The 261,922-nt window shown below is 37.5% G+C and overlaps 6 protein-coding genes and 1 pseudogene across 9 annotated transcripts; 4 read left to right on the top strand and 3 right to left on the bottom strand.

The window, feature by feature from the left end:
* Positions 1–19,479: 19,479 nt before the first annotated feature.
* Positions 19,480–88,102, bottom strand: sfmbt2 (Scm like with four mbt domains 2). 3 transcript variants are annotated; one of them, XM_046873816.1, is made up of 22 exons: positions 87,935–88,102; positions 76,121–76,276; positions 68,198–68,292; positions 65,739–65,979; positions 61,086–61,106; positions 46,153–46,241; positions 44,742–44,985; positions 42,953–43,050; positions 38,909–39,010; positions 38,248–38,395; positions 36,540–36,622; positions 35,443–35,569; positions 33,688–33,801; positions 32,654–32,696; positions 32,160–32,224; positions 29,295–29,434; positions 28,994–29,103; positions 27,055–27,230; positions 24,745–24,914; positions 22,906–23,145; positions 22,072–22,203; positions 19,480–21,865 (listed from the first exon to the last, which is right to left on the bottom strand). In XM_046873816.1, the coding sequence occupies exons 1-22, from the start codon at positions 88,062–88,064 to the stop codon at positions 21,725–21,727; spliced, it is 2,865 nt and encodes a 954-aa protein (XP_046729772.1). In that variant the 5' UTR covers positions 88,065–88,102; the 3' UTR covers positions 19,480–21,724. The 3 variants fall into 3 exon arrangements, with proteins under 3 accessions (XP_046729772.1, XP_046729774.1, XP_046729773.1); XM_046873818.1 differs by having other exon boundaries at positions 76,121–76,271; positions 87,935–88,047; XM_046873817.1 differs by lacking the exon at positions 61,086–61,106.
* Positions 88,103–115,957: 27,855 nt separating this feature from the next.
* Positions 115,958–136,130, bottom strand: itih5 (inter-alpha-trypsin inhibitor heavy chain 5). The gene is made up of 14 exons (XM_046874046.1): positions 135,924–136,130; positions 135,776–135,811; positions 134,786–134,949; positions 133,370–133,483; positions 132,159–132,418; positions 130,781–130,950; positions 129,297–129,413; positions 128,655–128,826; positions 124,730–125,042; positions 122,837–123,459; positions 121,709–121,759; positions 119,357–119,473; positions 118,663–119,040; positions 115,958–117,365 (listed from the first exon to the last, which is right to left on the bottom strand). Exons 1-14 carry the CDS (start codon positions 136,116–136,118, stop codon positions 117,055–117,057), a joined length of 3,021 nt encoding a protein of 1,006 aa, XP_046730002.1. The 5' UTR covers positions 136,119–136,130; the 3' UTR covers positions 115,958–117,054.
* Positions 136,131–138,317: 2,187 nt separating this feature from the next.
* Positions 138,318–138,530, top strand: LOC124401912 (annotated as a pseudogene).
* A 2,115-nt stretch (positions 138,531–140,645) lies between these two features.
* Positions 140,646–164,234, top strand: itih2 (inter-alpha-trypsin inhibitor heavy chain 2). The gene is made up of 20 exons (XM_046872945.1): positions 140,646–140,882; positions 140,988–141,029; positions 142,695–142,733; positions 143,304–143,476; positions 143,704–143,808; positions 144,451–144,613; positions 144,740–144,976; positions 145,155–145,271; positions 145,959–146,127; positions 147,057–147,182; positions 147,367–147,548; positions 147,884–148,069; positions 148,969–149,108; positions 152,283–152,461; positions 156,977–157,096; positions 158,379–158,492; positions 160,335–160,533; positions 160,616–160,788; positions 161,900–162,011; positions 163,759–164,234. Exons 1-20 carry the CDS (start codon positions 140,793–140,795, stop codon positions 163,904–163,906), a joined length of 2,814 nt encoding a protein of 937 aa, XP_046728901.1. The 5' UTR covers positions 140,646–140,792; the 3' UTR covers positions 163,907–164,234.
* Positions 164,032–175,503, bottom strand: kin (Kin17 DNA and RNA binding protein). The gene is made up of 11 exons (XM_046872948.1): positions 175,244–175,503; positions 174,664–174,758; positions 172,471–172,514; positions 172,234–172,356; positions 171,957–172,141; positions 171,767–171,867; positions 171,537–171,654; positions 169,470–169,589; positions 169,289–169,388; positions 166,129–166,229; positions 164,032–164,487 (listed from the first exon to the last, which is right to left on the bottom strand). Exons 1-11 carry the CDS (start codon positions 175,355–175,357, stop codon positions 164,425–164,427), a joined length of 1,164 nt encoding a protein of 387 aa, XP_046728904.1. The 5' UTR covers positions 175,358–175,503; the 3' UTR covers positions 164,032–164,424.
* Positions 175,504–175,539: 36 nt separating this feature from the next.
* On the top strand, positions 175,540–182,145 carry atp5f1c (ATP synthase F1 subunit gamma). Of its 2 annotated transcripts, XM_046872950.1 has the most exons (9): positions 175,540–175,645; positions 176,132–176,166; positions 176,278–176,409; positions 176,781–176,985; positions 177,743–177,886; positions 178,122–178,186; positions 178,339–178,494; positions 179,010–179,106; positions 182,014–182,145. In XM_046872950.1, the coding sequence occupies exons 1-9, from the start codon at positions 175,605–175,607 to the stop codon at positions 182,015–182,017; spliced, it is 879 nt and encodes a 292-aa protein (XP_046728906.1). In that variant the 5' UTR covers positions 175,540–175,604; the 3' UTR covers positions 182,018–182,145. The 2 variants fall into 2 exon arrangements, with proteins under 2 accessions (XP_046728906.1, XP_046728905.1); XM_046872949.1 differs by lacking the exon at positions 182,014–182,145 and having other exon boundaries at positions 175,590–175,645; positions 179,010–179,110.
* Positions 182,146–183,226: 1,081 nt separating this feature from the next.
* On the top strand, positions 183,227–258,189 carry taf3 (TAF3 RNA polymerase II, TATA box binding protein (TBP)-associated facto). The gene is made up of 7 exons (XM_046873151.1): positions 183,227–184,257; positions 189,671–189,931; positions 242,107–243,749; positions 252,665–252,741; positions 255,889–256,141; positions 256,374–256,480; positions 257,609–258,189. The coding sequence occupies exons 1-7, from the start codon at positions 184,092–184,094 to the stop codon at positions 257,721–257,723; spliced, it is 2,622 nt and encodes an 873-aa protein (XP_046729107.1). The 5' UTR covers positions 183,227–184,091; the 3' UTR covers positions 257,724–258,189.
* The last annotated feature ends 3,733 nt before the right edge of the window (positions 258,190–261,922 follow it).

Raw genomic sequence — 261,922 nt, 5'->3', positions numbered from 1 at the left:
TACCTGGGGTCAACAGTGCAAAGTAATAGAGAGTGTGTTAGAGAAGTGAAGAAAAGAGTGCAGGCAGGGTGGAGTGGGTGGAGAAGAGTGATAGCAGGAGTGATTTGTGATAGAAGAGTATCTGCGAGAGTGAAAGGGAAAGTTTATAGGTCTGTGGTGAGACCTGTGATGTTGTATGGATTAGTGACAGTGGCATTGAGTAAAAGACAGGAGGTGGAGCTGGAGGTAGCAGAGCTGAAGATGTTAAGGTTTTTGTTGGGAGTGACAAAGATTGACAGGATTAGAAGCGAGTTTATTAGAGGGACAGCACATGTAGGATGTTTTGGTGACAAGGTGAGAGAGGTGAGATTGAGATGGTTTGGACATGTTCAAAGGAGGGACATGAGTTATATTGGTAGGAGAATGCTGAGGATGGAGCCACCAGAAAGGAAGAAAAGAGGAAGATCAAGGAGACGGTTGATGAATGTGGTGAGGGAAGACATGCAGGTAGTTGGTGTAAAAGAGGCAGATGTAGAGGACAGGGTGTATTGGGATGAATGATCCGCTGTGGCGACCCCTAATGGGAGTAGCCGAAAGAAGAAGAAGAAGAAGAAGGAATATTTGGGTTAAATTTTAGAAATACGGAATATAATACATCGTCTATTGAGTTCCAATACAGCTAATAGTGAATCTTCATTTACAAAAATATTAGCTTGTTAGTTTTTTATTGTTAAATGATTATTCAGATCGTTATAAAGCCTTTCCTCTGTTTAATTATTATTGTTATTATTATTATTTTTATTATTTTATACCGATTGGCGAGGCAGAGGGACAGAGCTGGGAATGATGTCGTACAAGTTAAAGAAATAAAGGATGAAGATGGAAATGTGTTGACTAGTGAGGAGAGTGTGTTGAGAAGGTGGAGGGAATATTTTGAGCAGCTGATGAATGAGGGAAATGAAAGAGAAAGAAGGTTGGATGATGTGGAGATGGTGAAGCAAGAAATAGATAGGATTAGCAAGGAGCAAGTAAGATCAGCGATTGAGAGGATAAAGAATGGGAAGTTAGTTGGACCAGTAGAGGCATGGAAATCTTAAGGAGAGATGGCAGTGAAGTTTTTAACCAGATTGTTCAACAAGATCATGGATGGTGAGAGAAGCCTGAGGAATGGAGAAGAAGTGTGCTGGTACCGGTATTTAAGAATAAGGGAGATCTGCAGTAACTACAGGGGAATAAAGTTGATCAGTCACACCATGACGTTATAGGGAAGAGTTTTGGAATCCAGGCTGAGGGAAGAGGTGATCATCTGTGAGCAACATTATGGTTTCATGCAGAGGAAAAGCACCACAGACGCATTATTTACTTTGAGAATGTTGATGGAGAAGTATAACAAAGGTCTGAAGGAGTTGCATTGTGTGTTTGTGGATTTAGGGAAAGCGTAGGAAAGTCAGTAGGAGTAAGACAGAGTACATGTGTGTGAATGAGAGGGAGGGCAGTGGAGTGGTGCAGTTGCAGGAAAAAGAGGTGGAGAAGGTGGAGGAGTTCAGGTACCTGGGGTCAACAGTGCAAAGTAATGGAGAGTGTGTTAAAGTAGTGAAGAAAAGAGTGCAGGCAGGGTGGAGTGGGTGGAGAAGAGTGATACTAGTGATTTGTGATAGAAGGGTATCTGCAAGAGTAAAAGGGAAAGTTTATAGGACTGTGGTGAGACCTGCGATGTTGTATAGTATAGAGACAGTGGCATTGAGTAAAAGAAGGTGGAGCTGGAGGTAGCAGAGCTGAAGATGTTGAGATTTTCATTGGGAGTGACGAGGATGGACAAGATTAGAAATGAGTTTATTAGAAAGACAGCTCATGTAGGACTTTTTGGAGACAAAGTGAGGGAAGCAAGATTGAGATGGTTTGGACATGTGCAGACAAGGAACATGGGGTATATCGGTAGGAGAATGCTGAGGATGGAGCCACCAGGAAGGAGAAGAAGAAGAAGGCCAAGGAGGAGTTTTATGGGTTTGGTGAGGGAAGACATGTGTAGTTTGTTGAGGCAGATGTAGAGGATGGGGTAGAATAGAGACAGATGATCTGCTGTGGCGACCCCTAATGGGAGAAGAAGAAGAAGTTAATTATTATTATTATTATTTTAATTATTATTACTCTGTAAATTCTTCAAGCAGCCTATGACATAAATTAAGGACATAAGGAAAACAGACAAAAACAAAAGACATGCACAACAGTATAATAGTGCAAGAAACAGAAGTGTGTGCATATATAAAGCGTGCAGTGTGCAAAGTAACATCCTGCAGAGGTAGATTGGATCCATGTTGGTATTCCTATTCCTTGTCTATGTATCTGTGCAAAATATACAGAGGTAGTCTGAGGTAGATTGGGTCCTGGCATTACTAAATAATCAGTGTCATTATTCATGTTGTATATATATATATATATATATATATATATATATATATATATATATATATATATATATATATATACTGTATATACACAGTGCTCCAATTGTCCTTCATATCCATGTGTATTTTTATACATAATCTCTAAGACAACATACTCCGTATCTTTATAGTTTGCTTGGTTTCATTGATTGTAGTTCCTAGTCCCAGTTCTAGGTCACACAGTATCAATTTCGATTTCTGTTTATTCATACAACGTTTGAAATGACAGTCATTATCACAAAGCAGCTTTACAAAAACCCAGAAGTGCACCTTTAATGAGGAACCTGAAAGCCACATCAGCAAGGGGAACTCCTTGAGGACATCTGAAAGAAAAGTTACAACGAAACAAAGGCAACTGATAGTGATGCATTACAGAATATAATACAGTTCTATAGTACAAAAATACAAATAAGAGATTTTTGTAGAAACAGTAGATCCTTGAGTAGTAAGAAGTATAACAGTGTTTTACTAAAACGGTAAATTTCCTCAGTTTAAACCTTTGATATGTATTCTTTGTTTTATTGTCAATAAAATATGAGGTTATAAGATTTACAGATCATTATATTCTGTTTCTATTGAAATTTCACTCAGCATCCCAACTTTTGGGAATTGAGTTTGTACCATTAGATGTGTTTTGTCCATAAAAAACATCATCATAATCTTTGTAAACAGATAATGTACATTTCTACTAACTATTTAAGTTTATATTTGTGTCTTGCAAGGTTGTTTTTATTTATTAATAATAAGATTACCATGACATATTTATTACAGTATAAGTCCACATTATGGCAATGCATTGTGCTGGTATTCACTTCTTTATTAGTATAACTTTCTGCCCTATTGAAACCTTTGCAGATTTGCCCCATCACCTCATCACCATCACCATCACCATCATCATCATCATCATCATCATCATCATCATCATCATCATCATCATCATCTTCATCATCATCATCCTCATCCTCAACATCCATCCTTCATAATTCCCATGGATAATGTTAATGCATCCTCTAATGCTACTTTTTAGCACATCACTAACATGCATAGGTTTCTACTGGCACAATACTCATCCTTCCATATGAGTGTCTATCAATCATATCATGTAAAATGGATTTATTTTAAAAAATACAATTCAATTCAACTCATTTTTTTTTGTATAGCACTTGTCTCAAAGCAGCTTAACAGAGATAAATAAACTATAAAGTTGTATAAAAGAATGTATAAGTTTAGTGCCCATAAATGTGTTTTTTATAATTTTAAGTTTTATATCTAATAAACAAGTCAATGGCTACTGTAGCAAGGAAAATCTTCCTGAGATGGTCACTTCGGGGAACTTGAAAAACAATCCTAGTGTAAAAAGTTGAGCTACATAAAGTATGTTTGGCTGATCAGGTATCTGAATGTAAGTTAATATATACATTAGGTAAGAGAACAAGAAATCGAGACAGTTATAGTTTTGTGTTTATTTTCTCTCTTTTAGTTTTTGATCTATAAGAGGTAAAAAGCAAGCTGAAATAATGTTATCTAATGAACACAATAAAAATGTGAGAATTTTCAAAGATTAAATCATTAAAAGATTCTCGAGTCTGTACTGGTTTGGCACTGGCTTCAAGTGACAACTATCCCAGGTGGCAGTGTTTAACAATTATGTAACCAGTCCTAGTCACAACAAGGGCGGTTTGTCTAGACTTCCTTTGCTGGAACAACTACCAGATACTTTTTTGAATCTAAAAACCCCTAAGTGTTCCCTCAGCAGTACACATTTAAGCCCAACCCTTTCACCCTTTGTGGTGACTAGCTCCATCTGCTGGGGCAATATCCCAGGTGGATTCTTTTGGGGTAAAATGCTGTAAAATATGCTTACATTTAAAATCAATTGCATTATTAAAATTACTTCAGCCTGGCTTCTTTGTTATTATAACCTTCAAATGCTCACTTCGGTGATTTTTGATATAGATATGTTATATTTTTTATGTTTGGAATGCCCAGAGATGCTATATTTCAAACTTGAGTGCTTAATGTTCACAGCTGCAATGGTTTAAATTCATTATTTAAAAAAAATAATACATACAATACAATAGTACATTTTTCTCTTTGGTTAATGAAATACAGAAATAAATAAAAATAAAATGTACTACAATTATTTATAAAGGTTAATTCAAGGCAGTTCTTCCTCATGTTCATTACCTAATCACACCTCTGAGTCTTGCTGATCAGTTGTTCCATGGTCTTTTTGAAAATCTATAATAAACATGTAATATCATTAAAACTGCTGTATCATTTTATATGATCATCAAGTTCACCCTGGTTCATATTTACAGCCAGGGGCATCAATAAATACTGATTACTCATAGCGTTTAGGGTTTGCGATTTTTCAGATAAAGCAGTGGTTAGACTAAGCACAAATAAAATCTTAGGAATTCCCAGGAGAAAAAGCCATAACCCTGAAGGAGGAATTTAATTTTATCTGTGTAAAGCTATTTTGAGACAATTGAATTGAATTGAATTGAATTGAGACATAAAAAAAATGCACATTTGCTTTTGGCAGCAGGAACTTTAGTTTTCTACAGGCTTCATATATTGGACAGGACTGTGGTTATTTGTTTACTAAAAGGAACTGTTCTGTTCTGCCTTTTGATTTACAGCTAAGAGAAATGCTTCGAAGAGAAAATACACAATTGGGAATAATTGAAAACATGTTCATGGACAAAACTGTATTAAAAAGCAGTGATGGACAAAGAACACAAAGTATGTACTTGAGTAAAAGTAGAGATACACTAGATAAAATATTACTACAGTAAAACACCATTTAAACTTTTAATAAGTGTTTGGTGTGCTAAGACATTATAGTTTCACAGAAACTGAGTTGCTTAAGCAAAAAGTCTTGTGATAAAAATGATAATAGGAACATTATAGCCATAATAAATTATTGTACTTGGATACTTATGTAAATTTACACACACATTCAGACACTTTTAAAAACGGACTTATTACTCAGAAGAGTATGAAAGGTGAAGGTTTCCCCAAAATAGGAGCACTCAAGGGCACACACGCATACGCAAATGCACACACACACACACACACACACACACACACACACACACACACACACACACACACACACACACACATTTAACAATAGCAAGGTTTCATGAGAATAATTGTTTACCATCAGTACGTCTCTGTGTTAGTCAGACTCTCATTAGATTTAAATCTCTAGTTGATGTTAGCTCACCCACTCTTTCTCGCAATCCTACAACACCGCCATGGGGCAAAACTTGAGTGTTTAATGCAAAAAAAAATTATGGTGGAAAAGAAACACTCCTTAATGAGCACATGAAGTTGCCACCCCCTTTTTTTATTTAAACAGCTTACCAGTATCATCTCTTCATGTCTTCATGCTTTCCCTGGAGTGCCATTTGTTACGCTCTAAAAGTATAACTATAAGGCAAAAAAGCTTTAAAATTAAGTGTTAAATTATTCACAATCTGCAATGATTCACTCCATTTAATAATAATAATATTGATAAAAAAAAAAACACAAGGAATATTTACAGTAGACCGAGACAAAATTGTTCACTTAGTGCTTAATAAAGTGTTGAAATTCCTAATTTTTTCAGATTTTATATTCCATAAATACACAAAGTTTTCTACGCTGCAAACACTTAAAATAAATGCAAGGCTTTTCTTACTGATGTTCATTACCTTGCCATGCTTCCGTTGAGTCATATGTTCTTCATGTCCTGCTCTGACATAAAAACTTAACAAAGTGCAACTTTAGCAACTGCACTGTCTCAGATCAGAATGCTCTCCAACGGGAGGTGAAAACTTCCCAGTACAACACTGGTGTTTAGCTCACCTCATTCAGAGATATTCACCACAAACACTGTCTACAAAGGGGGAGAAACCTAATCAAAGACACCTCTCACTCCAGCCATGGACTAGTTACTCCTCTCCCATCTGAGAGACGGTATACAGTTGGAGCCTCCGCTGTCGCACCAGCAGACTCAGGGACAGCTTCTTTCCCTCAGCTGTCAACCTACTGAACTATAAATAAATCTAACTAAATCTGACTATAAATAAACGCTGATCTCTAGATCCTACTCAGCAAATTTAACTCTACTCATAAAGAATGCAATGTACATTAACATGTCCCCATACTGTACATTTATAGTTTTTTTTTCTCCCCTTCCATTATTTAAACCGGCATTATATTCTCCCTGCATGAGATGCCTGTTTGTGATGTAGCACTGCCTACTGCTGCGCATTCTTTCACTGTTGCACAAATTACAACATTCTACCTCTTTTTGCCTTTTTCTTGCACTGTTTTGGTCACTACACTGTATGGTAACTTTCAGATAATACCCTTTTGTGTTTATCTTCACATCTTCTACAATATTATTGTAATATATATTGTACCAATTTGTAGCGTGGTACTCTTATAATACGTGTATTGAATATTTATATCAGACTTATTTATATACATTTCTATTTGCACTTCTGGTTAACTGTATTTTATTGACCCTATACTTATATTATGCACTATGACAAAACGTATAATCGGATCGAATCTAATTTCCTTTCCACCACACCCCTGGTGCAATTTCCTCAAAAAGATTAAGATCTCTATTTTTTTTTTTTTTTTTTTACAGAATAATGAATCTGATGAAGCAAATGCACTTTTCTTATGAAAGCCTGGGAAAAAATCTAATAAACTAAAATGTTGTGAACAAAACTTAGCAATCTATGTTTACACTAGGAAGCAAAATGCAAGGGGAAAAAAATTAAAGAAAAGAAAGAAGTGGGCTACCTTCATTTACGCATGGGTTTTGAGTCTGCAATTGCTTTCTTACTTTCACCATGTTTCTTAACAAAAATGCATGCTGCCAGCCCAGCTGCAGCTCCAAACTTGCCCAGCAGGGGGCGCAAAGGAAGAACCACCATACCAGCACTTACTATTTCCACATAAAGATCGCATTTTTATTGATCGATTAGAGCATTTTCAGTAAACAGCTTTAGAGCACAAAGTTAAATAGAGGTCTGGGCTCATATTCCTCAATTATTGGGCCTCAATTTTTACAGTCTAAAAACGCGTCTGTAACGCAAAAAAGGGCAGATCTCAGTGTGGACGGAAGGCCAAAAAGGCGTTTTCAAAAGAAAACATTAATGTGGACATGTCCTTTGTGTCAGTTCTTTACTCAATTTCTAACAATTTGTGGTCTTCTTTTTGTGTTTTAAATTCCTGTCTCTCCAGCTTTTTCCTGCATTACCCTGGTGTAATTTAGTTTTTATATCTGTTTTTTTTTTTTTTATTCCTAAAGATGCTACATTTTGTTTATATCCTTTATTTGTTGTTTTTTTTTCCGTTATTTTCTTGCTAATGAAACTATGGAACTTTCAAATGGCTTGCGTTTGCCCCTGGTGGCACACTGCGAGAGACCCTGTCAGGGTCAGGAATCAGCCATCACTTATTCCTGACCCTACAGTCTTGGATGGTTTGTTTCTGTGTGCACTTCAAACTCTACTTACAATTCACTGCAGTAGATCTCTGCAGATCCTAATTGAGCCAAATTTCTTAATTCGGCACGGCTCACAGTTTACGTTTATTCAAGTCCAATATGCCATTTAGATCCTCCTTTACACTAATAGGTCAGACCCTTTTTTCAGGTGGTTTGGAGCGTTATCCATGTTTTAATGACAATTAAACAGAATCCTGGATCATTATGGTGTGTAATTTGCTGTCTATTGTATATAAAAAAACATAATCATCTTGAGCAAAGGCTCGTAGTGGATTTATATTACTTGAGATAACCTGCGATAACCTTGTATTTGTGATCTGTATTACTTGAGATAACCTGAGGAAGTCTGTTTTTTGGATATAGCAACGTGGACATGAGAATGCTACTCCTTCAGGAGAACCACTATTGCAGTCTCTTGGTTTGCTTATTGTCCTTATTGTCCCAGACAGTGAAAAGCCTAGATGTACAGTAAATGGTATTTTCTACACTTACTGAGGTAAAGTTTTGTGTTCCACAAGAATCTGTGTAGGCCCACTGCTTTTACAGTATCTTTATACAGTATATGATACCTCTGGGTGAAATTAGTCAAAAATCTGATATTAGCTTCCATTGTTATGCTGGCAATACACAGTTGTATGTTTCTGCCAGATGAGAGACATCATCTTAATAGTATCGAGGAATGTGTGAAGAACATGAGACAATGGATTATTTTTAACTTCCTTCTACATAATTCTGATAAGTGATAAGTGCTTTTATTCGGACCACATGTAGATAGAAGTAAGCTTTCTGATTACATATTATCTCTGGGTGGTCTTTCTTTCTTACCATGTGCAGCAATCTTTCCTTTGTTGAGGGTCATGTAAACAATATTACTAGGATATCCTTCTTTCATTGTTGAATTGTGTTGCCATTACTACAGCAAGAAAACCATTCATTCTCCCTGCATGAGATGCCTGTTTGTGATGTAGCACTCTGTTATACTGTGTTTCTGTATAATATTGATGCTTTCTACAGCCATATTGTCATAATGAGGGTAGTAAGAGGTGGATTGACTCAGGTAGGACACAACTGAAGGTCTATGTGTGAAATGTCTATTTAATGCTTAGTTTAAAAAAAAAAATCCATACTGAAATTTAGTTTATACAACCTCTTTGCAGCTACATTTAATGCTCTTTTTCCACTAATATTTTATGGTAATGGTGTCTAAAAGAAAAAGAAAAAAAGACTTTGGAGTGGCCTAGTCAAAGTCCTGACCTGAATAATATTGAGATGCTGTGGCATGACCTTTTAAAGGCGGTTCATGCTCGAAAACCCTCCAATGTGGCTGAATTACAACAATTCTGCATAGATGAGTGGACAGAAATTGCTCCACAGTGCTGTAACAGACTCACTGCAAGTTATCACAAACACTTGATTTCAGATGTTGCTGCTAAGGGTGTCCCAACCAATTATGAGTTTTAGGGGGCAAACACTTTTTCACACAGGGCCATGTAGTTTTGGATTTAGTTTTCCCTCAATAATAAAAACCTTTATTTAAAAACTGCATGTTGTGTTTACTTGTGTTTACTAATATTAAAATAATAATGTGTATACTAATATTTAATTAGTTTGATCTGAAACATTAAAGTGTGACAAACATGCAAAAAAATAATAAATCAGGAAGGGGGCAAACACTTTTTCACACCACTGTGACAAGCATTAAGTTATCCTAATAATTTAATATTTTAAGATTAACTTTACTGTTATTGTTCTGTTAGTACAACGCGACATATTTGGAATGACTCTGGAATTTCACATTAATAATTAATATTCCTGTTTTTTATTATATTTATTATTTTTTATTAAGTTATTATTGTAGATTTAATAAAATACAGTGATTTTGCAAACCCCCAACACTACCAAACCTCTTGCTTTAATGTAAGCATGTATTTTATAAAACTCAATAGAATTTGAATGAAGAATATGGAATAATGGAAGAACAATTTGGCAACCTGACTCTTCTTGCAGCAGATGGAGCTAAAATGCTGCAATCAGGGTGCAGTGAAACGCTCAGTGTGGAAGCTGCTTACTCATTTATCACCTATCATGTTTAATTAGCATGTCCAGCATACTCTGTAATGATAGTCTATTTAGTACACATCAAATGTATGTCAAATGAGCTATTGTATAGCCTTAAATGATGAATCCAGGAGCGATAGAAAGAAAGCGGGAGAGATGAGAAATAGTCATTTAGCATTGCAAAGAATCTTTTCTGTTATAATGTAATGTACTTTAGACTCCATGATTTCTAAATAAAAAAAATCTACAACAAGGCAATAACTAGCAACATATTAAATCATTAATATGTATGACTCTCTTATCCAGAGCGACTTACAACCCAGCAGTTGATTGTTAAGGAGCTTGTTCAAGGACTCAGAAGTGGCTAATTAGTGATCCTGGGATTTTAACTTATGACCTTCCAATTAAAAATCTAAAGGTTTAACTACTAAGGTGCCACTTCCCTCATAAGCTATTAGACCCTTTTTAATCCTGATCACTGCTGCATTACCATCTTAGATTTAATCTAAGAACATTTATACAGTTTTCTGTCAGTTAAGTTTACAACAATGATAACTAAATTATATCAATTACAAATTAAATCTAGTTGAGCAGAGTGTAATCTGATAAAAACAAGCATCAGGAATTTTTTTATTCATAGCAAACATATGGTTAGACTATAAAATACACAAGGTATAAACTGTATATAATGTTTTATTGGCATGTGAATGGCATTTACTATGAAAATGACTTGTTTATCAAATAATGTGACTGGAATTTACTTTTCCAGTAAGAAGAAAGAAGAAGTCTATTGAATAAACAATGAGTTATAGCGGTTTGGACCATTGTGAAAGAATATTTCCTCCTTGTTTCCAAGGAATGAGAGTGATGACGAAAGGAAAAAAAATGAACACAGCATGATGGGGTCAGCCTGTGTATAGATGTGAGCGTGTGTGTGTGTGTGTGTGTGTGTGTGTGTGTGTGTCTGTGTGTGTGTGTGTGTGTGTGTGTAAAGAGAGAGAGAGAGAGAGAGAGAGAGAAGAGAGAGAAGAGGGGGAAAAGCAAAAGAGTAAAATGTGGTGTTGCATTAGGGAGAGTTCCTTCGCTTTTTTATTTCTGTTGCCAAGGAAACCAATGAGATGACGACTCTCTGGGAACATCCCAACTCTCTCTGTCTCTGTCTCTGTCTCTGTCTCTCTCTCTCTCTTACACACACACACACACACACACACACACACACACACGCTCACATCTATACACAGCGTGAGCATATCAGAGTAAATATTATACTAATTAAGTGAATGAAATAATTGGAATAACCAGTAGTTTTTGGCATTAGTTTGAAGAATTACTGTGTATTTGAGCCAAACTCATACCGTCTTTTATCGAATGCTAGTTTTCTGCAGCCTAATTAACACATTTCCTGGTTTGACAATATCTGCTTGTAATGATTTATTTTCCTGTGAATTTATCGCTATATTCAGTATGATTTAAATGGACCTGCTAATTAGCCTAAAATGACATTTGTACACAGAAAGAATTGATTTTCATTACTGTCTATATGCAAAGAGCTCGTGATTGTATTTACAGGAGATTTTTTCTTGGGTTTCAGGCTCTTTCTTACTCATTAAAATGCAAGAAGAATCTAATTACTTTTATATTCATTCAAACATATTTAAAAGTAATGGCATGTCTTCCAGAACGTATGTTTATTTGGGTTTAAAGGAAATCTGGATAAGTTTACATTTGGTAAAAGTTAATCTTTGTTTTACATGTTTTTTTTGCATTTTAACTTATGCATATAAATTCAATAGAGCGAGCAAGAAACTTGGAATATACAGAAGCACCATTTTAAAATCTTCTCTTTAAGAGAAGAACCAGACTGTTGCCCAGTGGTCCAAAGCCCTCTTTTCAGATGAGAGCAAGTTTTGTATTTCATTTGAAAAACCATGGTTTTAGAGTCCGGAGAAAGGGTGGAGAAGCTCATAGCCCAAGTTGCTTGAAGTTCAGTGTTAAGTTTTTACAGTCTATGATGATTTGGAGTGCAATGTCATCTGCTGTTGTTGGTCCTCTGTGTTTTTTGAAAACCATCACATCTTTCCAAAAATTCTTGACTTCTTCACATTTCCATATACAATGATATATTCTCCAAAACTAATTACTGTACATATGATGCAGAATTCAGATTTTCTGTTCATAAAAATGTCAAGTTCAATAAATACTTCAGCATTTTGCATTCAAATCTCTATTATGCAAATTATTAAACAGACAAAAGTGCAGTTAAATTCATTTTAATACTATGATGACTGGAAAAACGTAGTCAATGACCAGTTATGGATTTGTAATGCAAAACCAGGTGAAATGGTTTACTATGAAATTAGTCTCTAGAAATGAGAAAAGTCAATCTGCATTTATTTGCATTAACCAATAGTGACTAATTTCAGAATTTCCATTACAATGCTGACTGACAAGAAATATTATTTTTCCATTTCTGCTGCATTGTTCACCCCTTTACAAATAGTTGGTACATATTTAATCATGATATATAAATAAAACAAATAGGTTAATGGTAATGGTAATACAATAGTAATAAATGTACTAATAATTATTGCTACTGTTATTTACAAGTAGTAATAAAAACGAGTCGTAGCAGCAATTCAGTCATGTTTTACTATTTATTAGCATTTGTATAGTATCAACAGAATACACTGGTGCATTCATTAATGGCCCTATTATAATTTCAGTCATGCTTTTATGCTCTCTCTCTCTCTCTTGCTCTCTCTCCCCATTATTGCATTTGCATTAACCATGAACCATACCATGAACCACATATTGCATACGCTATGTTGAGCACATATGCACTTTATTCATAATGCAATCCTACTGTTGCATATATTTTTACATTTTGGTTCATGCACATTCTATTTTTATTCTATTTTCATGTCCCTGACAGTCTAAAAATGATTTCACTGCACATCATACAATGTATGATTGTCTAAATTACCAAAAATCTGGACATGATTACATTTGGAAGATGCTATTTTCCAAATTGAATTTTTTGTTTTAAATCTTTTCATTGCGTTTGCATTTTAACTTATACATAGAAATTCCATGTAACAGAGAGAACAAGTACAAACAAATTTACAATTTTCTTTGAATAACTCCCTCTCAGCATTTTACATTGATATACAGTAGCACCTCATTTCTTAGTCTTTGGCCAAAAAAACATTTACTTTTGAACGTGACAATCTGTTATTTTAAGAGAAGTATGAGTGAAACAGTGGCAAGGAAAACTCCACAAGGATCCAGGACTCTAAAGGAGAAGGTATCGTCTTCTAGCATACAGTAATGTTGCAGCAAAACACATGGGTTATGATGAGAAAAGCGTATCAAGCTAGACACTAAGGGGTAATTAATTACAAATTCTCCCTACCATCACATAGGCATTCACTCAACATCACTGTTGAATAAAAAACACAAGCATTGATGCAGCTGTAGAAGTTGAACATGAATTAAAGATGAAAGAACAAGCACTATAAGAAGTCCCGCATTTGATTTCAGATCAAAAATTTACTGAGACACACACACACACACACACACACACACACACACACACACACACACACACACACACACACACACACAGTTGTTACAGTATTGCTTCACTTGTCAATGTTCTTTCAAAATTAGTCATCCTGCTGAAGCGTTTCAAGGATATCGTTATGACTCATTCCCAAAAGCTATTTTTCCTTTTCTTTTTTTTTTTTTCAATTTACTTCCATTAGGAATGGAAAATATCTCAAGAGAATCTTTGCTCTTGTTTAAATACCTTAATATTTTTCTATGTGAGAAGTGTGTTACTATCACAGATCTTTGCCACCTTCAGCAATACCCCCCCCCCCAACACACACACACACACACACACACACACACACACACACACACACACACACACACACAACACAATCCATTAGGCTGCCATCCAAATTCTACAGAGGCAATGCAGAGAAGTAAGCAAATGCAAACAGATGACATAAAGACAAAAAATAACTTTAGCATTAAAGATCTTGCTCTAGTTTTCCACATTTTTCACCTATATTCATTAGCAGGCAAACAATATGTAATAAATTGCAAATAGTGTGAAATAGATATCAGCTTAGAAGACTTCAGCATTTGTTTTTGTTTTTTTTGGTAAAATAAAAGTTTTTCAAATTGACAATACAATTTCTGCATTATTTGATCAATCCAATAATGTCTAACATTGTTAGTGTTCGATTAGATATACAATGCTATTAAAGCTAACAGTTAATAGAAAAAGCAAACTCAGTAGTTTCAAGATTAAAGTATACACTGTGGTTTAGATTTTCTGAATTCTAACCATCAACTCAGGCAGTGAAATGGCAAAAACACTTATAAATTGCGTTAAAGAAATAGTGAATGCATTATCAGGGTCTGGTTAGATGTGCGGCTCCTTTCATTTCCTGTGAACCAAGTGTGCACAGTTTGGTGCTCAGTTTCACAGGTTTAATATAGATTTGTTATGATAGCAAATAAAACTGGTTAACTTATGTAAATTGTTCTGAAAATGTTAATAGAACATTGTGGACCTGCTGATGTGAACTTTACAACTTTCTATCATTATCTATGTTTGGACAAAATATTCATTCATTTTTACAATATATTATTTTATCTTTTTTTTTTTTTTTTGCAATTATTCTCAACCAATCATATGTTAGATATTAAAATCTATTATAACACTGCGATAAATAATGTCTTACTAAATGAAATTGTTTATTATTATTATTGGTGTTATAAGATTCAAAGAAATCAGTTCTAGAATTATTAAACCTATTTCACTGCTATTTCTTGTGCTTGTGTGCATTTTAATTTGATTGATTGTCCTATACTATTATTCTAATTTTAGTTTTTTTGTACTGTTACATATTACGTTTTCTATAATTTTTAATTGATTCTAACACTGGTAACTAATTCAACCGCAACACACCTGATGTGACTTACAACTAGGAGCATTTGTGCAGTATTGTATTTATATTGTATCACATTCCAGCTTATAGTTTTCATCTTGTGCCACACAAAATGATTATTTTTATCCAGCTGTAATGACGCATGAGCATCTTTGCATTTGTATATTATTCCTTAACTATAAGTGGCTATGGTAATAAATCGGTGCATAAATATGCACATAAAATATTACAGGCTTTTGAAACATATACAAATATATACAAAGGGAGGTAATTGCTTTTTCTTGCTTGCACACTTGTCAACATTTGGAAAGTGCTCAGTACGGTTCTTGAGTCCCATTTATACAATTTGATTTACCTAGAAAAACAGCTTGAATAAAGAGTCTAGTTATTAAAAGATGATAAAAAAAAATTAATTTTTCATTTAGAGTACATCAATACATCAATAGAGCTTAATGAGGCTGCATTCTCTCATTCTCAATGTTAAGCACTTGTTTGCAGTACAGTAGAAATATGTTTAGGGTAAAGAAATAAATATGCATGATTGCTAAGTACAAGTGTGCCCCTGAGTGAGAGTGTGGTTTAACCTTTCATATTCATTGTGGTAAAGTTCACACGCCACATTTGGAGAGTAAACTGTATGCTGAGTTCCAATATACATGCAAAACTTCTAGCTAGCAGTTTTAAAAAATCAAAGAGTCTTAACCACACATTGCCCCTCCTCGCATGACTGTTTTATCAACCCAGATCCAGGATTCAGTGTTCATCCAATAAAGGAATGTTCTAGGCTTTTTATTGTATTTATCTTCGGATCAAAAAAGTGTAATATTTCACATACATCACCTGGTCTTTATCCTTTTAGTTTGGGTGAACCTGAGTCCAATATAGCATTAGCTTCTTGTTTTTTAGCTTTCAGGAGTGAAACCTAAAGTGGCCTTCTGCTGTTGTAGCTCATGTGCATTCTCAGTTGTATTACTGCTCAGCATAGGTGTAAAGTGTTATTTGAGTTCAAACCAGTCTGTGCATTCTTCCCTGAGGACTCCCATAAAGCCATTGTTCACTAGATGTTTGTATTGTTTTATGCACCATTTAATATAAACTCTAGAGACTAACAGGAGATAAAGTGTATCTAAAATACACAAACCAGGCCATCTGGCACCAACAACCATTCCATAGTCAAACTTAATTCTCAGATTATGTTTTAATTCATAATAAACTTTAATCAAAGTTCTGACCTGAAGGAATACTTGTATGAATGAGCATAAATATTGTATATACACATACAGTATTACAAATAAAGTGAATAAACACATAGCACACAAAAGCCCTTGCTACAAACAGGACGTCGCCTGTGCACACACTCCCCTGCAAGTGCAGAAAGGCTGATTTGAAAGGTTTATTAATAGAACATATGTCTAGATCTACTGTGAGATCTATGGTCTGGTTTTTTCACTGCAAAGGAAATACATTGTGTAAGATAAGGGGTTTATGTCCAATGTTACCTATATAGTGTCAGTTGGCCAGATGTAATTGATTACACACACATTGTTTGTTTTTTATTCAGTAATACTGTCAATCATGACAAAATATCAAATACTAGGACTCTAATCGTCTGCAGTGTGCATCAGATCAATCTTTATAACAGAGCATGTTTCACAAGAAGTATAATAGCAGTAAAGTTAACAGCAAATGAAACATGAAAACAGGAAAACTCAGGAAGCCCAGAACAAATAAATCCTGAAAATCCCTAAAAAAGAAAACCTTACAAAAAATATATTATATAAAAATAATTTTATGCTCATTTTCACAATTTTATGATTTTCACTTTACATCTGGCTGAGCTGCTGCTTACTGTATATTAAACAGTGTACTGTATATGGATTATTCAGGAGTCTCCTACTTTGGCACTAAGCTGTTATGTGTTTCTTACCAATTCTCGATACTTATTTACTGTCAAACCCCTCCATAATTATGGACAGCAAACAGAAAAAAAAAAAAACATGTTGCCTGGCAATGAGACGACATAGCAGCAGGACCCTTACACAAAACAATGATTGATCTATCTATCTATCTATCTATCTATCTATCTATCTATCTATCTATCTATCTATCTATCTATCTATCTATCTATCTAATAATGGCCAATTCCTAGGAATTTGTACAGGTCAGGTGTTGAAAGGGTTGGAAAAGTAAAGTATGAATAATGGATTTGAATATGAATTAATAAACACAATTGACATACAGGAAGTACGGCCTATTATTTTTTACTGAGCTTAACTCCCTCTGCAGTTCAGTTCAGTTCAGTTCATATATATATATATATATATATATATATATATATATATATATATATATATATATATATATATAAAAGAGAGAGAGAGAGAGAGAGAGAGAGAGAGAGAGAGAGAGAGAGAGAGGATATATGTATATACGTATATATAAATCCTCCAGGGGCAGTGCAGCACATTTAGCTTGGTGTCTCTGGTGATCTCTCCTGACAACTAAAATATGCTATTCTAACCAGTTCTCTTTACTGGTTAGTCTATATAGATATTTCACCCATTTGATAAAATAAATAAATAAATGGGAAAAAAAAAATTATAAATGTTTATTTATTTATTTATTTACCTTTGACTTCAGGGTATATATAATTATTACGTTATGAATTTTATTAAGCAACATTATGACATCAATAGGACAAATAATATATTGGGATGTGACAGAAATACAAACTTCAGACACCACACAAGCATCGTCTGACCTGCCACAGTACATTTGGGGAAAAAAGGAACAATGTGAATGTGTTTGTCAGAGCTACAGTACAGTATCTTTATCTGTGCAGCATAATAATGAATTTCCCAATTTCCCATGTGACCTACTGATTGACTCTTTTTATTCCCCCCCTCTGTGCCTGTCATTTCTACTAAAGGCTAAGCAACCTCTTATTCCTCAAATCTAACTGACTCTTCTGACTCAAATGAATCATGATGGGCTGGTTTAGTGAGCAGGGACGCATACAGGGATTGTTTAAACAGTGCTGTTGTTTATCTTTATTGTGCATATTGTGCTGGGGTTTTTGTGCACTAAAAAGTACAGGGCTGGGAAACCCGCTTTCACTTTATAGATCTGGTGATCTTCTCATAATTTATTATCAGCCACAGGAGATTGAGCACACAGGAGTTTTGTGTTATCTCAGTAAATTCTGCTGAATTTCCACCATGACAAGACTTATTTTCCTTCTGACTCAGTACACAGGAGTGTGAACTCATAGTTCTCTGAAACCTTGTTTTGTTGTCATCTCCTTCTCTATTTACTTCTCTACCTGTGTGACTTTCATAGCATGATGTTTTGTGGGTAATTTCAGAACCATTTTTCATTAGTAAGTGTGTAAACAAGGACTGTTTTATATTTCTCATAAAATTTCTGTTTTTGTCATTTCCTCATGTTAACAGGAAGCCTGTTCTTCCTGTCTATTATTTGGTTAAGAAGTATTTGCATGCTATCTTCCATGTTAGAAACCTTTTTTTTCCCCCTAAAAAAATAAAAGAATCTGAATTATTCAGCAGGGTTTGAAAGCATTGATCATTTTAAACCATAATCCTGACTCATATTCTGATAGTCACCAAATACCAGAGTTGTATATATTTATATATTTATATATATATATATATATATATATATATATATATATATATATATATATATATATATATATGTATATATAATAACATATATATATATATATATATATATATATATATATATATATATATATATATATATATATATGAAACATACTTTAAACTTATTTTATATAGGTCGATCAGTCATTATAAACATTATGACCACCTACATTATATTGTATTGTTCCCCCTTTTTGCTGCCAAAACAGTTCTGACACATTGAACATTAACAGGATTTACTTCTTCAGCAAATTGAGCTACAGGAGCTCGTCTGTTGGATCGGACCACACGGTCCAGCCTTTGCTCACCACGTGCATCAATTAACCTCGGCCGCCCATGATCTTGTAGCCGTTTCAACACTGTTCCTTCCTTGAACCACTTTTGATAGATACTGAGCACTGCAGACGCAGAACATCCCACAAGAGCTGCAGTTTTGGAGATGCTCTGACCCAGTCATCTAGACATCACAATTTGGCCCTTGTGAAACTCACTCAAAAATCTTTATGCTTGCTCCTTTTTCCTGCTTTTAACACGTCAACCATGAGGACAAAATGTTCGCTTGCAGCCTAATGTATTCCACCCACTAACAGGTGCCATGATGAAGAGATAATCAGTGTTATTCACTTCACCGGTCATAATGTCAATGTTTTGCCTGATCGGTATATATTCTGTACATATGGCTAGATACTGATATCTTGAAATAGTATATAAATTGCATATTTTATACTTTTAATATTTGATCATTTCTAACCTTTGCTTCTTTGCATACATTGTATCCAAATTCATTCATAACGACATTTAAGTCGAGAAAAACAAAGTCCATAACATTCTGAAAAGATCTTCACTCTTTTATGGTCAATGAGTGATTTACAGCATCGTTCAACATTTCTTTCGGTTTAGTGGGATGTCACAGGATATTGGTTATATTTCAGTGTCCTGGTCATATGATTATACTTGCTTTTAAACTTACAAATCACGTCCTTGTGAAACAAGGATGCTTTCTGTTTCATCATCATCATCATCATCATCATAATAATAATAACAATAATAATAATAATAATAATAATAATAATAGAACACATAATTAGCTCATTTTTTAGTGCATCACAATGTTGTATTAAAACTAGATTTTACTATTAGGTCAAAAAAATCTATACACATTCTATGTACATGTTCTCTGTTCAATTTTAAGGGAAGCATCAGGTCATACAGCAAAGTAGAAAATGTCCATAAGAAAAGTCTTGCTTTTGCATAGATTTTGCATGAAACATTTCCATACAGTATCCAGTGTTTTGTTTTAGTGGTTTGTTTGTTTGGTCATATTTTTTTCTTTTTTTACAAAGTGGTATAAGATAAGGAACACTGTACCAATCTGTACTGTTCCCCTTAAAAAACAAAACAAAAAAAAGAACAAGAAAAAAGAAAGAAAAACCAACAAAAAAATGAACATGAGAGCAGCTGCTCTTCAGGCCAAAATAAATATATCAAAGATATTTTTTATACATTGATTCTTCAAGTCTAATTACACTTATAAATATATCATTTGGTCTCAGATGAGAAAAATGGTGACAGGTATAAGTGGCTTATCACAGTCCTGGAACAGGAACACCAGGTGTTTCTCAATGTGTTCTTGTGTACTGCTCTAAGTCATGTTCCTTTGCCAAAGCTCAGTTCTTCTACTGAAGTACAGTTAAAACAGCTGGGTGCTTCCCAGATTTCAGTGACTCATCGATATACGTATGACTAATGAGAATAAACTGAAAGCTGTTTATGTCTTTGAAATACAGTGATGACAGATGGAATGAGGACGAGTCTCAGGTTAGCAAAATTAACTAGTCAGCACTAAAATCCTTTGCTGGCATCAGGGCGTTTTTTACGTGCATGTGCTTATGTAAGTGGCTACTGCACTTTGTGTGCATTCTTTTAAAAAAATAAATAAAAAGTAGAAACAGGAATGTGGTGCAATTTTAATTCGATTTGATTAATGAATTCTTGGTCTATTCAACCCCTGGCTTTGTCACTGTTTATTTTGTTGTTGTTTGGAAATTGGTTAATGGCTGGTGAGGCATGCTTCGTCTCCAAAACCCTAGTGGACACAACGTGTAATCCTCCACAGGTAAAAAAAAAAAAAAAAAAAAAGTATGCAAAAGCAATAGGATGTGCCCATTAAGGCTTGCATTACTGTCACATTCACTCAAGGGGTGTAAATCAGATTTGCACACAATACGATATGTAAAAAAAAAAAAATATTCGCTGTCTTCTATGAGTCAGCAGCTTCTGATCAATATGTGACCACAATGATAATGATAATTCACCTTTATAGCGCTTTCAATCATTTTCACATCGGTTTAAACACGTTTCATTATTTTTACACATCGGCTGTCTTAAATTTTTCGCCAATATTTGGTAATAAATTATAATAAATATTGAAAAGATCAGTGATTTGAGATGTATCATTTCTTATTATTAAGAGTTCGCATATAGAATCCTCAATTCATTTTAGTTGTTAGCACTTTCTCTTATATTATCCGATACACCCGATCCTAGTGCAGTACATGCAGCCATTCGTCACGTATTTGTCAAGTATCCAAACTAAGCAATTGTTTAATTGCTCCTAAGTGCTCAGGGAGCCAAAAGTTATTTCATCCAAAGGCAAGTATCAGTAACGCAAACATGTTGAACTGATTGTAGTTGGTGAGATATACAGTAAGTCTTTCATTTTTGGTATTGAGAAACACCCTGTATTGTGGGCCTGCTATTTGTAATCGAAATGATCTGTCAAAAAAAAAAAAATGTTTGCCTCAGAAGAACATCAGAACCTCCAATTTCCATAATGTCTATATTTGTTCAGCGTCCCCTGTCATTCATTTCATCCTTTTCTGATGAACTTGTGGACCTTCTTCTGCGTAAGTTTAACTGCAGAAGTTCTTCAGGAAAGCGTTGTGCTTTCAGAATTGCAGCGTATAGTCAGTTGTGTTGTTTTTTGTTGTTGTTGTTCTGATGGTGTGAGATCCCCTGAGCAGTGTGCACCAAGCATATTTATCCACTGAAAGAAAACAGATGTTAGCCCGTATTAGCTTAATTAGCATACTGGGAGTAGAAGGCCACTTTAACACGCTCGATCTGGTGACAGAGTTTGATAGCAGGGCCGAGTTTTAGATCCATACACTCCTGAACAGTGGGGAGGGTCAGCAACAACAGGGCTTGACCATCAATGTCCTGCAGAGAAAAAGAAAGAGGGGTAGAGAGAGAGGGAAAGAGAGAAAAACGAGTTTTCACTGTTATGCAGCTCACAAATGAGGGCAATTCCTGGCCTGCTTTTAATATTTGGTTAATCTGATCTAATTCTACTTGATTACTTCAAGTCTGTGTGTGTGTGTGTGTGTGTGTGTGTGTGTGTGTGTGTGTGTGTGTGTGTGTTTTACCTGCTCCTGGAAAATCTTGGCTAGCGAGGCACAGTCTGTGGACATGATGAAGTCGACCACATCTGACACGCTCCACTCGAGAGGATTCCTCTCTAAAACCAAGCAGCTTTCTTCTTCTTGTGTATTTGGCGTCTAGACACACAAACACACACTATTGTAATTATATGTACAAACGGAAATCACTTCAATCCATTCATTGATCACACAGTCAGAGAGCTTATTTGTCACTGTTGGTTAGCTTGTGCCTCAGCGAGTAACACATACAATATTATTCTATATTAGTCTATTCCTTCTCTCCAAGTAAACCTCATTTATCAAAGTTTCATGGAAGTTGTGTGTGTATATGTGTCATATGTATAATAATATAGTAAATGCAAATCATCAATTATATTCACTGCACAGCTGATGTATGTTTAGTGACAGGCTCCATAGAAACTCCATAAAAAGCATGCAGCTCAAAATGGCAAAATGCTGAATAAAAGGTAAAAGAGTACCTCCTAAATGTTATGTGTGAATTTCCTAAATCTTGCTGGATGTCAGCTACTAATTTGACACACACACACACACACACACACACACACACACACACACACACACACACACACACACACACACTTGAGTCAAACTGAGAGTTTTATGGATGTGGTGACATGCAGGTGGTTGGTTTGAAAGAGGCAGATGTAAAGGACAGAGTGATATGGAGACGGAAAAATATAATTCGTTGAGGTCCAAAAAAAATGGATCTCGATGAATATCACATTTTTCTTGTCTCAGTGCTCCAGGGTTAGTCTTATCAGACAAACAAACCTTGAGTACACATATTGACTGGCTCACCTCTGTGTTTGTGTGCTTGGCTGCCTGGTTGTGTGTGTAAGAGAGCGAGCGCGTGGATCTCCGCAGTAACGGCCGCTCTGTAGAAGCCCCCGGCCCAGGCAGAGTGAGAGACCTGCAGGGTCGACCTCGTCGCGTAGAGAAGCGCACAGGAACCTCTTCGCGCAGCTCCAAGCTCGAGCTTTCACCGCTGTACGACTCCTCATCTTCCTCTTCATCGAAATCATCGAAATCATCGCTGTCCTGTTAGAAAGAAAAGGGCAACGATGGATTTTTTACTGAGACTGATCATTACTGAACGCCCCCCCCACCCTGAACGGCTCTGTGTTATGCTCTGGCATTGCATGTGACTAGTTTGCAAATTTTAAGAAGAAAATTGCGAATGTATATTAAATAGTGTTCTTTTGAAAATATAGCACTATGTCAGGCCACAAGCAGCAGGCAAATGTCACGTCTAGCTAAAAAGACACAACAAAATTACTTAATGGGCAGATTAACATACATTAATCTCCAAGCATTACATTCGTTAAAGCACTAGAATGTTTCCTTTTTGGGTCTGTAAACGTGTGCAAATATTCTCTCGGCTGGTGGAATTATAAAATGACAAGCTCTTTTAATTCAAAACATATTAGAAACCTGACTTAAATGAGAATAAGCAAAACCTTTAAACCCTTAAACTCTATAAGGATCAAAATAGACCCATTTTGAATGTTTTTTAAAGTGTCACAATATCAATGTAACTAATGTTCTGGGTTGGAGGTTCAAGCTCCAGCACCAGCAAGCTGTCAAACTTGGGCCCTTGAGCAAGGCCCTTAACCCTCTTTACTCCAGGGGGTGCTGTATCACGGCTGACCCTGCGCTCTGACCCCAGCTTCCTAACAAGAAACAATTTCACTGTGCTGTAATGTACATGTGACAAGTAAAAGTCTTCACTTCTATCTTTTTATCAGATTATTTTTGTTATTGCACATTTTTACAGCGAGGAGCAGTCAGTGGGCCAGAACATGGACAAATCTCAGTAAAACTCCAAACAAGTAGAAAAGTCTCTGAATGCTCTGCATGTTAGAGCTTCACGAAGGCGACACTGAAATAACATTTCAAACTGCTGCATAATTTCACCCACAGCAGCTACATAAACAAAACTTTAAAACCTTTTTTTTAAGGTAATGTTGAAATATTGCCATTTTCGGCGATGGGCAGCAAATGGGTAAATATAATTTTTACGTTACTGCATTTAAGTCGTTTTTTCACGTACCGTACTTTACACATTTATTTCCATTTAGGGAGACTTTATCCTTACTACAAGGAAAGTCAAAGTCAAATATCCTACTTTTTACTCAAACTAATTTAGCAAAATCAGTGGTTCCTTTTTATTTACGAGTGGATGAAAATGTAACTGGTAATCTTTCTACTCTCTTATATGTTTTGATTCATTGAGGTTTGCTCATTTTTACTAAATAAACTGAAAAAAGGAATAGTGTTTTTGCCAAATGGCTGTTCAAGCAATAAACTCTACTTATTTATATTAACTGCAAAATGGTTTAAATGGATTAAGATCGCTCTTCTAAATGAACATGAAAATGACATTGCAATTAAATGACAACTGAAATGGCTCGGTTTTAATTGTTCGTCCCATTTGCTCTGTCTCTTGCTGCATTTTCACCTGAGCTCCTACAATCTGAAGGAACATGGAAAGAGCTTTTGCTGCTCCTCGTCTATCAGTGCGGTTAATACCAATTAGTTGGGTATCTGAGCAATGTATTTTAAAATGTATTCTAACGCATTGACCTGGGAAAATGTAGTGAACAGAATGCAGGGGTTTCATGTGCATGTATATGTGACCTGTGCTGACTCCATGGCGTGGTATCCTGTAACAGAAGAGCGGCGTTTCTTTTGAACAAAGACGGATTTGCGCTTCTTTCTGCGGCGGGCCGGTTTAGCCATGTCCCCATCTGGAGTGCATTCTCCCACGCTGGGACGGCCCACTTTTCTCTTCTTTCCATAGTAATGTGCTTCAAAAACACAGAGATTTTAACAAACCAATTAGCAAGTACATCCACTGCAAAACTGCGTCAGTCATAATTAAAATGTAAAACCATCTTATTATACATCTCTCTCTCTCTCTCTCTCTCTCTCTCTCCCTTCATTTTCCTAATCAAACTTTGTCTCTGCTTTCAATCCCCCTGTTTCTCAGATTTATTTTGGTTATTCCACATTTCTATAATGCGAAGAAGTCAGTGGGCCCGAACAAAGACAAATCTCAGGATAATCCTTAAACCCCTAACAAGAAGGAAAGTGTCCAAGTGCTCAGCATGTTCGAGCTTCATGAAGACAACACTAAAATACCATTTCGAACTGCTGCATAATTACATGGTGTTATTTGGGAGTTAATAATAGAACCCCAGCAACTACAGAAATAAAATGTTACCATGCATCAACATGTATTTAATTACTCCAAGTTGGCGGGTCATTAGTTACTAGATTAGCAAGATTAATAAACTGCTAACTGACAAATGCACAGGCATTTTTTACCCGGCTTCATCAGAATAAACACTGGAAAGACCTGATAAGCAATGCTATAATACAATGCAACTTTGGGTAGTATTAATATCGTAATATATTATAAGGTAATATAATAATATAGACAATTACAATAGTATTACAATAGTAATAGGTTATTTCAGCTGTTTTTTTTAAATATCAAAATCAACATTTGCTTTTTTTTTGTTAAACGATGTATTTCAAAGTACATTAAAGACTCAATGGATTCATAATACATGCACACAATATAATACCTCAATCTCTTGAAATTGGAGGTCGAGGAAACTGAATTCCATTAAACCACAGTGCGGTTTAATGCTTGAATCTGATTGGTCATAAAATAATATCATTCATTTTCTATATCAGCAGCTCTGACAGTAATTCCAGTTACAAGGCTTAAATTTATTTGTTAGTTTTAAAGGGCTCTGTATAGCTGGTGCTCATATAAAGTGATCTTTACCACAGCACGACTGACTTCTCGAACCTGATTGATAAAAAGGGGTGTAATATGTATGTATGTATAAGAGCATGACTCAGACAGTTACAGGCTGGAACATGAATGTTCATTTTTTATGAATGCACTCATGCATATGCTATAGTTTCTATAGGAGCTGATCATATATACAGGCTGTTATAGTGGATTATTCAATAATTCAAAATCATTAATAGATTAAAAAAAAAAAGCATGTTTAAGGAATTAAAAATATAATTGTTGATGTTGTGGTGTTTTTTTAGGAGATTGACAGAATTAGAGAGAAAAAAAGAAAGAGGGAAAACTGCTGAGGAAATATATATTACATAAGTGATTACAAGAAGAAACTTGTCTCTGTCCTAAGTCCTAATCTAAGTATAAACCTGTACAAAGCACCATGTCTCCTTCATTAAAAAAATCAAACATTGTAGTCTAGTAAGGAAAAGAATAACACACAAACAGTTCTACAGAAAAAAAATCTATTTTGGTTGGTAACAGTATCACAGCAGCCTGGTATGAGTTATTTTTGTATAACTGCATGGTAATAAGTATTTTTATTCCGTACATAAACACGTTGATATGGTGAAATTTTCCATGAGAAGACATTATGCAGATTGTAAGGAGTCTCCAGTGTCAACAGTTTTAAAGGAAAAGGCAAATGTAAAGGCATGAAGTTTAGGACAGAGATTTTCCTAAGTGAATGAATGCTCTTATTAACTTAAAGAAAGATATAAATAAAGTGTAAATGGTGCATAGCCATATATATATATATATAGGATAAGAATGTTTAAAATAATACTTGATGGTTTTTCTATAGCAGTATGCCTTTAAATCTTTCATTCCTCATAAAGGAATACATTGAGGTAATGTGTATTATTTGATAGGAAATGAAAACACATTATAACATGCATATGGTACATATGTTTTTAATCTCTGTCCGTGAATGTCCTTACTTTCTCCCTCTCTTCTATATCTCTCTGTATTTGTCTCTTTCTTAATATATCTGTCTCCATATCTCTCTCTCCACAAAGATATCTCCTGTCTTTCCTCTTCAACTCTTAATATACATCTGCTTCTCAAAATAGATTTGTCCCTTCTCCCCCCTTCCTGTCTCTTCGGGTTAACACGAAGACACTTACTGTACTTGGTCTTGGTGTGTATGGAGCAGTTCTCTGGACACTTCTCTGACACGAGTGTGGGGCCGAACAGGTTCGGACAGCACTGCAGTCTCACACACACTCTGCGACAGAAATCGGCCACCTGCTCAGCCAAACACACGATGCTTACACTTGCACGATAACTCTTTCCTTTATACCTGCAGGAACACAAAAAAAGCCACAAATCCACTGTCTGTGTGTCCTCCAACCCATCTGTGTGTGTGTGTGTTTAGGGGGTGTGGGGTCCTGCTTGAGAAAATTTTGCATTGTGAATTTCAAGTCTATTAAATATGTGCATGTGTGAGTATGCAAATTGGCTCTCTGGTTATGCAAATGACTCTGTTCATTAGGAATACTGGGTTTATACTCCCAAATTTATTATACACAGGAACCTATTGTCATGCATGAATAAATAAATTTGCTGTGTCTTGAGTGCAATCCTGTGGCAGATCGGTATTGTGCGATTTGATAAGGCCAATGAAATGCGTAGTCCTCAACACACTCGAGCAATATTTCAAACCCAACCACGTTTTACTGCATTCTAGATATTAAAATTAGAAACACAAAGAATTTGCTGAAAACATATGCAGCTAACATTTTGCAATACCGATACTTTACAACGGGACTTTCTTTACTGCTTGAAACTTTGAGAAAAGCAGGTGAGATGGAAACATTCTGTACAGTAGGATGTGTGCATGTGCGTTATCAGATTTCCACCAAACTGTATTGGTGTTAAGGTTACAATTAAACAATGCAGAGCGAGCGTGCCACTTCAGCTAGCTACAACTTTTATACTGCGGGGCTGTCAGTTTGCTTGTTACTGATGTTAAAGTTTTACTTTAGTTTTGCCTTAAGCAGTTAAAATGCAGCTCAATTAGTTTAAGGTCAGGTGACTCTCTTGGGCGTTGCACGATATTCCACTTGTTTGCGTGAAAAATGTTGCGTTGCTTTAAGTTTTATGCATTTTGAAGTGAATTTTTAAGAATTTAAAGAAGAAGCTTGCAAAGTGTATAGTGGTGAATGCTGTGGATGATTATAAAAAAAAAAAAAAAAAAAAAGAATGCCAGGAACTAACTTGCTCTATAACCTGATCTATGAATGGAAATGAATGTCCAAATGTCAATCATTAATGAAATTAAAATAAAAAAGGTCCTGTTAAAAAATATATGTGGTATATGATAAATCATAATTAATGTTGATTTTACAGTAGTATATCTTAAAATCTTAAATTCTTCATGAAGGTATACACACATAATAAATATAATACATTTTTCAAAACTATAAAAGCCTTTTAGTTTATATCTTGTGTTAAAATCTTTTAATATAAAAAAAAAACAAAACAAAAAAAAAACAATTATCTCTGGTCCAAAATCTTCTGGCGGGTGCTCACAAAAGTGTTTGCTTCATAAGATAAAAAGTTTGTGTAAACCACCACATTTGTTTTATGTGGTCCTGAATGCCTTTTGTCATGTATTATTTCTATTGTATGTACCAAATAGTTGATTTGACCACATCAATAGTTTTTTGGTTATCTCTCTGATGCTTAAAGCCTAATGATGACTTCCTTTACTAACAATGACATCATTTGGACTTTATATCGAAAGTAAATTCCGACCGATTCCTAATGCAAATGCAACACGTGAAAGCAACTTTTATCTGTTCACTTGTAAGTGAAATAATGAAGGACGAACATGCACCTAGCCAAGGAAAGGCTGAGTATTTACATATTTTAGGGGGTAAAAAAAGTGCTGTAATCATCACATCCCCAAATTATAGATGGAAGTTTGCATTTTACTGATTATTTGATTTGAATTGAAATATACAGAGTCCTCAAATAACAGTAACCTTGTAGATATTAATTTATGGACCTTGTTGTATGTCTTGTATGTGTGTATGTGTGTGTATGTGTGTGTATCCGCACTTGGCTTTGAGGGTTTCCTCCAGACAGTTCCACTGTGGATCTCCAACCAACTGTAGCTCTCTGAGAACACGGCTAGGCTTATATGCTGAGTTTATTAACATCGTCAAAACCTGCAAAACATGCGCACACACACCCACACACGCACACACACACGCACACACAGACTGCTGACGTTTTAACATATCTTTATCTCTTTATCGCTTTTTTCTCTCTCTGCCAGTTTCATGCTCTGTCAGACTTCCTCTCTCATTTCTCACACACTGATCTCACACACACACCATGCCAGGGACTGCCACTGTACCTCCTTAAGGACGAATGTGCATTTGCCAGGCCCCACAGCTTGTGGTAACTCGGCGATTCTACCCTTGTTGAGGTACGGCCCGGAAAAACAGCGATGATTCACAAAGATCTGAGAGCAGCAGTACTTTCCATTTACAGAAACTGTGGTAAAAAAATCACAAACACATACACACATTGCAATTGAGCTGGATCTTATAAAGAACTTGAAAAAATGACTTTTGACTGAACAATAGCTCAGTAATCAATAATCATAGAGAACAAATAAAAGGGGGAAAAAAATAAACGTAGGGTTATCTCAAAGGGTGATATGAAAAGAATGGCTGCTCGGGGCCACACGCTGACTGTGCATTAGCTGCAATTATAGCAAGAGGCTGCATGCGAAACAGATTTAGAGATAAAACTCTGCAGTCAAAAAAATATAAAATATAATAGGGAGCTACTTCTCTTTCCTTAAATATTTATTGAAGCCCATTATTTTAGTTTTTACACACTGAAAAACTAATGTTATTTGAGAGTGTTATTAAAATGAAAAGAAGCATGTGACACTCAGCATAGAGAAATGATAAACGACAAGGAAGGTGTGCACATTTTAAATAAAGAGGGAAATATTTTTTGCTTCTGGCGACAGGAAGTGGCATTTGTATATAAAAGATATATAGAGACAGTGCTAAATGCTGAAAATGAAACAATTTCAATAATCATCTCCTGTCTTTTGCTGAATATTTAAATATATTGTATTTAAACTATTTATTCTAATGTCCTATTCAGGGTTAAAACTATCGCTACAGAACTATAGCATTAATAAAAGATCAAATTATACTTTTGAGATTTTTCCCATTTCAATTTATAAATACCCCTTCTTTTATAAAACTAAAGATTGTGTATTGGAATCTTTCTACCTTTTATCTGATCTAAATGACGCCATTTAGATCAGATAAAAGGTAGAAAGATTCCAATACACACTCTTTAATTTTTTTTTTTTTTTTTGTGGTGTTAAACTTATTTGTATGCGCACACAACACATGAGCCACATTCCCTAAGCCTGAACCCTGCAAGCGAAATATCGCTGTGGGCCACACACACACACACCCCTGCAACAACAGTGTTCTTCGTGCAAAGCACATTTTTATTCGAAAAACTTCACTCAACTTGCATAGTTCAATGGAATTCGATATTCTTAGTCTTAAAATTTAACTCTTGTAGCTATGCTAAGACTGCAAAATGCAACCTTGACTGAGTGCTATTGTGATTCGGGTATTCGAAAAACAGAGCTAAAATGGCATTTGTATATATTAATCTCTATACGTCCTTTACCATTCACCAGAGTAAGAATTAAAAACATTCCTCATACAAATTCCAGTTATACTGTAAATTTTTACGGCATTTGGCAACCGCCCTTATCCAGAGCTTATAGACTTATTTACTGTCTCAGTCATACAACTGAGCAGTGGTGTTGAATTTAAACTCATGACCTTCTGCTCCAAAGACCAACCTCTAAGCTACCACCTCCCACAAGACAATGTATCACTTCAGTTCTTCATCAAGTATTCATCTCAAGACTGGACTACTAATGGCAACTCTGCCTCCGAAAGACATTCGACCTCTGCAACTGATCCAGAATGCGGCTGTAACGACTTGTTTTCAACTTTCCTAGATTCTCCCACACCGACCCACTGCCCCCAACCCTTGTTTATTAGTGTGTTCAAGTAAGTTTCTGACTAATTCCTAGTTTTACTAAATATCAAAGATATAACCAACGCTCTCTATTCAACTTCATTTGACAATGACAGATTTATTCTGCAGAAAAGGCGATGATTACTTCCATTTATTTGCCCATTGAAAACGTACGTTTTCTCTACTTTGACACGATACTGTCATTTTATAAGACAACTTAACTCCTTTTTTTCATTTAAATTTATTTTTTTACTGTTTTACTGATATTTGTTAAATTCTGGCTTGTTGAAGAGGCTGCAGGTATACAATTTGATTCGTATATTAGGAAATAAACTCTAAAATATAAACAGTTGTTGGCTTGTCACTAACGTGTCTTGGTGTCGAGAACCAGTGCATCTGCGTTCCACATACTATTCGAATCAGATTCTTTAAAACTTTTCCTTATGTAACGGAGTACGTTTTTCATTATCTATACTTTTACTCAAGTAGGATTTAGGCCCTCTTTACATCTCTGCTTGAATGCTCCTACTATCTCTCAGGTACAAGAAAGACATGCTTCTAGACTCTCCTTTGTTCTTTTCCACTTCTACTTGATTCCTGAACAGCCGAGTCTCTATAAGTGTGATGGTAACTGATACATGGGTATTAATAGAGATGTCACAGCAATTTGTAAAATCACTCTGGATATCAGGCATCTGCCAAATGCCATAAAATGTACATTGATCAGGCATAACATTATGACATTACATCATTATGACCAGTGAAGTGCATAAAACTGATTATTTCTTCATTAGGGCACCTGTTAGTGGGTGGGACATTTTAGGCAGCAAGTAAACATTTTGCCCCCAAAGTTGAATTGTTAAAAGCAGGGAAAAATTGGCAAGAGTAAGAATTTAAGCGAGTTTGAAATGGGCCAGATTGTGATGGCTAGACGACTGGGTCAGAGCATCTCCAAAACTGCAGCTCGTGTGAGTTGTTCCTGGTCTGCAGTAGTTAGTATCTATCAAAAGTGGTCCAAAGAACCAACAGTGGTGAACCTACAACAGGGTCGGTATCAGGCATAACGTTATGACCACCTGCTTTATATTGTGTTGGTCACCCTTACAGCATTAACTTCTTCAGCAATTTGAGCTACAGGAGTGTACAATAGTGTAACAAAATTTAATGTCTACTAAAATAAATGAGGAACAACCTGGGTCCATGGGAACAGACTGGCAATGGTCGAGGGAGACATTTTCTTTGGGAGGAGGAGTCATTCTGCAACACAGACAACATTAACAATGAATGCATCATGAACTAATGTGTAGCTTATACATCTCATGCATCTTTAAAAAAAAAAAAAAAAAAAACGTACTGCTATGAAATATTTTATGGATACAGTTGTGCATTTCTGGACAGCCAAAATATTCTGTGTGTATTTTAGACTGAAAGCAGAACCCTCATGTCTCCTGCTCTAAGCAGGTTTGGAAGGAGACCGTAGAGCAGACAGGAAATGAAACAGAACAGTGTTGAGACTGGGATGAATCTTACACGAGGACAGACGCACACGGAATTAAAACGCTGATGTCTCAGCACCATTAATCTTGTACGGCTTCGCTGAAGGGTATGGAGCAGTGGAAGAGTTTGTAAAAAATGTTTGGATGTAAGTGTAAGCAGAGCAGAGACGGAACTTTCCAGGTAACTTACTGTTTCTCGGGCTGCACCACAGCGATCTTCTTCTGAGACTGGCCTGAAAAATAAAAATAAAACATAAAAATCTTTTACATACAGACTGAAACAGAGGACTTGAGAGTGCAAAAAGTATTAGCCCCCCATTGAAATGTCAAAATGTGTTAAATGTCATTATTATCTGGTCTTTGTGTTGCATTTGTTCCCGTTTTTTTTAAGGAATTAATTAAACACCACAAGGAGTTTTTTTTTAAATAACCAACCTGTGCTCCAGAATTTTTGTCCTGGATTGTATTGATAGCATCTCATTCTTATGCAACTGAATTGTAGTGCTTTCATTTGGAAATATACTATATTGGCAAATGTTTGTGGACACCTGCTTATAAGTATGCTATGTGCTTTTCGCATTTTTTCTTTTCCACCACTAGATTTTGGAGTGTGTATGTGGATATTTGTGTTCATCAGCCACAAGCGTGTTAGTAAAGGCAAGTACTGATGTAAGTGACGAGGCCTGGAGTGCAGTCAGTGTTCCAATTCAACCCAAAGGTGTTCAGTAGGGTTGAGATCAGAGCTCTCTCAAGATCTTCCTCTTCAAACCATGTAAACCATCTATCTTAATGGAGCTTATTTTACCGCAGCCAAAGATGTCCTATACAATTGTGTGCCTCCAGCTTTGTGGAAACAGTTTGAAGAAGAACCACATATGGCAGAAAAGGTCAGGTGTCCTAAAACTTTTGTCCATATAGTGTACGTTTGCAAACTATCCACCTTCAATACACCGCAACAGTGTGTAAAGAGAGGTGTTTTTTTGGGTCAAAGAAGGTGCATTGTAGAAGTTTGAACACAGCAAGAAAGACAAGAAAAAATATGAATATGACTAGGATAGACAGAGGGGGAGAGAGAGAGAGAGAGAGAGAGAGAGAGAGAGAGAGAGAGAGAGAGAAAAGAGTGTATACTGTAGAATAGTAAATTTCCATGTCTAGCAGTGAGACAGGGTTAGAAGTGAGAAAGTCTAAGACACAGTGAGGAGTGGAGTCACATTTCATACTCACACACTGCTTTACGTAAAGGTGTAAGCGGATAGACGTTAGCTTCACACCAGCCCACAGGAAAGATGTCCATACTCTCAACATCCACTATACACTCAGCAAGGGGTTTGGTCAGGCCTGGTGTGAAAGAGACATACAAAGCGTTGAAATATAAATACACTTTTTTATTTACTAACGCCATGTGACAAGTGACACCAGTTATTAAACATGACAAAAGATATTTAAACATTATTTTTGCAGCTTCCTCAAATATATTTTTACTGTGAGAAGTCCAGCGCTGAATAATAATTCCTTCCAGAAAGGATGCTGTTGGATTTGGTTATTGTGCTGTTTACCTTGCGAGAACTCAGAGACTTTGGAACCCCTTATTCTAGGCCTATTTTCTTTACTGATTATAATACAAAGGGTCTTAAGGAAGTCTGAAAATTATCCCAGAAAACTTGGGGCACAAGGCAGGGGACACTGAATGTGTGCCAAACCATAGCAGGGCACAATCATGCAAAAACACACACAGTGATGGGAAGAGCGGATCGTTTTAATGACTTGGTTCCTTGAATCTTGTTCATCAAAATGAACAAATCTTTTTTCGGAGTCAATTAGGTAATTTCGTTTCTTTGATCAGAAATAAAAGAAACTACTCCATTTCCAATAAGCAGAACCACCAAAACTATAGTTCCAATAATTTAGATATGTATAAATAACTGCAAAGCATATATGGGTGTCACGTGATAAAGAAAGGAACGACTCGGACTAAAAGAGCCAAGAGGTAAACTGCTCAACTGTTTCCTGTACATAACCTACGTGTTTTTTTTCTATGCTTTTCTCACGTGCGTCCAGTGGAAAATGAACAAATCACTCTTTTAGACCTCAAGACCTGAGTCACAATCAAGACTTGTGCATGAAAGACCCATCACTAAAGCCCACACACACACACACACACACACACACACACACACACACACACACACACACACACACACACACACACACAAAGTGGGTGACCGTTTTTTAATGCCAGACATCCTACAATAAATGTTTTGGACTGGTGGGGAAAACAGTTTTTGGACTTGGGGGTGGAAACTGGAATACCCTGAGGAAACCCCCAGAGCAAATGAGAGAGGTGCAGAGGTGGGAGTCAAACTTCCAGCTATGTAGGTGCAAACATATGCTAACTAACTGACTAACATACATTCAGTACAGTGCAACACAAAGCTGATTAAAACAAACACACTAACCAGACCTGACATTGATATTTTACGGCGCTGAGGCTTATGTGAGATTCGCGCAAAACAAGAAGACAAAAACTGTCCCCCTGCCTGCTTTGTTTGCGATAAACCTGTAAAATTCTTACTATATTGAGTTGTTACAGTGTTACTCGGGTTACAGTGTTTGTCCTCTGGTTTTCTTTCTACCTCCCCAAAACATGCTTACAGAAAACATAAATTCATCTTCAGATTCGCATTGCCATCTCAATTCTAATACATCATAAGACAAAACTGATAGGAAAGGAGACATGAAAGCCTCTTTTCTGAGTTCCAGGTTCTGTAATGGGACAAACCAGGGTTTGTGTGTGATATTTACAAACCAGAGGCCATTTTTAGATCAGACACTTTCGTTTCACCTTGTTACTATAAAAACAGACCTTAACAGTTAACACCAAAGAAAAGGAAACGATACCCTTGCTCTCTTTCTCTCTCTCTCTCTCTCTCTCTTACACTGTTATGCACACAAACAAACACACAAACACCAGTCACTTACCTTCATATCTGAGCCAGAGGAGGCGACCTTTAACCTGAGTGATTCGTGAAACATTTATTTCACCCGGCTGAAGTGGATTTACGGCTTCCAACCATGTATCCTTACAGAAGCCCCGACTCAGAGACGCCTATACACACACACACACACACACACACACACACACACACACACACACACACGCACACAAGCCATGCACATAACGACATCCACAAACACACATGAAGAGAGACAAGACAGGCTCGTTTAAAGGCTGCTCAATATCAATAACACTTGATCAACTGGACAGAAACATGTCCTGCAAATAAATGATTTATAGTAATTTCAAAAACTAAAGAAATTGGTAAATTATTTACAATTGGAAAACAAAACAATAAGCCTACTGTACACATTCACAACAGACCCACACACAACACGTCCGAAACTGTTTCCAGGAAAAGCAATACTGGAAATATGACCAGGCATGAAAAGCGTAAATAACAATTGTGTTCAAAACAAGAACTGAAAGTGAAAAAAAATCTTAGACCGAGGTGTGTGTAGGAGATGCTGTGCATTGTGAGAGGTTCCATATGGTGAGGAAGAGTGTAGAAAAGGTACACAGAGATACACTCTGGGCAAATACTGACAGTAAAAGGGGAAATCCTCTAGTTTCAACAAAAATGCCCGAGGATCTTTATATAATCAGGAAAAAACCCAATTACACACACCACTATTTTACTAACATGTTCTGCTCTCAGAGGAACGTCATATTCTATTAATAACTAATAAAGTATGTAGAGCAAAATATGAGCTAAAGTCAGTAACTGGCAATATATGACTTATAACAACTCTATATAAACAAATTCATAAAAATGTTACAAAATATTAAAGTTATTCCTAAAATGGAAAGAAACAATAATAAAGAAATATAAAAATAATAATAATATAATTTTAAAAAAGTAGCAGAATCTGGAAGTACTGAAAATAGGTTAAGGGTGCATAGTGTAAATGAAAGCATGCATGTGTGTGTGTGTGTGTGTGTGTGTGTGTGTGTGTGTGTGTGTGTGTGTGTGTGTGTGTGTGTGTGTGTGTGTGTGGTGAGCATCAAAGAGTGTTCTTACACTGGGGAAACAGGCATCTGGGGCAGCCTCTGTACCTGTGTGCTTCAGATAATCTGCCCAATCAAAGTCCTGAGACTGAAAACCTGAGAGCAAGAAAGCAAGAAAGCGAGAGAGAGAGAGAGAGAGAGAGAGAGAGAGAGAGAGAGAGAGAGAGAGAGGACAGAAAATGCAGCAAGAGATAAAGGGCAAAAGAGAGAGAGAGAAAGAGGTTAGGGTAAATTAGAGACATACAAAATTAAAATTTAAATAAGAAATATTTGATGGCACCTTATTGAAATATTGAAAAAAAATAACGCATATGCAAAGTGGTAACATGACCACAATGTGGAATGAAGCAGGTGTGCATTATTTTTTTAATAATTCCATTGTTAATTATTTTGTTCTGCTTTTTTTATTCTTTTTTTTTTTTAGCTTTTTTACTTCAACACATTTGTCAGGGAATTTCTTATGCATTCCATCTCAGATCAAAACATCCTGAGACATTGATATGCAGTTGCTAGAGAGACTAAAAAAGCATGTCTGATTGCAGTAAAAAGACAGAAAAGTTTAAATTTTATATATATAGAGGCGATAAGCGGAGGCGGAGGGAAAACTTGTTTTTTTACTATCACTCCTGCACACTACGTATCCCTAAACTTTTAAATTTGTACTTTTTCTTCTTTGCTTATCTTAATTTTCGTCACAATCTTCGCCATCTAGCAGCGGCGTCTCGAGCTCGTCCATCAATTTTTTTCTCGCGTATAAAAGCAAAAAAATCGACCGAGTGACCGCTCGTACCTCGGAAAACTCGTATGTTAGGGCACTCGAAACAAATATGAATCCTTATCAATAAGCAAATGTATCTTTATTATTAGTAAAACCAAACTCAACATAGAGCATGAAAACAAAATATTCTTGTAAATAATTTCAGGTAATTATGGTGTTTTAAATGATGTAAATAATCAGGACACCAAAAGGAACATTGTTATGTTTCCACACGGATGGTTTTAATTGCCGGAGGTGTATATTGGCAAAATTTGGTGTTGATTTAAGAAATAAATGTTTAGTGATTAAAAAAAAAGGGCTGAAAAATAAATTTTGGGTGGAGTTACTTTCTTTTTTAAGATCTGAGTAAAGAAAGGATGTTATAAATAAATGTGTGTTGCGTACAGTAAGGTTTGAATTTTGCCTTCTTTATATTTATTTATTTATATTCAAAATATAGAAAATAAAAATGGTCATAAAATCACGTTAACGCATCATTAACTCGTTAATTTTCACTGCCCTAATATATATATATATATATATAAAAAAACAATTCTTTATGTATTGTATTTTCAGCACTAATAACTTAATTGAATAAATGAATTAAATAATAAAAGTACTAAATAATTCATTGAAATAATAGCAACTTTCTGTAATTGTATTTTGTAATGGACAGTTTGGTCATTTCTTTTCACTTGGTGTAGTGATATTACAATTATAAAGAACTTAACCCTAAACTTTTACGTTCTTTTATATGACTTTTTAACCGCTTGAAGTCTGCAAAGCTGCTTCGAGACAATGTCCATTGCTAAAAGCATACTACAAATGAAAAAAAAGAATTTAATTAAATCAACATTGCACTCTAACACTTGCATACCTCGAAACTGCACAACTCTCATCAACCAATCAAAATCAAGTATTAAACAGTGGTATAATCTGCAGTAAAATGCTTGTATTGTCTCACCCCTAGGCCTCTGCAGACCAACACCGTTTTTCAAGCACCACTGGATTGGCAGGATGCCTGGAGAATCGGCGTGGCACAGCACTGAGCAGGGCGGGGCTTCTCCGCTCAGGTCGTCCACGGTGATCTGGAAGTAGTACTCATTATACACCTACAGGATAAAAAAAAATAAAAAATTAAAAGATGATTAGGTGTTGGTTATTTTGTCACAACAAGTCTGACTACTATGCGAATGATCATATTTCACTTAAAGGCGAAGGATCAACTGTACGGCATTTGAATAATAGCTAGAAGGTGTGACTCATGTTCATTTGCTTTGGGCAAGCATTTTTCGATAAAATGTGGGTAAAAAAGTTGATAGGTACTGGCAGGTTAATAGTATTGCCACATCTAGTCGCACAAAGCGTAAAGGAAGTAAAAAAAAAAAAAAGGGGGAATTGCAATATCTACTCTGATGCTATGAATTTTTGTCTCATGAAAGGCTGGAGAAAAGAAAACCCTTAGAGATAAATAGGAGTGAATATAATATTCGGTTGTAATAGTTTAAAAGTATAGATTATTATTCGAATGAACTTTGTAAATTTCACAGTAATTCTGTGTGTGTATAGTTTGTATATATAATGTATGTGTGTAATATAGACAGGGACATCGGAATATGACTCACTTTAGTGACAGACACAGGGCAGATGTGGAAAGGTTCTTGCGGTGACACCATTTCTAGCTTCATCCCCGTTTTGAACGAGTGTTTCCGCAAATCGGCGTGATCCTGTAACAGACACACACACACACATACACACACACGTGCGTCAACTCGGTGCGTTCTAATGCTGGTATGTGTTTCCTGTCATTCCTTTATTTCTTCCATCTCCCTCCACCTGACCACTAACAGCTCCCGGATGCCATTGTGCCTCCCGAGAGTCGTCGTCATCTCATCGTTATGTATACCTGTTGCTCATTACGTGTTCGGTATATACAGTATCCTGTGCACTTAACGCTGTTAGTCATTAATGTTACTCTGCTTCACTGACTCATTTCCATGGCTTTGTTTATCTCGCTGACTTTCTACCATTTAGCCCTTAGTCATTTCATCACCAATCTTATCCGAGACTAACAAAACATAAGGAGAGAGCTCTTTAAGGAGTTTGATGACTAAATGACTTGAGACTAATGCAGGTAGGTGTAAAAAAAGAGAGGACTGGAAGTATCATTTGACGTGAAGGAAACTTAATCCACCACAGGTTTTTTTTTTATGCAAAAATGTTCACCAATACGAATAGATTCATAATGATTGGAGTTGCAGATTCTGAATTATTTACATGCATGAGCATTTCCATCTACAGTGCCTGGAGGAAGTTTCAAAACACCCACTTTTTTTGCTTCTTGAGACTCGCGCATGCTCCTTTTGTTTCTATGCTACAAAAAAAGCCAAAGGCAAAAACAAACAAGAATCCAAGACTAGAAGAAGGTTCAATAGACGAAGTCCGAATTCGAATTTTCTTTTTATTCGACAACTTCTATAAGGCGGAGAACAGGAGAGAAGATATTAGCAGACTGTCTCAACCCAACAGTCAAACATGGAGGTGGAAGCATAATAGTTTGGGGATTTTTGGAGCAGGAAACATTGGCGACTGAACCAACACAGCTTCAACACCATGCAGTTCAATCTATACTGCGGCTCATTGAAACCGACTTCACCATGCAACTTTACCTGACATATGTTCAAGCTCTGTAGAGAGCAAACAGTCGGCTGGAGTGTTATTTATCATGAAACCAGTTTCTAAATCCTATTGAATTGCTCTGGGATGAACTGGATTATCCAAGAGGCCAAAAAGAAATATCCAACTAGTAAAGAACACCTTTGGAAAGTTTTCTAAAAGGCATGGCAAAGTATTTCAGCTGAATGTTTGGAGGAACAAACTGCCCAGATACCAAGAGTGTGTAAAGCTGTTATTCATGCCAAGGGAGGAGCTTTTTAATGAAAATAAACTTCAAAATCTTTATACATTTTAATTACCGTAATTTCCGCACCCACTGAATTTTACAAAGATTTTTATTTTGAACATAAATAATCCGCACCTGTCTATAAGCCGCAGGTGTCTACACTGAAACTAATGAACTTTACACAGGCTTTAATGAAAGACAGTGTCTGTAACACGACTTGTATCTAAACAGTAGCCTACCAAGAAAGTCATTGTTCACTGTCTTCCTCCTTCCTTTCACAACTATTTCTCTCTCGAGAGTTTTTCTTTTGGCATCGTCGTGCGTTTAAAAATCACCATCGGTGAATCTTTTCTCCCGATGCCGTGCAGCTCAGAACACAGGTGAAGTGCGTTTTTTCATGCCCGGTTGTTTTCAGCGTGACGAATGATTCGCATTTCCTGTAGACAGTGCGAGTGAGCGGCAGGTCAAACGTCAGAGGAACATCATCCATATTTATGATGTGGTGCGGCCCGATTCAGTGGGAGCGCATCTGATTTAATATAAAGAGTTTCATTGGTTTACCTGAACCCGTTCCGCAATTTCATTGGTCCAATGAGGGGTTCCGTTTTTTGGCTTGAATCTTGTGAAACCGGGAAAAACCCAGGAAAAGTCCATGAAGTAGCCGCTTCATTGTTTAAGCCGTGGGGTTCAAGAAGTGGGAAAAAAGTAGCGGCTTATAGTCCGGAAAATACGGTACCTAGTTTGTAGCATATGAACAAAAGGAACCTGCATGTGTTTCGCAAAATCCATTAAAGACTAGATGTTTCCAAACCTCTGACAGGCTCTGTACAGTTGCCTTACACTGCATGTAAAGGATTTGTGCTTGTGTAGAGGAAGTGTTAGTCTGGGCAGGTCAGTGTGTTCAGCTTTTTTAAATGGTGTTTAAATGTTTATGTTTTAAAGTTGGACATTACTTCTTTAAAGTTATTATATATCAGTGTAGCAGTTTGCCATACATCCAGAATACACATCTTTTCTTCTCATCCTTTAATGTTCTTAACATTATCATTTAGTCGCGAGGAAATAATTTCCCCCACCTTACTGTTACATGTTCTTCATCCAGGCTGAACTCAATTCCCCTCCTATGTCTGCCTCGGAATTTTATTTTGATATCCGTCTTACCGCTCCTCCAACCTCGAAATTATTTTAAATAGATCTGTAACATGAGCTGTGTTTTCTTGATGGACTGCTTTATTGCACAAGGAGCGCAAACGCTCAAACAAGTGTGTAGAACATGACTCAAATAGTGACCTCTTTAAGCTCAACATCAATCAGATAGGCCTCAATCATTTCAATGCATTCTGTATATACGTTGTAAACATAATCGTAAAAGAACATTCAAGGGGCAAGATCTTGTGTTGTGGGAAATAGATTTAAAACGCTGGCACGAAGGACGTTCAAGTCAAACCGGGACTTTTGATTTTACAGGTATGTAAATGGAGCGTAGCGTGGTGGTACTTGCGGGCCAGTAAAGAGACCGTTAATCAAGATTGCAGACAACGGTGTTAATGCTTGCATGGAACAGCGTGTGGTGGGTTTATAGTGAACAAAGGTGTAAAGCCCGCAGAACCCTACAGAAGGCTTCAAGCATAGCACGGTGTTGAGATGCTCAGCCCCAGACATTTGAATGAAGTAAACATGTCAAAGATGGCGGTCGGTGATGATCCTGGCTGTGGTGGTTCCCTGATGATGAAGTGTGGACGGCTGTCCTAAGATGGTACTGACAAATCTTTCGATGCCGAATCTTTCCAGGCATGAGTTAAACACTGGGATAAGTGTATAAATGTAGCAGGGGAGTATGTCAGAAAATAAATGCAGTTTCCACTTTGAAATTTGTTTTTTCTTTTTTTTTTTTTACTTTAAAAGGATTCAGCTTGCTTTTGAATAACGACTGGATTGTGGACTGTGTAACTTTTCATAAAACCCGCTTCATATTGAAGCCTTTGTGACAATCTGGTTCCTATACCAAGAGGAGCTTTTTTTGCATCATTTTACATAAATAAAATCCCTATTTAAACTTCACGTTGTAAAATACAGAGCTGAGACGATTCCTAAAATAACAAATTGAATACAAAAATGCCCATTAGTCAATTTAGCTACACACGGAGCACTGTGTTTCCCCACAGACGATCATTACGCACCAAACGCTAAACTCCGGAGGGCTCTGGACAGGTGAACACAGGAGACGCTGCAGAATGAAAAATGGAGGAACGGGGAGAAAACAGCGATGGGCGAGGAGAAGATTCAGGCAAAAGACAAGAAAATGACAATGTTTCCAAAGTTTAGGATCATTTCAAACTAAAACAAAGAAAACACCGTACAGTGTTTTAGAATATTTTCTTAATTTTTTTTATGATGATTTTTCAATTTTTATTCAAGATTTTATATATATATATATATATATATATATATATATATATATATATATATATATATATATATATATATATCAAAAAAAATAAAAAATTTCTAAAAGGCAAAAAAAAACCCACTTGTCCATTTTAAGAGACCGCTTGATTGTCACTTGTCTATTTAGAATTGCTAATTAATAAACAGTGCTTCTGGTTGCTACCCGGTTACTCGATTAATCGGTAGAAAGCTCGACTACTAAAATAATCGACAGCTGCAGCCCAAGATGAATAATCTCTTTTAAATAATAATTCTGATCCAACATTCTGAAAGGAATTTCAATCCTATCACTTATATGCCCACACACATGCTCCATTACCTTAAAGACCTCGAGAGGCAGAGGTTTCTCCATGGCTGTTGACACGGCCTTCTCTAAAGCATCACTCCACTCCGTAGCACTCCTCAGATCACGCACTTCTGCAGAGGGAAAAAAAAAAACAGCATTGTACATCAGCGCTATACTGTTTATGTTTTGTTTTTTTTTATTGTCATACCTCATTATATTTTGTATTTCGCACATCCGAAAACATTTGCACTATTTTTTTATTTACCGCTTAATCATGATCTAATATATATTTCACTGCAAGCTGTATTCTGTATATAACTATGTTTACATTGATTCTTCTACCAAACTCTCTGTTCTTCCACACCTCTACATAACCATGTGTCCATCTATCATTTTTTTTGTTCCATCCCCCTATATTGACATTATATTGTTACCACAGAGTTGTTAAATTCCTAAATCTGATTCATCAGAAGATTATTTTTCCGGTTCGGAATGGCTCAGATTGTAGTGCTTGATCGTTTCTATAGTAACGGTTTACTCACAGAGACTTCACATTATCTGGTAAACACTGACATAATCTAAAAATTATCAACAGATATAATTTTTAAAGGAGTCTCAGGAGACTCATTAGTATGACTTTGCACTTTCCGTGATTCTCACAAGCCTTTTAAGAGGTGTGTGTGGGAGAGAGACTGGTGAGGGGACTGTTTGTAGCATTGTAACTAATGACAGAAGCAAATTTACTGTTGAAAAATTCTATGTTTTATCATTTATTTATAATGGTATAATCAGCTAAATAAAAAAAACATTGCTAGCGCAAGCAAATTCTTGCTGTATGCAAGACACAAAACACTCCCGGACATTCCTGTTGTAGGAGAAGAATCACTTAGCATCGTCATTGGTTCACTGTAGCAGCCGAAAGAAAAGGGTGATATCTTATATTTCACACGTTTGGTTTAGATATTTTGGTCACAGTTCCAGAGAGGATGATAAAGATCTGTTTTTTAGAAAAACAAGAGAATGACTCACACGCCCACAACCACCCACCCACCAACAGTGCGCGCGCACACACACACACACACACACACACACACACACACACACACACACACACACACACACACACGGTGCATAGTCTAGTGTTTTTCATAAAGCCGAATATCTGCTACAGCAAACTGTTTTCCTTTCAGTTCCCTGACAAAAGAAAAAAACGATGACAATGTTGGTATTAGCTCAGTGTGCTGTAGTGGGTATCTCACCTGCATTGCATGTTTTTTTTTTTCTTATTATATCTCATATTTAATTGTTCAGGGATCTAATAAAATACAAAATACAAAACACAATCTAACACTACAGGGTCAGTACTTACATTTCTAATAGGAAGCATAGAACACGGTTTTTTATTAACAAACTAACTGTATTATATTTACTGTAATTACTCAACGTGCATGATTCAGAAACATGGAAGCTATTATTAAATGAGCATGTGATTAAGAAACAATAAGCTTTGACACACTGGTATTCGTTTCTGCGCTGTGTTTACTTTACTTCTAGACGATCCCGAAACATTCCTTAATGTTTTCGTTGCCGCACATCTACAATCGTTTTTTCCAAGGAGATTTATGAATGCCATTTTTTAGATCGGATGTGTTCCTGGAGACAGAGTTGGACATCAGGTTTTCATTTTTTTATTCATTGTGTAATCGAGTGTCAGCTTTGTTTTGCAATTTTTTCACGTTGGACTGCTTTGGGGTGGACATGCTGCATTTTACTAGCACTGACATATTGCTATGGTAGAAGAGGAATAAAACCCTGTTCTTGCCTTTTGGGACTTCCATTGTAAGACAGTTCTCTTTGGCCCAGCCCATTGGACGAAGCCTGATGTCCAGGTAGAAAATCCAGATGTAGTATGTGGGTTCTTCCAGTCCCACGTAGCTGAGCCAGAGGCGTCCTCCGACGTTGCGTTGCACACGCGCTGCCCAGTATACAAACGGCTCTGCAGCATCACGAATCTCTAACACGCACCCAGGAACGATCAGGTCCACCGTGTTCTTACCCCTCAACGGCTACAAGAGGAGAAAAAAACCAGATGTGTTACTGACCAGAGCAATTTGTAGACTTCATTACTAATTCTTTTAAGATTAATAGCCTTATAGAAATAAATACACAAATATCAATCGAGATTTTTTCACCACAAGAACCGTTGCACAAAATACACCAAACAGGAATAATTCTAACATAATGATCATGCCTGTTGGTGGGTGGGATATTTTGGGCAGCAAGTGAACATTTTATTCTCAAAGTTGACGTGTTAAAAGCAGGAAAAATGGGCAAGTGTAAGGATTTAAGCGAATTTGACGAGGGCCAAATTGTGATGTCTGGACGACTGGGTCAAAACATCTCCAAAACCGCAGCTCTTATGGGATGTTCCTGGTCTGCAGTGGTCAGTATCTATCAAAAGTGGTCCAAGGAAGGAACATTGGTGAACCGGCGACAGGGTTGTGGGCGGCCGAGGCTCGTGATGCACGTGGAGAACGAAGGCTGGTCCGTGTGGTCCAACAGACGAGATCCTGTTAATGGTGTTCATTCTCGACGGGTCCGAACTGTTTTGGCAGCAAAAGGTGGACCAACACAATATTGGGCAGGTGGTCATAATGTTATGCCTGATCGATGACCATTAATGCCTGGTCAGAGTATTTACACCAACTGGTTTTAGTTCTGTACTTCCCTGAACTTGTTTAGTACATGTTTCAGTGCTGGTACTTCCCTGAAGTGTACTCGTAGAGCTTGCTATACTCGCTGATGGTATTTGTGTTTAAAAGACCTAAAATGCTCAGGTTTCATAAAACGACACTAAATAAATGCGATAAATCATACGCAACAAATACAATGGTTCATTGGAGAATTTATTTATACTGTTGATGGATGGACATGCGCTTCTTTGCTGCATGTCTCGGTTCAAAAAAACATTTTGTTATTGTGTAAAAAAACATTGAAGCAGAAAATATCATGTGTAGCGCCAATAAACGTGTCAAGTGCACTCGTTCTTCACCCCTGTTTGTTTTTGTCTGCACTAATTACCATCCAGCTCGTAAAATTCATACTCACACAATTCCCAACCCTTCAGCAAGTCAGTGAACCTAAACAGGTTCCACAAACACTCTATATATACGTAGTGTATATCATCTATATAAATTATGTAATGAATACATTAGGCATTCCCACATACGCACCCCTTCAAGCAGGTTAGCTGGAGCCGTGCGTGAGCCTGTGAGCTCCTTCACCAGAAACTCAGTCCAGTCGCTGTACTTCTCTTTAATAGCTGCAAAGGAGATAGAAGACATCAGATGTCAAACTTGGTTTAGTTAATATAAGTGTTAAACCCAGGAGCATGTGCATTTGTGTCAGATTGTGTCAAATTTCAGTATAAACCAAGATGCAATACAGGCATGATTCTCATTCCGAGCTATAGAAACAGCTACAAAATCAGTAAATCAGCTTGCTTGCCCTTCTTCTGCGACATTCCAAGTGTAGCACTCAATAATCATCATGCTACCAGTGAATCATTCACGAACTACCTGTCAGGCTCCAGGCAGCTGCTGCTAATCAAAATCATTACCATGGAGTGTTTATAAATGTAGTTTTCCCTAATCTTGATCCTCTTTTACAGCTCAGTTGTTCATTCATTTGTTTTTCTCATCACCAACCACAATATTTCCATTTACCACAGGAGCATCTACTGCATGGCATAGTATAATAAACTGACTAGTAGATGTGTGTTACAGCAAATAGTACTGGCAACTCATCCAGTCAGAGCACACAGGTTATTTCTCACACTTAGTCATTTTTAGCATTCTTGAGTCCAAGTCTGAAGAAACTGACAGAACTTTCTCCTCTCTGCGAAGATGTTGGTAAACTTCTAAACTGCCATCATCGGGTCTATCCTCACATTCTCCATCATGATCTGGTTTGCTGCAGATACAGGCTTAGCTGCAGTGTGTCATCCACTCTGCTGAGAAGGTGATCGGCTGAAGCCAAGATCGCAGCCGTCACCTCTCATCCTGGAACCAAACTCTTTCAGGCCCTACTCTCCATTAGGTCTATTAGGACCGGAACCTCACGCAACAAGAACAGTTTCTTCCTCACTGCAGTCAGCTTGCTGAACAGTGCCTGACTTACCTCCAGATAAATCTAAAATGCACTACTTTTCATGCAAACTCACATTTCCGTACACAGTATTTATTTTATTCTACATTGCATACATACTTCATGTCTGTATATACAAACCAAAATGTTGGGACACTGTACAAATTGTGAATAAAAAAGGAAAGCAATAATTTACAAATCTAATAAACTTATATTTTATTCACAATAGAATATGGATAACATATCAAATGTTGAAAGTGAGACATTTTGAAATGTCATGCCAAATATTGGCTCATTTTGGATTTCATGAGAGCTACACATTCCAAAAAAGTTGGGACAGGTAGCAATAAGAGGCCTGAGAAGTTAAATGTACATTTAAGGAACAGCTGGAGGACCAATTTGCAACTTATTAGGTCAATTGGCAACATGATTGGGTATAAAAAGAGCATCTCAGAGTGGCAGAGAAATATTAGAAAGGATATATCATCATCTACAGTGCATAGTATCAAAGATTCAGAGAATCTGGAACATTCTCTGTGTCGGAAAACCATACTGGATGCCCGTGATCTTAAGCCCTTAGACGGCACTGCATCACATACAGGAATGCTACTGTAATGGAAATCACAACATGGGCTCAGGAAAACTTCCAGAAAACATTGTCGGTGAACACAATCCACCGTGCCATTCGCCATTTCTGGCTAAATCTCTATACGTCAAAAAAGAAGCCATATGTAAACACACCATGTCATTACGACTAAAGAGGATAAGGACAACCCAAGTTGTTATCAGCACTCAATGCAGAAGCCTGCATCTCTGATGGTATGGGGTTGCATGAGTGCTTGTGGCATGGGCAGCTTACACATCTGGAAAGGCACCATTAATGCTGAAAGGTATATCGAAGTTCTAGAACAACATATGCTCCCATGCAGATGTCGTCTCTTTCAGGGAAGACCTTGCATTTTTCAACATGCCAGACCACATACTGCATCAATTACAACATCATGGCTGCGTAGAAGAAGGATCCGGGTACTGAAATGGCCAGCTTGCAGTCCAGATCTTCACCCATAGAAAACATTTGGTGTATCATAAAGAGGAAGATGCGACAAAGAAGACCTAAGACAGTTGAGCAACTAGAAGCCTGTATTAGACAAGAATGGGACAATATTCATATTCCTAAACTTGTCTTTGAGAAACTTGTCTCCTCAGTCCCCAGATGTTTGCAGACTGTTATAAAAAGAAGAGGGGACGCCAATTTAAAATCAACTTATTTTTCCCTTAAAATGATACATTTTCTCAGTTTAAACATTTGATATGTCATCTATGTTGTATTCTAAATAAAATATTGAAATTTGAAACTTCCACATCATTGCATTGTGTTTTTATTCACAATTTGTTCAGTGTTCCAACTTTTTTGGAATCAGGTTTGTATGTTTGGACAGTCATTTTAACTTTTAAATTTTTTTCATTCTAAATTGCAACTTCTCATGCAAAGCCACTTTCTGTATACAGTGTTTATTTAATTTGTTATAATTTATTAAAAAACTGTGTACACATTTCGTATCTGTGTATATGTTTGCACCTGACACCAAGACAAATTCCTAGTACAAATATGCTCTTTGCTAAACCTGGAAATAAAACTTTTTCTTGAAGTCTTCAAGAGTCACTCAAACATTACTCGAATCCTATTCCCTTACTTGAGTCGGTATGTTGTTTATACGAAATAGTTAGCAAAAATACACAAGCAAAAGACACATATAACAATGCGTGCATCATTGTAAAAAAGTATAACTGTGTGTGTATTATTGTATAGCTCTCTAATGTAATTCTTTACTGTACTTAATCATCATTTGACTCACGTATTTCCATTTGGGGAGACTTTTAATTTCATTTCACTACATTAAAAAGTCAAATATATAACTTTTTATTTAACTACATTTAGCAAAATCAGTCGTTCCTTTTTATTTATGGGCGGATAAAAACATAACTGGTCAAACACGCAGCGATCCACCAATCGGGGTCGAGTGCGCGCTCTGTTTAGAAATTAATTACAGCTTGGTGGAATCTACTTACACCTACTTATCAGTTCAACAACAAGCAGAACATTTTAAAAGAAATAAATGTTGGAAGAAACTCCTGACTCAAACTCGCCACAACACCCCGTGATTTTTTTGTAGTTGTAAAAGAGGTTTTGAGCTCTTGTTAATTATATCAATCAGTGTTGGACTTATTATCATTCTATTAATAGATCAGTGTGTTAAGAGTGACAGAGTCTTTTTACATAAACTGAGTTGATTAAGCAACAGTCTTGTGACAAAAATTATTATTGGATATTATGGCCATAATAAATCATAGTACTTTGGATACTTGAGTACATTTGAAGGCAAATACTTTTCACCACTGCACTCCAGTGTCATGAATATTTTGCTAAATACTTTAATTGTCAGCAGTCACTCCTAACTAAGAAACTCTACACTATTGAAAGCGACTTCAGACCATTTTGAAATGAGTCCCTGACCATTTGGTAGAGTAAAAGTATTTGCCTTCCTGTCTGAAGAACATATGTTTAGATCCCACAACTAGGGCCAGGAGTCCAAAAAAACATAATTTGATTGGAATAATTCTAGTCAGTCAGTAAATCTTTGAGCTCATGTATAAGGAAGTATACAGTTTGTATCTCCTCCGAGCGTATTGAGCTTTAGCAGTATTATTCATGCTACAATCCAAGTAGCACGTTTGTCTGCATTCATCAAAGGTCTGAAAATTAAGGAGTGCCAATTCAGATGTCATCCTATAACAGTAACTATACCCAGGAAAAGCCTAAGTAGGAAAAACTTTAGTGGGCTTTCCTAATAATCTGTAACCTGCTTTCAGAATCGCCTTTTGGATACATCTTTTTTTAACATTACTTTTTTTTTTTTTTTTAGCTTTTCTGCTACAATTTGCACTCAAAGAAGGACCTCATGAGCAAAGCCAGAGCCACTTACTGTAAGGGTGAATTAGAATATATAGTTCTTTATTTACTGAAAAAGTCCTATTTTTTTCACATTATTATCTAAATACAGGTGGTCCCCCACTTACGATGGAGATGTGTTATGATGACCTCATCATAACGTGAAAATATGGTCAAGACATGGCCTAGCCTACCCAGGTGTCTAAAAGAATGGTGATCAGTATGGGGTAGTATGCTGTTATTTGTTAATAATTTATTAGTACGGTACATAATTTAGCAAAACAGAGCAATTAACAGCACCATATTGTATAAACTATAGAGTATTTATATATGCATGTGGCAGTGGGCGAGTGGACAAGCACTGGTTCGCAAGTGGATGGTTGAACATACGCTGCTCCGTTTGCCTGGCGTGCAAAATGTACAACTCGCAATGTTTGTCATATCGCTCTCATCGTTGTTAGATAAAAAAAAAAAATCATATGTCAAACAGTCGTTAATCGGGATTACCAAAAAAAAATTTAAGTTGCTGGTGGGTTTAAATTTTTTCTTTTTGTCTTAGATCCACTCAGAGATACTGACTTATGTTAGGGAACAGGATTCGAGTTGTGTTTCAGTGACTCACATAACTATGTGTGTGTATCATTGTAAAATGTATAAACGTGTTTATAAATGCGCAACTCACTGGCAATGTTGACAAAAAAATCATGAACTAATTTCTACTGACACTGAGATTGGAAATCTGAATACCCAAATTCTCCTCAACTGTAATTAACACTAAACCGATCCCACATTCATCTCTCTATAACTACACTCTGGGAAGACAAACACTTTGTTTCTGTGTGTCATGTCCACATCACAACTCCGAGTATCATGTGACAGCATTCACAAGGGTGTGATCTATGCCCTGGGAGAACAATCTGGTAAACATAGAAAGGCGGAAGAGGGAAACAGGAAGAATGACTGGACTTCATTTGTCATCATGATTTATACAAGTGTAAAAAATAAATAAAATGAAATACTTTTGAATAATTTCTGCATGGAATAATCAAGACACTAATGAGATTAAATAAGCAGCAGTATTTCGTTTTATATCTACATCTATCTATCTATCTATCTATCTATCTATCTATCTATCTATCTATCTATCTATCTATCTATCTATCTATCTATCTATATATATATATAAAAGCACTTCATATTTTTTATTACATGATTTGAGACGTTTTTTATCACATTTCAGATCAATATGCTCTGCATCATACATATAATTCATCTAGAACTGGACTAGAAGTACTGAATCTATTTGGTTATTTTTGATTCCATACCATCAGCCAATAGAAAAACATTCTAAATTTGTAATTTCTCAGTGGAACCCTTTAAATTTAGCCAGCGTTTTATATATAGACAGCCGTCAAGAAAATGCGAGAAGGTTCCTCCCTTGCTCTACTGATCTTCAAACCCCCCCACGTCCATCTGTTTAATTTCTTCGTTACAAAATTAGATGAACTATTTCCATACATGTCATTTATGCAAGTCGTCGCAGCCTCGATAAGCTCTCGACACTCAATTTTCTCTAAATGCTCCTTCCATTTGTTTAGTTGTGATTGGCACAAAGCCATTAGCCTATAGCTACTATCACTATGACGACTGACACCACCCCCACTTCCACTTCGAACGTTTCTCTCCAAGCCTATTTTAAACCTCATCATATTTGTTTTGATCCCTCTGGCTGCAAATGCTGAACTTCGCAACTATCGATGTTCAAAAGTCATTCTTATTTGAATATTCATTATTAGGGAAAAAAAACAGTGTGTACTCTAAACAACTTCAAAAACTACAGCCCAAACCAAAACTAGTAAGGTAATGATTTGACTTAAGGGATACTTTATATACATTAGGGCTGAAATTATTCCTCGATTAACGAATAATTTGAATACAAAAAATCGTTGAGGCAAATTATTTGCCCGGATGCTTTGTTTAGTCCAATTATCTACACACAGAGAACCGTGTTTCCCCACGGACCATTATTACGACGCACCACCCGCTAAACTCTTTAAACTTTAGCGCTCTGGACAGGTAATACAGAAGACGCTGCAGAATGAAAAATGAAAGAGAAATTAGCAAAGGGGCGAGGAGAAAATTAATATGGAAGCCTATTTCTAACACATAATTTTTTTTTTTTGCCTAATTCCGACTTTTTTTCTCGCAATTCTGACTTAATTTCCTCAAATTCTATTTGTTCCCCTCTCAATTCCAAGTTTTTTCTCACGATTGCGACTTATGATTTTTATTTTTTTGCCAACTGGGCAGTGTCACCCCCTCTGAAGTGCCAGCAAGCTTTACACATTCAAAATGAAATAGTCTCCAATCAATAGAATCGCATGGTATGAAACTGAGAGGAGACCGAACAAGACAGATGAAGCAGAGGAGCCTCGTTCATACACCAACGAAGAAAATAATTAGGAACTTTTTTTTTATGTGGCGGAAACTGGCTTCGATAGATTCAGGCCAAAGAAAATGACAGAAAGTTTAAAATTTGAGTTTATTTCAGACTAAAACAAAGAAAACCTTGTACAGGACGTTTTTTTTTTGACTAATCTGAAATTGATTTATGATTATTATTATTTTTTTATATATGTTTATTTGCATTTTAAGGTAATATGGCAATTTATTGCACTAAATGGGTTTAGTTTTTTTATATATATTCTTGTGTGCAGTTTCAGCAATACAATTTTTTATGTTTCTAAAAAGGAAACATTTTAAGAGACCTGTCTTATTTTCACTAGTATATTTAGTATTGCTCTTAAATAAAGAAAAAATACTTCTTATCCGGTTACTCAATTAATCAATGAAATAATCAGTCGAATCCTTAATTACTAAAATAACAGATAGCTGCAGCCCTAACATACATACTGCATTCTAATATTGTAGATTATATTCAATCATGTTAGAACATTTTATGTAATATGAATGCAAGAAATACATTTACATTAATAGCATTTGGCAGACGCCTTTATCCAGAGCCACTTACAACTGAGTTTAAGGGCCTTGCTGAAGGGCCCAGCAGTGGGATTTAAACTTCCGATCCAAAGTCAGATGCCTTAACCACTGAGCTACCATCTCCAAACACAACCTTGAACCTTGATCTAGTAAAATGTATCCAGGAAATTGTTTGGGGGAAATGTCCAATCTGTGGCAGCTTTACAAGAACTTGAACATCCTGTTTCTCTGGAACTTTTGTGCCAATGCTACATTTTGCGTACACTGAAGTAACTTTATATCTGCACTCACCACTCACTTCATTACGAACACCTGCACGCCTGCACATTCATGCAATTATCCAATTAGCACATCCTGTATCAGCAGCACAACGCATAAAACTCACACCGATACAGGTCAGGAGCTTGACAGACAGGTTTGAGTATTTCAGAAATCTCCTGGGATAGAAATCTCCTGGGATAGTCGCTCAGAGCAATCTATCGGCTTCACACAAAATGATGGGGGGAAAAAGAGAAAAAACACCACTCAGTGAGTGGCAGTTCTGTGGGAAAACATCTTATTGATGAGAAAGGTCAGGAGACAATGGAAAGATAGTTAAAGCTGACAGAAAGGCTTCTGTTACTCACAAAATCACTCTTAAAATGCGTAACTTGGAGGCAGACGGTCTGCAATGGCAGACGATTACATCGAGTTCCACTGCTTTAAACAGCCGGAAGATTCCCCCACCCCCACCCATCTTTATCTGTCAAGTTTCGGTTATTATTTAGTTATTTTACAATTACAGCAAAAAAAAAAAAAAAATATATATATATATATATATATATATATATATATATATATATATATATATATATATATATATATATATATATAAACCTGTGACTTTATAATTAAACCAAAAAACAAGAATTAATTTTCAAATTTAAACTCTAGAAGTAATAGGACAGTAATGTAACGCAAAATATTAGAACCATCTTGTATTATATTTGCATTCTATTTAATTAGCATAACATTTAATATTGTGTTAATTTGATGAAAAGCTTAGGACTAAAAATCTCAGCAGAACAATGATCATTAAAAATATCTAAGACAAGTTAAAGACCAGGCAAGGAAAAAAAAGCAATATCTGATAATTAACTGGCAAATGTGGTTCATTTAATAATCGTTTAAAGCTGCAGTACACTATGGTTGTGAGGCTGAGGTTAAACTAATATGCTGTGAAAAGGATATAACTAAGAAATAAACCACATTTCTTGCTGTGGATTACATCAATATGCTGCATTATTTACCTTCTGTAAACATCACTCACTTTTATAAAGATTGACACACAGGCGGTTTCATCAGAATCTTTTTTTTTTTTTTTTTTTTTTTTTTTATGAAATCGTTTGCTAAAAAAAATTAGAACAAAGCGGGGAAAAAAATTTGTGAGTAAATATTTATGTTCGAACATACGCAAGTATAAAACCAAAATTTCTGCTACTTGTATTGTAGACCTTTCATTTAAGCGTGAAAAAAGAAAAAAAAGGAAAGGGAAAGAAAAGAAATGTGCTTAATCACTATCTAGTCTGAGAAAGTAAAGGAAAAAGGCATTTTTGACAGTTAGGAAGGCAAATTTTGTCTGAAAAATCCTCAGCTATCTACATGACTTCACCACAACACATAAGAGTAACAAGAATTTGAGGCTTTGTATGTATGTATGTGACTTCCTGTCCCAGAATGGCACTGTGTCGCTCAGCGTGTAATCACCCCAGCACATGTGTGTGTGCGAGCTAATCACTTAAGCAGCAAGGCGGTGGGAGTGTGTGGCTGTTACCATGCCAACAACCCCCTGTCTTCCCCAGCAGCTAAGCATTCTGGTTAGGCTTTGTGATTTGCAAGCTTAAGTAGAACATGATCACTTTATCACATTAGCTCAGAATAATACACCATGCGTGCGTGCATGCGTGCACCCACACACACACACACACACACACGGGCACAAAATATTGACCGGTTTAACTGTCTTTTTCTTTTGCACCAAACTGCAGCATTGATTTACATACACACATTATGTTCAGAAATCTGAAAATTTTCAGACTTTTTTTCAAGAGGTCTACTATAAAGAAAATTCGGCTCACTCTTTGACTTCTACTAAATAATGTAGAAAATGACATGTTTTGCTGGTTCCATTTACTACATCTAATTGTTATTTGACAGTTGTGTGTATGTATTCGTCACAATCTCAGCACAATATCAACTAATAAGGTTCTCTGGACTGTAATTACACACTGTAATTCTTAGTCCGTAATCTCTGTTTGGCTCTGATGCAACTGTACGCTGCCAAAAGATTAAAACGTATTTATCTAACAGTCAGGGCCGGCTCTAGGCTTTTTTGGGGTGCGACCGAAATAATAAATAAATCAAATAAAATGATGGTCTGTCCCCTTTTAAAAGCTCTTTTAAATACCATAACGAAAAGCTGAACGTCTACGCAAGAAAAACACTAAACGCTGTTTAATAAACGCTATCGTTTTTCTGTTAGCAGTGGTCATTCTGATTCATCGCAGTGACTTTACACCTGCACAGCTATAGTTAAACACTTCTAATACTGTTCTGCCTTCTCTGTAAAAAAGTAGAGAACTGAAAGAACAACATGCATTAACCATGACATGTTCATAAATTGGGGAAATACTTCATGCACAGATAAAAACGCTTCTCCAAAGTGCTGCTTTCTCTTTATAGCACTTCTCCGCTTGTTAGACCAGTATGATCTGAAACTGAATGGCAATTCCAGTTCAGTTATTTTATTTAGGGCTGATTCATGAGCTACTTCAGTTAGTATAGAATCAGTACTGACCAACACCAAGTCTCGTTCATTAAGAGGCCTATTAAAATAAAACCCCGCTGTACCGCGGTTCGAATCTCGTGCCCCCTGGTTTATCGCAGAATCGCATTTGCCACATAACTTATTTGTGTGGTTGATTTTCTCACGGAGAGCACGATAGACCAAAAAACCTATAGTTCATTGTTTTTATGGAGTTTTATGTTAAAATAAAGAAATGTATTAATAAAAATATAATTAGCATTAATAAAATGAAGTAAAATATTAATACAGTACAGGAAGTAAAGAATGCGGTAATGTGTATCTTTAACTCTTTTTTTGAGGACACAGGACACTTCAACCAATAAACAAGCAGAGAAACTAAGCTACACTACTACAGAACTGTATACTGTACAGTACTCACTATAAATGTGATACGGTGACTGGATTTCTAAGAATTTACAAAAAACTAATCTCGCAATATTCTTGCAAATGTTTTCTGTGTGTTTAAAGTGTGTGGGAGGATGACTTATGGCTTGAACAATAACAACAATGGGGTGGCGTATGTTTATTTTATATTTTATGTATAACAGTTTTTTTCGTTTATCGCGGGCGGTTTTGGAACGTAACCAGCGTGATAAACGGGGGATTACTGTATTTCAATTGCTCCAATTACATGCCTGTTTACAGCCGCCAAATCAGTCACTTGCTTTACATTATTGAGACTTAAGTAACTTCTTCTTCTTCTTCTTCTTCTTCGGCTGCTCCCATTAGGGGTCGCCACAGCGAATCATCCGTCTCCACACACCCCTGTCCTCTACAACTGCCTCTTTCACACCAACTACCTGCATGTCTTCCCTCACCAAATCCATAAACCTCCTCTTTGGTCTTCCTCTTTTACTCCCTCCTGGTGGTTCCATCCTCAGCATTCTTCTTCCTATCTACCCCATGTCCCTCCTCTGCACATGTCCAAACCATCTCAATTGGGCCTTTCTCACGTTGTCCCTAAAACGTCCTACATGTGCTGTCCCTCTAATAAAATGTAATGCTCATCTTTCTAAATATTCTGAAATTACTAAACTTGTGCATTCTGGTCATTCCAAATGAAAATCTCAACATATTCAGCTCTGCTACCTCCAGCTCCGCCTCCTGTCTTTTAGTCAATGCCACTGTCTCTAAACCATACAACATCCCAGTGGTCAGGGCCAGCAAAGCCTTCTCTGCCAGCCTAAACACTATCAGAAGCACTGACCTACATTTACAACCTAAATACTAATATTTGTTCCATGAAATTGTATTAATTTATTCCCAACAGTTTATTCTCTTCATTTCGTAGCGTTTCTCTTGGCTGCACTGCTTCCAGTACGTGTGTGTGAATGTTGGATTTTTTGTCCTAACAGATTTCAGCCTCTATGTGCCACCATGTCAATCTAATCTGCCCAGGGCCTGCAAAGTCTGTTCTGCAGGCCCTTTTACCATTGTGAATATTACTAACGGGTCTGCATTTTTCCATCCTCTGATTGGTTGGTCAGAGGGAAACTGTCACAGCCGAGTTCGACTAGCAAAACACATGTGTAGCGCTGCACACATTAATACATATGAGTTAGACTTTTTTTAATGCCTACGGAGAAAGAGAAATTGATTTGGTCTCGGACATACTTAAAAATCCATTTTGAAGAAATTTAAAGAGGTCGGTCAACCCCGAAGCTACGAGCGGTACCACTGATACACCGGTACATCTCAGGTAAGTAGGTTGTATTTTATTTAAATTTCTTATGTTTTTGTCATGTTATTAGACAAATATTGATTCTGAAATGCTCCAGATGATGTAGGTGCACAGTTGCGGTTGTAGTGTAGTGGTTTGGTGTCTTAACTGGGTTTCTTGCTTTAGTAAAATGGTATTCACCCTCCATATGTAAAATTCCTCTCTCTGTAATGCCACTCGTTGATATATTGCATTTGTGTATAGCATTGATGGTTTCTATAATTGCGACGTGATAGTGGTGGTAATAAGAGGTGGATTAAGTCGGGTAAGTCCCCAATGAAGGCCCAGGTACCGCCATTGCAACATTGCAGGTCTCACCACAGTCCTATAAACTTTCCCTTTCACTCTTGCAGACACTTTTTTTTATCACAAATCAGTTGAGACTTAAGTAACTGAAAAATATTAATACACTGAATTGGGCAAGGACAATTCATTTACTTAAAATCGTAGTTTAGAAACACTGATTTGTTTACAACCTGAACAATAGATATTCTGAGGAATTTGATTGTTTGATTCGTGAATTTCAACAATATAAAAGCATTTTATTGCTTCATTTTAATAGAATTTCAAAATAGGTTTTACATGTAACCATTAAGCAATGATCTGTGCCAGTGCAGGACCACAGGCTTCAAATTAGTGTTTTGTTTAATACAATGCTTCAATTCTATTGAAACGGACGATTTCATATTGGTTTTTTAATATTATGAGAAATCTAAAATGTAATACTTTTACTCATTTTATGGCAACCTCTTCTTCAGCCCAGGCTACAAAAACTGTAGAGTATAAAACTGTAAAATCTATAATGAAAAGTTTAAAGGGCAATATATATATATATATATATATATATATATATATATATATATATATATATATATATATATATATATATATATATATATATAAAAAGACAATTTCCAAATAAAGAAAAAGATAATATAAGCTTATTGTTCAGTTTGTTTATAGTAATTCAATGCTCTATTTGAAGTTTTAATTTCATGCCAGTGCAAAGCATAATTTCCTGGTTAATGATGGTGTGTTCCCAGGTCTTTTTTTTGTTTTTTTGTTTCCACCCTGATGCTATTTCTGTGGTCATATATTAATACTCGGTGCTGACATGGAAGAAGCAGCACAAATGTGGGTGTGGCATTTAAAATCTGCCCGCGCAGTGGGATTTTTAAAACCTATTTTGGTCCAGAAATATGCACGTGATACCACCACCTGAGACCCTCATTTACAACAGCCACGAAGATAAACTGCTATTTTCCTGTGCTCAAGCACACTTTTATAAGAACTGCCGGGAAAAAGGAAACGACTGTATAAACTCGGGTGTTATTTTAACAATCGTAGCTAAAGACAGGTGGTCCGAGTAATCATCGACATACTATACATAACTGTAAAGAGTAACACTAGATTACTTTGATAATAAACACTGGTTTTGTGACAGAAATGCACCATAACCTAAGAAAATTAGGTACATGGGGCTGAACCGGCAAAACACAAAGAACTTAACACAGTACAGGCGAGCACAGGCAGACAACAAACCAATGAGGCAGCAGCACTCATGACAAACACAATACGGTGGTGTTCATCACCATGGGAACCGCAACACAAAAGGAGTCATAGACTTGTTTCATTTCATGTTCACTATTTATGTAAGGTCCCTTCAGCAAAAATACCCTCCTTCAACCCAATAATAACTACCCATGTCTCCACAATGAGACCAACCTGCATCAAATGCTTTCTAAAGCAGGTTTCAGTCATGCAGACAAGCTTCTATTTCAATGACAGCTTAAATCAGAAATGTTATCAGTCAGAGGCATGGCAAGCATGCACACCCATCACTCCTGTTCCTGATCGCTTTTAGAGAGGAATGCTGAACTTTTACTTTCACATGCTCTCTAGTTAACTTCTTCCTCAAAAGATGATTTAAAAATCACTCAATGATCCACTACCTGTACATTCACCTGCATACATACTGTAACAGTCAATGTTGTTTATTCACGCATTGTAACACTTTTTTCTTTTTACCTGACCAATTTTTGCCAGAATGACCTGTAGACTGACTTGGATTAATTTATCCAAAGACCTGACATGTAGTTGTATGTATGTATGTATGTATGTATGTATGTATGTATGTATGTATGTATATATATATATATATAAACATTCTACAAAACTTCCTAAACACAACAGTGTGTATGTGTGTATGAGTGTGTGGCATGGATCCATGTGGCGGTGTGTTGTGGAACCTGCCAGACGAAGAAATCGCTTTTCATATGACCTATGAGCTACTTTAATGAGGTGAACCTCAACTACAAGCATGCATGCAAATTTTCGCTCACACACACCCATGCAGATTTAAACACAAATTTACCCTCCATCCGCTCTCTCTCTCTCTCTCTCTCTCTCTCTCTATCAGGCAAATATGCATGCCATAAAGACTATTGTGGAAAGGAATAAGAGAGAGCATGGATAGAGTAGAATAACCAAAGAATAAACAGTGAATAAAGAGAGAGAGAGAGAGAGAGAGAGAGAGAGAGAGAGAGAGAGAGAGAGAGAGAGAGAGAAACAAAATTTTAAAAGAAAGCAAAAAATACATAAAAGAAGGAACAAAATTAAAGAGAAAGAAATAAAGAAATAAAGAAATGAAGAAAGAAAGAAAGAAAGAGTGGTTCATTTCTTTACAGTTCAGCCAAATTTACATAAACACTGTGTTAATTCACACGTTTAATTTCCTCATGCACAATAAAAGAAAGACAGTGATAGAGTCTGAAAATGTGAGAGAAAGTAACAGCAAAAGAGACATTAAAGGAGAGAGGAGAGAGAGAGAGAGAGAGAGAGAGAGAGAGAGAGAGAGAGAGAGAAATAAATTAAAGGAGGGAGAGAGAGAGAGATATTAAAGGAGGAGAGAGAGAGATATTAAAGGAGAGAGAGAGAGAGAGAGAGAGAGAGAGAGAGAGAGAGAGAGAAATTAAAGATATTAATTAGAGATATTAAAGGAGAGAGCGAGAGAGTGAGAGAGAGAGAGAGAGAGAGAAAGAGAAATTAAAGAAGGGAGAGAGAGAGAGAGAGAGAGAGAGAGATATTAAAGGAGAGAGAGAGAGAGAGAGAGAGAGAGAGAGAGATTAAAGGAGAGAGAGAGAGAGAGAGAGATATTAAAGGAGAGAGAGAGAGAGAGAAAGAGAGAGAGAGAGAGAGAGAGAGAGAGAGAGAGAGAGAGAGAGAGAGAGAAATTAAAGATATTAATTAGAGATATTAAAGGAGGAGAGAGAGAGAGAGAGAGAGAGAGAGAGAGAGAGAGAGAGAGATTAAAGGAGGAGAGAGAGAGAGAGAGAGAGAGAGAGAGAGAGAGAGAGAGAGATTTAAGGATGGAGAGAGAGAGAGAGAGAGAGAGAGAGAGAGAGAGAGAGATTAAAGGACGGAGAGAGAGAGAGAGAGAGAGAGAGAGAGAGAGAGAGAGAGAGAGAGAGAGAGAGAGAGAGAGAGAGAGGGAGGCTCAGCTTACCTGCTCTGAGGTAAATGTTATCTAAGAAATAAACAGACAGGAACACAGAAGATGACTATCACAGGTCAAACCCACTCTCTCTCACACACACACACACACACACACACACACACACACACACACACACACACACACATACACACACACACAAAATAAACATGTATTTAATGTATTCTGCCCAAATACAAAAGCAAAGTTCTGTGTGAAATCGTTACGCAGGCATATAAAAGATTAAACATATTAACAGTAATTATTAAATCAGACAAAAGCTCTTCAGGTCAACAGACAGTAATCTGCGTAGGCAAAGGTTTGTTACAACACGCACAAGTTGCCATTAAACATGTTTACGGTTTTGATATAACAGCTTAAAGAAGTGTCACTGGTTCTTACTGACATATGCTTATGCTGCTTTGTCAGGATTTAGAACAGTGATATATCTTTCACAAATCCAATGAGACAAAAATAGGTAAGAGCTCATTTCAAGTGTAGCGTTTGTGTTGAAAAATCTGTTTGCTGGTAAAAGTCCAAAGTGGCGTCACTGTCAGTGAAGCAAGCAATCATTATCCTGAAAAATCAAACCCTATCCATCATGTAGATTGGTCAGCTCAATTATTTGGTGCTGTATGTGGTAACTAAATGCAGTGGTTAGCTTAAAAACACCAAAATATATATTTGTCCTGGGTGAAGATTTAGTCTAATTGGGCAGATCAGTGACATGATCCAGGAGATAAGTGTATCTGCGTCAAAATCAACAATCAAGAGAAAACTTCACCCAAGCAAATACAATAAGTAGGTAAAAAAAACCAATGGGAGACCAGATTAATGGCAAAAAAAATAAAAGTCTTTACATTAAGTCCAGAAGACTATTGGGAAAAGTATGGAAAAGTGATGCCTACCACCTCATCTTATAGTCTGGGTGTGTCAGGTTCTTTTGTATATACTGATAAAGTGAATGCTGACAAAAGCATTAGAATAAATTCTGAAGTGTATAAAGAGACTGCCAGTGAATGGACAATGACCCAAAGCATACTTTGGAAGTGACGCAAGACTTCTTTTAATAAAGTGAGAAATGTTGTTCAATGGCCGAGTTAAACACCTGATCCAAAAACAATTGAGCTGTACATATTTTACTGAAGGCAAAACTAAAGCAAAACCGCTCACAAACAAGCAGGAATTGAGTAAATCTGCTTGTATTTTTTTAAATATACAGTACAAGCACAAAACCAGAGGCAGTATTCTTACCTCGAGGACTAAATTATTTATGAATAAAATGATCAAGTGACAGACACAAAGGCCACACATTCTCCTTTAAAACTGACACATATAAAGACTGCAGGACTGCAAAAAAATATTTACACCATTTAAAATATTCATTATTTCCTGGATATTAATCCGTTATGTAATTGATATAACACTAATAAGTGGGTTGGAGTTTAACTAATTTGTTCAAAAAAACATTGCTTCACTAGTTTTATTTATATTATATATAAATAAATTACTGTGGAAATTGATTTAATCTGGGAATGGTATGGTCTACAGCGGTCTCTATGTATCCTCATGCACCAGCATCATTATGTCACCGTACCATTTGAGCCGTCTCAATTCTATTTTTGTGCGAGTTTCTAAAGCTGTCGTTGTTCTCTGGGAGACAAACGGAGCTTTCATTTAATGCTGGGAAAAAAAATACATGCGGAAAAAAAACACACACACACACACACACACACACACACACACACACACCAATGTGTATGCAAACGCAAGACACTGCTGGATAAGCATGCTAATAAATTTTCACCTGTAGCGAGGATTTAAGCATGCCAAGTGCATAATGCGGGGCGTGTTTGTCTGCTCACTTTGCATTTACCTTCTTCCTAATTGAACACTACAGCCAGCACTAAAAGCTTTTTATTTATTTCATGGAGAATCGCTTTTTAAGGAAAACTAAAATATTGTACACCGTAGCTGTGATTCTCAAACTCTCTACATTTAGATTGCATTACATTATTTACATGAAATGTTTACACTGTGCTGCAAATGATGTGGTACTTTGTAATCTAGATACTTAAGCAAATGCAGTACATTTAGGGCATATCTTCCTATACTCCAATAAAATGTTATCATTTATATTGAAAGTACTTATATTACAGTATATTAGCCTTACTAAAGGGCCCAGGAGTGGCAGCATGGTGATCCTTTGATTTAAACTCGTGCTCTCCTGTTCACACCTTAAACAATGAGCTACCAATAAATTGGTACCACATAATGCAGTACACACACTATATTTCCAAAAGTATTGGGTCACCAGACCTTTCCTGCTATATGTGGTTCTTTTTTAAACTGTTACCACAAAGCCGGAGGCACTCAATTGTACAGGACGTCTTTAGATGTGCTTTATTGAAATTGTGCATTCACTTGAATTTGGAAACCTGAACCTGTTCCAGCATGGCGATGCCCCTGTGCACAAAGTGATCTCCTTAAAGATCTGGTTTACATGATTTGGAGAGGAAGATCTTGAGTGGCCTGCTGTAAGAGCTCTGATCTCATCCCTACTGAACAATGGATGTGAATGCTGACTGCACCCTACGTCTTCTCACCTACATCAGCACCTGTCTTTCGTAATATGCTTGTGGCTGATGAACACAAATATCCATAAGCACACTCCAAAATCTTCCCAGAAGAGTGAAGGGAATTATAAAAGCAAATTGGGACTAAATGTGGAATGCGATGCCCAAAAACAACATACCAGGTGACCCAGTACTTTAGAAATATAGTGCACATAATTATTTGTAACTTTTCACAAATAGCTCTACAATACATATTCTGTTTTTCTATTTATATCATCGTACAGTATATCATGTTTTTAATATAGTATTATCAAAATATCTGTGAATAGCAGATCTGACACAGGTAACATAACCGATAACGACAACGATGTTTAGGATATAAATGTTTACAGTCCTGGCCTCAGTGCCGCAAATTTAGCGCATTCTGTTTTCCAGTGTAATCTTTTATAAATGCATCACATCTTGTATTTCATAAGTCATGTTCTGCAATTTGACACGCAAGATGACTAGAAGCAAAAAATGTGCTTTCTTTTTAGAGGCAGACATTCAGGAAATGTCTCATTTCATTTTAAACGTCTTTTCATTTTCTCCCATTCAGTTTATTTGGCTACACTTTGTGGCTCATGGCTCTTAGAAGAATAGCAACAGCTGACTTTTATCTGGTTTTAATCTGAGTCACTTGAATTGAAGGCAGGTGTACAGTATGCCATTTACTGTAAACGAAACAGTGTGCAGACTTATCAGGGTGTTGACCTTTTTTTTATGCTCTCAATTATTAATTTGTTCTTTATTTGTTGGAAGATCACAATAGAGATGTAACAAGTCTGACATGTATGTTGTTATTTCTGTCTTTCTCTTTTTTCATTTGTGGAGACTTTAATTTTAACTTCGCTACATTTCAAAGTCAAATAACGTAGTTTATACTCAACCACGTACATTTGAATTTATGTGTTTTTAGAACTTGTTTTTAATTGCCGCTTGGGTGTATTAATATTCTATTAATAGATTGGTGTGCTAAGAGTAAAATTCACATAAACTGAGTTAAAACTGAGCAAAAATCTTGTGATAAAAATGATAATAGAAACATTATTGCGATAATAAATTGTAGTACTTTGGATACTTCAGTACATTTGAAGACAAATACTTTTGTACTTTTACTAAACTCAAAGTTTAAAGGGACACTTTTACTGGAATATTTTACTTACTGTATCTTTTACTGAAGTACATGTTTTTTGTATATTTATATATATGAATAACATATTATTCATACTTATTCTTACAATATTAGTTTTATTAATTTATTTTATTAATTATTAATTAATTAATTAATTATTCTTTTATCTCTTTAACTTGATACTTATTTCTGATGATTAGAAATGCTACTTATTACAGTCTCCATTAGAGCAAAATGTCAGCCTTATTACTGTCCATATCACCCCTGTTACTTTAATAATTCATTCACATGTATTCACACTTCCACAGCCTACAGCACTTAACCAGGGGGGGAAAAAGAACCAGGAAAAAGGTTTTCATTTACATATATGGTACCAATACCCACATTAATGACTTATATTTTCATTTAAATATTGTTTTTTAAAGCTTATTACTTTTTAAATAAAGTTGAATGCAATGGCTGTTAAATAAGGGGGCTAAATACCATTTTAATCAACGGATTGTACATTAAACATTGACCCGTATTAAAACTATGACTTTGCTAATGTACTACTACATTTCTGACCAAACCAAAGCAAACAAATCCCGGGTTCATAAAAATTACTAGCAGATAATCCACATAAGGAGTTTCCTCAATATTACTTTAAACTTGGACACTATGAACTTCATTAACTTATCCCATGTCTCCACTTCCTTTAAAATGAAAATTGTGTGTATTTGCAATAATATATAAATATACCGTATGTGTATACATACCTCAATTAAAAAGATTTGATATAAATGAATCAATTTTAATATTGATCTTGTGCTACTATAATGTAATGTATCATTTTGTATTTAATATACAGAATCCATGTATGTTCTGTATACACGTGTGAAGGTTGCGTAGGAGTGTTTGTATGAGTGTGAGTGTTACCTTCAGGGGGCTGTAGCAGTTTGTTGTTCTGCGCACACCAGCCCACAGGATGCAGCTCTGCAGTCATGACGTCACACCAGAAGTCAGCGCTGCGCTCGTCGCCGTAGCCACAGTAGCGCAGCAACAGCAGCTGGCCGCATGTCGTGATGACGGTAGCAACCCAGTATGTGTCGGCGCGACTCCTGTCGGCCACCTCCAACTTCATCCCAGCCTGAAAACTGCTCTGCAGACTCAGCTCCACCTGGGCAAGCAAAAACGCACTCAGTTCTGCACGTCACCTTGGAAGTTCAGACTCTCCTTTTTCCCATACTGTGTATTTCATCTCAGAAATGACGTAGTATGTTGTGGTGGCATCGGAAAACCCTTCATGTGGTATTTTTTTTTTTTACTTTATCGTTTGCAGGCTTGTATTGTTGTATTTCAACCACAAGGAAAGTTTCAAGCATTTTCAAAACTATTTACTGCCACAAAAGTAAAAAAGAAAATACAATTAAAATATTCCATTCTGAGTGCAGCGGAGGAGCTTTACAGACATACTGAGTGGTGGTTTCTGATTACAAATTGAAATAAAGAAGCTTGTAACCATTTCTTGATGGCATACAGGTATCTGGGTCTAACAGTCTGTTTTGTTTTTCTCACACACACACACACACACAACACACACCCACACACACACACACACACACACACACACATGAATGAAGAATGGAAAAAAAAAGTATGCATTTGTTAAAGTATGCTGACTTAACTTACAAATTTACAAACTTAAACTCTTTCATTTATTTGTTTAAATGTATTCAATTTTTACTTAATCACATGCCATTTTTTTTTATATTATTATATTTATGAAATCTCATTTTATTTTTTATTTTACCAAACAGACATTACATTTTTTAAATGAAAACTGTTCAAATATTGATGATCACAAATTATAATAATAATATTAAATGACGTTAATAAAACAATACAAGCAATTTTATGGTTTGCATTCCTTCCCCCTAACCGTACAGAAATTCAACCAAAAACCAAGGTAAGTACAAACCGTGATTTGTGTGTACTGTTACACCACCATATATATATATATATATATATATATATATATATATATATATATATATATAGAGAGAGAGAGAGAGAGAGAGAGAGAGAGAGAGAGAGAGAGAGGTTTTTATTCAACATGCACTTGAACAAATATTGATGCTTTATAAAAATTTATGTTTATTATTAGTGAAACCAAAATTAATATAGAGCATGAAGACAAAATATTCTTGTAATTATAGTTTTTTTTTTAAAACACGGAAATCATCAGGACACCAAACGGAACTTTGGCTATGTTTCCACTCGGACGGTTTTAATTGACGGATGTGTGCTTTATGGCAAATTTTGGTGCTCGATTTGAGACTTGGCGCATAAGTAAAACAAATGTTTAGCGATTAAAAACATTTAATCTTTGGTGGAAAATCAATCCATTAAAATGAATCAATTTTCGGTGGATTGTTTTATTTGTGAGTAAAGAAAGGACGTTGTGAATAAATGTGTGTTGCTTTGAAGGTTTTAATTTCGGCACTTTCATATATATTTATTTATTATTTATATTTTTAATAAAAACGGTCAAACAGAAATGCATGCTGCGTTAATTGCACGCTAATCAAATTTGTGCAGCTAAAACGAATTTGTGTTGGTGAACACGTTTATTTTGACAGCCATATTGTTGTTTTGTTCTTTGAGTATAATGACAACAAAGGTTAAATGACAAATGACTGTAGCACAACAACAAAGGTACTCGCACAAATTCTCTCAGAGCACTGTGCATAGCCCATGCTTCAACTGTAACACTGTTTTTCCGGTCCATCATTTCAGGTCTGTGTATTTCCATGTAATTGATTACTATTTGTTTTTTTACTATTGCTGTTTGTTCTTTAGTTTATTATTTGTTAACAGTTCATGACCAAGAAACTGCATCAAAACCACAAACCATTAACCCCACTGTGTGCTGTGCAAATGAAATACAAATAATAGAACCAGTTATGATGCTGAAATGCACCTATTATCTGGTTAGTAATGAAGGAATTGTGGTCTTTTTCTACAGATAAATTCGACAGGAAGGAAGAGTGCACTAAAGTTCACAGCAGGAGTAGCTGATAAAAGGGTCAGTGTGTAAAGAGAGCGGTAAGGTGTTCCTAATAAAACGTCTCTTCAGTGTATACGCAGTGGCCAATAGCAAACCTCCTAAATTAATGAGAACAATAGCTCTTCAAAATTTCAGTTTACTAAAAGAGTGTTTCGAAAATCGATTCGAGATTTCTTTTGCACGTATGTGTTTAGATCTGATCCTGGATTACACTGAGACAAATTCAGCTGACCTTTCTCTCCTCCTTAATCTGACATGTGTGTGTCTGGGGTGAGCCGTGGCTTTGCAGCGATCTGCTTTGGGTGCTGTGTGATTTGTCAGAACTTACATGTTTAAATGAGGTGTGTGAGGCTGCTGTGGCTCCCATTTCCTCCAGATATTCATCCCAGTTAAAGTCCAGTTCCTCATCTCCACACTCCATATCTGACGGTAAAAAAAAAATAACCCATGAATATAGATAGACAAAAAAAAAGAAAAAACAGAAAGAGAGCATATATAGTGAGAATTTAAAAAAAAGAGACCCATCTTAAATTATATCAATATATACAGTGAAAAGAATGAGAGAGAGAGAGAGAGAGAGAGAGAGAGAGAGAGACGGAGAAAAATCTAAAGAGCAAGACATGATACCAACACAGTGACAACACAAGAGCTATCTTTATAAACTACTGCTTACGTGTTACAAGCTTTTTGAACTTCCCCAACTGTTCACATCTCTCTACTTTTCACTAAACAGCACTAGCGTTGTGGGCAGTGCAAACGCTGCACACCACGCATGTTTAAACTCAAGTGTTAAACCTCATGATGCGCCACTGTGACACTCAGCATTAGTCACTCATTCTGGAAAGGAACTGCAGTGGACTGCGATGATAAATCCCCTGGATTCGGGCTCATTGTTGGAATTTTTTTGTTACATGTGTATTTCGTTCCACATTCGACAGTTCCTGTTGTAATAAGTTTTAAAAATGTTAATGAGTATGTTCCCACACAGTGTGTACCACAGCATCACAAGCATGACATGCTCCGGCTCCATTGTGACCCCGATCGGGATTAAACCCTTCCGGAAGGTGAATGAATAAATGGTCATAGATCATAATATGTAGGTCCAGTGGCGTAACCGAGGGAGATGGGGGAATTTCTCAAACGGGGTCATGAGAAAAACTCATGATCTACTTTTCTGCTTATTTTATTTGCCTTTACAAATGAACATTAACAACAAGTGCCACTAGCCGCTATCCTGTCATGGGTGTAGATAAAAATGTACGAAACTCCATTCGTTGACTCAACAAACTGGCCTCATGTCTGAAATGCAGTCACGGGCCGTGCATTTCACACTCGGGCCTTTAGTGGTGCCTTACCTGTATCAGTCCACCTCTTAAAACTATCATTATGACGCCATGGCTACAGAAACAATCAAGATTATACAGAAACGCAGTATAACAAAATGCTGCATCACAGAAAGGCATTTTAAGAATGAAAGCAAGAAACCCAACAAACTATTTCCTCAGTTTGCTAGCGCTGAAGGTCTCTGACTATCGAATCAAAGGACGGGAAAATGCAGACGTGATTAGATGCCTTCTAGAGGGAGATGGAGACAAATATTTATAGGCAAAAATATACATTACTAACTGCTAACACTAACCGGTTTTCCTATTACAATAAGCATTTCAGTTCTTAAAGATGCCTTCAAACTCACTGTGAGTCTGTATTGTGTATAAATGTTCTAAATTTTCTAGATTTGGTTACACATTTGAAATGTGAAATCTGAGTTTTTCGGATTGAGATGCAGCTCATCAGCTCATCAATGGAAAGGTTTTAAAGAGAAACAGAATGTGCCAGTTTGTTCATTGTTTAGGAAGTCGCTGAAACATAAAACCCTGGAGGGCACATACTGTATGTTGTGGCTCTGACGTGCAATCAAGGGAATGTCCATAAGATATATATAAGATAGGCAGGCAAGTATGTGAACAATGCTGCTCATGGTGCCACTGCTTCTGCACCTACCAGCAAAGTCACATTTTAAGTATATATTTTAATTTTTTTGCTTTTGGCCGTATCCCACCACTGTATGCGAATTTTTCATAAAGTTTTTGGAGTCATATGACTGTGAAATACGATTCAAACATCCTGTAAAGTCAAGAAATGCCAGTTTTCCTTTCCCATTAGACTCAGTGAAAGGAATATTCCTTTGTTTTCCATTGGTTCATGTTTGTTAAACATAATATATTGGCAACAAAATGTAAAACACATTACAAATTGGAATTCTGGAAATAAAAAAAATATGCAGGCTGGGGCTTAGGGTCACTGAAAATCTATTTGGGGTCATTTGTATAAAAAAAACTTTCCCACCAATTAATAAATCCTAATTTTCACTAAGGACTAAGCAATGGGAAGATAAAGTTATATTGTGATACATGGTCATAATCATTTTTTTTCTTGCTTTTTTCGGTTCCCTTCTATAAAAGGCAAAATTTATTCTTTCTAGTGTTATAAATCATCATATTCAGTGCCTGGTAAAAGTTTGTAAATGAAATTTACTGTCTTTTATTTATTTTTTTGAGACAAACAGGGCAAATCAACTCAATTAACTCATTATACCATGTATATAATGCAATATTAAACCAACATGGCTCCCATTCTGCACTTCAACACCATGCAAATCCATCTGAACTGCGACTAACTAAAACTATACTCACCGTTAAACAAAACAATCGCCCTAAGCATACCTCCAAGCAAACACTAGGCTAGAATGGTATCTATAATGGGATGTCTGCCAAGTCACTGTATCTAAATCCTGTGGAACTGTTCTGGGATGAACTGGATCGCAAGGTCAGAAAGAAATCTCCAACTATAAAAAAAAACTATGCCTTCTAATGCTAAGAGTGTATAAAGTTGTTATCCATGCTAAGCAAACTTTCAATGAATGAAGTATGAAGTAAAACATTTGCACATTTATGTATTTGTTTTGTGAAATTAAATCTTAATACTATCAAATGACCTGGTTTGTGGCATTTAAACAAAACATGCAGGTGTCCCTCAAAAGCCATGAAAGAGTACGTGTTTCCAAACTTTTGTCAGTCACCGTATAAATCATCAAGCACTTTAGTATTAAAAGCAAAACTACTGTGTTCGCAGCTGTTTGTGAGCAATACTGCGAAAGATACTGCGAAATTTCGACTAGCTACGTCTCTCAATAGGTCTCTCGCCTGCCTCGTGATCGCAGAAATACTTCAAGGTGAAAACTGAATTCAACTGAAGTGAGCTCAGGAAATAAGCATGATTCATTATAATTGTTGTCTGTATTTAAAGGTTAATCAGGTACGCCTAGCTTCTGCCCAGATCTATTAGTCATGGTATGAGGTACAGTATCATGCCCTTCCCACAACTTTGAGCAGATAGAAAGGATATTTTAGCATTGTCATATGAAGCAGGAAATCTTATTTCCTGGATGTTTGAGGTAAACATATGATTTCATGTTTCCTTTTGATTCACTGAATCAAAGACAAATTTGCTGGGATGGTCATTTGTAGCTTCTTGTGACAGCTTCAGTGGTACTGGCAAACTGATGTGTGGTGATGGTAAAAATTTAACATACAACATCAATGTGTTTTTTTGTTTTAAAAATTGAAATCATTAAAAAAAAAAAAATCACTGCTGTGGTTAGATTCAACTGTTAGACAGTGGTGCTGTACTTGGACTGACTGATGCCAACCAATAAAACAGAGCCCACCTGCATGTAACTGAGACACACCTCTGTTTTAGGCAGTCTGCAGAAGTCTGATCTTTATTCCTCCCTATGAGAGCGTAGCTCTGAACAACTCTGAGCAATATAGTTATATCAGGAATAAATGCTGCCTATGCATAAAAGAAATTCCTTTCAGTTTATTAGACTGTAAATGCAACAATAAATCCACACAGTCACCTTCTGACCAGTTACTAGTCTTTGACTCCATCTTGTTTAAGGGATATTTAATATAATATAATTAAAAAAATGCTGCCAAGGTTTGAATGATTCCTCCTCGAGGCGTGCCACATCTTCTTATTAGGATTTAGATTAGAACCGTTAGAAACTTCGGTTTAATAGATTTTTTCCCCACTTATTGTTGTTTCTTATTTTTGCTATTGTCTTCTTGACTAGATCACTAGTCACTGTATCACTGTAAAAGAGACTTTATTTCAGTGAGTTTTATTCTGGTTAAATAAAGATCACCAATTAATGAACTAACTAACTAACAAACTAACAGTACCAGTGATTGAGGATTAAATCATGGCTTGAACTTTCTGTCCAATCTACTGGTTCTACCTTGTACTATATGAGTTCTGTTAGAAACCTACAGCCTGGTTGTCTTTCTGCACTTAGTCTGTGTTGATTATTCTTTACCCTGCATCATCTGACCAAAGTGCTGCTACAGGTGAGATATTTTGGTTTGGTGTTTTGTTCAAACACTGAGGTGTGCAATATTCACTACACACACATACACGCGCACACGCGCACACACACGCACACACACACACGCACACACACACACACATGTGCACACATATACTATTTCAGGCTTTCCTAATTCAGTCTAAATTAAGTTTAAACCATGGTCACAATTATTTGTAATGTCACTATAATAATGCTAACATTATAAATTACACATCCATGTCTATGATGAAGAGCTAGTGCAACAATGGTGCACCAGAAAAGCGCCTATTTTTAAAGATACTTCGAAATAAAAAAAAGTGCAGCATTTCAAGTACTTAATGCTATGGTTGGTTTGTTTTCTCAGTAATAGACCACAGTGTTGCTGAGCGCTTGCATCACACTCTTCAGCACGTAAGCAAGTGACTAGGCAAATTACCACTTCTGCTTTTCTCTATCTGTCTTTCTCTTACACCGATAATCTGGTTACATCATTACAGTGGTCATGACATCACCTCAGACAGGGCTATAATAAGCCTAAGGGTATATACACACACACACACACACACACACACACACACACACACACACACACACACACATAAATTGTTTCTTTGCACATACCTCTGCTTCAGTGACGGCTGTTTTTTTTTTTTTGTAATAGAAAAAGCACAGGTGTTCTGTTTCATCAGTTCTGACCTCCTGTTCGATTCTAAGTCTCTCCTCATAAATCAGAGCATCCAAGTGATTATTCCAAATCGGCTCGAATACATTTTTAGCCAGCGACAGCTAGAAATGAACAACAAATGCAAATAATGCCAAATTACACAGCAATTGATTATAAGCCATCACCACTAGGAGAGGAGAAGTCAGGTGGTCGTTCGTCGGTTCCCTCCAGACACTGCTCAGTAGAATGAGATTTCTTTTCTATGTAAAACCAAAAAACACTCATTTAACCACTGACTAGCGGATAATGTGTGCGTCTAAATGAGGCCCAAAACGACGTATTAAAGGCTTGTGGTTCAATGAGTGTTAATCTTTTTTCCCCCATTGAAACAAAGTGTACTTGAGTCTGTTGTAGGGGCCCAGAGAACCATTTTTCTCATGGACCATGGAGGGGACACTTGCATAACTAAACACAATGGCATGCACATCATTTTACTGGTATAAATAGCATATGAATTAGTTATTTATTTAACTATTACATACATTGATCAGGCATAACATTATGACCACCTGCCTAATATTGTGTTTTCTCCCCCTTTTGCTGCTAAAACACTTCTGACCTGTGGAGTATTAACAGCATTTACTTAATTTGAGCTACAGGAGCTCTTTTGTTGGATCGGACCACACGGTCCAGCCTTCACTTCCCACATGCATCAATGTGCCTTGGCTGCCCATGGCGCTGTCACCAGTTCACCACTGCTCCTTTCTTGGACCACTATTAATAGATACTGACCACTGCAGACCAGGAACATCCCACAAGAGCTGCAGTTTTGGAGATGCTCTGACCCAGTCATCTAGACATCACAATGTAGCCCTTGTGAAACTTGCTCAAATTCCGAAACTTTCCCACTTTTCCTGCTTTTAAAACATCAACTTTGAGGAAAAATTTCTCACTTTCTACCTAATATATCCCACCCACTAACAGGTCCCATGATGATCTCTTTAGTGTTTTTTACTCACCGGTCATAATGTTATACTGTAATGTCATTATGTTCTGCCTGATTAACCTGATGGATGTAAATATGATGAAAATGTAACTTAATGCACCCTAATGCACAATCAGTAGGAGCTTGGCGACAAGTAACCGCAACAGGAAACAAACCGATGATATGACAGCAGTGTGAGAAGCAACACCAAAACAGAAGTGAATGGAGAACCAGCAGAGACAGTGAGAGAAATTTGTGACAGCCTCTGGATACGTCTCAGACAAGTAGACAGTGGGTTTTTTTTAGGTTTTCTTTTTTCAGATTAAAAAAAGCTCAATACTGAATAAACAGTGCACTGAATCAACCCTGAAGTTTGAAAGTGGTTGGCTGCTTGAACTGTTTATTTATACATCAGATGAAGTATCAGGTTACGTATTCATCCCTCAAGGACAGACGGACACCTCAATCTTTTTAGTGGTATACACCACGCCTATCGACAGTAGCAGTACCTGACAAACAGTCAACTTCACGTGAGACAAGAAAGTGGTTCTGCATTGACTCATAGCAGCAGAGATAATAATGAACAATACATAAATAAGTCAGTATTTACTGTATACACTGTATTATACAAGAGACAGCAGACTAAATCGCAGGAAAGATATCTTCATAACCTGCCTTTACGAATACAGTATGGAAGTAATAAACCTCATGTACATGGAATGGGTGAACTGGTGAACACATTATAGTATAGCATAATATTATTTATAATATATATTTTATATATAAATTATATATAAATTAAGTAAATTATATTACTCAAATGTTTACATTTGAAATAAGAAGTCGGGATTTAGCCTATTTTGCTCTTATATACCCCATTTATAATGCTTTGTTTCAAATGTGCATTATTAATAATATAATAATATTTTACTTACTATATACACCTGGGTAACATTTGTTTGATAATGAATAAAAGAAATTGCAGTGGGGATGATAAAATTCACCGGTTTGCATCGTTGCATCAGCATAAAAATTAATGGTGTGATGCATCGATTTTAAAAAGGTGTTGCAAGTCGGCATTTGTATTGTGCCGCATCTTTTTTTTTTCATATTTGCATCAGTAAATAACGATTTATTTACATATAATTATTAGTATATATTAGTATCCGATTAGTATTAGTATATTTAGAAAGTGACCAATAATTTGTGCCCAAGATTTTCTACGTAGATCGTGTTCTACGTAGACCACTGCTGCTATGTGAATATGGCATATCAGATCACTACGGAGACCGAGGCGTGTCCTGACAGTCACATAAAGCAGTGGTCCCCAACTCCCGGGCACCGGTCCGTGGGTCAATTGGTACCGGGCCGCACAGAAAGAATACATAACTTACATTATTTCCGTTTGATTTATTATCGGATTCTGAACAATGTTTTATTTTGGAAAATTACTGGATTCTCTCCGCCACATCTGTCTATGACTCACTTTTGATTCATGTCAAGATGCTTAAAACACATGTCTTACCAACATCCTCTACCTTCTTAAAGGAGCTGCTCCGGCCGCCAACACATAATACATTACCGCTAAATTGAACCCCCAAGCAAGCAAAATGAAAAACAACACAGTGGATTTACAATTATTATTATATTTAGAAAATACCAGTTTTTATGTCGATCGTATCATTTTATTTTGTTGTATTTCTCCGCCACACCTTAAAGGCCGGTCCGTGAAAATATTGTCCGACATTAATCCGGTCCGTGGCGCAAAAAAAGGTTGGGGAACACTGACATACAATACAGATTAACATGCAGACGTATAACATATAGAGCTGCATTGGTCTGGGGACCAAACAGGAAAAGAACATCTGGTTTTATTTAATTATTTTTTTACTTTTTTCGCACTACAAAGGCCTGTTTGTGAAAGGGCCGTGCGTTAGAGGTCAGAAGGCGCTTAAGTAAATTGATGATTTGCTGTCTGTCTGAACCAAAGAAATAAAAGTGAACTATCAGAACCATAGCATCATATTTTTTTCGACTGCGACGTATTGCATTGAATCGTGTTGTGTTGAAGCGAAGCGAATCGCATTGCACTGTAATATGGGTGAATCGTGTCCTTTCGCATCAGTAGCTGCTTTGAGGCCTAGCAGTAATAAGAACTACTAAAGCAGTATATGTGCAGGTGATTCAGTCTTACCTGAGTGCCCGTGCTCTGCTCTTCCATTGGATGGGCTCTGGGTGTTCCTCCCTGCAGATGTCATCATTGGTTCCTTGTAAAGGCTGTTGCCTTGAAGACGTTGAGTCCTAATGACCGTTTCCCACTTTGTCAGCTCACAGTGATTTGAGGCCTGCGCTTGAAAAACACAGGGTCAATATCATAGTTAAGCAATAATAATCCTCAAATGTAAATGCAGAGCGAAAGCGTTACTAGTGTGTCTTGAAAAGGATTCGACATGATATTCCCAGAGAAAGACAAGATTGTAAGTTGATAGGCATCCAGAGTGTGGAAATGTGATTGTGGTGCAGTTATGCTGCAGATATTATTGCATCATAGGAACTATGATATACAGGAATACAGGAACACAGGAATGGAAACCGATTAGACTTCAACTCCATATGAGAGAGAGAGAGAGAGAGAGAGAGAGAGAGAGAGAGAGAGAGAGAGAGAGAGACAGAAAGAGACAGAGAGAGACAGAGAGAGAGACAGAGAGATTTATAGTAAATCATGTCTCGTTTCTTTACATTCTACTTTATCATATGCTGTAAATGTAGTGTAGTATAAACAGTGATGGTTTTCCAACTTAAATTTCATTTTCTTTTCACGTCACTGCTCAATTATGTGATTTAGTGTATTCTGATAGTGCTCATGCTGTTTTTTAATATTAGGCCTGTTCTTTGTAGAAATAAGTAGATAATAAGTGGCAGCAAGTGGATAATAAAGAAAGGCAGGACTTTGTAGGAAGTTTTCTCCTCAAAACTGACATACACAAATGATTACACACAGAATACTGCAGGTTTGACGCATCTTTATCTAAGCTACCAACAGAGAACAACTGATAAGATCAAGGCAAACAGAGTACAACAAACAAACAGCACAGAACAAGACATTATGTGTAGCCTGTGTAGGATTGTGCAGGACCTGACGATAGCCCTCTAATGGCTAAATGAGTGTGTGAAGTGTTAACACGGTTGGGCTACTTTTGTAATTTCTGTAATAACCTCAGCCTCCGAATGCTACAGCTTTATTTGAAATTTCTCCTACCCTCAGATACACTAATCAGTATAAAGAGCACTGCAATGCTTTGAGAGAAAAACACTTGACAAAATGTAGACTTAGTCAACCATAACCTGCCATTATATACTGAAACCTGCATTAAATAAAAGAATACTTCACTAGTTATAAAACCCTACTTAGTTTACATTATTTTTTATCTTGGGAAATTTGACTCCTTGTCCATAATTCTGCAAATAATGGAGTTGGTTAACAAGAAAAACGTCGCGTTGCCGCTTCGGCGATTTTTGGGCTTTAAACCAGAGGCGAAAGGCGAGCCAGAGGACATTATTCGAGCAATCTGCAAACTTCGCACCAAAGTTGTGTCAGGAAGAGAGTCTCGAATGACAAACCGGTTCGCACATTCGCGTACTCGTCACCCTGCTGAGCGATATTTTGAGGTATATCGCGAAAGAGATGGTTTCCTTTCACACCATTGAAAGGGAAAGTTTTAGAAAATGAAACCATGTGGTCAAGCATAAATATGACCCCCTACATGTCTGTTACAGTTCATTATATTTCGGAGGACTGAACGCGGAATGTTTCGAAACAACATTCATCCCGGAAAACTACGCTGCAGATGTACTGTCCGTGATTGGGACATAGAAGAGACTAAAATTTCCTGCAAGGGATACGAGGGGTCAAACGGCCATGGATGAACTGTTTTTGGTCAAAACCTGAATGTGGTAGTGAATTAGGAAGGAAAAGGCAAGAACTGAACGTGCTTTTGGCATCTGTCGTTTAATTAACAGAGCATTCTCTCACAGCTGGCTGAGACGACAAGAGCTCAATCTACCTCAAACTATGCTGAAAATGTTGCTGATAATAGTGTGCCAACGAACAAATCTTAATTTATTAGCTTTCTGTATCTCTAGAAATATGCGAATATAGCCTAGCCTAGTCCTAATACAGAAAATAATGAAAACTTTAATAGCTACCAGTCAAATTCTTGGTGCTGTTGATCTGAACGGTAGGCTATAGCTGGGCAAATTAATTAAAGTTCATATAGTATTATTATTAATAATAATAATAATAATGATGATAATATTTTGTATTTAATAATGAAATGAAAACATTTATTGCATTAATGCAAAACGAGCCAAATATCGTCTTGAAATCGCCATAGACCACCTGCCATCTATCGCCACAACCCTACTATTTAAGTATCCAGGGTTGCCAGATCTGCATGAAAAAAAAAGACCATGTGGTCTTATGGAATGTGGAATAGACTCAAAACACAATAAAGCCTAAGGTATCAAAATCAGTACGCTTTAAAAACCACTGGCAGGTACACTGTAATATTTAAAGCAGTATTATAGCAATATTCTATATATTTTATTTTTAAAGGGGATAATGAATATTCATAAATAATTGATCCTTACAGTAACCGGGGACAATATGGTTTGTAAGGGTTTCAGAAAGGCATTTCCTCTGCATGAGAGCCGACTTCCTTTCAAGTCTGTTAACATTCACGATATGTGTCGCAATAAATTATATCACAACGAAGCCTAAAGTCTGGGAAAACGATTACTGACCAACACATTGCTGACAGAAGTCGCAGATTGGCTTTACTTAAATCTGCTACTGTTTTCTATGTAAAATACGAGGCGATGCGGCGTAAAACTTTGTATGTACTGCTGAAAAAGAGAGATAACGGCAGCAGATAACTATGTCCTCAGAGTCATGAATACCTGGGCTGTGTGCCAAACCACATTCTATCCAACTAAACATTATGTCAGCACACAAATGGTGTAATGGCTATTTAGGCATTTTATTAAATACCCGCAATGCAGTTTGGGACATGAGCTTGAATTCTTACTGAATGTGGTATTTGGCTCCTTTTAGGCATCAGGTTAATCCAAGTGGTAATAAAGGACATGGCGCAACACGTTTTCACGAGAAGCTCCCAGTAGGTTTTTCTTCTTTCTTTCTTTTTTTACCAGTCTGAACAAAAAATTCCAAAAATGTCGAATCCATGAGTATTAATAAATTATAATAGAGTACAATTTTTACAAATTGATATAATGATACAATGTATAGCTATCCTAAAAGTCTACTATTGCTACAATGTCCCATTACCTCACAATTCTGTATTGTGAAGATAAATGAAGACTGGGATCACATTCTGGCACATTGTAAAAAAAAAAAAAAAAAAAAAAAAAAACCTGTTGCTTTTAAGCCAAAAGAAAATATATAACAGGCAATAAACAGGCTTGTTATAAGAAATCCCCTCATTTTCTGAGATTTTTTAATCTTCTGGCGCCTACTCATCTGTCCTTCTGACTACTCAAGCTGTCAAAATAAGCAAAATACACATCCCTACTACTCTATGTAGTCACATATACAGACTACATTGTTTTTGTCTTCTCACTTTGCAATCTCATAAAAACTAAACACATGAGCAGTCAAGCATTTAACGACATCTTTAAGCAGGAAAAAATACTTAATAATGAGATATGACATATTCCTGGCGAATACTTAGCTACTATATCTAAGTGCTAGGTTCAAAAAAACAATTGTATTTTAATGTAATGTTACATATTATTTCATGTAGTGAAAAAAAAAGACAGTGTATTAAACTTATCACTTCTTCCTGCACTTGAAGTCAAATTAATATATATAAAAAAAGAAGGAAATCGAATTTGAATAATGTATTCTGGTGCTGATTACTCAGAATGAGTGATCTCTACTACCACACATTTACACCGAGTTACACACAGTTGTGTGTTCTGTTAATCGGGCTGTACAATGACCTCTGTATTTACTCTGATACTAAAGCTTCGAATCTAAACTATCATTAAAACAAAGCAGAGATCAGATTTCTTCACAACCGCCATGATTCTCTTCCATCTGAACAGAAATATTAAAAACTAATTGAAACAAAACAGAATTTGCTTTGATAATTTGTGCAGTAAAAGTAGACAATTCAAAATCCTACATATAAAACATACACTAAATATATGGTTTCTATATAACTGAAATCTATTATTATGTTTTCCAAGCAATAAAAAAGCTAAAATTAAAACTTAATGCAAAATAAATGTAAAAAAAAAAATTTTTAAACAAACTATTTCTATGTGTTCAGTTTTCAATACATTTCTTTTATTTTTGCACAAAAATCATGCAATATAAAAGAAAAATAAATTAATTAATAAACAAAACTTTAACCCAACCGCTGCCTAACACATAACGAGTAGCTTCACTGGAATATTTGTGTTATAAATGGGTCTTTTTGGTACCTGAGTTAAATATTCCAGTCTCATGACTGAATAAAAAAAAATCTGGTTCAGTTTTTTTTAATGGAGACAACTTGTTGAGATAAGATTCAGCCTGTTGCTTTCCTTAACGCCTCCCACATCCGCATATCTCCCGTGCTGTGGCTTTTTTCATGTAACTAACGTCCACCTCATTAGCTACCTTGTTAGCAGACATTATTTTTCCTACCTTATTATCTCACTTACAGCACGGTCATGTCCTAAGTAAACCTGCCAGATACTGTCTAATTAAGATAACATGTATAACGATGCAATTAGCATTTTTTAATTACATTCGTTTAAGGCCATTGTGTTACTCGGTATTGAACACTTGATGAGATTTGGCTTGCTGCATTCAATAAAGGCAGTGCATATAGGGACTGGATTTACTGGATTTGTAATTCAACATACACCTGGAGTGTGGCATAGTGTGAATACAAATTGCAGCTGCATACAAATAAATGTGAATGATTTCAAAATAATGTATTAATTTTTATGCAACCCAATGGGTGAATAACAGGAACATAACCAATGCAAATAACCCAGTGCTGAGTAACAATTTGGTTACGCACAATTGTTAAGTGTGTTTTAAACCAGTGGTCCCCAAACCCCAGGGTCAATTGGTACCGGGCCGCACAGAAAGAATACATAAATTACATTATTTCCGTTTTATTTATTATCTGATTCTGAACGATGTTTTATTTTGGAAAATTACTGGATTCTCTCCGCCACTATGACTCACTCTTGATGCGTGTCAAGGTGACTCAGTCACATGTCTTACCAACATCCTCTACCTTCTCAAAGGGGCTCTGGCCGCTAACACATAATACATTACCGCTAAATTCAAACCCCCAAGCGAGCAAAATGAAAATACCAGTTTTTATGCCGGTCATATCATTTTATTTTGTTGTATTTATCCGCCACACTTTAAAGGCCGGTCCGTGAAAATATTGTCTGACATTAATCCGGTCCGTGGTGCAAAAAAAGGTTGGCGACCGCTGCTTTATACTACAGCGTGATTTCAAATGCCATTTAGACTATCTGAGGTCAATGCGTAATTAGTAGCCAATAAGCTCTGTTTTAACAATCAAGGTTATACCCTGGACCATGTGGACCATGTTTCTCATCAGCCACTGCATCTACATATAGATACGTATCTATCTGCAATAAAAACATGTGCACTTCTAGTAGTCAAAACTTTGCACCTTACTTATTGTCGAGTTTTTGCCTTCCATACTCGTTGTTTCTCACTCAAGGTATCTTAATTCCTCGCCTCTGTACTTAACTTTTAGCCACTTTGGCGCTATTTACACATTTGACTGGCATTACCAAGACAATAGAAACAGCAAATCGGAAACAAATCTACAGCTACCAAAACTTTGCAAATGCATGTCTTCCCTGTTTACACTGCATAATTTACACTCGATACGTTCGATTTTTGCAATTTTAGAACTTTCTACATTTGTAATTGTTATACAATGAATTGTTTACTTGTTTTTGTACTTCATGTCATTCATAGACTGCTAGGAGGATTCACAGAGTAAGAATTTCATTGTTTGCAGTAATGGCCTGTTTTCTGTGCATATGACAGTAAACTCTTGAATCTTCAATCTTTTTTATCCTTATTAAATAAAGTCTGCTTTTACATCTCACATTGCCTTCATTACATGACAATAATGAGATATGTTCATAATATCTAGCATCCATATATTTTAATAATGAAAAGTCTGACTTAATTTCATAATTCAAAGCTTTTATCATCTAACGTTGGAGGAAATCAATCACTGCTTTCAACATATATGTTATTGCTATATCTTCATATATAACATGCGCCACTCAAATACTGTACACTGAGTTTCCAATTCTAAAACTAAAACCTATTTCTGTTTTTTTTTTTTTTTTTTTAAATAATGCAAAAGTACATGCAAAGAAGCTTTTCCACACCATAGTGCAACTACATTTGATCTGAGAACACCAATCAATAAAAACGGAGCAACTTGCGATAAAGAACTTCCCTGTCAGCTAGATTCAATCTACAGGTTTTGATTATGGAGATCAGGTCGTTTGGCAGGTCCCCATGACTATGCATGAAGTCGACTGGCACGAACTGGAACACGTGGGAAAAGCTCAACACAATTTCTGTCATCCTGTAAATAGATTCTGTGTGAGAGTGTATGAGTGAGCGTGTGTTTTGGCTGACATTTCCATGGGGAAAACTCTCTTTGTGGTTTAAGCTCACACTTCAGCAGAAACAGCCCGAGGATTCTGTATCCAGTTCAAAACGGCACAAACTTTTTTGGCTGTCCGTCGTATGGCGAGACAGTCGATGGCGCGTGATGCCCTCGACGTTATTTTCAAAACGAATCGCATGCGAGTTCGAATCGCGAAAAATGTCACAATAGTGGCTGTACATGATCTAAAACATCAACTGTTCGGCTCGGTGTTTGGACTGTGCCTCTTGCTAGTCACTTAGGACACAAAAAGTTGCTGTGTAATATCTGACTCACAGATAAATATTTGCCTCGCCTGGAAGAGTAAAAGAATGCTTTCCAAAAATTTCAACTCAGTCCATAGTCAATCAGCCAAGAGTTTCTGTTTGTTCTGTGACCTGGACTACTTCAACATAAGCGCAATCACTGACACTGAAAGAAACGGGATAAATCTTCTGCCAGATCATTCCTTTAAATGTTAATGACTGTAGTATGATACTGCATGATTCTTTTAGATTATTCAAACTGCGGATATCCGATGTTGTAAATTCGGTGCGTTCATTACTACAACTTGTTGCGACTCATATAAAAACTGATTCAAATATATTTCTTTACCTTTTAAATAAAAACATAACGATTGAAACTATTTAAACAGAATGTGCCGCGACGTTCCTCTCAACCGGCAGTGTAAATCTGGTGTGTAATCTGACCTAATCTCAGATATGGCCTGTTTCATAAGCTTTGTAGGGGTTTTTTTTTCCAACTCATGAAATCGATTAGCTCTGATTGCACCAGATGCTCTGAATGCAAAGTGTGGGAGCTTAATCTGGAATTCGAGTTTTTTTTTTTAAGAATTATGCAAACACAGAGTAGTGCTTCCTTTCTTTGCATAGTAACAACAGTTTTTTCCCCAGTCTTTATTTAATAATCTACTTGAACTACTCCACTGGGACATCAGTGAAATATCTGATTTTGGCATCTCTCCCTGCAAACAAGAAACAATGTACTGTGAATGTGTACATCCTGAAATTTGCATAATGCGGGTTTTCTGCAAGATTCATCGCTCACGCTCGCTCACACACACACACACACACACACACACACACACACACACACACACACACACACACACACACACACTAGCTTGTCTGTAAGTCACATAATGAAAGTTGCTCTAGATGACCTGAAAATGTTAATGCAAATGTAAAATCAATACTCAAAAAGAAACTCCTGACTCTTGTGGTTGTGTCTCTTGTAAGCGTGTCTCTCTTGTAGATGTGTCCTATAGGGTTTCAAGATTAAGGAATGCAGAACCTATTTATGGAACACTCCTATTATACCAGACCAATGACTTAAATGCAACAAAATAATAGAACTAGTAACTTAGTAACTAGTAACCAGTAACAGAAAACAGCTGGAAAGTACAACAGAGCAAAAAAAAAAACATTGTCTACCACACAACTGCTACTAGGAATTTACTGGATTCTTCCTTTTAGATTTGCTGATTCACCGCAGCATCATTTTGAATTTCGCATCATTTGCATTTTTATGCAAACTGGCAACATAAAACAGAGAAATACCTCATTTGATTTGTAAATGAATGGCTGCCTGTTGCTTTGCTTCTTAGCTGTGTTAATGGCGTGTAAGATATACGCTCAGACCTCCACATTTGCGGGTGTAACGTTTGTGGGTTTGCCATCAATAATTAAATAGCAAAGTTAAGTCATTAAGGCACGAAAAAAACATGGATTGGTAACATGTTTACCCTTTATTACTGTTAATATAGACACAAATATACTGTAAAGCATTCGATTGGGAAACTGTTTTATAGACTTGGATCAATTTACCGTACAGTATGTGTACTCTATTCCACTCTGGGTATAAGTGTTAGCCTACAAGGTTGAGACTTTAGAAAGTATTATGTTGTAGTACAAGGCAGAGGGACATTAAACGTTCAAAATTCATAATTGGAGGGCCGACCTTACAGTCAAACCGAAATACGTAGGAACCTGAGTATTGTATTTTTAGACAACTTTAGTTCAGACTAGTAATCCTAATCATAAACCAGAACAATTATTAACTTTCCACACCAGCTGGCTCGGGTGATTTCTTTATGAACATGTAACAAAAAATGATTACTGCCAATTTCCCAAAGCTGTGCCAAACCCCTTAAAAGATAGGCAGTCACCCAATCTTCATGACCCAAGGACAAACGATCTGATTACTGGATTCGCGGACCTCATCGCATTACCACAGAGAGAGTGTTGTAATGTTACAACGTGCAGCCGTTTTCTGTTTCAAACTGTACATTAATTTTCCTACTGAATTACTTGTTAGTAGTGTAGTTTATAACAAAAGCTGAGAGAACTGCGCCGATATTTGATCGAGCGATTAAATCAAACGAGAGAGAAAGAGAGATGGACAGAAAGTCTATAGTCATTTTAAAATGTCCTTATTAAAATACTGAGTAAGTCATTTCCAGTTACATGTAAAAATAATTTGCAGAAGTGAGGGAAGGCCTTGAAAATGAACACCAGGCTGCTGGATTGTTTTTTTACAGATAATTCTTACAGATCTCTCGCCTCTGTTTAAAGGTGATGGCTCTGCTCATGTTTTGCTCACACCTCGAAATTTTATGTTCGGCGCATGTTCGTTTCAAGGGAGCGCTCGTCCCTGATTGGCTGTGTTTAAATCCCAAGCCTTTTAATCCTCAGATGCTCAGTTGTACGCTTGGACTGGATTGCAATGGATTGGATTGAACTGGATGTCACCTCACTCGGATAAAACCATCTGCTAAATGTAAAAATGAATCGACTCAAACTAGATTTAAAACTGAGACATAAAAACATGCAGCAAATCAGACGAGAAGATTTTGGCTGGTGGAATTATTCCAGAATTATGAGCTTGATGAAAATAAAATATTATGAAAATAAAGTGATAAAAAAAAAAATGTTTACATAATATAAAAAATATATTTGAATCATATAAAATATTTATAAGAATTGAAAAAATTTTATAAAATAAAAAATGTATCTATATGCATTCAAGGGTTTTGTTTTTTGCAATAGAAAAAAATGCAGTTATTCTACATGCAAAGCATTAAGTTGTGTGCGTGTGTGTATAGTGGGTGTGTGGGTGTGAAGGGAGGGGTAACTATGAGTGTGTGTGTGTGTGTGTGTGTGTATGTGTGATGTGTGTACAGTCTGCAAGGCAGTAGCAATCATGTGTGGGGGTGGAGTGGAGAGGGTGTCCTTTACAGGTGGCATTTACGTTAAACCCTTTAAACACTGCACATTTTCTGTGTTTGCATTCTTAATATTTTTCCCTTTTTTTCTCTCATTTAGTAAAATCTGAACACTGGTTTGCTGGGTCATTTATTTCATCAGTTATTTAATTCATATAATGCATTCTGTTTTTTTGTTGTTGTTTTTTTTTACACCACCTTGCAGCAAATTCTCTATCTACTTGTTCCTAAACCACCTTGTCAGTTACCAGTGAGTCACATCTGATCATCTGACTGGAGAATTTCCACTGCAACACCTTCAATGATTAAGTCAGATCTTAATCAAATGAATATTTGCACTGACGACCTGCAGAGCGGAAGTCAACAAACTGCGGCTGTAACAATGAAAGACTTAATTAAACATTTAACGCAGCACCCGACTGCATGTGTAAAAACAGAAATGGACATTTACGATTTCTACTATGCAGGAATTCAACAAGAATAAGAAAGACGAAATTACACTGAAGTCTTTATTACGTTATTTATTTCTAAATGGGTTTTGAATCGTGCGGTGGAAAATGCTGTGTATTTTCCAAAAACTCGACCTTCCCTTCATCCAGGTACAATAAACTACTTACATTAATAGTTAAAAAGAATCTCGATCAAAATCACTCTATTCCTGGAGGATTGATTTTAATAATAATTTATTAATTTTTCCAAAATTCTGCCAAAATCAAGCTAGGATTTGCAGAAAGACAACGATTAGTGTGTGTGTGTGTGTGTGTGTGTGTGTGTGTGTGTGTGTGTACTTTGTATGCACAAATTATATAAATGTGTATACATTGTATATGCATGTATATATGTGTGTGTGTGTAAATATAGTGATTTTGATGAGGAATCTTGTATAAAGTGAATAAAGGCAATGATTGATATGTGTGTGTGTGTGTGTGTGTGTGTGTGTGTGTGTGTGTACTTTGTATGTACAATGTGTATACATGTGGTACATTCGATGAATCTTGTGTGTGTGTGTGTGTGTGTCTGAGAGAGAGAGAGAGAGAGAGAGAGAGAGAGAGAGAGAGATCACTTCTCGCTCCACTCGCCGTAAGGTACGACCGCACGCGCGCCCGCGCTCACACACACACACACACACACACGTACACACACCAACACACTTTCAAACTATTGCAGCAGAAAAAAACTCCCCCGACGCCTCCTCGCATTTGTTTCGCGTTTTATTAATTAAAGGTGACTGAGAAGCAGTCAAAGAGACCGGAAGTGACCGCTTTATCTGCGCCACTCGGTTTTTTCCCTCTTCAAACCTTTTGGCGTTGCACTTTACCCCACCTGAAGCCGCCATGTTTCCGCGGACACACCGCCGCCGCCGCCCCCCTTCACCCTCACCCGGTGCTTTAGCGCTGTTAAAGAGTCTCTCTCTCTTTCCCCACACACACACACACACACACACACAGTGCAGGTTTTCAGCCCCGACACAATTGTATTATATAATTCGTATTCAATCCGGAACTTTTACCGCGTTCACACCATCATTCCGTCCTTCGAAACCGAAACGAGGTCAAAAACTGCTTGACTATTAAACCAGTTCTGTGAATCCGGATTTAGCTATCATTATCCGAATTGTGTCAATTAAAAAAAAATTATAATATAATAATAATAACACCAATTATATTAAATTTCCACCCTGAAATTGTTCACACACTCAATCTCGAATAAACCCGAACCGAACCGAAAGTGCTCCCGGCAATAAGTGAATAAAACCGGAATGACCCTGAGGTTGTTGAACATGGTCCAAACTGTGTCAGGGGTTTATTTGTTTATTTGTTTAAATATTTTTTGATTCGGAAAAAGAGACGCAGAAAAGCTTCCCGGTGTGGACAAAATGTTGTTAAGAATCGCGGAGGGGGAAAAAAATAAAGCCGTCCGTAGGCGGAAATCCAGCGCGAGACAAGCGGACATTTAACAGCAGAAAACACTCCGCTGTGTGAACATAAAAAATATATAAATATCCCTATAGATTCAACGCGTTCTCATTTACCTTCAATGAAGTTTCCTGGAGACTGAAATTCAGCGAATCCCCCCTTTTTTTCTCCACCTCCGGCTGAAGCTCTCTCTCTCTCTCTCTCTCTCTCTCTCTCTCTGCAATATGGCATCCCGCATCTGCGCATGTCCTACACAAAAATCTTCACATTTATTTTCTCTCAGCCACAACTCCCGCAACCTCGTGAAAAAAAAAAATTGCTCACTATTATAAATAGAAACGGCCAAAATACCCAACCCCTCCTCCTCCTCCTCTTTCTCCTCCTTCTCCTGTTCCTCTTGTTCTTCCTCTTGTTCAACCTCCTCTCACTCCTTCTCCTTTATCCTCACCCTCCTCTGTTCTATAGACCTCTTCCTCCTTCATCTCCTCGTCCTCTCTTTTACCTCCGCTTCTTCCTCATCATTTTCCATTCCACCTGCTTTTCTTTTTCCAAAGGTCTCACAATTCATTATAGAAATAAAAAAATAAGAAAATGTGAAATGTAAAACTAAAAATATAAGATTGATATCATTCTTTTCATCTTGTGTGTGAAAACATTAACATCATCTTATATATGTATGTATATATAATATAAGAATGTGAGTTTAAATAAAGAAATATAATTCTTCTTATCCCTTTTTGTCAATGCACCTATCTATCTATCTATCTATCTATCTATCTATCTATCTATCTATCTATCTATCTATCTATCTATCTATCTATCTATCTATCTATCTATCTATCTGGTACACCAGATTACAAACTTAATATAAATAAATAAATGTAACTCTTGAATGTAAATGTAAATGTAAATGTATCTATCTATCTATCTATCTATCTATCTATCTATCTATCTATCTATCTATCTATCTATCTATCTATCTATCTATCTATCTATCTATCTATCTAATGCACCATTCAGAACCTGAAGATGTGCTGAATATTAAAATCAAACCCAACACAAAAACATTTTGAAGGTTGATAACTGCAGCAATACAAAATCTCTGAAGAAAAAAATACACTAGTCTTCAAATAAATAAAATCTTCAGTCTTCAAAAAACGTTGAATTTATCATCCAGACTACTGACCTGAACAAACAAAACTAAACTAAAATCTTATAAAACCAATCTAGAACCCTTTACAGCTCTTTGTTTGACCTGTAGATGTTTCCTACATCTATCCACATAACAGCAGGGTGTTTTTATATCATCATGATGCTAAAAAGGCTTTCACTGCAAAGGAACCCTTAGAGGAACCCTGTTATTTCAGCAGTCTAAAAGGTGATTCACCATCAGTAACGTTTACTCACATAAGCATCTGTTTGTCAATGGTGTTTTAAATGTAAACAATTATAATTTTTTTTTATTTTAAACAAATAATAATCGCCAGATGCTCTTTTATAGCTGTTTGGACGGATGAACACTGTACAGATCCTGTCAAAACTTCAGAAACATCTAGTTTTTTATGGTTTTTGAGAAACACATACATGCTCCTTTTAATTCTATACAACAAACTATGTAATTTATCAATATAAAAATTCACTTTCCCAAACACATATGTGAATGAACAGATGTTCCATGTTATTTTTTTTCGAAAAATCCTCCCTTAGCATGAACAGCTTTACACACTCTTGGCATCTGGACAGTTCGTTTCTCCAAACATTCAACTGAAATACTTTTTGCTGTGCCTCTTGTTTTAGTATGTATAAAATATAGCGCCGGTCCTGGAAGTGTAAAAGATTAAATAAACCTTGGTATGTCCTATAAGTTTATTTACAAATGAAACACAAATCCAAGAGATTTAGATGCGAAGGCATTTATTCAACGCTGTTCGAGCTGCCGGTTATTCAGTTCTAAGCAATTTATTAGTCTACATATACATTTTCATATGTCATTAATTCTGAGAGTTGATTTAATGCGGTAGTACTCGTGTCAACACTGCAGCTTCACCACTAAATGAGTTTGTTAAATATTTAAACAGGCAGTTTACTGTATGTCTTAAGCCTGTATGAGATAATGCTGCAAGTTTGAATTCAACACTGTAAGAATAAATGTACTGCATTTCTATCACAATTTTTAAGCCAATTTAAGTTATTAATTGAATTCATTTTTACAATCTTTTTTTTTTTTTAACCCCAAATGTTTTTGTGCAACTGATTGAAAATCCTGTACATTTTCTTAAAAACTTGACTTTCCATAAGTTGCTCACTTTGGCCGCTCTGTCTGTATTCAGCTATAAAAATGTTTCACAAGTTTGTAAATAGGCCTCACAGAGTGTCAACATGTGAAATGGTAGGAACTGTAAACAACTGGTTGCCACAAAACACACACGTATACACACACACATACATACAACCATAGAGTCAAAGTCCATGTCTGTAAGTTGTGTCCTGCTAATCACAGAAAGTGTTGTTCACTTATTCATGAACAAACACATCTGTTGCAGAAAAAACCTAAATAAACCAAAGTCCAAATAAAACAGACAATACCAAATAGTATGTACAGTAAATATCAACAAATCTATACTTTTTTTTTTTTTTTTGCCAAATTGATTTTTAGCTCAGAAATGCTTGTTGTAAATTGTGCTTCAGTGGTTATTACACACTGCCCTCTGTTGTTGCATTACTTCCACAGTGTTGAAATAGTGTTGCAGTGCTAAAGCATATACTACATGTTCTACCTTCAAAGGTCATGACACTGGAGCTACTTTCATGATGACTTTGCTATTAGCCCTCAGCAAGGAAACAAGCAATGAATTTAACAGATGGAAACTGATCCAGTCCAGAATCAGTTACAGAACCACAAAACTCCCTATGTTCTGTTTAATCAAAATTACGTTCCTAGTTTAACAAAAATTGAAATGCTGTTCTGTCTGTAATGACACTCTATATATATATATATATATATATATATATATATATATATATATATATATATATATATATATATATATATATATATATATATATATATATATATATATATATATATATATATATATATATATATATATATACACACACACACACACACACATCTATCTCTCTATCTATCGCTCTATCTCTCTATCTATCTAAGTTTATAAATATGTGTATACATTTAAAGTTGCAAAAGAATAAGGAGGGAGAGAGAGTTAGAGAGAAAAAGAGAGAGGAGCTTCAGGTTATCTCCACATCATCTGTCAGACTGGAAAAAAATGTGACATCACTTCTGCAGCTGTAAACGCCTTGTTGATGAGAAAAGTCAATAGAAAATGGCTGGTTTGAGTTGACAGAAAAGCTGCAGTAACACAAATGACCACAGTACAATTGTGGTAAATAGATAAGTATCTCAGAGCAGTCATCAGTCCAGGAGGGTGTAGATAGTGTAATGTGGTGGGGAATTTTTGTATTTTTTACAAATTACAATTGCACACAATTTAGCCATCTTCAAAATACTTCTTCCAGTAAGATAATGCACTATGTCAAACAAACAAAAAGTCATCTTAAATTTGTTTTAGTGGCCTTCTCATTTACTGAACCTAAATCCAATAGAACAGCTTTGGGATGTGGTAGAACGGTAGATTGGCAGCATGACATTGTACCTAAAAAAATCTATAGCAATTGATTTAAGCAAGCATAAAAACCTCGAACAGAATCCCAAAAAGTTCCATTAAATTGTGAGAGCAAAGGATAACACTACCCAGCATTATTAAATTGTTATAATAGTGTATAATCTCTCTCTCTCTCTCAGCTTTAACTTTTTCAGCAATTTGAGCTACAGTAGATGGGACCACACGGGCCAGCCTTCACTCCTCACATGCATCAATGAGCCTTGTCCAGGCTCAATGGGCAATAAGGAGGGAGCCATGACCCTCTTGCCAGTTCAACCTTGCTCCTTTTTCGTCCACTTTTGATAGATACTGACCCACATGAGGAACACTCCACAAGAGCTGCAGTTTTAAAGATGCTCTGAACCAGTCGTCTAGACATCACAAATCGACCCTTGTCAAACTCGCTCAAATCCTTAAGCTCGCACATTTTTCCTGCTTCTAACATCAACTTTGAGTACAAAATGTTTACTTGCTGCCTAATAAATCCCACCCACTAACAGATGCCATGATGAAGAGATAATCAGTGTTATTCACTTCACCGGTCATAATGTCATAATGTTGTGCCTGATTGATGTATATTATATACAGTATCTTACGAAAGTGAGCACACCCCTCACATTTCAGCAACCATTTTAGTATAGCTTCTCAAAAGACAATACCATAGAAATGACACTTGGATATAGTTTAGAGTAGTCAGTGTGTCATCAAAGAAAAATTTTAATTTGGTGTTTGGATTCTGTTAAATTCTCTCATACTGACCACTGGATGTTCAACATGGTACCTCATGGCAAAGAACCCAGATCAGTAACACCCTGAAACTGAACTACAGTAAGTGGCCAGGGTCATACAGAGGTTTTCCAAGACGGGTTTCACTCAGAACAGGCCTCGCAAGGGTCGATCAAAGATGTTGAGTCCTTGTGCTGTGCATCAGGTGCAGAAGCTGGCATTAAAAACTGACGCATGAGTGCTGCCAGCATTGCTTCAGAGGTTGCGGAAGCAGAACATCCGCTTGACAGTGCTCAGACCATACGCCGCACACTGCAACAAGTCAGTTTGCATGGTTGTTGTACCAGAACTAAGCCTCTTCTGAAACAGTTTGCTGAAGACAATCTGTCCAAGAGAATGAATTACTGGAACCATGTCATAAACCTGTTTGGCTGAGATGGTGTCCATTATATGTGGTGACATCCTGGTGAGGAGTACCAAGAAAATTGTGTCTTGTCTACAGTCAAGCATGGTGGTGGCAGCATCCTTTATGAGTACTATGAGCTGTCTATGAGTACTGCTGTTATAGGCTGAGCTTCAGTTCATTGAGGGAAACATGGATTCCAACAAGAACTGTGAAATTCTGAAGCAGAACATGATGCCTTCCGTTCAGAAACAGTGCCGAACAGCAGTTTTCAACATAAGAATTACCTCAAACACAACTGCCTTGCTGAGGAAGCTGAAGGTGATGGAGTGGCCAAGTATGTCTCCAGACCTAAACCCTATTCAGCACCTGTGAGGCATCCTCAAGCAAAAGGTGTAGAAGCGGCATGTGTCTAACATCTAGCGTCTCCATGATGTCATTATGTAGGAGTGAAAGAGGATCCCAGCAACAACCTGTGTCCCTTTAGAAGATATAATACAGAGGCTGTTAAACTGTGAGGGGTGTACTCACTTCTGTTGCCAGTTATTTTGACATGAGTTATTTTAGAGGACAGTAAATCTATACTGCCACAGAAGCTGCACATTGACTACTCTAAAATATCTCCAAGCTTTGTTTCTATAGTATTGACCCTTCAACAGATATACTAATATGGTTGCTAAAATGTGAAGGGTGTACTCACTTTTGTGAGATACTGTATGTATATATACACACAGTTCATGCACACATTACATTTTAACATATGTTATCAAGTTGAACATCTTTCCAAGCCAACAGAATTTGTTTCCACTAAGTAGCTAAGTATCTTTAATTAAGTAACAAACCGACATGTATACATCTGTAGCGTATTTTTTATGACCAGAAACAATATTATTGCCATGTATTTAGACACATTTTTAAAATAAAATAAATGAATTAAAAATGGAAGTCAGGTGTTAAATGTTGTAGGTTGTAAGCTGATATATGGCTCTATACTGTATAATGCAAATTCAAACATGCAATAATGGGCTTGAGATCAGGAAAACACGAAAGAACATCTTACCATTGCTGATCTTACTATGTGTAATTTTAGCCAACTCTGGAACACTGCAAAAAAAAAAAAAAGAACAAAGAGTCATTTCTACACTATCTGATGGTTTCTAAGGCATCTCATCAGCACATGGTGGGATTATATTACTATATATATATATATATATATATATATATATATATATATATATATATATATATATATATATTAATTCTTGTACAAAAAGCTCTTTCAAATCTCAAATATTTGAATATACCTTTGACTGAAGGATTCATTGTTATTCTTCAACAGCTGTCTCAATTATGAATCTGTATCAAGTAAACAGGTTTTCTGTTCTTTTCTCAATCCTGTGGAAAATGACTCAGTCCCAAATTATTGTCCGTAATTAATCACAAATACCCTACAGATGAGGTTAAAAAAACTAAAGCTAGAAAATCCGACTTTAAGTCCCTTTGCTCTTTTTACAACTGTCTGAAACTTCTGTCTAGATAGTAGATACTTAGTAAGATGCTTGGTTTGTACACAACCTCTTTGCACTTATATCCAAAGTAGCTGCGAAATGAAAAGACAAATGTAAATGTGAAGGGAAATGGGTTGATGTGCCACTCCTTTTTACCTGTAAGATAAACACAAATATCTGGCACACTAGTGGTGTTACAATTACAAATAAAATAATCCATATTGTTTTACTGAGAAATTGTCTTTATGATAGACAATGTGGTTGCAGCCTGGCACACATTTTGCAATAGTTTAAGCTCACATGACTTTTCCTTACACCACTGAGACAAAACTTTTCTGTTCAGCTCTTGGTATAAACCCATATATGACAGCACTGGGAAACTAATTGGTCTGGTACTTAGTTATTTTCTGTAAGTTTTCTAGAAATGTTGAGATGAAAGGAAAATTGTTCTCAAAGAAAGAAGACTTTTGGCACTGTGAAAATACAGGCAAAAGACTCAATTTATTCAAATTCTTTGTATACTCTAAGTGGTGGATATGTAAAGCTATAATTAAGTAGATCAAATCCACTGCATTTCTGTGCAACACTATTGCTGCGAGATTAATTCAAAAACCTGATGAAATTACTGAGCAACTTAGGCTTAGGACCCAGCTTGCCTGAACAGTTCTGCATTGAAGCGGCCATCACTAAACTGCAAACCTCAACAATGATGGAACTATAATAAATGCACATTCGGTGCCACCCAGATGAGGATGGGTTTTCTTTTGAGTCTGGTTCTTTTTGAGGTTTCTTCCTCATGCCATCTCAGGGAGTTTTCTCTTTGCCACAGTCACCACTTGCTTGCTCATTAGGGACAAACTTACAATTATACAGAGCAAAAGTGTATCAAAAAAACCCCAAAATACAGCAGCTACACCATGAATCAAAATAAACTACTTTATTTGTTTGTAATTTTATTTTATTTTAAGAAATCTCTGCAAACCTTCCATCAATTGGCCTATTTGATCTGTTTCTTCACTATTACACTGACCCAGTTGATTAAGTAAACCAATCAAATATTTATTTATCAGTCACTGGACACCTATTTGAAAGCTGGCAGGCTGCATGTTTCTTACCTTCACCACCTTCTTCCATATGGATACATTTTTGTTTTGATCTTAAGTCTGGGCAAATTGCTGAGTAGGCACCATTTGGAGGCTGCATTTTTATGATGTCATCATGTAGACTTCTTACAAAGTAGTTTACATATTTTAAAACTACAAAAATACAAAACAAGTTTTGATAGAAAATATAAAGGCATTTTCATCAACACCATCAAATACAAATGACAAAATCCAATTTTATATTTGAAATACGTATGTATGTATCATATATACTGTCCATCCCTACATACATACATATCTACAGTATGTATTCCTGTAAAGCTGCTTTGTGACAATGCTTGTTGTTATACAAATAAAATGTATTTGATTTGAATAGTATATATAAATATGATGCTTGGGCACTTGAGAGCTTAGTTTTTGATAGCCGTGATGTATGAGGCTGTAAGATGCATTGCAAAATACATTACAAAGACCAAACCAAAAGCATTTTGTTATGCTTATACAATATTTGCAAATAAAAATGTTTTCACTTCCTTGTTTTTGAAGCAGATGGCTTCAGAGGTGTGAAGAGAGAGTAAACATCTAATATGAGACCAACTTTGTTACGAGTCTTTTTCAACACTTCCAGGCATAAAACCTGATTAGTGGCAGACGTTTGTCTTCCAAAAATCCTAACTTTTAGGTTTCATAAAAGCAAATAAATAAAATAAAATACTTTCAGAGATAGCAGCTCAGACTGTGGGCATCAAATTCGTGTTTTATCAAAAGTCTCTTGACTCTGTAAATGTGTACTTTTATGCAGAAGCATCTCAGACTGCATATTCATTCAAGCACACACACAAAGCTAGATGATACATGTAATTTTACTCGTTTGAGCGACTCATTTGACATCAGCTTGCACGTTTTGTTTTGTTTTCTTCATGGGTGTTGTCAAGTTTGCACATGTTTTTGCACATGCAAACCTCAGGAACTGACACACTATTTCTAGAAAATGGCTGCAAGCAGCTGAGAAAAAACTGTAACCAGACGAAAAAAGAAATAATGCATGAAGCAATAGATCCTGATTATTTCTGAAAGAGCTGATATTTTTAACATTTAAAACTCACTAATCTCAGTAGCATGGAGAATGCGCATATTACCCATAAGATGCTGCTATGAAAATATTGACTTAGCAGTGAATTAGCATAGGAATGCTAGTACGTAATATTATTGCTAACATGCAAGGACTGTTGAATTTATAAGAAAGTAATGTTTTTTCAGATGCAACGAAAATGTATCTTGTTACACAGGAGAATGTAATAACTTGGGACCGTTCGAACCTCTACTCAACAACCTGCTAGCAAACTGGCTAATAGCATTTCCCCTTCAGGAACTTGAGCTGTGTCAAAAAAAACGCTTTCGGAATGCTTCTGCATTGTTCATGCTCTGTTTAATGTGTAATCAGTCCAATGGAAAGCGCGGTGACCAGGAAGCCATAAAAGCACATGGAGTAAACCCTGTTTGCTCTGTTTGTTCAGGAAGCGCACTGTGTCTGTTTGTCTAGAAGCGTTTGTCTCTTTGACAAAGCAAAGCGGCATTGCAGGACCTGGACCTCGCAAATGGACCTGGCAGAGGATCTGGGGACAGGCTCGTCCCGATTTCCTTCCTCACCTGCTGGGTAGGAAGTACCTCCGTGCTGGAGTCTACCCTTTTATCCAGACCTGCACACCGAGGTGTCCAGGTTTTGGGTAAAGACTTATTCTTTCCGCCTCTTTTGTACAAAAGTGTGGGCAAAAAGCAGTCGGCGGCATTTCAGTGATATCTCCCAAGTCACTCCTGTAGGGCTGCTTAGCGGGCGCAGCCCCAACCACAACCCAGCACCACCGTGCATTGTGGGGCACAAAGGCAGAGCCCCGGCTGATCTTCAGTCCGTCATTTTCAATCAAAAGGTTTCAGCCAAAAAGTCCTGACACAGGACCACCTGGGCACCCCATTGCCAAGGGGCGTTGTGCACCTCAGTATACGCGCCTTGCTTTCCGCCCAGCACCATAGCAGACTTTGGGGGTTTGCCGCCTCTCAGGAGGCAGCTAAAGCTGCAAAAGGACATTGCTCTGGCTCTACGCTTACCAGAGGTCAGTCTTGAGAGACTGGTTCTCTTAAGAGACAATCTAGCAGCATGACGTGTCTAGAAGGGTAATGCGCACTGTAGACAGAGGCTATATGATTCAGATTGGGTCTTGCCCGCCCTGGTTCAATGGGGTGTCCCCCACCCTGTTAGGGCTCAAGCAGATTCTGGTTATGGAACAGGAAGTGGGTACTCTCTTGAGGAGGCTGGCTATCAAGATCCCGGGATCCTGACTCAGGGCACCGTGCAGGGAGGTACTGGTCGTTGCGTAACAGTTACGACAGACGCGTCCCTCACGTGGTGGGGGCGGTCATGAGTGGCCGCTTCGCTCAAGGTCTCTGGGGGAGGCACATTCGGATGTGGCAGATCAATTGCCTAGAGATGCTGGCCGTGCTTCAGGCTCTAAGGCATTTTTTCACAGACCTTGGGGCCGCCATGTGCTGGTCAGTATGGACAACACTTTAGTGGTTTTCAATATTAACTGCCAGGGGGTCTGTGATCTTGTCTTCTGTACAAGCTGTCATGTCAGATCCTCCTATGGGCCCAAGGAAAGCTGTTTTCCTTGACGGCACCATATATCCCAGGCCACTTAACTGAGGGAGCAGACGCCCTCTCGAGACAAGGCCGAGGCCCGGGAAATGGCACTCCACCTGGATCTGGTGGAGCTAATCTGGGAAAAGATTTTCAGAGCACAGGTGGACCTGTTTGCAACTCAAGAGACATCGCACTGTCACCCCTGGGTTCCCCTACCACTTTTCCTTTCCCGCCTTTCTGGAGAGAGTTGGTTTGTGGAAAAACAGATGGTTTGTGGCACCTGGTAGCCCTTCTTGAACACCCTCCCTGGGAGATTCCTCTCAAGAGGGATCTTCTATCTCAGGCAGAGGGTACAGTAATACACCTCCACCCAGCGCTGTGGAGGCTGTGGCTGTGGCCCCTGAGGGGGTGTAGCTCCTAACCGCAGGCCTCTTCATTGAGGTGGTAGAGACCATTCTTTAATCCAGAGCTCCCTCCACGAGAAGGTCATATGCCACAAGGTGGCACCTGTTCACTGCATGGTGTGAACACCACCACCTAGATTCAGTTAACTGCCCGGTTGGTTCAGTGCTGTCATGCCCCCATAGTGAGGCAGTCACTGGTTGAGAACCCGTTGGTGACATGTTTTCTCCGTGGCACCCAGAGGCTGAGGCCTCCGGTACGACCTAGAATGCCTGCGTGGGACTTGGCCATTGTCTTGAAGGCCCTGTCAAAACACTCCTTTTGAGCCATTGACCGAGGTCCCTTTGAGGTGCCTCACAGTCAAGACTGTGTTTATCTTGTCCATCTTTTCTCTCATCTCCAGGCCCTTTCTGTAGCCCCATCTTTCCCAGAATTTACTCCAGGCTTGGCCAGTGCCTTCCTCTACCCTAAACCAGGGTATGTTCCTAAGGTACCCTTGGTCGTCCCACAACCTGTTATGCTCCAGGCATTCTATTTTCCTCCTTTTCCGCTTCCAGACCAAAAGAGGGTAAACCGACAATGACATATACGTCCACAGAATGGAACTGTGGAGGAAGTCGGAGCAGCTGTTTGGCTGCTATGGCCCTCCGAGGAGAGGTCTCCCTGTGAACAAGCAGATGCTCAGTAGATGGATTGTGGATGCTATTTCTTCCTCTTATGAGTCCTCTAGTCTCCCTGCTCCTTATGGGGTCAGAGCTTACTCTACTAATAGTGTGGCTGCCTCTAAGGTCTTGTCCTCTGGAGTTTCCTTTCAGGATATCTGTAACGTGGCAGACTTGTCCACCCGCTAACCTTTGTCAGATTTGATAGCCTTGACCTCAGTGCCACTCCTGGCCCCTATGTCTTTCGTCCTAGCTGTGCCCTTTCACACTAGGCAGGGATTGGTCAGCCTGGCTTGATTGGACTCTCATTCCCAAAGAGTTTTTTTTTGATGCAGCTCGAGTTCCTGAAGTGGAACATCTCCAGACATTTTTCTACAATATGCAGAGCAAAAGAGTTTAATCAAGTTTAATTCTGTTGCTAATCAAAAATTTGCAAACAGAATATGAAAAAAAAGAATGCAAACTTATTATTATGTACCTGCTTGTTTCTACTGAAAAATATATAATATAAAATGTGTTATAAAATAATTTCTCATATCTATGTATTCAGATTTATTTAATGTAAATTAAATATAATAATGGCTTTTTCAAGCAAGTAATGGCCAAATTAGCACAATAATATTCATAAACATTTTGTGAAACAATAAAAAATAATATTAAATAAATCACTCTTTTGCAAGAACCTAAGAACCACTGAATGATGTAAATTGTTCCAGGATGATACTAATTTCAGGAATTTGAGATCTGAGAATTTCAAAAATATGCTTGAATGTATACATTAATCACCCTGTCCTGTTTGAAAATCTGCAATATGTAAATAACCAATCAAGAAATATTATAAGTGCCGTAGTCACCTTGCTTATTATGCAAATACTAATACCCAATATGTAAATCATAATTCTATGCAAGGATTTACATATTTTATAATGCAAATTTTGCCCTCGAAGCTAAAAATTTACTTCCTTTACCTGACAAGACGTGGATTCTGTGATGAAAAATGGGTACCACAATTAAGTATAATATTAATATCTTATGCCAAAAGCCTTCATAATACTGATTTAATGCATCACTTGTAATCCTTAAAACATCAGAAAATTGCAGATGTCATTAATTATGGTAATAGTGAACGCATTCTGTTTTAATATAATATAATATAATATAATATAATATAATATAATATAATATAATATAATATAATATAATACAATGATTACAATTACGATTACGATTAACTTAATAACTCAGAATTACATAATGGAAAAAAATATATCTTTTTTCAAATCAAATTAAATTTTACTTTAAACAGTTTAGTAATGAATGAAATATGGATTTATACCTGGGATTTCAGCACCTTATTTCTTGATTGACAGCTTAAACAGTTTACATCATATCTACATCAAATATATCAAATTAAAAGCATTGTCTACTCACAAAAATGCGCCCTAAATATATGTGTGTGTGTGTGTGTGTGTGTGTGTATGTGTGTATATACAGTATATATATATATATATAATGTGTGTGTGTGTGTGTGTGTGTGTGTGTGTGTGTGTGTGTGTGTGTGTGTGTGTGTGTGTCCATGGTGTCTTGCAATGAGTTGGCATCCCACACAGGTTGTGTCAAGTTTCACTTCCAGAACTTCAAGAAAAAGAATGAATAAAATTCCAGTTTCCTGTTCTGTTTGATGCTGTGCTTTCACCTTGGCAGACAATTGATTTGTCCCTCTTTCTCTTGCCTGTGTGTAATTCATTTGAAACGATCATGTATGCACCTACACACTTTCATGTTGATGTGGCACACTCTGTATAGAGGGCCACATGGCACATTTTTTTCCACTAAATTTTCATCTCAAAAGATTTGACATGGCTTGTGAAATTTTTTGGAGCTGTTTGATTTGGTTATCTTTGTAAATACCGTGATGTTTGGACAGGAGGTTATGTAGGTTATGCAAAGGCATGTTTTGTAACTAATTTTTTCTCATAGTTTTGGCCTAGTAGATTATGTAGAGCAAAATCAAAATTGCTAAACTAAAATTTGATGTAGTTTCCTAGTAATGAGCTGGTATTACATTTGAGTTAAAACTATTATTTTAATTGTGAAATTCTAATAGCAATTTTGTTTTCTGTGTGAGTTAAAAGGTATGAAGCAGAAACATAACTACATGTGAAATTACAGTCCCAAATCTGCATATTCACACCATTTTTAAACTATGCATTATAAGTCTACATAATCAAGCCTTAGCTTTTTGGTGCTAATTTTGTGAGAACACTTTTAGTAGCTCAAGAGCATTTCACACCGTATAAACAACACAACCTCTCCAAACCAATTCAACATAGACATCATTAAAAAAGACACTGAACACTAATTAGATGATTTGCCAAAATATACAACTAGTATGATTTTTCTTTACTATTATACTTAACAGTTTAGCATGTTCCCTAAGTATTTATTATTTTACTTACAGTAATTATCATTCAGCACTTCTACAGCATGCTGTACAGTCTGTATAATCTCTGTGTAATTATAACTTTATATAATTGTAAATTAGCAAATCCTAGTTTGTTACATATCTATATCTGTATTCTGTTTGTATATACATTGTTAATATTGTACATAGCTGCATACTTAATAAATGCGTGTTGTCCAAAGTCAAGCATGGTAGTGGTAGCATTATAGTCTGGGGCTGCATAAGTGCTGCTGGTACTGAGAAGCTGTGGTCCATTGAGGGAAACATGGAATTCAACAAGTACTGTGACGTTTTGAAGCAGAACACAATGCCCTATATTTAGAAAATGTGCTGAATGGCAGTTTTCCAACTTAATAACAACCCAAACACACCACCAAGATGAAAACTGCCTTGCTGAGGAAGCTGAAAGTGAAAATGATGGAGTGGCCAAGTATGTCTCCAGACCTGAACCCTATTGAGCACCTGTGTGGCATCCTCAAGCAGAAAGTGGAGAAGCTCCATGTGTCTAACATTCGGCGTCCTTTCTTTACTCAGATATAAAAAAAATAAAAAAATAAACTCCACCTGAAAAAAGGATTTTTACTGATGCACCAAGTCTAAAGTAAGCACCAAAATCCGACATGATGCACACAATTAACCCTCTGGGGTCATCAAACTGGCTTTTTTGCATTTTTTCCCCTTTTGACTTTTTTAATCATACAGATAAGAGCAATACATCATTTGAATCTGTAAAGGGTCTACTTTAATTTGTATACACTCATAATAACAACAAAATGCTGTGCTTTTGTAAAATTAAATAAACATACAGGGGGTGTTCTCTGCCCTTTTTATCTGTCATCTCTTTTCCCAGACACATAAAACAGCCTTAATACTTGCCTCACAAAAATAATAAATACATCTATAAAAAGATTGGTGTGTACTTTAAAATAAACCAAAAACAAATATTCTCAGATTATGTAATCCGTATGAAAGTTAGAAGAGGTACAGTTTTTTTGGGATCACCTCATTAAACATCCGTGTGGAAACATAGCAAAGGTCCCGATGGTGTCCTGATAATTCACGTAATTGAAAACACCATAATTAATTAAAAACATTCACAAGAATATTTTGTGTTCATGCTCTATGTTGAGTTTGGTTTCAATAATAATAAAAATACAAAGAATCCAGAGTATTAGAAAACTTCAAAAAGTATTAATTTAAGGTACATTTAGAACAGATAAAAATGTGTGATTAAGTTGCGATTAAATATTTTAATCGATTGACAGCTCAAAAAAAATGTATGTGTATATATATATATATATATATATATATATATATATATATATATATATATATATATATATATATATATGCACATTTTTGTACACTTGATCATTTGCATAGTGCTACTATTGGCCCTTTGGTAGATGCTAAACTGCATTCTACTGTATCTATCAATGTTTTATCTATGATCAATTCTCCCCTGATCGAGGACATTGTCTAAATGGTGGTGCTGTCATATAATAGAAGCATTGAAAAATTGGCCGACATTAACATATTTTTCCGATGTATAAATTTAAATGTAATGTAAAGAATGTTATGTTATTAACTTTTACACCTAAATGTTTATTCAGTCCAGGCATCACCATTTCATCAAAAGTCATGTGTAGAGGAGGTTAAATCACTGCTAAAGAAGTAGTGGTTCAGTGGTTAAGATTTTGAGTTACAGAACAGAAAGTCATAAGTAGAACTTCCAGCACTAGCATGTTTATTATATCCTCTTTCCTATAAATGTATAGTATATTACTGGAAACATACTTTATGATCAGAAAGTATAGCAATTTCCTGTAAAAATGTTAAAATACTATTAATATGTTTGATATCTAAATGTAAATTTACAGAACATTATTATAGGAAAAACTAAATACACTGAAATTAGGGTGGCATTTATAGCATTTGTAACACCAACAATGTGGAAAAAAGTCCACAAGTCCAATTGGAAGGTGAAGTGCAGTGTAATTTAACACACATATTACGGTATGTGTAAATTCACACGTACACTCAGTACACAAAACATCGGCAGCCTCAGGATTGCCGAACTGTGCAAAGCTGAGCAAACTGTGCTATCCATTCTTATCTTTTTCAAACTAGGCCTCACTGTGTTTTACGCAGAATTTTTTTCTTTTCGCAATGTGTGCTTTTATGGACTGAAATGCTGCAGAAACATGTACATGTACATTGACTCTATTTTAAAAACAACTGAAATCCTGTGACCTTTATGTGCATGTGCATGTGCATTACTGTGAAACTGCAGTGAAGTTGTCAATCATTAAACCACTGAGAGAGCACCGAAAGAATAGCCTGAGTCATCGTTTCCAGGAGTGATGATAAAAATGATGATTTTCTGGTAAGTTTTTGAGAAAGCACCGAAGCACCGAGAGGCAGCAGGCACCACTTACTCCTATTATTGAAAGTGTGCTTCCTGCCTCTGCTCAAACATGTTTTTGTGTTTTGACAAATCTGACTTCCTCATTGTTCTTCCGGAAATGTCGCGCCTCTGCTTACATAATCACAATTTCTTTCGACAAAATATTTATGCCATGCACATTAATATGCTTTGATAGCAACTTCTTTTCTTCCTGATGATTACAGATGTAAAGTTCTGTAAAAACTGAGTAAATACAACACTGTGCAGCATAAGTAATGGTTTATTAATTAGATTACAGAAAGCAAACATCAGAATAATAAAGTCCTTATTTTAGTTTTTTTTTGTTTTATAATTTTTGGCATCTAAATCAGGAGGGTTTATTGGATAAAATGTGATATAAGTGAATTTATATTGATGTGTTTGATCGTATCATGACTATCAAGAATCTTTTTTTTTTTTTACATTTTGTATAAATATAAAAAGATAATTATGTGATATTAATTTAGTACAGTTAATTCTACAAAATAATAGTTGATTTTTCTAAATAATAATAATAATAATAATAATAATATTAATAATAATATTAATAATAATAATAATAATAATATGTAATAATAATGCATTAAAGAAAACAAATGCTATTTAACATTTCAAAATTTTACATTTTTACATTTTTACAAATTTAAAGAGTAAATTTAACATTTTAAATATAAAAAAAACAGACAAACAAAAAAACATTAATCAACTTCATTAATTAACTTACATTGTCTTTTGGAATGATATATACACATTTTTATGAAAATCACATTTGCACATCCTATTTACAGCATCCCATTTTACTTGTAGAGAATAAGAATTTCTTGCTCTTCTAGTTTTCATCGTACTGCATGTAAGCATTTAAAAATTTCCTGTATGAAAAACACTTTTCTAATACGCTTATTTACCATACAATTTATTAAGAAAACCCGTAAACACCTGCAGTATTCAAACCAGCCAATTGTGCCATTATCAAACCAGCCAAAACACAAGATAAATATGCACATTTCAGTTTGTGAGCATCAGTTTGATGTTAAAATCACCTTTTCCCATTCTGATGCTCTTGTCCTGCTTCTGCTTGAGGTTATTCACTGTCCTGCTGTCACATGATTGGCTGATTAGATAACTGCATGAATGTACAGGTGTCCCTGATGAAGTGGACATGGCAATGGTAATTCCACATCATCAGTCCCCATGATGTCACGATTCTCAAAATAAGAAACAGACACGAGAGGTTATTCCACTGTATGTACTGAAATACAAAAGATACTTATAATGAAGATAATTTTGAATGCTCTGAAAGCACAGAACAGAACACAAAAACACCCAAACAGAACACACAAACATATTTATTTATATATATATATATATATATATATATATATATATATATATATATATATATATATATATATATATATATATATAGTATTATTCCATCGGCTTGTTTATTAGTGTGGCTAGATTCATACACCTACACCTAACTCTTGACCAAAGTATGTAAATAAGGAATATATATGATCTAACTGTGTGTCTCTGTTTGTGTGTGTGTGTGTGTGTGTGTAATCCATAAGACCATTGCTTGCCATTTGAAATCTTAGCACCAAAGGAATATGTAACAGTTTTGACCTTAGAGCAGTCCTTTAGCTTTTCCACATGAAGAAATTTTCTATACTGAGGCTTGGGTTAAATACAGACATAGTGTATTATATACTTACACTTATTATATTTGATATATGCATCTGATATGCAGATGCTAATTAGAAAAAAACAGTGGGCACTGGACAGCAGTGTACCAGATGTTTAATGGAAAGCATTTAACTAAATAATATTATGCTAAGAATGGAAAACTTAATAAAAGGGTATAAAGTTTATACATTGCTCTGACAGCTTTACAGCAAGCAGGAATAAATGTAAGCTAAACATATAAAAGAAAAATGGCAGTGTTATTATTATCAAAATTTCACATTATGTTTGCTCTTCTTCTTCTTCTTCTTCTTCTTCTTCTTCTTCTTATTATTATTATTATTAATAAAAACTACAGACCTTCAGTCTGCTCTGAATCCTCAGTGATTTACAGTTTTCCATTTACGGAACCTCAAATTGGCTAAAATTCCCACTGACCACCAGTGAAATAATTCCAGGCCACATTCACCATCCACAATCCTTTAGGCTGTTGACTAATCGAGCCGTGTTTTTTCATACTGATCAATAAGTTATTATTAAAACTCCTATAGATGTACATTAAGGGGCCTGGATTGGAATATTCAAGTTTTTAAACTCTGTCAAAACACACGCTCCAACGCACACACACACACACACACACACACACACACACACACACACACACACACACACACACATCTTGCTTTTTCATCTTGCTCACTGCCTGAAGCCCCTTGTCTCTCCCTCTTTGACTTTCAATTCATTTAGCAATATCAATGCAACACACTCGCTACATCCATCTCTCTGTCAAATTACTAGTAACACACACACACACACACACACACACACACACACACACACCTTCTCTCCATATTCCTAAGTGTGTGCGTATATTGGTTGTCTATATTTCTACTAGTCACTGTGTTCCTGTTGATCTGATCTGTCTAGTTAATAAAACACTTTCATAGCAATTTGAAATAATAAAATCTTGGTTTTGGTTAATTGTTGATATAAACCAGCCATTTTCTCTTAGTAATGGATTTGCCTCTGCTTTGATGTCTACACTAGAGATTTTATGTTGATCTGATAAACACCAAATTGTTCACTTGCGTACACTGAGGAGAAACTGAAGAGAATATCTAAACTGGATTCTGGTAGCTGGACTACATTCTACTGCATTAAGAGCAATGCATTAGCAATTTTGCTGTTAATATTTTATGTAGTCCTGTGTGCAGAGCCTCTGTGCTTTTTGCTGTTATTGTGGTTGTTATTGGTGTCGCACTGTGGTTACATAGACTTAATATTTTATTCTGCATATTTTAATATTTTTTACTAGTTGTATACTGTACAGGATTACATTACACAAATTCTTTAGGATAAATTGACAACTTTTGCCAGCGTTTCACAGCTTTCACTTTGACAACATAACAGTATAAAACTATTACAGTATGTCAAACCAATACTAACACAGAAGCTATATTTTTTGTTAGATGTTTAATCTATTTTTACATTAAAAAATACCTAAAATGTCATACTGGAAAAAACAAAAAACAAAACAGAGTTTCCAGTTTATACCGTTCAAGCTACTATAGTATATCTGCAAATAATAGGAATTCCAAGAATAGCAGACATGATATGAAAATATACATGTAAGAAAAAAGATGAAAAAGGTGAAAGAATATGTCAACATAGTAAAATATATAATATTAGATTGTTAATGCCCAATGAAATTTGATATCAGGGTTTTTCGCGTTGCTCTTTGTATAAGACGCCTGCTGCTGACGTCTGTTTACTCAAATAAACAAAGCATTAGAAACGTCTAAGCAACAGGAGCACGCCTATTCATTATGCCACTAAACAGGAGGGGGTTTGACCCTGAACTGTAAGAGAGCTGCTATAGTCTGCCACTAGAGTGCGCTAAAAACATGGTTTCAGCAGTTTACAGCAGTGGCTTCTTGTCAGCTGGTGATGATGCTGTGATGATAGAACAGACTATGATCATATCATTTACAACCCTAATTTCAGAAAGGTTAAGACACTGTGTAAAATGTAAACATAAAACAGAATGCAATGATTTGCTAATCTCATAAACCAATATTATAAACCCAATAGAGCATAGGAAACATATCAAGTGTTTAAACTGAGGAAATGTACTATTTTGGAGAAAAAATATTATTGTTATTGTATTAATGTTATTATTATGAAACAATTGTAAAAAATATTTTGCGACTAATTAGATTAACAACCGGTCAGTTAGAAGATATATGGATATAAATAGTGTATTTTAGAGAGTCTCACAGAAGTAAAGATCAGTGAAAAAGCATGTGGAACAATCTCAGAATAATGGACCTCAACATCAGATTGCAAAACAGTTAAATATTTCATCATTTACACAGAGATGTGCTGGATACAGTAAATACACTGAAAGAAATGGATTATTAGAACTAAACTATAAGGACGTACACATTCACATTCTCATCTAGACCAATAGGATCTGGAACAGTCCACCAGTCATACCTTAATAAATTAGAAATGAGAAAATAAAAAAAAATACAAAAAGATTAACTACATAAGAATAAATATATTCCAAATAAAATAAAAAAAAAATAACAGTACCAATTAAATCAAATACATACACAAACAGACAGATGTGCACATGTGCAGTTATATGTTTTTATCAACTGTCCAGGATATAAAATTTAATAAAAATCCAATAAAATCTAAAGTGACCTCTGTAATAGGCAGAACTTACATACAGCAGAATTTCTATATATAGTAGAATAGTAATGCATATAAAAAAGCCTAATATATGTGGAAAACAGGGATCAGAAGAAGAAACAGTATTTGTTATGTTTAATTAAAGTGCAGATGTGTGAAAATGTTTGTGTATTATGTATTGTGGAAGATCAGGTTCAGGTATTTAATAAAAGGTAATAGGAATATATATATATATATATATATATATATATATATATATATATATATATATATATATATATATATATATATATATATATTTATGTTATGCAAATGAAATATTAATTATTAACATTAATTATTAACTGATTATATAAACGTCATACAATCAGTTCCAACATATTCCGTCCAGTTCAGTTCAACTGCTGATGATAAAATTATCTATGATCGGCTTTAAGATTTTTGAGTGTGACGAACCTTTATTTATTCTAAATATAAAACCTTTTCTATTACAAACAACCTTTTTTGCAGTGGAAAGGCTCCACAGTGGTTAAAGGTTCTTCACAGAATCATACCCTTTGAAAAAAACGGTGTAAGAACCCATTAGAATGTGCTGGGCGTTTACTGCAAGCAGTAAATCCCACAAAAGGAGACATGCTGAGTCATTAAAAAGAGGAGCAACCCAGAGGTCATTTGAGAGAAACTGTATATTAAATCAGGCCTGTGAGAAATGGGTACATAGTTTGAGTCCATGTTATTGTTCATACTACAGTGACACCTAATGGCAAAGCTGAGAAGCACAAAGCTACTGAAAACAAAACCTATATAGGTTCCTACGTGTGGGCAGATAACTGGAAAAAGTATATACTGAAAGCTAGTTTAGGTGTTTTACAGCAATTTGGCAGGGGAGACGAATGAGTTACTAGGATGGCTCAGGACCACATGTTGCACTTAACCACCCATCACTGCACACCTTTACAATGATGAACTGTAATGAATGGACATTCGGTGCCAACCAAATCAGTATGGGTTCGCTTTTGAGTCTGAATTCTCTCAAGGTTTCTTCATCATACCATTTTAGGGAGTTTTTCCACACCACATTCGCCACTGGCTCACTCATAAGGGATAAACTTACAGTTACACAGACGTGTGCATTCTTTTATTGCCACTTTATCTGTGTAAAGCTGCTATGAGACAATGTCCATTTTTAAAAATGCTATACAAATAAAAATGTATTTAATTGAATTGAATTTAGAGGATGAAAATACACTTCCTAATTAACTCCTTACCAATGAACTAACTAACTAACTTGGGCAAGCAGAAGCTTCTAAACCTCAATTATTATCACTAAAACAGAGAATAAACTTGTCTTGTATGAATTTGCAATGGACATTTTCCCAAAGCAGCTGAAATAAACAAATTATGAATATAAATTTTGGCATCATAAATTAGTCCCCATAAATGTATCTCTAATAAATGGGGAAAGTCACTCGGTGGCTGATGTTGGTCTTCTGAGCAAAAGGCTATATACAGCATATATTCAATTCAATTCAATTCAAATCAATTCATTTTTATTTGTATAGCGCTTTTAACAATGAACATTGTCTCAAAGCAGCTTTACACAGATAATGTGGTGATTAAACGTAAATATACTCACAAAAGTGAGTACACCCCTTACATTTCAGCAACCATTTTATCTTATATTCTCAAGGGAAAATACCATAGAAATGATACTTGAATATATTTTAGTGTAGTCAATGTGCAGCTTGTATAGCAGTCCAGATTTACTGTCCTCTAAAAATAACAAAAAAATACAGCCATTAATGTAAAAATAACTGCCAACAAATCTGAGTACACCCCAAGTGATAACAGCTGTACGTGTGTTTGTATCTGCTTCAGGACCATACAATTTGAGTATCTTGTATTAGAGCAGTTAAAATGTGGTGCTTTGAGTAGAAATCTCTCATACTGACCACTGGATGTTTAACATGGCACCTCATGGTAAAGTCTTTCTGAGGATTTTAGAATTAGAATTGTTGCTCTCCACAAAAAGAGACAAGGCTACAAGGTTGAGTCCTTCTGCTGTGTGTCAGGTGCTGAAGCTGCCTTTTAAAAAAGAGACGCATAAGCGCGGGAGCATTGCTTTAGAGGTTGGAGAAGCGGAAGGTCCACTTGTCATTGTTAAGCCGCACACTACAACAAGTCAGTTTGCATCATTGTCCCAGAAGGAGACTCTTCTGAAGTTGGCTCACAAGAAACCCTGCAAACAGTTTGCTGAAGACAACCCGAGCATGAATTACTGGAAACATGTTCTGTGGTCTGATAAAATCAGAATAAACTTGTTTGGCTCAGATCGTGTCCAGCAATCCAGGAGGATTAAGGCACACAAAATATTGATATTTTGGACACAGTTTTGACATGTTCACTTAGGATGTACTCACTTTTGTTACTGACTATTTAGACAATAATGTTGAGTTATTTTTAGAGAACACTAAATCTGTACTGCTATACAAGCTGAACATTGACTCATCCAAAATATATACAAGTTTTAATTCTATAGTATTGTCTCTTGAGAAGATGTACAAAAATGGTTGCTGAAATGTGAGGGGTGCACTCACTTTTGTGAGATACTGTATTTTTATACTAAGGTTTCACGGAAACAGTTAGAATTTTCAGCATAATACAACACTGAAATGTATCGGTTATACACTAACTGTATATGCCTCTTCAAATACCCATGAGGCAATATACTGTTAGCTGATTTTCAGTGTAAAAAATATAAAAATGGTCCCAAAAAAAAGATTGTTTTACAACGTAAAAATAAAACATATTAAGATGTTCCAACTCTGACTCAGAGCCACTGTAAATAAATACTGTACACAGAAATAATAACAGGTTATGGCTTAGTGTTTATTAAAATAACCTTGGCTCATTGACAGTGTAAACCGACAAATCACATAAAAATACAGGACGGTGAATAGAGCACAGTGGTCCATGCTACTTTGATCAGTGTGGGAATAATCTGGGGAAACACATGGATGACTAAGCTCAGCTGGGTATGTGAGTGCGTCAGTGGGTTTTGGGTCTCTGCTCTTCTCTTCACAGCTGTTGTTGAGGCTCATATTTTACTGCAGTACATGCTGTATTTTGTAATGAGACCCAGTAGGGGAAATTACACCCTAATTTTCATGTCTCGGCTATTGTCTAACCATATCTAGTGTAAAATCAAAAGGAATTTACCCTTACCCATGGAGAAAGGACGAAAAAAGTTAAGTTTTAATTACGGTACTGTTGTTATTTAGCTTCGTTATCTTCTGTACCATCAGCTGCATTTTTGAGGGTGGTCTTCCTAAATTTATATGCACTATATCGGCATACAATTATGCATTAAATCTAAAATCCTAAACAAGAAACATTTATGGCATGCTGTTTTACATGCAGCCTGATATGAAACAGGAAACAGTACTACAGTATCTATATAATATACATACATATGTATATATGGCTGGCCATCAGGGCCAGCAAGACTTTCTCTGTTAGCCTAAACTCTGGCCTAAAATCTTAATCAATGACTTAAGTTTGAATATATATATTTGTATATTAATATATTTCATACCGTTTCTTTCAGGTGCACTGCTGATGCTCTATCACCGAATGTACGTTTTAGTTTGAGTATCAAAGCACGTACTGCTGTAAGGCCAGCAGAAACGAACAGCATGGGCACCTGTCAGATTTAAAATGGATGGGAATTTATTTTGTCTGAAGCTGTTGCTTTAATAAATCAGACTGCGATTTGGCCACTCCAAGGCGCACTACTGCAACCTGCATCTGTAGCATATTGCTTGAGCTCTAATATGAATGTAAACCAAATGTTCAGGAGGTCAGGATTCTTTGGGGAAATGGTACCTTAGTGGTTAAGGCATTGGGTCTTAAATCTGAAGGCTGTGAGTTCGAATCCCAGTAACACCAAGCCGCCGCTGCTGGGCACCTGAGCAAGACTCCTAAACCCCATAATTTGCTTATTTGTTTGGATGAGCTAAATCTAAGCTTTTCCGAATGTGAAGCTGTAAATGTATTTGACAGATTTAGCCTTAAATAATTTATAATAATTGAAATATAATTACTGGGTTTAGGTTATAGATAGGTTTAGATGTTGCATTAGTATTTTACTAGCAATCTGCATTGATAATTATCTGACTTGAAGGTCCTCATAATAATAGTAGAACAAAAATGAGTGTATTGGTGTGTGGGGATGTGGGCATGTGCTTGTAGGACATAATTTGCCAACTGGATTTTCTCCAGGAAAAATGAATCACTATGAGACCTTTATTAACTTACACTGTTTGTCTTTTGTTGACACTTTTTTTTAGCCCTTTGGTGAATGATGCTTGATGTTTTTTTTAAATTTGTAACTAAAATATAGTTTCACTTGTAAGGTTTTCACGATGAATATTTCATTCATTTTAATGAACAGTTGATTTCTGTAGTTGATATTTATGTGTTGCATAACAGTGTACTGTATTTCTCCACATTCAATAGTGTTATTGTGTATCAGTAACTGCAGTTACAGCACAGAGCCACCTTTCAGTTTCATACCACATTGTTTTGTGTGTGTGCGTGTGTGTGTGTGCGTGTGCGTGTGTGTGTGCGTGCGTGCGTGCGTGTGTGTGTGTGTGTGTGTTTGAGTCTGAGTCATCGCCGTGACCTAGAGAGACAAAAGATCATTCCATTCCATGGGGGATATAAGAGCGGTCTCACTCTCTCTTTGTTCTCTTCCTTCTCCATTCCTCTATTTTCTCCATCCCCTCATTTCCTGGTAGCAAGCCAGTTCCTCACAAATCATCTATTTATCTGTCATGAGCCATGACATTTGGAACATGTTTCTAATAGCTGATGTTATGGAGAATTCAACGTAAAGCCACCCAGTTGACCGAGGACATCTTTGTGTCCCTCTGATAAACAGAGGGAAAACTGCAGATGAAGTTTGGAAACTTCTTGAAAGATGACATTCAGTTTAATAAATAATCTTGACATCAAGTGCATACTTCTTCAGAATGGTGTTTTAGAGGAAATCTCTACTAGTACATGTTTCATTTTCTTGCTTAGCACCTGTACTGAACCATGACAATAAAACTGTCTATCTGCCTGTCTTTTGGAAAAAATGAAATATAATATAATATTATAATTATATTATCATATTGATAGAGAATAACTTTTAAATATGACACTAATATCTGCAACATTATGCATATGTACAGTATATGCAAAACGTTATGCATCCCTCATATTCCCATACCTTTAAATCATTAATATTGCTATACATATAATTTAATGTATGAAGTTAAATTCACAACATTTTTTAAAGAACTCCATTGTGCAATGCATAAAAGTCTGAGTACATAAAAATTAATACACTGTGTATGATTGTGTGCATATGTGACAAGAGTATAAATGCTTAAAATATGAAGTGCTTTGTGTCACACATCCTGTGTGTCCAGAGAATGGTGTTGACTGCTGGCTTCTCATATTTCCCACAAGATTTATAAGCAATAGGAGTTAATTAGTAGCAGAACGGACTTGATTTTAAGGCAAAATAAATTAACATTAACAAAAAGACAAAAACACAATGGTTTATACATAATTATATAGATTTGATTTACTCGGTAGCATTTATTCAAAGAAAGGAAAAGCGGGGTTACAGTATGTTTTATTTAATTAGAGACTTCTCTAAGTTCCTTTAAACTTTCATAAACCTGCATGCTGTCACATGAGACAAACATGAGTACAGTTCAAAGTTCATACTTGTGTCCTATTTTAAAGTTTGACTACTCTCTTTTATAAGTAAAAACAAAGAAAGCGAATTTTATAACAGGAACACATTCGGCTGTAGTAAACGCAACAATGGAGTCTTTTTTACAGTCTGTGAAACTCAGGGGTCTGAGGATTTACTGAACGATAAATATTTGATACATTCAAAAATATTTGATAAATATAAAAAGCATCATACGTTATCAATTCTACAATCACAGTGATCTTTAACACCATGTATTTCTTAAATATCTTTTTAAATATCTGCAAGTGTTTCTGTGTTGAATTTATACTAAAGTCTGATGGTCTCCTATTTATATATTTGTTTGTTTGTTTATTTGTTTTTCGAAGTCCTTCATTTTGCTTTCGGTCTTTGAAATGATTAGTCTTTTCACATTTCACTTACTGGTTAGTGAACATCTCAGGATGTTTACTCAGAGATGCTGTTCTGGTTACAGATAGAATTCCTTCTTTATTCTCAGCTACATTTATTTATAGCGTCCCAAAAAATACAAGTATTCCCCTGTTAGCAGGAAAATCTTTACAAGTGTAGCCTGAAGCAAAGTGCGCAAGTCATCAGCAGGACTTTTGAGACTAAATAGAGAGACACACTGTGAAGATGGAACAATCTATATTTAATTCTAAAATATATATCTGTATCTGTAATCAGATTTAATCCTATTGCATTTATTTGATCAATTCAGTCTTTAATTGGTCTCGATTTAGAGATGCCTGTACCCGATTTTTTGTTTTCCAAAAAATAGTGTAAAGAAGTAGTAGCATAATTTAATGGTGAATTTAAGAAGAATCAGGTGGGTCATGTTCATAAAACTCCACATTTTAGGATCTTGTGTGTTCCATAAAGTTTAGATTTCATAAAATGACTGACATGAGGTGCATTGAAACACAAACCAGCACATTAGACCAGAAGTCAGTTTTATTAATAGGCTTTATAAACTTGTTACAACTTTATAAACTCGTAATCAATTGTTATTTTTTTATCCTGTTCTATGTTTATTCTTCATCATGTTATATGCACAACTAAACTACAATATGTCCTTTTAATAAGTATAAATACATATAGGTAGTCTTTTTCTTGTAAGCTTTATATCTGACTGCTCGTTCATAAAAACCCCATGCTAATGCAAATTTTTGTGTTGTGCTCTATGGGATTTGTACTGGTTTCAGTTTTACCTGTTTATTAAGAATTATGTTTGTATTCATCCGTTTGAAAGCTGGATTATACAAGAACCAACCTGCATATTATCAGCACTTATGTAAACCTTCTTCAAGCATTGAAAGCAAAACTTTTTACACAAACATGGGCTGACCAGCAGGGGTTCTGTCTTCTGAGTCCTGGGTCTACAGGGGGACTGGGGAAACTGGTAAAGATAAGTAAATTGACACAGTTATTGATTCTATGCATTTATTCCACGCTAACACTGTTGCATGTCAACCTAGCACAAAAAGTATATATTATCAATATTAAAGTATCAATCCTAACCCTAACCCTAACCCTAGGTCTTAAATGAAATTCTGGCCTTTAACAAGATTTAAGACGAGATTGCATTGAATCTATATAAAAAATGTAACAACCCCCACATTGACCTTGGCATCGTGCCTGGATTTAGCCTATTGTGACATGATACGATGGCCGAGTAGATTGAAGAAGCACAAACTCAAAGTACAGTCTGATTTCACACATCATTTTGCACAGAAACTAAAGATGAATCTTGTAAAAACAGGTGTTAAAATGGCTGAATTGATGTAGCAAAAAGCCTAGTGTACCCCCTGGAAATTATCAAAAGAGTTAATGTGGGAATAAAAACCAAAGCATTACTGAGAAAAGAGGCACTACATGGGTATAAAACATTTGCACAAAGGAGAAACAGTAGTAGAAAAGCCTAAAACTGCTGTAGAAGGACAGGAGAAATATTTTAAATTTTTATTCTTTTTCACAAATAAATGGAATTGTTCAATATCTATAAATAAAAGAAGATTCAGAGAAATTTATTAGAGGACCTGCTTAAATTGTATGTGAAATTTGAATGGCACCGAAGGACCTTTTTGCTGAGACCTCTATTCATTCTGATTTCTTAGAAGAAGCATACTAAATTTTAACATTTTGTTTATTATAGGAGACGTATCTTATCTGAAAGACTGATTTCTTTGGATATACAATTGTTAATTAGCAAAGAATCATTTACTTGGTCAAATAGAAGAATTATTCGAGCAATAAAATGTCCTATATCCCATGCACAGGTTATCAATTAATGGCTGTAATTTAATGTCTGTTGAGTTCATTACACAAGTAAATTTTGCTGTGCAATAAACAAAGAAATCAATGCAAAATAAATACCAAGTGCTATTTTTTTATAAGCTGCCTAAATATGTCGAAGTAAATTAACCAATGTTGAGGAACTGCACACGTTCAGAAGACTAGATCATGTTCTGCTAAGTTCCATATGTTATAATTTTTGATTGAAAAATATTGACAGATACTTTGAGCACTTAACAGATATGGATACAGATAAACATGTAGATACAGATACAGACATTGGCAAAACGTTACACCCCTAGTCTGGTAAGGAAATGTGGTAATTCCATCTGCAGAAAGAATGAGAAGGCTGTGAAAGCAACAGCCAGACCTGAAATCACTATCAAATTTGTATTATTTGTATTTTTATTGTAAACATAATATAAACATCATTATAATTGCATTTCTACGTATAATTTTTCAAATATGGTTCTTCTGAAAAGCCACAGTGGGTTTTATATGTTACAATTATATATCAATGATCAGAATAAGATCCGTAAAACAATTAGAAATACATTAAAAGTGTATTAAAAACATTTATAAAATGTTAAAAAATGTATGCAGTAGTATAAAGTCCCAATATTAAATAGACATAATCTCACACTTTATACTGTATACAGAAGTTGTAAAAAATTGAGTTGTTGAGCTTTTTCCTGTGAATTTGTGCATCGAATACCTGGTTTTGCTATTTGATGTGTGTATTTGTGTGTCTTAATGTACATTTGTCCCATGAGGCCAGTCCTCTGTGTCAAACATGTGAGACACGACATAATCCTTGTATTGTCCATCAATCAGCTTAGCAGCATTGTTCTTGGCAAACCAGCAGTGGACAGTGTGTGTCCCGGAGTAAATATTTCTGCTCTTCTTTACCACATCCACAATGCGCTCCTTCACCTGCAGGGCCATGTGACCAGGACCGGGGTTACCCTGGGTCATGGTTTGTTCTTGTGTACCATTTTCTGTTGCTGCAGTGATGTTTCCAAGTCGCTGTGTTAGTGTGACCTCTTCATAGATAAACTGACCTGAAAGGATAATAAAGCTGTTATTAATGCAATTTGTTACCCTGGCTTCTTTTTTTAATAATAAACAAAAACATAAAAGAATAAAAAATAATGGGGTCCCACATCATTAAACAAAATGAACAAATGGCAAAAGCAAAAAGGGGTCTTGTGAAGATAGACTTTTATGAGGCAGGATGGCATAAATACCAGCAGCCATATCACCCTGTAGCCCAAGACAGCTTGCCCACTGAAGCTAAGCAGGGTTGAGCCTGGCCAGTACTTGGATGGGAGACCACCTGGGGAAAAACCAGGTTGCTGCTGGTAGAGGTGTTAGTGAGACCAGCAGGGGGTGCTCACCCTGTGGTCTGTGTGGGTCCTAACACCCCAGTATAGTGACGGGGACACTATACTGTAAAAAAAAAAAAAAAAAAAAATAGCACCGTCCTTCGGATGAGACGTTAAACCGAGGTCCTGACTCTCTGTGGTCATTAAAAATCCCAGGATGTCTTTCAAAACAGTAGGTGTGCCCGCATCCTGCCCAAAAAAAACTTGCCCGCTGGCCTACTTAATCATCCCCTCATATTAATTGGCTATATCACTCTATCTCCTCTCCACTAATATGCTGGTGTGTGGTGGGCGTTCTGGTGCAATATGGCTGCCGTCGCATCATCCAGGTGGATGCTGCACATTGGTGGTGGTTGAGGAGAATCCCCCTTTCATATGTATAGCGCTTTGAGTGCTGCAGAAAAGCGCTATATAAATGTAACGAATTATAAATAATTTTTTTAAGGTTTTCAGATAACTGTTACTGATCACATAATAGGCAATTAAATGTTAACAATATCCAGTTTCCCAGCATAAATCTGTGTGAGTGATTTTAGATATACAACTGCTCAATTGTTTATTCTAATATTATGACTCACAGCAATAATATTTCCAGCCCAATTACATCCAAAAAGCAAACATAATAACTAAAAATAAACCCAAAAAGCTGGAAAACTTCCATATTCCAGCGCAAATTTCAATTATTTCATTCATACAACTGAGCAGGTGAGGGTTCAGGGCCTGGCTCAAGGGCCCAGCAATGGCAGCTTGGTGGTGCTGGGATTTACATTAGCATTATTACTAATATGTGGGAAAAAAACCCTATAAACCCTACATCTCCCTCCCTAAATCTCCCAAAGTTTGATATTCTCTGCTTAGTCTGTTCATGTATGCAAAATCAGGCAGTTGGCTATGATTCAATTAAGAGAATTTAATTTAAATATAATAAATAGATTTATTTATTCAAGTGTGATTTTTTAAAACGTGTGTTTACCTAAGAGTCCGTGTGTGTCCTTGCTCAGTCCCTTGCTGTCCGCTATGTAGAATCCCAGATGGTCTCGTTGGTATGGGGCAGGGTTTTTATAAATATGCATCAGGATGATGAACTGTATTGTCCCCTGAATGGTAATCGTAATATTGGCATTGGCAACTACAGCCACCGCTACATATTTGTTATCCACAGAAACACTGGAGCTGCAAGGAAGGATGAGGCGATCAAGGCTGTCCACAATGACCTTGCGTGGTGTCACCTCAATGTACGAACGCCTGGGCTTGTCAACAACAATAAGGATGGAGCTGAAATATGTGCGCTGCTGTTTGTGACTGCCAGGGGGTGCTGGAGCGCCAATTAGCTTCCCGTTTACTGTCACACCTTGAAAATAAATCCGATTTAAACACAATCCCACACATCTGTAGGATATATAAGTAACATTTTAAGCAAAAAGCTAATTGTAATATTGTACTATACATTTTTGCCATGTATTTGATTGCCATTTTTTACTAATTCCTGCATTCGCTAACCATTCCAATAGTGCATATGCATCCCTTTCTAGCACAACTGATCAAGCAACAGAATGGTAATACCACAGATACACTTCTGAAACTGTAAATTAATGTGTCACTGTGTAATATATTTGAAAAAATGATTATATGGAAGCATAAAATAAGGTAAATAATATGAGGCTTACCTGAGTGTTTGTGGTCGGTCACTAAGCGGAGGACGTCCCCAGGCTCTCCATTAATGTTAAAACACACAGTAAGTTTACTTAAGGGGAAGTCAACCACAAAGTGAGGATCTCCATCCGCTAGACAGGGAGGAGACACACATTTTGTAAAATATATAAAACATGAGATTTACAAAATCTTCTAATTCATTTATTTTTTACTTTAGAATGCAATTCATCTTAATAGATGTTTAAGAAAATCCCTGTCCCTGTCTAATGAGTCAATCTCAGCAATTAATTCTATTAAAAGAAAGAAACAAGGTGTTTCCAAGCAGAAACTGTTTTATAATGAATAACTTCATATTTATCGTTATTATTCATGCACGGGTAATCAGGATACAAAAATAGGGATTGATAGGGATGATATAAATGATCAATACAACAACAATGAAAACTTCAGGTTAAGTAATTTATATTTATTTTAAGTAAGTCTCGTGATGGTGTAACAAGAATTGCAATCCTGTGTTTTTAAGGTCAGATTTTTAAACAAAAAGTTCAAACCACACAACTTGACCCAAAGGCTTTTTTTTTTTTTTTTTGGAAAAAATAATAATAATCAAAGAAACCCTCAATAATTCATCTTATGATGCAATTGTTGAAATCAAATAACCAAAATGGCTGTTAAATATTAATCGCATAGATCTTTTTAGAATCTGGGTTATATATGCATCTACAACCACACGTTTGTTTCATTTCCACCTTGAACTCGGAGTGCATTTTTATTATTATGATTAAGCTTAAAAACATACAACAATGCCAAGGGTATACAAAAAAAAAAGAGTTTGTGCAGTGTCACCGTGGCTACTCACTTCATACCAAATTAGTTTTATTTGTTTTGTGCATCCGTGAAAACACTAACGAATCCATTGTGCATAGAATTCCTAACCAGGAAGTGGCATACACTAGGGATTCTTTAGGGTTTTATGTCCAGCTTCTAGAATTTCTCTTAAATGGAGAAAATCCTGCCAAATCCACATATCAAGGGAGTGAATGAATGAAGGATGGAAGGAATGAAAACATTAGTTAAATTTAGCTGGAAAAAGCAGAACAGATTTTAAGACAAATAAATGTGAATATAAAATAAAAATCACACACACTTACATACACATTTGTATTAACCAAATGTATTAAATAATAATAATAATTATAAATAAATAATAATAAATAAAAATAATAACAAAACTCCATTTATTTTATTTAAATCAAATTTGTCCTAATGTAATCAAAATAATAAAAAGTGTATTGCTCTTTAATTAATTATATGTTTATTTTGTATTAAATATTATCAAATATTATTTTATATATTATTTAAGAAAGTAGGCATTTAATTTTAAATTGTTTCAAAAAATTTAACTGTTAAATTCACAAATGTTAGCAATAATAAACTGAGTTAATAAAAGACGACAAGCAATTTTATGTTTTGCATTTCTTGTACATAACTGTAAGCCCAGTAATACCAGTTGCTTAGTTGCTTTAAGAGAAAACTGGAAGTAACTCTTGAGTAATCAAGTTGGTCTCAACAAAAAAAATCTACAAAAAACAGCATTTTTGGCATATTTTTTACACTTAAATCCAATACGGCTGAATTTAAACACTTCCGCAAAGAAGAGAGGGTGAAAAATCCTTCTGCATCAATGTGAAAGGCTCGTTGGCAGTTATCGCAAACACTTGATTGCAGTTTCCAAGGTGGCACAACCAGTTATTAGGTTCAGGGGGCAATTACTTTTTCACATGGGGGCAGGCTGGTTTGGGCAGCTTTTGTTTTCCTTAATAAATAAAATCATAATGGTTGTATTTACTGAACCTGAATCATTTAATTGTGACAAATATGCAAAAAAAATAAGGAAGGGGAGAATAATTTTCACAGCACTGTACAACTGAAGAGACGGAAGAGGGTTTTTTTGGTATTGTCTGTTCACACAATGTATTTCAGCCAAGTCTTTATGGCTGGAACCTCCTCTCATTCCTTTAATGCTTTTATCTCTGAGAAGCCATCTCTAATTGCCACTTAAATGCATACCATTCTTCAAAAGGCTACTGTCTGTAGCATGAAGCCAGATTCAGGCCTAAATGCATACCATAGCACATGAACCACACCGAAGTTCACACACACAATGCCCCGTAATCTGCAGTTATATGTCAGCAATTAGAGCCTGCAGTGAGTTCTTCGTAGTGTTTAACTCCCCTCTGTTGTAGGCCCCTTTACTCACACAAGCTAAATTACAAGTCAGGTTTTTAGACAGCGACTAATTATTTTGTCCTTCTGCTTTCGGACTCCTTACACAGTCGTCAGTTAGAACAAAGGTAGGAAATTACCTGATGTTTTGGACAGAGTGACAGACTTTTTGCCAGGTCTTTTAAGTCCATCTGTTGCAGACAAAACACAAGAGACAACACTGTTTAGAGACTGCTTAAAGGCGCAGTCAGACAGGAATAATAATAATAATAATAATAATAATAATGTGTCTTGGCTTGTACTTAAAAGGTCTCACAGGATTTCATACTATACTATTTCATACTTTGCTTTTGCGGTAGTGAACTGATTAGAATAAAAAAAATCCACCTTAATCCAGATACAGTTGATCTGCCAGGACACGTTTGCTCCCTTAGTTTGCAACTGAAGCTACAATCTTATAATATATATAATATAATATATAATATATCTTAATGTAGCCGATGTCAAAAATACCTGAAACATTCACTAAATTGTTACAAATGAATAAAAAGTGCTAAAAATCGCTGTCATTCACAAATTGCTGAGGAATAAACTGCTTCAAGTGAAAAATATTGAAGAAAACAGTGAATTTGTGGTGGAAACACACCACCCTGTTATTTATTATTTTTCTATATCCCTACATCCCACTGGGTTTTATTTCTATGCTGAAAGGCGGAAAGGTGGTGCAGAGTGTTTATTGTTTGCTCCTTTCCACGTCTGCACTGGTTTCCTCTAAATGAAAGTGGTTACTGAAGATAAGTGAATTAATGAATTGATAAACATTCATCACCTATGAACTACTTTAGCTTTGTAGTTTCAGAACAAAACAAAAGAACTGAAAAATGTTGAAAAAAACTGATTGGACTGCAATTAATAATTTTAGAGCTATTATTTATCCACTCATTTTCACAGGTTTTCATCCAGCGGTTGTTAATTTGCCAATTCCCACCCTGCTATCATATAACAGCTAGCAAAGCAGCCATGGAACACCACCATACTCGTTGGAAGGCACTAGGTGTGCTTTTTTAGCATGCACTAGCATAAATGTGCAAAAGTGTGAGGCGAGCACAAACTTTGCTTTCCAGACTCAGCATGGATCTCTGTAGCTTTGTCAGCATTCCAATTTGCATCTACCTGAAGATTGGGTGAATGTTTTTCTGAACAGTATTTCTTGAAAGCATTTTTTTTTTAACAAAAGAAAACTAAAAAAGAAGGTCAGCATGTCTCACGTGTGGTCTTGCCAGCTCTGGCTTCTGTGGCTGGCTGTTCCTTATTCCTGTGCAGGCTCTGGGGCGTGTCCCCTGTCGGCTCCTCCTCTGTTAACCGATTAGCCAAATTTGAATGTGCAGGGGTTTCTGTAGTCTCAGCCCCTGCTATAGTCCCATTGGTGAGAACTTGTGGCGTCTCCACCTCCATTTGTGTTAGTGGCGTGAGGAAGTTGTAAGAAAGTGAAAGTTCGGTGGCACGTTGAGTAAAATTCTCTCTCTCTGAGCTAGTTTGGCTGCGTACACGTCCATTCAGTCCATCTTTGACGCTCAGGAATCCCCAGAGGCGCTCGACGTAGCCGTCTGCATTTGGTCCAGCTTCAGCCTCCTCCACACGCCGTTTGGTCTCACGCTCCTGCTCAGTCAGCGAAATGTCCTTCTCTATTACAAGGCTGCGATCACTGTTAGTGGCCGTCACCTGCACATGCAGGGAGTCCGAGCTGCGATTGGTCAGCTTTCCAGCCACGACGATCTCAGAGCCATTAAAATAATTGGGGAAGAGGTTCTGTGTGACATATTCGACGGAATCCTCTGAATATTCAACACGGATATCAGATAGCAGCGGGGTGCCAATTTCTGCATAGAATCTACAGAGATACAGAGAACATGATACTATTAATTTTATTATTAAAGGTAGCTCTATTTTCACTGATTGGCCCTTGAACATGCCTTTGATTTGTAAATAAACAAAAGAAAAACTCACAAAAAAAACATTCAAAACACCACCTAGGTGGTGGGTAATTTGGTAAATTTAATAAAGTAAATAGAACCTACACTGTGGTGAAATTGAAATGAGAAACTCATTGAAATGAGAATCATCCATAGTTTTCATTACAAATTTTTAAAAAGAAAAAATATTTAAATATAATAAACAATAACCCATAGTTAAGTAAGTTTTACTAACTTTTTAAATTAAAACAAAAATGATACATGTAAGCCAAAGGTTCTGTTTTGCTTGAAAGACATCAAACTCCCAATCATAGTTTTGTAGAATACTGTAGGAGTGATTGCTGTGATTCTGTAAATCTTTGGATTCTTTCAGTATTACTGTAATTACAAATAGTGAACATTAATATTAACAATCAGTACACTTTGTTAGCTCTTTCCAGGTACATATTTACTTTAAACTGACCTTTTTGGGTCAATCCCTGTGCTTTTCTGGCACTTAATCTCTGATCTAAAGTTAGGGCTCATATGTAAAACAGCTCATAAGTCGAAAATCTTTAAACAGATTTCATGATCCTTTCTATTTAAATATCAATCTCTCTTGGTTCATCAGTGCTTTCTCTTATTTTCTCTCTCTGTCTTTCTATTTCTTAAATAGATAATGAAATATAACATCTTTACAACAGCTTATAAAAAAACAGGGAAAACCTTCATGTAATTCGTAAGCAATACAATATGGTAAAATTCCTTTTTTTTTTTTTTTTTTTTGCAGAATCCAGCTAATTAGAATGTTAGGACATCATTAGGGGTCAGAACAAAAGGTTATGCACATGCCCATGTTATTATCAAGAGTCTTGCTCAAGAGCCGGACATTTGCAACTTGGTGGTGCGGTGACTAGAACTGCTGACCTTCTAATCACTAACCTGGAGCCTTATTGTCAACTTTTGTCAAAAGTTTAATTCCAGCCCTAGTTTAGAGTATAAGCTTTGCCAGCAGCCAATAAGAGCATGCCTGGGTGCAGAAACAATTAAAAGTGATTACCAAAGAAATTACAGCTAACTAGGGGCTTACTGCATTGAAGAGGACAAACAGTAAATTTACTACAGCATGCCTAATTAGACTTTCACTATTACCACATGATTGAAGTATTTACCAAAAGCATTAAACCTACACCGTTCCACCATTCTCACCCTTTGAGCATGGTGCTTGCATCAGCATCTTCTGGAATTCTCCGCATGGTGCCACAGTTCTCCAGCGCCATGCGGTCCAGGAGCTTATAGTCAACGTCGTTGCCCATCCCAATTGTAAAGATGCAAAACTTTTCCTGCACAGCAGACTTTGCGTTTCCCAGAATGACTGGTGTCTGGACCACACCCACAGTGGGCCGTCCATCAGTCAAGAAGATAATGAGGGACACGCTGTTGTGATTCATCTCCTCCTTTTGTAACAGGTAGTCTCTGAGCAACAACGAGCCGGCCTGGAGGGCACTGTTAATATCTGTGCCTGGGATTGGCAAAAAAAGAGAGAGACAGTACCAGAAATTTAAATAATGACCTAATTATGTAGTGTTACAACCTGGAACTAAAACAGACCCACTAGGCATTGTATGTCATGAATCTCTACAAAACAGCACTTAATTCCATAATTTAATCAGAATTCATGTCAACCTGTGTGCAAGGAAAGTATCAAGCAATCTCACTAGGAATACAAAAACACATACAGTATCATAAAAAACATGCTAACAGAAATTAATAAAGAGGGCCAGGCCACTGGCACTGAGAAGCCCTGGAAGATGCAAAGTTAGAGAACGTCTCTAGGTTACGTATGTAACTCTGGTCCCCTGAAGGGGAATGAGACGCCGTGCCAACAACGCTTTGGGAACGCTTCCATGTTGTCTATGCTCTGAATCATTTGTGTAATCAGTCCAATGGAAAACGTGGCGTCACTGGTGGGGTGACGTCATGACCAGGAAGCTAAAAAACACACATGGAGTGAAACTGCACTAACTTCTGAAAAGGGAAGGAAGTGCTGAAGGTATGCAGGCAGTGTGGCATGAAGACGCAGCGTCTCGTTCCCTCAGGGAAGCAGGGTTATATACGTAACCTAGAGAAGTTTCCTTTCAGGAACTCGAGCTACATCCACAAAATTTTGGGAACGGAAGTCCAATCACGCCAGACTGACCAGTCCCTGTCTAGCATGAATGGGCACAACTAGATCGAAGGACTGAGAGGCCAGGAGTGACACCAGGCTATAAAGGCATTGCAGATGTCTTGGAGAGAAACTCCAGAGGACAAGCCTTAGAGGCTGCCACACTCCTGGCCGAGTGAGCTCTGACCCCGAAAGGAGCGGAGCGACCAGAGGACTCATAGGAGGATAAAAATCCATCGACAATTCATTTGCTGAGCATCTGCTGGTTCGCAGGGAGGCCTCTACTCGGAGGGCCATTGCAGACAAACAGTTGCTCTGACTTTCTTTACAGGCTTGTTCTGTGGATGAATATGTCCAGTACTCGCACCGGTCACAGTCGGGTCAGCTTTTCCTGGTCTTGGGCTTGGAAAGGAGGATGAAGAATGCCTGGAGCATAACAGGTCATGGGACGGCCAAGGGTACCGTGGGGACATACCCTGTTCTAGGGTAAAGGAAGGCACTGGCCATGCCTGGAGTAAACTCCAGGAAAGAGGAGGCCATAAAGAGGGCCTGAAGATCCCCCACTCTCTTGAGAGAGAAAATGGCCAGGAGGAACACAGTATTGACTGCGAGGAACCTCCAAGGCACCTTGGCCAACGGCTCGAAGAGAAGCTCCGATAAGGCAGTCTCGGTCATGCTGGAGGCCTCTAGCCTCCAGGTACCGCAGAAAAAAACCTGTCACCAATGGGTTTTACCCAGTGAATGCCCCGCAAGGGTGCATGGTACGCCACAATGGCGGACAAGTAGACTTTAAGGGTGGAAGGAGCCAACACTTTGGCAAACTGTTTCTGAAGGAATTCCAGCACTGAAACTGGATCGTCGGTGTACGGCCTCTTCATAGAGGGAGCTCTGGATTGGAGAATGGTCTGTATAACCTCATCCTAGAGCCAGAGTTATGCCTTGGTGCAGCTCTAGGGGCCTCCTCAGAGGCGAGGAACCCTCCAAGTCTGCTGCAGTACCAGGCGGGAAATGGGGAGGGCTTTTGCTGGAGCTGTTACCGTTACTGAGCAGGGTTAACAGACCAGCTCGCTAAAAGGATGGATGCATAAAAGTATCAAGCCAAAGCAGCTTTACAAAATGTAACAGTTAAGGACAATGAACAATGTGTATTTATCCCTGATGAGCAAGCCATGGTGACTGTGGCAAGGAAAAAGTCCCTTTATGAGAAAGAAACCTTGAGAGAAACATCCTTCACATCTATCGTGACAAACCAGTCCTCGGAACTAATTTGGAACATGACCTGATTCAGGGTCAGTATCTTGAACCTGAGTCTCAGACGTAACCCTCCATCCTTAATGGGGTCTATGAAGTACCAGCTGTAGAAACCAGGCTCTCTGTCTGATGAAGGGACAACCTCGGTGGCCTCCTTCCCCAGAGCCTGCTCAGGCCCCACCAGGATAGGGCACACCCCATTGGGCTGGGGCGGAAGAGACCCAAATTGAATCGACTAGCCTCTGTCTACAGTGTGCAGGACTCGCCGAGGCACGTCTAACGAAACCTCCAGCGACTGATCTCTGGTATACTTAAAGCTGAAGCTTATGCCCTTGTGCAGCTCTAGGGGGCTGATGAGAAGCGGCAAACCCTCAAAGTCCACTACGGTACCGGGCAGAACAAGGAGGGCGTTTCCTGGAGCTGGCTGGAGTGCCAGGGCAGGGCGGGGTGGGGCGATCACCATATACTGAGGTGCACAGTGCTTCATCCCGGGGGAGTCCCCAAATGGTCCTGTATCAGAACTTTTTGACTTGAGCGTCACACAGGATCCCTACGAATGGGAAGTGCAAGACAGGTGGCTCTGCTTTTTGCACCTCATGATGCTGGAGGTGTGGGATTGTGGTTGGGACTGCGCCCGCCGAGCAGCCCCACGAGAGCGACATGGGAGATACCAGGTGTATTTCAATATACACAAGAGCGGCTATCAACCGCCCAATGGTCCTAGCGGTCTCTTTAGATGCCCTGAGAGCTACGTCTGTCAGCGGATTCCTTTGGAAACCGACCTAGCGCTCCCAGACAAGCGACACAGAGATTTTATAGCTTTCTGGTTATGACGTCACCCTGCCAATGACGCCGCACTTTCCATTGGACTGATTACGCACGTGATTCAGAGTGTGGACAACGCAGAAGCGTTCCCAAAGCATTGTTGTTGCAGCTCAAGTTCCTGATAGGAAATCATGTGGCAAAAGTTTTTTTGTACTGTTGAGACCATAATATCACCATGTTTCCGGAGATGTTTTTCATCAGTAGACAATATGAAACTGTTTACAGTATACACACTATTATTTTAGGTTCATACAATTTATAAGTCACGCCTGTACATTGGCCCAGTGGGAAAACACCCTGTCTGCCAGATACCCTGTCTGCTCCTAATATGTACAAACATTTGTGGACTCATGACCATAAATTAAAATGTGCTGTTTGAACATCCCATTACACATTTAGTCCCCATTTGCTGATATAATAACCTCCACTCTTCTGGGATGATGTTCCACTACATTTTAAAGTGTTGCTGTGTAGATTTGTGCACATTTAGTCACAAGGGTTTTAGTAAAGTCAGGTACTGATGTAGGTAAGGTAAGGAGGCAGTCAGCGTTCCAATTCTTCCCAAAGGTTTTCAACAGGGTTGAGTTCAGGATTCTATAGCAGAAGATCTTTCACTCCAACTCATGTAAAACATCTCTTCATGGAGCTGGCTTTGTGCACATGGACATGCTTTGTCATGCTGGAACAGGTTTGGGTCTCCTAGTGTCAGGAAATTCAATGCTACCAAATCCAAAAGCATCCTATTGAATTATGTGGCTTTAACTTTGTGGTAACAGTTTGGGGATGACCCACATACTGCTAAAAATTCATGTGTGCAAATACTTTTGTGTAAGTAATAATAATTTATTGATAGGTGGTAAATAAAGAGAATAAAGGTGAAAGGTGTGGTACCTCCATTCGGTGAGATCATGTAGATAAACTTCTTGGCATCGCGTACGTTGTACGGCGTAACGGGCACTAGCTTGCCAGGCTGCCACACTCGTACACGGTTGGAAAAACTGACGAAGTTAAAGTGATCATTTGGACGCAAGTCACCAAGGATAGTGAACAGAGCTTCTTTAGTCTTTTGGAGAAAAAGAAAAATGCCATTTGCCAATTGTTGGTGAAGAAACTCAGATTTAAGCTTTCACACACAAACACACACACACACACACACACACACACACAACAAAAACTCAACAGCTCACATATCACTGCATGTTAATGTAAAAAAAAAAAAAACGTTAAATAGTCTGATACACATCTCTTCAGCTTAGCAAGCAAGTAGAAAGTTCACTTCTTCAGAACTCTTCTAATACATATGTCTTGTGCAACTCATTGGAAAACAAAATTATTGTGCAACTGCATGAAGGTGAAATGCCTCAGAGTAATTGTGTGGAAAATGTGATTTTGTTGGATTTGTATGATAATATTTAGCTGTGACACTTTTCAGTGTTATTCAACAAAGTGCTTTTTTAGGGGGGTAGAAAAAATTATTTAGTAGTGACTAATGCTTATGAAAATACTGCTTTAGAACAAACACTTTTAATGCACCTGTTTCATTTTGGTCCCAAGCATAGAGGCACTGGTGTCAATCACAAACACAACGTTCTTGGGTACAACAGGCAAGTCTTTGGGAGCGAAGTAGTGCACAAAGTGTCCATCCAGCACCTGTGGAAAGCAGAAATGTTCATGAAAGTTTGCATATGTGTGTATGTGCGTGCGTGTGTGTGTGTGTGTGTGTGTGTGTGTGTGTGGTGTGTGTGTGTGTGTGTGTGTGGTGTGTGTGTGTGTGTGTGTGTGTGTATATGAGCTCAGAGTGCTGCAGTCCAGCTGTGGGTGGACTTGTGTCTAGGGAAAAGAAGGAATTGATTTGCTTTTGGAGTAGAAAAGACAGAAAACTCTGCTTAGTTAGTGTGTGTTAGAGTAAAAGTGAATGAGTAAGAAAACTGTGTCTCTAAATCAATAAAATATCAGTATAAGTGTCATTATACCCGATTGTACAATATAAATTAGTGTTTATATTGTACAATCGGGTATAATGACACTTATTTGTATCTGTGTCTGTTCAATGCTTATAATGTTTGTATCCATATTTGGATTTAAGCCAGAGGTGGGCATGGCCTAGACCTAGACACAGGGCTGTTGGACAAATCAGTAAAATTTCATTCAAAACACACTTTTTTAAGCTCCTGATACAGTTCCTTAATGGCAGCCACGCGTCTCAAGTAACACAGTTAGTTATGATTTCATTTCTAGATCCCTCTATTGAAGCTTTGTAATTAATTTGACTGAGTAGCAAAACTAACTTTTCTCTTAAAACATGTAATTCCTACAGTAATGATCTGTTCACAAAAATAGGCAATGATTGTACATTTATCATATTTACAGTTTTGGATTATTTATGTTCCAGAAAGATCTGAACATCTCTAGAAATGCTGTAAGAATATACCAGTTAGCTGTGGTGCTGCTAGTCATCATGAGGTCCTTTAAAAATTTTAATGTCTGTATAAATCCTTTGGGGGGATGTTAAGGGTGGTGTTCTTTAAATCTGGGTTGTGGGTTCGAGTCCCAGCCATACTATTCTTGACCCCTAGCAAGGCCCTTAACCCCCCCGTGGGTGCTCAGTTGTTGGAATAGGGATAAAGCAATTCGCCATGGACTGTCCCAAGCCCGGCTGCAAAAGGAGGAGGGTGGGCTTTGGGCTAGCAACCCGACCCCATAACTAAGGTTGCTACGGAAACGACAAGTAAGCCATCAGGCCCTTGCCACCATATTTACATCATAGTGTGGGAGGACAAAAAAATGTACAGTATGTACTTCGATATAATAAATAATGGGGATAAAAACCATGAAATACACAGAATGAATGTATAAGTTAATGTGTATTTATAGAACATAAATGTATAATCTCCTTCTGAACATCTATATTTGCACAATTTTCTTTGCTGCTGTAACATAGAAATTTCCACACTTATCTATATACCACATTGATTATTGTGAGTTCACACAGTGTGTCTAAATGTGTGTGTATGTACCTGAATATCACCGATGCCTAACTCTCTCTCCACATCATAGCGCACTATGAAATCTCCCAGCATGCCATTGTTGGAGATCCTGACTTGCTGAAAGATGTTTGGGGTAAATGTAATTTTGCAGAAGGTCTCATTCTGTCGTATCACTGTGGAGGGCGGCATGTTGTCAATACCTAAAGAGAGGGACATGGAGTGTATATCGGATTAAAACTGTATTTACTGTTATACTTTCTATTCAGCATAAAGTGTTATAACGTGTATTCATGCTGCTTACAGTTGTACACACTTTAAAGTTAGCGAAAAATTATGAATCTGTGTTTGAGAAGAGTGTAACAGAAGAACAGCTGGAACCTGCTGCAAATTTGGACATTTCTCTCAGTTTTTGGGTGGGGACAGTCCCAAAAGGGAAGGTTCCAGGATGATGGAGCTTGTATTTAAAGAATGGTGTGAGATGACGTGAACAAAGTATGAGGTAATAGATTGTTGTGCAGGCATGGTGGAAATAGGTCAGTGTGAATTCTAGAACTGTAGCATTCACTTAAGACTTTTTCTAGATTACTTTATATACAGTATATATATATATATATATATATATATATATATATATATATATATATATATATATATACTGTATATATACTGTATATACAAAAATGACTATAGCAGTAAGACTTTATATTATCAGATACAGTAGCTTGTAATTAAGGAAAGGTTGGAACAAAACAAGAATGTATCAAGTGCACATTAAATCAAATTAAAATTATGACTACGATTTGTGCTTTAATAAAATATGAGATATTGGGCACAGCTCAAGAAAGCTAAATAAATAAACATTCTCTAATCTGTTTCATCAAGTGCATCATGAATAATGGGACTACGGAAATTGTACTTTAAAACTAAAAGTTTTACATATTTTAGGCAATGTAGAACGTCTAACATCCTATTTGAAAATTCCAAAAATTATGGTAATTTTCTTGTTGAAAAATGCACAATGTGGCAGTTATTTAAGGAGTAAGGCTAACAGTGTTGACAGGCATGAAACTAAGACCTGAAATTCTCTTTTCCATAATTAAATCACTGAGGACTGCAGGTTGCATGAACAGTTTTGCATTTAAATGCCCATCACATCTCAACATCAAACAAACTAATGAAAGGATTCGGTGCCACGCAGATAAGGACGGGTTTTCTTTTGGGTCTGGTTCCTCTCATGGTTTCTTCTCCATGCCATCTCAGGGAGTTTTTTCTCGCTGTTGTCACCACTAGCTCGCTCATTACAGACAAACTTATAAACGATAAACTTATAGACAATAATATATGCATTCCAATCCATATTAGATATTAAAACGCAGCTAACTGAGAATTCCAGTATAGAAAGAAATACCGTCTGCCCTGCTGTTGTTCCTGGATCCAGATGTTTTGATTTTGCGCAAGGGGAGAACTTTGAGGTGCTTGATGCGTGAATGCTCCACGATGGTAACGGTCACACTGAGCTTGCTGACCATTTGCATGGGTCTAACACTCGTCACGTGCTGGTAATAACCCAGTCGTCTCTGCAGCAGCTCCTCATATGTCAGAAGAAAGATGGCACGGTTTCGCCCAGGGATTTTCACAGACATGCGAAACAACTCCATTTCTCCCTCACTTCCAAAAAAGAGTGGGATGAAGAGAAATGGAAAGAAGGATAGAGCATTAGATCACAGATGATTCAGTAACTGGGCTGGTATTAGCATGTTCAGAGTTTCTATTGCAGAATTGGAAAAGACATCCTCCAATTTCGATGTATCTTTCTCCAGTCTCTATACACTCAGTTCCCAATGCCTTCAATAGTAGGAACATGCAAAAATCCTTCTCTGGAATGATAGGAACTAAAAAGTATTTGGAAGGTTTTTGCAAACTAGAACATAAACCATGTAATAATTAAAACTAAACACTTGCCAACACCTCAAAATTCTAACATTTAAATTTACTATCACTTTTTCAGCCATTTACTGTATATTTACATTTTTAAGGTTAACCTTCTTTTATTCCGTATTGTCACAAAGAGAAAGTGATCAATGAATGCTATAGCTTCTATGATATAGATATGCTTTGGTATATGAGAAATATTATAAACAAATGTTGTTACAGGATAACAGTAACTCTACTTTACAAGGAGGCGCACTACATTTCCAGACGGTGGATTATTTTCCTATAACATCATGTCTAGATGTAATTTGTTCCTTATTTATTCAAGACTTTATGACCAATCCAATCTGAGATTTCAATTATTCTGTGGTATAAATGATAATAATAATAATAATATCAAAAGGTACATCTAGTAGATGATTGCTACCCAATAGACCTAACTAGCATCAGCGAGCTCACCAGTACAGATAGTTTACTATGGATAGGTACATTTTACTTTTACTTAACCAAATATTTTGAATATTATCTGTACTCTTCCAGCTGAAAACTGTACTTAGCATCCACCATTTAGAGTGAGTGTCTATTAAAAGATCTCTTTAATGAGATGCATAAACATAGTTTTATTAACTGTATTCATTTTCATCAGTGGACACTAGTAGCATTGTACCTTCAGAGGCCCCTCCTTACCTGTTCTCTGCTGAGTCCTTGTCCTTTGGTGTGCCATTGTTCCCCTTCCTGTCCTTTTTCAGTTTCTGTTCCTTTGCCTTGATCTGGCTGGGGAACACTCTCCCTCCCACGATCCTGCAAAAACAAAAATCAGCTTTTCATAAACTCGTTGTAGTCATGACTACACCTAAATCAAGGGCCCTACAGAGTTTGTAAGTATGTGGTTTTGTTTGTGATATTAATGCTAATCTAAACTCTCACAGGCCCTCTGGTGACCTCTCTAAACCTTTTCTAGTACAAAATAGCCAAAAATCATTCATGGAACAAAAAAATGTAATGCAACGTTGTATTAACAGCATAAATAATCCAGAGAATGGTTTAAGTAATATTGTAATCTCAGAATCTTTTTAGACTGATTGTATTATTCCATATCAGGCATGTGAGAATCTGCATTGTTTGAAAGTTGAACAAAGTATGTGTCTTATGATCTCAAAAGCCAAAATGTCTGAAAGTGCTATAAATTTATCAAGGTTTAAAAAGCAGTGTGGCTTTTTTAGTCCAATGGCCATTTAAAAAACCTTCCCAAAAACTCAGCTTCATCACTTCTAAACCATTCTCAAGTCTAATATTATTACAAGAACATGCAGTGAAATAGTCCAGTTCAAAGGGCCTGGTATGGTCACTTATATTTAGTAGCCTGGGAAAACCATTCACATGATCAAATGTTCATAATTTCGACTGTACGCTGCACATTTATAGTTTAAGTATATATTTTCCTTTTAAATTAAAATAGAAATATTTTTATTTAAGATTTCAACTCCGCTGAAGGATGCACATCATACTTCTGGGATCTTGCCTTTGAGATGAATAAAGTATCTATCCATCCATCTATCCATTGTTGTCTTATTACCTAAGGTAAAATACAATTATTAAATTATTAATTATTAAAAATGATCTCATCACCTCACATGGCTAATCACCGTCTATATCGCAATCTATTAACTTAATTATTATTTTTGTATTTGTTTGCTGACATCGGCTTTGCTAATGATATATTAGCAACAGGCATTTTTGACACTCTAATTAATTGATCAGATTTGATCAATCAAATAAATGGATTGTGTGAACAGTGTGAACTGTTCCACTAAATTACTGACTTCATCTAATAATCAGAAAATCACACTTTGCAATATAAAGTTCGACATTTCTGGCTATCTGACTACATTTACTGCAATATTTGTTTCATGCAACTAAAAAACAAAGAATTTATACCAGAACTTTCTGTGAAATACAGGTGCTATCATAAATAAAGACAAGCTATGAGAATAGGGAACTGTCCATGCTAAAATGTTTTTGTGTGTGCTGAGTGTTTCCATGCTAGTCACTGTTTATGCTTATTTTGGAATCATTTGGTATAGTGCACTGTGTAATACTCACATTGTAAAGTTGGAGATGTAGGCAGCTGCTGGGATGTGGAACATGAAAACTGCCTGAGATGCTGCACTGTGTTTGTTTAACATGGTGCAGGACACAGCGGTGAAAGCATAGCGAGAGATGATGGTGGTCGTGATAGAGAGCTCATGTATGTGTGGCTTAGTTATCTAAAATGAACAAACAACATAAACTCAAAAAACGGTAGGTTTAATACCAGTTTAATACAAACAGTTTTCAGTTTGATCTGAAATAACACATTTGCTCAATTAACCTTTTTATTATATGTTATTATTAATAATTAATGATATTCATCTATGTGAAGACACTAATAATGTTAATGATGTTGGTGACCCCTGGTGTAGAAGATCTTGCACACAGACCTGACCAGAATCCCACTGAACACCTTAGGGATGATCTGGAACACCAACTAAAATCCTCTCACCCAACATCAGGGTCTGATCTCACTTTTGTAGCTGATTAATCACATTTCCCCACAGCCACAATCCAAAATATTTAGCCTACCCATACGTGTAGAGATTTATAGTGCAAGAAAAAAAAGGAACCAATTTTCTATTCATTTTTTATTAATTAGTTTTGGAGACATCCACATGCCTTTGGCTACATATGGACTGTGTACCCCTTTGGCGTCATTTAGGGTTATGGTTAGGGTCACAACACGTCAAGTTTCAACTCCGCAGGTTCTTGATTAGAGTTCTATAGAAGTCTATGGGAATCAGTGCACGTAGAAAAATTACGCAAAAGTATCCGGACGAACGCGTCTGTATGTGACGAGTTGGGAGTGAGAACGTGATCGCCATTGAACATACGGTGGATAATCTGTGGGATTATGCAACTGGGATTTAGCCATGCATTTCCAATTATGTTGTAGGTTTGTGCTGATACGTTTTACTCTATGACTTGGTGATTTTAAAACAGACTTTGGCAACAAAAACAATAAAGGAGGCGTGCGTAAAAGCGCGCACCAGCTCTTACCTTATTCCTCACCTGCCGAGGGACTCTGTGCGGTGCCTGAGATAAAAAAACAAAAAAAACAAATAAAATGTAAAATTGAATAAATATATAAAAAATGAACACAAAATCTTTTTAAAACATATGCATATTAAAAGGAACTGTAACTCACTACATTTAAGTCCAATTCTGAAATCAGGTCATCCTCAAGATCGACATCATCTTCATACTCGTTTTGAGCAGAAGCTGCATTGTTACAACCCAAAGCAATAATGAGCACCAGGAGCAACATCTCAGCTGAAGGACAGAGCAAGACGCATGCTTTCCTATAAAACCGAGCAGAGAACTGTGCGTATTGGTTTCCCATCCAGACTGTCCTTCGCGAGTACACTGAACGCACATACAAACAAACGCGCGCGCCCGCGCACAACCCATCATTGTGGGCGTGTCTTGCTCGTGTTTTTGACTACTTATTGTTTTTGGGTTTTTTTGGGTTTTTTTAGCTTGGAATAAAAATGAAACAGTATAATTATCACAAAGCATATTTTTTAAAGTGTCTAATGCTCTAATTGTTTTTTTCCCCCACTTCCTTACACCTTGCTTGTATTTTCTTGGGGGGCCACCCTAATGTAATGCACTTTATGTCCAATAGGGATCCAGCTCATTCTATAAAAAATAGGAGGAGCTAGATTATGGAATTTTCTATAAATGTGGATTAGTATTTTGTGCCACTGAAGATAGAGGATCTATATAAACCTAACCTAACCTAACCAATCCTGATCCAATCTAACCTAACCCAAACTTAGTACTCCTGATCTAATTTAACCTAAACTAATCTAATATAACCTAATATAACCTAACCAATCCTGATCCAATCTAACCTAAACTAATATAACCTAATATAACCTAACCTAACCTGATCCAATTTAAACTAAACTCAGCAATCCTGAACTAATTTAACCTAACCTAACCTAACCTAACCTAACCTGATCGAATCTAACTTAATCTAAACTCAGAGACCCTGATCTAATCTAACCTAACCTAACCTAACCTAACCTAACCTAACCTAACCTAACTAAACCTGATCCTATCTAACCTAACCTAACTCAGCAATCCTGATATAATCTAATCTATTATAACCTAATCTAACCTATCCTAAACCAATCTAACCTAATCTAACCTAACTGATCCTGATCCAATCTAATCTAACCTAAACTAATCTAACCTAACCGATCCTGATCCAATCTAACCTAACCTAAACGCACCAATCCTGATCTAATATAACCTAACCTAACCTAACCTAATTTAACCTAAACTCAATGACCCTGATCTAATCTAATCTTACCTAACCTAACATACCTAAATCTGATTCACTATAACCCAACCTTACTTAATCTAACCTATGCTAACCTAATCTAACCTAATCTAACCTAACTGATCCTGAGCTAATCTAATTTAACTCACCGATCACGATCCAATCTAACCTAAACTAATCTAATCTAACCTGACATAACCTAACCAATCCTGATCCAATCTAACCTAACCTAAACACACTAATCCTGATCTAATATAACCTAACCTAACCTAATCCAATTTAACCTAAACTTAGCGATCCTGAACTAATTTAACCTAACCTAACCTAACGTAACCTGATCCAATCTAACCTAAATCAAACTAAGTGAGCTTACTCTAATCTAACCTAACCTAACGTAATTTAACCTGATCCAATCTGACCTAACCTAACTCAGCAATCCTGATGTAATCTAACCTATCCTAACCTAATCTAAACTAAACTAAACTAATCTAATCTAACCTAACTGATCCTGATCCAATCTAACCTAACCTAACCTAACCTAACCTGCAATCCTGATGTATTTTAACTTATCCTAACCTAATAACCTTAACCTAACCTAATCTTACCTAACCTAATCTTACCTAACCTAATCTTACCTAACCTAACCTAACCTAACCTAACCTAACCTAACTGATCCTAATCTAATCTAACCTAACCTAAATTTATCAATCCTGATCTAATCTAACCCCACCGTACCTTAACCTAACCTAACCTAACCGATCCTGATCCAATCTAACCTAACCTAAACTCACCACTCCTGATCTAATCTAACCTAACGGATCCTGATCTAACCAATATTGATCTAACCTACTGCCCTAACGGAAGTATAAGCATAAAACAAGCACTGCAGTATTCCAGAGAAAAGTGTGTAGAGTTTAAGGTTAAGGTCTGTGGAAAGGGAATTGCTTCATATAAATAGCTTTTGATGGTAGAATCAATTGTTAATCTGTTCCTTGGTAGGTGAAGACTCAATTGGTTCCCATGGTTGGTTGAAAACAATGTAATACAGTAGGTTCTAACTAGAACAGGTGTTTTCATGTCTAAAGGAATTTAAGTTGAAACAGTGGGTCCCTTTGTTATAATTACTGTCATTACTTTGATTTGCTGTGTTGAGTCACTCTAGTGCAGCTTCTACTGTATGCCTAGTTGTTGCACTTCCCCAAACTCAAGTCCCCAAAAGACTGGTGCAGGTTTCCTTCTAGTATTTTTCTGTTCTTTTCACTGCCCCTGATAATGAAAAGCTGATGTTTGAGCTAGGAACAACTTTAATACCTGTTCTTATCAGTTTAATATCTGATACACCCTCTATATAAGGACTTCATATTTAATCTGATTTTTGACCACAAGAGACAGAAGAGGTGCTTGCTCCATTCGCTCCATGCATCAGCCTGGTATTGTGGTTCTTCTGGGAATAGTATACCCCCGGGAGTTGGTAGCTTAGTGGTTAAGGCATTGGCTCTGAAGCACGCGTTTAAAACCCAGCACCTCCAAGCTGCCACTGTTGGGCCCTTGGGCCCTGAACCCTTAACTTTTCAGTTGTATGTTGTTCTGGATAATGGCATCTGTCAAACGCCATAAATGTAAAAGCAAACCCAAAACAAGGAGCTAGCACCACCATGTGGACCCGGTGTTCTAAAGGTGAAAAGCAGGGTTGGATTCAAATTTTGGTCTCATTAGAGACCATTTTTAAAAGGCTTTCTGAAATCATTCTAAATGATTTCATTTTCAAAACACTGCTTTCTTTTAAATACACTTCATGGTGTTATAATGTTTGCTTGAATAGACGATAAAATGCAGACAGTTTGCAGGTGTTATGGAAGTGTGAGTTGCAACATGAGTCTACATTATGGACTTCAGGGCCAAAGCAAGTTGAGAGACCCACATATGTATTTTCAGATATCTTTGTATTTTCCCACAATAACACACAAACGCTTTAGATGTTAACATGTCAACTATTTGTATGTAAATAAATCCCTTGGCAACGTGGACAAGTCATGTTTGTGTATGCGAACCTGTCTATTCATGCGCTTGAAAAGCCTTGGCGAAGCTTGATGCTGTACTGCCATCTGCTGGTCTGGTGTTATTGCTCACACAGGGCAGATCAAAAAAGTTTTTAGTTAAAATATAAAAAAAAAAGAAAGTAATATTAATCAAAAAAGGTCTTATGCTATTGTTGTTTTTATATATTTTAACCTGGTCATAGATGACTTACTGGCACACATTGGCCTGAGTGATTTAGCAATAAATAATATAAACCTAAAAATGTGCAAAAGATTTTAAGGGAATTATAAATTGTAAACAATTTGTCCTTATATTACCTAGATATCATTTTCACTCTTGTTATGTTTCTCATGTTTTTGCAAATATGATGTGCACACTAGCATCATATGACTCTGACTCTGCCTGTCAGTAAAGTCTCATGGGTTGCTAACTTCAGAGGACTTCATAACAACTAAATTGGTGCAAATTATTTTTTAGTGAGCCCAAAGATCTTATTAAGTAATATAACTGGTCAGCAACTTGCTCTTTGTTAGTTAGTTAAGCTAATAATAAGATAACATTCAGCCCAGTGCTAAATGTAAAGCCTCTGAGAACCAAGAAAGGCAATGGCTTCTTCAGTATGTATATGCAAGATGGCTTCCATGAGTATCCTACATTTTACACATTGATTGTGGATGTCCATAGCTCAATAAGTCCATTTAATTCTGTGATGAAAACATTTTTATCCTGATTGCTAATGTTCACTTTCAGGATTTCACAACCCTACATATGATGCAAATCCTATATGGTCTTTAAATGTATCAAATCTCAACAGAATTGAACTCGTATGGCAGAAACTGGAGAAATAATGTTATGTATGTTATGAATCTGAAGGTCATAAATTCAAATCCCAGCCACATTTATCTCAACTTTTTGAATGAGATAAATGTAAGTCAAATGTAAGGATGTCTGCCAAATGCCCTACATGTAAATGTAACTATAAATATAGTGATGTTAATACAGTTCCAAAGACTTCATGTCAAGACTAAGCCTAACTCTTTTAATGGCTCCCGGTGGCCAAATATTTACTAAATTACCCTTACAGTTGTTTTGCTGCCTAGTGTCTCACTCATTCAGAAAGTCTATTTGCTGCTGTTGTTGTGATGTCATAAACTTTATTCAAATAACTACAGCATTGCAAACTAACACAGGCATTAAAATCACTTGACTTGGCTTCATACTGTTCACCGGAAAACTCAACTGACCTGCTCAATCTTGTGGATTTTAATTTATTTGCATATTAGATTAGAAATAAATAAATAATTTTCTAATCTACTGAAGTAAATGGAACTATGCTTGGTTGTAGACTCAAACTTTTAATAACTGAAAAACCTTTATGAACCACATTGTCTATAAAGTTATATTTGAAAAAAACATTAATTAAAGAACTCCTTAGTAGTTTACTTTTCTGCAGGCATGTTATTTACAGAACACAGGTCAAGTTTCAAAGGTTTCCCCTGCACTTAGATCTCTTTTCTGTGTTATACGCAACAGGACAAATATTGATGAGGCTCAGAGGGCTAGAACCTGCTGACTGATAATTTGCCTCCTAGTGCTTTTGTGTGTGTAGGTGTGTGTGAGTGTGAGTGTGTGAAGCACTGGCCATTTTGCCTTTTGCGGGACGTATTTCGCTCCTGTTCAGCCACCATGAAGCTCCCAGCACTACTGCTGGCCGTTCTGCTCTTTTCACAATGTTTGGCCTTCGAGTTCATTATTGATGGAGAGTGGGAAGAGGGGGTAAGTGAGATGGACAGATTTGGGGGATTATGAGGGAATTATGAAAGTATGGGCTCAATTTATATAACAGACTTTTGCATTCATGTGCTTCCTTTGTCTCTCTAGTCAGATCACGACGATCATTTTAGAGAAAGTTCCAGATACAGAGTAAGGCTTTATTTTTTTACTTTTATTATATAATTAATGTCTGATTAAAAGTTGTAGGTGACAGGAGTAAATACAGACATGCTGCAAAATACATTTCAACAATAAATGCTTAACAAATAATGCTACAGTGTTTGGCTTTTGTGTTAAAAAAAAAAACATTTACCTTTACTCACTGTATTAAAGTTGTTCAGTTGACATGGAGGTTATAATTTAATAAGGCATGGCCTTTCTATATTAAGCCACAATATTTACAGGTCACAAAATAATTACAACATATCAAAATTATATAACTCAAGAACACAACTTTTTCAGATCCTGTTTTTTTCATGTAGAGAATTCGCTGATGTGTGCTGATGTCGCAAATCTATGACGCCAGTATGTCTCAATGCGTCATTCCAAGATTGCATTAATGTTATCAGCATGGATGGCAAAAATACACACATCCTTCACTCAAGTAGAAGTACAGATACTTATGTTTTAAAAGACTCTGGTAAAAGTTAAATTACTGACTACACTTTTTTACTCAGGTTAAAGTAAAGAATTATGGGCTCTGTACTTAAGTAAAAAGTAGTCATTATGACTACCTGTTTTAGTGTCATGCTGGTAACTGGACCTCACATCATATTAATGCAAAATAATTAAAAATGTTGTTATCTAATGAATGTATCCAGGCTGAACAACCACCATATAGAATTCAAGCAGAGAAAATATCTCTGTTCTCAGTCATGTTTACATCACTGACTCCCTCTGTCTCATCCACGTTAACCCCAAACTGCTTGATGCCTTCTGCCTTGCTGGTTGTTGCTTTGTAGGCTAGCCTACGTGATAGTCAGGAAAAGATACACCAGTGGATTATTGAAAAAGACGTGTAATGACAAATACCACCAAATAGTTTAAAAGTAGTAACGAAACTGGTTTCAAAATGTAAGAAGTGGAAAGTACAGATGTTTGTGTAAGAAATGTAATGAGTGAAATTAAATTGTTGTCTAAAAAATTAATAATGAAGAACAGTAAAGACACCAGAAAAATCTACTTAACTACATTAACAAAGTATTTATCTCGGATTATCAGTTCCTTGAACCGCAATGTTCTGAATGAAAATATACAAAAACGAAATATAAAGGTGCAGATAAAATCATATGAAATCATAAAATAACTGTTTTGGAGTACATTATGTTGTGGCCTTAATATTGTATTTTGTGGTCATGCTTTAAATATATAAGTTTTCTCAACATCTCCGTCCTGTATCATTAAAATACAAAACTAGTACCTGCTGGTGTGTATTACAAACAAACATTATCAATTGTATTGAATTTCATTTCCAACGATTATATTTTATTCATCATCTTTATTAATTAAGACACTTTGTGTAATATACGTCTAAAACCTTATGTTCTTTAGTAATAAGCTTTTGTAATAATACCTTCTATGAATATCAACTGAGCGTTTTTGAGTACAGGGTTAATAAAATACAGTCAGACATTTGGACAGCTGTAATCAATACATTAGTGTTCACAACACTGATAGAACTCAGAACCTGGCTGTTAAAAGATCATTATTCACTTTCAAATGTCACTTTTTATGCCTGTCTTTGCCCGCTTCTCTATTCTTCCCTATTTGTAAAACACATCTGATGAACTTTGGTGTCTTTTGCTTTATTTGTAGAGAAACATATTGACCAGTGAAGAAGAAGAGGACTTTGAGGTAGACGTCGTTTTGTTGTTTGACCTCGTTTCTATGAATCTCTCTGTACTAATGCACTAATCGATGGCTGTGTTTGCAGAGTGCTGAGCATCACAGCGGTTATTGACTTCTCCTCTGTATCTTTGTGAAGATAACATTTGAAACCGGAGTAATTCCATGGCTTGAGTTTTGTTAAATGATATGTGGAAGAGTAGCGATTATGGGTTATGGCGATCTATGCAATGTTTAAGTTAGAATGGGATATTTTTAACAATGTCAATTAAATCCAATTTGATTTGAATAGTTTTGTTAACTGCATAAACCACAATAATAATATATATAAATGTTCATATGTATTATCAGATTTTTAATGATTGAATAAATGAGCAGAAGTATTAGTTAAATTTGCCTACAGTATTGATACTAATTTATAGTTTTCTGCTGTCTGTGTCTATTATTTGTGATACTTGATATGGCTATTAACACATTTTACCCACAATAGGCTTTCATTTATTTATATAGGATAAATATTAACATATTTCATATCCCCCACCCATATTTATATAGCCTTTGTGTCTCAAATTCTTGCAGGCTGTCCGTGGAGATGATATCACAGTGAAGAGCTACAAGGTCGAGAGCAGAATTACATCACGGTTTGCTTACACCACTGTTAGTAGCTCGGTGGTGAACTCAGGCCTCAATGCACAGAGCATCGGCTTCAATGTGCAGATCCCTAAAAGAGCCTTTATCAACAACTTCACCATGTAAAAACACACACACACACACACACACACACACACACACACACACACATGCATCCACACAATCAGATAGTGAGTTATTGCTTATCTGATATATATATATATATATATATATATATATATATATATATATATATATATATATATATATATATGCACTGACTATAGGTGATGCTAAGAAGATGCCACTGTTAAGTACTTTTGCTCTCTTCTGTTATATTTGCTGTTAGGAACGTCAACGGGATCACATTTGTCGGCTCAGTGAAGGAGAAAACTGTTGCTCGTAAACTGTACTCTCAAGCCAAATCCCGCGGCAAAGCTGCAGGCATAGTCAGGTATCACCCGCAATGCACCATGTCTAAAAGTCCTACATATCACAACCCATCTGATTAGTTTTTCTACCCTCCTTCCCATCCACCAGCAAACTCTCTAATTCCTGGTCATCTATCAATTCATTTATAAATTCAGTTTCGAGAATATCCATAATCTCACTATAATCCAGAATTCTATTAATCAGTCCATTTATCCATCTGTCTCATTCTTCAGTTTACTTTCTTTCCCTCATGAATCTATCCATCCAACCCTGTGTCTACTTTGCTACTTGTCAATATCATAATATCCATTGAATATACAAATTGTGATCTTATAAATCTATTAATCCATTTATTCAGATATTTATTCCCTTTTTATTCTATTACGGTATATATCCAAGTATCTGTCACTCTGCCAGCACTGCTATTCACACATATATATTTACATTTGCATTTACATTTGCGGCATTTGGCAGACGCCCTTATCTAGAGCGACTTACAACTGAGTTTTAGGGCTTTGCTCAAGGGCCCAGCAGTGGCAGCTTGGTGGTGGTGGGATTTGAACCTGTGATCTTCTGATACAAAGCCCAATGCCTTAACCACTGAGCTACGACCTACACGATTTGTCCCATTCTTCCATCGTCTCTCTTTCTCGCTCTTTCACAGAACCAACTCTCAGGCCATGGAAACCTTTAAAACTGAGGTCCATGTACCTGCAGGCAGCAAGATTGAGTTTGAGCTGCACTATCAGGAAATGATGCAGAGAAAATTGGGTTCCTACACACACACTCTGCACATTCAGCCGGGTCGACTGGTGCCACACCTGCAGGTCTCTCTCTCTCTCTTTCTCTCTCACACACACACACACACACACACACACACACACACACACACACACACACAACCACAACCACAAACAACATATATTATATATTTCAAAATTATATTTTTTCAGGTTGATGTGTATATATTCGAGCCTAAAGGCATCCAGTTTGTGGAGGCACCGAATACACTGGGCGAGCATTTTAAAGGTATGACTAAGATCACACACACGAAACAGAAGGCCCATGTGGTGTTCAAACCCAGCCTGCAACAACAACGCAAGTGTAGCAATTGTACTGAGACTGCCGTGGATGGCGTATTTACTGTACAATATGATGTCGAGAGAGAAAGCAACGAAGGAGAACTGGTGGTAAGGACCAACTCATACCTCTTTGGGGATTTAAAAATATATATTCAAAGCAATGCTATTGCTTATATATATATATATATATATATATATATATATATATATATATATATATATATATATATATATATATATGCACACAGAATTTATTTGATTTCTCTTTCCTCCCTCCAACTTGCAGGTGTCTGATGGTCATTTCATTCATTTCTTTGCACCATCCAATCTCTCTCCTCTATCCAAAAACATTGTATTTGTGATCGATGTGAGTGGCAGCATGTGGGGCTTGAAGATGAAGCAGGTAGGATCACAGATTTCAAAGCACAGCATTTTCTTTGAAGCGTTGATCAGAAAATTGAAGCCCCCTAGTGGTTATAGTGTAACAAATTTATTAGTAAATCAAAACCCACAGACAGAAAAATATAGCAAAATAATAAAAACACGTAATTAAATAGGTGCGAAAATACAATAAGTTATGAAAAATGTCTGATGATTGGAATTAGTTGATATGGATTTTTTAAACAATATATAACCTGAACAAATGTGTATATAAAACATTTTTTATAAATACTACTACTACCCCTACTTTACTTTGACCTACTTTGCATTCCAGAAGCTGTGCAACAATTACAGCTAAGATTAAAGTTGAACTAACATTTAAAAAACTTTAACAATGTTTTATTTTAACAGTATGTACCCTATTAAAATTACTGATATAGGTTTGTTCACTGATGAATAAAGATTTATCACATGCTTAGCAGCACATAAATCACAGAACGCTTTTTTCAGGGCTGACTTCAACACATTATGACAACAAAAATTTTCTTTTTATTATACATTTTTTAATATTAACACAAGGACATGCTCAGATAAATCAATTTAAGGTACTAACACAGGGTTCTGGTAAAGAAATCTTTAATATGTCTCTTCCTTGTTTATTTTATCTTGTGTCTATTTTGATTCCATTTTACTCTTTACTTTCCCACAGACAGTGGAGGCCATGAAGACCATCCTGGATGATCTGACGGTGGATGACAATTTTAGTATCATCGACTTTAATCACAATGTTCGGTGTTGGAGTGAGGAGCTTGTCCCAGGAAACGCTCTACAAGTTGCAAATGCCAAGAAATACATCCAGGACATCAAACCAAATGGAGGTGAGAGAGCAACCTGTTATCACTTTTTCATTACCACTTCTTTGCTTTCTTCTTGGTTTAGGTGGAATCTAACAAATGTATCTACTAAAGAATGACTCATTGTTAATTTTAATGCATCTTACACAAGAGAATTCACCTAGTAATGACATTGGGTAACAGAAGATGGAGACTAGACCTTAGACAAAACATTATTGCATGTATACATTTTATGCATACAATACAATAACATTTAAGACAAAACATGTTTTTGCTGATCATAATCACCTGACCTGATTTTGACCTGAATCTCATACACAGGTTGTGTAAATGTATATGAAGATTATTACACATCTGACTTAGGAAACAGCTGTGCATGTCTGCTCCACTGTAGTGATTTATTAAATAATGGTTTATATATATATATTTTTTTTTTTTACTTTCAGAGGAAAAATACATATATTTATCATGGCAGAAATACCTTTTACCCATGAAACAAAACCATGTCAATACTAAAACAGTGTCCCATCAAAAAAAAAAGAAAAAAAAAAAAAATTTCATTTTCATCTTTCAATTTCATCATTTGTCATGAAAACAAATTTTTTGCATTTTACTTATTTATTTTATTATTTACAGACCATATATATATATATGTATTATGTCAATCAACTCATCCACTGCATGCTGTGTGATACTTTTTCTACTAAAAACTAAAAGGATTGGCATCAGTCTATTATCTTTATTATTCGATCCCTCAAAGAAAATATATTTTTTTAATTAATTATCACTTGTCACAGTTATAACAAATGATCACAATGGTAATTCCAACAACTGAAGCAAACAGGGTTTGAATTCATAAGCTGAAATTAATGTTTAAGGTGTAAGGAAGTCATCTGAAATACTGAGCAGTAAGTGTGTATTTCTAAATTTTCTCCTTTTTCCCTTGACCTCAGGAACCAACATCAATGAGGCCCTGCTGAAGGCAGTGCAGATGCTTTTGAAGGCACAAAATCAGGGCATCATCGATCAGCGCTCCGTCTCTATGATCATCCTGGTGTCTGATGGAGACCCCACAGTGGGTAAGGATTCTTAACACACAAACACTCAAACACACACACACACACACACACACACACACACACACACACACAAACACACACATACACACACCCTACCTCGGTATACACAAATTCTACAAATTTCATAATTTACTGACACCAGTCATCGTTTTCCAAATGGTTTGTCCCACTCTAATCAATGTAGGAGAGATAAAGCTCAGCACCATTCAGAAGAACATAAAACGTGTCATGCATCAGGATTTCTCTCTCTACTCTCTCGGCATTGGGTTTGATGTGGATTTTGACTTCCTTGAGCGCATCGCCTTGGAAAACCGGGGCATGGCCCAGAGGATCTTTGCAAATCATGATGCTTCAGAGCAGCTGAAGGTAAAAAGATCCAGTTTTCTTACATTTTCTTCATCTGCATAAGAGAGTATAAATATAAATCTATATCTGTTATTTACCCTTTTTTACATTAAATTATTCAGTCTTTTTATCCTGTCAAAATGGCAAAATCAGGCATTAATAATAAGAGTAGTAAATGTTGTATAATTTTTTTTTTTTTTTTATTAGGAAGCATAAAAATACATTACCCCAGAAGTGGATGATTGTAGTACTCAGATTTTAGTACAGAACCTGTCCGTTATGTTTACAGCTAAAACCAATATCATGGCCATTCAACCACACTGTAATATATACATGTTCTCTCTCTTTCTCTGTAGATGTTCTACAGCCAGGTCTCATCCCCAATGCTAAGGAAGATTACTATCCATTTACCTGTGGACTCTGTGACAGACGTCACTCAAAATCAATTTGATAAGTTCTTCAAAGGCTCGGAGCTGGTCACTGCTGGCAAACTTAAACTTAGTGGATCCACCACATTGAATAGTTTCATCACTGCTGCTGCTGTAAGCCCACTATCTTGCATGATTATTAGTTTAGCACCAGGGGCCTGTTATAATATTTTCAAACGGGATAAAATAAAATTCCATGGAATGATAATTTTAGCGTATGCAGTCAGAGAAACCAAGCATATTGTTTTTAATAGTAAGATATTTAAATTATTTAATTTTCATTTTTTATATTTAAAATAATTTCATTTTAAATATTTCTTTTATTTTTATATTCATATTTAATCATTTAAATACTTCTTTGTTATCTGCCATTATTATTATCTGGTCAAAAGTGTTTAAGAGACACAAGCATGTTTCTTTTGATTCTATGCAACATACTAGTTAATTTACCATTATGAACATTTATTTTGACAAAACAAATATATAAAAGTAAAGATGTTACACATTATTTTTACTGAAAAAGTAAAAGTAGCATGAATTACACACTCTCAGCATCTGGACAGTTTGTTTCTCCAAAACTTCGGCTTAAATACTTTGCTATGACTCTTGTAAAACTTGCTGAAGGTTCCAAGACAACCTGAAACCATTATGTTTCCACCTCCATGTTTGACTATGGGTGTAAGGCAGTCTTCTAACATCTTTTTTGCTATTATATTTTACATAAGAGCCAAAAATGTCAAATTTGGACTAATCTGTCCACAGAACTTGATCCCAGCATTCACTGTCCAGTTCTTGTGTGTTTTTGTCTTTTACAGAGTTTGTTGCATATAAAAAAAAAAAACTAGGTGTTTTCAAAGCATTGATAGGCACTGTATGTTTTAAATAGAAACTAGAATCAATCAAAAATCTTCTTAATTCTTAATAGTTTATTTAATGTCATGCACAGTTTAAGCACACTGTTTCCATAATTATTGGTTTACATTGACAATGTATGGTTTCTTGTATTTTTAAAGGCCACCCTTGACATAAACCTTCAGACAGATGCAGACCCCCAGGAACTTGACACTGTGCTCAGTCAACAACAGCATTCATTTGCTGGTTTTGCTCGCCAGATGTGGGCCTACATTACTATCAATCAACTGCTGGCTGAGCGGTGAGACATCAATTATGTAAAACACTCCTTATTTTTTGTTTTGTTTTACCTCAGTGCCACTGTGTGGTTTATGCAGCTAACAAAACTATTCAAATCAAATTTAATTTAATTAGACCACTGTAGACATTGTTAAAAATATCCCAACTTAAACATTGCATAGATAATAACCCATAGTAAGGGTCCAAATAAATAATAAGTCTACTTTTTTATTCTGCATTTGTCATATTGCTTTTCATCTACTTAACTGTACCAATTTAATAATTTGAATTCAGTTCAGCTTTATTTGTATAGCACTTTTAACAATGGACATTGTTCCAAAGCAGCAGTACAGAGATAGAGACTGTATGAATTTGGAATGTATAACTTTAGTGCTTATAAGTTTGTTCCTTATAAAACTATACCTAATGAGCAAGCTAATCGTGACTGTGGCAAGTAAAAACTCCTTGAGATGGTACAAGGAAGGTGGCATCTGGGTGGCACCAAAAGTCCATTCATTACAGTTCCATCATTGTTAAGGTCTCTCTTTCTCATTTTCCTCATTCATCTGCTGCTCAAAATACTCCCTCCATCTTCTCAACACACTCAGTCAAGACATTTCCATCTCAATCCTTTGCTCTAACTTGCAGCACATCCTTCCCAGCTCGGTCCCTCTGCCTGGCCAATCGGTATAAATCCTTTTCTCCTTCTTTAGTGTCCAACTTCTCATACAGCTCCTCATATGCCTTTTCCTTGGCTTTTGCCACGTCCCTCTTCACCTGCTGCCACATCTCCTTGTCCTCCTGCCTACTTTTCTCATCACTCTGTTGATCCCAATCCTGTTTCACCAACCTCTTTCTCCTAATGCTTTACATTGCATTATATCTCTTTGTCTTAATTTCTCTTTCCAGATGTCACACTAAGTACCTTTCTAGCTGTCTCCCTTATCACTAGTAGTTGCCCAATCATCCAGCACCACTTCACCTGTCTGACCTTTTCCCTGAACCTTACACTACAGTCTTCCTCCTTCAGTTTCCACCATCTTGTTCTTTTTTCAGTTCTCACTCTCCTCCTCTTCTTCTTCACCTCCAAAGCCATCCTACAGACCACCATCCAATGCTGTCTAGCTACACAGTCTCCTGCCAACACCTTACAGTCTCTTATCTCTTTCAGGATGCATCTCCTGTATAGAACATAGTCCACCTGTGTGCACCTTCCTCCACTCTTATATGTCACCCTATGCTCCTCCTTCTTCTTAAAATAAGTGTTCACCACTGCCATTTCCATCCTTTTAGCAAAATCTACCACCATCTACCCTTCCACATTCCTCTCCTTAAGGCAATATCTACCCATCGCCTCTGTTCCCTTCACCACATGCACATGAACATGAAATCAGAAACTCTCTTCACCTCCACTACACACTTTTCTGTACTCTTCCTTTAGAATCACCCCTACACCATTTTTCTTTCCAAACACACAATGATAGAACAGTTTAAACCCCCCTCTAATGCTCCTGGCCTTACTCCCTTTCCACCTGGTCTCCTGAACACACAACATATCTACCTTTCTCCTCTCCATCATATCAGCTACCTCTCTCCCTTTACCAGTCATAGTACCAACATTTAAAGGTACCACCCAAACCTCCACTCTCCTACACTTCTCCTTTTCTTGCTGTCTCTGTAGACATCTTCCTCCTCTCCTTCTCCTCCTTTGGCCAACAGTAGCCCAATTTCCACCTGTATACTGTTGGCTAACGATACCTGTGGCGGTCACTTATCTATACTCAACTCAACATTCAACTATCACAGGTTATGCTGTGTTGCTTAATATGCTTTTATGCATAGATAGATTTATTTTAGTTTGTAGTAGTAGTATGTAGTTTATTATAATGTGTGTTGCAACAAAGAAAAGTTTTTTTTTTCAGCTTAACATGACCAGTTGGATTGTAGTTAAACTGGCACTTATTGATTTGGTAACCTTTAATTGAGGTGATGTCATAAAGGTTTTCTGTGATTGTACTGAATAGGTCCTGAACTGAAGGTTCCTGAAGGTGAATCTCAAGTGCAGCATAAAAGGCTATATAATATATAAATTATATATTATAAGGATATAAATGTTAAGATATGTATGTCTCTTATGGTTACAATTAGCCAATGAGAAATGCATCCAAATATGCGGACTGCTCTGAGAACATGTCTTACTCATCCAGTAATGGTGGCTGAGAGCAGCTTTTCCAAGATGAAACTAATCAATAGGGGAGACGTTGGGTCATAGCGTGGGTCACCCAGGCGTCATTCAAGATAGAAGCACCATTGCCACTTGGTGGTATCTACTTAGCATGAACATACAGATCACTGTCAGTTCAACATCAAGCAGGACATTTTGAGAGGAATAAATCATGGCAGAATCTCCTGACTTTAACTTGCCACTGCACCCGTGGCCTTATTTACTTGGTTGTTTTAAGGGGAGTTGAAAAGGAGGTTTTTGCTCATGAACATTTATTTGATATCTATTAATAGAATTATATTAATGAGTTAAACACTGATTGATCGGTGCGCTAAGAGTCTTTTTACATAAACTGAGTTGATTAAGCAAAAGTGTTTTGACAAAAAGGATAATAGGATCATTACAGCCATAATAAACCATAGTACTTGGATACTTAATTACATTTGAAGGCAAATACTTTTGTACTTTTACTCAAGTGAAAGTTTATAGGAAGCACTTTAGCTTTTACTAGAGTAATATATTACCTACTGTATCTCTTCTTTTACTCAACTACATGCTTTGTGTACTTCCTCCACAACTGCTTATTGTTACATGAATGTTAAAGGCATGGTACAGTGTTATTAGGATGTAAGTAGGGACTCCAGTAAGACTAGCTATTGCAGCATAAATTAATGGGAGAGCTGGAACTTAATGATAACAAAAGGTAAAGCTATTATATTTTACCTGTTCTAAATATCTTGGACAAATTAACAAAATTAGATGCATTACTACAAGTAGATTTGTTTAAACAAGATAAAATAAAAATAAAAAGAGTTTTATTTTTATGTATTAAAAATAAAACTTCAGCAAAATGACATCCATAAAGCCATTTGCAACCTGTGCAATTTCTTCTAAGCATGATGTGCAATGGCTGTTTTGATTCACTATTTTAGTTTGCTTATTTATGCATAATTGGAGTGTTTCTGTTTGTAGCTCTGTGGCACCCACAGCAGCCAAGAAGCGAAAGATCACACATCGGCTTCTCACCCTGTCCGTGGAGCATCAGTTTGTCACTCCTGTCACTGCATTACTGGTGGAAAGTGAGGATGGACCTGAAAGACTGCTGGCTGACTCACCCAGGGACCCCAGACATGGCTGCTGTCCTGCCGCAGGTAACATTCATGATCGTTATTATCAGTGTTGTCATCGCCATCATCATCTTTTTAAATATAACGATTAGTTTTACACATATACTAATTTTACATGTACATATTTCACCTTGTGAACATTTGCACTCTGCTTTTGAACTCTATTTAACATTCCCTATACACAAAAGTATTTTGAAATTAGTTTAGTTTAACTTGTAAAAATATCTACATTTTATATAATAAATACAAACCCGATTCCAAAAAAGTTGGGACACTGTACAAATTGTGAATAAAAAAGGAATGCAATAATTTACAAATCTCATAAACTTATATTTTATTCACAATAGAATATGGATAACATATCAAATGTTAGTGAGACATTTTGCAATGTCATGCCAAATATTGGCTCATTTTGGATTTCATGAGAGCTACACATTCCAAAAAAGTTGGGACAGGTAGCAATAAGAGGCCAGAAAAGTTAAATGTGCATATAAGAAACAGCTGGAGGACCAATTTGCAACTTATTAGGTCAATTGGAAACATGATTGGGTATAAAAAGAACCTCTCAGAGTGGCAGTGTCTCTCAGAAGTCAAGATGGGCAGAGGATCACCAATTCCCCCAGTGCTGCTGCAAAAAATAGTGGAGCAATATCAGAAAGGAGTTTCACAGAGAAGAATTTACAAATGTTTGGAGTTATCATCATCTACAGTGCATAATATCAAATACAATCTCTGTGCGTAAGGGTCAAGGCCGGAAAACCATACTGGATGCCCGTGATCTTCAGGCCCTTAGACGGCACTGCATCACATACATGAATGCTACTGTGATGGAAATCACAACATGGGCTCAGGAATACTTCCAGAAAACATTGTCGGTGAACACAATCCACTGTGCCATTCGCCGTTTCCGGCTAAAACTCTATAGGTCAAAAAAGAAGCCATAACTAAACATGATCCAGAAGCGCTGGCATTTTCTCTGGGCCAAGGCTCATTTAAAATGGATTGTGGCAAAGTGGAAAACTGTTCTGTGGTCAGACGAAACAAAAATTTAAGTTTATTTTGGAAAACTATTAAACTATTATTTTGGAAAATTTGTAGAATAAGGACAACCCAAGTTGAAGCTTGCATCTCTGATGGTATGGGGTTGCATGAGTGCATGTGGCATGGGCAGCTTAAACATCTGGAAAGGCACCATCAATGCTGAAAGGTATATTCAAGTTCTAGAACAACATATGCCCCATATGCTCCCATCCAGACGTCGTCCCTTTAGGAAAGACCTTGCATTTTTCAACATGACAATACCAGACCACATACTGCATTAATTACAACATCATGGCTGCGTAGAAGAAGGATCCGGGTACTGAAATGGCCAGCCTGCAGTCCAGATCTTTCACCCTTAGAAAACATTTGGCGCATCATAAAGAGGAAGATGCGACAAAAAAGACCTAAGATCTTTTCTTTCCTCCCTTTGCAACTACCAGATATATCTCAACTTATACAAATACCTCAGTATTTAAAATATATAAAATGCAAATATTTATAGAAGTATAGTACAAACCCGATTCCAAAAAAGTTGGGACACTGTACAAATTGTGAATAAAAACAGAATGCAATGATGTGGAAGTTTCACATTTAAATATTTTATTCAGAATACAACATAGATGACATATCAAATGTTTAAACTGAGAAAATGTATCAATTTAGGGGGAAAAATAAGTTGATTTTTAATTTCATGGCATCAACACATCTCAAAAAAGTTGGGACAAGGCCATGTTTACCACTGTGTGGCATCCCCTCTTCTTTTTATAACAGTCTGCAAACATCTGTCTCCTCAGTCCCCAGACGTTTTAAGACTGTTATAAAAATCAACTTATTTTTCCCTTAAAATGATACATTTTCTCAGTTTAAACATTTGATATGTCATCTATGTTGTATTCTGAATAAAATATTTAAATGTGAAACTTCCACATCATTGCATTCTGTTTTTATTCACAATTTGTTCAGTGTCCCAACTTTTTTGGAATCGGGTTTGTACTATACTTATATAAATATTTGCATTTTATATATTTTAAATACTGAGGTATTTGTATAAGTTGAGGTATATCTGGTAGTTGCAAAGGAAGGAAAGAAAAGATACACACAGGAATTATCTAGTAAGTTTAATAAATATCTACTCATTAATTTCTGCTTAGTTCTCTATAGTTACCTATTAGTTATTAAGGAGTATTGTATGTCATGAAATACTTGGGCAGGTGCAAGTTGATCAGCTGATCTTTTTCAAGAAATCATTTATATGTTAATACTAGTAGTTATATATATTTATGGACCTATAAGCAAAAATGTAGTGAAAACCTGGCAGAAGTCAAAATGCAGTGTGCAAGCACAGACACAAAAACAGTGGCAAAAAGCAACTCAGTAACAGGATTTCAATCGTTTGGCCAAAGCAACTAATAATTATATAATTTACACAATTAGACAGGGAAGGGTTAAGGGTCTTAGTCAAGACTAACACTCCTTCTTCTTCTTCTTCTCCTTTTGGTTTCTGCCTCTTTCAAACCAACGACCTGCATGTCTTCCCTCACCACATTCATAAAACTCCTCCTCGGTCTTCCTCCTTTTCTGCTTCCTGGTGGCTCCATTCTCAGTATTCTCCCACCAATATATTCAATTCAATTCAATTCATTTTTATTTGTATAGCGCTTTTAACAATGAACATTGTCTCAAAGCAGCTTTACACAGATAATGTGGTGATTAAATGTAAATATGTTCTTTGTAAGTATGTTTGTCCCTGATGAGCAACTGTGGCAAGGAAAAACTCCCCGAGATGGCATAAGGAAGAAACCTTGAGAGGAACCAGACTCAAGAGGGAACCCATCCTCATCTGGGTCGCACCAAATGTCCATTTGAAGCATATATACAAAGTTGCGGGGTACAGTGATGACGATCAGAAGCAAACTGCACTCCCGAGTCAGTGCAGCAGACCGCCAAAACCAACTACAATCCAATCCGTCCTCAAAAGCACCCGTTCTACTCCGGAATTATATGGAACCACCCAAGGTGTTGATGAGATACCGTCCCAAGCTGCACAGAAGTGTGAAGATCCACGGAGGAGAGGGGCAGGAACAGTGGTCACTGGAGCCTCAGGAGCATGTTTAACTCGACTGAGAGAGAGAGAGAGAGAGAGAGAGAGAGAGAGAGAGAGAGAGAGAGGGTGACGGAAGAGAAGGATATGGATTATTAAGTGTAACTATTGGTGTATGAAAGTTAATGTCACTGTGCAGTTTGGACTCCGCAAGACTCGCTATGGCAGCATAACTAAAAGGGAGAACCAGAAGGTAACACAGACACGAGGGATCTCTGGGATAAGAGACGACCCACCACACCACCATCAACAAACCTGAGTGAACGTGAATGTGAGGGACGACAGCATACAAATATACCAGTTCACCAAACACTCTATATCCATGCTCCTCCAGATCTGTGCCTTTACCTAAGAAAAATCTACTGATAAAAGGCTTGACTAAATAAATAAGTTTTCAACCTCGACTTGAACACTGAGACTGTGTCCGAGTCCCAAACACTGATTGGAAGGCTGTTCCATAACTGTGGGGCTTTATAAGAGAAAGATCTGCCCCCTGCTGTAGTCTTCATTATTTGAGGAACCAACAGATAGCCAGCACCTTTTGATCTAAGTAGGCGTGGAGGATCATACTGGTACAGAAGTTCACTCAGATACTGCGGTGCGAGACCGTTAAGTGCTTTATACGTCAGTAGTAATATTTTATAATCAATGCGAGATTTGATTGGGAGCCAGTGTAGACTAACTAAAACAGGGGTGATGTGAATATACCCCATGTCCTTCCTCTGCACATGTCCAAACCATCTCAATCTCTCCTTCCTCACCTTGTCTCCAAAACATCCTACATGAGCTGTTTCACTAATAAACCCATTTCTAATCCTGTCCATCCTCGTCACTCCCAACGAAAACCTCAACATCTTCAGCTCTGCTACCTCCAGCTCCACCTCCTGTCTTTTACTCTCTAAACCATACAACATCGCAGGTCTCACCACAATCCTATAAAACATTTTACAATTTAATGGAGTTTACTGTTCAAGTGTGTGTGGGAGTGGGTAAACCTTGAGACTCTACGCAGGTAAATGTGCATAGTCTGGGAGTTGGAGTTTGTAGTGAGCATCATTGAAGGTCATTAAGATTGCTGGGAGCTGAAGTTCCCAACTGCCAGAGCTTTTACATTGTAAAGTTTTATCTGTGTTTCTATTTTACCTATATAGCTTGTTGTTGTGGAGTTACATGGTTTGATATAAAAAAAAACAGAAGCAGAAAGAAAAAAAGAGATAAGAATTAATAAAAAGAAATAGTGTATTAACAGCATTATAAATATGACCTATGTATTTCTGTACACAAACAGATGTTAGTTTTCTAGAATAATTTGTAGGTTTATTTTTCATGGGTTGTATGAGCAGTGATATTTAAGTTTTTTTTTTTTTCAGTTGCTCTCATCCTCTTTTTCGTCCTAGGTGTCATTACTCCTCAGAAAGTGACCCTGGTAGAAAGTATTCCTCCATCCCGGCCTCCATGGGTAGAGTTTTTATCACCAACCCCAAGCCCAGTAAAAGGAGTGTCTCCTATTACACTTGGTATGTTTACTTCATGAAAGATACTTGGAAAACATGTAAAGGGGTTCCGTGTAATAAGGACAGTGATTAGAACAATGCAATATTTACCCTGAACTTTGATACAATCTTAATTGCGATCAAGTCAAGCTGAACTTAGCAGACATGTTTAGCACAGATCCTTGAGTCAAAATATGAACACAGTTCCAGGTTTTCCCAGTTCCAGGTCATCCGACTCAATTTGATAATTAATGGTAAGTTGATTCGAATGCAAACACAGTATGAAGGGTACACAAATGGCTAGAAAAAGCTATATTATAGTATTATTTAAGAATGGAAAAATTGAGAATCTTTGTCGAGCGTGTTGTGGATAAGAAAAGTAAAATGACTGTTATTCGCAACATCACCTGCGAATTTTCAAGCTTTATATGCACATAGTTAAATATAATATTATTTGAGTCTGTAATTTACCGTTTTCTTATGTTGTAAATTAAGCTCATTTTTAAACTTGTGTTCTTGTGTGTAAATGTTTACGAAGCCTAAACCAAATTAAAAAGTTAACAGATGTTTCAGTAGTGGCCAATTTCAATGCATTAGCATACATGTTGACAAAAAGGTTAAACCTTTTCTACGCCTGTATGCTTATATGCATGGATGGTTTTCATTTAGGAATGTCCACAAAACGCTGTAAAACCCATGGAAAGGCAAAGCTTACAGAAAGCTAAAAACAATTTTAATGCAATTTTTCAATAAAACAGCTATATTATGTAAATGTGCAGCACAATCAGTCCTAACAATGGGAATGACTCAGGATAATTATACAATCTAAATCTAATAAATTCACATTAGTGAGTCTTATTAGACCCAAATATATGAAAAATTTATTTAAAGTTATAATAGTTATCAAAATTATAACCGAACTGACAAATGTATTTTTATTTGTTTAAAATAAAATAGATATTTTACTCTAATTAGGTTGTTTGTAGAACTACACATACAGTATATGTGGGCTTTTATATCTAGGTACAATCTAGTGTAAAAATGTACTAGCCTTTAATACAGCATTCACTACAGTCCTTTTAGAATGTTGAGAGCTGCCAGTTAAATATAAAGGATGATATTTAAATGCTGCTGATTTGTTTGCCTTGTCTTTCTACTGTATATCTGTTTTGTCTTTTAGACTAAAAGTGGTCCTCCTTTAACAAAACACAAGAAACTGCAAGCTTTTTCCTGGCAATGTGTCTACAAATATACTGATCAATAGCAACACAAAGTTTTAAGACATGTTGATGTTTACCTTTTGCAGTGGAAAACGACCCTCATTTCATTGTCCACCTGCCCAAGAGCAACATGGACATCTGTTTCAACATTGACTCCAAACCAGGACACATTCTCAACCTAGTGTCTGACCCTGGAACAGGTACCACTCTCCAACAATTTTAGTCAGATTAATATTCATCAGGTCTCTCCTGGACTTACTAGAATAGTTTTTCAGAACTAAGAAAAAGTTTCATTTGTACAGTGATCAGAGTAAGAACCACAAAATTTAATGTTAAATTCATTCACAGCTGTTCACATACTTGCTTCTAAACAAGATATTGTTTAGACATACTATACAGTATAATATATTCAAATGAAAGTAGAATTAAATTAATTTTTCTTATTAATCCAATATTATGTGTAACATATAATATTGATAGGCCAACAATATAATAATATATTCTTATAAATTAATATTCAAATAAAGAGTACAAGGTATAATAAGTGACCAAATAATCTGACAATTATATTTTTTTTACACTTTTTTTCTAAGGAATTTGTTTATTTAAGAAAATGAGGTTTGTCTTTAATTAAAATTTGGAGGCTCTCAACAGAAAGATTTTTGTTCTAATTCTTTTCTAGAATTGGAAAAATACAGTAGGCTTTTATTGTTTTATTATTAATATTATTATTATTATTATTATTATTATTATTATTATAAAATCTAAATCAGAATTTCTCTATTTTATAATTAGAATAGAAAATGAATATGAAACATTTTATTCAGAAACTGCAATTTATGCAACTACATTTAAAGAAATTTTACTTCTGGATACTGAAAAACTAAAGTGGTGTTTAAATAACTGTGTAAAAATGTTTTTTTTTTGTTGTTTTTTTTTTACTGTAGCGTGGATTCAATATTTAACAGAAAATAAATTATGAAAAGCATGTCACCTTTACTTTGAGAAAAAAAAAAGCTGCTTTGGGACAATGTCGACTGTTAAAAGTCAAGTCAAGAGGCTTTTATTGTCATTTCTACTATACACAGTGGTACACAGTACACAGTTAAAAAAACAAGACAACGTTCCTCTGGAACCCTGGTGCTACACTAAACAACAACATAGAGCTACAACACAAAACAAGCTACATAAAGTGCAACCTAGTGCAAACAGTGCAGACAAAAACTGTACAGACAGACAACAGACAGACAACACAAGACAAGACACAAAACCCGAGATAGCGCCGACCAGTAAACCTACTGTATACTTGATTATACAGTTCTGTGCGAGGAGAACTGTAAAAACTATAACTGGGAGTAAATATAAACAGACACAATGCAGTGCAAAAAACAGCAGCAGTCAAGAGGTGCAAAAACAGCAGGTAAACAGTATAATGCGGTCAAGTATAAATAATAATAAAAAGATGATGGTGGAATGGATTGAAATTGAGATGAGTAATGAGTAATGAGTGTGTGTTAAGTTCAGTTTGTGCAGTTCTGTAACACACATTTGAGTCGTGTCATCGGCAAACTTGACAATGTGGTTTGAGCTGTGCATTGCTACAAAAGCACTATACAAATAACATTTTGTTAAAGTGATGTAGCTTGACATACATCTGGAAACAAGCTTTTTATTTGTAGATTGTATTGTATGGAAAGACATGTTCAGGGATATGTCAGAAAACCATAAAACCTGTTGTTTCTACCTGTAGTGCTTTACCTCAAGGTTAAACTACAGCAATGTTTTCTTTACCTTCAGGTGTACAATACAATATTTTTATTATACTTTAATTATATGAAAACTATTTTAGCAGTATCAGATTGTGACCTTAGTGTTCATATATGTTTTAAGTATATAGCATGTATATATTAGTTTATATTGAGATATACATTTTATAACATTACTGTAATCTTAACCTTGTATTCCCAGTGCAAAACTAGACAAGCAAATGCCATTCACCAAAACATATTTCTGCTAAAATGGTTATTTTTCCCTTCCTGCAGGAATTGCAATCAATGGCCAGTTGGTGAGTGGCAAGAAAATGAAAAACAACAAATTGAACACATACTTTGGCACCATCTCCATTTCCGCCAAGGAGATTGGGTTGAATGTTGTGGTGAGCACCAAGAAGATCGACTTGATGGAAGGCAAAAACAACCACTCTTTTTCCTGGGGAGCCACAGCTAAAATAACCCTTACAAGGTACCAGAAGTTTCTTTTTAAAAAAACTCTAATGTTTTCTCCCATGCATTAAATTGCAAGTATTATTCTGTTTGTTCACCAGGGCCATGGTTTCCATCGAGAAGGAGAGCAAGATGACTGTGACACTGGATGGTAAGATCTCAGTGATGGTGCTGCTGCATCGTGTATGGAAGAAGCATCTAATTAACGTGGACTTCCTGGGAATCTACATGCCCAGCACTAACCTGTACTCACCGCAGGTCCATGGTCTAATCGGTGTGTATAAGTGTGAACGTTTTTGAAGAGTCATTGGTAGGAAAGTTTAACTGTAAATTTGTTAGCAATTTCCAACTTCATTAGCTCCTGTATTTTAAGACACAGTGGTGGTGAGTTGCTTGTTCTGCCAAACCCTGATGGAGTTGGGTGACGGGCATAATGAGGGTCCTTAGGATACTGAGATTAGAGCATCTTTGACAAACACAGCATGGTTCCAATGCTGGAAGTGCAACTCAAAGGCTGTAAAGGACTTTTAGAAAGTCTCTGACTCAACTTTGTATTAGTATTTCTCAGTTTCAGTAGAATATTAATAATCTAGTTACTGTATTAATAGTCTAGTTATTTTTTAAATAGATCAGCATCAACACTTTAGACTAGTCATCCCTTATTGTAAGCACCTTCTAAGAAATGCATTGTTTTGAGAAAGCGTACCAGCCCTTGTACCATCTTGGGTATATGATCACTAGTTTAGAAGGAAAGCACTCTGGTGGTCTGGATAAGGAAGTAGTAAAAAAGCAGGTTATCTATATTATATCTGAGCTTTTATTATATCTATTGAAGGACCTCCAGAGAATAGCCAGACAACAAGGTAGCCTTTGGTATTTGTACTTTGCTTGAAAACAAGTACACAGAAAAAACTCTACTAGTTTTGCTAGTCAGTCTTTGTATCATTTATATAACCATAATGAAAAAAACAAATTTTTTTAGTAGCACACAAGTTCCAGTTACTGTGTATCGTTTAAGTCCATGGTATAATATTATTTATTGCTTTGAATGATGCTGTGAATGAATGAATGAATTGATGAATGAATGTATGTATGTATGTATATTCCATGTTTATAAATAATAAGCAAGTTACATACTTTAAAATATGATTCTTAATATTATTATTATTATGCAGATCATTATAAATATTTGGAAAAAACGGACAATATCTTTTCTATGCAACAACAAAAAAACTCAGCGTTTTAGCCAATAAATAAAAAGTATGGAATCTATTTTACTACAATATAAACAGGTCAAATACAAATGACCCCAATGTTAGGAAAGTACCCTTGTCATGGTAATTCATATTTTAATCAGCCAACCTTTAACTTTTATGTTAAAACAGGGCAGTTTTCAAATGAGCCCAGTGTTAAGGTATATGATGTGCATGAAGGAACGGAGCCAGACAAGAAACAGGCCACCATGGAAGTGAAGGGCAACAAGCTTATGGTCACCAGGTAGTACACCCCAACACACACACACACACACACACACACACACACACACACACCCCACAGCACTTTTGCAATTAATGCAATAGCACAATCTGTCTCTGTTCAATATTCCAAATATATACGTTTACATCATTACATTTGAAGTAAGCATGAATACTGGTTCTAACAGCTAAGGGCATGAGTATTTCCAAAAAACACTACCAAACTGCAGCATAATTAAATTGCAATGCTGAAAGTGTACGTTGAAGGCTGTGTGTTTGAGAGAATCTCTAAAATCTGATTTAATTATGTATTAGTTTTTCTCACTTTCAGTAGAAAGCATCAGCAGCACCTTTGGGTAATTCTCATCCTCAGTCGAGTCCTGTACTGATAAACTGAGCGATTTCCATCAGGGTCCAATGTTCCTTCAATACTTGATTGACTCTCAAATAATAGTCGTTATTTTTCAAATAGATAAGTGTCAGCATTGGAGTGATTCCCATCTTCAAGCATAAGCAATATCAATTTTGTCTTCATTCTCTATACAAAAATATATTTACTTAGTAAAACCACTACACTCATATAACTAGTTCTTAACTAGTCTCAACTGGATATCTGCCTTTTCTTTAACTTGGACTGTTCTTTTTCTTTAATTCTCTTCACAGAGTCATTATATTTGATTAAAAACTCTCTTTACTATTTATTTTGTAATTTATTTGTTTGGTTCTGTTCTCCAAAATACAAAACAAAAACAAAAAACTACCATGACTTTGACCAGCTTTCTCATTTTTTTTTTTCTTTAAACAAATTCCCTTAGCAATAAGTATTTCTTTTACAAAATTCTTGGATCTAGAAAGTCGAAAACATCTGGAGAATTAAATGATATTTCTTGTATATTTAGCAAATATTTTGACATTAATAAATAAGCAAGTTAAGTAAGTTAACAAGTCATTTAAACTGCACTACATTTATTCAGCTGATAAATGGTTACAGAAATGAACAACAAAAATATATTTTTTTACATAATAGCATGTTCTGAAACTTGCTGTTTTTGAATAACTGTTCATATAATTGTTAGTTCCTGTAGTCTAATGGTTTAAAACAATGTTGGAGAACGTAAGGCAGAGGTGTCCAATCTTTTCCACAAAGGGGAAGTGCAGGTTTTCATGCAGGTTTTCATTCTAACGAAGCAATTTCACAACAAATGCTACCTGTTAAAGTATAATGATTTTCATTTTCAATGGATGTGGCTGTTGATCGTATGGAATGAAAACCTGCATCCACATCGGCCCATCGTGGAAAAGATTAGACACCCCTGATGTAAAGGAACCTTTTAGGTGTACGGTCAATCCTAGATAATTAGCGTTTCGGAACTCACAGGTCGGAAAATTTGCGGGTTCTCATTTGGAACCTAACTAACAGCAAGTTGCGGATTCTCTTCAAATTTGCGGGAATCCACAGTGGGACCGAATGTACAGGAATGTTAGGAATAACATTGTAAGCTGTTTTTAGTAAAAAAAAAATTGTAACACATTATTGTATTAAAGTGACATAATGTCTAGATGAATTCACTAAAGTACCATAGGGGCTGCGGGGGTGCGTCCAAAATTTGCGTATTTTCGAAACTTGTGGGAGTCTTAGAAAGTAACCCCTGAGTTTTCAGGGGGACCACTGTATATACATTTTACACAAATTTTACAATTCTGATCTTTGATTCTAAATGAATATGCAGTATTAAACCATTGATGCTATGGACGTCTGTGTTAAACAGGGGCAAGCAGAAGGACTATCGATTGGATAAGAAGCAAGGTTCGGATGTGAATTGCTGGTTTGTCCATAACAGCGGGAAAGGCTTCATCGATGGCCATTACACCAGCTATATTGTCCCCAACCTGGACAGCTTCCTCCCCACTGTCTGAGCATATTAGCACAAAAATAATGAATAGGGTCGGTCAGATATACAGAGAAGGAAAAGTTGTATAAGAAAGTGTATCTTCAAACTGACTCATACAACAGAACTGTAAGGAAGAAACATTCGAAGCAGTTACAGGTGGTGCTTTACATACATTTAATCCATTAAGAAACAAAAATTTCACATTGTCCAGTGTACACTGTTCATACAATCCAATGCTTCCTCCTAGAATTTAAATCACAATGTGAATCCATTTAGATTTTATACTGTCCTTACAATCATGTTAACTTTAATTATAGTCAATCCTGATATCTATTAAAATTGAAGAAAATTTACCCTTGCTGTTTAAGGCTGTTCTTCCTTTTAACTGGATTCCAAACATGGCTTGACTCATGTGTTTAGTACAGAGCTGCTGGAATGTGTGTATGTCCCTGATAAACGCTCTGACACAGTAGAGGATGCAGGGAAAACGACGATGATGATGATGAAGATTTGGGAGGGGAAATTACATTTTAGAAAAGCCCATCATGCCTGCTTGGAGAAGTCTTCATATGGAATCCCGTGGACTCGCTTTCCCTTCAAAGTGCCCTGTGACACATGACAAAGTGTTTAGCTTACAATTGACGAGAAAGTTTGCAAAATAGAGCAAAATTTTCCCAAATCTACCACATTTTGTTCCATTTGACTCTGATGAAGTCAATCAGTCAAGAAGTGTGGGGTGTAAAATGTGTTACACAAAAGCCATAAGGTTTATTGTAGGGTACAGGGTTCGACCTGAACAAGACTAAATGCCTCAAATCTCAAAATGACTTATAGAAATCTGGGCAAAAGGATGAAACAAAAAGTCTTTTATGGTTTTTGAGAGACACAGGTATGTTTCTTTTGTTTATATGTAACAGATTAGGTAATTTAACTTTATTAGTCCATTAGATTCCACTTCCACTCTAAGCATGAATAACACACTCTTTACACACACTCTTGGTACACTTTATTTACAAATTTTTTATTACAATTTTTATTTTACAATTATTTTCATTTAGCTGAAATAATTTGCAGTGCCTCTTGTAAAACTTGTAAAAGGTCTTCTTCACTAGTTGGAGATTTTTTTTCTGACCTTGTGTTCCAGTTCATCCCAGAACATTTCAGTAGGATTTAGGTGCAGTGACTGGGAAGGCAATTCCATGAGAGATAACACTTCAGCTGACTGCTCTCTGAATAACATTTACAGAACTTAGATGTATGCATCGGGTCATTGTCTTGTTCTTGTTAAATGGGGAATTTGTTTCCAATGAACCACAGATGGAATTGTATGGTGCATTGAGAAGCATGGAATAGTAGCCATGTACCAACATATTACCAGGAATAATCTTCGACCTTCCCTCCTCCAAAACAACCTCAAACCATTACGCTTCCACCTCAATGTTTAACTGTGGAGATGAGGCAGTCTGCTAACATCATCTCTCCTGTTCTCCATTTTACAAAGGTTGTGTCCAACATGAACTCATCTATCCACAGGACATTCTTTCACTCATTCACTGTCCACTTCTTGTGTGTTTTTGCCCTTTACTTAGTTTGTTGCATAGAAACAAAAGAAAAAAGCATGTGTCTCAAAAACAATAAAAGTTTTTTAATCGCGGAATGATTTAAGTGCTGATTATATGAACGATATGAACTCAGATCATTGTAGCAATATTAATAAATATACACCAACTATAAAACATTACTAAATTATTTATAATTAACATGACATCAGGTAAATCAGTTTATTTACCCTGTTCATAGCATAATCATATTCTTTTGTTACCATAATCTTGATTATTGCAAAACTCAGTAATCCCCCACCCCCCCATTTAGCTACAATAAATCAATTCAATTTCCAGAGATAGAGATGTTATAAAGGAATGTATAAGTTTGATCCTTATACTTGTAAGTTCATCAATAATGAGCGGACCAGTGGTGACTGGCAAGGAAAAACTCCCATAGATGGAAAGAGGAAGAAACCTTGAGAGGAACCTGACTCAAAAGGGAACCCATTCTCATCTGGGTAGCACCGAATGACTATTAATTACAGTTCCATCACTGTTAAGGTGTGCAGTGAGCTCAATGACCTCATAGCTACATTTCAAAATTTCAAATGTGTACAAATATCCTGGCTGATTAACTTCTTGATTAAATATGTGTGAACTTCTCTACTGGTGTGTTAACACACCAAGGAAACTTATACATTACCGAGTCTATAATGAGTTGAGCGGAGAACTTCTTTTCATCTATGCATTCTAAGATGGCTTCCACGTCCCGGTACGGTCCATTCACTATCACGACTCGCTTACCTGAAAGAAAGAACGGATAATTAATCATGCAGTAATAATCAGTATGTGCAAAAAGTGTCAAGGGGAAATGTTCGGTTTTCCAATTTTTTTTAGACTGTAATTCAGAAAATGAATTCCTGATAATTATCAACTGTATGTCAATACATGTCAGTTATACGCAGCAGCAACACAAGTAGTGAAATTCCCATATGTACCTTATATACATTTTGAACATTAGGGCACTAATAATAGGACACTACGACAGAACTAACACACCCCCACAATTTATACAACATTTGTTGACTTTTCAGTCAGGTATTTACTAGGGGTGTAACGGCACACAAAATTCACGGTTCAGTTCGTACCTCGGTTTTTAAGTCCCGGTTTGGTTCAATTTCAATTTCAAAAAGATGTTTTAGAGAGGCTGCGAATATGGGCATCAAAGGATAGTGAGGGGTCGAGTATGATACCTAAATTTCTAACAGTTGCTGAGGGTAAAATTGTAATAGCATCCAGATCAAGACTAAAGTCCACAGAGTTGTTTTTTATTAGAGATGGGGGACGAGATATCAGAATGTCGGTTTTACCCAGATCCAGGCTAAGAAAATTTGAGTGTAGCCATTGTTTTAACTTGCTAACACAAGAGGAGAGTGAGGATTTTACATTAGGAGAATCTGGTTGACAAGCAGTGTATTATTGAATATCATCACCATAACAATGCTAACTAAAACCATGTCTACGAATGATGTTGCCAAGCAGCTGAATGTACAGAATGAATAGTAGTGGACCAAGAACAGAGCCCTGTGGGACACCCTGTTTAAGTAAGACAGTAGGAGATTTGGAATTGTGTATGGGGATGTGATATTGCCTGCCCGAGAGATAAGAGGAAAAACAGGATAGTGCAGAGCCTGATATGCCAAATTCCGGTAAGCAGGAAAGTAAGATCTTATGACAGACAGTATCAAAGGCAGAGCTGAGGTCTAATAACAGAAGTATAGAGAGACTACCTGAGTCTCCAATGAGTAAAAGTTCATTAACAACCTTTACTAGCGCAGTCTCCGTGCTATGCTGTTGGCGGAAGCCAGATTGAAAAATATCGAAGAGGTTGTTACCAGCTAGGAATTACTGCAGCTGAGAGGCCACAGGCTTTTCCATGATCTTCGATACAAATGGCAGGTTGGAAATAGGGCGGTAGTTGGATAAGTCTGCCGGGGCCAGATTAGTCTTTTTGAGTATGGGAGTAACAGCAGCAATCTTAAGTGACACAGGTACAGTAGAGGAGATAAATGACATATTAATAAGGTGGGAAATGGGGGCAGAAATCGCCGATGTACAGTCTTTTAGCAGGAAAGTAGGTGCAGGATCAAGAGTGCATGATGAGGAGTTAGATTTTTGTATTAACTCAGTGATTAAAGAGGAACTGGTTAAGGCTAGGGTTGTCATAGAATGATATGTTCTTCTTAACTGTTGTAGTGAGAGTAGGGAGCAGGTTGAGAAGAGCCTGGAGAGGTGGAGGTATGTGCTGGAGAGAAGGGGAATGAAAGTCAGTAGGAGTAAGACAGAGTACATGTGTGTGAATGAGAGGGAGGACAGTGGAGTGGTGCGGTTGCAGGGAAAAGAGGTGGAGAAGGTGGAGGAGTTCAGGTACCTGTGGTCAACAGTGCAAAGTAATGAAGAGTGTGTTAAAGAAGCGAAGAGAAGAGTGCAGGCAGGGTGAAGTGGGTGGAGAAGAGTGATAGCAGGAGTGATTTGTGATAGAAGAGTATCTGTAAGAGTAATAGGGAAAGTTTATGAGACTGTGGTGAGACCTGCGTTTGTATGGTTTAGAGACAGTGGCATTGAGTAAAAGAAGGTGGAGCTGGAGGTAGCAGAACTGAAGATGTTGAGATTTTCATTGGGAGTGACGACGATGGACAGGATTATGAACAAGTTTATTAGAGGAACAGCGCATATAGGACATTTTGGAGAAAAAGTGACAGAGATGATTAAAATAATTTGGACATGTGCAGAGGAGGGACATGAGTTATATTGGTAGGAGAATGCTGAGGATGGAGCCACCAGGAAGAAGGAAAAGAGGAAGACCAAAGAGGAGGTTTATGGATGTGGTGAGGGAAGACATGCAGGTAGTTGGTGTGAAAGAGGCCGATGTAGAGGACGGGGGGTATGGAGACGGATGATCCGCTGTGGCGACCTCTAATGGGAGACGCTGAAAGACGAAGAAGAAGTTGTTCTATTTAATTGTTCTACTTATTTAATAAGTTTCTGAGGGCACTCAGATTTACTATCTTACGCACATAAAAGGTATTGCATTCGGTACACATGCACCAAACCAAAACCTGTTTCGAATACGTGGACAGTTACACCCATAGTGTTTATTAATCCAGAACACTGCTTGGAAAAACCCATGTTATTACATGGAAAAACCCATGTTATTAATATTACTGAAGGTTAATGGACATTTAATTAAAACTACTACTATAAAAGGGGAACTTAGACCATCATGATACTCAATAAGTTTTGATTATGTATGTGATTTGAGACATCCCCATTGACATCAGCCTAAAATGCCCCAATTATTTACTATCACTGCACTGAACCTTACATGAGTCATATTTAATATTCTTAGACATTCACTTGGCAATTGGCCATTTTGTGTACGTGAAGTTAAAAGCCTGGATTACTGACTTAACACTACTCTTAAAATAAATTCACTGATGCAAAAAAAATATTTACAATCATCATGTATCTACAAAATGGACTTTTCAGCAGTGACTCTTCAGAATATATTATAAACTTATGAACATGCTCCATGAATAGATATGTACCGTACAAGTGTGAACTGCAAGTTAAATCAGTTTAAACTTGTTTTCAAATTCTTATTCTCTCATAATTGAGAATCGGCATTGTTGTTGCTAGCAGATAGGCAAAATAAAGTTCTAACTGTCAATTGGCAAATGCAGAATATTTTAACTAAGTAACATGTTCTTCTTTTGTTCTTCTTTTTTTCTGAATTGTTGGAATTTCGTCAAAAGCATCCTCAGGCTTTTGGACCTTGCTATCTGGACCTAGTGCTGTCTTACCCGGTGCTGGAATCACTGTCTCCAGGTGGCTTTGGTCCAGTTTGAGTTTGTCCCCTGAATCGATCAGCTTTACAAAAGCCGTGTATTTGTCCTGTACCTCCTGTAAAACACACACAATTATCAAAAACACAAAGAGTGTAGAAAATCACTTAGAAGTGGAAAGCTCACAGCGCTGACTGACCCGAATGACCGCTTTCTTCTTGTAATACTTGTCTCCCAGCCTCTTGGTGATGACCTTAACTACTATGTTGGGTCGAATCCAATTGTCAGGCCTCACCGTTTTTTTCTTCTTCTCTTCCATCTATAATAATCAAAATAACATAAATTCTAGATCAGGGGTATGTGGATCTCGGTTTTGAGGCCATACACTGACAAGCCATAACATTATGACCACCTGCTTATTATTGTGTTGTTGATTTGTTTTCAAAACAGTTTTGACCCATCGAGCATTACCAGCATTAACTACTTCAGCAATTTGAGCTACAGGAGCTTGTCTATTGGATCGGACCATATGGTGCAGCCTTCACTCCCTGCGTGCATCAATGTGCCTCGGCCGCTCATGATTTTGTCACCGGTTCACCACTGTTCCTTTCTTGGACCACTTTTGATAGATACTGACCACTACAGAACAGGAACATCCCACAAGAGCTGCAGTTTTGAAGATGCTCTGACCCAGTCGTCTAGACATCACAATTTAGGTTATTTCAAACTCGCTCAAAATCCTACACTCGCCCATTTTTCCTGTTTCTAACACATCGACTTTGAGGACAAAATGTTCACTTGTTGCCACTAACTAACAGGTGCCATGATGGAGATAATTGGTGTTATTTATGTCACTGGTCATAATGTTATAATAAAATAATTCCTAAATGGGTATATAATATGTATTAGGGGTGTTCCATGACTAAGGATTTAAATCATTGAATCAAAATAGTCCAGTCGTGCCAACAGTCACATATCGAATTATATGTTTGTGCGTGCGTGCGTGCGTGTGTGTGTGTTAAATAAAAGGCAATGTGGATAAACATTCGTAAAACAATTCTTCATAACATTTTAGTACAGAACATCACACACAAATATAAAAGAAAATGTAATATACAAACAATAAACCGGAATCAAATAAAACTAAAACTAAAATAAATCGGCTAAACTGCCTGTGCGAGTGAGCATTTAATACAGAAAAACAAACATATATATATATATACAGTACAGACCAAAAGTTTGGACACACCTTCTCATTCAAAGAGTTCATGACTATGAAAATTGTAGTCACACTGAAGGCATCAAGGGCTATTTGACCAAGAAGGAGAGTGATGGGGTGCTGCGCCAGATGACCTGGCCTCCACAGTCACCGGACCTGAACCCAATCAAGATGGTTTAGGGGTGAGCTGGACCGCAGAGTGAAGGCAAAAGGGCCAACAAGTGCCAAACATCTCTCGGGGAACTCCTTCAAGACTGTTGGAAGACCATTTCAGGTGACTACCTCTTGAAGCTCATCAAGAGAATGCCAAGAGTGTGCAAAGCAGTAATCAAAGCAAAAGGTGGCTACTTTGAAGAACCTAGAATATGACATTTTCAGTTGTTTCACACTTTTTGTTATGTATATAATTCCATATATAATTCCACGTGTTAATTCATAGTTTTGATGCGTTCAGTGTGAATCTACAAGTTTCATAGTCATGAAATTAAAGAAAACTCTTTGAATGAGAAGGTGTGTCCAAACTTTTGGTCTGTACTGTATATATATATATATATATATATATATATATATATATATATATATATATATATATATACACACATATATTTGTAAAGTTATCGTAATAGGCTGTATATTAACCTATTAGGAGAAAACCAGTAGTTCTATGTGAAATCAGACATTGAGCACTCCATATAACTAAAATTCTTATAACACCTTCGAGAAGATTCTACTGTAAGATTGATAGTTGAATCAAATCTTTGACTATTCTGGGTCACCTCCAATGTACATCAAAAACAAATATCATAAAGCGCATTTGAAACGGCGATCATGTTAATACAAAACATTAAGAAAAAATGAAATGAGTGAGTGAGTGAGTGAGTTAAAAAAAGAGGACCGACAGGCCCAGAGTGAACATGCAACACGTTGTATAATGTATTATATCATGTTGTGCATAGTATTGAAAATAAAAATCCTAAATCTGATTTGCCTTATACCATCAGGGAATAAAATAATGCAAAAAGTATGGACTGGGAATGGAACAGATACCTCCATGATCTCATCGAGTGCTGATTTCTTTCTCTTCTCCTTGGATTCAGCACCGAGAGACGTGTCTTTTCTTTTCACAGACGCTGCTGTTTTAAGGGCATTTGCACCCACAGATGTGCTGTGGAACAGGAAGAAAGTGTTAAAACACTAAGGCGTGGACAAACACGATATATAGCGAAATATCCTAAAAACCTATCCCAAATTTTTGCAGAAATGTATAAGAATGAAACCTTGGTTTAGCTGGGCCTGAGGAGACAGAGCCAGCAGCCAAGTTGAAAGCAACTTTCTCTTCCTCGTTTTCCCTCTTCAGTTCAGTAAACACGGGCTCCTCCTGCATGAATGGCAAGACAGTGTAAGTTACAAGCAAAAACATCTAAAACATCTAAACATAGCATCCATGTCTCCGTCTCATACACGCACCTCTGGCTCTTTGCCCTTTCGGCCTCTGCGCACTTGTTCTTCAATAAACTTGGCGCTTCGCTCTTCGTCGTCCAGATCCTGCTTCTTCTTCCTCTCCAGCTCTTCTTGCCTGCGGATGGTTTCTGGGTCGCGATCGATGTACTGAATGTACCAGCCTTTGGGTGTCTCGTCCACTTTACACAAACCTACACACGGACGAAACAAGGCGCTGTTAAGCTGACCTAGTCTTACCATAATCACAGAATGTGGGAGGTTTTAAGCCAAGTTCAGGGTTTACCTTCCCTTCCCAGCCATTTGGTGAAGTCTGTGAGGGTCTCCCACTGAGTGGAGTTCATGTGAACGTGTTCCCGATTGCTGATGTACTCATTGTAGATGATATTAGAATGAACTCGCTTTGTTCCTACGACAACAAAATATAAGACATATGGATTATATAATGAACGAATGCTGTAAAAATGTAAATATGATAAAGATTTCTTTTCGGGGGAAAAAAAAAAGAAGGGGGAAATCGTACCAAATCGCCTTCGTAGCAGCTCCAAAAAGTCACTCTTGAATTCACTGTGAAGGAGAAACACAGAGAAATACGGTTAATAATATATATAATATAATATACGGTCTGGGATTTTGAGATCTCAACATAAGTTTAGACCTATCAATGTGTTGATATATTATTGTTCATCGTGTCCCATGTAAAATTGTGCAGTCCGGTATTTTGTGTTACATTTTGATAATTTACATTGTCATATTTTAACAGACTCAACCAAGATGTTAGTTGGGGAGGAGCTGAACTCACAAACGACAGTGTCTGAAAGGAGGATGGTGTCCAAAGTACATTCCATCTTAGACAACTCGTCCCACCCACTTCATAAAACACTGGTCAGTCTGAGGAGTAAGTTCAGTGACAGGCTCATACAACAACGATGCACCACACAGGAGATTATTTCTGCCTGTGGCCACTACATAACTCCTCCCTCTAACGGTTAAACAGCTTCTTCGCGCTATAGATGTTATACAATATAGATTATATAATTATATTTATAAATTTTCATGCCATAAATATATTTTATTAATATTTCAGGCAATTATGTGCAATAATCTCAGTGCAATAATAATTAGTTACATGTGCAATAACCTTTAGAACCATTACAGTAGTCTGACTTTTCTGTCATCTGTTTATCGCTGATGCTACACATTTCATTTGACTTAATATGTATAATTCCTATTTTCTTTAGTCTTTATGTTAATCTTTTACTGTGAGCAACTGCAACCAAACAAATTCCCTATCAGATCAATAAAGTATTTTGGTTCTGATTTTTATGTAGAACCTTGGTCCTAGGGGAACTTTATTTAATTTCTTTGTATACTCTATTGTACATGGTTGAAATGACAATAAAAGTATTCTTGACTGATTAACACCAACTGAGCAAAAATGTTTTTTAAATAAAAATAGAACAAAATGGTGCTTTTTTTTACAAGAACCAATTTTTCATTGCCTCAAAGTGCTACCAGCATAACCTAGTGTGATTGGGAGCATTAAACTGACAAACATTAAGGTAAAACTAAGAGGAAGCACAGAAACTAACTGTACCACCACTAAAGTTAGATGGTTACCCAAATGTCACTGTTTTGACTTGACCATTGTTGTGTCTAAAGTTTGAAAAACATAAATTGAACAGTCTGGATTTCCATCTTAATAGCAGTACCGTGTCAATCAGGCCTCCTGTACATCTCAGGTCAATCCTTAATTATTATAACCCTATACAGTAATCATATACAGTATGCCATTGCCCTTTTGCACAACATTTTGTTTACATTTTTGCTACTGTTCACTTTATGTCTCTTTAAGCTATTTTGTATTTTGTGTCTTGCACTGTCCTGTGCTGTCTTGCACTATTTGCACCAGGTTGCACACATGCACTTTATGTGTTGAGGACACTTATTAGTCCTTAACCCTGTTTTCTGTTTCTGTGATTGCTGTTGTATGCAGCACCAGGGTTTAGGAGGAACGTTGTTTTATTTCACTGTGTACTGCATCAGCTATATATGGTTGAAATGACAATAAAAGCTTCTTGACTTGACTAAAGTGTACATACACATACATACATACATACATATGTAAAAACATGACAGCGAATGCTGACTGGACAAATAAATTGCAATAGGAATAAAGAAGTATGAACGATTGGGGTAAGAGGGGGGTAGAAAGACGTGAGACTCCAATTACAAAGCATTTCACATTACAATTAAATTTAAGGTTTATAGTGTTTGTTTTGGTGGTAAAATAATAATAAAAAGGCTTTTGGCAACCAGCGAGAAGAGACTTGATTGTAAAACGTAATGTGAAATGACACTGTGTGCATTCGATTTTAAATAATAATGAAAATATAAGGAAAATAATATTAAAAATATACATGAAAAACTCCTTTTGCTGCATTTTACTGACTTCTGACTGACTTCTTGAAACCCTCAATACAGCGTGCAAAGCCTTACTAATGTTATAACTGTGTTGTAAATAATCCGTGGTCAGAATCTAATCACAATATGGGTGTAAAAAATAAAGCATTGGCCTAAAGATTCAAGTTAATTAACACTGTACGCTTTTAACCATCGATTAGGAGAACAAGATCAATTACACAGGTTAACATGATCATGATGTAAAAGAAAATATCGTTTTTAATAACATGCACAAGTTTTCTCATTGACTTACTTTGAAAAGTAGTCCATGAACTGGTTGGGATTGTCAGAGGCCAGAAGTAACTGGCGCTGATGAGACTCAGACAGGCAGTGGCATTTAAACCCATTCTACCAAAAGAAGAGGCATCACACACACACACACACACACACACACACGCGCGCGATATTTGTTAAATTGTTTGAAGAAAAACACTTTATGAAAGTACGGAAGTCCAAAGAGACCATGTATTATAACACTTGTTTTCCTTTTCTCGTCAACACGACTTAATTTTCTCGTGATCTCGACTTAACAAAAGTTGTTTTTCTCGTGATCTTGACATAATCGTTGTTTGCTCGTGATCATTAATTTTTGTTTGTTAATTTATTCGGTATAATATCATGTTCTAGAGGCAACAGCATCGCAGTATCATGGATAAATATCCATATCTATTAGTAGCGGCGGGAAACACGAGTCGTGCTGACGAGAAAACGACTTGTTGTGTCGAGATCGCGAGAAAACAAGAAAGGAAAAACATTATAAAGGACGGCCTCTTGTGATGTCCGTAATGAAAGTATATTATTGAAGAAATCGTACTAAACGGAAACAAACTTACTTCGTCTCGACACTGTTTCTGACACATCTGACAGTACCAGCGCAACTTTTGCAGGCCTTTCGCTTTAATCCGGTTCCCGATCGCCTTAGGGCTCAGGAAATCCGCTTTCCCCATTGTAGATTCAAAAAAAGTACAAACCAAGGATAAAACAACACGATTTAACCCGCGATTTCAGCTCTGGGTTCCGGTAAACACACGCTTTACTGTTTATCCGCGTATGAAATCTTGCGTATGTGTGTTTCGTCATAGAAGATTGTGTACGTTTGATATCGCGAGACCAGCGCGAGATCGCGGTTCGCCACCCGGGTTATTGTAATGCGCATGCGCAGTACGCCGACTCTGACCTTCATTGCCAGTGAACATGTTCGCCAGGGCCAGCGCGGTGGTGTTCCTCCCACAATGGTAATACATTATTAAGCGAATTATTTTAGCTATTTTTTTGCTGCATTATACTCTATAGGTTAGTTTAATATCGAATGAAAAGGTTTGGGTGTATAAGTGTAGTGAAATATAGAAGAAAAGCTGCAAGGGCGAGTTGTTCTGTAGGCCGCAGTAACCTCGAGTAGTGAAGCGGCTTCAGTGTATGAACTTCACTTCACAGCGGTTTGACGTGTTGCTAGCGGACATGCTAACTGGATTTTACCATTCATACACGTACTGACTTTTAAGCCTGAATTATCTGTAAGGAAATCCCTACAAACGCTAAATATACCGTGTTTGACTTGTTTGCATTAAGAGCATGGGAGTAAACCGTGAACTGGACCTTGTATATATGATGAAACAGGCTTAGTCCAGTGAAGTACCATCAACATTAATGCACAACTCATCAGAAAGACTCAGAATGGCTTATATTGTGTTTCTTTAATTTCACCCTGATTTCCATTACAGTGGGCAGGTCAGGACCATGGCTACCTTGAAGGACAGTAAGTATCAGTCATATGTCCTATACCTCACACAGGTTTGATGTTTGACACTAATTAGTCCCGTAGACATGTAATGGCACTCCCAATGACTCTGAATGTATTGCTTTGCAGTTACCATCCGGTTGAAGTCCATCAAGAACATCCAGAAGATCACGAAGTCCATGAAGATGGTGGCTGCTGCCAAGTACACCAGAGCTGAGAAGTCCTTGAAGCCGGCTCGTGTTTACGGCACTGGAGCTCTCTGTGAGTATGGTGCAACCAAAACTCTGTATTTTTAGAATGCTGTATTTACATTAATGGCACTTTTCTCCAGAGTGGCCTAGAGTTATATGAGGGTTAAGGGCCTTGAATTGAGAGCTTGCTTCTGCTGAGATTGATTTCCACCCTTGTAACCACATAATCAACCCCTTTCCCCCCAAAACCAGCAGATGATACAAAAATATATAATGGTTACATATATTCATGTTTTTGTGAAATTTAAATGGTCATAAAACCAAACCACAAGGAATTGTATAATTGACTACACTGTTTCTCAGGTATTGTTGTGTCTCAGTATTGTCTCATTGCTGTCAGGCCAAGATGTTTTATTGTGTGTGTGCGCATCTGTTATTTAGCGCTGTATGAGAAGGCTGAGATCAAGGCTCCGGAGGATACGAACAAGCACCTGCTGATTGGTGTGTCTTCTGATCGTGGGTTGTGTGGTGCCATCCACTCCAGCGTGGCCAAAACCATGAAGGGTGAAATCGCCAAGCTTGATGGTGCTGGCAAAGAGGTCATGGTGGTAAATATCGGAGACAAGCTTCGAGGCCTGCTTCACCGGTACACTTTTTACAATTATTTTTTATTTATTTTTTTATAAATATATATAAAACAATTGTTAAGCAATGTTTAAAATCAGGCATAATATTATGACCACCTGCCCAATATTGTGTTGGTCCCCTTTTGGCAGCCAAAACAGTCCTGACCTGTCGAGCATTAACTTCTTCAGCAATTCTACAGTAGCTCCTCTGCTGGATGCCTTAGCTGCCCATGACTCTGTCACCAGTTCACCACTGTTCCTTCCTTGGACCACTTCTGAAACCACTGCAGACCGGAAACACCCCACAACAGCTGCAGTTTTAGAGATGCTCTGACCCAGACATCTAGACATCACAATCTAGCTATTGTCAAACCATTTTTCCTGCTTCTAACATGTCAACTTTGAGGACACAATGTTTACTTGCTGCCTAATATACCCCAACCGCTAACAGGTGCCATGATGAAAAGATAATCAGTGTTATTTACTCATCGGTCATAATGTTATTCCTGATCTGTGTGTGTGTGTGTGTGTGTGTGTGTGTGTGTGTGTGTGTGTGTGTGTGTGTGTGTGTGTGTGTGTGTGTGTAATATATATTTATTAATTATGGGGTTAAGAAATAAACAGTAATCTTGGTACAGTCGATTGTATGCTAATGTGCTTGCCCTCTCCCTTCTGGTTCGAAAAAAAGTGAGGGTGATTTTCTTGCATAGAACGGTTACTAGTTAAAACCCATATATTTATACAATATATTATGTCTCTCTAAATTCTTCTCATCAGAACCCATGGAAAACACATTCTCCTGAACTGTAAGGAAGTGGGCCGCAAACCCCCAACGTTCAACGATGCATCCATCATCGCCACAGAGCTGCTGAACTCCGGCTACGAGTTTGACCAGGGCACCATCATCTACAATCAATTCAGGTGAGTGTCCCGTACATAAACACAAAATGCACACGGTTCACCAGCTCGGATTCACACTGTTACACCCGGAAGTGTTACAGCTCACAAATTTCTATTATGTACTCTTTAGGCATCTAGTTTGGTACACAGATGCAGTTGGGTCAGTTGAAGAATTCCCACTGAGTCACTTGCTTTCAAGTGAATAAATAATGTGGATAAGAATGGAGCAGATTTGATTTGAATTTTTATGTTGCAGGTCTGTGATTTCCTACAAGACAACTGAGAAGCCCCTGTTTTCCATTGATACAGTTGCAAGCTCAGGTAGGCATGAACCGATGATTCCTTTCATTGCTTTGTGGATACAATACACCATTCCAAGCTGTAATAATAGAGAAAATAATTCCTCTGATTTATCGTGCACATTTGCCATATAGGCATAGTAAATGACTAGAAATGTATTTTTGTGTGTGTAGAGAACATGGGCGTCTATGATGACATCGATGCTGATGTGCTGAGGAACTACCAGGAATTCTCCCTGGTAAACATCATTTATTTCGGGCTGAAAGAGTCCACCACCAGTGAGCAGAGCGCCAGGATGACTGCTATGGACAGTGCCAGCAAGAACGCTTGTGAGTGGAACCTTCACCTTCGTCTCCCCTCCTCATCCTCTCTGCTCTACATATTTCCTTAAGCTTCTTGTCCTTAAACAAATAGTTATCATATAAAAGTAGCTTTTTGTAGGGCTGTAACGATTTCTTGAGTAATTCAGTTAGAAAAATTCGAGGCATAGTGTTTGCTTTGATGCCTCGTTTAGTCCATTTAACTAAATACGGAGCACTATGTTTCCCATGGACCATTATTACAGACGTACCACATATTTTGTATTTTGATTTCGCAATTAAATGCACTAAATGGGTTTTCACTCATATTCTTGTATGCAAAAAGACGTATTTTCTCTCTCTTATTTATAGTATTGCTCTTTTTAATAAAGTCATTCTCTTCAGATTATTCGGTGGAATAATCATTACAATAATCTAAATAAAATAGTTGATAGCAGTAGCCCTAGTTTTTAGTGTAAAGTCTGATGTGGATGTCTTCTGTGAACATGAGTTTATTACATTTATAATTTTTTTTTCTTTCGTAGCTGAGATGATCGACAAGCTGACCCTGACCTTCAACCGCACTCGCCAGGCTGTGATCACCAAGGAGCTGATCGAAATCATCTCTGGAGCTGCTGCTCTGTAAGATTGCTTTACCTGGATTTATCTCTCTCTCTCTCTCTCTCTCTCTCTCTCTCTCTCTCAATTCATCTATTCACTCTGTGATCCGTCTTCATTTCTGTGTATACTTCCTTTTATTCCATATGTGGTTTCAGAATTTTCCTTTTAGCAAAATATTTTATTCCATTCGAAGTTTCATTTGTTTAGCAGTAAAAATCTGTATATTTAATGTGACTAAAAACTCGAAACATTACTGACCTACAATATTATTATTTTTAAATATATTTATCCCTCGTCATGGGGCACATTGGGTGGAAAGGGCCTGATTGCTTACTTGCTGTTTCCATAGTGGTTTTGTTACTATGTTGGGTTACTAGCGAAATCCCCCTCCTTTTTCAGCCAGGCTTGGGATGTCCATGGGGTAGTACTTTATTCCTGTTTTCACAACTGAGCACCCATGTAAGGTTAAGGGCCCAAGAGTGGCAGCCTGGTATAGCCAGGACTTAAACCCACAACTCCCAGATCCAAAGTGTATTGCCTTAACCACTAGGCTACCACCTTCCCCAACCATATACTTTCCTGACTTCCGCCCTGAAGTTTTTTTTACAGGCTGTAATTTATAACAAAAAATTTCTATAGCTGTGGCTTCTCTATACACTCTCCATGAGCTCATGGGTGATCAGCTTATAATGCATATGGTACCATATTTTATTAATTTAGACATGTAAAACCAAAAGCTCCTCTGATTAGGATGATTTGGGATCCTGGTGTAGCCTCCAGGCAGGTGCACAGTGTGCGATTTTGGCCACGATTTGGGTGTCTGACACATTTTTAAGATCCTAAAATAATTCCTATAATCCAAGCTAAAATCTGTGGTCTTTGATCGCTGGTTTGATCGCACCGACAGCCGATTAATGGCCATTGCAGGTCTGAATGTCTGACCCTTCAGACGAGTCTTTTTCTAGTGTTCGTCTGTTTTTTGATTGTCATACAGTCTGACGTTATGACACGTAAGATCCTACAGTGTGACATGGGGATCATATATTTATACAGTCTGACAAGCAGCAATTGTAAAGGACTATCAAAAAAATCAGTGTGCACCTGCATAAAGCAGTCAGATGTCATAGAATATTCTGGCTATGGCTTTTACTTGTGAATTCACAAGTCTGTGGTTTGAGCCAATTGAAAGCAGGTATGTGGGACTGGAAGAGCTGCTTATTTTTGCTTATTATACATCGCCGTTTTTTGTTTTTTGGCACACATCTGAGTACCTTATTAATGTCATCCCTGCACTCTCTCCAAGATCACACTGACATTGTAATTGCTTAGTTTTGAATTTCCGATTAGGAAAACATTAAGTCTGTGGATCAGTCTGCAGTAACGTTAAGCTACGCCATGGGGGATCACATTATCAGTTACTCTGCCTGCTGGGTTGAGTTGTCATTTTGATATTTTCACCATGTAGATATATTGTTTTTATTTCACGTGCATGGCATTTGAAAGAAGCCTGTACACGTCATAATTCATGCCGTTATCATGAGCAGTCCCTTCAGACCACATTGTCATCAGATGGAGTGAGTTATCAAATTCCTGTGGAATCGTGACATAACAAACATTGTTTCTCCGTGATCAGTACTTAATTTGTCTGTGCGTTTTGATATGAGCAGCCGCATGCCCGCTGTCACAAATGGTTATTGCCATGATGCTGCCTCTAGAACGTGCTCTTGTGCAGAATACATAATAGTATGTAATAGTATTGATCCTGAGGAAACAATGTGTACGTCGAGATCACGAGAAAACAAGACAAATGTTATAATGCATGGCCTTTTGGGACTTTAAGTTCCCGAGTCTAGTTTTCTAGTCACCTACAAGATTTCTCAAATACATACGGGCCAGAACGTGTCTCCGATCAAATACCGTAAATGAGCATGCGTGTAATTTCACCTAAAACACTTGAGGTTTTTTTTTATCATGTTAACAATTGCGTTCGTTTATCTCATGCGTACTAATCACATTCAATTTCATTCATTTTTTTTCCCTTCCGATTTGCTTTTCCTTCTAATTCCTGCACCTTGTATAAATTTCACTTTCTCAGGGATTGAGGCCCAATGGAGGTAAACAGGAGTAAAGCAGAAATCAATTGTAATACAGTGGGTGTGTTTGAATAGCACATGTTCTGTGGTCTAAGACCACCACAGAGCTTCTCTGCCTTTCTTCTTACAAGTCTCTCCAGCTTTGCTGATCAATCTGGTACATTTTGTCTGTATAATGTTACTAAAAAAAACTCGTGTGCAGAAAATGAATGATTAAGTTACAAGTTATGCACAATTATCCCATTCCTAGCATCATGTAGTAAGAGAGAGCTGTGAACTACTTCCTGTGTCTTGCTCCAAAACACTAATTGGATCGTTTTCCCACCAAAAAAACTGTCCACTACTTTCCCTGAGAGACACTCAGGAATAAAACTGCACTGTTCTCATTTTAGCAATACATAGTGCTATGCAAACACACCGCAGCGTTATTAGACTCCTCCCCTCCCCCAGTCCCCTCATTCTTTACCCTAGGTTCTTGGGAATATAGCAGGGCTCAGGGTTTGCTTGAAGAGCTTTTCAAGTTCCTGAGCATTTTCAATCTTTAAATGTCCAAGGATTGCCAAATTCACACTGAGTTATAGCAACCTTGTTCACAGAGGTTGAAGATCTCAGCCTTATTTCATGAACTGGAAGCTCAAAAAATAGCCACAGATTAACATTCGGCTGGATCCATGGAGCAAGCATTTTTTTATTGTTTTGTTCAACCTTGAGCCTGCTTTATGGTTTTACTGAGGCAACCCTGAGTGTTGTGCAGTGTTGTATGCTAATGATTGGTTTTTTTTTCTGGTTTTTTTTAAATATATATATATATTTTTTTTCTGCCTTTCTCCCACAGATAAATCGGATCCCTGCAGGCCATCGTGCTCCTGGCAGAAAATATTTGTTAAGACATCCAGTATCAAATTAAAGAGAACTTGTCCCTATGTTTGTAAAATATCAGTAAATAAACCTCTTACATTGACACCCATCTTTTTGAATCTGCCTTCTATTTGATTTAATTAAAATGGAAGCTAAAATAAAGTCTTGATGACAACTCAAAACATTTACAACATTTGGCAGAATCCATTATCCAGAGCGACTTTCAACTGAGCAGGTGAGGCCTAAGGGCCTTGCTCAAAGACCCAGCGGCAGCTCGGTGGCACTGAGATTTGAACTCATGTCCTTCCAATACATTAACCACTGACCCTACCACCTGCTTGTGGCTTAGCCGAGGTTCATTAATAAAGAAAATCGTTGTTACTGCTCGTGCTGGTCTTTCTCATTTCATTATTAAAACACACTCCGTTTTTTTGCGTTAGTGCCCAGGGGTTTTCAGCAGGTCAGGTGTCCAAAGGGCAACGGTACAAAGAGACTGTTGAAATAAATCCTCGATTTAAAATGATACACTCGATCAATCCTATCAGCAAACTCCCACTGGTGCACTCTGTTGCATTGAAGCAGTGTAAAATGACCCAGAACTGATTACTGGTGAACCCAGTTGACCCCATGAGGCTTGCATTGTTACTTTTAATAATTGGAGATCAAAACAGCTTTGGCCCTCCTCATTATCCCTTTGCAACGTGAACCCGTCTTTGAGTCGAGTGTGACAAGATCACATTCACTGGTGTTAAATGACTGCAGTTTAATAAGTCCAGGGGAAGTCTAGGGTCGTTGATTAGCCTGTCTGATATCACCGCACAGGGGGAAAGTTCAGTTTGGACCAGATGAGATATTTATTATTTAAATATATGTTACAGGATCTCTGACGAGCGAGGTCCTTGATCCGAGTCCGTTTAATCCATAGCTTCAAGTGCAAAGGGGAAACTTGTGTTCCAGGCAGGTTTCAATTTCTTTAGATATGTTTAGAGGCAGTTTGAAGCATGATTACAAAATCTAATCTGATACAGATGAACCAATCTCTCTCTAGCACACCTGTCTGAACTCATCTTATTAACAGGTGTTTGAGTTGTGCGAGTGTCTTGAGGAGAAAGGGAGGAAATCACTAAAGTTGTGCAGGACAGGATACTCCAGGAGTTAGAAATTCAGGTGAGAGTTAAATACTTCTCCACTGGGCGGTGGAGTTTGCGCATGCGCAGTTCCAACCGTCACTTGGGTTACGGGGGGACTAAAAATGGCGACCACTATGGAGTAAATAAAAAACGAACCACTTTTTAAACTCTTTTAAATGATGATTACAACATTGCACGACTGGAATCTTCTAAACATCTTCCAGCGACGGAATTAAGGAGTATGTTAGCAGCTTTGGGTCTGAAATAAGGATGTTCACAGCGCAAACAAAAGCGACTCGCGTCCATTTAATCCATCGATTTCTCTGCGCTCTATAGCCAGGAGGCATAAAAAACGGCGCCTGCGGTACAAGAACTGACACTATTCTGTTTGTTTTCTAATTAAGAAAGCAACGTAAGAGCGGTTTGTGAATTTAAATGTTCCAAAGAAACGTCATCAATACTGGTAGGAAATAAAGACACTTGCAGGAAATCAATCGAGCTTATTGTAAGCCTCATCGATTGCTCTGTAATCTTCATAACTGCGAACTGGTGCATGCTGCTTGCACTGAGTAACTGAGTGGGAGATACTTTTCATTAATATAAACGCAAACGAGGACTATCTATATATTGCACGCCAAACAATGGAATGTGATGTTTGAGGGAAGTTTGTGTCTAAATAAAAAAAAGCGTAAACATAAATAAAAAAAGAACTCGCATTGAGGATGTGTAAACTATGCCAGAGTCGTCGATCGGACGCAGCTTTGTGCGCATGCTCGGTCGAGCGCTCGGCACGCGACACTCTTCCTGACAACAAAGATGGCGCCTGTTGTGGAAGAAGTGCCGCGGTTGTTGTTATTCGTGTAAATGTGACTCCGGACAGCGCGCATTTCTGTGGACGCGAAGGTTTTGTGGCCGGCCGCGGAGGATGTGCGAGAGCTACGCGCGCTCGCTGATGAGGGTGGCGGTGGCGCAGTTATGCCAGGCGCTGGGCTGGGACGCGGTCCAGCTGTCCGCCTGCGAGCTGCTCTCCGACGTGCTGGAGCGCTACCTGCAGCAGCTAGCCCGAGGCTGCCACCGCTACTCCGAGCTCTGTGAGTCTCTAATCTATTATTATTATTATTAGTTTTATTTTTTATTATACCTACAGAGTACACACACCTAACACCCCCTATATCCTGGGTACACGGCTACAGCTTTAGCTCCTCTTGACATCAAGTCCCATAGCAGGCTTAGCATCTAGCTAACTTAGCAGGGATAGTTAGCTGGATGCTAACAGTCAAGTTTTTCCAAGAGAAAGTTAGGATTTGGTATTCCTTCGAGAACTTTCTGAGAGATAATAACGGACTGGACATGGCTGACTCTTGCTGTAGAAACTGGCATGTTTAGAGATAAAGCTTTACATGAGCAGAACTCTCTTTCTCTCTCTCCTCTCTCACACACACTGAATTTCACTACATAACTCATTACTTCACCAACTGTAAAAAAGCTTCCATTCTACACAAAAGTACACAACTATGAGGATTTCTCTCTCACACACACACACCTCTCAATGATGGTTTTTCATGAGAACACACAAGGATGACTTCTCTTTCAGACACAAACACAACTATGATGATTTCACACACAGATACAAGTCCATGAAGATTTCTCAGTAGAACACACACATTTGTGCTGATTACTCTCTTTTTCTCACACACACAGACACACATCCATGGTGATTTCTCTCTCAGACACACACACACACAATGATTTCTCACACACGCATACAGTGTCTCACAAAAGTGAGTACACCCCTCACATTTTAATAACCATTGTAGTATAAGGGACAAAACTATGGAAATGAAATGTGGATATATTTTAGTAGCCAATGTGCAGCTTGTATAGCAGATTTACTGTCCTCCGAAAATTACTCAACATACAGCCATTATTGTTGAATAACTGACAACCAAAGTTTAAAAGCCCAAACCGACTTTATTTCGAGCAATTTTCAGAGTTTGTGAAAGGCTGTCGTGCAGCATCACCACCTGTGTAGTGGCAGAAAGTTTTACACTGAAAATGAAATAGTCTACAATCAATAGAATCACATGGTATCAAACTGAGCCTCTGTTTCTGGGAGAGAACTCTGGAGGAGACGGAACAAGACACATGAAGCAGCTTCAAACTTCAGGCCCAAAACATGGTTATCGGTGGATGCACCAAAAATGTTGGATGTTTGAAAAAAGTTTTTATTATTATTCTTGCAGAATTGCAAGAATAAAGTCGGATTTAGGCAAACCTTCCTTTTGATGTGGCGGAAACGGGCTTCTGTGCGACACAGGAGACGCTGCAGAATGGAAACTGGAGGAAAGTGGAGAAAAGAGCGAGGTTCGAGGAGAAGCTTCAGGCCAAAGAAAACGACAAAGTTTCCAAAGTTTATAAATTTCAAACAAAAACATAAAGGAAACACGTATAGTGCGTTAACCATTTAAAAGAAATTTGGAATTGATTATATTTAAATTTTTGATTGTTTTAATTTATATATTTGTATTTTGATGTAATAGGGCAATTAAATGCACTAACTGGGTTTAGTTTTTACACATATTCTTGTGTGCAGTTTCAGCAATAATAATGGTAATTTTTTCCAAAAAGGAAACAAATGACTTGTTCATTTTAAGAGACCTGTCTTAATTTTTCTTGCTTATTTAGTATTGCTCTTCAATAAAGAAAAAGTGCTTCTTATTCGATTAATCAATGGAATAATCTGTAGAATTACTAAAATAATGGCTGGCTGCAGCCCTAAATAAAAGTATAAAGTATAACTATAATGTATAAAATAAGAAAGTAAAATAAAATAAAAATTATACTTATATTTTATACTTTATAGTTATACATTTTACTTTTATTAATAACCCCCCCAATTTCTTCACAAATCCCAGTTCACCAAAACGCACTATAACCACGATCCCTCCAGATAGAAGGCTTGACTAAATAAGTTTTTAGCCTTGACAAAAAACTTAATGAAAGAGCCTTTGGCTCCTATGAGGAAAAACAACAGGTGCCAAATTATATTTTTAAAAGCCAAACAAAAATGAACTTTAAAAACTTGTAAAACACTGACTTCCAGTTATTCTATCGTATGTACGTCTGCCATCATTTTACAGCATGGCCTGGGAACTGAAGCGATCATATAGGCGGTGTTGTAGTTCATTTTTAGCTCTTTCTGTTTTTTTGTGGTGTGCTTTTCACGATTATGTGATCACCAGCATTTTCATTCTTTTGACTATCGACATGTTTTCTTACTGTCTCTTTTTCAATTTTTTTAAATGCTTCGTTCTGGTAATGAATTCAGTTTTCCTGATTTCTCTGCCCGGCTTTAGAGCAGAAGTTGCAAAACATATTCTGCATCTCGTGATCATACATCAGCCATTAAAACTCTCCATTCCAAGAAGTTATGTCTTTTGGCGCTTTTATTAATGTTTTCACTGACTGACATGGAAAGATGTGTCTGTGTCTCTGTAGTTCTGCCTCTCTCCAACGCTGGCACAACTGCAGCCTGCTTACTAACAGGCGTGTCATCAGTGGAAGAGTCAGACCGAGATGGAGACTGTTTAAATAAGTTGTATATTTTTAGTTTCTACATGTTTTTTTCTGATGTGAAAAGGTGAGTTTTGCTTTAACCGTCTGGTTATTTTGGCGCTTTAACTTAAGCGTAGGTGCATGCGTCTCTGCTTATTAAGTCAACAAATTGTGGCCATTCCTCACAGAACACGCACATAAGTCATAACATGCAGATTACTCGGTCAGAACGTGCACATTTATATGGTCGCAGGTGGCGATCTAGGCTAAGACATTACAGTTGCAGTCTGGAGCCCGGCTAGATTTGAACACTGACACTGTGATTGAGTCCCAAACACAAATTAAAAGGCTGTTTTGTAAGTGTGGGGCTTTGTTTGAGAAAGATCTGCCCCCTGCTGTACTCTACTTTATATGAGGTACCAACAAACAGCCTGCACCTTTTGATCAGCTCCTGAATAAGTCCATATTTCCATGTTCTGGTTCTTGCTGCAACATTGTGGACTAACTGAAGCTTATTTATGCACTTATGAGCAGTGGTGGACTGTAACGAAGTAAATGTAATTTGTTAATGTACTTAAGTAGCTTCTTCATGTATCTGTTCTTTACTGAAGTATTTCCATATTTTAAGACTTTTACTTTAACTTCACTACTTTTTTTAAATACAGATATCTCACTTTTTTTCTCTGCTACAAACAAACCCCCTATCAGGTTTTTTTTTAGCTAGTTTTGATTAGCACTTTTTGGTATTTACTTGTCACCAACATACAGTTCAGCAGCAACCAGAACATCGTGAGGGGAATAAATAATGAGAGAAACTTCAGACTCAAACTCACCACAACACGTTTCATGACTTTTATCTGATAATTTATAAATATCAATCAGTGTTTGACTGTATTTTTAATATCATTCTATTAATAGATCGGCGTGCTAAGAGTAACAGAGTCTTTTTTTTACATAAACTGAGTTGATTAAGCAAAAGTCTTGTGATAAAAATCATAATAGGAACATTACAGCCATAATAAATCATCGTCCTTTGAAATAGAGCTGCTGCTTTCAATTATATTAGTAATCGAGTATTATATTGATTATTCCATCGATTTATCAAATAATCAGCAAGAAACACTTTTTATTAAACAGCAATACTAAATAAAAGAGAAAATAAGACGGGTCTCTTAAAAAAAGGAACAAGTAATTTGTTTTTCTTTTTTAGAAAAATTAAAATTTTAATTGCTGAAATTGCATAAATGAATATCAGTGAAAACTAAACTCATTTAGTGCATAATTAACAACCATATTACCTCAAAATACAAACTACAGTTGCGTTCGGAAAGTCTCCCCGCAGTGGCCTCGTGGAGTAGGTTATGGGAAACTATTCATTTAATGAAACTCATAATTAATCTTGTGGTTTTCTTGTCTCCCAAAAAAGCTGCTTTAAAATTTTCCACGCACTAAATCTGTGTTTATCGCCAGCGCCGCCACTGCGGAGGGACTTTTTAAACGCACCGTATATAAAATATAAAAATCAATTTCTAATGGATTCAAAAAACAGTAAAACGGTAATCACACTGTACGGCGTTTTCTTTGTTTCAGTTTGAAATGATTCCAAACTTTGGAAACGTTCTTTCGTTTTCTTTGGTCTGAATCTTCTCCTGTCCATTTTGCTGTTTTGCTCCATTTATTTTTATTCTGCAGCGTCTTTTGTGTTCCCTGTCCAGTGCGCTTCTCCAGAGTTTAGCAGGTGGTGCGTCAGTAATAATGGTCCGTGGGAAACACAGTGCTCATTGTTAAATTCAATTTAATTAAAATGTAGTTAAATGGACTAAACAAAGCATCGAGGCAAATTAATTTGAATACTAAAACTGCTTACAAGTACATTCAGACGAAAAACAATCTAATCCAGATGTAACAAAACCATGCAGTAGTTTTTCTGCATCCTGTAACATCATATTTTGTTATTGAGATGAAGGAATGCTTTGCCGGTAATGTTATCCATATGAGCCTCGAAGGAAAGATCTAGAGTCAGTAATCACCATCTTTTACCGCTGTACGCGACTGGACAGAAAAAACATCTGGATTAATTTCTCACAACACAAATCCATGATGATTATTTAGGAGGAATTGTGGTTCTACATGTCTTTCCTCTGCAGAAACATCATCCGAATTGCCCGTTAGTGATCAGATGTTATTTCGGAGGTTTTTCAGTGTTCAGTGCATCGGCAGGTTTATGCAACCTCAGTCAGGGATCAAACCTCAGGCTGAACTTGCACTGGACAGCTGTCAATTTCTGTCAATCGGCAATTTCTCAGAATATTCACTGCTTTATTAGCAGTTGTAATGGTTCATATTTTTAATGTTGAAATTTTTTATTACATATTTACATTATATCACATTGTATATATCAATTTGCTTGTATGTATATTTGTATACTCTTATTATTGTTATTTTTATTATTATTATTTTATCAGCCCTCTGTCACACCGAGATGCTGCTTTTGTTCAGCAAAACCTCGATTAAATTTTTTCTGAGTTCCTGAATTCTTTATCTGTAGGCTTTTCAGGCATCATTACAGGTTCTCCAGGCATCATTAAGGGGCTATCGAGGGGTCACTGCAGGCTCTTCTACTTCTCCAGGATGCTGTAGGTTCTTTAGGCATTGCAGTGGGTTCCTTGGTATCGTTTTAGGTTCTTCAGGCATCATTTTAGGTTGCAATAAGGGTTTGGGGCTTCACTCTGTTTTTCAGATACCACTGTAGGTTTCTTAGGTGTCACTTTAGGTTTTTCTGGTTTTGTTGGATCTTCAGACGTTGATGTAGGTTTTTCAGGTATTATATTAAAATGATGATGCATCGCTTTAGGATGTTTATGCATCTCTGTAGGCACTTTTGTGAATTGCAGAAGGTTCTACATGCAGGCCTGCATCCATGCTTCATTTATTTTCTTTTTTCTGCAGACGGCCGCACAGACCCTGGACTGATTGACCTTGAGCAGGCCTTTGGTCTGATGGGGGTGAGTGTAGCAGAGCTGGAAGACTACATCAACAACCTGGAGCCTGTGGGGTTTTTCCATTCTATCCCTCAGTTCCCCATCAGCAAGAGCTGCGTGTTGCAGTTCCCCACCTCCAGCTTTGACACAGATGTCCGCAATGCCCTGCGTGGGGACAAGAGGGACTACATCCCAGAATACCTCCCTCCTCTCGCCCCGCTACACCAAGGTACATGATACAGAGAGATGTTCCGCATGTTCAATGAAATCTAAAGTGTCTGCATGTATTAGAAACGTCTTTTTATAGATTTTAGATTTAAACACACGACTGATCCACAGTCCTTTTTCCACATTTTGTGATGTAACAGCTTTATTCCAAAATAGATTAAATTCATTATTAATCTCTAAATTCTAAAAATACCCCACAATGACATAAAAGAAGTGTGAAATTTTTGCAAATTTTATTTATATTTATATTGAGTGTGAAACTACAAGTAAGCACACCTATTTTTGGGCAGTATCTCCCATTCTTCTTTGCAGAATTATTCATGCTCCTTCAGGTTGAATAAGGAGCTTCTGTGAACAGCCATTTTCAGATCTCTACAGAGATGTTCAATCAGGTTCAAGTCTGTGCTCTGGCTGGGCCACTCAACGACATTAAAAGAGCCGTCCAGAAGCCACTACTTTATCTTGGCCGTGTGTTTAGGATTGTTATGAGGTCCAGAGCGCTCTGTAGCAGGTTTTCATCAAGGATGTCTCTGTAAATTGATGTATTTATCTTTCCCTCGATCCTGACTAGTTCCCGAGGTCCTGTTACTCAAAAACATCCCCACAGCATGATGTTGCCACCACCATGCTTCACTGTAGGGATGGTGCTGGCCAGGTGATGAGCGGTGCCTGGTTTCTTCCAAACATGACGCTTGGCATTCAGGCCAAAGAGTTCAATCTCTGTTTCTCATGGTCTGAGATTCCTTTATGTGCCAACTCCAGGTGGACTGTCATGTGCCTTTTACTGAGGAGTGGCTTCTGTCTGGCCACTGTATCATACAGGCCTAATTGGTATAGTGCTGCATAAATTCATGTTCTTCTGGAGGTTCTCCTCTCTTTACAGAGAAACGCTGGAGCTCTTTTAGAGTCACCATCGGGTTCTTGGTCACCTCCCTGACTAAGACCCTTCTCCCCCGAATTGCTGAGTTTGGTTCAGGAAGAGTTCTAGTGGTTCCAAACTTCTTCCATTTACGGATGATGGAGGCTACTGTGCTCATTGGGCCCTTCAGTGCTGCAGAAAGTTTTCTGAACCCTTCCCCAGATCTGTGCCTCGATACAATCCTGTCTCAGATGTCTTTAAACAATGTCTTAGACTTCATGGCTTGGTTTGTGCTCTGATGTGCACTGTTTACTGTAGGACCTTATGTCCAATCAACTGACTGTACCAATCAAGTTGTAGAAACATTTCAAGGATGATCAGTGGAAACAGGATGCACCTGAGCTTAATTTTACGTGTCATGGCAAAGGCTTTAAACATTTATGTACACGATTTATTAATTAATTTATTTTTTTGTTCTTTAGTTGATTGTTTTTTATAAATTTGCAAAGATTTTAAACAAACCTCTTTCATGTTGTCATTATGGGATATTGTTTTGAGGAAAATAAGGAATTGAATCTATTTTTGAATAAGGCTGTAACGTCACAAAATATGGACAAAGTGTAGCACCATGAACACTTTCTGAACACACTGCATATATAAAGATGCTGCAAGAAGAGAAGTGTGTGTTATAGCATCTAAGTCTTTATTTAGTGTTCATTGTAATATAAAGCAAATTCAGTGAACTGGTAAATAATACATATATAAAGGTAAAGGTCCTTTTTACCAGTGTCACGGATGAAGGACAAAAACCATGTAGTTGAGATAAAGTAGAGATACAGTAATTAAAATATGACTCCAGTAACAGTTTCTTTTTAAACTTTTACTTTAGGAAAAGAACAAAGGTATTTGCATTCAAATGTACTTAAGTATCCAAAAGACCCTGTTACTCATGGCACACAGATCTATTAATAGAATGATGATCATTTATTGATCGATTCATTGACCCTGATATGTATTGAAATGATCACAAAAAACCTCTTTTGAACTACAAAAACAAATCATGTAAACAAGGCCACAGGTGTTGTGGCAAGTTAGAGGAGTTTCTTCCATTGTTTATTCTTCTCAAAATGTTCTGCTTGCTGTTGATGAATAAACCGATGCATGAACCATATGATGGTGATGAGTAGAAACCACCAAGCAGCAATCGAAACAAGTTCCTAACGCAGCCCGCGCTCGACCCTGGTTGGTGGTTTGCTTCGTGTTTGACCAGTTACGCTTTTATTCACTCATAAATAAAAAGGAACGACTGATTTCGCAAAATGTAGTTAGGTAAGAAGTAGGGATGCACCGAAATGAAAATTCTTGGCCGAAACCGAAAAAGAGCAAAGCAAGGCCAAAAACCGAAACACCGAAAGAAATTATGCCAATTATTATTACCATTGCATTAATGGCTATGACTGTGTACCAACCTTACTAAAATCAAGGCATTCCAATTGCATAAATTAATATTAATGTTTCAAAGAATAAATCAATTACAAATTATGAAAACATTTATTTATAGCACATTGCAACAATGCACAGGATAAAATTCATTAAAATTCAAACAATGTCCATCATGAAACTGATTGCTGAAATATCTGCAGTTATATGCTTATGAACGTGAGTTGCAACAACAATAAACAGCTCAGGTAAACACACCTCTGAAAAATGTCGTCTGCTCGGTATGGCATAACGGGGCTCAATGTGCTCGATCAGCCTACGAAACCCCACAACTTCTACGACAGAGAATGGCTGATCATTTAAGGCAATGAATTCCATAATCTTTTGTTTAATGACCTTTGCCATGACACGATCACTGGGAAACTTCCCGCGCATGCTCGGAGGGGTTTTGCTTTTCTGTGCTGCGTTCCTCTCATATTCAGCATAGCGATCGGGATGTTTGGATTTCAGGTGATAAACCCGACGTGGAGAAAGTCTTTGCAGACGCACCCCCTCTTGAAATTTCGGCATTACATGTTTTGCAAATCGCTATCCGTGGGTTTTTCTCAGATATACTGAAATACGTCCACACCGCAGACATGTTGCTTCAGACAGGCACGTGCAGGCAGCGCTTTCTGTTTGCGTCATCACAACAAACTGTTTTTTCGGTGATCAAAGTCTTTCGGCCGAAAACCGAAAATGCACTTGTGGGCCCTTTTCAGGCAAAAATTTTAGGTGGCCGAATATTCGGTGCATCTCTAGTAAGAAGTTTAACGTTTGACTTTGAAATGAAGTTTGAGTAAAAGTCTCCCCAAATGGAAATACTTCAGTAAAGAACAGATATGTAAAAAAATCTACTTAACAAATTACAATTGATTTGTTACTGTTCACCATTGATTTTATACCCCTCACACTACATTACAGCACAGTGAAATTCTTTTTCCGCATTTGGAAGATGGGGGCAGAATGCAGGGTCTGCTATGATACAGGGTGAAGGGCCTTGCTCAAGGGCCCAAGAGTGGCAGCTTGGTGTGATACTTTGCTTGAACCTTGCGATCAGTAACCGAATTGGAATTATTTTTTTCGATTTTATTTTAAAGGCAATAACAAACTAATAAAACAAATGTCTCCCTCTAGTGGTTACATATTGACATGGAAAGCATTGGTCCTTTTATAAAATTATAAATGGCATGCACCAATGTGTTTATTTTGACCAATACTGAACACGAGTGGCAGCTGTTGCTGAGACTGATATGCTTTAGAAAAGATCGAACTTTAGTTATTGTCATAGCTTTCATATATATATATATATATATATATATATATATATATATATATATATATATATATATATATAAATAAAATATGAGAGAGAGAGAGAGAACACAAATACACTGCAAAAATCACAAAGTAAAATGCTAATAATTTTTTTTAAATTTTGCCAATGGTTACAGTATCTAATGCTGTTTTCTTTGTTATCTGGGCCAGCATTGTGTGTCGGACAAGTGCCATATCAAAATTTGAGTCCGTTTTTAGAGTATATCAATCAGCTAAAATATAAATTCTATTATAATATAATGCAGTGCCTTTCTTTTCCACCAATCACACAAAGCTGTTTTACAGATAGTTGGTTACATGTAGGTAGCGAATTGGCTGTTCCACACAATTAATCATGTTTTAGATCACGGCCTGCCCTGGACCCTGTCAATTATGTGCGCTAGTGACTCTTTGTGAGACCAGTAGGATCTAGCAGGACGTGTTCGTGTTTTCTCAGGCCAAAAAATACTGAATCTGTCTGCCTCATACGCTCTCCTCTGTTCAAACCTTCATCCCTTTTCCCTCCGTCTCACCTGCCGACATCCTCTTACACTTCCTGTCTGGCTCCTGTCCCAGTGTCTGGGGCACGCACACACACAGAGGCAGTGTCAGCGGGTGGTGAAGAGGCAGACATGATCGGGGTTGTTTTAGGTCAGCCAGGAAGTGGACTGTGTGTGTGTGTGTGTGTGTGTTAGCTGGGGGTCCGGCCCGGATGGCAAAAAGCCTAGGTAGTAGAAAGGCGTGTGTGTGAATCCAGCCAGGACAGGAGGCCTAACTGGGCTTGGAGCCAGCGCTCAGCTGGGGGCCGTACACACACACTCTCTCTCTCTCTTTCTCTCTCTCTCTCTCTCTCTCTCTCTCCTTTTTCTTACTCTCTCACAAAGCAAGTGCACTTCAGGACTCGAGTGTTACTCCGAAACGGCTGCAGTTGTTTAACCACAAACGTCCTTCCCTTCACATTTAGGCCTTTGTAGCGTTTATCCAATTATATAGATTTCATACAAAAACAAATCATCGTGGCCATGTACTTCCCTTTTTTTTTTTTTATCTTCTTGCTATTTAAAACAAAACAAAAAAACAGTTAGATGTGTGTGTGTGTGTGTGTGTGTGTGTGTGTGTGTGTGTGTGTGTGTGTGTGTGTGTGTGGGGGTTGAAGAAAGAAAAACAGAACCATAAAGTATAGTTTACAAACTGTTAATCATAAAGCATTTGATTAACTGCACATGAATAATAAAAACTGATAATAAAGTGTGTACATGCGAAACGTGTTAAAAAAAACTAAAATAAAAATATGGATACGCTCAAGCATCACGATGCTGAATTGATTTTTAAAAACGGTGGTTGTTTGGTTTTGATTTTATGTCCTGACCGATCAGTTTTCTAATTTCTGATCTTCTACAGTGACACTAATGTTGGTGTTAATATCCACCTGTTTCCTGTGGACGCTGCTGTAAAAAACAATTGTGGGGATAATAAGCATATATTATAACTTCTGCCGGAGGTGCCAGCAGCGTTGGCCGACTCGTGCCGCCGGCGATGTTTTGTTTATGTGCGCTTTGTACGCCCTCGTCCTGCAGCGCTCTTCGTTTACACGTGAATAGATCATACGCTAAATAATAGATGTACGTTGTGTTCGATTAGAACTGAATGGCATTAAAAAGCTATTCCCAAAATAAGAAATATCCCACTATATCACCTCGCTCACAGTATCGCAACATCGCATCGCAAACCCCTGTACCGTGATGCGTGTCGTGTCACTGGATTCTTGCCGATCCCCGGCCTCGTCGGTGAGCATTCACATTTAAAGTTAACGAGCAGGGTCAGGTGATTGGTGTGGCGCTGACAAGGTTCGAGAAGGCAAAGGAAGTTCGCGAATTTACTTCCGGATGCACAGAAAAGTGCGAACGTGATGCTGTTGAAAAACCTGGAGTGATCTGGGTTTTTTCTCTTGCTTCTGATTATGAGCCTTTTCTTTTCCTCACTGGCTGCTGAGCTTCCTTTTTACCTGATATTACACGCTGATGCATGGTGTCCTTATCTAGATATGTATTTCTCAGATACCTAAAAGTTTTATTTAAATCCGTACTTCCGTAACTGTGCTATGTGTAAGAAAAACCGGGAGCCCGGAGTAAACCTTAGCGTCATGGGAAATGAATTCTGATTAAAAGGTGATTGGGTAATTTTGGACATAATGCAGTTGCATTGTTGGGACACTAGAGGTCCTTATCTGCACATGCTTTAGAGTTTAACTCCACAGAGATGTGTCGGTTTTCCTTCAAAAGATTCCTGCTTTATTACAGAGGAATCAACTGCCTTCCACAGTGACCAATATCTCTAGAGCGCAGTGTGGAACACGTGTTATAGTAACGAAGTTATAAAGGTTAACGAGAGCTTTTCAGTAGTTATTTACTTTAAAGCAGTGATAAATGCTCGCACTTACAAGGCATTTGTTTTGGTTACAGGAGCGTCTGGTTACACTTTAAATAAAAAATAAAAAAATAAAAAACCAAAATAAACAAATGGTTTTGCAGATATTTTCATTGCACAGTGGAGGGAGAATTAATCTGTTCATGACGTAGATTTTGAAACAGTAGAAGCCTTTTTTTTTTTTTTTTTTTTTTTTAGTTGTAGACAGACGATCAATGAGTTCTCATAATTTCATAAAATAATAATAAAAAAATGTATGTATGTATTTATGTATATATAATATATATAATAGACATACACACATACATACACACATTTAATTACACATTAATTACATAAAAAATATAAAATGACATTTTTATGTAATTAATGTTGACTGTTGTAATTAGTAATAATTATAAATAATTCATATGTATATATGTATGTATGTATGTATGTATGTATGTGTGTATTTATGTAATTACATTAAAATTTCAGAAAATTGAGCTGAGACCAGAGCGTATTGTTACAGTTGCAAAGAAAAGCCCAGGATCCTCATCCACACGGGTCACCCATTTGACTTTGGTCTTCTTTTCCGTACCTCGCCCGAGTAGGTCCCTCTGCGTTAGCCGCGAACCGCAGTACGTCACGGTGATCCTCCGTGGCAGAGACGAGTGTACAGAATTACACACGCGTGCGGCTTGATTTCGGTCAGATTGGCAGAAAGCCACGCTCGCGCGAGATTCCGTTTCAGACATGGAACCGCGAGCACTGTGCAGGCCTCGTTTATCACTCGTGCAGTCAAGACGCTTGTAAGTAATGCTGCGAAACAGGAGGGAAAATCCACGCAATTTGAAATCGATTACGTCATATTGACATTAATTATTCGTCCAGGGTGTAAATTATACAAAGTCATACGAGCAGGACATGAACATTTACGCTGAGTGTACGTCAAGCCAAGTTTATTTCTAGAGCGCTTTTCACAACAGATATTGTCTCAGAGCAGCTTTACAGAATTTAAGTGAAGATGAACGATGTATATTTATCCCTGATGATCAGCTAAAAACTCCCTGAGATGTTATGAGGAAGAAACCTTGAGAGGAACCAGACTGAAAAGGGGAACCTCATCCTCATTTGGGTGAAATCAAGACTGTGATTATAGTCTTTAAACAATACAGAACACTGGAGAGTGAGAACTAACATGAGCACTGGAGTGTAAGATTATAAGTAATGTTCTTTCTACAGTCTTTTACAATCCATGATTGTACCACAGTACATGATTTTGAGTTGAAGAATGTTTGTAAAATGTTTGTCGCACTGCATTGATCATTTATCATGATCATGTTTTTTTAATGCCAAGTTTAAACCTTAACATCGAGGATTACTTTAAAAATACTCACGATCGAACTTGAACTGACGTATAACGGAGGTCCCCGATAGCGGATTTTACGGCAACGTTTGCTAAGTCAAATCCTTCTCGCCGGTAACCTGTTAATCAACCAATAGTTTTTGAAATGGATACTTGATAAAAAGAAATAAAAAAATATTATATATTTAACACTCAATGTAAAACAGTACTGAACTTTGTTGCAAAAAAGTACTAAATTATGAAAATGTGCCATATGAAAATATTAGTTAATAAATATAATTATATACATTAGAAATAATAAATATAATTTAGCGATGCTGATTGAATGACGTATCAGCACTACGGAGACGGAGGCGTGTCCTGAGCATCACATAGAATACAGATTAACATGGCAGAGGTAGAGCTGCATCTTCCTGAAGACTGAACAGGTTTTATTAAATCTTTTTTTCCTTTTTTATTGTTATTTTTTTAGAGGTTTGTTTGTGAAGGACCCGTGTGTTAGAAGTCAGAAGGCGCTGAAGTAAATTTGACTTGCTGTCTGTCTTAACGAAAGAAAAGAAAACATCGGTACCATATTAAATTGTGTAGCATAGTATTTTTACCATTGTATTGCATCGAATCGCGTTGTGTTGAACGAAATCGTGCATCATAACTGGAGAATTCGTATCACATCGCATCGGTAGCTGCTTCATGTGTATCTTTTAATGCATCGTATCGTTTGGCATCGAACCTCGGGTTTGAAGATAAACGTCCCGAAACAGTGCGGAAATCTTCTGGCTTCTCCGTAACAAGTCAAGCTCATAAAATGCCATTCTGTAGGAACACATGCAGTACAAGAGAAATAAAACATGTTTGTGATGTTATTGAAAAGCGATCTTGGTTATGAACCAAAGTAATAGAAGTACAGATGATACCAGAAGGAGATGGAGCAGATGAAATGGAGCAGCTTCCGACAATCTTCAGTGTCGTGACAAAGTGAGAGAGCAAAGAAGGGGCCGGGTTTCAGTCTGCGGGCGCTTGTTTGTCTATTGTGCTGAAGCTTATTGTCGTTCGCTCCGGAGGGAAAGAAGGATAGCAGAGCGTGTGCGAGCGATTGCATCTGTACACTGAAATTACCAGCGATCACGCCGAGTGATAAAGGGCCACTCTATGCAGAAAGAGCCCGAGCGAGAGGCACTAGATGATTAGACGTAGGAGAGGAGAGTTCTCTCTGCTGGGTGTAGTGCTGCGATGCAAGATTGGGACTCCACTTTGACTTCTTAGAGCTACTGAGGTTAAAGCAAACTTCTGAGAGAGAGAGAGAGGTGTGCTACCCTTGTTGTCTTTACCTTTATTGTTATTGTCATTTGCTTTGGTAGAAATGTAATCCAGCATTTACTGCCACGAAACAGCTGAACGAAGGAGACTGAGGTCTGAGGAGTTCAGTGAAGAAAATACGTTTATTTAAATCATGACTCCGTGGGCATTCAGGACGTTCAGAACATGTTATTTGTGCCATAAGACGCCTAATGATTCTCTTCAGGACAAATGTTTTTTTTTTAAGCAAATATTAGCAAACGTGTTTTCTGCTCTTTTACAGAAGCATTACCGTATTTTCCAGACTATAAGCCGCTATTGTTTTCCCACGTTTTGAACCCCGCGGCTTAAACAACGAAGCGGCTAATTTATGGATTTTTCCTGGGTTTTTTCCGGTTTCACAAACTTCAAGCCAAAAAACTGAACCCCATAACATTAGACCAATACATTTTTCTAACGGAAAAGAAAAAACGCACCTCACCTGTGTTCTGAGCTGCACGGCATCGGGAGAAAAACTTCCACCGGTGTTGATTTTTAAACGCACGACGATGCCAAAAGATAAACTCCAGACAGAAATACAGTAGTTGTGAAAGGACGGAGGAAGACAGTGAACAATGACTTTCTTGGTAGGCTACTGTTTAGATACAAGCCGTTGTAACGCGTTGAGTCTGGGTGAAGGGAGAGCTCACTAACTCCAGTTGCAACAGAAATCATATAAGCACAGACAGGTTTCCAAAACTCATGCTTTTTTATTTTTCTTGGCAACAGCGTTATGGGTTAGTCAAAGAAACTTAGAAATGAGCATCAGAAAATAATGAGCACATATTCCTCAGTCTCGCACACGCATGCAGTAATACCGGAACCCTAACCCTGCGCTTAAAGGAGCCACAAAATATTTCACCCGTTACACCGTGTAACAGACACTCTCTTTTGGTAAAGCCTGTGTAAAGTTCATTAGTTTCTTATACTATACGGCTTATACACAAGGTGCGGCTTATTTATGTTAAAAATAAAAATATTTGTAAAATTCAGTGGGTGCGCTTAATAGTCCGGAAATTACGGTAGTTGAAAGCGTCCGCAACAATTAACTTAATTTCGTCATACACGTATGCTCAAAAGTTCAGGGACACGACTTTTTTTTTCCCCCCAGCCATATGAAGTTCTTCCCCAAACTGTTAGCACCAGAAGTGTCTTTGGATGTGGAAACATTACATTTCCCCTTTTAAACTAGGAGACCAAAACCTGTTCCAGCATGATGACGCCCCCTGTGCACAAAAATGAAGATCTGCCTTACACGCGCTGGATCGAGCGGCCTGCTATAGAGCTCTGACATCAACCCTTATTGAACACCTTTGGAATGAATTAGAACGTTGACAGTACCCCAGGCCTCCTCACCTACATCAGTACCTGAGTTTACTAACGCCATTGAGCCGAAATCTCCATCAGCCCCCTCCAAGATCTAGTGGAAACATCTTCCCAGAAAAGTGGGGGTTATTATAACAACAAATAAGCACTAAATGCAGAATGAGATGTTCAAAAAGCACATACAAACCTTATTATCAGGTGTCTGCAAACATTTGTGGTGTATTTCCATTTTAAACGCTTTTTAACTTTTTCTAGTTACATTTATTGATGTAATGCAGTTAAGTCAGTCCATTACCAACCCCTTTTATTCTTCTCATGGCATTAAGACCTAAACAAGCAAACACAGTCTGTCTTGTGGAAGAAAGGCCCATAAAAACGATGGATTGGTGGATAGATATTTCTGTATATGGCTGTCATTGCACTGGGTACAACGAAATTAAGTCAAGTTTAACAAACTTCTGTCATGAAGATTTTCTTGTGGAGGAACAAAGAGCCCCAACTGTTATATATTGAAGTGCAAAACAGTACAATAGAGTAGGATTAGGTGTTTTAATAAAAATCTTCATTCCTATACCGAAAATCTTCATTATAGGAAACTATCAGCACCATATTGAATCACACGCCATCATATTTTTTCCCTCTGCATCGTATTGTGTTGAATTACAGGGTTTAAATTTTATCAGTAGCTGCTCCATATGTATCTTTAATGTATTGTATTGTTGGCGATGCATTGAGATGTGAATCGTAACAGCCTCAGTTACAGAGATTCACATCCCTACTATATATATAGAAGGACTTTCCATTTATTCATGTTTGAATATGAGTTTGTTAGTACATTTCTGTCAGGACCAGCCTCATCCAGAGAGACATCAAAGTTTAATCATGATGCATTTCCTTGCTGCCATCATGCTGATTTATACCCCTGTGTGTGTGTGTGTGTGTGTGTGTGTGTGTGTGTGAGAGAGAGTGCAAGCGAGTGTATGCGCACCCAGCCTCTGTTAAGTTCCAAACTGAGCGCAGTCTCTACATTCAGCCGCCTCGTTATCGGGCCTCTTTTGAAAGCCTCACAAGGGCGTAAAATGATTAGAGGAACAGCTGACAATGCGTGAAGAGATTTGCACCGTTTTCCCCCCGCCGCAGCGACAATGTCAGGTACAGGCGTGACACTCTGAAAAGAGAAAAGGATGAATATTAAAGGCGCCCTTCTGTTCTCCTTTTCTTCCGCGCGACGGAAGGAACATCACATCTTCTTCAGGCAGGTAATAGACCCGAAGGCCTGTTTCCGATTGGCGAGTGCGCCCTCCCTCAGCCAGGAGAATCGGCCCTGATGAAAAGAGCTTCGTCTTCTAAGTATAATTCTCATTACACACACTCGCACTCTGACGCTCGGAGTCCTGTGCTCCTTCAGTGTTTTCCCAGGCCAGCTACTGTGCAGTGTGACACTGTAGCTGATATAGTAACTGCTGTATTATCTCTCTACCTCTCTCTTATCTCAATGTATTTCCCTTCCTCTTCCCACAGAGAGAGAGAGAGGGAGGGAGGTAAACTATCTGCGCTTTGTACTTTTCTGACTATTTATGTCGGACAAGGTCAGAATCGTTTAAACTTGCTCAGCTCGCTTAGACCTGCAGATAAGATGCGAACAGAAAGGATAGAGATCGATGGATGAGTGCGCATCCCTCTCTCTCTCTCGCTCTCTCTCTGTCCTCTCTCTGTTTGTCACTCGTGTCCATTTGTCTCTTTGAGTCCATGAGGCTGCCGTGAAATACAGTACTGCTCCCTAAACGCGCCACTTTGCTCACCCAGATCAAATCAGAAAGCAAATTAAAATGCCATCAAATAAATCCGAGCCACAGCCTCTTCCGAGGAGATACTGCGCACAACCCGATATCGACATCGAGAGGAGAGAGTGAGAATGAGAGAAACCTACACAAGGCAAGTTGAGACGCTAACAACTATCGCCATCTTACAATATTCATCCGATCCAAACGCTCACCCGCCACCTTATCACCTGCATCCGCGCATTTATTCAATCAGCCGGTCGTGTCACACCAGCGCAATACATAAAGGCGTAATGATGAGATGTTCAGAGGTCATCGGAGATCGTTTTGAAATGACCGGAACGATACAAAAATTCGGAACGTCCAACCTCGAACAGGCTCAAAACTTATACTATATGGACAAGTATCAGGACGCCTTACTCCTCCAGCTGTATGTTTTTCTACTCTAAAAAGTTGGAGGCACTCATTTGTACAGTGGATGTGGTGACTTTAAATCTTCTCTGCACTTGAACTGTTGGCGCCATGAAGATTATGCTTTCCAGGTTTGGATCTCGAGCGGCCTGCTGTAGAGCATTGACCTCAACCTCATTGAACACCTTTGGGATTAATTTGAAACGCACCCCAGGCCTCCTCACCTCCAACAGTACCTGACTTTACTACCACCCTTGTTCTTGTAGAATGAACCCAGATCTCCACAAACGCGTTCCAAAATCTAGTGGAACGTCTTCCCTGAAGAGTGGAGGCTATTATAATTGCAAATGGGGACTGAACATGGAATGGAATGCACTGGTGGTATCAAAATGTTTCAAGACTAGTTTTGTAACACACCAACAGATGGCAGCACAAAGCTGCACGCACAGTCATAGGAAGCACCGACCAAAATAAGTCAGTGTGTCGAGATCGTCCTGTGTATACGCGAGCTGTGCAACTGGTGCTATTCCGATTGTCACTGCGCTCTCGAGTTTCTCGCCAGGATCGTGATAAACGTAGATAAATAACGTTTTTGTAAACAAAGCTGGTCTCGAAACTTTTGGATGCCCCCTCGTGTAGTGAGGAGTCCAAAGAAACTGTTTATAGTACTATAGTAGCACATTGAAGCTTATGGTAGCCAAGTTGGTTCATTTAATGATTTGTCCACCCTCTAGATCTGATCAGTTCTTGGTGTTCGAATCTGGAAAACCTCCGATGCCGTGCCAACGCTGTTCCTCACATCCTTCTCCTCCACTTTGTGAATCCGAGCAAAATAAACGCAGATTATCACCAGGCCTTATCATTCCCATACATCCAAGTGGTTTTCTATTCTGAACGTGTGAAACGTGGTACTGATTTTTATTGGATCCCACATTTCGGTCCTCTCTATTTCTCTTCCTTGCTTTTTTTTTTTTTCCCTTGGTTTGAGGTTTGTGTGTCGAGGAGGAAGAATCCGTTCTTATGTTACTCTGTCCAGGCTGTATGATAGATGGCTCGGTACAACCCTAATGCCCCCTGTCACAACCGTTTACTTTCCTTCTGTCTGTAGTCTGTATATGGATGCGTGGTGTGTGTGAAAGAGGAACGGAAAAAGGGTTGGATCTTTGCTCCGTTATGATTGACAGGGCTGGGATGACTCCCTGCTGTACTGAGCCAGGTACTGCATAGAGTGTGTGTGTGTGTGTGTGTGTGTGTGTGTGTGTGTGTGTGTGTGTGTGTGTGTGTGTGTGTGTGTGTGTGTGGAGGCAGAGAAAACCCCAGTGTGTGGCTCAGTAGAGGGGTCATTTGACCCCCGGATCAATCCTGTAGAGAGGGCAGTCCTGCCCGCACTAACTCAAAACGCCTGGCGCTGTGTGTGTGTGTGTGGCAAACACAGCTACTTTTGACTACCAGGTTTCTCCCATTTCTTTGCCATACTCCTCTTCTTGCTTTTGTATACAGCCCAAATATAAAGCTACACACACCATTTATTGTCCATTTAAATAGGATTACATGCTCTTTTTAATAACGATCTTGGCAGCCAATCAGAAACGAGACGCATCTGATCGTAACCTTAAGCGCGCCGTGCCGATACGTGTTCGAGAAATTGCTGATCTCGTAGAATGATTTTGCCGCAACCGTTCCAGTGGTCGCGTTGAAACCGGCAGCTCCACAGCGTTTCGACAAAAGGAGGCGAACAAAAGATTTAAAGCATCTCCGAACATCTCCATCTACAAGAGCAGATGATCCCTTCTGGTTTCTACTTCTGTCAGACTATTACATGAATCTAAGGCTACAATGGGTCTGAGTTCACTGGTTTGGTGAATGTTTAAATGCTCTCCCTTAAAGAGATGCATTAAACACACGCTGTTGTCTATACGCTTGTAAATACGGGAAAGTGTTCAAGCTTAATACATTAAGATTCAAATGTTTCAACTTGTTCAGCATCTCATCCTAAATTGCTGAATTGCATCCTGGAGTAATGGCCTGGACAACTGGAGTAATGGACTGGAGTAATAGCCTGGACGACTGGAGTAATGGACTGGAGTAATAGCCTGGACAACTGGAGTAATGGCTGAAGTAATGGCCTGGACGACTGGAGTAATGGCCTGGACGACTGGAGTAATGGCCTGGACGACTGGAGTAATGGTCTGGATTACTAGGCTGGAATAATGGCTGGACAACGGCCTGGATAACTGGAATAATGGCCTGAAGTACTGGCCTGGAGTAATGGTCTGGACGAGTATAGTACTGGCCTAGAGTGATTGACTGGAGTAATGACCTGGAGTGTTAGACGGGACTGGTGTATGATTCAGGACAACTGGAGTAATAGCCTGGATGACTGGAGTAATGGCCTGGAGTAATGGCCGGGACGACTGGAGTAATGGCCTGGATGCCTGGAGTAATGGTCTGGAGTAATGGTCTGGATTACTAGGCTGGAATAATGGCTGGACAACGGCCTGGATAACTGGAATAATGGCCTGAAGTAGGGCTGGGCGATATGGCCTAAAAAAAAAATCCCAGATTTTTTCACAAAAATCCGAATTGCGATTTAAATTGATTTTTTTCCCCTGCTTAAAATCAACCTGCATATGACAAAGAAAATGTTCAAAAAAAAGTTGTAACTTTATTAAATGGGTTAAAGTGCAATCAGAAACAACAAGCCATTGTAAATTGTGAAAATAGAACGTAACATAACATAAAATGAGCAAACCTACAAAGAAAAATGTTTTATGAGTGTTTAAATGTGGAACATGATTGAAAATTCACCTGAGGTTTGGAGTGATTTTGCCTTTACTTTTCTTAAAAACGCCACAGTAAAATGAGTTGAAATTTAACAATAAATTTCAAGTAATAGACAGGGACACTGTAAATTACAAGTATTTGAAAGATTGAGCAAACCTATAAAGAAAAATATTTTGAGTGTTTGAATGTGGAACATGGTTAAAAATGCAGTGATGCTTGGAGTGATTTTTGCCTTTACTTAAAAACTCCACAGTAAAATGAGTTGAAATTTGAAATAAGAATATAATAGACAGGGAGATTCTAAATAAGAATTATTTGAAAGATTGAGCAAACCTCAAAAAAATGTTTTATGAGCGTTTGATTGTGGTGATTCAAAAGCTCTGATTGTTCTGTTTCTTAACGGAAACGCCGTTCTGAAGCGTCTTTACAGGTATTTTGACCGCTCCCACCACCATACCGTAAGTGTACAATTAGACGCGCAACACTAAACAAAGTGCGGCTGCTTAACCGTGTATTTTCAACAGGCGGCTGCTTAAGCACAGTCTTGTGCTGCCGCTGTCTTGTTCACTTCGTAGGGCACTACATCCATCCCACTCGACAGCATGCCTCTGTTTGAGGTGCTGCAGTAAATTGATGCTACTGCTACCTTTGCTTGCTCACTGCCATGTTGTTTGTGTGTCTCTATAGCAAACGCGCGGGGGGGAGTTCGTTCGAAACTATGGGAGCCCAAATGGGAGCGTCGGCAGACATTAAAGAGAAAACCGATTTTTATTAAAACATATCGATGTAAACTACACATTCGAGTTAATCGATAAAATCAATTTATCGCCCAGCCCTAGCCTGAAGTACTGGCCTGGAGTAATGGTCTGGACGAGTATAGTACTGGCCTAGAGTGATTGACTGGAGTAATGACCTGGAGTGTTGGACAGGACTGGTGTATGATTTTCCCAGATTTGGTTTGGGAACTTTAATGAAACTCTGACCGAACAGTGTTGCTGTGTGTGTGTGTGTGTGTTTGTGTTTTCTACCACTCCAACTTAGTCTTTCTTCTGCAGTTGGTTTTTCACTATTATATTTTCATTTGAATGTTTAGTACAAAAGTAGAACTGTGCTGCTCCAGTTGGAACACACACAATGTGTGTGTGTCTGTGTCAATACATACCTGAGTAAAGTGTCTTAAAGCAAACTCAATCACACTCGTTTCAGGTTTTATTTCTTTCTCTCTGATCATTTTGCTGAATGTGTGTTGTTTTATTTTGTCTTTTCTTTCGTCTCTCCGGATTTACTCTCCGGATTTTCCTTTAAGCTGGAAGTCACAAGGTTCTTCTCTTCCGCCACATGTTTGAACTCTGAAGCGGCCGGAGAGAAAAACAAATAAAGGGAGACGGGAGAGTGTAATTACAAAAGAAGAGGGTGCGTTCTTTTTACGGATGCATCAAAGCGCTCACTGTTGTCGTGTTCTGTGCGGGACACTTTGATTCATTACTGTTTAATTTTTTTATAATTTATAATATGTTTTTAAAGAATTAAGTCTGTTTTAACTGTTATTTTTTCGATTCTTTTTTTGGTAGGTGACTTTATTGAGTTTTATTCATTTTCATCTTTGCTTTGCATTTCCGGTTGTTTTTTTTAAGCTTGATAAAGCATCTTAATAATTAATCAAATTTGTTTTTATTGACTATATTTCAGTTTTATTTGTGACTGAAATAAACGTGTGAAATTTAGTAGCAGTGTGTAACTGAACCAACTTGGCGTCCCACTTCCTCTAGATGGCACTGTTGCACTGGTTAATTAGAGCATCTCTCCGTCACACACACTTTTGGTGTCGTTGTCAACCTCTTTTTCTCCTGGTGTGTGTTGATACCGAGGCAGATTGTGTTGCTAGTTGTGTGTATGGCTGTTTTGTTATGAATTCTTTATCATGGCTTCAATTAGAGCCGTACGACTTGATAGTTTTTTTTTTTTTTTTTATCACAGCCCATGAAAGTGTGTTTTAGGAGGCACAGTGTGTGTGTGAGGTGTTTCATGAATCATTTCTACACACTGTACTCTTATTTCTGCAGAGCAAGCCGCCAACATCAGTTCTCAGGGATAAAAATGGCCCACTTCGGAGACGACTTTAATTAATCCCGGTCCCATATGAAGCCTTTTCAGGTTGTCGAGAGCGTACATGCTGTACCCTCCCAGTTCGTTTGTGTTACTCGTCTCTTTTGCGCTTTTGTCTCTGTCTGTATTTTATTCGTACAAACACAGAGGCTGATGGCGTGACATTTTATTGTATGATATCTGCACATCTTTGACACCACAGATGCATTCATGCTTCCATGAATTCTTGATGCACCTTTTGTGTGCATGTTTGTGTGTCTACGTGTGTATCTGTCTATGGCGCCCTTTCACTCATTCACATTCTCACACACACACCCACACCATGCAAATACAAAATGTAAATTATGTATGAATGTGTAACATACTAGATACTATAGGTACTCTTAATATTAATTATATACTTTAGGTACTCCATTAGTCAGTTTAGTTTTAAACAATGTGAACACACACAACCTAGATTCTGATTTCAAATTGGATTTTATATATATATATATATATATATTAGTCCAGTGATAGATAAATAGTCCAGTGATAATAAATAATTATATATATATATATATATATATATATATATATATATATATATATATATATATATATATATATATAATATATATATATATTAGTCCAGTGATAATAAATAATTATATATATATATATATATATATATATATATATATATATATATATATATATATATATATATATATATATATATATATATATATCAAACGCTATGTGTGTATGTATATACAGTACCAGTCATTACTTGGTGTTCTTCCAAAAGTAATGGTTTCTTGGCTGCAATTCACCCATGAAGTCTTAACTCATGCCGTCTCCTCTGAACAGTGGATGTTGAAATATGTCTGCCACTTGAACTCTGAGAAGCATTTATTTACTGAGACTGAGGTTTTTGAGGTGGGTAATTCTCATAAACGTATCCTCTGCAGCAGAGGTAGCTCTTGGTCTTTCTTTCCTAGGACAGTCCTCATGACAACCTGATCCATTATAGCGTTTGATAGTTTTAGAGACTACACTTGTCGATAATTTTAAAGTTTTTGAGATTTTTCTTTTGAATCGACTTGCCTTCATTTATTAATAATTGTAATTGTAATAATCTTTACATTTTTTTATTTTAAAGCTTATAGTGGTTTTCTTCTTCGAGCAAATTCACTCATGTAAAAAAAAAAGTAAGAAAAAAAACGTGTGGTATGCATGGTGTAAAAAAATATATATTTTTTTTAATTTACATTTGTGTTTTATTGATTTGCAGATGAAAACTATGCTTAAAAAATATATTTTGTGTGTTTTAAAGATACAAGCACATAGAATATAATTAATTAAATATTAATTTCATACTTAACTGATACATGCATAAATTAAATATATACAAACATAAAAAAACGAGCACTCGAACGTGGTAAAGCCGCAGTAAATCATGTTTGAAAACACAAGTTAACTGTTGTAGACAAATGCTATAAAAAGAGAACGGAGTGGAGAAACGCAACAAATATGCATCGTTGTACAAATGCATAATCATTTATGCTTTTTTGCCGCACCGGTGACTAAAAAATGGATCGTTTACTGGTGCTATTTGCTGCTTTTAGATGTAGTGTTTGTTCGCACCGGTTTAATCGAATCCATCACGATTGCGCAACCCGAAGCCCGCGAGTCCCGACAGGACAGATCTAATGTGACTGTCCCGAAGTTACAAACACACAGTTTACGCAATAGTGTTTCATTTAAACTAAACCGTTTTCACACGATGAGGATGAATTCATTATATAAATATTTGCTCACCGTGCTCATCTGTGACACCAGTATGTTTTTTGTCTCCTGCTGCCGGTTGACCCTGTACAGTCCGCCATTATCAAGCGGCCGCGTCATCTTTCCCGTCGCGTCACCCCGTAAATTCGTGGACAACAAATTTCATTATCGATTATTGATTTTGGCCCCATACCGAAGTTTACTACCCTTCAAGGAACACACAAGAAACCTGATGTTTCTGAGAGGCTCTGATCCACTCATCCATTACACTTTTAAGTCATTCACACACTTGCCCATTTTTTCTTCTTTAAACACGCCAACTTTGAGAACAGTCTGTGCCTGATATTCCCCATCTCCTAATGTTAGTGCTGATTTAGTGGATCTGAAATCTTTGTGCTGGACTTTGTGCTTCTATAAAAGCAAGAATTTGGATGTTGCTGAATATTTTGGGACAGCATAATGTGTGTGTGTGTGTGTGTGTGTGTGTGTGTGTGTAATGGATGAGTTACTATAGGCCATTACTAATTGAGGCGGTGGAAGGGAGGGTGCGGAATGCGAATCGCTCCCCAGAGAGCGGGAGAGAGACTGGCTTGCAGACTCGGCCGTGTCTCCGCGGTGTTTCCGTGTCATGCTCCCAGGGCGGGTCACAGTTAACTAGGGCTAAACATGTACATTTGGGTGTGGTCGCATGTCCTGGTTTTTCTGAGTAACACCCAGCCACACCCACCTGCCTGGCCTGCATGGCGCAGACCCGATCACGCGATGTTTCCTGACGGTTTTTTAATTTATTTTTTAACTGCTGTAACTCGGCGCAACGATTAGCACAACAATGCGGCGTCGAGGTTCCTAGCCGGCATTAGCAAGCATTAGCCAGCTAGTCGAAGTAACACATTAGCGAATATTAAGTGTGTGTCTGCGTGTTTTTTCCCTTTGACTTTTCCTTTTCTACTTCTTATTCGCCAAACTTTCAGCGCACTCCTCTTCACAAGAAACCTCGAAAACTAGACACGAGAAAAAACAGACCACAGTAATGTTTCCCAAAACAGCGCGCACACACACACACACACACACACACAAGCATATCTGTGAGCATTAAGCAGTACCAGGGAATTAGTTAATGTTTATTGTGCTAGCAGAGAGGGTGACTGGGGAAGCACTAAATACCAGCCCAGGACACAAGGGGTGAGAGAAACGGTCCTCTCAGAGCGAGGGACAGGGAGAGGGCAGAGCAAAAGGTTCCAGATTTCAATTCAGCAGACGGTAATTTGTAACTATTATTCTTTCTGTGATTATTATTCATCAGAATGACATAATACGGGCATCAGTTGGCCTGAAACATCATAAGTGTTTGTCCAGGACAGTCTGCTACATTGGCTTAAGGCTGCGATTGACAGCAACAGTTTTTGGGTCGAAGCTCCGATAAGTGAACATTATAATAAAAAGACATTCAGTATCACCCAAATGAGGATGTGCTCCTTTTTGAGTCTGTTTCCTCTTAAGTTCATTTAGCAAAAAAAAAAAAAAAAAAAGAGAGCAGTCGACTCTATCGTAATGTATAAACTTTTCAGTATGTGTGTATGTGGCAGCAGGCGCATTGACGAGCCAGACACACTCCGTTTCAGTGTCCGGCAACAGCAAGAAGCTAAAATTAGGCTTTGAAACACCAAAAACGTAGCCAAAAATCAATTTTCTAACACAGAGACAACTAAACCGCTCAATATTAAGGCACCTTACAAGGCGGGAGATGCTTCATCATACGCAGCTACATTTACATTCACAGGGTTCTCACGGGTCATGGCATTTCTGGAATATCATGGAATTTTAAACGGTCTATTCCAGACATTGAAAGCAGGAAGTATTCACGCGTTTTGCCCATAGCAGTGACAGTAGTATGAGACACAGTGCAGCAGGTCTCGCCTTAACACCAGCAAAGACCCCGGAAGCTGAAATCTTGTTGTGCCTGAAACTTACCGAGTCCCACTGGTCATACAGACCATCAGAACAAAGTGGTCTGTAGCTATAGCTTGGGAGGCGCACAATTGCGTAGGACGTAGCATGGAACTTTGCCTTCACTTTAACTAGGAGACCCAAACCTTTACCTACGCAAGCATGACAAAACTATTGAGATGAATGTGAATGCTGAATTTAACCCAGGCCTCCTCACCTCATCTACATCAGTACCTGAGTTTACTAAAACCCTTGTAGGCGAATGAGCACAAATCTCCACTACACCACTCCAAAATCTAGTGGAACATCTGCCCAGAAGAGTGGACGCTGTTGTAATAGAAAATAGCGACTAAATGTGGAATTGGAAGTTCAGAAAGCACATACTCTGTACTCTGCACCAACACTTTTCCCCAACATGTCCAGACACGCAGCACACTGCCACCAGTTCAACTGGCCGGAACTGGTCATAACGACCGTGTAATGCAGATGATACGAACGATGCGAGTGTGAGCGCCAGTCGAGCATCCGCATGCTAGCAGATTACTCCTATCAGCTCAGTGCTGAGAGTCTCACACACATGCACACACTCCTCGTTATCTACGCAAGTAATGAAATGGTGCATTTATAGAGTTTCAGCCCTGAATGTTATTGAAGCGTTCCACATCAGATACACGACTAAAATGTACCACAATGCGTGTTTGTGTGGGTGAAATAAAAACCTCAGATCCTGTGTCTGGGGTGGGGGAAGACCCCTTACACACATGCACTTATAACACAACAAAGCAAAGTCAGGTGTGGTGTGTGTTTTAAAAGTGTACCTCTTGTCCTCCCAAGTAATTTTTTTTCTCCCTCAAATCTGGTAGGTTTTTAGCGAGCGAATTGATAGGCCGAGGGTGTGTTGTCCTTGTCCATCAAAAACTATTTATTTTTTTGTGCCAAACTGTCAAGCATTGTCATCTAGAAGTGGCATTTCACTTACTGACTCACTGATCCACACCGCTGAAACGTGAGCCACTCATGACATTGATAAACTCGGAGAAGAGAAGCTCGGAACCCCTACTACAGCGCGCCTTTCTTTTTTTAACCCGTCTTCTGACTACCGCTAAAACCGCCTCCTACGGATTTATATAATTATAGATGATAATATTCGGTAAATGAAGCGCTAACAGAAGTGTCAAGTCCGAGAGTTTTGTTCTGCGAGTTCCTCAAAAAAGATTGAATGAACCAAGAGTTTTTTTTTTTTTTTTTTTTTTTTTTTAAATCTGTGGTAATGTAAGTGTGCTATTACAGGAAAAAAATAAATATATGTTTAAACATAGAAATCAAACCGTTTTCTTATCCTATACATAAGACAAAATTTTTCATAAAGTGTGCAGAATATCAGAATTTGGCCGTAAAGAGTTTTATTCCTCTTACACCACATCAAATTGTCATTGCTAGAAATCGTTTATTTATTAAGGAAGGAAACATATACTTCTAATAATATAATTTGTGTATGGATTTGTGTATGATTAAGGATTTATGTGTATAAAGTCAGTTTGAACTAATTGAGTTCTTTTTACATACTTTTCTTCTGCAATATGACATACATTTACCTTAAAGGTGGAACTTTAACTTGGAAGTTTAATTAATCAGACACGGTTCCAAGGTGTTTTCAAGTTTCTCAGAAACTGATTATATGTACAGTGGAACCTGGATACTCGTAGAGGCGATAAGTGGAGGAGGAGGGAAAACTCGTTTTTTACTATCACTCCTGTACACTACGTATACCTAAACTTTTTTACTTTCTCTTCATTGCTTAATTTTCGTCACAATCTTTGCTTTCTGGCGTCGCTTCACCATCTAGCAGCGGCGTCTCGAGCTTGTAGCATAACAAAGCAAAAAAATCGACCGAGTGACCGCTAAATTCGTCACCTCACAGAAAAATGGCATGTTGACCAATGTTTTATTTGAAATCCATTGGTTTATAACATAAATAGTAAATAACTATGGATCCATAGTTATGTACTATACACAAATAATCCAGCCATTTTTACATGTAAAACAACAAACTGATTAAAAAAGATTTTGGTTCATGCTCTTTATATTATATATATTATATGTGTATAAACATTTCTGCTATTTACAATTGTATTTTTAATTATCAGATCATAAAGCAGGATCTAACAACAAGACAATTAAATAAGCAGAACGCTGTCCAATCAGATTCGAGCGTTGTGGAATATGTCTAATCAAATTAGTAGTAATAGTAGTAGGTTTTGTCGTATTGTGGTGTTTAAAGGTATTTTCCAGGTTGTCATATTAGTATTTATGTGGAGTTTTAGTGTGTGAATGATGAGAGGAACGCTGATCTGGTGAGTCCTCACTGAGCCTTTGCGGTTTGGATTTATCGATTGTTTCCTGCCCATTTCTGATGGATCACATCCTTCTTTTTACCTGGAAGTGTTTCTTTCCAGACGAAGAGAAAAGCGAGCGAAGCAAGAAAACGCAGGCTGCCGCGGGAAAACTGAGGGACCATCAGGGAGGCTGGGGGAGAGGGAGAGAAAAAGAGAGGGATGGAGAGAGTGATGGCTCGCCCGCTGAATACAAACAGGGTTTTTCCATCCCGAGGTTTTGCCCTCATGGCACCGGGAGAAGCAAGGAAACAGCTTAGATTAATGCACTGATAGAGACGGAGAGGGGGCTGTGTCGGGGGAACGAGGGAGAAGCAGAGAGGGAGCCAGGCAGACAGAAAGACGAGTACAGGATTAATTAAAGTGATGGACAAGTACTTTTTTTTTTTTTTCTTCAAGAACAAAATGTGTTTTCCTGATGGGGGGTCATATTAACCTTAAACATGTTTAAGAAGCACACTTTAGAGTGCTAGATGTGCACGTGTATAATATACACTGCCCATCCAAAAAACGAGGCACATGCGCTAACATTTAGTTAGACCTCCTTTAGCTTTGATTACGGCACGCGTTCGCCGTGGATTCGTTTCGATAAATTTCTGCAGCGTCGCAACATTTAGTCCCAGTTGCAGTCGCGTTTTACTAAGATCTTGGTGTATTGACGATGGGAGAGTCGGACCGCGCAAAGTCTCCTCCAGCACGTCCCGAAGATTCTCAATGGAGTTACGGCCTGGACTTTACATTATATAATTATATAACATCGTATCTTACACCTTTCTCATAACCTGGCAACCGAAGTGCGCAGCACGGCGAGCGCGGTATTAAAACGGACAACGCACGGGATTAGTACGGGCCGATATTCTGAGCTCTGATGATATCGCCATGAAACACTGAACACGAAACGTCCCGAGTTTTCCCACCCCTCATCATCTGCACCCCTGTGATACCGGGGCCGAGGAAATCACAGAGCTCTGGCAATACCCAAGCCCTCTTATTGTTTTCTCTTTACCGCTTGTTTACTTTCATTTCTGAATCTCCTCACCTCTTTTCCTGTGTTCCCCACACACACACACACACACACACACACACACACACACACACATACACACGAGTATCAGTTATATCAGAGGTTATATCAGCCTGTAATTCTGCTGTTGATATAGCGTTCAGGCTTGTGCGTGTGTGTGTTGTGCTTCTGTTATCATGAATCACAGACTCTCAAGTAAGTGTGTGTGCGCGCGTGTTAGTTATCAGTGATCAGAGCGAGGTTGTCTAGGTCATATGTTGCTTTATATTTCATCATCTTCAACACCTTATCTGCTATTCCTACACATAACCAAGCTCCTAATTCTGTTTCAGAGCAGACACACACACACACACACACACACACATTGCCGTTGCACAGTATGAAATGTATCAACACTTCCATGTTTTTTTTCTGTAATGCAGGAGTTTAAATGCAAGATGTAAGCAGGGATGTTAGGACGGACACACACACGCTCACATGCACACAGACGGTACGATTGCTGCTGTGCCCTGAATGTATTGCGCGACTTTAACGCAACAGACAAGCAAAAATACAGGCCAGTTAATTGGGAGCACATCCTTGTGTCTATCAGTTAAATTTTTTTTTTTAGGAACACCTTTGTCATGAAGAGAGCGATTCTGATGTGTGTGTGTGTGGAGTCTTTCAAGTAGAGTTTGGGGTCTAAAATCACTCCATTAGCACTGCTAGGGTCCATCTGACAGCAGTCGAGTCTGATGAAGTGTTAGAGGAACATCTGAATTCAGCTAAAACTTGAAGGTCCTGGAGAGAATAAATAACCGCACAGTAGATGCTGGTAACTAATTAAAATGCTCCCCAAAGTTTATAAAAATTGGCCTTTTTTTCACGTCATCTAAATTCTCACCAAACGTACATTTGAGAGACGGACACAGACACTCACTCACACCGTCTCAGACGGTGACTAGACGGGTGTTGACCTGCATTGGCACATTTATCTTATAACATGATTTAAAGGATTTCCTGCCTGAGTAATTCCTTAAAAATGTAGAAATAAAACGCATTTTATCTCTTTTCACGTTGCTTTAAACTGCATGTCCCCACAAACTCAAAGCCTTACGTTCGTTCTCTTGTCCTTGTGAGGACATTTGGTCCTCAGTAAGCTATTTAAAGGTGCACACATACACTGTTGCGCTCATGATTGATTTTTGGGTTAGATACCGACACTGAATCTTCCTGTCATGCACTTAGAGTTAAATATTATATAAGCGATACAATGTAGAAATTTTTTCACTTAAAGCTGGGAAATGCTGAGAACCAGGGACGCGATTGTAAAAAGTCTTGCAATGTCTAGGAGATCGTCTTGTGTATCCGAGTAGGAATTCCGAGTTTAGCGCTTTTCTGTGGGTTGCGAATGATCAAAGTCGTAGTTAAATTCATATAATAGAGATACTTGGAAGAATTTACTTACCACAGATAATAAGATTGCAGCGTTACTCTTTTTTTCCCGCCTCTATTAGGAAATTAGATTTCACATTATATGTTATAATAACAGCAAACGGGGACTTAACGTGGAATAAAATGTACAAAAAGCACGTAATCTTGTAGTTGGGCGTCTACAAACTTTGGTCTTTAGCTTGAAAATTGAGAAAAGACATTTTCGTGCTGGGATTTTAATAATAAGGTTATTGTAAGTTTCACGTTTGCGTCGATGCAAATAAAACGCAATCGCGCATATATTGCAAAAGCGCAGCATGATAGGAACCCGTCCAATCTCGATCCCAGCGTATTTTAAAAGCCGATAGACGTAAATAAAGCGGTACAGTTTGCGGTTTAAAGAACATCCACTGTACAGCGATGGCGCGCGGTGCTCGTTTGACCTATATAGTAAATATGGCATGTGGTTTGTAACACAGAGGCATTAGAGCGATCATGTGGAGATGTGCATGCTGGTGTTATTGTGACCCACATAGTTAACCAGGTCTGAGGTTTAAGCCGGATCCACGGCGCAGTTACGGGCTGTAATGATTTACGCAGCCTATATAATACACTGAAGGTGCGGTTTGAGACACCAGTGAACTTGTTTGGCACTTGGATCAAAGCTTTTTTCTTTTCCCCCACGTCATTATTGTGTAAATAGCTAGTCCGTGTTCCCGATAGTACCAAGAGCACCGATTTTTGTTAACGATCGGAGACTAGTTCGCAAAAAAATACCGGTGTGTGTTTGTCTGGAACAAAAAAAAATCAATCCCAAGGTGGGAATGTATGCATAATCTACCCCAACACATGATAAAGTTTTTGATTTGTAGCATTTTTTTGAGAAAAGCAACCGATGTAAAAATGCTTCCGTCTTTTGTTTTTTTGGCTTACATCTACACTAATCAGAAAATTCACCCACAATTCCGTTTTAATTTTAATCGTTTCCCAAAAGTTGCTTATCCGCACTGAGGTCTGAAACGCTTCGGCCCTCGTCATTTCTAACTGACATTTATTTGCTTTCCTGCTCTCTGAGACTTTGAAGACGATGGCGAGAAAGCCTTCGTTTTCATAGTTCACACTGCGACAAGAAAAAAACGCAGATTTGCGTCTATACTGATTTCGTTGGAGAACGTATGTTTGTCTATCCGCTTTGAAACACACGTTTATCCACACTGAGATGGCAAATGAAAACATAGCTTTTTAAAAAACCCTCTCCAAAGTAGCTACATTTTTTTGGGAAAAAATATATACCTTTTCATTCACGTCTGATCAGCCATTAATGTGACATCTCTGGACACCAGTGGAACCTGATGTGTTCTTTTGCTATCATAGCCCATCCTCCTCCTCCAGGATCTTTTGGGGGGTTCTGATACGGACTCTGTAAGTTTCCGGGTCGTTTTCTTTCTGATATCTCTGATCAACAAGAAGTTTAACACTCGAGACTGCATATAAGCCTGATTGATTCTAACACCCTACCACTGGATGGAGATCTTTAATTGGAGACCACTGTGTGCATGAACAGCCTAAGGATCAGTGACGTTACGGAGCAACTCGAGGTCTATGAGGATGGATTTGGTCTGTAATTAATATCAACAGTTTGCTGGAATCGCTCAGGACTGTAGTTTTAATAAACAGTTCTGTATTTAAGCGCCAATCTCTAAACACAAGGTTTCTGCAGAGCCTTAAAAAGCCGCTGTTCTAAGTTTTAAATCATTTTAAGCAGGTCTCAATTTTCCGATGTTCGTATGTGTGTGTGTGTGTGTGTGTGTGTGTGTGTGTGTGTGTGTGTGTGTGTGTGTGTGTGTGTGTGTGTGTGTGTGTGTGTGTGTATATATATATATATATATATATATATATATATATATATATTACACACACACACATACATATATATAAGGTGTAGTTCTTTCTTTCTATCACTTTTCCAAATGTATTTCACTGTATTATGACTACAAATGAGACCAACATGCAGCAGCCAATCAGCTTTCTGTTATTGGCCTGAATCTCTCTCGGATCATAGCACAGACAAAAAATGGATTTGCTTTGGTGATGTGGAAGTTTAGCGATACTCGGATTGAAAAAAAGATTTATTTAGAACTTGGTTAAGGCCTATTGCGAACAACGTATTTATTTTTAATTTTTTCCTTATGGTTTTTTTTTTTTTTTTTTTGTGATATAGGTCATAAAAAATAATGGTCGGTAAAAGATCGCGTAAAAATGATGGAACTGTAATGAATGGATATGAGGATGGGGTTCCTTTTGGACTGGATTATTTAAAGATTTGTTCCTCATACCATCTGAGTTTTTTCTCGCCACAGTCGCCTTTGCTCCTTTGGGATAAACTTATAAGGAACAATCTTATTGGCACTAAACTTCTACACTCTATCTTCATACCCTCAATCTCTGTAAAGCTGCTTTATATATCATCCATTGTTAAAAGTGCTCAACACACAAAACTTAATTGAATCACTCAAAAAAAAAAAAAGGCTGACAACTAGCACCAGAGATGACTGTTTTCTTCAAGCTCTGAGGTTAAAAGCGAATATTGTGATTACTTCCACTTCTGCCACATTGATCGACTGATTCATAGCATAAATCACCATTAAAGTTCCTATTAAAGTGGCCACTATGTTTATTAAGTGCACTGTGGCTTTTTCTGTCCTCTCTTTTTTTTTTCCTTTTTTAAATTACATTACATGGTTTCTGGGCCACAATTAGTTTTTGATTGTGGTCAGTTTTAACCATGCTGTACATTCACCCCCTACTCACACACACACACACACACACACACACACACACACACCCACCCCCTCATTTGTACACTGTCTTTTTCCTGTTTTCCCATCACTCCCACTGGAACGTCCCTGAACGGCTCAGAGGCGCGCAGCCGATTGGCCGGCTTGGGCGGCGGCGTAATTGTCGGGACTGGTCCGTTTAGGCCGTGTAATGGCTTCCTTTTTTGGGGAGGAAATAGGAAGTAAAAAGTAAATTAAGCAATTATGTGTCTTACCGAGGGCAAACAACGGTGACATTATAGACTGTAAGCCGAGGTATTTATAGACCTTAATAACCTTAAGTGGGCCTGTTTGGAAGCTCGACAAGGGAATTAATGCAGTCTAAACAGGCTGGGTTCTGTTTGACTCGGCACTCGCTGCCTGCACCCGTGTGTGTGTGTGTGTGTGTGTGTGTGTGTGTGTGTGTGTGTGTGTGTGTGTGTGTGTGTGTGTGTGTGAGAGAGAGAGAGAGAAACTGAGCGTCTCAGCTTGCTACAACATGATGGTGTACATGGGAGAGATTTGGAGTAACGGTTGAATCCCATTGTCGAATTAGCAGCAGGTTGTCAGATAGGTAGAAAAGGAATCCGTTAACCAATGAGGCTTGGCCGTGTTCATGGACGTCTCCATAATGCCACTGTAGATCCCACACAAATTGTTCAGTTTGCATTTTCTGCTTAGCATACAGAGTTTTGTAATCAAGTTACGCTAACTCACTAGCGCTCCTGTGATCACGATGTAACGCTAAAGGGGGATTTTTACATGTAATTTATAGCACAGTGACATTCTTCCTTCGCGTAGCCCAGATGGTTAACCGCCACGCTCAAGGGCCCAAGATTGGTGATACTTGGGCGTCAATGTCCTTGACCTTCTGATCAGCCGTAAAAAAATAATCAGCACAATTTGTGGCTATGCAGCATCGATGGTATTGTTTACATTTGATCAATACCGATACTGACGTGAAAAAATTTTGAAATGTTCGTTATTTTGTTAGTGGTGAGTTTCAGTACTGCACTTTACAAATGTCTCTAAAGTAGCAATGCACGTTTTTTGAAAATAGAAATGCCCTTTAAAAGAGAGAGAGGGAAATTTCCTCAGTCCTAACTATTTAGTAGTAGCACAATGTAATAAAGAGTTCTGGCATCTTTAGCGATTAAGCGAACTTATCTATTGCCTACTATACCTAAACCAGCTTGACTCCACCGTAGTGAAGGGCAATGAATCTTTCCCTTACATTTTTCTGACTGCCCTGCATGGCTTTGGTGAATGGGCTGCTCCTGGGTGTCTGAGACGGTGAAACCCTTCCTAGTCTAGAGTTTCCTGTAGGGTTATATTCGATTCCTAATCGTCTCTAGTAGTTTGGTTGTAACTAATACATGAGATTTGTATTAAGGTTATGCATTTCGTAGTACATGCACTTCTTATTTCCTTCCACACCGCTGTCAACGTTTTCTCCACTTATTTACTGATTAATGTTGTCCTGTCAGCACACAACGGATGTAAATCAGAGTATTAGAGTCGATCTGAGTTCCGTTATTCCCACATTGATCACACGTTCCTCAGCCCAGGATGCAGGTATTTGTTTTATACAGTTGTCACCAACTCCATCTTTAAGTTACACCGAAGCTGTGGAAGTTCACAAGTGCTGATTCGTGGCATCTGAAGCGAACCGGAGCGTTGAGCCGATCCCAGGGCGATTGTTTTTATTATTATTCCTTTTTTTTTTTTTTTTTTTTTTTTTTTTGCCTTGCTGATTGTGCTAACGGCAGCACAATTGTGTGTTTTGCAGAAGTAAGCATTCAGGCCTGCTTTTTAATTTTTTTTTAAGCTCAGCCCCTCATTCTAAATGCACTTGTAGTGTTTTTTTTTTTGTGTGTGTGTGTATATTTGTATATATAAAAAAATATAAAATTTATATATATATATATATATATATATATATATATATATATATATATATATATATATATATATATATATATATATATAAAATTTGAAAAACTGAGTCGCGTCCGTCTCGAGCGAGGAGGCGGTTCGGGATTATTTTTTTCCCCACGTTTTGAGATAGAGCAGCTTTATTTATTACTCGGGCGTGTGTTGACCCAGCGGTTTCTCCGATTTCAGGCAAATCAAAATAAATGCTGCGAATTAAAAAAAAAAGTTATCTAAATACGCCAAGATGAGAGGGAGAAATTTGAATATGTTGACTATCGAGCTCGGTGTCTTAGAGCGTCTTGTTTGTTTGTATGTTACTTTTTTCGGGCCTTTCGTCCCCTTGTGGGATTGGTGGAAAAGTAGAAAGAAAGGCTAGGTATGTAAAGGTGTGTGTGTGTGTGTGTGTGTGTGTGTGTGTGTGTGTGTGTGAGAGAGTACACCTCACCTGTACGTGTCATTCTGAACGGCATGCCAGCTATGGGATTGCACCCGGTAGCATTTTTTTTCTTTCTGGTGCCATCCTGTCGTGTGTTCTTTTTTTTCTTTTCCCCATTCTCTCCCTCATAGAGGCAAGCAAGAGGAATCCTAGCAAGAGATGCAGATCTCTCTCTCTCTCTCTCTCTCTCTCTCCCCACACACACACACACACACACACAGTCTTCCGTCGGCGTTCAGCCGTTAAGAGAAAGGCAGACTGCTGGCGCCGGCCTGTTTGGGTTCCTCATGACACACACACCTACATTTACTCACCGTTTGCATGCCATTTGCACTTCTTACTTCTTTGTAAGTTCTGACAAATTTTTCGACCATGCACTTGTTACTGGTGAATAAACAGTATTATGACAAACAAAAGCTTAACCTCGCTCTCTCTCTCTCTTTTTCTCTCTCACACACACACACACACACACACACACACACACACACACACACACACACTCAGTTGCTGTAAATGAGGCATATTGTTGTGTTGCGCCGGCCGTCTGCGAAACACAAGAATGTTCTAGGGTTCAGAGTCGAGGCCCTCATGCAGGCTGGCTGGGAGTTAACCGATTGTCAATCTTTTTTTTTTTTTTTTTTCCTCATCGCTCCTCCATCTTTAGCTTTTTTGTCTCTCGTTCTCTGTCTGTCGCTCTCTTTATCACCATCGTCCTCGCAGAGGTGAGAAGTTCAGAGACATGAGCTCAGGTAGATGGGAGTGAACTCTTCATGCCCATCTCTGCTTCAACCCAAAGTCTCAGCTCTCCCTCTCCCCCTCTCTCCCTCTCTTTTTCGATGAGGACATGACACGTTGCCGCTCCTTTTATCTGTTTCTGGTTCAGAGAGACACATTTCTTTGATACACCTTTGCACATTAGTTTATTATAGTTCAGAACTCCAGCTCTGCTCGCTTCATGGTAAACCGCACTCCTTTTTCTTGTGTAGTATTCACACAGTTTCTACACCGCGAGCGCATTTGTCTGACCGCTAGCGTAGCAGCGCCGTCTCGCAAAGCACGCTGGTGCGAACATGGCCAGGGAGGAAATGGCCTCGGCCGAGTCACGTGACACTTTATTTTGTTGTGCGAACGCTTTTCGCTCAAGTTTATTTGACTTTGTTTCTGAGGTACAATGTTTACGGATTCGAAATGTCGATTATTTATCCAGACTAATTTGAAGCAGCGTTCCTTTCTCTCTCTATCTCTCTCTCTCTCTCTCTCGATCTCGCTCTCATTCACTCGCTCACTCGCATAATCCAGGGTCAGCGGCGGAGAAGCGGAGTCAGATGAAAGATTAAATAAATAAATAAAGCGCTTTGGCTAACATTCTCCTCCGATTGACCTGACCCTCTGACCTCGCAGACACTTTCAGAGGTCACGGCCTGGCCGACTCCACGCTTTAAATTTCTTTTTTTCTCCAGAACATTTCTAGTGAGCCGGTCCTTTCTATCTCATGATGGGTACTTCACTATATATATATATATATATATATATATATATATATATATATATATATATATATATATATATATATACACACACACGCACATGTGCATCTCGATGATGCTTATTTTATTGTGAAGATGTAAACCCTGTGTGTGGATACCAGAATTTATTTCGAACTCATTTGTATCCTTTCATCAGTCATGAAAAACTAATCCTGTGTTCCTCCTTCTAGTTCTTCATTATTCTTCACTAATGCAAGTGTACAGTCGTCAGTTAAAAGCAGTAACGCATAGAGCAGTGTTTTAATTGAGTCCATATCTGATGTGATGTTGGTGCTGAAGAAACATTCCCTGAACACTTAGAAATGTTATACAGGTTCAGTTAAGTTTTCTACAGGTTTTATAACTATATTATAGGAGCGGGTACAAAAAAGTAATTTTGTGTGTGTGTCAAGATTAACACATTTAACGCTTTAACGCAAATGAATTTTAACTGCACTCATTTGATTAACATGCGTTAATGCAGCACACATCTCTCTTCCATTATTTATCAGAAATATAATAAGGGACGAAATTACAATTTTCAACACACTTATTTATAACGTCCTATATTTATTTTATATATAACTATAAACCCCAAAAATAATTTTTCACCACTAAACATTTCAGCATTGACCTCTTACCACGAACTGAGGGAAAGCAACCGGAACCGTAACATAATTCTTGAAGGAGCCACGTACCATTTAACTATTAAAACCACCACCACAAAAAAGTACATATAACTATAAAAGCATGCTATTTTAAAAGAAACGAGTATTAAAAGATTCATTTCCAGAGTGTAAAATAATTCAAGAAATATAAAACAATTTACAACAAAGGGAGAGATTTTGAGTGAAATGAATATATTGATATGATCTGTTACAATTATGTATTAAAAACTTAATCGAATTCTAAATGAATTTATACTTTAAGTTGTGATTAATTATGAAATATCAATAAATATTTGAATCGATTAACGACACTAATATATATTCATACATATATACATAAAAACTGTGTGTGAGTGTCTGACAGTATCCAAGACCGGGAGTGAATAAATGCGTTTATTAGCTTTTTTTTCTTTTCCTATTTAGTATAAAAATACCATTAGCGGCCAGATGTCGAGTGGAAACTAGAAATATTTGCTTAAAATTGCTGAGTAAGTATTTTGTTGTTTTTTTCCCCCCCTTCTATAATGACCGCATGCACTCGAGCTGAACTGCACAAGATCATGCAAAACCCCATTCAGTCTATTCCACCCCATGCACCTCTGAGCACGTGCTTCCTAAGGAAAATATTCCACTTTATTCATTAAAACTCACCTTTTGTATCAAAGTGGTCAATATGAAAATAATCCTAACAGCCACCTAGAAAATGTTATATTTTCAGATCGTCAGCTTTATCAGAATTCAGTATCAGTTTTTCAGCTCTATGTATAGTCTGCTTAGTATTTTCCAGACATTCAGATTGTTTTATTTTTTTTCTCTGCGTTTTGTTTACATTTAAATACTGTTTGTTTAAAGCTTGTAGTACACATGCAGGTGATCATCATCTCTGTTCCAGTGAAGCAGCTTCGATTGTTTTTCCCAAGAAACGAATATCCAGTCGCATTCGATTCTTCGATACATGTCTTGCCTTGTATCAATATCGGCACATGCCGTTTCTAGATTGTGTAAGAGATTATTGATGCTTCGTTTGTTATATTAGATCTAATGATTTGAATAACGCATCGAGGATTCCACTTCACTTAAATTGTATCATTAACACATGCCAAATACTTTTTTTCTCAACCGGAAGAATTAATTGTGCTTCATATTGATTGTGTTTCCATCAGACTATATTCCTTTACACAACAAGACAAAAGAAGAAAAGGAGGAAAAACTGTTATTGATAGTAGTTTGTTTATTTTTTTAAAGAATTATTTATCAAAGCTGGCATATTATCAGGAAATCAAGAGCCATGTTAAATGGAATATTCAAATTCCTGACACAGATAATGGTTTATAGAATCTCGAGCAAGTCATCTGAGCTGGTCTTTCCTAAGAAAGCATGAATATGTAACGCACGAAAATAAATATATAAAGATTAAAATACACGTGCGTGTAAAAAGACGTTTTGTTTTACTTGAAAACCAGGACACAATGAGTAATAAGCGACATTGAGCTCTGCACAGAAAAACACTAAATATTTCTGCGAGCCTTTTGAAAACTCCTCAAATTGCATTGTGGCCAATAAGAAACGAACAGAACGTCTTCTCATGCAACAATCAACCGAAAGAAGCGCAACAACATCCCGATGTGACTAAACCCTTATTCCGTTTTTTTTTAAGGAGGTGTGTGTCGCCGCATGCTTTGTCTGCGTGCATCTCTGCATGGAGCTTTTTGCATCAGATGGCTGTGTGTGTTTGTCTGTATGAATGAAATGCAGTGTGTCTGGATGCCCCACGTCGTGTGTGAGTCACGTTCAACACTGAAGTGATAAGGCGCATATTTGAGCACATTTTTTGATCTGCAGATTAGCGCCTTGTGCTTCTCCGCTTGAGAATGTTTTTTTTTTTTTCCTTTCTATTTTTCCCCTCAGGAGTTCAGGAGTTGTAAGTGCTGCTCCCTTACTGTTTGTCACGGCACGACAAATAAATCGTATAAACGAAGACCTTTCTGTGATGCACAAAACGTATCCTCATGCCTTGTTTTGCAAACAAGCTGCCAGCAAAACAATAGTTCCAAATGGAAAAAGTTTTTTTTTTTTTATATATATGGAAATCTTTTTGAATAGATATTAAGTAATATACATTATATATATTTTGTGTATATATATATATATATGTGTGTGTGTGTGTGTGTTTGTATACATCCCAGAGAAATATTAGTAAAGTGTATTTTGGTATAATTTAGAATATATATATATATATATATATATATATATCACAATTATTTTCTTTTGTAATGTTCTTGACTTTTTTGATGTTAAACCAAAAGCAAATTTGAGAAGACAATTGTAGATGCTGCAATTATACACTTATAACTTTTAAATGATTATTCAAGGATATTTTATTCAACCTGAATAGTATTAATTTTTTAGGATCATGGTAGTGATTTTCTTCTATTTATTTATTTTTTTTCTGTGGTGATACAGTACCATAAGGAACAATGACAAATTGAACAATGAATGTATATTTTCTCAAATCATATAATATTGGGGTCAGGAGTAACAAAAAATTAAATAATTCCTGCAATCTTACACTCGAGTATGTAAGCATAAATCTTAAATAGCCAAAAAAAGACTCATTGCTGGATTTCACAATTGAAGAAAACGAACTTGAACCGAGCAGTCTAATTACACTACTGTCACACGCATGACATAACTAAGTCTTTCTGCCCTATTGATCATTAGAGCAAACAAAAATTCACGATTACATCTGTGTAAACGCTCGACTCACTCGTGCAACAGTTTAACTATGTTACATAATTCATCTTCACTTCAAACTAGTTACCAATAGCTTATACATTCTGAGGACATTTATATGGACAAACGTACGGACCGACTTTTTCCAGTCGTATGTCCTTCGATCTGAAACTGTTACAACAAAATTGGGGGGGGGGGGGCACAATTGTATAGGACGTAGTAGCATGAAATTGTCCCTTTGCTTGAATTAGGACACCCAAACCTGTTCCAGTGTGACAATGTCCTGCCATACACCTCTGTTGATCATCAGTACCTGAGTTTACAAACATATCTGTGGCTGAATGAGCACAAATCTTCACAAACACACTCCAAAACCTAGTGGAACATGTTCCAAGAAGACTGGAGGTTATTATAAAAGCAAATGGACTAAATGTGAATTTTCAGCAAAAAAAAAAAAAAACATACAGATCTAATGCTCATGTCCACAAAATGTTGTACATTGCACACAGTATATTGTGTGTATGTGTGTGTGTATATATAATATATATATATATATATATATATATATATATATATATATATATATATATAATCACCTACTAATATATATGCCATATATTATTACCTACTGCACCTTCTGTACATTTACCCTCACACCTGTGTGTATGTGTATGTGTGTGTGTGTGTGTGTGTGTATATATATATATATATATATATATATATATATATATATACACCCTATTTATCATACTGTTGTTTATTGTAAATAGGTCACTTATGCACTTCTGGTTAGATGCTAACTGCATTTCATTAGTTCTGTACATGTACCTTGCACAATGACAAAGTTTAATCTAATCTAATCCATAGCATCACTGCCAATGTTAAATTTCTTAGATTATATTTGACTTCAGTTTATACCATCAACTGATCTTTAATTATGTGAAGTCTGTAGAAACAACTGAAATATCCCAGAATGTTAAACAAGGCAAAGTAGCTATTCAAATAGTCATACTGTTTTTATCGTATTTTATTATAGTGTCTGTTATAGGCCACATTATTAAACTATTAAATTATTAAAGTTATATTTTTCCGATGTTGGTATATTTATTAGAGGCAACACCAATCTGATATCCAGTTTCGATGTCGGAAGGAAAATATCAATAAACATAAATAAATTATAGATAAAGAAATAAGCGAGGGCAGGAGAGTCGGAAATCTGAGGGAATATCGTGTCATGGCTAAATTATTAGCCATTATTATGCAGTAGTTATTATTGGTCATTTTCTAATTGACCAAATTGCTCTGTTTTCTGCAAAAATTGAAAAATTTCCACTTATTGCAACTTATTATTATGAATGCCTCATTGGTTCTTGTATTATTGTTTATTTGAGTTTATTGCAATTTTAAAAAAAAGCTCCAGTTGTGTCTTATTCGTGTTAATGACACATTTCCTCCTGTAGGATAGATTTTTTTTTTTCCTCTCCCGAGCAGTCTGTGTTTGTTTCGATGACGATCTTGTGCTAATTAGTAGCTATAGCAGAATATCAGATTGTATCAGGCGATCGTTAGGATTGCTGGAATAAATGAGGAAGGTACGGATAATAGATGACTTGGATTAAATTTTTTATATATATATTTTGTATAGTGCCTTTTTTTCCCCTATGGGTTTCTTTGACCCTCATTCCTTTATTATCAATATTAATAATGATAATAATAATATATTAATAAGCTCTTAGCAGTAATTTTCCTGTAACACTTTACAAATAAGCTATCAATCAGTTTTCTTCCCGTTTTGAACTGTTTGTTTGCTTTGTGGCACTATGTCTAAGATCTCTCCTTTTGTGTGTGTGTGTGTGCGCGCGTGTTTAATCGTCAGCGCCCGCAGTAGCCGAGGCTCATCAGCCCGAGCAGCAGGCCAGCATTACTGATCTCTGGGCAGAACAAAGTTGCCCCAGCGATACCCCCCTCCTTATCTGTTTACACGGCGCACTCTTTCAAACGCAAACATTTTCTTTAGATGCGCTGGGAACACGGCGCCGATAGTCATCACACACACTCTAATTGCCTCCGATAGAAGCGTGTTATTAGCATCAAAACCGAGCAGAAGAGCCGTTCTTCCTGAATTAAAACAAACCTCTGTGATTTTATTTTTTTTCTCGTTTCAACCACGCACACAAGCGCCGATATCGTCGTCCCTCCCACCGCCGATCTTAAACCGTTTCGAATCTGGAAACAATCGGCGCCAAAATTCGGCGTGTTTTCATTTCATTCTCTTGATTGGGCCGGTTAATGGTTTTCTTTATTGTTCCCGTGACTGCCGAGACGTATACAGTGTAGGCTGTGTGCGAGCGTTCGCATAAGTGTGTGGAGAGCTTCAGCCCTCATTTCAACCCAGCTCTTGGATGTGTGTGTGTGTGTGGGGAGGGGTGCGTGTGCGTACGTTCCTGCTTGGCCTGCTCCAGGGGCATTCCTCTGCCGGTTCACTGGCAAACCTCAAGTAGGGCCCTTTTTTCGACCCCTCTAATTGCCGAAAGACATAATTGTAGGGCACTTTGAAGTAAAAGTCAATTTGCCACGAGTCCGCTCTTAAGTGTTTGACTCGAGCGGCTCTTTTCCTGAGAGCTCACCGCGATGTATCGATAACGCCAATTCAATTTGGGCCTGTTTACTTAACAGGGCCAAAAAACATCAGCGTTCCCTTCGCGTCCGTTTACCCCCGAACGGCTCTACTTGTTTTTGGATCACACTTAATAGATTTGCCATCATGCAGCTTGTTATTAAGAACATCTTATTTTGGCTAGAGAGGTCACTGAGGGGGTGTGTGGAGGAAAGCAGGTGTGTGTGTGTGTATACGCGATGGTGGAACCGTGTGTACATCGAGCGGCGTAATGTCGGCGTGTGTGTGTGTATAAGTGATGACAGTATGCAACACTTACTGGCACGGCGCCTCCACGCTCTGCTTTTGAATGCGAATCAAATTAGTCATGAGACACAACGTATGCACTGGCGCTGAACCCGTGGGCGTGTGGGGGGTGTGTGTGTGTGTACGTGTCCTGCGCCACCCGTCCATGTTTATTGTTTACTGTTCTCCGGTGGCGCCAGGGCTCGGAAAAACAGAAGCCTTAAAAACACTTTGTTTTGGGGGGAGGCCGAGTTCTGCGGTATTCTAATCGCAAAAGGCGATCAGGGCCCCTGATCTACAGATAGAGAGAGAAAGAAGGAAAGAGAGAGAAAAAGAGAGAGAGCGAGACGGGTTGCATTACTTTAGTCTCGTTCTTATGTATGGCCCTGAGAACATGTGGGTGCTCCAGCCAGTCTGTCTCCTCAGCAGCCTGAATGAAAGAATAAGAGAAAAGAGAAAGTCAAAAGATAGAGAGAGAGAGAGAGAGAGAGGTTTCAGTGCGAAAATGTGCAAGGTGAATACTGTAGTTTCTGCCTTTCGGCCCCGACGCCGCACAGTGCGCACAAGCCAATTTCTTTGAAACTGTACAACGGTTAGTGTCCTGATAACACGTTTTATCGCGCACTTCACAATAACGGCACGATGACCGTATAGCGTGATTTGCCGATGTTGCGGTTATGTACACATCTGCCTCGTTAGATAGCATTTTAACGTAATTAACGTAATTGTTTTTGCGATCAAACTGGTCTTTTCTCTTCAGTTAAAACCAGGATTAAAAACAATTATAATAAAATCGCATTTATTTCATTTCAAATCTCACGCTAGACGAGTGCTGGAATCCATTGTCTCCCAAAATTCAGTACACGCTAAATTTTATAACCCGAGGCAGCCGTCAAGTTCAAAATCATCTCGTTCACAAGGACAGATTTGGCGTTTGAAAAATTACGTCTTACTGATTGTTCAAACCGATTTGTTTCAGTTCACACACCTACTTAAGCTTGATTTTTTTCAAATGTATTTTTTTCCCCTAAAAGCCCTAATTTAGGATCATGTCCAACTTCTAATCAGATTGTTTAGTTCGAGTCCAATTGTATTTTGAACATGGTCTCTGGATATATGCAAAATATTTTGCATTTGAATTTGCCTGGCTTGCTTTCCTCTGAATAATTGTAATATACTGAGGGAAAACTGTGGTATTCTTTGCAGTATGTGTGAAAGAGAATGGAGCAACGACATTAGGTTCAACATCGGCGAAGTTCAGGGAAGTTGGTATGACTGAAACGAAAGCCAGACTATTCAAATTAATTATTCATTCGATCTGATTATGGTTATGATGTACAAACAGGGCTGTCAGGTGTTGGTCTTTTCAGCAGGTTATTGTGATGGGGTTTGAACAGAAGGGTCCCAGGCTGTTGAAACCTTCTGGTCAGGTCAGGTCAAAAAGATCAGAAGGTTTCTGAACCGTGGATGGAATGTTCTGGGGTATGGTGATTAGCAGTCATGAGGTACTGGGACTTGGGTCGGGTTTGTCTCAGACAGCATTCAGAATGATGGTGAATGTTTTATGTAATGTTTTCCGGGTTTGATCTGGGAGGGTTCAGATGGGACATTCTTTAATGTATTAGTTTTGAAAAACATTTTGTTTGACTGTATTTGCTATGATTAAAATAAACAGTTTACTACAGTGGTCATGGGCCAATGGTGGGGTTGGGGGTGGGGGGATTGTTTTCATTTTGATAATCGCTGGGATCAAGTTATTTACCCACGATGCCTGATAGGACACAATTAAAACTCAAACTTTTTGTCATTAGAAAAAAAAAATTCCCCAAAATGTTCATCCTGTCAGCTTCTAATTTCCATTAAACATTTTGAGCTGGACTATAATAATAATACCCCTTTGAGAAACTTGATTAATTCTGTTAATACTTAAAATAAAATAAAATAAAATTAAGTTAATCCAAATTTAGTCTTATGATTAAACTAATCTTGTCTTTCACCATGAACATGGCCATAGAAGCTGGCATGGTGTTAAACACAAAAAAAAACAACTAATAGGCCCTTATACATTCTAATCACTTCTTTATCTCTGTAAAGCTGATTTGAGACGATGTCCATTAAAAACGCTGTTCCTGGGAACGTTTGGTTGTTTCACATAGAATGATGCAGGACTATGGACCAATTGCACATGTCCGGCATGTTCTCAGGGTATGATTAGGTAAGGTTTGGGGCGATTATTTTTGAACCCATGGGAGAGGTTTAGAGACGAGGTTGAAGGCTCGGGGCAGGTTGGGATTGGAAGGCGGTATGGGACTGATCGGTATAGTCGAACATGTTGAAGGGCATGGATTGGGCAGGGTTTTCTTGGGGGTTGGGCTGGTTGGGCTGGTTGGGGTCAAGGCAGAATATTGTAAAGCTACGGTCAGGTTTGGAGAAAATATCTTAGCTGTTAATATGTTCTTAGCTTGTGGTCAGTATGATGCACCGATTTTCCTGTCATGTAATGTTTAGATGGTAAAAAGGTGCCGAGTCGGTGCAAATAAATCATTCACTATTTCACTATACCTCTACAAATTTTTGACAGAAAACACATTGGTTCCAGGGAGTCGTATTTCAGGTTTTTTTTACTTCCGACGCTGCTGTTTGAGTTGCACTAGAAATCGAGGTACAGTATTTAACCCTGTCACCACTGTCGCCTCGGATTCTTGTTCTTGCCTACTGTAGCAAGAGTGAAACCCGATGCGCTTATAGGCCTTCCACCAAAGGTTCGACGTGTTAAGACGCCTTTCTGCTCGTCACGGTTGCAGTGGTTCCTTGAGTTTCTCTAGCCTTTTGGTCAACTCGAACCAATCTTGGCTGTTTTTTTTTTTTTTTTTTGCACTGTCGCTCCCAGGATGTTTTTTGTTTTGCTCACCATTCTCTAGGGCTAGCGATCGAAGGGCTTAAAAAAATTCCTGGTTTCCCATTCCGCTGTTTAATTTCTGCATGAACTAAAATCTTAACCTGTATCAATAAGATTTAATGTTTGGTTTTGCTCTCACACGACGAACCGATCGGATAATTGCGCGAATAAATATGCATATTCCTGATAAAAAGGAGGGCTGGGAGAACAAACCGAAGCCCTACGTCCTCATCAGTATGCAGTTTCAAGGAAACTTTATGCCTCCTGGACGATTTAGCTTTTTTACTTGGATATAAGGTGCACGTTGTTTATCATCCTACAGCTTTTAGCACAATTGGTCTCGAGGGTGAGAGGAAAAGTTCTCCAATGGTGAACATTATCTGTCACTGTTGTGTGCGCTTTCAGGCCACAGCTTAGCTTAGCGGCCACTGTCACACCCAATATTCAACATCTGCACTGCAACCAAAACCTTTTTTTATTCTTTCTTTCTTTTCTATTTGCTCTCTCTCTCTCTCTCTCACACACACACACACACACACACTGCAGGGTGTTTGATGGTACACTGGGGTGATTAGGAGAATGAGCAGGCTGTGGTGGAAGGCCTTGCAGGGAAAGAGAGAAGAAAATGGAGAGAGAGAGAACGTAGCAGCTCTTATCACAAGCAATTAATCAGCCAGACTCATATTGTGGGACAATTATTCAAAGCTTTTTCTTGAATAAGTTACAGGCGGAAGCCTCTGAAAGCCCCCTCCCCATCTCCCCTAGACGTGAAGGTCATGAGAGCGGGGAGGTCAAGGGGTTCCGCAGCCTGAGAGCGCTGCAGCAAATAAGGTCAAAGTTTTCCCTCTGTTTTTCAATACCACAAATTCAAAGAACAAAGTTATTTTGTAAGTATGATAAGAAGAACAGAGAACACTAGGGTACCAGCTTGATTGTGCCTTTAGTGCTCGAAGCTTCCAGCTTCACAAGTTAACTTGTTCCTTGGACTCACATTCTTTAGGTTCGGAACAAAATGGAGTTAAATTAAGTGAATTCCAAGGGAGAACTCATGAAGAAGCCAGAACTGTGTGTGTGTGTGTGTGTGTGTGTGTGTGTGTGTGTGTGTGTGTGTGTGTGTGTGTGTGTGTGTGTGTGTTGAATGCGTTTGTAATGACGAACATATACAATCTAGTTATCAATTAATTTAGTATCTGATTTTGTATAATGTACATCTCTCATATTGAATTTAATGTAAGTGAATTTTTTTCTACGTACCTATGATGGATGGATGGATGGATGGATGGATGGATGGATAGAAAGAACTTTGCAAAGTACAGGTACACCGCAACGGAATGCAGTTAAGCACCCACCAGAAGTGCAAATATTAGCAATTGGTGCAAACTGACAGAAGTGCAGATAAATGTGTGAATATATGTACAGCAAATAAATATAATTGCTATTGCACTAATATATATGCAGGATCTGTTGTATAGGTACAACAAATAAATAAATAAATGTATTGGCTATGACTGTGAACAATGTACGTGTTCTATATACGGGCTGTCAGTCGATTAAAACGTTTAATCGTGATCAATCGCAACCTAACGGCACGTTTTTATCTGTTCCAAATGTACCTTAAATGACTACTTTTTTAAAGATTTTAATACTCTAATCTAAACATGCGCTTGGACAAATCTGGATGTTTTTTTGCAAATGTAATGTTTATTACTTGTGTCTTCAAACTCAACATTAAGCATGAAGACAAAATATTCTTGTAAATGTTTTAAAGTAACGATGTTTGAAATGACGTAAATCTTCAGGACACCAAATGAAACTTTTGCTATGTTTCCACACGGACGCTTTTATTTGCCGGATGTGTGAGTCATGGTGGATTTTTGGTGTGTGACTCGAGACTTCAGACATCAGTAAAACAGATTTAAGAACTTAAAAACTAAATTAAAACTTTTTTTTTATTTATTTTTTATTTTAAATAAAAATGGTTAAACAGAAATGCATATATATATATATATATATATATATATATATATATATATATATATATATATATATATATATATATATATATGACAGTATTGCATGTCGTTGTGCACCTATACTGTGCAGTGACAGTGTTGTATCTGTCTATCTATGATGATCAGTGTTCAGTGGTTAAGGCATTGGATTTTGGACCCAGAAGGTCACAATTTTAAATCCCATTACCACTGCTGGGCGCTTAAGCAAGAACCTCAACTGCACAGTTGTAGGTCACTCTGCATTAGAGCATCCTCCAAATATTATTCATTTCCCATTCCAATGTTTCATTCTATCGCGCTATCGATCATACACACTTCCTTTAGGTTCAGGCTCAGAATGGGTCTTTGTGTGAATGAAACACTTGATACCTGGTTTTATGATAAAAAAAACAAAAAAACAAAAAAAAAAACATAATAGTAAATGGCATAATAGAAAAGATTCATCTCTGGTGGGATTAAGTAACGTCACCACCCTGAAGTCGATTATTTTCCAACAACAGCAAATGCTTTTCCTCTCGTACTATTCAGTGCCAAGAAAATCTTAAATAAAATGTATTAAAGCAGGACATATATATGTTTATAGTGAATGCGTATCCAGAAAGTGTGTACAACAAGATTTCATCCCTGTGTTATAACAGCTATAAAACCATTGTTCTCTCACCGGCCTTATTTGTTTTGTTTTGTTTTGTATTTTCTCTCGAAGTCGATAAGGAAAAAGACACGTTCCTGAGAAACCGCAGAGTGTAAACTCCTCCGTCCTGAAGAATTTCCCATGTCAGTTACATCTTTAGTTTCAGACCTCACTATTACACCATGACTCAGTCCCCACAGCCAAAGTCCAACATAAACTCTTTCCAAATTTTCCAGTAAAATCTGGATTGCGAGATCCAGAAAGCATGTGACGACGGTGTGTCTGCATACTTTTGACCATACTGTGTACCCTGTACGAGTGTAAAGGATATATTGATCGTTTTTGTTGTCGGTTCTAATATTGATCTGCCTCCGGAAATGGATATATTTAATTTACCTCGGTGCTATGATAACACTTAAATTTACACTAATTGATTTTGTAATCTCCTTCAGGTAATTGCAGCAGTCGGACTGATGCACTGCTTGTGGTTAATGCATTTATTTTTTTTTTCTTCCTCAAATAAAGATATCTGTATTCTGCTTTATTAGAACCGAACCTGATTAGGAAAACGCATATCATTTTTAAGACTAAATGGTAAAATCTATACTTTGTTACAGTATATTAACAGAAGTTTGTCAAAGTGACTGCTGGAAATGTTCCCTTTCCGACTGAGAGGAAAAACGCTTCCTACTTCGGATTTTTACAAACACGATCCCCATTTCACAGCGTAGGATCTCAGTTTTCATAATGTCACACTGTACGACAGTCAAAAACTGACCCACAGCAGGTAAAGTCTCGCACAAAGTTTTAAGTCGTCAGCCCGTGACTCTCTCGCGTTCTCTCAGCTTGATGCAAACAATCAAAAATCTGTAGCGCCAATTTGGTTTGTGACAATAATAAAATGTCATACATACTCTCCTTTTCCCCTCCGTAACTCAATGCTACTCTTTTTTGCTGCACTGTCCGTCTGAATTTTCCCTGAGGTGGTTTGACGGTCGTCGTCTGAGAAGTGATATCTTTTGACACTGCTAGAATTTCGACGGCGGGAAAAAAATGATCGGCCATTAATCGGCTGTCGTGAACACGTCAAAGCAGCGATTGAAGACTACCGATTTTAGCTACCGTTGTAGGAATCTTTTAGGATTTTCTAAATTCCTCCCAGACGACTGAATCGCGGCCAAAATTGCACAGTATGAGCTGAGATGCCTGCTCCCTAGAAAATCATGTAGCAGTAACTCAGTGTCTCTAATTTTGTATTACGGAATTATCTCTATATATATTAGTCAACCCCTGGAAAATTCTCGGGCTCTCATTTGGACCCTAACTAAAAAACAAACAAAAAATATAAAAATTTTGTCACATACATACAGTGTACGACATGCAGTAAAATGCTTTATATGACGGTCCGGCATGAGGGAATAGAACGAGGGAAAATAAACAAAGAAAAAAAAGAAGGTAGACAAATAAAAAGTATAAGATATACGTGTACATACAAGGATGCGTATGACATTAAAACAGTAAAAAAAACTAACAAAGTTGCGGATTATCTATAAATTCGCGGGAATCCGCAGAGGGGCCGAATGTTCAGGAACGTTAGGAACAAAATTTGCAACTGTTTTCACAATTGCATACACGTTTAAACATTATTGTATTAAAGTTACATAATGTTTAGATAAATTCACTAAGGTTAGGGGCTGCATCCAAAATTCGTGGATTTTTAGCTCCGGGAGACCACTACACATGGCCAAGTGCATGTGGACAAGCGGTTTCGTTGTTGTTGTTGTTGTTTTGAAGGCATTCAACAAAATTTTGAAGCTACACCATAAGATCATTCGGCTACAGAGTAATAAAACGCTGGTGTTGTGAGCGACAGTTAAGTTCTTCCACTCCAGCCTTAATACAGTTTCTCTTTATTGTCATAATGGAGCAGGTTTGGGGTCTTCTAATGAAGAGAAAGATTGTAACACTCCAGCATGTAAAGATATGAGATACAACTGTGTTTCTTGGGAATGTATTGATGAGGTGTCCCATACTTTTGGGTTTGATGGTGTACATCAAGCCGAGGTTTTACATTTCCGCCATTTAACCAAAAGCAACTTGCATGTATTTTTTTTCATACAATTGGGCAGCTATGTGGTCATGGGCCTTGCTCAGGGGCCCTGTAGTGGCAGCTTGTTGTGGCTGAGATTTGAACTCATGACCTTCAGAACCCAAATGTCTCAACCCCTAAGCTACCACCTTCCACTAGATATTTTTTTGTACCAGTTTCTGTTTTCGTCCACCTTGTATATTTACTGCTCCTCTTTTCGACACTTGTATGTAATTGGCAGAAGAGGAACGACGGAATGCGCTGATTGACACGATTTTATTCAACAAACTCCTACAGGTTGTGTGAACACACGTGCACACACACCCAAAGAGCGCTCTCAGATGTTAGAAATTGTGCCGTGGCCATACCGAGCCGGAACATTAAAAGCTTCTTATCTTTTCTCGTTTAGGCCAGTGATTCTCCTGCTCATTGATCGGAGCCCAATAAATGACCCTGTGTTAATTACAGCGAGCCTTTAATCCACGCTCCATATGGCTTTGGAGAAGAGCGGAGGTGCAGCGAGCGATCGTAAGGCGAAAGATATGAATTCACTCCTGTATTTCTAACCTTAGCAGGGAAGCGTGAGAAAAAGAGTGTGGTTATTATAGCCGTGAAGCCGAACAGCCGGTCAGTTTAGCTGGAAGCGAAATGCCCGTTTTTCAGTTTGTTTGTGTTCTTTTCCTCTTACTCCCTCTCCCTCTTTTTCTGCACTCAACCCCCCACACACACATACAAACTTCCCCACCCTCTGTCATTCTCTTATCTCGCCATTTTAATTACTTCCCAACGTGTGTCTGAGCTTGTTTTCATTTCTCCGTGCCATTTTTGGCTTTGCGGCTTTCTCTCGTTATCAGGGTCCTGTCTTTACTCTTTCTCCCGTTTGTAAATGACACAATCAATTATGACTCTTTTTTTCCGTGCATTCGCGGATCTTTCTTCTCCAGTGCCGATTTTAAAAGGAAAGGTGGCTTTGTTTTTGATACTGGGACGAAAGGGGAGTTTGCGATCGCACCAGTCCACACGGCCAAACAGCCGACGCAAGGACAAGCGATTCGAACAGAATAATTATATCACAATGTTTTTTTTTCATTTTGATAATACTGATATAATACAGTATCTTTACACTCGAAGGAAAATGTTTCTTTTTTATCTCCCTGATTTTTTTTTTTTTTTTTTAAATTAATTCAATATCATAAAATCTATAGGTCCATAATCTATATGTAAGGTATATGTCGGTAACGTAAGCAAAACCTACATAGTGACACTAAGTGTTTTTCTAGAACGTTTTAGCTTTAAAACACAGCACTGTTGAAGTCTCAATTCTAAATGAGCAGTTTTATTCCTTTTGCATAACAACTACAAAACACATCAGGTTATGTTTATATTCTTCCGATGTGCCGTCCTTTCCGTGGTAATACTGACGGCGTGACTGTTTTACATGAAGTTTCCTCTTCACTGATGACCATGTAGCACGTTTGGAAGGAGTAATCACATGTAAAGTAGGAATTTTGTACGTTTTTTTTTATTTTTATGGAAAAGTGTTTAGGATTGAATACTGACATTTTTGTCAGTAACGACATTTTTCTTTAGAATCGTCCACACAGGAATGCTCACACTTTTTTCGGCTTGCGAGCTACTCTTCAAAGTCAAAATGATGTACCTGCATTAAAAAATGTATCCCAATATATACAACTAGGGTTGCAAAGGGGCGAAACATTTCTGTTAATTTTGCAGAAACTTCCTATGGGAAGACTTCATCTCAGGAATTTTGGAAAATCCCATTAACTTTTTATGGGAATCAATTAGAAATTTGGGAAAATTTATAAACTAATACAGAATACAGTACAAAAACATAAGACATTTTAAACATAGTTATGTAATATTCATGTAATTTACCTGAATACTCGCCAAGATGGATATTTTTTGACATTATTTTGTGTGCAGGATTCAAGAAATGTGTGTGAGGAATACACAGTGTGTGTAGGGGGCGTGGCCTCAGTGGCCCTGCAGTAAATACTGTGTACATGTGATGGATGAATGGGCAGGTAGAAATTCAAATGAAATTGCATTAAATCTGGTCGTTCTAACCAAAATAATCCTGCAAGGTTTTCTTTCTTTTTTTTGCCAACTACCGGTACATTTAAGTTCTCCTTTATAGGCTAAGCTGCAATTTTGGGAATTCAAAGATAATTCCCATTCATTCCTGTTAATTCCCATTGAAAGTTTCCAGTCTTTAAAAATTTCTGAATTTCGCAACCATATGTAATATATGTTGGTGTACTTTGCATAACTGCGTGAACCCTTATGCAGACTTTCAAATAATCATCAGTCATGGTTTAACAGTATTTGGATTGAATAATCTTTATTTGTAAAAAGGCTTACTCACCTAAATAAGTGGAGTCACTCGGCTCGTTTTTGTTTTCTATGTCAATCAAGTGGCAAAATGCTATAGGGAAGATAGACGATAGACTAACACACAATCTACCCGTCCTACCTATGCAATCTACCGTTTAGGGCTGTTTCTAGCATTTTTGGCATCCTTGATGAGATTATTGTCAACCCTCATAAAAAGTCCATTAAAAGGGTGACACATATTTAATAATGATGGCAAAATTTCCTGAATGCAAGTTTGTAAACATATACCGTAATTTCCGGACTATAAAGTGCACCCAAATATAAGCCGCATCCACTGATTTTACAAAGATTTTTATTTTGAACATAAATAATCCGCACCTGTCTATAAGCCGCAGGTGTCTACACTGAAACTAATAAACTTTGCACAGGCTTTAATGAAAGCCAGTGTCTGTTACACGACTTGTATCTAAACAGTAGCCTACCAAGAAAGTCATTGTTCACTGTCTTCCTCCTTCCTTTTACAACTATTTCTCTCGAGAGTTTTTCTTTTGGCATCGTCGTGCGTTTAAAAATCACCATCGGTGAATCTTTTCTCCCGATGCCGTGCAGCTCAGAACACAGGTGAAGTGTGTTTTTATCATGCCCGGTTGTTTACAGCGTGACGAATGATTCGCATTTCCTGTAGACAGTCCGAGTGAGCGGCAGGTCAAACGTCAGAGGAACATCATCCATATTTATGATGTGGTGCGGCCCGATTCAGTGGGAGCGCATCTGATTTAATATAAAGAGTTTCATTGGTTTACCTGAACCCGTTCCGCAATTTCATTGGTCTAATGTTATGGGGCTCAGTTTTTTGGATGGAAACTTGTGAAACCGGGAAAAACCCAGGACAAATCCATAAATTAGCTGCTTCGTTGTTGAAGCCACGGTGTTCAAAACGTGGGAAAAAAGTAGCGGCTTATAGTCTGAAAAATACCGTACTGTATTCAATTTCAGCAGTAAAACGGGTAAATGGGTGCGATCCTATGCGACCATATGCCTAGAAACGGCGCTGCTACAGGTCGTTCCTGATCGACGTATTGGGCCCCCTGATCGATGGCAAGAGAAAATCTGGTAGAAAGCCGCCTCAGAAGATGGGAGGTCAATATTATTCTTAGCAAATTAATAAAAGGCAAAAAAATATATATAATCCAGCTGATATAATGTTGTAATGTATCGCTGTATTTTTATTATATGCCCATGTTTCGTGCCTGAAAGCTTTAAAAGTCTTTTATTAGTCTTTCTGAGGTCTCCATTAAATTGTACATTACTGTAGTTCTATGATACAATGGCTACGTCTTTCCTTAACCTCAGGAACCACAGACGACTAGCCAGTCACTCATTCCTCTTATTATGACTGCACATGCCCATATAAACACACCACTTTTAACCACACACACTCACCAGTTTCATGGGTTTCTTTACACATAAGAGGATATTGACAGCTCCTTGTTTTCAATCAGTGATTTATTAAATATTTTGCTTATTTACATCTTCACTACTGTTTGGGTAATTCTGCTCTCTTTTGCATTCTTTTTCTTTTTTCCTTTGTTTCACTTTTCTCATTCTTTTCTCCTATTCCACTTTTTTTTCTGCTTTCATCTTCATCTTTCTTGCTCTCTCTCTCTTTCTTATTGGTGCTTTTGCTTTATGCGTCCCTTCCGTTATTTTTAGGAGAGAGAGATACTCCAAGAAGCCGGAAAAGGAGGATAGAGCCATAAAATGCAAATATCTTCCTCCCTCAATTAAAAAAAAAATCCAAATTAAATGTCAATGTCATGAAATATTGTCAGTTTCGTTCGCTGAGGAGGTGATGACAAATCCATATTCTTCCTTTAAATAAAAATTCTTATTACAGCGCGGCGGTGACGGCAGCGGTAATCACGGGCAGCACAAAGCCAGCGGTGATTAACGATCGCAATTTATTGTGCGCCGAGGCTCCTCGTGGAGAGCGCGGCAGAAGCAAAGACATCATCTTTATCATAATTCATATCATAAATAACCATACTCGGCCAATCACAGCGCGGCTGAAGCGCCGTTCCCAAATAACCTTTGATAACTATTACCATAGCGGAAGAAAAGCCCAAAGTCACAATGTTATCTCGTCTCCATTCACCGCCTATAGAATACAACAGTATTACCATATAGATTACACTATTTATAATGGAGGATGTCAGAGGAGAGCGGCTGTCCTCCGCTGTGCTTCTGACACCCATGCTTAACCAGCAGCTCACGACGTACACACGCGTGCGTGCGTGTATTCCTAAGCTGGAGCACTGGGAAATATTAGAAAAGTTTGATTCGGCTTGCGATTACTCCCGCTGTAGCACGCACTTTATTCTGCCGTGAACGGATTGATAACTGCTATCTTCTACCCAATGATTTGCTTAATATTGCTTTTCTCATCTCGGCATCAGCGATTTGTTTGTGTAAACGCTAAAGAAAGTCAACATGGATTAGCCAAATCTTCGCATGGTCATCCAGTTGTAACTCTAGTGCCACTGCTGGATCATTTATATTCGATTGACAGTGACACACGCATGTTTATAAGATACAGTGAGTCTCCGTAGTTCCTAAAACACTGGTAACGATCTAATAATATCTGTTGATTTGTCCCGTTTCCCTTTGCATCGATTACATTGGGAAGAGTAGGCGGGACATGGCACCAGATAGGCTACAGTCAGTAAGTGTGTGTATATACAAAGTGCAGCTGTGTTTCAAGTGTTACCCGAGAGCGTGAGCAATTACGTACTGTAGCACTTTTACAAAAGTAAGAATAGTTGTAACAAACTATTTTGAATGTGTGTATAATGGTACATATCCATAACTGAGTCCGATGCGATAGCCTACGATACGTTAAAGACTCATATGAAGCAGCTACCGATGCGATTCGATTAAGCTCAAAACGCTGCAAAAGAGGGAGGGGTGGTGATTGAACAGTTTGCTTTTTTTCCTACAAATGGCAAATCATAAATTTACTTAATCACCTTCTGATTTTTAACTCATGGCCCTTTTGCAAACAGGCCTTCGTAGTGCAAAAACAAGTAATTGAAAAAAAGATTCAATAAAACCGGACGTTCTTTTCCGGTTCTGTGACCAGGAAGGTGCAGCTCTACCTCTGCCATGTTAATCTGTATTCTATGCGACACGCCATGGTCTCTGTAGCGTTGATACATCTAGGTAACAAGTATTGGTTACTTTCTAAATAAAACTAATAATTAGCTGTAAATTTTTTGTTTTTAAATCGATAAATTTAGATACAAATGGCTTTTTTTTTTGTTTTTCCACATCATTCATCACATCATTAGCTTTTATCTTACCATCACTAGTGTGTATTAAATCCAAGACGTAATTAATCTGAGAGAACATGCAAAGTATATTTTTTTTAATGTATATGTTTTCTCTTTGTGTGTCTCAGATGAAGAGGAGGAAGAGCAGGTCCCTGCGGATATGGGAACGTCAGCTGAGGCCATGCAGGTGTCCCTTGGCGAAGAAGAGGACGGTGAGGACGAAGAGAATGACGAGAACTGGCTCGGCCCACGTGGGTCAGATAGCCCCAGGCCAGAAGGTCTTTTACCTGCTGCCAAGCGCCCACGCCTGGGAACAAAACCGGGAAGCAGTCCTGAATGGAGCTTCGAGCCTCGCGAACCACTTAGTTCGCTCAACGCCCAGCACATGGCACGCTCGCCTTCCCCTCCACTTTCCCTCGAAATGGTTCGTCCCACTGCATTGACCCCGACGCCGGGGCAAAAACCCAAAGTTTCCGCTCTTTCTCCAGCTCGTCCGAAAAACAAATCGCCGAAAAGAGTGAGTGGCCCCGCCCCTTCTGCCATATCTGCTCGTCCTCCTTCAGTAACCCCACCCAAAAGTGCTCAAAAGGTAGGAAAAAGGTCACCGGGGAGACCCAGAAGCCCCAGAAGCCCTCGGCCAGGGCCCACACAGTTAGGACGTGGATGGTTGATCCCAAACACAGATGAAGTTTCACAAGATGGCGAGCTCAAAGACGAGGCCATCGAGGATTCCATCGCGGCAGTTATAGCCAGGGCGTGTGCCGGGGGCGTGGGTGTGGTTGACCCGTTTGCATATGACTCTGACACGGACAGCGAGGGGCTTCCAAAGAGCCCGCCCAAAAATATTCTCAAACATCCACTTATACAACCAAAACTCCCACCCGTCCTTGGTATTAAACACCCCCCCATGATGCCGCCAACATCGCTCTCGGCCACCCCAAACCGCTGGACCCTAGACGACTCCATAGATGAGGTCATCCGAAAAGCCAACCAGGGCCAGGGTTTGCCATGTCAATCCCCACCAGAGCCCTCCTACTTCTCCACGCCACCCGACTCGCCCCCCACTCCTCCCCCTCTGACCCTCAATCCCCCACTAGAGCAAAAAGACCACGTGGCCTCATCTCTCCTTAAGAAAAAACTCAAGAAGGATATCAAGACCAAGCTGAAAAAGAAGGACAGAGAGCGGCTAAAGGAGAAAGGAAAAGACAAAAGCAAGAGCAAAGAGAAAAACAAGGAAAAGAAGAGAGAGAAGGAACGGAGCCAGGGGGAGGACATAACGCCACCGTGGATTGAGTTACCGCTCGGAGGTGAGGACAGAAGAGATGCCGTTGGTGGGAAGAAGGAGAAGGACAAGCACAAGGACAAGAAGAAAGATAAAGAGAAGAGCAAGAAGGACAAAGACAAAAGAGACAAGGGCAAAGACAGAGGAGCGAAGGAGGAGAGGAGGCTGTCGCTTGTGACCAAGGAGAGCACCTCGGCTTCTCTACCTCTCTTCAGCCCTTCTTCCTGCCTGCACATCCCCTCAATGCTTCCCCCACTGCAACCCATCCTCCCTGAAGTGCTGTTCCACTCTAAAGAAATCAAAAGCAAGGAAAAGGACAAGAAGAAAGACAAAAAAGAGAAAAAGAAGAAGAAGGACAAGGAGAAGGAACGAGAGAAAGACAGGGAGAGGGAGCGGCCCAGGGAGAAGGAGGAGAAGAAGAAGGAGAAAGAGAAGAAAGAAAAAGTAAAAGAAAAAGAGAAGCCTAAATTGGAGAAGCCCACTTTAATGGTAAGGCCACGATGCAACCATGTGAAGGCCTCAAACACAACATGGCCTGAAGTTCTCACACAAAGCATTTGTTTAGCAGTATGCAAACCACAAATAACCACAGCTTGGCTTTATGCAGCATTCTAGTCCACTTCAGGTCACTTCTTCTCTAGCACTTTTTTCACAGATCTCTGTCTTCCTTTATTCCAAATCCTGTCAGCTGTCGAATTATTGCCACTTCATTATGAGAAGAGCTGAAAATAGGATGTGTCACAAAATCCTGTTCAGGGTTTCCATGGGGTCCTAAAAAGTCTACAATCTAGAAATCCTACATTTAGAAACGGGTCTTAATTTTTTATTAATTTACATATTGCATTACTTCTGATGCTCATTGAAACACTCCCTTTAGAACCATAGAAGGTTTTTGTTTGTTTGTTTCTGTGGTGGTTTAGATCGTTCTTTTGCTAGTCCAAATTTCTCCTGACTACAAACGAGAACCAACACGCAGTCAGCTTTCTGTTACTGGCGTGTATCTCTCTTAGATTGTACCACAGATGCAAAGACTGATTTTGTTTTTCAGCTATGGAGAAGTTTAGCGATACTTCGCTTGAAAATAAAACTAATTTACAGTTTCGTTAGGGCCGGTTGCTAACGAGTGTGTTTGATGTTGTGATTATAGGTCTTAAATCTTATTCTTAATGGTCTTAAAAAGGTCTTGGAAAAAATGTCACAGACGATCCCTGATGTCATTATTGGAGCCCCCTTCATTAAGCACTCTGTGAGACCAAAACAAAACTGCAGCTCTGGATCTTCTTTTGTTCGTGAGATCCTTCAGGATACTTTGCACTCCCTTGTGAACTGCTCGTCAGCTCAGGTCACAGATTATCGTTGTCGATTTAGATCAGATCAGATTTAGGCAGTTCCAGTCTAGAGTCTGTGGTCATTTGGAGTCTGTGGTCATCTTGATCCAACCACAAGCCAGGACTTGGCAGAAGCAGGCAGGTTTTTATTTGTCGATTATTATTTCTGTATTCTGCAAACTCTTTCAAATTGCCATCATGCAGTCAGTGATATTTTTAGGCACAAGTTGTGCACAGTTGATTTGGTGGCTATAGACTTCCTTCACTTGCTAGTAGGGTTGCAAGGGGGTGAACAATTTCCGGAAACTTTCTATGGGAGCTTCGTCTGGATAATTTTGGAAATATACAAAGTTGGAAACTTACCATAAATGTATGGGATTTTAAATATTGTATATAAATTGTATATTTCCCCAAATTTCGAATGAATGAGTGGCTCTGCAGTAAGTGTGCTGTGTGCATGTGATGGATGAATGTGCAGGTAGAAATTCAACTAAAATTGCATCAAATCTGGTCGTTTTAACCAAAATTATCCTGCAAGTTTTTTTCTTCCCAACTACAATTAATTTCACCATTATAGGCTAAACTGTAATTTTGTACATTTCCAGTTTATTCCTGTTGATTCCCTTTAATTCCCATATGTTCCTAATAATTCCCATTGAAACTCTCCCAGAATTATGCAGCCCAACTTAGCCACATGGAGCTTCTTTGCAAAACTTAAACAAGCAAACTTCAGACTCTGACCTCGGCTGATCGAATGCGTTTTTCGGTAAATGTGTACATTTCTCTCTTTTTTTTTTTTCGCCCGACTATTCTTCCGTCAGTTTTACCGACCCACTCAAATCTTGCACGTCCGTGTATACTCTGGTACTTTTCCAAGATCATAGCTAGATTGCCGTGTGACATTTTACATTTTCGATCTTTTTCTTTTTCCGTGTGTCTCCGAAATTCGACGGCTCTCCACTCGACGAACAAACACCCACCCACACCAAGCTGTCAATCTGTGTGCAAATCAAACAAGGGATAATACACCTCAGAGCCTGTGTTTACCCAGTTTGCAGAGAGAGTGTGTGTGTGTGTGTGTGTGTGTGTGTGTGTGTGTGTGTGTGTGTGTGTGTGTGTGTGTGTCTTTTTAAGAAAAGAAAGATTGTGCTAATTCCACTCGAGCAAACTCGTCCTCCAGTGTCTTTTCACAGTCCAGCGCAGCGATAACGCATGTACATCACATAAGATCTTTCAGGATTGATTTACACAGCTAAGTGTCGAGTTCCATTTCTCTCGCCGTCTCTTTCTCCCTCAATAATTCACCCCTCTCTCTAAACCTTTCTTTCTCTTTTTCAGCCTCTCTTTCTCTCTCTTTTTTTTCCCTTTTCCCTCGTCTCCCATGCCGCCACTGCTAGATGGGATACAGAAAGCGATTTCTCTCTTCACCCCCATCTTTCTCTCTCCTCTGCTTAAATCTCTTGATCGCTTTAATTTTTTGCAAGGCTGCTTTGCTGGCGTCCAGAGGAAAAGCAAGAGTGGCAGGAAAGAGAAAGGCGAGTCGGAGCGGTGTTGAGTTAGGGTGGTTTATCAGTAGCTGCCCCGAAGGTATGTGCAGAAGGGACTTAAATCCACAGAGATTAGCGGGGGGATGATGGGGGGGGGGAATAAAATGCCGTCCATAGCAGTAAGGGGCTTACGCCACTGGTTGCATTAGTTCAGGTGAAAAGAATATTGCGTTTACATAAAAACTGGACAAATCCAGGCACAATGGCTCTGACTGGGGGCCACACAGGAGCCCGCTATCTTGGTACCTCCACCCCGTCGAGTCCACAGCATTACACACACAGCGGAGGGTTGGAGGTGGTGAGGGTATGAGATCAGCACAGTGTTTCTACAGGAGAGAGGAGATAAATGTCACCTGTACGAAACTGCCCTGTCTGTTTCAGCTTCTAGGTCGTTCATTTTAAGCCATCAGTTGCACATTTTTGACCATATAACACTAAAAGAAATAAATATATTCATAGTTTTTTTTTCTTTTATTGGTACTCCAGTAAATACTAAAGGTATTTAGTACAATATGTACAATGCTAATACTTACACCAATAGTACTAGAACTATATAGATTAAGAACAATATTTATGAAATTCCAATACTACTATATTTAATTGTATTCTTAGTCTTATTGGTGTACACAATAATATTACTAGTAAAAATAGTTGTAAATTTGTTTTACTAGCAATATTACTGTGTACACCAATTTCACTAGTGGGATCGTGCTAATAATAATGTTTGTACCAATAAGCAGTATTTGTGTTATTGGTGTAAGTGGTAGTTCTACAAGTAGTATTAATATTGTCATATTTAGTATTAGGATGATTGGGGCTATATATATATCCTATTATAATATGTAAATACCATTTACTATTATAAACAATAGAAATATGAATAATATTTACACGTACAATATATATATATATATATATATATATATATATATATATATATATATATATATATATATAATGTGTAAATATTATTCATATTTCTATTGTTTATAATAGTAAATGGTATTATTGTATTGTGTTAGTAATATTAGTGTTGGGGTATTAGCAGTGTTAGTAATATTAGTGTGTATGAATGTGTTTATATATATATATATATATATATATATATATATATATATATATATATATATATATATATATATATATATATATATATATATATATATAATGCAAGTTTCTGAAAGAGGAAATGTGTATACACACACACATATACACACATATACACACACATACATATATATATATATATATATATATATATATATATATATATATATATATATAATGTGTAAATATTATTCATATTTCTATTGTTTATAATAGTAAATGGTATTATTGTATTGTGTTAGTAATATTAGTGTTGGGGTATTAGCAGTGTTAGTAATATTAGTGTGTATGAATGTGTTTATATATATATATATATATATATATATATATATATATATATATATATATATATATATATATATATATATATATATATATATATAATGCAAGTTTCTGAAAGAGGAAATGTGTATACACACACATATACACACATATACACACATACATATATATATATATATATATATATATATATATATATATATATATACATATATGTATGTGTGTGTATACACATTTCCTCTTTCAGAAACTTGCATTAACCACCCTGCAGTGTGACGTGACATCTGACTGAAAAATGTTTTAAAATATTAATCCCTACATTGATGCCTCCAAGCAGCTGTATAAAATTCCCTTATCTGTTTCAGCATCTAAATAATTAACTTTAGCCACAGTTGGGCATTTCACAACAAAGTGCCACTGAGCTCCCTAAGACGCTCATAGATGACATCTGACTAGGACTTGTGTATATATCTTATATATATGCACACACACACACACACATCTCTTCTGCATCTTTACCAAACAGGATAATTCTTTATATCCTTCACTTTTACATCACTTTGAAGCCCTGGGGAAAGTAAATCTGTGATTGCTTTCTCATTAGATTGAGATTAGGTTTTATGAGGAACAGTATGTGGGAATGGGATCTGAGTAATTGTAGTGTCTTCCTGTGCTATGCTTTAAATAAATAAATAAACAGTTCAGGGTTAAGTGGGGCAATCCAGAGCCTGACTAAGATTTACCGTCGCTAATCACAAGACAAGGCTAATGTCACTTGGCCTTTTTAAATCACTTTTTTGTAACCTGTGGTGAAAATTGTTGTTTTCGCTTGCTCTCATTCTCATTTTCATAGTGTATGTTTCCAAGTCTGCCTGAAGCTGTTAGCCTTTTTATAGCTGCTTAATAGAAAAACATTAATGGATATAATTTAGCATTTTGGAAAATCGGAGACTTAGGCAAGCGTTCCAAACAATAATGGAAATCCGCAAGCCTGGAGCGGATTTGTGGAGAATTCTCTAGATTCTGCCGGACTTTTGATCCCATGTTTCAGCACGGCCACCTGAACACAGTCTATTCGTCGCCTTGTGTTAACCGTAACGCTCTACCACTCTTTCACGGCCGCTAAATGGAGGTTGTGTTTAATTATATTGTATTATATCTCATTATGTCCCTGTAAAACATTTGAGCGAGTTTTTTTGTTTCGCGTTATCGGCCCTCAGATAGCGACTCGGGTCATCGGGTCGCACCGTACATCCATTTAATGGCCGATTAACCCACGTGTGCGCTCCCTATCCCTTTGAAAACACGCCCCAGGTGTGTACGTGTTGTAGGAGAGAGCGGGCATTTGAAGAACTGGACTCATCGTGATACAGGGCAGGTTAAGTAGCACTGGGCACTTTTGGGGAGAAAGACATTGCGAGCCACTTAAAGACTAATTAACATAAGTAGATAGCACTATCTTAACCTGCCATTGAGGGTGACCCTGAATGTGTGTCCTTAAACACACGCGCATATACACACGCGTGCGCACACACACCCACACACCTTATCATGTACAGACAGGGCCTCAAATCCGCCTCCTTTGGGAGGCCAAAACACGTGTGTGTGTGTGTGTGTGTGTGTGTGTGTGTGTGTGTGTGTGTGAGAGAGAGAGAGAGAGTAGGATAGAAGTGCATATGCGAAGAAAGTCTGGTCCCCACGGCCCCTTCCATAGAGCCATGAATGTCTTGAAATCAGAGCGTGCACGGACAGATGTAATCTTCAGTTCAGCTACGTCCGTTTCCTAATTTCAAACTTCTTTTTCCCTTGATGATGTAGAGCCGCTAGCACAGATATAAATATTAAAAACGGTGAATAAAAAGGGACAAAGAAAGAACCTGCAAAAGCCGGTAATGTCCCCTTGGAGCCCTTCTTTTTTTTTCACTTTTTTTTTTTTTTAATCCTCCTTGTGAGATACATGACATACTATGCTCAATTAAGATTGTGTTTTGACTTTCCCAGTGAATGTTTGTTGGTCCCCAACTGGCTGTTTTGAGTATTTCAGAAACTCAAACATCTAGTAAGCAGCATTTCTGCATCTGAAAATGCATTATTGATGATGATGATGATGATGATAATGACCAGACTGGTTCAAGCTGACTGGAAGATTGAACTCAAGGAGCTAAAATATCCACTTTTTTTACAATCGTCATGAGCAGAAAAGCATCTCAGAAAGCACAACACATCAAAAAATTGAGGTGTACGGGCTACAACGGGCGAAAACCACATCTGGGCCCAGATCCAGATAAATAATCCAGATATAATATGAATAAAATATAAAAAGTAGAAAGTTTTCTTCACATTTCCCAGGGTTTCGATGGCTCATTTTTACATTTTTTTATTTTAATGTAATTTTTTGGTTTTCACGATCTTACGAAGACGAGAGCGGTACGAAAAAATGTTAATAGCATTTTCATACGATACGTTGCGACACTGCCAGGATGTTTGCATCTCCCACCGTGTGAGATTAATCTTGATCTCGCCAGCAGTTGTCTCGGTGTTAAACGAGGAATTTTTTGTTTGTGTTTTCGGTGTTTCAAAGCCCAATTTTAGCTTTTGTCTCTCGCCTTCTATCGCAGTTACCGGACACTGAAACAGAGCGCGTCCGGCTCCACCCTCCACTCCCAAACCGGCGCTCGTCCACACGCCCTGTGCCACATACTGTAAAGTTTATACATTACGGTGCTGTAAATGACTAAATGATGCACTGTGATTACGATGGGGTCATCAGAACACATCTCCCATCGTAAGTCAGAGTCCACCTGTATTTCTGAGCATAGTTACGTTGAAACAATGGATAAACGCCATCTATTTTTAGACTTTCAGAAACTTTTCGGTACAAGTTTTTTAACATGATGATTTCCAGTATGCGGGTAAAATAAATAAATAAATACGCCTTTTGATCAGTGAGATTGGTTCTGGCTCTATTAACATCTATATCTATGAGTACAAGTGCACAGATATCTTCAGCGTGTCCTTTTGAGTCCCCGGTTAACTTAAGAAGCGCACCAATCAAACGGAGTACAAACTGTGGCTAAATCATTTATAGTAGTTTAGAGTTGCAGCCCTCGTGTAGCCCTCGCATTGCGTGTCCTCCGTGTATGGAGATTATCCAGGAAGCCGGTTATTTTCCACATGATCAAGTGAAAAAGATATGCGATGGTCAGGTTATAGAGGGACTCGCAATCCAGGGGAGAGATCAAACCTCACTCGGCTTCGTGGCGGCTTGTCATAGTTTTTTCCAAAAGCTCGCATTTGTTAGCGCGCACACACTCAGGAACGATGAAACCTTCCAAACATTCCCCCGTTTCTGCTGATCCTCATTTTCTCTTGAATAAAGCATGAGAGAGACGGATAAAGGTGGGATGAAGGGAGAAGGAGGAGGAGAATGGGGACTGTCCAAAATCAGAAACGCTCTTTTTTTTTTTTGTTGTTTTGTTTTTTGTTTTTTGTCATAAATGCACAGCGCGACAATAAAACAAAAAACGGTTAAAATGGGAGAAAAGATGTGTTTCTGTGCTAAACAATTAGTGAGAACAGCAGGTGTGCGCACACGCAGCTCCTTGCTTGCAGGAAACCCTGCTGAGTCCTCGCTTGTTCTAATATTTTTGTTCCTACTCGTTACTTTTGATCTTCCGACAGCTCCTCTCTCCATCTCTTTATTCGTCTCGTCTTGAATTCCTCATAAAATATATTCCTCTTCAATTCTGACAGTTTTCTGATTTGGCCATTCCATAATTGAATGACGCTTAATTGGGAATCTAGTGGAAAACATTGGATCTACAATGCCACTATGTTACAGGGGAAGTAGTGAGGAGATTTGTTGACTAGGAAGCAGTTTGTGACTATGGTTTCGGATTATAATCCCTTTCGTGAACAGTTGATGGCCTCAGTGATGGAACTGTATTGAATGGACATTCGGTGTCACCCAGATGAAGATGGGTTCCCTTTTAAGTCTGGTTCCTGTCCAGTTTTTTCAGGGAGTTTCTCCTTTCCACGTTCGCCACAGTCGCCATTAGTTCACTCATTAGGGAACTTGAAGACTCATTTATAAATGTAAAGATTTGTATTTATAATCTTTTTATTTCTGTAAAAGCTGCTTTGGGACGATGTCTATTGGTAAAAGTGCTATACACATTACACTGATCGGGCATAACATGCCATTATAACATTATGACTGGTGACGTGTATAACTGATTATCTCTTCATCATGGCACCTGTTAGTGGGTGGGATATGTTAGACAGCAAGTGACCATTTTGTCCACAGGTTTGATGTGTTAAAAGCAGGAAAAATGGGCAAGCAGAAGGATTTTGAGCAAGTTCAAAAAGGGATAAATAGTGATGGCTAGATGACTGGGTCAGAGCGTCTCCAAAACTGCAGCTCTTGTCTGCAGTTTTGATCTGCAGTATCTATCAAAAGTGGTCCAAAAAAGGAACAGTGGTGAACAACAGGGTCATGGGCGGCCGAGGCTCATTGATCCAGGTGCAGAGCGACGGCTGGACCGCGTGGTCCAACAGACGAGTTCCTGTAGATCAAACTGCTGAAGAAGTTAATGCTGTTGATGCTCGACAGGTCAGGACTGTTTTGGCAGCAAAAGTGGGACCAACACAATGTTACGCAGGTGGTCATAATGTTATAACTGATCGATGGGCACACAGCGATGCCTGATCAGTGTATATTGAATTGATGCAGTTTGGGATTCAGTAGAACCGATTTTTAAATCGAGGTTGGAGGAGGTGTAATAAATAGCTTATTAATATTCATATGCATTCAATGGATACATTTACATTTATTTAAATTAAGTGCATTGTCATTGGAAGAAGAAATCTTAAGTATATAAGATGATGTTTTAATAATACAATGTCTCTCTCTCTCTCTCTCTCTCTCTCTCTCTCTCTCTCGATCATTCTTTCTATTTTCGTTCTGCCCCTATCTCCCCTGCTCTTTTTCTTTTGATCATTCTTTATTTTTCTCTCACTCTATTTCTCCCTTTGTCTACTTTTATCTTTCTTGTTTTCTAATTCTTTTCATCTCCTGTTCTGCCTCTCTTTCTTTATGCCCCCATCTTTCCTTCCCTCTCTCTCTTTCTCTCTCTGTTAGGTTGAAGCCCCCGTGGTTCCACAGTCTCCCGTCATACCCAGGCTGAAGCTGAAAGTTGGAGCCGGACAGGACAAAATGTAAGACACACACACATACACACACACACACACACTCGTAGTGCTCCCTGTGTGGTCAGAGACTTTGTGTCTGCATGCAGGTGTGTGTTTCAGCCATTGGGTCATGTGACCAGTCCCAGACGGCCCATGGTTTTTGTGTGAGCCCCACACACACACACCTCCTTCGCACACTCCTATCAATAGTCCCAGTGTTCACACCACTTAACCCCCCACTCTATAGCATACACATAGGCAGGCTACAGGTAAGGTGTGTGCGCGTGTTTGTGTGTGTGCGTGCGCGAACGTGTCGACGTGGTTCGAATGTGTTTACACTTTACTTTAGTCTTCCTCCCTCATCCACACTGTTCCACCACCATGCAAGGCAGGAAACATTAACGTATGTTCTTGTGTGTGACGACAGGAAGGCCTTTATTCTGGGAGAGTGTGTGACCGTGTATTATGTCTTTGTCGTTTTGCCGTATTGTGCTTCCCTCCTGCACCTGTACTGTGGTCTCTGAACATAATCAGCTGGTCTTTCTGTCTCTCTCTCTCTCTCTCTCTCTCTCTCTCTCGTTTTCTTTGATAATGAATGTAACATCAGAACAAAGCTTTCATCATTGCTTATGTTTATGGGTGGGTGTGTGTGTGTGTGTGTGTGTGTGTGTGTGTGTGTGTGTGTGTGTGTGTGTGTGTGTGTGTGTGTGTGTGTGTGTGTTTGTGTGTGTGTGTGTGTGTGTGTGAAATTTAAATCTTGGTAATGTTTACATATTTGAAAGGAACTTCCTATTTAAGATTCCTATTATGTTTATCAAAACACACATTATCTACATTTTTGGAGGTACAAAAAGAGAAATTTTGAATAGACGTCAATAGGAACATGAAACGCCTATTGCCTATTACTTGTAAAAAGTTCGATTTCAAATGTTCTTTAGCGCTTTTCACAAAGGACATCGTCTCAAAGCAGCTTCACAGAATGTAAGAATTCTAGACCAAAAATGTAAATAAGTGAACTAAGGTATTAATCCTCGGTGAGCGAGCCCTGGGGCAAGTGTAGCAAGGGAAAAACTTCCTTATATGGATTATGAAATAAACCTTGGGAAGAACTATACTTAAAGTAAACGCGTCCTCATTTGAGTGACACCGAGTGTGATTGTAAATCATTAAAAACGATGCAAACTCTGGAGAGTGAGAAATATGTGTGAGATTTTTGAGTAATGTCCTTTCTACAGTCTGATACAATCAGTTGTAGATGTGGAACCAGGAGCAATAAATGAGCTTAACATCTGATTACAGATTCAACACCAACTCCTCCACACCAGAGCCTTTGTATATTCACTGATGTAGAAACAGCATGTGTCGAATTTTATATATATTTTTTGTATCCTACTGGATGATCAGGATAGTGCATGAAGATCCCCTACGTTCCAGTGTGTACGATATTCCCTGTATAATAGCCAGTTGCACCGTATGATGTCATTTGGGGTTCAGCCCTTAGGTGTGTTTAAAATGTAGCTGTCCATCATCAATAATAAACACTAATACAAATCGACAACAGTGAACAAAAAATAATGAAAAAATAAAGATTAATCCACAAGTTTTAAAAATGAACCCAACGAATGAATCGATCTGTTTGCAACCCCGCCCACCCCCAACTGCTAATATACCTACGTTCTGTCTGTAGAATGCAAAAATTGTTTTTTGAAAGTATGTAAAGAAATCGGACAGCCCAACCCTTAGTAGGTTAGTGGGCGACTGCGACGTCTGCACGCGATTCTGCGTTTTGGAACGAACATTGGTTTAAAAGCCCTAACAGTGGTTCCATTGATGCCCGAGGCGGCGTGGATGCCCCTGACCCTTGACCTCGGCGAGTCACGAGGGAGCCGGGAGGTTACTTCCGGATCAGCCCACACCTCTGAGAGCGAGCCGTCATCGAAGTGCACGCACAACAGTGTGTGTTTGTGCATGCGTGTGTGCATGTACCTTCAAGGTGTCATTCAGATAAGACATAAATAATGACCATGCTCCTGCACACGTAACCGGAGCCGGCCGTTTGGCACGCCCCTCTCGGGGTCAAAACCGCGCTGACCGGGGTTCCCTGCACTCGTTGGCCTTGTCAATCACTCTGTTGCCTGGCAACAGCAGGGGGTCAAGCAGGATTACTCGTGCTGAGATTAACCTTGCGCCGCATAACACGTAAACTGGACAAAGAGCGTATTTCCTTTTGTCATGGCTCTCGTATGCAATCCGAGCTCATTACCGAGATTATTGTTTTCAGCAAAGACTAGTGAAAATGTTTATTCTACCGAAATCTAATATCGAACGCTCTTCAATTATTATTTGGTATTCTTACATCACATGTTAGTGAAAAGCACAGTGACGACGTGAGGATTTTTACACTCACACTGTTCAGGTGAAAGAAGCGTAGAGCATCAGGAGACTGTGTGAAATTTCAATATTGCACTTATTTATGTGAAACATTTACCATTCAAATGCAAAGAAAATGACAGAGTTGCATTTGAATTGCATTTTTCAATGTTTGAGGCAAAAGTAGTAAATAAAACTTTTTTTTTTTTTTCTTTTTTTTAAGAAACTGAAAACAATCTCCTGTTCACATTAAATCGGTCAATTATGTAACAAATTCAATGTTTTATTCTTTTTTATAACTATCACATCTTAATGTAATTGAATACATTGTTTCTGTGAGGTCTTAAAAAGTCTAAACTTAAAAAATCAAAATTTTTACACGTCTTAATTTTCCGATGTCTGTGTATTGCCAGCATGCAACAGCCAATCAGCTTTCTCTTGCTGGCACAAATCTCTCTTGGATTGTACCACTTATGTAAAAACTGATTTTATTTTTTATTTTTAATACTTACCTTGAAAAAAATGAATTCAGAGCTTGTTTAAGGCCAGTTGCTGACAACGTTTTTGTGTACGTATTTTTGATATGATAATATAAAGTCTTAAATTTCATTCTTAATGGTTTTAAAAAGGTCTTTAAAAAGTCAGTTTTTGTTGTTTGTTGTTTTTTTGGAGAGTACCAACATACCGTTTTTGAACATAAAAACATGACTAAGCATTTTCAGACCTTTCTGCGTTAAATATACGCATTATATATTTTCTTAACCATGACATTTGAACTGATATCTCTCTCCATCTTTCCCTCAGCGTCATCAGTAAGGTTACCCCCGACTTGGAACCGACCCCACCGCCTCCTCGAACGCCGGTCTCACGCTCTGGGCCCGGTGCTCGGATGCGTTCTCCTCCCGCCCCTCCTCCCCCTCTTCCACCTCCGGTTGTCGCTGCACCTATCCCACCACCTGTGTTGCCACCTCCTCCGCTTCCAGTGTTCCAGGCCCCAGCCAGCCAGGCTAAAGCTCGCGGGTGCAGTGTTGTCACGGAGACAGTCAGCGCTTATGTGGTGAGGATCAAAGTCATCATAAACATCATTTATCTGAAATGAATATTCGGGAAGTTTCATAACTGTTTTGGCTTCCCTGCATATGTGTGTTGTGTAAATAGCACAAATTAGAGTCTAAATATTGTCTCTCACTCTGTATTCAGTGTCAGCTGTGTTACTCTAATGAGTTTTTCCAGGTGCTACATGTTGCTGATTTGCTAAGATTTGCTGTGTGTGTGTGTGTCACTAAAAGATTCGTGACGAGTGGGGTAATAAGATCTGGATCTGCCCTGGCTGTAATAAACCAGACGATGGCAGTCCCATGATCGGGTGTGATGAGTGCGATGACTGGTATCACTGGTGAGAACAACACATCCTCATCATAACACACACACATACTACTAGGTGTTTTTGCAAGCGTCCTGTCTGCTGTGTAGTCTTCTGTAGGATCTCAGCTCTCCTATATGGCTTCTACACCGCGCATATATAAATAAATTATATATATATATATATAAATAGTGCTTAAATAAATTTGCTTTTGTTGAAATCGTTCTGTTTATGAACAGTTTACAGTTAATCCTGTTTATTACACAGTAGCATGTGGAATTTAAATGAAATGTAGTAATCTCATTGTTAAAAAAAATAAAAAATAAAAAGCAGCACAGCTTGACGATTTATTGTAAAGACAAATTGTTAGACACTTTTTGATTTTCTAACACACACTTGATGTCGGAAGTTTAGACATGAAGTGTGTATTACAAATTAAGTGTGTGCTTGCTGTGCTTTTTTGTTTTTAATGCTAAACCGTGCATACATACACACACACACACACACACACACATATATATATATATATATATATATATATATATATATATATATATATATATATATATATATTATTTTTTTTTTTTATATTACAATATTTTATTTAATTTTATTTTACATGTCGTGCAGCAGGCAAACGTAGCACTTTATGATCAGCACTCATCAATGCGCCCACATAAAATTACACTGTATAGTATATTCAATTAATAACAAATTACTGTAAACTACCCCGTACTGAGCACCATTCATTAAGACTTCTGGGTAGGTTAGGCCTTGTCTCAACTTAATATAATCGCAAGTTACGATGGGGTCATCAGAATGTATCTGTATCAGATGGATGGATGGATTCATTGATTCATTGATTTATCGGTTGGTTTCTGTAGATCTATATATGGTCTCCTATGTATGCCCCATATATCTGTATGTGTGTGTATGTATGTTTAATTATTTATTTTTTTGCATACATGTAAATACATACATATGTGTATAAATATATAGCATTTACACCACTTTGCTTTATCTTTTACACACTAGAGTTTCCGTGCTACACACAGTATGTGAGATTATTACACTCAAGCTTGGGCATCAGTTTCTCTGAGAAACCGTCACATGTAAAAAATATCTTTGTCTCACTCGTGTCTCTTTTACTTTGCTTTCCAGGCCCTGTGTAGGAATTCAAGCCGCTCCCCCGGAGGATCAGTCCTGGTTCTGTGTTAAGTGTTCTGGCAAGAAAAAAGACAAAAAAACAAAAAAGAGGAAACGTAAAGTGCACTGATCATGTCTGTCTTGCTTTCTCTCTCTCTTTCCTTGCCTTTCTGCTCATGTCAAGCTTTATTTCAGTCAGATCTCTCTCTACCTGCTGCGGCTACAATTTGGACATTTTTCTCCTCTCTTCCTTTTAACCAGTCTCTGTAGTCGTTTATGTATTTTTTAAAAATGAAATTTTCAAAAAGTCTATATGTTAATTTTTTTATGTCAATCATCCTACAAAATGTGTATATGACCTTTGTACGAAAAAGTTCATTAGGTGTGTATGTAAGTGTGTGTGTGTGCGAGGTTATACATCCTCATCCAAGTTTTTTCAGCCGTGCGCTGACTCATCGGGATCACATCTCTGAAAAGGAGGGGAAAAAAACACGTCTGTACAATACTCAGCCTTTTTAAATATTGTTCTGATTTATTTAGACTGGAAGTGCAGTTTCCTTTTATTATGGATTCGATTAAACGCTGTTTTTTCCACAGTGGGTGGCCGTCACTTTTGTATGCTTTTACCAAAGTTTAATGGGAATATTAATTATATGAAAAAAGAGAAGAAAATCTGGGAAAATATATGAAACACCAGGGTGTTAATATAGAGATTTATTTTGCACAAAACTACACGTCTGGTCAGGGTTTTATGAACTATGTATAATATATAGTTCTTAAAAATACTATACAATATGTTATATTATATATCCCAGGCTGATGATGTTTCTTTGTCCCCTGTCAATCACGTGTGTTCGCTCATGAATACAGAGTGTATAGAGTTAACGGTGCTTATGTAATGACTTCAAGTAGCATCACTGTTGATCCTCCTCCTCTCTCCCTCATGGCTAGTGTGATGGAGGAGAGTTAGATAGTGCTCTGGGATTCACATCGGGATAAAACATGTAATTCTCTTACAGCGATTGCAAATTCATGCCCTTTTAGGAGGTACCACATCGGCATTCGGTTTTTGGCAGGCTTTTTTTTTTTTTTTTTATCCGAAATGCCTTGAAAGTAATACAGAATCCAATCCAAAGAAAGCTGAGCAGTTCAGGGTTAAGGGTTTTGCTTAAGGGCGGCTCTCTGTCAGTTCTAGCACCGAGCTTTAGACACATGCTACCACTTCACCAGTGAACTGTGACGGCTTACAAGGTGAAATGAGGTTCATCATCATCATGATCATTTGTCGCTGTTAATATATATATATTTTTCAATCCTTATTTATTTTGAATCAATATATATATTTATTTATTCATTCAATTATTATTACTTATTTAAAGTTTCTCACTGATCCCCCAAACAGGTATAAAGTAACCCACGTGTGGCGGCGTGTCACGAGCATCAATCCCTGTTCAATCCCCAAAGATTTCCTGTAAGCATGAAGCGTCCCCCTCCAGGTGCTCTCGCTCCTGCCAAGTTTTTGTTTAAGATGCATGCTCGCAGGAGAACGTGCCCTTAAATGGGTCTGACATCATTTTTTTTTTTTTTTTCTTCCCAAGCAGAATGACAGAGTTTCTGCAGTAGGAACAAAACCACATTGCCCTTTAACTTTATCTCCTGTGGAGTAAAATCCTAGCCTTTGTGGCCATGCCAGGGCCCATGTGTGTGTTTAAATTACACGCTGTAGCTCTTAAGTGTTCCAGTTCACCTGATGCTCAGCCTCTCCTGTTTCCTTCACTGATCACACACTTTGCCCTGGCCCGCACTTGGCCGTTCGAAGCTCCGCGTCGTCTTTAATATCTTGTTAAATATGCTCGAGTTTACCTGATGTTTCTCCTTAATCGCACACACGTGTAGATACCCGAATCAGATCCTCGATGGGCGATTGAACGAAATCAAAGCGAAGTGCAGCTTTTATGCTCTTTTCTTTTTTCTTTCCACACGATAAGAAATGGCTTCCACATGCACAACGCTACCGAGAGCGCCACTCATTAAAACGGGAGATAGGAAGGTCGTGCCCCCGATCTCTCATCAGTGCCCGGATGGAGGGCCTGAGACGCCAAAAAAACCCCACAATCGCTCACATTACACACACACGCAAGCCCGAACGGGAGACACGCAAGCGTACATCGCTTGATATTAGAATCCTACATTAATAAGTGCACAATAATTGTATGAAGGTTGACGACGTGCGTGAATCGAGTGTATTGATTTATATCCGTTATCAACATGTAAAAAGCTCAAGTCATTGGATACGATCATCATACAACCTGTTATTTATTCACATTTCATGGGATTGAACATTTTCAGGCTGCTCAGTTCTTTCTTTTCTTTTTTTTCTTTTGGACTATAATCAGTACGGCTAAACTGCATTTCTTTTTCTAGTCTCCATCACAGGCAAAATTTTCAATCTTTTCACTCAAACTAAAATTCTTTTTAATCGTGTTATACATAGCTTTTAAATGCTTTACAAAGTTTACTAAATGTACAACTAATAGTTGTTAAAAAAAAAAAGGAAAGAAGAAAGGCCGTACATGCAACAGACTAGAGGTTTATTATAAGAATATATTAGTTCACCACTTCGACCTGATACACCTGAAATGCTTTAACCTTATGGTGTTGGATTCCTAATTGTTAATCATTATAATGATGTGATACAAATAAATAATTATTTATTTCGTTAAGTTTCAAATATGATCTATTAGAGCCTCATAAATGTGCTACAACCACGTAAAGTTGATATGATAATATCCTTGTCGTTGCTTCGATTTTAACACTTTATTTATTTATTTATTTATACGTTTGATACCTGTGCATTATTTCCCCTTAATTGCTGCACCACCGGAATGCAGGTGGGACTTGAGATGTTTCTATGCCGGGGTTTTTTTTTTTTTTTTTTTTGTTTTAGACGGACAGCCTAATTTATAATGAAAGTGTTTCGGATCGAGAATCTTACACACCACTGAGTTCAATTACCAAGTAAGCACATGATTTGTCCCAGTGTAACACAATATCAAAAAAAGAAAGAGAGTCCGAGTGCGTGTTAGCAGCCGAAGCAGATTTGAAGGTGAACTTTCGATGCTCTGTAGGTCCAATACAGTGGTCAAAGGTGAAATGGGGTCATGACGCTTTGTGCTCTGAGGAGGAGGAGATAAAAGCCGATGGTTCCTTCCCATTAGTGACTCAATAAGATAAATATAATCGGTTCATTTGCATCACATTACAGTGCTGTGGGATTTAGTGGCGACCTGATTGTTTTGTTTGTTTGTCCCTGAAACACAACCGCGCAACCCCCCAAGATGCACAACATATTTTGTTTATTCAATGTTGTTTCTGTCGATTTAAAATATTAGAGGTATGTCAACAGAGCAGATAAATGACTACTAAAGAGAAGATAAATTCTTCACATCTTTAATGGGTAAAATAAAAACATATACTATACTATAAATAAACTTTATCTTACTATTCTCACAAACTAGTCATGGTTACAAACAAATCAGAAAACACACCCATGATTCATGCTTGATTGCCCGTTTTTGTCCAAATTGTTACACTGATGAACTTCTCAGCAAGAATCTCAGCAGCTGTGTGTGTGATTCAGAAGGTCCAAGCACCTGCCCAAAGCCGTAAATGTAAATGTTCAAACATTTATTTTTAGAAGCAAAGTTCATTATTCAGTGTTGAGCCTTTATGCTACATGTATTACATGCATAACATTCAGTCATAATCAGTCTTATCAAATGTATCCAATCTCAAACCACAAAAACAGTTAGACGGTTTTGTTCTGAACAGTTTTGTGGCTCAGGACTGCATTCGCTTCTAACAGATTTGCACAAGAGTCCATCAGTGATTAGTTAAAAGCTTTAACAAAATTAAAAGTTTAATGAATAAACGTCTGGTGTCAGAGTTTTGAGTCTGGTTCCCCTCAGGGTTTCTTCCTAATATCTTTTGGGGGAACATTCTTGTTCCCTCTGACCTGCCTGAACAAACTTTTGAATAAAAAATGTGTATTTATAATCTATTTATGATTAAAACTAACAGTAATGAAAACTTTATAGGTCTACTGTATATTCTATTCTTTTGTTTTATAATGTTTTTCATTTCCTTTTGCTTTTTTTAGTATGTATGTAAGTTCTGTAACTACAAGGAGTGTCCCAAAAGTATTTATTCGTACTGGCAAGTAATACATTTTTAGCTAAATATCTTCTGATGATTTTCATATTTAGTTTACATTTACACTGTATGGACAAAAGTATTGGGACACCTGATTTTTATTTATTTTTTTCTTTT

Source organism: Silurus meridionalis, chromosome 18 (assembly GCF_014805685.1).
Source record: "Silurus meridionalis isolate SWU-2019-XX chromosome 18, ASM1480568v1, whole genome shotgun sequence".
Lineage (NCBI taxonomy): Eukaryota > Metazoa > Chordata > Actinopteri > Siluriformes > Siluridae > Silurus > Silurus meridionalis.
This window is presented reverse-complemented; position numbering and strand designations above follow the sequence as displayed.

Coding starts and splice junctions, on each gene's coding strand:
- sfmbt2 (XM_046873816.1), bottom strand. CDS start 88,064: ATGCGCAGATGCGGGATGCCATATTGCAGAGAGAGAGAGAGAGAGAGA. Junction 43,051..44,741: donor TACAATGGAAGTCCCAAAAG/GCAAGAACAGGG, acceptor TTCCCTCTGCAG/AAGTGCGTGATCTGAGGAGT. Junction 24,915..27,054: donor ACACACCAAGACCAAGTACA/GTAAGTGTCTTC, acceptor GTGTTTTTGAAG/CACATTACTATGGAAAGAAG.
- itih5 (XM_046874046.1), bottom strand. CDS start 136,118: ATGGGAAACCAATACGCACAGTTCTCTGCTCGGTTTTATAGGAAAGCA. Junction 133,484..134,785: donor TACATCTCCAACTTTACAAT/GTGAGTATTACA, acceptor TTGTTTTTGCAG/GATCGTGGGAGGGAGAGTGT. Junction 125,043..128,654: donor CATGATCTCACCGAATGGAG/GTACCACACCTT, acceptor TGCCAATCCCAG/GCACAGATATTAACAGTGCC.
- itih2 (XM_046872945.1), top strand. CDS start 140,793: ATGAAGCTCCCAGCACTACTGCTGGCCGTTCTGCTCTTTTCACAATGT. Junction 143,477..143,703: donor TTTATCAACAACTTCACCAT/GTAAAAACACAC, acceptor ATTTGCTGTTAG/GAACGTCAACGGGATCACAT. Junction 145,272..145,958: donor GGGGCTTGAAGATGAAGCAG/GTAGGATCACAG, acceptor ACTTTCCCACAG/ACAGTGGAGGCCATGAAGAC.
- kin (XM_046872948.1), bottom strand. CDS start 175,357: ATGGGGAAAGCGGATTTCCTGAGCCCTAAGGCGATCGGGAACCGGATT. Junction 174,759..175,243: donor AGAAACAGTGTCGAGACGAA/GTAAGTTTGTTT, acceptor TTCTTTTGGTAG/AATGGGTTTAAATGCCACTG. Junction 172,142..172,233: donor CAAATGGCTGGGAAGGGAAG/GTAAACCCTGAA, acceptor GTCCGTGTGTAG/GTTTGTGTAAAGTGGACGAG.
- atp5f1c (XM_046872950.1), top strand. CDS start 175,605: ATGTTCGCCAGGGCCAGCGCGGTGGTGTTCCTCCCACAATG. Junction 175,646..176,131: donor GTGGTGTTCCTCCCACAATG/GTAATACATTAT, acceptor TTTCCATTACAG/TGGGCAGGTCAGGACCATGG. Junction 178,187..178,338: donor TGATACAGTTGCAAGCTCAG/GTAGGCATGAAC, acceptor TTGTGTGTGTAG/AGAACATGGGCGTCTATGAT.
- taf3 (XM_046873151.1), top strand. CDS start 184,092: ATGTGCGAGAGCTACGCGCGCTCGCTGATGAGGGTGGCGGTGGCGCAG. Junction 184,258..189,670: donor CCACCGCTACTCCGAGCTCT/GTGAGTCTCTAA, acceptor TTTTTTCTGCAG/ACGGCCGCACAGACCCTGGA. Junction 256,481..257,608: donor TGCGATGACTGGTATCACTG/GTGAGAACAACA, acceptor TTTGCTTTCCAG/GCCCTGTGTAGGAATTCAAG.